The sequence below is a fragment of the Pithys albifrons genome, chromosome 4 (genome assembly GCF_047495875.1).
Source record: "Pithys albifrons albifrons isolate INPA30051 chromosome 4, PitAlb_v1, whole genome shotgun sequence".
Lineage (NCBI taxonomy): Eukaryota > Metazoa > Chordata > Aves > Passeriformes > Thamnophilidae > Pithys > Pithys albifrons.
The window spans coordinates 72,473,270-72,740,187 of NC_092461.1; the positions used below are offsets into that span (position 1 = coordinate 72,473,270).

Consider the following 266,918-nt stretch of genomic DNA (forward strand, 5'->3'; position numbering starts at 1 on the left):
AGGTTATGTTCTTTACTAAGGAGAACATGTTATTCTTCTCTGGATGCTCTCCAAGTGTGCCACATTGCTCTTGATGTATAATATCCAAAACCAGTCACAGTGCTCCAGCTGAAGCTTGATCAATGACAGGTGGAAAAAGGGTCTTTCCATGTGTCTTCCAATCCATATTTCTATCTTTATCTCCCACTCCTTTAAAATTCAGGGGGTGTGCTGGCAACAGCACAGCTATGATTTATGATCAGTATACTCCCAAGACCCTTTTCTGAAAAAAAAATCACAGAATCACAGACTATTCTGAGTTGGAAGGGACCCACAAGGATCATCAAGTGCAACTCTTAAGTCAATGGCCCACAAAGGGGATTGAACCCTGACCTTGGCATTACTGCAACCAAGTTTTAACCAACTGAGCTAACCTCAGAGTGTAATGCTACCTTATCATTTATTTTTCATCCTCTCTTGGGGAGAAATAATCAACTAACAAATGCATTGCATCTTATTTATCTTCATTGAATCTCACCCAGTATTTTTAATCCATTTTTCCAGATCTTTTAAATTCTAGATAACCCTTGTGTGCACTTACATGCACTCGCACCTGGAGTAATCCTCAAGTTTAATTCCCACTTCTACCGCCTAGGTCAGAAAACAAATGAATCATCATTAAAACAGCCAAAACGTCTCTGATGCTTCACCCCAACTAAAAGGTCCATTTCAGTGTCAGAGAAAATAAAGTGGCACATTCATTATTTCTTTGCAATTTCCCCCCATTACTTAGCCAGTCTTTTTAGGTGCATTTTTTCTAGGAACTGGATCAGAGCAGGTCAATCTACAGTGACCACAATCCTGTGCTTTTCCCATCTTTTCCCCCAGGAGACGTATCCCCTTTGCCCTTTTCCAGGACTTCACCTACCTTCAGAAGTAACTGTTGTATTCCACAACAACTTTAACCAGTCTTTAATATTCTAGGCCAGCTGATTTCAAAACATCTAGCTTAGGTTAAGAGCACTTAGGTCTCTACCTGCTCTTGGAGGAGATCAGTACTGCAACCAATAACTGCTTTTATAACACATTTAGAAGTTATGCAAAAGACATACACTAGTCATGACATTTGAGCCTGACTTTTGTAAGCATCCATCATCTTTCAAAAAGTACATAAAATAGTGCTGGGACTTCATGTATTCACATTTTAGGTGTATTCAGTAATTTATTAATAAGTGAAGGGCACAACATAGGATTGTTCAACAGCAATCCTAAATTTCATTCATCAAGAATTAAGCTTCTGAATCAGCTGAACACTAGTGTGAAAACAGAAATAGAGTTGTTTACTGCCAAATCTATAGGCTATTAATGAGAACAAAGACTTGTTACTCTGTAGCTTGTCCTCTCCCCATATCTATTGATCAGTATCTAACAGCTGTATTAGCAATCAGATTTTCTGCTTTGTAAGGTGTCAAATGCTGCAGCAATTCTATCAATGCTTTTTATTCCAGTCATAGGAGAAAGAAGATGAGGGATATTTGCAAGAGTCAAAGATAACCTCAGAACTGTCTTAATTTGTGTGTAATCTCTAAAATATTCTGCTTTCCCCATTTATTAGGGTAAAAGGACAAACTTAGAATGTGTTTCTGATGATCATTACTACTGCCTTGTTACACGGCTGCTTCCAATACCTCCTTGCAGTCAATCCCATCACCAGTGACCACAGAGCACTGATTAAATTCTGATGCAGTTGCAGCTATGGGATGCTCCGAATCCAGGGAACTGTCAGAGGAGACAAGAAAAAAACGTGAGTATTAAGCAGTGCCATCTAGTGTAGTGCAGGCACTCATTCACAGGGAAGGGAGCTGGCCTCCAGGCGTTTTTTAGTCTTTAAGTGAAAGGGAACCCATACGCACCACAGAAGGGTTTTGATGGCAAATAAAAGTAAAAGATGACAAAGTGGGTTTGTGCCTTATAAGTTCTGCCTGATTTACACCCCAGTACCCAGATCTCTCTCTCCTTTTATTTTTCTTTTTGGATTGTTGCCTGGACTACAAAGAGGGGAGTGTGTCTGCATAAGCTTCGCTATAGAATCAAGCACTCATACTGCCAGATTAAGGGACCCATTTGAGCACTGCAATGACAGATGGCAAGAATTGGTTAGAGGGAGCTACCAAACCAATTTGCGTGCAGCACCTGGTACTGCAAGGCTTTAAGGGAAGTTCTAGCAAGATTTGAAGTCCCTTATTGTACAGATGCTTTCACTAGTGAATTAGAAGAACTTCTACAGAAGAAGTTAACACACTGTCTAGTTTTAGGCATTGTCCATCCTACACAGAACTCTGCATTGCATGGTGGTAAATGCTCCATATTTCTCATTAGCATTTACAGTTGCAACATAGTTCAAGGACAGAAATACAGATAATATACTCTATGAAATCACATAATTGGTATTAAAAGCCAATGGTCACATACCACAACCAAACCTCTCACATAGGTCAGCAAGGATTACTGGAGTAAAATAACCTTTGCAACAGCTGAACATTTTCCACTCACAAGCATCTCCTCAGTCCTCTGTTTCCCTTGAGCAGGCTGGCAAACCAGCTAGGTGAACTGAATACTTTCTGAGATTCTTCCCAAAGGGGCTAAATCAACGACAAGCATAACTCAAAGCCAGGTAAAATAGGCAAGCCAAGTCTCATCACCTGACTCCTTCCAGCTCTCTACCATCACCTAGATAGCAGGCAGATCACCCAGTTTAGCATAACAGAGCCTTATCCTTAACATGACTCAATCTCTTCAGCAACAGCAGGCTCCCTCCATTAAGTAAGCTGCTTGTTAGCCTTATCTTATCAGCTGGGAGACAGCTGATTAGTTACAGGTAGAGGCTAAACCTGTCATCTGTAAAACCCATCTCACATGTGACCTGATGGGGTTTTGTTTTTTTTTTTAAATGTGTGGAAAATGTCTGTCTTCCTAAACACATGCTTTGAGAGCTATGGGATAATAAGAAACCAGATGAAATTGTGTAAGTTGTGTTATACAGAATAATGAGTTAGAGGAGAAAGTGAATTTTTCCTCCTTAAAAATTATGATTGTGTTTTGGTTTGAGCAGTACAAGAAATGCTTCTACTTGTGTCTGAGTTGTAGACATGCCCTCCTACATGACAGCATTATTGTGAAAAAGAAACTGTCTCTTTAAAGGAGGTAATTTCTTTGAAAGTTGTTATCTATAGAAATGGGCAAATTAAAGCTTTTTAAGTTTTCAGTGCTCAGTTTGGGCTTCTAAAGTAATCACCTCTGCAGATAAATATAACTGTACATCTGTTGTTATTCACAAAACAAATATTTGGAAGCGTACTGAAAAGTAGAAAAAAGCAGGAGCATGGGACAAGGTGACAGCAAGGGTGAAGCATGCAATGGCCAGGCGCTTCCCACCCACCACTTCACCCCCAGTCCCACCTCTGCAAAGCAGGGAACTGCAGAAGTTTCTTCTCACCCCCTGCTCTTCTGCACCACTGTTGAATATTTTTGCACATTTTCCTGGTCTCCAGAGGGCCTGATCTCTGGATCGGGAAATTCTGTGTTAACACTTCACCAGGCTTGGGACGGAGGATGGCCTTGGGATCAGGAGTGGCTGCAGTCTGCATGCTCTACAGCAGGTCTTCAGTGTATTGTGGGTGGCAGAATATGACCTTCTTCCCTGTCCCCTCCAAGAAGGTGCATCCATGTCTCTCTGCCCTGTTCAGCTGGGAAGATGCAGGGGAGGACTAGGCCATGTGGCACTCCAGCACCAGGTTCATTACACCTATCTCTGACTAAGGCTGGTAGCATTTATACAAACCCCCAGAAGAAAGTGGCCTGACTTCCTGCTGCCCACTCATTAAAACCTCTCTCCTTTACCGCAAGACTTCTGAAGAGTATGTGCTGATATTTTAGGCAAGATGTCATTTATTCAAAAATATGGAAAAGATGTCCATAATATTCCGTTATGTCAAAAGCCTCATGATGAGAGGACAGTCAATTATCTCACTGTGGGCTCTCAGAAGGCACTGCTAAGGCTAGGTAGCTTTGGCCATCCCAGTGCCTCAGGGACCTCCTGGTAGACATACCCTTAGCTCTGGCCCTTTGTATAGACTCAAGGTGCAACTTAATGTGACTTATACATTTTATTGCTATGTCATTTAAGAGCCTGTGTAAAGCAACCAGACATAGCACTTCCTTCAGAAATTTTGCTGTAAAATAAATGATTTCAACCCATATTTGCTAGCAGCAATCCAGTTGCCAAAACAGGTATGATAGTGTGGGCAGAGGTCTCAGAATAGGAAAATCCCTTGTGCCCAGTACACTTCTCACCCAGTATCAATAAAGCTGAAGTATAGGATTGTCTAGCAACTGTGATTCACATTAGAAACTGGAACAGGCTTCTGGGGTGAAGGGGTTTGATTGCAAAATTCCCATATAAAAAGCTGCTTTTAAAAGTTAAGTGTGAAACATTTAAGTGTTGGCGGTGCCAGAGCCCAGCCTAGCAGGGATCTGTCAGTATTGGCCTGCAGCAATGGGTTTTTTCTACTAACTGCAGGGTTCTGAGTGAGTTTATCTTGACTGTCCAGACTGTGCTCATTGCATTGAGCATCCCTCTCAAAGGGATGACTGTTCCTTGCTATTAGCAAAATTTCTCACTAAATGTTTAGTGATAACTATAAAAAATATTCAGCTAGAGAACTACAAAAATTCAGGTTGTTGTAGATGTCCTGATCAAAATTAGGCAGGATGGGAGGTCAAAAGAAGAATCACACCAATACTACCCTGACTTGGGCTCACTTTTTAATTACTTGACTGAATATTGCAAATAGGTGAGGTTCTGAATGTCTTTTCTTTATTCTTCCCAAGTTACCATTATCTGTTAAATTGCACTGTGGATAGCAGCAATTTTCCCTCCTTCTCCCTCATCCTCCAAAAATCTCTAATGCCTTAAAATGCACTGCCACTTATTGCTCATTTTGCCACCAGAGCACTTGCAGAGAGCTGACTGACTAATCTCTGCTGTTAATGCACATCAGCAGCAGTCAGATCACTCATATCTGAATCATTCATACCCTGTGCAAGCTGAGTCTTGTTCAGGTGTTTTAACATGCTAGTCCAAGTGTAGCTCTACATTGCAGTCATTAAGTAAATAAGAGATTGTTTTGGGCTTCAGAAGGAAGAAAGGAATAGTTTTGCTTTTGTTCCAGTGTTGATGCCACCTAACTTTCATGGAAAACTAATGTGATACACCCATGTTTAGCTTCTCTTCCATTACTTTTTGTTAGGTTAAAATGAGACTTTTTTTTTAATTGTCTTCATTGTGTCTTGATATGAAGTTAAAATAAGTAGTTATGGGTCGATCCTTCTTCACAAAGAGACGGTGCATGATTATAGCAAATAGATTCAACTTGATCATGGATAAAATTCATAAAAGGATACATTCTGTGAAGTAAGGAACTGACCTGAATAGTTCAACCTGTGGATTCTTTTAACTCACTTTATAACTGTTGTTTGTACCCATGCCTACTACTGAGGGAAAGGGCACTATTTTTATAAACAAATCTAATTTTGTTTAAAAAAAAGAAAAAAACCTGTGAGAATATCAAACAATTGTTTTTCCCATCTATGCTTTAAAGTGCACATTTTACTGTGTATGATCATTGCTTTTGTTTTAGTTCTCAAATATTCTGTCATGTATGTAAAATCAGTTCTAATAACAATACTGCTCTCGGAGAAAGAGTGGCAACACCGTAGCTATGGGAGTTCAAAGACACAAAGTTTGCAGGAAAAAGTAACTAACCTCTCTGATTAGAAAAACTGTTATATTAATTTTATTTCCAGCTATAACAAAGGACACTCCCTCCTCTATCTTGGCTCTTTTATATAGATATGAATATTGTAATGGCTTCAGATGAACTATACAGAACTGCCCAGAGCTACACTTTGAAGTAATGTTTATTTACAGTTCTCTGTATAGTTGGTCTCCATGACTTACCATCAAAATGTCGAAAGGCTTCTCCTTTCCTTGTGAGCAGTAATTTTCTAGGTCAAGTAACATTTGCATTGAGCACTGCTCAGAGACAGACACTCTGCTGTATTTAGACTTTACAGTTTGATGCAGTGGGCTGGGAAGATCTTGGACATGTACTGAAATAAAAAATTCTCTGCCTATTTTAAAGTAGATTTTTTTCCTTTTTATTTAATACCCCTCAGTGAAAGGTGATCAGGAATAGAGAGGTGCTGTTTGTAGAGGTCCAATGTTGTCTTGATTTATATTTAGTTCTGCTTAACGAAATCCATGGAGAACTATTAATTGATAATTTTGGATCTTTTTCGTGTGGCCAATGCAGCATCATTTTTGCTCACTCAGTGTAATTCACTGAAATGCAAGGTTGACTTAAGACACAGCAGAATCTCATTCTTTAAATTTGGTCTGGGGTGTAATTTATGAAGGAGCCTGGAAAAAATCCAGAGCTCATATTCCGCTTCCTCCTGCACCCTCATGGCCAGCTATAACCCACGTGCCGTTTGGAAACAGCTGCTGTCAATTCTAGAATCACAGAATTACAGGATAGTTAGGACTAGAAGGGGACTCTGGAGATCACTCAGTCCAACCCCCCTGCCAAGGCAGGGGCATCTAGAGCAGATTACACAGGAATGTACCCAAATAGGTTTTAAATGTCTGCAGAGAGGGAGACTCCATGACCCCTCCCTGGGCAGCCTGTTCCAACCACTCTGCCACCCCGAATGTAAAGTTCTTCCTCAAGCCAAAGTGGACCTTTTTGTGTTTTAGTTTATGACCACTTCTTGTCCTGTCACTGGGTGCCACTGAAAAGAGTCTGGCACCATCCTCTTGGCATCTGAAACTCCTTGATGGATGCAAGTTCCATCTCTGGAACCCTATATGTCTTACACTGAGAGTGAACTTCTACCAGTTATGCAGCATATAACAAAGAACTTAGTCCTTTTGAATAAGGATGTTGTCAAGCAGAAGGCAGTCATGAAGAAATATGCCATGAGGACCAACATCAAGATAAGCCCCATCAAACAGTTGCAGTCTTCTATTATACAGGATCTAGCTGAGCCGCTAGTTAAAATGTTGTACCCCCTATGTGAACTCAAGCAGAACGCTACTCACTTGTGTATATAATGTACCCTATTTGTGTTAAGCTTATTAAAGATGTTGCACTAAATTTTTTTTTATTAAAATAAATTTTAAGGGTTGGACTTGATGGTCTCAGAGGTCTTTTCCAACCCAGCTGATTCTATGACTCAGTGATCTGCCTTTGGGATATTTGCATGTATTGATGACATGCCCTCTCAGTCTTCTCTTCTCTAGACCCCTGATTATCTTTGTGGCACTCCAGTGGATCCTTTTGAATAGTTCCTTGCCTTTCTTGTACTGAGGAGCCCAGAACTGGACATAGTACTCCAGGTGTGGCCTCACTGGGGCCAAGTAGAGAGGGACGATCACCTCCCTTGACCTGCTGGCCACACTTTTCCTGATGCACCCCAGGATACCTGGCTGCAAAGGCACACTGCTAGGTCATGGTCAACTTGTCATCCATCAAGACTCCCAGTTCTCTGCAGAGCTGATCTCTAGTAGGTCAGCCCCCAGCCTATACTGGTACTTGGGGTTACTCCTCTCCAGATGGAGGACCCTACAATCACCAGTGTTGAATCTCATTAGGTTGCTCTCTGCCCAGCTCTCAAGGTCCTGCTGAATGGCAGCACATCCTTCAGATGTATCAGCCACTCCTCCTAGTTTTGTATCATCAGTTAGGTATCAGCTGCTCAAGTAGTGAAGGAATGATGGGGTGAAATGGGATGCTCTGTGCTGGAGATACCCTGGCCAGATGATTAATGGTTCTCCAGCCTTAAAACCTCTGAATACATATGCCAGACAAAATGTCCCATCCAAACAGCAAGCACGTTACAGTCCTTCACTATAAATTTCCCAAGCAAACGCAAATAAAGGGGAAAATGTTTGAACCATACTTAAAAATTACAGTAGGAGAATATAGGACATAGGCAGCTGTGCATTAGCTACTTGGTGCAAGCTTATAGTTCTCAAGCTGGCAAGATTATTTTTGGTCATCTGTGATTCCCTGTATTACACTGGTTATAGGACTTTTTTGAATTAACTACTGTAGTAACAAAAGGAACAATTTCTCTGAGAAAATCAATTATTTCCAACTTCAAAGTGCCTAGTGATGGAGAATCCATTACAATCCTTGGTAAATTGTTCTAATAATTAATTACCTTCCATGCTAAAATGTGTCTAGTTTCAAATTTCACTGGTTCCTGTCAGACTTTTTTCCACCTGACTGAAATGCCATATATTATTGAATTTCTACTCTTCTATTCTATTTCTACAGGAGACAGGAAATTTATAAATTATATCCTTAACCTTGTCTTTGCTAAACTAAATAGATTAATGTACTTATGCTTCTCATTGAAAGACTTACCTTCCCCTCTTGTAGCCCTTCTCTGAACCCCTCTCTGTTGGTCACCAGTCCCCAATGGCAGACCCCAGAAGCAAATACAACTTCAGTGATTGCACTGAGCAACAGAGCTTTACTCTGAGAAATCCTGTAGCAGATATAGGGCACTGACCATTTGACTGAAAATTTACACCCACCTTCCTTCCTTCCTTCCTTCCTTCCTTCCTTCCTTCCTTCCTTCCTTCCTTCCTTCCTTCCTTCCTTCCTTCCTTCCTTCCTTCCTTCCTTAATGGTTTGGGTTGGAAGGGACCTCAAAGATCATCTAGTTCCAACATCGTGCCATGGGCAGAAGCACATCCTTCTTGTTTTGGGGACCCCAGGGCTGGACACAGTACTCCAGGTAGGGTGTCACAAGACTGGAACAGACCACAATTACTTCCTGCAGAATGTTTGCAAACCTTCTGTCTGTTTCCCAGGGATCTTGTATCTACAGATGGATTTATCATATTTCAATTCATTCTCAGAGGTCTGTAACAAGGATGGACTAAAGGATCACCTCTGTCATGAATCCAGATGCATAAATACAAATGATAGAAAAAAGCAAGTTGAACAATTGGGCCAGCCAGCATGAACTCATGTATGATGAACAGGTTTCGGTCTAGCCTATGTCCTTTTATTTCTCTCCTCTGATTTATTAGCAAAATGAATGCATGAATTAGAAAGTCACTAATATGCCCATGCTAACCACAACAGTGTAGGTGATTATAGAGCAGAGAGTCTTGCAAGTTTAGAGGCAAAGGCCAAAATGACCTTCTCCTTCCCATCAGAGACTGAGAAGCACCATGGCTGAGAAGCACTATTTTTCTCATTTAAAATCAAACCAAACCCACAGCAGAAATAGAATAGCTTCCTAAGCTACCCTGCCTATGGTGATGCACATCTCTACTTCCCCAGTCTCTGGCAGCAGTAAGAGTAGCGAAGGCAAGGTGTTGCTTATAAAACTGAGCATGTTACAGGATTAAAACTCCTCTACTGAGTCATCATTTCTCTAGCATGTAGTATCTGTTTAACAAGTTGGCCAGAATTTCAACACTGCATATGGCTTTTTCACACATGAACACATTTTTTATCACATATTTGTTTGAATGGGGATATCAATTTCAGAAAACAAAGTACAGCTCTGGCTTGAAAAATAGCTGTGGGGAGTAAAAAGACCTCCAGTTTTACTTTCATTAAGAACCATTGTAAAAAATTCAGTCACAAATATATGAAAATATATATAGCTTAACAGTGCAAAGTTCAGTATATGCTAAAAAGAGTGAGGACTTAGCTAAGGCAGCATTGTTCTCTACAGGCTAGTGATCATAAACAGAAATATTCATGCAATCCTTCACATTTCAGGCATACTGCTGTCGCTATCGGGGTTTCTCACTAAGCATTTTTTTTCTGTTTCAGAGAAACATTATCCAATGGGCTTTTTTTTTCTTCAAATTGTCTTTCCCTCTTGGAAGGAGAAAATTCATAATTATATAAAAAAACATGCTAGGTCAGATGAATCCCTCAGGCTTTAGCAGCAATGGACAAGCCTTAGAGGTACCTTGGAGGCTTTTAAGCTTCTGAAAGATAAGGCACCAGAATAATTTTTGTTAAAGTCACTTTTTTTATTGTTTTATATACTAAGGAGTGGTCATTAAATGGATGGAGACAGCAGGTGGAGAAATCTCACTGCTTAAAAGGAGTCCTTCCTGAAACAATTTGTGCTGACTTGTGCTCCATCTCTATCTTTCTTTTCATCTCCCAGATCAGAGTGAGGGGCTGTATCAAAGGGGTGCCTGGGCAGGATAGTCATGGTGATGTCTGGCTCCATTCAAAACCTCCCTGTCCTAAGGGAGTTGTTCTGAGTTACATGAGTATGGGATTAAGGAAACATGTAGCCACACTGAGGTCTAAATAAACCTGCTTCTAACAGCAAATAACCCACAAGGTCTTGATATAGATAAATGCCATGATTCTAGCAGATCTCGAGAGGGACACACAGGGGCAGTCCTCACCTCATACCTTGTGTAATTCAGGAGTGCTGTCATTTTAGTGCCTCCTTGCTGCACTGCTTGTGCACACAGAAATCAGACCACCACAACTAGTTCCCTGTTGTTGAAAACTACTGCAGATTTTTGTTTCTTTCTGCATGTTTCCATACTGACATAAAGGGTTGAGAGAGCATTAGAGTGTTGGAGAAACATGAAATTTTGTAGACTACCCATGACTAAAAGTTGCAAGGTATTTACAGAAGGTGAGACCTGTGAGGAGATCCTCTGCAGACTGTATTCCCAAGATGGGAGATTTGCAGCACACAATGACAACTATCTCCAGCTCCCTATGCTGAACATTTCTACATATAATACCTCAAAATTCTCCACCTAAGTTGTGGCAGTGTCTCACTGCCCTACAGGTGGGGGGGACCATCCTTGGTAAGGGTTCCTCTTCTCACTCCTGAGCGATGAGGGATAACCCAGTCAAGTAGCACACCAATAAACAAACCAACCCAACCATCCAGGAGAACCTTGCAAACCTAACCAAACCTGATTCTTAAGTCTGATCCAATTTTACTTACTGTAAATTACTGATGTCATCTACCTGGACTTGTGCAAAGCATTTGACACTGTTTCACGTGAAGATGATCATAGGGCTGGAGCACCCCTCCTATGAAGACAGACTGAGAGAGCTAGGGTTGTTCAGCCTGGAGAAGAGAAGGCTCTGGGGAGATCTCCAGCAGTACCTAGAGGGGCACAGCAAAAGAGATATAGAGGGACTTTTTACAACAGCATGTGGTGATAAGACAAGGGGTAATGGCTTCAAACTGAAAAAGGGTAGGTTTAGATTAGATATTACGAAGAAATTCTTTACTGTGAGGGTGGTGAGACAGGGGAACAGGTTGACCAGAGAAGATGTGGATGTTCCTGGAAGTGCTCAAGGCCAGGTTGGACAGGACTCTGAGCAAGCTGGTCTAGCGAAAGGTGTCCTTGACCATGGCAGGGACATTGGAACTAAATGACCTACAAGGTCAGGGAGACCTGTGCCCCACAGACTAAAAATTATTCAGTAGTTTAACAGGAATAGAGAGACAAGTATAAGGAGTGTGCAATGGATCAGCTACATTTGGGCAGCAGGGAAAAGTCACATGAGGGCAGATTCTATTTATACTGTTCTGCTGCTTGAAATTGACACTAACAACACTGATTTGGTGTTTAGATGGTATCTTTACTCAGGACATTGAAAATATTACCAAGTCATAATCTACCAGTAATCACAGTTTATAAATGGGCACTTTTAAAATTACCATTCTGGGATGCTACAAATAAAATCTCAAAATGTGCATGATGTTTTCACTTAAACAGCATGGCTACCTTATAATAAAATTACAGTGGCAAAAAAATTGTTAAGTGCTTTGAGCAAAGTTCACATGTGGAGAAAAGTCAGTTAGGTTAAGGACGTAAAATCCGTAAAATCCATAAAATTGTGAAGGAAGTAATATCTTCAGTGAGATGCAACAGTAATTTCTTCTGTTTTGGTCTTTAGATAGCAATCTCCGTAATATTATGAAGTGGCAGGAGAACCTCATGCTGCTGATGCAAATGTATGGATCGAATGCAAAAGTAAAATTTAGATGGTATTTTATACCAGGGAAGGATTAACGTTGTATTTTGACAAATATTTCAAATTGAGTAATTTTCTTCTTCACTTTTGCTTCCTCTACTTTCCTCTTGTTATAAGCAGGATGGTGACAGCTAGTTAACTACACTCTATTTCAGTGTTGACTTAGTCTAGTAGTGCCTGACATTATGGTTGTAGAGCCATATCTGAAACTTTCTGGAACATTTTCCAATTATCACATCTTCGTCCATGGCAGTGAAGTTGAGAACGCTAACAGAGATAGACTGCTAGCATTTTCAGCACTGCTTTATTAGTCCTGGCTCGATTTAAACAACATACCGAGTGCTATTCCAGAAGCAGGTTTATATTAGTGTTGCTGTAGCTGAAAAAGATATGTTACCCCTAGAAAAAATAAAAAAAACTACATGGAAAAAAACATCTTTTGCACACACTTTCTTTAGGATGAAAGCAAGCAAGGTTGAATGTATTGTGTCATTATAACACTAAAAATGTTTAGTGCCCATATACAATCCTAAAGACATTTGAAACATTTTTTTTCAATGTACATCACATATTTATTGCCTTTTCCTTTCTTTACTACTAAGGGAATGAAGGCATTTTCAGGAAAACAAGAGCTTAGATTATTAGAACTTTGTTGATTCCTGCTTATGTTTTCCTGTTCTGAAGGGACTGGAGCCTTCTGTACATGGTACCGTAATTGCTTCCAACTCAACAAGCTGTGATCAATAAGAAGCAGGAACTTTTTAAACAAAGACCCTGTTTTCATGCAAATATTCTCAGTAATAAAGCATAGAGTAAAATAAATACATGAAGTTATGTTTTGCAGAACTGCTACTTAAAGCAAAGCAGCTTTGTAGAATGAAGTAGAGTCTGAACTTTTCTAACTGCAGGAAGGGAAAGTGAATTTGATTATTTTCCCAAGAGATTCCAAAAGCCTCAAAAGCAGATTCTTAAAATCAAAGACAGAATATATTTCAGTATTATTCTCATCAACATTACTTTAAGTGACAAGATCCCAACCAGAACTATGGCACCATTCTCTCTTTTCTTCATAAACCCAGAAACATACAGCCTCTTTTCCCCAAGATTCAACAATCTAGAATGTTCTTATAAGTCATCTCTGAGTCATTGCCTTGGTCTACCTCCTCCTAATTTTCCAAACTCAGAAGTAACTGACCAAAACCTACTGAAAAAATAGAGAAGAAAACTGAAATTGGAAACAATAGACAATGTGTTGAAAACATTTATATTGAACCATAGTAATTAGTTTAAGCTTTGCTTCATGATAGTTCATTCAGTAGATAAAACCCAGACAACATTCATTCACTTGCAGTTTTCATACATTAGTACCATCAAGTATCCAACTCTCTAGTTTCTGATCTTCTAATCATCAAATGCCTTGGAGTTATCTTTAAGAACAGTTTTCTAGAATGGTCCTTTGCCAGTAATATTAGTGGGTGGAACAGTATTTTCTCCTGAGGAAAACTGTGTCACTGTAGTCCTACCTGCCCAAATGCAGGTGACTGATCATCAAATCACTCGGGAGATTTTGTCATGTACACAAGACCAAAGGCAGATAGCACAGACAAGTCCATGCTGCGTGTAAACACTGACTTCTGCCTCCACAAGCGTTAGGGCTGGCAGTGCTCATTGTTGCTGCCATCACTGGGCTGTAAAGGACACAAGACTTCCATTGAAATTCTGTCCCGAAGAGAGGAAGAGCGCTACCAGCTATATAGTTTGAAGCAAGCCATTTGGAGTTACAGTTTCTTTATTCCTCAGCATATCTTCTCTCAGTTCAAGACAGATGATTTTCAGTCTGCACAGAAATGGACTTTCCATCATAACTCATGGACATAGCAAGTTGGAAGTGTCAAAATAATTTTTTCTTACTATGTCAGTGAAGAAAAAACCCCAAGAGGCAGAAAATTCTTATCTTCAAAGGCTACCCATAGCCACCCAGTAATTCCATATTAAGTACTGTGTTGAAATACAGTGTGTGTTTTCTAAACGCTCCTTTTTGTCAGAAGTCAGATGATAGGTTTCAGCCAAAAACCTTTTCTCTTTCTTTTCAGTAAGTTTTAAAAACTTGAAAATGTCTTCCCGGCTTTTTCAACAAAGTCAGTTCTATGTCAACACAAGACTATAATTTCATCTAGAAACACTGGTAACTTTAATGAGAGACATCAGGCCTCATTCTGCCCATCTTCCCTTTCTATTGCCAGTGGACTTGTTAGAGCGGCTAATTCAAAAAATACAGTATTTGTAACTGATTCATGATTTATTTTAGACCTCTTTCACAGCTTGATGCATGAGGAAATTCAAATCACCAAAACTGTTTTGTAACTAACGCTTCATTCCACTGAATGGAAAAGTTCACACATCTATCGGTGGTGTATTTTTTCAGGCTGGCTGCAGAGCACATAAACCATCAAGGCACAGATTTGCTGTCTCCAACCAGAGGAGAGAAACTTCCATTTTCTGACAAAGGCAAAATGCAGAACGCTGAAGTGGCTCAGTCCATGGCATTGAAGGACCAACACAGCCCTTCTCTCCAGGGATGCTAAGGGAGTTTCTTCAAGTTCAGCTGAGTAACGGGGTATCATTAGAACTCTTGACAGGAGGAGGGTCTATGCAAGCCCTTTTCATTGCAAGGAGATTCCAGACTGTGTTATTAAACATACAAAACCAAAACAAAACAAAAAACAAAATGGAAAAAACCAAACACCACAACCAGAATAGTGACCTTAACCCCATATAATTTTTCTTATTTAAATATAATCTTACAGTACTAATTTCAGAGTCTCTGAGGATCTTAAAACTGGAGATTAAAAATCTGCATGCTAAATTCACCATATAAATTTGGCTGGGATTATTATACACACATGTATGTAATCTATATATGTTTACATACATGTATATGTAATGAGTATAGGTTATGCAAATACATTCTACAATGTATATCTATATGAAAGTAAAATCATGTACCATGCAATTGACATTTTTTAGATCACAAATTCTTTATGGGAAGCATAATTTCTGTGTCCTGTGCTGATCCATTGCCTGGCACAGTGGGGTTCCAGGATGCTCCTAGGACTTCTACCCAAGTGATTAATGGAAGCAGTAATAAAACATCCATACCTTTCATCAACACAAAAATAAAATCTTAACTGTAAAACAAAGAAAGAAATCCAGACAAGTTAAATATTGCTGGAGTTTCTAGTCTCCATCCCCACTTCACATAACAGGTGGTTTTCATCAATGTTTGTTTCACAAGGGCATGAAGTGCTAGGACAAGGGGGAATGGCCTTAAGCTGAAGGAGGGGAATGTTTAGATTATGTATTAGGAAGAAACTCTTTACTATAAGATTAGTGAGGCACTGAATCAGGTGGCCCAGAGAGGTTGTGGACTCCCCACCTCTGAGGATGTTCAAGGCCAGGTTGGATGGGGCTCTGAGCAATCTGGTCTAGTGGAAGGTGTCACTGCTCATGGCAGGGTGGTTGGAACCAGATGATCAGTAAGATTCCTTTCAATCCAAACCATTCTAGAATTGCATGATTCTCTCTCCTGTCACTAAACAGTTTGAAAAAAATATTTCTGGGAGTTTTTTTAAGGCATGATCCAAACTTGACAGAATTTAGGAATTTGCCTCTGCTGAGAAGGCATAGGGCTCTTTACATGATTCAAAGTGATACTCTTTGCTATGGAATTATTTTCTAATACACTAAACCATTCCTGTTTATTTCAAGAATTTCACTCATCCATGCTATAACTGACTGGATCATAACTCCTGGCTCTGTCACATTCTCCTGCCTTGATGTGCATACTTTGGATTCAGGCATAGCACAGTATCAGTGTGATACGGAAGCTACTGAGACCCTCAGCAGGAGGCTGGTTTGAGAACAATTATCCGACAGAACTGTTTAGCAGTGCAGCCCAATCTATGTTATGACCCTTTTCTAAATGTAGATCTAATGACACATTAAAGTAATGTTACATCTCATAAAGCCTGCTGGGTAAGGGTTCAGTGAGGTTCCCCTCACTTCCCTTCTGCACAGCAGTTCCTTTGTTACTGCCTCTCCTCCAGATCCTGTGATGGACCGGACTCCTGTGCTGCTCTAACACTAAAGTGGGACTGCCAAGACAATTTACAGGCCCTGTGGCCAACAAAAAGCCTCATACCTTGGTGGGTTATCTCTAAGTCCTACTTTTCTCTGCCCACTGTGCCAGCTTGTTCTCACAGATTTTACAGATGCCAGGAAAGGTCTTGGCAACATAGACATCCTTCAGCACACTGCTTTTAAACAACAGTCTTATCCTGGCCTCGCCTGTGCTTGTGGTGGTGTTTCTAGACAGAAAGCAGAGAAGAAAGCAAGGGACTGAGAGGAGAGGGGAGGGAAGAGAGGAGGGCAACGGAGAGGAGAGAGGAGAAACAGGAGATGGAAGAGGAAAGTACAGGTCCATGTGAGCTAGGTCAGCTGGGGAAATGAAGGCTGGGTTGAAGTGCCCAGGGCCAGCCTGATGGACTAGCATGTCGCAACTGGGGTGCACATGGAATGGCTTCTCCTAGCTCTCTCAGATCCTTCCTCTTTTGCACTAGAAATCCAGGCTTGGTGTAAACAGTTCTGCTGGCACCACAGGCCGTGGTACCTTTCTCCTGCAGGATCCAATGTGGTGAAAACCGAGTATGCTCACCACTGCCCAAGCCTGGGCAGGAAAAACACACAGCTGCCTTTGCACTGGGCCTTTCCAGGACCTGAGTTACTGGATACCCAGGCACAGGTGGGATTTTTACAAAAGACATCGAGCTATAGTCCCTCAACCCCGCAGCCTCCTTCTTTTCAGCGCACTGAAGGCGAAAATGGCACGTGGCTGGGCTGCGGTGGATTTTGGGCTACCCTCCCACCCAAGGCGCGGCTGCGCTCCGCGAAGCGGGGCTGCGCGGAGGGTCCCGGCATTGGGCAGCAGATGCGGGCAGCGCTGGGCAGGGGCTGGGGCATCTCGGGGAATCGTGGTTCCTCCGCTCCGCCGGGCGGGGGCCGAGCCGCGGGGGAGGCAGCGCAGGGGGTGCGCTCTCCGTCTCCGAAGGAAAGGCTGGCCCGGCAGCGGCCACGTGTCCCGCACGGACCCCGCAGGGGCCGACACAGCCCCGCCGGCAGGTGCGGCGCAAAGTGCGCGGTACCGCCGCTGCTCCTCCGCGCCTCCGGCGGGGCGGGGGAGTAGGCGGCAAGGGGGATGTCCGCCGGGGGCGCGGAGGCCGGCAGCCCCCGCCGCGGGCCTGCGCGCGTTTCTTGCTCCAATAAGCAATAATTAGCTCCTCAGCTAATGAAGTGTCAGCTGATCCGCTCGCTCCGTCTGTGCAGCGGGAGGCGGGGGGGGGGCTGCGCCCCGAGAAATCGCCATGGAAACGGTGCCCTCTCCTCTTTCCCCCCGCGCCGCCGCCCCCCGCGTTCCCGGGCGGCCCGGGCAGGGAGCGCGCCGTCCCCCGCGCCCCGCCGCGCCCGCGGAGGCGGGAGCATCCCGACATGGGACAGCGCTGCCCGTCACGGCGCCGCGCCGCCGTCGCCACAGAAACTTTTGTCCCGGCGGCCAATCAGGGCGCGGGGGGGGCGCGGAGCGGCGCTGGGCCCGGCCCGGTGCGCCGCCGCCAGCCCGGCGCGGAGCGCAGCGCGGAGCCGAGCGGCTGAGCCGAGCCGAGCTGTGCCGAGCCGAGCCGCGGGCCCCGGCGCATCCCCAGCCGTGCGCGGGCCGGCCCCGGCCGCGGAGGTGCTGCACGGCTGCGGGCGGGGGCGCGGACCGGGCACTGGATGGCGGATGTGCGGGCGGGCGCGGCCGCGGAGAGGCGACGAGAGGAAGCGCCACGGAGGAGCCTTTTTCCACCCAGCGGAGGGGATGTCCTGCTTGACGCGGCGGGGAAGACCGCGGAGATCTCCGGCGTGAACTGAAACTGTGGCAAAGGGAGGGAGACAAAATAATCAGGATCGCCTTTTTTTTCCCGTTAAAAAAGAGGGGGTTTGCTCAGCATCCGCACGCAAACTTACTTGAATGCCTTGTAGCCAGTTTAGACCAGAGACCAAAGGATACCCGCACCCGAGGAGTCCTACATGTGTGAGCACCATCATTACACTGGCAGAGCAACGAGAGCCGCCTCCTTTCCTGTACCAACATCCTCCTGGGACTGATCTCTCCTTTGGTCCAATATTCGAGCCTATCTTGTATATATCTGGCTTTTCTTTCTTTCCTGTTTCTTTTTTTTTTCCTTCCATCGGCTGGGATTGCTAAGTAAATAAATAGAGGAAAATTCCTAAAAGGGCATATGAAAATTCAGTGGGACTTACTATGAGGAAGTGAAATGCTCACAGACCATTTTTTTATATATTAAAAAATATGTACTTTAAACACGGATCGGATGCATTAGGCTTAGAAAATAGCAGGTAAGAACTTTCTTTCCAGTACCTTCATGCCCGGAGCGGGGATATCTGAAGCAAAGCCGCCCAGCCTTGGAATAAAGGGGGAGCAAAGAGACCAGTGTGCCCTTCAGTGCTTCCTCCATCCTGCGCGGCGAGGCGGCTTTGGGGAGAGGCACAGCAAGCCAGGACGGAGACAGAAAACCCAGAAAACCTTCGGAGAAGACAGCCGAGGGCTGCCGGGGCGGAGGAGGGTGGGCTTTTTCTCTTCTTTTCCTTTTTCTTCTTTTCTTTTTTCTTCACCTGGACTATCCAGAGTGAATCCCGATGTATGGAAAAGAAGAAGGATCTGAGTCAGTATTTTCTTTTCGCTAAGCCGAGGGATAGGATTTTAATCATTTATCCAACCGAACCCTCTCCGGGTAAGACGCTGCTGGAGCCAGTGGGATAGTCCTGCCTTGCACAATTATTAAAGAGACTGATCACGTAAAGTGGAAGGATAAGAGAAGCCTCCACCAGACCCGTTTTGCCTCCTGTGAAAAAAAAAAAAGGAGAACATTGCCACACTATTGAATTGATTGCTGCCCCCCCACCCATCCCCCTCCCCGTCCCACCACCCCCCTCCCCCCGAACCACCACCACAACAACAACAAAAAATAAAAAAAAATCCTCTGGGATCTGCCTTCACCGGGACCTCCTTCGCTCCGGCTCGGAGGTGGATGCATTTTTCATGAGCGCTGGGTGAACAGGTGCAAAGTGCAGCGGGGCGGCCCGGCCCCGCACCCCGGCCCGTTTCGCGTGCGTGTCCCTGTGTCTGTCCGTGTGTGTGTGTGTGTGCGCCCCGGCGTGTGCATGTGTGCGTGTGTGTACTAGGAGATTATGGAGAGCAGCGACCGGGACATGTACCGCCAGTTTCAGGACTGGTGTCTCAGGACTTACGGGGACTCAGGAAAAACCAAGACAGTGACCCGTAAAAAATACGACCGGATCGTCCAGCTCCTGAACGGCTCCGAGTCGAGCTCCACGGATAATGCCAAATTCAAATTCTGGGTCAAATCTAAAGGCTTCCAGCTCGGCAACTCGGACGAGGTCAGTGGTGGTGCTGGAGGAGGGAAGCAAGTGCTGTACGTGCCAGTCAAAACCACGGTTAGTAGAGAATTGTCTTCCTTGTTCTATGTCGGCCGCTGCAGCCCGCTCCGGGAGCGAGAGGCGCAGGGGGAGCCGCAGCCACAGTTGGCTCCTTCCTCCCTCTTCCCCCAAGTCATCATCACCATGTTGCGTTTGCCTGTCACATTATACACCACCGAGGTCTTTGTGGGTCCTTTCATTTAAAGCGATCGTGCGCACAACGCACCCCGCCGGGTCGGTGTCGTTGTCCTCGTTCCCCGTCCCCCCGGGCAGCCGCGGATGGGTTGGGGTGGGCTATTGTCCCGCCGCCGCCGCCGTTCCGGCCATTGTGCCGGGCCCCGCCGCCCCGGGCTGCGGCCCCGCCGCCGGCGGGGCTGATGGATGGCGCATGGGGGTACCCTGCCTGGCACAAAGCCAGGCGCGGCGCCGGGCGGTGGTTCCCCGGGATATCGGTTCGGGTTTACTCTTTATTTATTTTTATTTTATTTTATTTTATTTTATTGGGATTTTTTATTGTTAGCCCGTAGCCCTGGAGCCGCCGCCGAGCGGCCACGAATGTGCCCGGTTTGGCTGTGAAGCGCCGGCTGCGCTAGTAAGGGGCGGCGGGGGAGAGAGGATGCTCAACAAAGGGAGAACGGGGTTCCGTATGGCCGAGGGAAGAATGTATTTTGTGACTCTTTCTGGGGTCGCAGAAGCCCCTCAGCACTCCGTTCAATGCGCTAGGGTAGCGTGGCATCCCCGGCAGGCGCTGGCACTGCGGGCTCGGTGCAGGTCTGACAGCGGGAGAGCTTTTATGCTTGGTGGTGGCAGGAACGACAGATTTGCCTGTTTAAGAAGATGGGGACTGTTGGTTGCAAGTAGGTTTTGCCTATTGAACTCTCTTAATGTATCATTATTCTTACTTCTTATGCGCTGGGTCACGCAAACTAAGCTTCTTTTGTCTTTGCGTGGGGCGGGTGTGAAGGGGGAGCCGAGAAAGGAAACCTAGCAATTAAAAATATTCCTGCCTGGGCATTTGGCTTGGCTGAGCAATATTCTCTCTCTCTCTCTCTCTCTTTTTTTTTTTTTTCCTGGAGTGGCAGCTTATCCAGACCTAACGGGAATGTTGCTGAGTGGCGCAGCAAAGGGGGCTTCTTGGAAAGTATTCTGGGCTGGGTTGTGACGTAGGCTGCCAGGGAAATCTGCCTCTCTTTGCCTTGTGAAGTCATAAACTTGGGCATTCCCAGAGGCTGGTTTCTATTTGGCCCCTTGTAATCAGCGCCATCGTGGCTGTGAGGAGGCAGAGAAGGGAAATTAATTTTAAGGCGTTTACAAATCTGAAGATTGGAAATTAAAAAGAAGCTCTGGACAGAGTTTTTTCCTTTTCTATGGTTTTTAATCACTGAAGTCTTCCAGGTCTGCCTATAGATTCAAGTTATTTGGCAGATCTCTGTTCTACTATTAGATGACTGACTGCTGTTTTCTGAGCCCAGAGGGTACTGTAGATACAATTTATAATGCGAATGTTGTCTAAAGCAGAAGTCTCCAATTAGGTTGGTAATTTTAAAATATCTCTTTTGATCACTGAAATAATTATTTTGGTAAGCCAGTGGACAAGACTGTTTATTCCTAAGACTGTCCTTTTCACTGCAAGTTTAAAACTGTAAGCAAATCTAGTATTTTTAAAAATTACATCGACTATGCTACTAAATAAAGAGGCTAACCTTAATTACACATGATGAAATTTAAAATTTAGTGCTGTTTTGGGCCTCTGAAACACAAAACTCAGTGGTGATCAGCTTGTCTGTTTTCTCTCACCTTTTGCTAAGCCATGAAAGCCTGGAGTCCCACCCCGCACCCTGTTCTTTATTTTAAGAATGCAGAATCAATTTTTATTTTTATTTTTTCCCACCAGGGATTTCAGTCAGATGTCAAGCATCTTGCTGGTCTTACCTTTATATGTCTGGGGGAATCGTCCTTGGCTGTGAATGTCCCTGTATGTCCCTATGTATGTATTTATATTCATATAGAAGTAACTCGTTTTAGATAGCTTAAGCAACCAAGCAGGCATTCTAATAAAATAAGCATATCTGCTAATGAAATCAAGAAAGGAAAGTTAGCATGACCTGTCTGTAAACAATTCCTGAATATCTGTATATTACTTGAACAATGACATACAAACCTTTCCAGAAGAGGTCTTGCATAAAGGTACAATTTCTGCCTTTTGGGAAATGTAAATTTGTTGTCCAGCATAAATGAGAAAACATGATGTTTGGCACTCTTATACAACATTCAGCTCTGACAAACAAATGCCACACTCTCCTAAACCCATGAATGTGGTGTTACTATCCCATGACAAAAGGCAGAGGAGTATTTAAGCAGACCCACAGGGTCGCAATGGTTTGCATGGGCTATTGACAGAGCTGTGGCAGTGCCTGCCAGGCACTGAACACTCAGAAAGACCCTGTTTGACCGGACAGGGATGCAGCCCTGGCCCAGAGAAAGCCAGTGGCAAAGCTCCTATAGACTTTAAGAGGTCTAGAATTTCACTCAGCTGGGAATGATAAGTTACTGGGGAAAAAAATTGGATTTTCATCAGACCGTAATTGTTGGTAAACCTTAAAAGCCTATTCCCTCATTTCTTTAACTCTTACTAATTATTTAAGAGTTTATTAATTTATGACCATTTAGAAACATCCCCACTGTTTTGTTTTTTTTCCTCATCTCTCATTGTTATCCCATACATTTGAGCAAGTCCAGTCTGCAGAAAAAGCCCCAAATGGTAATAGAGCCCCAAACTGTGAATCTCTCCCTCATCCTCTACCTCTTCTTGTCCATCACTTGATCTCAACATAGGTAAAAGTAATTTTAATTTAAAATTAATCACGGTTTGCAGCATGAGCACTCTCTGTGCAGTTACAGAATAGATGAAATTACAAGTTGGACTGTACAGTCACAAGCTGGTCAAAAATAAGCAAATATTCAAATACTTCATTAGGAATTATTCTCTCCTTGAAGCTTTAAGATTTGCTGCTCAGCTTTGCTGTCAGCCAGAGAGATTTGCTCCTGATGGTGCTGTAATCCACTGCTGCTGGTAATTAGACATCATTACTGCTGCATTAAAGGGAAAGAGAGAAGGAGAGAGGACAGGCTGGGGCTAATTAACTACTTGATTCTAATGAAAGAAAGAGAGCCTGATAGCAACTGGGAGGTTGCACCGGAACAGGCTAGATGTACAACACAGACTTAATTGAAGCAGGGGTGTCTTGCCAGTCTCACAGTAGCTGAGGCTTGGTCTACTTTCACATTCTGTGGGCAGTAGTGCACGAGGCATTATTCTGTTTTTCCCTTGCCTGGTTGATAAGTAGCTCAAAATCACAGGCCTGGCTTCAGCAGCAAGTTTAAGCATGCCAGCAAGGAGACTGTATAGATGATTATGTGCTGGCTTGATCTATTTTACGGGTATGGTCTCTTCAAAAGCAACAGGAACAAATCAATTTCTGAATGTTCACATCCCTCTGTGGCCTAGGAGATGCACTTTTGGTCACCAGGCAACAACACTCCCTGCAAAACAGCCATTTTAGGTCCTGAGTGGGACAACACACAGTAAGGTATTCCTGTATGCTTAAGGTATTCCTATATGCAACCCAGAGAGTATTTCACTTCTGTGGCTTTTCATACTGTTCCTGTTACCACTGTAGATTTACTTGCGTTAAGCCCAAGCTGCACTTCATGAAAGCAGTGAAATTATGCCTAATAGACACACTGTACAAACAAAATAGGTTAGGCCAACAGGTATGCCAAATGGTTGACTGGTTGCTGCAAACCATAAGCAGGCATGAAACTAATATTTCTCATATGATACCCTTTCTAATGGTATACATGATTTTTATGGTGTATTTTTTAAACTTACTTTCTGCCCAGTTTTTTAGCTGGAAATGTTTATGGATTAGCAGCTTTTCACCACTATTCTTTTTCAGGCTTGATGTTATCTGTAGACACAAATATGGACCCTAAAAATCAGTCTTGAATTAGAAAGAAGTTATAAAATAATAGCTTGAGCTGGTATTAGCAGATTTTAAGCAGAATTTTCCTTTAAAAGAGAAGGGCCAAGATGACTGAAGGATACCTCTCAAATAGAGAATTTACACAGTATTAGCAAACTAACAGAATACAACCTCAAAGGCCAAGTTCAGATTACTTTTACGTCATTACTCATTTGGAATGATTCCACTGACTTTAATGATATCACAGACCAAAGCACGAATTTTTGTGTGCTTTCTTTTACATTTTCCAGCTATAAGCAGAGAATGAACTTTCATTCTGAAACCAAATCAGAATGAACTTTCATTCTGAAACCAAGTTTAGTTAAACCTTTAGGTCCTGCAAGAGGATCTGGTACCTTACGGGTTGCTGCTAGCAGACCAGCAAGACTCTCTGCAGGTGCAGGGCTGTACTAATGAACCTGATTACAGGATTTAGGGCCTAAAATTACAGGCCAGTCAGCTCAAAGGAACAGGTTGTATCCCAACCCACTTCTTCTGTTAGACATGAAGAATAATAGATAGACATATGAGTTTATGTGCCTTTTGGTTTTATATAAATTACTCTGTTCATGAACAATAGAAGAAACAGATCACCATATAAAAAGCTTATATGTCAAAATGTATTGATTTAAATTATCTTACATTTTAAATTGTTCATTATTTTAGGGCATTTTTTAACAATCTGAAAATAAGCATTTTTTTTGCATTTCTCCCCATTTTTGTAGCCATCAATACAAAAAATGCATAAAAATGTTCATCAAATATATATTGGTAGCTCTGTAGCCTACTGAACTGCCAGCACATAATGGCAGTAAGTACTGCAGAAAGGTGATGCTGAGTGTGAGCTGTAATTTATCCCAAGGTACAATTCTGCAGGAGTTTACAGTCCCATTAAATGCATCTTCCAGGCTCAGGAGCAGTATTCAAATCCTGCCATATCTGTCCCATTTTAACTGCCCACAACATTTTCCTTAACCTCTGTTCAGGTCTGTGGAGTTTTGTCTCCTCCCTTTATCCGCAGACTCTGCCCTGCTGTTTGCAGACCTCCCATTGGACTCAGTGAGGAAGGATGCTGGTGAATCACATAGACAGTGCTGGAAAATGGTCATAGCAGATGGAACAAAACTGGTTTAGTTGGCAACACTTAATGCAGGCATTCAGTGAAGCGTTCATGAATAAAGAGAATAACTCTGTCCTGGAATTTAAAAATGTTAAAGTGGCCATATGTAAGATGCCATTTCCACATGAGTGTGTGAGAGAAGCATTGGGAGAGGAGAAGCTGAGATTTCTTAGTAAAAACTTGACTTAGGATTTTCAAAGAAACATGAGCCAACGAGAGCAGACTTTTAAAAACTGAGTATTTTAAGACTGAAAATGTTGACATTACTTTAGAAACACTAAATAGAGTGTAGCAGTCCACAAACAAAAACTAGCACTGATATATCCATCCCATATATACGCATATGTAGTGAGAGACAGGATGACAAATTCAGTGCTATCACCTGGGCAAGGGCTCAAAAGCTGAAATCTTTCCAGTGATCAAAGATAAGAAGTCACAGTTTAATTTTCATGATGCTGTGAATCTTTGCTGAGAAGACTGAGGCAAAACTTGTTTCTTTTCTCTTACCCTCAGTTTTATGTCAGTGAAGCTGCACTGGATTTGGTCATGATGCAGGGACTTCTGCTCAGATGTTCCAGCCCTGATTTTCTTTAGGTCTACAGAGTGCTGCTTTTGTAGCTACATAGCTATGTGATCAGAGGGAAATAAGCAGGTATTTTCTGGAAGGTTAGGGCTCAGATGGGCTGATAAGCATCAGTACAGATTGATGGGACTTCTTCCGATCTTGTTACAGAGAAACTTTCTTCTCCTAACCTCTGGGGTGATCACTGTAGCTCTTGTTCAACACTTTGAAAGGAGACACAGTCTGGAGAGACTAGACAGAAGGACCCCACGTAGACAGGGTTTCTCATGAACATGGGCCCCATGGGGGAAGAAGGCTAGTGCCAATGCTGGACAAATGTGGGAGTTAGTGATTCAAACTTCATTTTATGCTGCAGAAATAAATCAAAATTGGCTGACATTGAACTGTGAGTTTTGGTCTACTGTTGAAAGGAGGCAACCAACAGCTGTCAGGTTTGGCCTGAAGGAAGCTATTTGGGTGCTGATCTTTCCCTGTTACGCAGGATACACCTGTTCAGAGTTTGCTGGTAAAAGAGGAACAAAACAAGCAGGGCATATAAGTGAGACAGTATGGCAGGAAACACACTCTCCAGGAGGGAGGATCATACCAGACTCTGGCAGCCGACCCTACACCACAGAGCATCACAGGGATTTCTGTTTCTTGTTGAGTAGGTTGACTCTGGTCAACACAGCCTCCAAATATAGTAGAGCTTTCCAGGATGTAAAAGATGTTTTTGTTTTTTATAAGTAATTTTAAACCTGATGGAAGCCTCTTTGACTTCTGAAAACTCAGGAGGCAGTACCTGGTGCAATGGGAGTTGTTTACATTGTCCTGCAACAGCATTGAAAGTGATCCTGCAGCTTGCTTAAATTACCGTTTTTATCTTTAAATAGATGAGCCTCAAAACCTTACAGTTCCACTAGCAAGGTATTTTTTAATGTTTTATAAGCATACGATATCCAGGTAGGCATGTCATTATCCAGGAAAGATGTGCTACAAGTTACAGCATTGAGCATTTTTCCAGGTGCAAATGAGTTTCTTATTGATGATCAGCTTTATCACAGAGAGTTGTACAGGCTTCCAACTCCTTAGTCAATAACTCTACAAGCTGCAGCCCTGACAATTACTGTGTGCATTTGCAGGGACTGCCACAAATTGCTGAAATTGCAATGTGGGATTTGAAGCATTTAGTTGTGTATGTGGATACTCTTCAACTTAAGGGGTGAAACTCACACAACCTTTTTCACTTGAGAGCCTGCAACTAAGCTCCTTTGGGAAACAAGATGGTAAAGTCTGTGTTTCTGAAGGTTTTGTACATTTTGTTACCCCAGAGTTTTGAATACAAGGCGTGGATGCTGTAACTTTTTGACCCAACTTAAGAAAATTTAGACAGCAAGATTACTTACACTTAAATTACTATGACTTTAACTTACTGTACAATTTTTAAATGAGTATGTTTGTTGATTGTTCTCTGTGATACCTCTGGAATTACACATACCACTACTAATACTGCCAAGTAGATTTTATAGAAAACTTTTGTTCAAGGCAGATCCATAGCTCAAGTAGCTGCTGTTAAATCATGATCTGTCTTCTACAGACTAAAGCAGCATTGTGCTGGCATATGGAAAATCCCACTTAGAAATGGACTCTTATCTCACTACCCCAAACTGACAGAAGATGAGCAACAAGCAAGTAATTATACAAGTAATTAGGCACATAAGAACAGCTAAGGTATGGCCAGAGGTTTCAGCAGACAGGAAAGACAAGAAGCACAAAGAGATTTCACAGAACTTTATTTTTCAGTGTGTACCTTCTCTATTGTGTATCTTCTCTGTTGTGCGTGATAAAGAAATATCTGTTCTGGGGTTCCATTTTTGAGGATAAAACTGAAGAATGGTCAGATATAGAGAAATAAAAAAGGGGTGATATTAAATTACAGTGTATCACTGGGACTAATACAAGTTCAAGAACACTAAAGAATTTAAGAATGAAGTAACTAAAATATTATTGAAATATACCATTTGACATTATATATGGCAATGACACTGAGTATGGCCAAAAATGTATTAGAAAAAACCAAGGTGATAAAGATAGTTCATAGAAATGACACACTAGTGAACCATATTTCAACACCAGAAAAAAATCAGTAAGAATCGTTAAAAATTAAATTGTCACTATGAACTGTACCTGATTAGTGGAACTAATTTGGATTTTGTGACAATTAATTATGTTCTTCTAACCTGTTTTTTTTTAGGAAGCTTTAAAAAAATTTTCAGGTGAAACTTTGATACTTGCGTTCTTCTGAAATGAAACTGGTGTGATACTGACTGTATTAAGGCAAGGTGGAAACTTCTGCTATGATGACAAATTAACAATAGTGAAGAGCTGAGAGACCATAGGATGTGTTTGAGAGCTATACAGTGCAGTCCAGTGTGCATATATATACACAGATAAGTATATATATATATACACATATGTACACATAAAACTCAAAGAAATGAAGGGATTTCAACACTGGATGGAAATACAAATTAATTAGGTTAAGCAAGTAAAAGAAGAATTGAGAGGTAAAATAGAAATATCATAGCAAAGGAAAAAAAAGGAGAAATCATGGCAGGAAGAATTCCATGCAGACCATTGCCAGATAACTTACATTTTATGCCACTGTGACATTAGCTTTTTGAAAGGAAAGGAAGAATTCAAGCTTTTCTGTCTTGGTTTGAGGGAAAAAACCAAAATGTTTACCCACAAGCGGGGTAGGGGGTCTTCTCCACAATAATCCCGCCACTCTTTATCAAATTTAAGAAGAGGAACTTTTAATACAAGAAGGATAACTGTTTTAACTGATATATATATATATATATGTAAACAGACTAATGCAAACTGCTTCCCCAACACCACAAGAGAGAAAAAAAAAACCCAACAACAAAACCCAGCAGGTTTTCCTCCGGGAGGAAAGTTATGCTTAGGCAGTGTCAGTGTCACAGCCCAGCTGGCTGTGGAGTGAGTTTCCAATCCCTCTCCAGCGAGACAGACGAGTGGTGAGCTCTCAGATGAACTCTGTCTCTTCCCCCTGTGTTTCTTGTCCAAGAAGCAGAAACACCAGCAGCCAGGAGCAGCAAAGAACAGCAGCAGCAGTGAGCAGCCAGAAGCAGTCCCAGGACAGGCAGCAGCAGCAGCGAGACAGCCAGAAGCAGTCTGGGTCAGGCAGCAGCAGCAGCAAGAAGGCTTCTCCTCAACCCCGCATACACACACAACTCCCCAGCCGTGTGTAGTCCCCAAGAACAAAAGAGACAAACCTGCTCCCACTCAAGTGATCAGCAGTTAACTACTTTTTTTGTTAACAACTGGCATGGGCAGTTAGTGGCAGGGGAGAGAATTTACATAATAATTCCAAACTACAACATTTTCAATCACATTTAAAATGTATGGTAATTGTAGAACATCTCGAGGACAATATTTAGGCATATTTTCAAACAAATCAATAAATGTATGTAAAACAAGCACAGCAGGTGTAACAAAAATTGGCATTAGGAAAAGTATGGAGAGTAACACTGAAAACTTACTCTTGTTACCTAAAGGTATGTCCTCGCCTTTAATATCATGCTTAGTGTATTTATATCATCTCTAAAAGGTCACAACAGATGAAAGGTCCAGGGAAGGTAACATCAACTAATTAAAGAAAAGGTGTACTTACAAGGGAAATAGTTTTAAATGGTTCTACCACTCACAAAGATAAATGTTAAGAGAAAATGCACATCAGAAAACAGATATGTAAAGAGTAGTAATAAGCTCAGTGAAATAGTGTGGTGTAAATACTGGTGAACAGCAGAGAGAGAAGATTCAGCAGCCACCTTTTTTAATTCTATTCCATTTCCTAAGACTTTTGACAGCCATCTCAGAAGGTAAATTCAAAGCTAGGCCATTTTTTAACAACCCATAGTGTTGGGAATGGAAAGTCTGCATTTTTTCCCCTAGAGAAACTGATTGATTAATCCAGATCTTCCCAAGAATTTTAAAGGCAAATAGTAACTCCATGGCTCTCTTAAGGATGTAATATGCTTTTTATGTCAGTTCAGCTTTGCTGGCTGGAGTAGAAGTGAGGACAGGGTCATGTTCCTGCCCTTCCTGCTCTGTGCCACCTGGAGTGCAGGTATTGGTGGGATGGTAAGACCTGCTGGTTGGCTTTCACCTGGTTTCTTGCAGCATCTCCCCAGGTGTTTTCCCACAGAGCATGGGCTAGTCTTGTTCCAGCCCATACAGTCAGTACAGGGGAAGACTTGTGTGGCATGATGAAATCCATAATTTTTCCATCCCCTTCCCCTTTGTACTGAATTTTAACATTGGTGGTGGTCTCAGCTCTTGTTTCATCAATAGATTATTAAGTTTTAGATATTTGTTCTTAGACTGGCTGAAGCTATCAGAGGAAAATAAACAGGTCATTATTGCGTAGTGCATTGTATTTTGTCTAGGAATTTGTTTATTTACTAATTACAGAGCTCTGACACATCTTTTGCAGACTCCCTTACAGACTGAGGCTACATGGTTCATTGGTCAGTTTGACTGTAGCAGTTTCTATGGCTCATTGCTGTAGTTATATTTCTAGTCTGGAGGAAGGAGAGAGACCATCAAGAGCTTCAGCACTACCCTATGTGGCCCAGTGCATGAGATTATTGTGATTTACAAGGAATGTTTGCAATGAACTACCTCTGGCTTCCAATTTACTGCACTTGTGATGAGAAAGAATGTGCTATTTTCACTCTGTATTTTTGTCTACCCACGCTAGATTTTTGTGTGTGTATATTTGTCGCAACTATTACCAAACTCTTACCATGGTGGCAGAATTATAAGAGAATTAAGGGAAAATATAAGAGGAAATTAGCTCACTCAAATGATGACAATTTCTGGAAGACTTTGCTTTTTCACCCATGTGACTAGGAAGTACAGCATATCTCTATCTATCTATCTATCTATCTATCTATCTATCTATCTATCTATCTAATTAGATGACTTGCCCCATTGCATTTCTCAAGGAACTCCAGTAGAAGAGAAAAAAGAATGTAACTCGTTGTTCCTCCCTTAATCTAGATATGGTAATAATTTTTTTTATGACATCTTTTGATAACCTTTGTCTTTTTATATTCTGAGAGTTCAGCTAAGCCCCCTGGCTATGGTTGCTGTATTACTGAAGTATTTCATTTGTAGCGAGTAAACAGTCAGCCTTCTTTTAATGAGAGATATATTCAAATGCCAGGCATACATCTAAAAGTTGTAGTTCAGACAGACCTCATACATTTATCCCTTTTAGTCTCAATTTAGGCTTATCCAACAAGGAGATAGGATAGTAAGTTCTGTATGGATGCAGCAGCAAACCCAAGAATTTCTCAGAAAGATGTTTATTGTAAACTCATTGCACTTTGACCTCGTGTTTTTCAGAAAACTTACACAAATCCTCTGCCATGTGTTACTCATGCATGTGTAACCTCGTTATCATTGTTTTGGTGTAACTTGAGAGTTGAAGTGGACACATGGGAGCTTTCAAAGAGTTAAATTTGCACTAAAGCAAATAATAAAGCAAAATAAATAAAGCTAGGTCTAGAACTGAATAAAGCTGATTGAAATAAGACTACTTTCTTCCCTTTTAATCGCCCCTCTATATAGCAAATTTCAGTATTATTCTCTTCAGCATAATTTTGGCAAGATACATCAGACTTTGAGGAAATTGTGGAACTGAAAGTATTGTCACATCTGTATTCCTAATTGAACCTTACATTTTCAACTTGAATCAAAAGGACTGCTTTCAAAAGCTGAGTAGGAAAAAGCATTCCTAAGTAGGAGAAAGCGGGTCAAATTTTATTAATAAGTAGAACATTTCAATTAAGAGAGTTCTAATGAACTATGTATTTTTCCTCTACTTATCTTTGAACTTTAATGACTTTAAGGGTAATTACCAAATATTTTTAAATGAAATTTAATTCTTAATAAATGTAAAGTTGGGAAAATTTTCACATATACAGACTTCAAAAAATTTCACAAATTTGCATTATCATGCTTGCTGTAATTTGAAAGCAGGCAAACAAAGTACAGTGGAGATGGTTAAGTGAAATTATTTTAAAGTAAATCAGCACTTTGACAACAGAGCCAGAGAGTGAACCAACAGACCTACAAAAAAAGCTTAAAAACTATAGCTGTAGGAAGCTGGAAGGAGTTTAGCCAGTGATATTTGCAAGACTTTGAAGGACCAGTCCTGTCATCCTAAATCATGCTGGGTGAAATCTCTTCCTGGGATACAACCAGTAGAAGGTCTGTGAATAATTTTTTAAAAATTTTTTTTTGCTACGAAGGTTATGCTCCTTTTTTGAAGACATAATGCAGCACATGGCTGATGTGTATCCTTTGCATGCTCCTGAGGGAGGAGTCCACCCACAAACTGCTCACCACGGGCACTCAGTGCCCCAGTCAGTTGGTATTGGTTGACTGGGTGGCAATGACTGAACTCTCAGTGGGATACTTTTAGATATTTTTTTTTTTGTTTGTGAAGAATAATTTACCAGTAACTACTATGTGGTTTGCCCCAGTATATTCCAGTAGACCAGTGCTTAGCAAGTGGATAGGCAATTTTATAAAAGGTATAAAAATAGTTGAATAACAGCAAAGCCAAATTCAGCTGTTAGATAATACTAGGAGCACCCTGCTGCCACCTCTTTGGTATAATCTTCTGCAGTGTCGGAGTAACACAGTGGACTGTGTAGACAGTTCTCCATTGTAGAAATACCTGTATTCTAATTGTTTAAGGAGGGAAAAACCAAAATAGAGAATGAGCTTATCTCAGTCCTTCAAACTCTCCATGTATTTAAGTCAGTTAAAAGAGTGTCTCTCATCCTGTTTCCTTCTCAACTAAACATACCAACACATACACTCCCTTTCAATTACACTGTTGAGGTTGTTTGTGTACTTGTTTTTAACTAATCTCCCTTTTCTGTGGATATCACATTAGGGCATCTGCTATGGGGAGAGTTCAGATCTCCTTCCCTTTTCCCCATCTCTTTGAACTATATTTGCATTAAAGCAATCCTGCTTGTAATATGAGCAGAAGAAAAGTGAGATGAGAGAACAAATGGAGTGAAGTGTTAAAGCCAATAAAGAATAAACAAACTTCAGCTTAATAGCTTCCTAAGAGCTCATCCTAAAGCAAGAAAGTCAGCTTCAGGAGAGGTGGAAGCTGAACAAAGTAAAATATGCCTGGAAAACCCTTATTACACATTTCACAGTAGCAATAATAATAAAGCTAATGAAGTAAACCAGGCAAAAGAAGGTTGATGTGTCCTGTTAGTTTGGTAATAAAATTACTTTTGATCTTCAAACCCAGTATTTAGGCATCTAGGCACACATATTGGCCACCTATAATCACTGAACAACCTAAATATATTAACAACCTAACAAAATTGCCTGGAAAATGTGAGGAAAATGAAATACCTTTTTTGGGGGATGGGTGTTTTTCTTAGAAATTTGATTTCAGCAGATTTTTTGGATACATTTGTGTCTATTCTTAGCTATTGATTATGACTTGGAATTATTAGTCAACATTTAGTTCAATGAATATCACAGCATGATATATCAAAAAGTAGCTAAGCAGAATGTTGCTAGAAACTAAAAAGGTTTTTGTTGTACAAATACACAAATAAGTATCATAGCTGCTAGATGCATCCTGCAGTTTGAATTTGGACATGTTTCCTGTTGTCAGGGTCCGAATATCTACCTGACATCCCCAGTGCTACATGTTTTCCTCCATGTTGTGTCATTGTCCCAATATCTATCTGATGTCCTCAATACTGCGTTTTCCTCCAACCTTCATTTCTCTTGCTGCTGCAGTTTATTATTTACTAATAGGCAGAGAACAGGTTTTTTTCCTCATGGTGCCTTTATTTCCAGACCTCAAGGTCTGCTGTTTCTCATTTAGAATTCCAATCCAATGGCAGGTGCCAAGATTCAGATTTATATTATCTAGGAGCAGGAGGATCAGCCCGTTTGTGTAGCATCAGTTGAACTGAACTACTCCTTGCACTGGCTGCATTTTAATATTTTTAATCTTGCTTTGGAAGGTATGCTATTTTGGTGAGCAACCAAATGCAGTCAAAGCTGCACACAAGAGGAGATCTACAAATGGGTTTCTAAATCTAGACTTCTGTAAAATTAAAAAGCCAAACCAAAACAAAACAAAAAAAAACCCACTTAAAAACATGTAACTGGAGAAACTATTAGGTCCAATCCACCCACAACCATCTGGAGCACTTAAGCTATCTATCGGATTTATCCAAACAAAACTTTGGACATAACATGAGCAGAAATGAGGTGAATAAGTTGAGCTGAAATAATTTGCACATTAATCTTTTAAAATGTTTAAGGCCAAGAAGGCCAATTTTAAGAATTGCTGAATGACATTACCATAATAATGTGAAATAGACCATTTTAAAGGCAAAAACTGTTCCCACTGAAGTCAGTAGCAAAATTCCACTGACTACAATAGTAGTGGGATTGGTCTGCTAAGTAGCAAACCTTGCTTTAAAAAAATCGATACTTCAATTTTACAAGGTAATATGGATAGCAGTATAGTTGCCTATTATCAGACCTCATAGACTGTAGATTTTATCTCTCTAATAATGGCGAGGTTCAGCACCTATCTTATGAATCATTGAGAGGCAAGACATAGCCATTTCAAAGCATTTCCCCTGCCCCAGCCAAGAAAGCTCTCCAGAGGCAGGATGCGCAGCACGGAGCATGCCTCCATCAGCGCCGTGCAGCAAGGATTACTCTGCAATGAATGACTGCCTCGCTTGGAAAAAAAAAATAGCATTAATCGCTGTGGATCTTGGTGTAGCGTTTGATGCCTAGGACTTCGATTCTAGGCCTTCATGCATGTCAACCATAAACTGAGATGTCCCAAAATGGGTCAAATGACACTGATAAAAAAATTGAGGTGATGGTTTTATTTTGTATATTCCTTTTTATATTTCCAGCATTGCCACGCTGTGATCCAAAATAGAGTTCTGTCCCAGGCGTTCATCTTTACGCCAAGGCTCTACATAGATTTCAGCAGAAATAGACTTCGGGGAATGGGATGAATTTTCCCTCGCCGGGTGCCCCGGAGCAGCCAGAGCTGTGTGTTTATCCCCTGGAGTGAGTGCCCATCACAGGGCTGGTGGGGTGCCTCCGCGCGGGGGTCGCCGTGTCCCACCGCCCGCGCCTGCCGGGAGCGGAGTATCCCCCCCCGAGCCCCGGGAGCGGGGTGTCCCCCGTGTCCCCCGAGCCCCGGGAGCGCGGTGTCCCCGGGAGCGGGGTGTGCTCCATGTGTCCCCCGAGCCCCGGGAGCGGCGTGTCCCCCCGAACCCCGGGAGCGGCGGGGCCGTGGTGACCGTGACTCCATCGGACATAATGAGCGCGGCGGCTCGGCAGACATGTCCCTCACCCCTCCCCCTGCAGCCATATGGTGCCGTAAACAGCCGTGCGGGGACTTGGGGTTGTTGTTGTTGTGTGTGTGTCTCCCGTCCCTTGTCCCCGCGGGTGTCCCAGGGAGCGGCCAGCGCTCCCCAGCCCTGTCCCGGGCACCCCGTGCCGGGGACGGGGCGCGGATGGGAGGCGGCTGCGCAGGGACCATCTGCGGGGACACCCCGCGTCCCGGGGTCCCCCCGCGGGAGGCAGCGCGGCCGCGGCGCCAGCTGGGTGCGGGGCTGCCCCGAGAGGGGCTCAGCCCTCTCCCCGCTCCCAGCCCGGTGCCGGCTCCATTAATTGATTCAGGGCTCGGGCTGGCATTGAGGGCACGGGGGAGGGGGAGCGGGTAGAAGAGGGTGCGGCTGTGCCGCCATCGCCTCCCCCCGCCTGTTCCTATGGAAACAGTGCAATACCTCCGAGACACACACACACACCCGCTCCGCGCTCCCACTCGAGGGCGGGGGGGCCCGGCCGGGCTCGGCCACCGCGCCCTCGGCAGCGCCGTTCCCATGGCGATGGGCTGCGACAGCACCTGGGCGGCCCCCGCGCCCCCGTTCCTGCCGCATCCCGGGCGGAGGGGCCGTGCCAGCGCTCCAGGGAAAGGGCTGCGGGCGGTGGGGGCGGCGGGAGCCTCTGCCCCACGGTGGGCACGGACAGCCCCCACACCCGTCAGCTGGCAACCACCGCGGGCAGGGAATACCGTGAGGGAAAATAAAACATCAGCTGCGGTGTGTTCTCAGTGCAGCAAATACCCTGTGCCTGCCCGGCGGGGTGGTTCCTGCTGGGACCGGTAGCTCCCAGAGTAATGCTAGTGGTGGAGATGGATGGGTGGTAGAATCACAGAATCATAGAATGTTAAGGGAATGCACCTTAAAAGTCATCTAGGCTTAACCCCCACTGTCGTGGGCAGGGACATGTTTCACTAGACTGGATTGCTCAAGGCCTTATCCAGCCTGGCCTTGAACACTGTCAGGGCTGTGGCATCCACAGCCTCCCCGGGCAGCCTGTTCCTGTATCTCACCGCACTCACAGTAAAGAATTTCTTCCTGATATCTAATCTAAATTTCTCCTTTTTCAGTTTGAACCCATTACTTCTCCTATCACTGCAGTGCCTGATGAAGAGACCCTCTCTGGCTTTCCTGTAGGCCCCCTTCAGATGTGGGAAGGTTGCTGTGAGGTCTCCACGCAACCTGCTCTTCTCCAGGCTGAACAGGCCCAGCTTGCTCAACCTGTGTGGGCAGCCATGGACTTGTTTCAGCACTAGCCTGCTCTATTCCCAGCAGAGGATGGGTGCTGGTGTGTATATACAGGGATACAGCTGGTACCTATTTCATCAGGTCTGTTCTGGATGCCACGAATGAACTTGTACCTTGGTGGTATAGCACAGGCCTCTGGGAACTATAGTTTGACTTAAGCTCTTGACTTTGGAAGTGAGCCCTAAATCTCCTAAGTAAACTCTCCATGAAATCACAGGAGACCCTTCTGGCAGATGTCCCACACAGTATGCTACAGCTGTGGGGCTGCCCACCACCACAGCAGCTACAAATACTTGCTGTAAATAGTGACATGTTGTGGTTGGCACGACTTGAGGTGCTGGGAATGGAAATAAAACCTTGCACCACTGTCACTGCTGGTGTTCACCCTCACTTTCTGCTTTTGCTAGAACCCAAGCACTTCAGATATCTCTTGCCTACCAGCCCTAGTGCTCTCTTACTGTGTGTAGGGCTCTATGGTATGTAGTACAGTATATAGTTATTGCTGAAAACTACTGTTGCTCTATTTTGGCCCTCAAGGTGCTAAACTGGGTATTACAAGCAATAAAAACATTTACATTTAGTTATGACAGGAAAACTTGTTCTTGGATCCCTGAATGCAAATATCAATGTGATATATTTTAAAGCCAGATCTGTCTCCTGAGGAAAATGTGTGAGTCCCTTCCTTGCAGCTGATGGGGCAGCCCAGGAACTGGGAAGGAGTGGATAGGAGGAATGTCCCTAGCCCCAGGTACTAGAAGTGTTTTCTTTTTTAGCTGTAATATGAGAAAACTATTTTTTATCAGCATCACTAAATACTGGATTGCGTGTCATCAAATACAGCTGGAGGACTGCCATTGTCTTTAATAGAACACAGCTGGGACCTAAAAGATAGTAAAATATCTGACCAATAATAATATCACACATGAAAATAAAAATTGAATTCCTTTATGAAAAACTAACCAGAAAACTGTATGTGTATTCTAAAGATGTTGATGTCAAAAAAGAGCAGGAAACTTTCTCCTTTATAGATGTTAAAATAGCTCAAAAATGCAATGTTATCAACCATTACAATTTCATTGTGAATCCCATAGTGTTTGTAATCTTTTATTTAAAAATCCCATCTCTAGTCAAATGCTCATGAAAATTCTTTTATGTTAAAAAACCTCAGACAAAAATCCTTTAGTAATCCCCACAGCTGTACAGAAGAGATTGTCAGTTTCAGCAACAACTCCCTGTCAGTTCTCAAAATCTCTCAAGGACCATGAGTATTTCATTATCAGCCTTTTGACTGCTGAGTGTATAAAGTGCAGGTGGTTAGTGTGGTTCTACAGTCAGATTCTGTTCATTTATGAACCACAAGTGGTCTTGCAGACTGCTGTCTGAGAACTTTCACTTTAAGCTCTACGAATGTCCCAAGACGACCCTGTAGATGTAGAAACCAGGAAATAAAATGAGTATGTTTTCCCCCTAAATCACAAGATTTTTCATTCCAATTTGATGATTTTTCATACCCTTTTTCATTAATTCAAATATCGGGTAAATAATGATCCTTAAAACAAAGACCATAAATAATGAAGGATGAGAAAATGAAGGATATAATTTCAGCAGAGTCCTTTCAACATAATGCCTGATGAGCTCTTTGAAAAAAATTCAGAGGATGCTCAAAATAACAAAACCAGACAAATTTAATTATAGAGACAGGAACACTGAATACATCTTAAGTTAGATAAAGCTCAGCCTCATAGCAAGGGAGTCTAGAAGCTCCAGTTTCTGAAGTTTACAAATCAGATTGTAAAAGCTTAATATGGAAAAACCTGCCAGAGTATGTTGCACCATAAAGCAAGACCTGGAGAAGGAAAGCATTCAAGTAAACAGCTCACAGAAAACCCTATTTCCCAGGTCCTGTCTTACCACAACCAGGAGACATTCCTTCTCCTGCAACACAGGAGCACAGGAGGATCAAATGTGAAAGCAACATCAATGACATTATTTTTTGGCCTCATGATAGTAATAGGTTGACTTCTAGGGGACCAAAAATGCTAAGTAAGTTGCTGTGATAACTACAGCATCAATAACACACAAATTAATTCAGAGGATTTATATAGCTTGAGTGATGTATTAACATCAGCCAAGTTGATTGCAATGATTCCTTCTAATCATCACCACTAGCATGGACAGCAGGTTGAGGGAGATGAGTCTCCTTTTCTATTCTGCTCTCATGAGACCCCACCTGGAGCACCGGCTCCAGCTTGGGAGTCCTCAGCATAGAAGAGACATTGACCTGTTGGAGCAGGTCCAGAGGAGGGCCGTGAATAGGATCAGAGGGTGGGAGCACCTCTCCTACGAGGACAGGCTGAGAGAGCTGGAGTTGTTCAGCCTGGAGAAGAGAAGGCTCCAGGTAGAGCTTATTGTAGCCTTTCAGTACTTGAAGGGTGCTTACAGGAAAGACAGAGAGAGACTTTTCACCAAGACCTGTAGTGACAAAACAGGGGGCAATAATTTTAAACTGAAAGAGGGTAGGTTTAGATTAGACATAAGAGATTTTTTACAATGAGGGTGGTGAGGCACAGGGGTAGGTTGCCCAGGGAGGTGTGCAGGCACCATTCCTAGAAGTATTCAAGGCCAGGTTGGATTGGGCTTTGAGCAACATAATCTAGTGGAAGGTGTCCCTGTCCATAGAAGGGAGTTGGAACAGGTGATCTTTAAGGTCCTTTCCAACCCAAATCATTCTGTGGTTCTCTGTTACTCATGATACTCAGTATAACTGAGGGCTGGGAAGGATGAAAGCAAACAATAGGATACTAGACTGAGTACTGTTGTTGTAATAGATTTTCTTAATTCAGTGAATATGTGGGCTGAAACATATAGTCAATGGAGAAGGGATGTCTGTATGGTATAGGCAAAAACAAGGAGACAGAAAATGATGGGATTAAAAAAAAAGAGGAGCATCTGAGCAGAAAGTCTAGTAGGAAAATAAAATGGGGCAATGCTTTCTGCATTCGCATCCAAAATCTGTGGGAGAAACAAAACATTTTTTTTTTGATATCACGAGAGATTGAAAAATGTATTTGTCAAAAAACCTGAAGAAAAAAGTATTCCTGACCCCTGGAGGAAAGTCTAATGATGGCATTGTGTTGTGAAGTACTCTCAGATGGCAGGTTACTGTTAAAAATGACAGAACAAGATGGGAAATGGACTGCAGTGGGTAGATAGATGGGCTAAAACCCCAGATGCAGAATGAAAACTCATTTGAAATGCATTGTATCAGCTGGTGACAGCTACCTCAAGGGTCTGTTCGTTTTTCTAAGGATGCGTTTAGCCAGCTTCCCATGCCAGTAAAATACTGCTGAATCAAATTGAATTTAATTTCACACACACCCCTACATGAAAAACAAGCGCACATATTTACCAGACGTGCAGCTGTGCCTGATGTCTCCTCAGAAAGCAAATTCCAGGATACATGTAGAATACTCCCAATGAAAATTTACTCTAGAAATTATTTGATTTGATGGGAAATGACTGTGTCATTTCCTTTTAAGACTGTAGCACACACAAAATATAATACTGTAGTAGGCTATTTGCACAGAACAGGGCTTGCTTGCATGGTCTCTTTAAATCTTCTTGGTGCTTCATGCTGATTTGGCAGTTGTAGACATGGGACTTTGTATTTAGAGTTTTTATAGTGAGGGAGAACTGGACTTGTGTTTGGGTAGCAGGTGTGATTCATCAGTAAAGTATAAGCATATTTCTCTTAGAGCAGAAAAGGCTTAAATCATGTAGATAAAGCAACTAGTCAGTCCATAGATGACTCTGACTACTGGTGCAAGTGCAGCAAAGACTTTTTAGTTTTTTTGGGGAGAGTGGTTGCTACAAAGTGCAAGCAAATGAGTGGGTGCAATGTATGTACAAAGAGAGAGATGCGACACAAGAATTTCTATTACACTGGTGTCCTTGATTTTACTAAAGGTGTCATGAAACACATGATTGCCTTCTGCATGTGTCTTGGGAAATGTAGTCCAGGAAGAATCAAGCCTGATGTAAAGAAAGTTTGAGAAAAGCAAATTGTAGCTTCCTGTAGGCACAGTAGTATATCAGAAGATGCATTTTAATGTTGAATTGGTGCAAAAAGGAACAAGATATTGTATTTGAATTTTCAGTCCTTGTTAATGTTTTGTTCAGCAGGATAAAAATGTTCATGTTGTCAACAGCAGCAAGATGAAAACAGATGTTGCCTTTCCTTGTAAGACAAATGCGAAGCTTTATACTCTTAGCCATCTCTGATGTGTATGTGAAACTCTGATCTCTGTATTTGCTGGAGAACTAAAACTACTGATGGTATATTCCCAGTCCTTTGCAGGAAGAGGATAATTTTGGACAGACTAGGACAATTTGGGAGATTGATCCATAGTTTATTAAAACCAATGTGAGTCTTCAATGGGATTTTAAATTATGCTACTATTGGTGAAGAAAGAATGTTCTGGACTCCTTGCAAGGGAAGTTGTTTCTGGCAGAAGCAGAGCAGGAGTTGGGAGATACATTGGAAACAAGGCAGTGACATGGCAAAGCCTTTAGGGAGTTGATCACCTATTTCTCACTGCCACGAAGAGACACTGGCTAACTCCTCAGCAGATATGATCTAGTATGACAGAGAAGCTTTACTCCCCAAATCAGTGCTAGAAAGGTTTAGTGTTGTGTCTGTCTTCCAAATGAACATCATTAAGGAATGGCAGCACAACAATCTGCAAACCTTTTGTTGTAGGGTGTTGGGATGGGCTCAGCCAAAGTTTCTGTATTTGCCTCTACTCGTCTGTACAGTAGTCTCTCGGAGACAATGGTGAAACCAACCTCAGATGAGTCATGTAAGACAAGACAAGAAAGTACTTAATGAGCAACACAAGACAGTCCCTTTTCTGTCAGGGAATGGAGTAAGTGACCATTTGATTTTTCTTTCGTCTGTCCCTGATTGTGTACAGTTCTGTCCATCTCGAGAGATCCCATATCACATTGCAAGCTAAACCGTCAATTACAGCCAGCTCTGGGTTGAATGGCCGTATCCATCAGTCAAGCTGTACACATCACGTGTGTATCATGAGAGGAAAGGAAGCATTATTGTCATTACTGAAGACATCTGAGTGCTGTGTCCCATTAACTTGATACAGCCAGTGCACTGAGGAGTGAGAAAATGGGCAGGTCCCTTAATACTGGTGAATTACGGTTTTGCTACAGTTTGAACACAGTAGTTTAAGATATGGGGTGTCAGAGCACCAAATTACTGTGAACTTGATGAATAGTATTGTCATTACATTGTATTTAATATATAATTAAATTCTATGTTTTAACTATGTTTCAACTTTTCTTCCTGTTCTTGTGAACAGCCAAGAAATTTAAAACTCGATCCTTTCTATATAAAGGAAGTCTAAGTAAGGATATATACAGGAAATTGCTAATACATTGTTTGGTTCTTGTTTTGAGCACAAAATGGTAGTAATAATTATAAAGTTTCATATTAATTGTTGTAGGTATGAGAAAATTAGCATGAACTTTAATTAGACAGAGCAGCCTCATTTCATCTGCATCTTTCCTTTCATCAGCTGTGCTGTATACACTTATATTAGTGTGTGAAGCTGTAGTGTATAGTAGTAAATTCGTGGGCATACCTCAGTTATGACAGCAACTCTCAAACATCTGATTATTAGGGAGTCTTCAACTTGCAAATACTCTGATTTCCTGTCTTTTATCATACATCAGTTGTTGGGTAAATTTGCTTACCTACTTATTCAAAGCACCTGTTTCTGCAGTACAGGTGAAATAATATTGAAAAAAATAATGATTTGACAGTTTCTTTAATTCTGTTAAAAAAAAAAAAGAGAGATAGTGGGTGGCATCATTAGTGATCAGAACTGGGGTGTGCCTCTTATCTACATTAAAACCGCCCAGGAAGCTGATACTTAAAACAATTAGGAAGCTGAATTTAGCTAATAAAACAGCATTTGGTAAGTCTGTGTTGTAATGACCACTGTTTTGAACTGTTTGCTGCTCAGAGCATGCTCCAGATTCGATGCAGGAAAAGTTCTGAGTAAAATTCATGTACCTGAAGATCTAAACCCTGTCTACTAGGAATTTCTGATCCAGACATTGTCCATTTCAGTTTCAGAGCAACATAACAAAGGAAAGTAGTTCCATTCACTCTTCCATTTAATAATCATGTTAGATAAGACTGCAAAACATTTAAAGGAAAATTCATCCAGAAATGCATCTTTTAGGTATAGCCTTTTGAAGAGGGGGAGTGCTATGCAGTAAAGGTCTGAATGAGGCACACAACAAGCATGAACCCACTGAATTTCATTGCCAGTGGCATAACAGACACAGATTTTGATTTCCAGCCCTCCAATGAGTGTTGGTGCCTGAGGATGCATGGCAGAACATGCACACAGTCCCTGTGGAAATTCCTAAACATAAAACTGTTTGAGCCCTGAAAAAAGTGTTTGGACTGGATGAGGAGCTCCAGATGGACTGATTAAGGAGTAGGGGGGAGAAAAAGTTAAAAAGGAGAAGGGAAAATGCATTTTATCTTACTCCTCTAAGAAGAACCATTGTCACTCTCACAAGCGTTTAAGTAGACTATTGTCATTGCTTTCAGAAGGGCACTAAGGAAGGCAAGAAAGACTTGTATTCTTAAAATGCATATTGCAAGGTTGATGCAGCTTATTTAGAGAAAAACTGGGTTTACTGGGACTTCAGAGAAAGTCCAGAACACTGAGATGGTTGTATTCTCTTAGTGAATAAGCCTGCAGGCCAAGTAGAGTTTGGTGGCTTTCATGAAGTTTCATCATATGTAACATTAGCAAGTGTTTCCTATGACACAAACAGCTTCAATGTAGTATCTGATACAGGGGAGTTTTTCTTATAAAGGAGATTGCCATAAGGATTTGTAAAGGCTCTTTTCTCAATCACCACCACCACTTTTTCTGTGAGATTCTTTTTATATCTGTTTCATTTACATTAGTGCAGCAAAAATTAGTTAGCAAGGTGAAACTGTAGATCACTGCTGAATATTTCGCCTAAGCAAAGTCTGGCTAATACTGACTTCAGTGTACAGTAGCAGCCTGTTTGTGCTGAATGGTGGTATGAACTCTCCATCTGCAGATGTCAGCCTCCTAACTATCATGGTGGTCAGGACTGAACATATGGTGGAACAGTGTTTTTCAAAACTGGTTCTGCTGGCAAGGATTGGCCTCTTCATGTGGTGGACTTCATTTATGGTTGAGGAATGGAGGAAGAAGAAAAGGAGAAACAAGTGGTGTGAATGATCTGACTGTCTGCAACAGTGCTTCCTCACAGAACCACAGGATTTTTGCATCTGGCACTTGTTCTTGCCCAGGTTACCCAGGAGAGAATAAGTGTTGCAGGAGTGAGAAAAAACATAGAATTAAGGAAATGTAATTTAATTAAAGCAAAAGACAACAAGTACATTATTAAAAAGCTCAGCATAAGTCTGCTGAGGTAATTTCATTTTCTAAAAACCTGATCTGTGCATGCACACACAAATATGAATTAAAAATAATTTATAAAAGGAATATTCTTTATTTATCAATTAATGTAGTTTGAGGATGCCCTCCCTCAGGTCAGAGGGAGGATGAAAAAACATGAGGTTTTTGTGTATTTTTGGAAGGCTAACTTTTGCACCCCTCCATGATGAATTTTCCTGAAGACCACGGTTATATATTTGGCTCATGGCATTGCTGGCTACACCAAAAACTTATTGCCAATATCTGACATAACATTTGCTGCTTCTGTTTCAGACCTGGTGGAAAGATTGTGTATCCAGAGTTCTGCCTGATTTTTTGGTGTACTGTGTTGCTTCATCTGAGAACAGATGAATCCCTACAGTTCCTACTTAATTCTTAGGGTCAATAGGGCTGTCACACCACTGCTGCTAAAACCACATGTAGGCAGAAGTCAGTGACCCATGCATTCCACTTGTACTAATATGACTGCTCAGTCCCCAGTAGCCTTTGTCCCTGGTCAGATAACATTACCTGTGCAATTACAGTGAGCCCCTTCATAATCTCTGCTCATTTGTCCTTGCAGAAATGTAGAGGGATATCCGTTAGAAACTGTTAGTTTATACTCCAGGAATGTTTAGTCTGAGAAGTACCTCTTTGCTCCCTGCAACAAACAGCTTTTTTCCAGTGTAGAAAGTATATTGGTAATGTGATCAGAGAACCAGGCCATGCATGGAACAGAACATGAGTGGCCTGGAGACTCCTGTCGCCTTTGGCACTGGAACTGGGGCCAGTTGCCAGTATGCTGTGCTTGGCCTTGCCAGTGAGGTTGCTGAACCAGTGCCTGGATTGTATAAGCACCAAGGATTTGTATGGGTTATACAAAGTCAGTGATGTTTTCTCATCTGTCCCAACCATAAGCTGCCTGTACAGCAGCAGTGCAGCTTAAAATCTGATCCCCAGTGTCTTACTGATGATGCTAATGGGGTTACCAATTAATGGCACATAATGGTCTGTTGTATCAGTGGTTTTGGTGATGGAGACAGCTGTCCGCTGGGAGCTGGGTTGAGACCATGAACTCATTTTGTGTAAGCAAGTGAACAGCTGTTGTAGAAACATTGATGGGAGAGATTAGGTCACAGACTTCATCTCCCTGCCACCCCAGGGCTCTTCCTTGCAGGAGGCAGCAGGTGAAAGGAGGAAGCAACTTTAAAGGACGAAAGTCCTTGCTGGAGTTGCACCCAGAGATCTAGAGACAAAGCCACTATATCCAATTAGCAATCTTCAGATTCATCCTCTTTCCCTGGCTTTTTGAAGTATTTTACCAATTGACTAGGATTTTGAAACATTTTTTTTTAAGTTTTGTCACTGAACAACGTTGCTCTGTGGTGTGATATCCTCTTGCCACCTGATTGCTGTATGTAACACTTGGCAATTGCATATCACATTATTTATCAAAAAAGTACCCTCTACGAACTCCCTTGCATCAGAAGCTTATGAGTATTTTGAATATAATTTCAAAATATACATTGAAGTTTGCAGACAGCACTTTGGGGTAATGATTTCTCATTATTTAAGCTTAGTTTCTGAGTTAGGTTACTTTTGGTGTACAGTAGTTGCATTTCATCAGTCTGAAAAAAGGTGGCATTACAGATCTACATTGCATTCCCCTAGTGCTTGAATACCTGTAAAGTATAGCACACTTTTAAATACAATTGTGTAATTGTTAATTTTTGGAAAGTGACAGGAATGTTAGGAGTTAATGCTTAATTAGTAGCTTGCTCATTTCTTTTTTGCTGAGCTGATGACAATACCAGATAGTATAATTTAGGAAAAAAACCCCAAAACATACTAAACAGACCCGCTCAGGGTTCACGTCCATTCATTTTTTAAATCCCCTACAGTCAAAAATATTTGAAGAGTAATAGTTGTTTAATAATTGTACCTTTATTCAGGAAAATCAAATCTTTTCATGCTCATCAAAGATACAAAAAACTGTCTATTTTGAGACTGAAGTAAAACTAAGTTTTGCATGCATTAGAATTGCTAGAAACTTTTAGAAACAAAGTTCCATGGAAATTAATGTACAGTGTGCTGAGCTGTCCAAGTGGGGAGCTGAAGTCCCTTCATTTTCAAATACTCACCAGGAGTAGCTGACCCTTGCAGATTAGCTGTGAGGTTGGAAAGGCAGTTCCCCTGCCAAGGATTTAGCTTGGCATTGCAGTCTTCCCTGGAAGAGTCTTGCAGTAATTGTTTACAGCTTGGCAGATATAATTATCAGATAAAATGTATGAAGAGTAGGAAGACATGAAAAAGGGAATGTCATTTCAGTATTTGTACACTGAGTGAACACTTGTGCTTCAGTAAGTTGTTATCCTTTTTTTTTACTTAGCCTGGTAGTGTTTTACAATTTTTTGAACAGCTGAAGAAATCTGTACACAGGAAGATTACCTCCAGTCTCAGAATCTTTTCTTTGAACCTTTTATGGTATCTTAGTTAGAAGAATTATTATTTTGTAGCTATCTTAATACTTACCTCTATGTTCAGTTTTAAGAATAAAAAAAGAATAATGTGTTACTTTAATGAGATAAATTTTCACACACTTTCATCCCATTTCATGGTAGAACTGAAATCTTGACAGTTTTTTAAGCTTAAAAATGGCAATTTCTTAGAATTCAAACAATTACAGAAAATTCTGGTAGAAGGTCCTTATACCAAGATGATACCTTTAATGAGTCATCAAGAAGGAATACATGCATTAAAACTTCAGTTATGAATGTAAACTTAAACAAAATGCTTCAGTTAAATTTGGCTGTGTTACACTCCTTTTCCGTTCAGTCATCCTCGATGTCCAAGCTAGGCTTATTAGCTGTCAGCTCCTTACCAAATAATGAATTTGAAGTGGGCAAGTGAAGTGTGCTGGATGTTTCCTGAACTGTAGTGAGTATTTTCAAAAAACCAATAAACTTCAAAGTCAAAACTTAATTCTTTCTAATAGAAAACTAACCCTTTAGAAAAAAAGGCAGTATTCTTCAGGGAGCAGGAAATAGTACAATCTGGTTATCAAAAAAAGATACAGTTATTGCTTTTCTTTTAAAATATATAAGCTTCAGAACAAACTCTTTTGAAATTTTCATAGATCAGAAATTATTTTTGCAATGATTTTTTAAAATGAAGAATTAATTGGTAAATTATAGTTAAATTCAAGTTAATTAAAATAATGCATCAAATGGATTTTTTTGTAATTTGCAGATCTTTTTTTTTTTTTGCTACTAGAAATTGGCCAAAATTTTTCAGCTTTGAAGTACAAACTGCCATTTCCCCACAGGTGCTGTATGTGCTCTTTTTCTGTGTCTATCCAATCCTAGCTTTGATTCAAAAGGAATTGTCACATACATTTCACTGAATATGATGCATGTAGTGCCTTGGTTAATTTTTACTATAGTAGATACACCAACTCAATGAAATTTTGCAGACAGAATACAGGATTGATTTGCTTTCTCTCCGAAAAAATAAAGAAACGGTAAAAAGGCAAGCTCAAATTAGACTGCATCTGATGATGGCTGTATCATCTGTTGTTTTAACAGGTAGGAATTGGCTGGAGAGAGGGGCATGCACAAGGAGCAATGTGGCAAACATGGTCTCTACTTCAAAACAAGTGTTTGCTCAGCTTCTTTCTGCTTTCCCTAGTCACACCAGGACCATGCGTGTCCCTGAGTTAGATCCTTAAGTATTTTGCTCATCAGTTTAGGTAATATTCACCACTGTGTGTGTGTGTGTGAAAAATCCTATCTTGTCTTACTGGGGAAAATATGGCTGCATCTGCACTGGCATTTCAGTTGGGAAGATAGGTCCATGGAACAAAGCTCCTGACCACACTTGCTGGGCTTCATTTCATGCAGCAGTGTTGTTTCAGCGTGTAAATGGATTCCTTTCAATGAAAGAAAACTGCCATTTGTTCCAGGTGTGCACCTGCTGGTTTGTGACCAGAAGTGTTTGTCCATTGCAGAGGACCAGGTTAGAGATAGCCTGAGATATTTATGGTGTGGCATCAACTTCTTGGTGTCAACTGCTTTGTGCTACAGGTGTGCTGTTCCTGTGGTGCCCCACTTGTTCATGGAGATGCAGCTTGTGGTATTTGGTTCACCTACAGCAACAGATTTCACAATTAGCGATGTGACTTGTCTTGTGACCTGCTTTTGTTCAGAGTGATTGTGTAAATCTTTAAACACCTAAGGAAAAAAAGTAATCAAGTGCTAATGCACTGAGGGAAAATAGTATTCAGACCTCAACTAAGAAGTAACTCTTAACTCTGAAGAGTAAACCACAATGAGGACTCCTTCTGTTCTGTATTCCTCATGAGGGTGTTCTCTGCCATTCCTTCAGGACTGAGTGCAGTTGGTCTTGAGATGTTTTTTTGAAATTGCCTCTTGCTTCCCATGTCCCTCCTTGTTTTCAGTAGAAGACACATGAGTGTTTCATTTAAAAGCTCTTCTCCTGTGCTAACGGTGCTGCTGATAGATCTGCCTATCATGGAATCACAGAATGGGTAAGACTGGAAGGGACCCAAAGTGGGTCATCTGGTCCAACCTTCCTGCTGTAACAGGGTCATCCTAGAGCACATTGCACAGGATTGTATCCAGATGGTTCTTGTATATCTCCAGTGAGGGAGGTATCCTGGGCAATCTGTTCCAGCGTGTGGTCACTTGCACAGTAAAGAAGTTTTTCCTCATATTCAGGTTGAACTTTCTTTCCCTCAGGTTCTTCCCATTGCCACCTATCTACACTTCAGAAGAAAGATGAAACAAAAAAGTTTCTACCCTTCTTCAGCATAGAAAGAGCTCTAAATATTTATCTCAGAGACAGGTTATTATCCTGTTCATGCCAAAGTGACCTCTAAAGATGCCTTTGAAAGTACCTTGTGAATCATGAAATGGTCGTCAGGCTCATTTTACTACACTTCAAGGAAATAAAGTGCCTTTGCAGTTTGGCAAGTTGGATTTCACAACCCAATCTCTCTACTTGCTAGTTCTTAATTAATAGAGCTAGTAATTGACAGCAGATGATGACCTTACCTGAAAGGACTCAATAGGACAGCCCTTTTGGGTGGAATGTTTTGGATTTACAAGTCATCCAGCAATCATCTCTTACTGTTTATGGACAGAGATTTGGCTTTGGTGCTTTCATGTCATCTGGACTGGTCAGAGATAAAAGGAGAAAGGGACTTCTGCTCAATATTAATTTGGTTTCTCATGCTCTTCATTGAGTGTCTTGTATACGCACCTATAAAGATGTCAGAGGACTTTTTCTCACCTACAGCTTTCATAATATCCCCAAACTTTGTGTCTGTTGTTTAGTTTTAGTCTCTCATCTCAAATGGAAAATTTATTTGCCATTTTACTTCTCTTTATTTTCCTGATCTATTTTTACAATTAATTTGACTCATTGCTGCTATATCCTAGCTTATTTATTTAGTCCTTGTAAGGTTTGTTGCTCCAGAGGTTCCAGAGGAAGGACTTGTTAGCTGGAAATGGTTCTGCTTTAATACAACTCTGATTTTTCCTGTCTCCATCTGCTGGTAAAATATGAGATTTGCTGTTCAAACATCATATAATGAGAAACAGAAATGATAAATTTCAAATGATAAATATCCCTTTAGCTGTTATAGACATTTTCCATTTGGAACTGAATAGAAACTGTCAATTTATTTATTTGAAGCTGCCTAATAATAGCTATCAAATACTAATAACTTTTGATCTTTTCTGGTTTTACACTGCACTGACAGGAATGAGTTAGATATTCAAATGGATTTACTTACAACCTGGAAATTCAAATACATGGGCTGATGTAACTAGATTTATTAATTTCTTTGGGAATAAGAGACATTCTAAAATTGTCATCCCTCTTTTAAAATATTAATATTTTTTACAGTTACCGAGCAAGCAGATAAAAGAAATAATGTGTAACAGGATTTTCAATCTGAAATTATTTTGACTTATTTCTGCAGAGAGATATATAGGGTGGGTTATGTATCATTGGTTCCTCCTAACACTTACAATACAAAATTTTCCTGTGTTGAATTCAGAGGGAGTGAAACATTGTCTTGGGTTCTAAGATGGCAAAATGCCAACTGTCCAAGGAACAGTTAGTCTCCGGCTGAGAAAAGGGGGAAAGGGAAAAAACCCCCAAACCCTCAAACTGGGTTTATGTTGAAACTAACTATATGTATTTATACAGAAAAGAGAAAATTAAGAGGAAACCACAATATAACACACACTTACACAAGTCATGTATAACAAGAAATAACTTTTCACTCCTCAGTAAACACAAATTCTATCATTTTAACTACAAATCATTCTAGAGCAGTCAATTCCCACAGAGACAGATATAAGCATCGAGAAAAGTTAAGAACAAACATTTTACTTTCTTAAGACAACATGATGGTGAGCCGGTGCTCTGGGCTTGGGCCTCCCCATCCCTCCTGGGATGGCAGTGTGTCTTGCTGGGACCACAGCTGTGCAGCAACTCCATAAGCCACTTCCACACACTGGATTTTACTCCTTTTGAGATGATGTAGTATGGTATGGAATACAATATTATTGGCTAGAAGAAGTCAGCTGTTAGCTAGCTCAGCCCAGCTCAAGTCAGCTGACAATTCTAGGCCTAGTCTGAACTTTAAAGCCTACATTTTGGCCCACCTGGCTAAACCCATAACATTCCACCTCTTATTCTATACCATATTACGTCACTCAAATCTATCTATTCTCGAGCTTAAACAGTCTTTGTTCTTTCCAGGGCTGTCTTCTACCCCTCTATATTGTAGGCAATAGTCCAGTAGGATGGGGTAGGTATTTCAGGCAGGAAAAAACAGTTCATCATTGGACACCAGTTCAGCTCAGATCTTCTTCATCTGATGGTTTATGTCCTGCAACACAGAACTCAAAATGCAAGTTACCTTTTTCTTCAAGGTTAGGTGTCTTGAGACACACATTGGGATTATTCCATCCCCTTCTCAGGGGTCACTATACCTTCATTAGGGTCACCATCCCCACATTGGGGTTACTGGCCCCACACTGGGGTCTCCATCCCCTTCTCAGGGGTTTCTATTCCCTTCTCAGGGGTTTCCATCCCCACACTGGGGTCACTATTCTCTTCTCAGGGGTTTCACAATAGCGGATAACTTTGGAAATAATGTCCATGGTTAAATCCGCTCTTCGGCCTCGTCCACCTACAGGTGGCCTGAGGCATCATGGGCCCATTGAGCCAGGAACAACTCTCCTTTATGTTAGTCCAGGTGTGATGTTCCTCATTAGCTCAGCTTTAAAGCCTAAATTTAGGACCACCTAGCTAAACTCATAACAAACATCTACACACAATCACATTACATACATATACATACAATGTCAGGAGCTCATTATGTATAAACAAACAAATCGGCGGGTTGTGTAAACTTTCTGTTCATTCAGAGTACAGAGTGTTAGTCAGCAAAAGACTTTGCTACTTGTCCAGGGGAAATCCAAGATACTAGTCAGTAGAGGTGTGGGGCCATAAATGGGTTTTAACTCTGCTGTTGTCTGAACTGGTTATATGAGAAAAATGTTACACATCCTATTCCTACATTCAAAGCAGTCTTGGATTTGTATGTGATTTATGTTACATAATGAAATATTTAGGTTGATTGTTATTTGCATTGACTCCTAATGTTTTGTAGGTGTGTGCTTCTGGCTTTGATGCTTTTACAACAGGGGTTTTTATAGACCTGCTGTAAAACCACGAACCAAGCCTTTCCTTTTATTTTCTATTTCTGTCTGTCATGTCTTTATAGGAATATTTTTCAAACACTGTCAAGATGATAATAGTTATATTCATTCAGAAAGTAAGAGGGTATTTTATGAGACCTATTTTCTCCACAAAATTTCAACATGAGATGGGGCAAGTATTCTCAAGCAAGGAATTACAAGCACTTTTGTTTCAGTGGCATTAATTTTAAAGGCTTGTAATAAATTTTTTTCTCCTCTGCAAAGTATCTATAAAAATAACTACCTTTCATTTAATATATCTTTTTGCTGTCTTAAGAGTTTTATCTATTTGCTTTACTGGCAAACTTTCTTCCCTTCCTTACTCCCACAAGCCCTGTAGATTCCACCTCAATAAAAGAGACTGTTTCCTCAAGCATCCTGGTTCAAAAGGATCCTTAGCACTTTCTGAAAAGTGCACAACTCTCTGTAAAAATCACTTCTGTTCAGAAATTTATTCTTTATGTAGATACCTAAAAACAAACAAGCAAACAACTTTAATGTCAGATGCAAATGGATTTTGTATGGCTGAAATGAAAAGAAAGATCTATTTATTTGTATTCTAAGGGCATAGAAAGATCTCAGGATGTGCATAAAACCATGAGTAAACAGGAAAACCTGTAACACAAAGAGTAGAATTAAGTAGCATCTCACTGGTGGAGATTGAAACCATTCCAGCAGCTATAAGGCTGATTTGCATTTTGTCAGTGTCTATTACACTGCTGGTGGAAAAGGCATCTGAGACAACTGGTTTAGGAGAGGGGCATGGCAAACCTCAGTGATGGCTGAAAGGAGTGGGATGAAGCTCATCCTAAAAGATTTAAGAGTCTAAGTCCAATGTTTGAAGTGTAACATTCACTGAGGCATCCATTCCTAAGTAGTTTTTGAAAGTGAGGCTTGGACTCTTGCCATGCTGAATAAAAGTCCTAAAAATACCTCAGTGATTTATAAATATCCTCCTTGCTATTCCAGCATTGTTAGTAGTGCCCAAGTCACTTTGAAAGTTTTATTTAAGCTTCTCAGTCCTAGAGTTATCAAGAAAGAACTCAATTAATATCTAATCTGTCCAAGACAGGATTTACTCAAATATCCCTGACAGATACTGGCCTAACCTGGTCTCAAAATCCTTCTGTGTCATACATCCCACAGCATTACCAGGCAAATTATTACTGTACTTGACTATCCACATCAATAGTAAGTTTTTCCAAATGTCTAATGTAAATCTCCCATGCTGTGGTTTAAGCCTATTACTTGTCCTGTCCCTTGTGGACATTTCATAGGCTTTTGGTCATGGGAATACATTACCATGTATTCTCGCATTCATATTTTTTTAGCCTTAGTTGAGCTAAAAAAAAATGTCCCCTTAGGCACTGTGAACATTTTTACCCAAAGCCAGCTTATAAAGAAGAGCTTTGTTAATGCCTTTATCAAATAGCAATTTCAGGATGAAAGTGTAATGTAATGGCATATGGCAGGAAAGCCTAATACAACTGCGTCCACTTCAGAGACTTCACGGTTTAAATGGAGATTTGAGGTTGTATCATTTGCCCAGCTTTTTACGTATCGGGATGTCAGTATGGGGTATCAAAGTGTCAGTATCTACTTTATTCAAGGTACTCATCTGGTGTATTGCTTCTGCAGCTGAGGCTTATATCTCTGCACAGCAGTGCATGTTGCCAGATGACCTGTTTATTCACAGCAACTCAGCACTTTCTGCAGGACTGCAGGAGTTCTGAAACAGGGTCTATCTTACTGCCTTAGGCATCATCAAGCAAGATGAACCCTGACCTAGTTTATGTGTGGGCCCCACCAGGTAAAGGTGTGAAGTTACAGGTGTAGATGCTAAATAATAGTCCTGTCTTTCCCTGAAGCACTTATCGCTTCATGTAAACCATGTCTTTCCAAGCCTTTTATGACTGACAAAGTTTGGAAAATTTGTATTAATTTTCTGGCCCTTCATTTAGGAGTCATGACAGAGAGTTTGTGCAGCCTTAGGTGTATTTTTAGAAGTAGTAGCAATGCTTACTGTTTTGTTCAGCTGCATGGAGAAATGCAGCTTCAAGAGAACACCTGCATCATATCTACCCACCTTTGAGTGTTTGTGTCTGGGGAGAAAAGTAGGAGGACCATTACAAAGAGCACTGCAGACTGTGACTACCAAAATGAATTTAATTTTTGAGTTTCTTCTTTGAATGTATTTGTAATATTTGCATGTGTCAGCTCTGCTGAGGTGGCTTCTCAGATTTTAAATTAATATTGTTGTAATGCATTTCTCTTTAATTAAAAAAGAGAGCTCCCTCTTAGGAAATTTCATAAAACAAATCTCATTAGTAATAAACAGATTAAATCTTTATCAGTTAATCAACACTATAAACTTCTGAGTGTTTGGAGAGTGGTGTGAGATAACACTGTCGTCATAATAAGAGTGTTTGAAATCATTAGGGTTCCTACTGTGCTCTTTGGATGGTGAGAAAGTAATGATTGAAGATGGGCCCCCTACAGCTCTCACATGTGAATTCCTCTAAAGATTAAAGAAAAATCTGAATTTTGTGTTGGCCCCATCTCTAAAATTATTTTTTTGTAAATAGTAGGAAATGGTGGTGGGTAGTACCAAGCAAATTCTTAATGATGCTTATACCAACACCTATCACAATGTCATAAAGTTTTTCAGCTGGTGGTTAGTGAAATTTTAGAGACTGATCATGAACGGGGAGCCTCACTGCTTTCTCAGAGCAGCTGTTCCCAGCTGAGCTCTCTGAGACTTTAACCTGTGATTGAGACTGCACTTGAAATTCTTTGTCTTCCTCCACCCTGAATCTTCAACACAGGCATGTCCATTAGGACTGTGACGGTCCTCTCATCAACCATGTGCTGGGGTTCTGCCCTGGTCCAGTTGTCCCCTGGGGATGAAGAGCACAACCTGCTGTGCAGATGGAAGACACCAGCTAGCTTTGGGCAGGGACCTCTCTGGAGAAGGTTGAGCATATTGGAGCAGGACAGAATAAAACTTGTCTGGCTTAGTTTTAACAACTCCTAACCCTCTATTGTTTGGGGTAATGCACATTTAGAAAGTTATGCTGTGAAGTCACTGGTATTTTCTCCATTGCTACTAGGAACATGTCAGAACTCCTCTGTATCACCTTGGGGGTTTCTTTGAAGCCACTGGGATTATTTGGGTTCTTTACCTCAAATATATGAAGAATTAAAGGAAGTAGGCTGGAATGAAAATAGGAAGAGTGAGAAAAATCAACCATGTTTTTGCACATCCAGCAAAATGAATGGAATGGGTTAGCAAGAAGTTATGAGCAGGGGGACAGCAACTGGGAGTCATACATGATTATTACGTTTTCATTTCTCATATTTTGTTTTTGTCTTGTCACTGCAGTGATAATTGTGTGTGTTTTGTCACAAAAGTGTCAGTGTAGATCAGTTTTCTTGTGGCATGAATTACAGCAGTAGTAATGGTGTTATCAAATGAATTAATTTTGGAGCACCCTTATTGCTTTAAATACACAGTGAAGGTTAGGTTATGCTGCTGCTTCCACATATCTAAATTCAATTACACTGTTGGAGTACAAGTGAATTGGCCATTCTTGTTTTATTATTCATATATTGATGTTATATTATAAAATTCAACCTGCTTGATAGATGTCTATACTGGGAAAACAAGAGTTCCAGTTCCTCCCCTTCTTTAGAACTGAGTCTGTAGGCAGCTCTAAAATAGATAAAACTTTGTATGGATGGTCCTATTAAAAAAGTGGGAACTAAACTGCACCTGTTTCAGAGGCATTGGGGACTGTTTCTATTTAGAAGTCTTTAGCTACCACGGCACTATCACTTTTAAAAATCAGATGGTAGGTGTTCTCACTCTTCTGTCACTTCTTCCAATGGGATATCTGTGTGTAAAATAGCAAATGAAAAAAGCATCCCTTTCTTTTCCTCGTATTTTGATGTGTCTTCAATGTAGTTTGTCTTCAAGAAATTTTTGCAGGGTTAAATTGTTTATGACAACTTGCTTTATATTCATAATTACAGTCAGCTCTGTGAATTAAAATCTTTTATTATATACCTTTATGAAATGTTAGGCACAGACCCACTGGGAATGGAATGAGAGGATAAAAAAGCTGTTGTGTCCTTACTAACAACCACATAATGCATTTTTGTGCCATGTGTTTGGGACTGCTTCTGCCTTTCAATCTTGTTTGTGCATTTGGAGAAAGATGAACAAATACATTTTATATACTTTTTTTTAAAATACTAGAGTGGAAGATTACTTCCTATCACGAGGCTAAGTGCCATGGCTTGGCAAAATGGACTGAAAAGGTCCATGTGATACTTCTGATCATTTAGCTTTCCTACAATGCTGTGTCTGTCATTTGCAAGGTGGGTGACCTTCCGATCTCAATGGAAGAGTCTTAAACTCCCTGCTAAAAAAGGTGAACATGTCCCATAATTATCATAATTTATCTATTCATCTTGTCGCCCTTACTTTTTCTGTTCTCTTTTTTTTTGTTTGTTTTGTTTCAGGATGGAGTAGGTGTAGATGAGAAGCTGTCTTTACGGCGGGTGGCTGTTGTAGAAGATTTCTTTGACATTATCTATTCCATGCATGTTGAAACTGGGCCTAATGGAGAGCAAATCAGAAAACATGCTGGACAAAAGAGAACGTACAAAGCAGTAAGTAAAAAAAACACCAACTAAAAGTGAACATGAGTCTCTGAAGATGTGAATTTTTTGGGCTTAGTCACACGGCATGAGATTTGTGGTTTTTTTTTCTTTCAACTAGATTGGTACTGCAACCGCCCCCCCTTCAAACTGGTTTTAGAGGTCTTCCAGTAATGCATGAAATCTTTTAGTTTAGAAATCACGTTTTCTGTGTAACAAGGGCCAGATCCATTGACTTCAATAGAGATTCTCTCATTGGTACGAGAAGAGAATTTATTATTTCTCTAATGGTTTGGCAATTTCTCTAATAGCTTTTTATTAATTATTTGTTATTAAATGGCTGAAGGGTGAAAGAAGATTTAGAAGGTATTGCCACAACTTGTCTAATTGAGTTGCTGCATTTCAACATTTGAATGAAGTTGCCTTATAGTTTAGGGCTGCAGACTGAGTATAACAAATGATTTAATAGTATGAAAACTTGTAAATATCCTAAATTCAAAGGTCTGGAAAGCTACTAGGTATAATAAGGCAAGTATTAGAGACCAGTTCTCACTCCTGCATAAACTGACTGAGTAGAGAGAAATTACTAAGATTTTTAATTGCATGTTGTTACTTGACCTAATCAGTTCAGTCACTGCCCAAAAATTGCTATGAATATGTTTTGTGGTTAATGACAGAAATATAACTCTTTATTTTCATATGGAAAACTAATGAAACAATTGCTGCACTTTCCCAAGATGCTTAAAATGTGTGCTCTTGCTTGGATTTGGATAGCCAACTTTCCAAGTGAAGGGCTGTGATAGAGCTAGGTACGCTCAGAGGTTTATCTTGATGTACCTGCCCAGCTGTTTACAGTTGCTGAAACACAAGGGGCTCCTCCAGGGTTGAAGGGCAGGGATGTCCAGCCGGGGCCCATCACACAGCCCTGGCCAGGGGTGCAGGGCATCTGAGGCACCTCTCCCCATGGTCCCAGTGGGATAAGGCTGGCAGGGACAAGGCACAGGGCCCTAAGGAGACCTATCATCCTGAACAGTGTTCTTCATCTCAAAACTGGCCTGCAGTTGTGTCAGCTGTTTTTCATCAGAGGTCACCAAAATGTGGGGGAACTCCAGGTCTCTGATTCAATTTTAGCTGTAAGAAATAGCTATTTTTCCATTACTGTTTTTTTTTCACCGATGTAGCAATCTTTTCTATGTATCTGTGAATTCCTTCACAGATATTTTATTTATAGGCTATTTCAGAGGGTTTGTTGTTGGATAAACTCTTGGCAAATTTTCTTATAATTTTTTCCTGGTGTTATTGACCTTAAGATAGATATTAAGACGTCTTTCATCAGGGTGTGCTTTTGTAAGGCTTGGAGTGTTATTTTAAGGTGAACAAATACAAACCACGTAAATTAATTTTTGTTTGGCACCATGGCCATTTTGATACTTGCTCTCCTTTTTTGGAAAGCATTAGTAAGGTCATATTTTCCATTGACCTTTCTCTTTCTATTTGGTTTTACTTCAGTATATTGTTTAAAGGTACAGGTCACAAACATTGTAGAATAATATACAACTATAAGGAATGCTGCCAGCTATAAATACAATACTTCCTACTCATCGTCCTACAAATACATGCCAAGTATAATATTTACTACCATAAGAATCTCATGATTGCAGGTCAGATAAGAAATTTGTTTATTGTGAACAGCATGAAAGACAACTAGTGTATCTTTGGTGAGAACTATTTGTGCAGATCCAGTAGTTTGATTTGATGTCAACTTTCATTGCAATCGAGACATGTGAAAAGTGGCAGAAATTCAAAGATTTCTTGTTCCACCTCTATTAATATATTTTTATTGGCTATAAAGGTCCTCAGAAAATCAAAGCCTTTTAAAGCCCTAAGCCATGCCTTACCTGAAGTGACCCTTCACTTGACAGATTCACTGTGATGGACAGGACTTTTGATACTCTGATATGGAGACTGCACTTAATAGCAAGGGAGAACCTACTCTGTAAAGTTCTCTTACAAATTGTATCACTGCCAGCACCACAAATAAACTGGACAAGCTCTAGCAGTTCCCAAAATAACTTTTATTAATACAAGTATGTGACAATTACTATAGGTGTTATGTTGTTGGTGATAATGTTTAATCTGCATGATTGCACTTAACTAGTAACAAAAAACCCCAAACCAGAAACACACTCCAAAAAACAGCACAACAACCTAAGCCTCAGTACAAAACTCCAACAACAATGCAAAACTCAAACACCCCCTCCATGACAGAGCAATTTACAAAGACTAAACCAAAATCTAAATACACTCATTAACACAAAGCAGAAAGAAAGAATAAAACTGCTTCCCACTGACTAAACGTTAGCTCACTAAGGTAAGGGACTGCACACCTTAAAGCACACCACTCACAACGAGTCAGCAATATAGTATAGTGTAACAAAACAAAGCAAAACAATGAATAAAAAGTAAGATATATACCCGGTGACAGTGGTTTCTGGGAACACCTCCTCCAGGTCATGGGGTGATTTCTGTAACCCATCAGACCTTGAATGAGTCTATCACCCTGCAAGCTTTTTGCGTTGTTAAGGATGCCCAAATATAAGTTTGTGTCATTACCAGTCTGCAGTATCTGTGCATTAATTTAATTGCATGTTAGCTTATTAACAGCATTGATCCATATTTCCCAGTGACGGGAATCTTATGGGAAATATGATGGGATATATAATTTTGAAAGACTTCCATAATTGAAAAAAAAATGAAAAAACACTCCAGAAAAAACTAATTTTGATTCTTGCTCTCTATCCTGATGTAAGAATCAGGTTAAGTAAACAGGCCGTAAACTGTACCAGACCTTCAGGGGAAATGCATGCTTCTTTACTGGACCTGTCCATTAAAATGACTTTTACTAAAAATTAAGAGCTATAGTGTCAGTCTGTTCCAAGAAGTCATGTAGTATCTACCTTTGCAGTGACACTGTAAGGAGGAAAAAGGTATCTCAGGTAACTGTCTAACAAGCATACTTTGAAAGCTTTATAAATCAAACTCAAGTACTTTGGTGAGTTTAATTTTATTAAGTGAATTTGGAACGAGATCAATTTAGTCTTGTTTCTTTATTCACATGTCAAAAGTTAATTACCATTCATAGGTATTCACCAAATAGTTTGAGTGAAGAATTTTTACAGAGATGGTTCACAAACTGTATGCTATAACAGCTATTTGTTATTTGTAACTCCTGTCAAGTGACGGTCACATTGTTTCTGTTCTCTGACTGGATAACTAAAACATTTTAACAGAGGAATTATGAAGAGAGAACCACCACAAATTTGGTGCAAAATGCTAAATTCCGGAATTCATAAATATTGTCATGGATTTTCAATTCTGAAGTATTTCTGAAAAATTAATGGCACAGCCCTAAGCACTGCAATGTATTGATTTCATTTAATTTGCTTATATATGTATGAGTCTGTATTTTCAGTAGTGAACCTGCTGCACTCAAAATTTTGAATAACACTAAAGCATGATTGGAAGGGAAATGTGACTTAATTAGCTAGTTTGCATTTATATAGAGTAAAAAACTTGGGATAACTAGAGTATTTTTAATTTTTGATAGAGTCATTGGGTGCTGGAGTCCTAATATACATCAGTATGTCTCTCTGAACTTGTGTTCAGAACAGCTTACAAATGCAAATAGTGCATCTGTAGTCTGCACTTCCTTGTTTATGTTAACTGTGTGAAATGAATGGCATTTTTACAACTGATTCATTTGTGTGGGACTTCCTATGGAGCTGCACAGGAAGATAAATAGGATGTGATAGTTTGTACCTCTAAAAGAGGTATTGGAAAGGGAATCTTCCTATTTTAATTGGGGCAACAATGTACCAGATCAGACTTTGCAATTTTTTGTCACAAACCCTATAGATAAATCAGATAAGTATCTATTCTTCAATATTTAAGTTTGGATAAGGTCCCATTATCTTCTTTTCTGCACATTAAAACATCAGAAGGGAATCATATGAAGTCTGTTCATATGATGTGGGAGAGTAACTCTGAAAATATGCAAAAGAGAGTGAGTGTCCCATTTAACTGGCAGGTTTTGTGCTCATTTCAGGTACCTGATTTGTATACAAGGTAAGATTGATGGACTGTGTTCCTTGCCAGCATAACTGTAGTTAGATCTACACCAGCAAAAAACCAGACATGGCTTATATAGGTAAAATGAAACCAAGAATTTTAAATAATTTCTGGAGTATGCCAGACTGAACGAGTAATTAATAAGATGTTTATCATCTCAGCTATTTTCCCAGTTCCCAGGGAAGTTTACAAACAGAGAAAACATTGAGGGCCTTGATCTGGGAGATAATTCCCTCACAAAGGCAGGATATGTGACACAAGGCCTGGCCAAGGCTGGTGCTCAGCAGGGGCACAGGTGACTAGGAAGATGAGGAAGGTGAAAAGAGCATGTTCCTTGGGGCCAAGGAAAGCAGAAGTGCCCAAACAGGACGCTGCTTGTCCTACATTCCCTGATGTCTCCTCTGCCAGGCTTCATAGGAGGTGGGGTTAAAAGTGCTGATGCAGGGAATGTAGTCAGGAGAAAGTAACAAGGATTCTTATGGGGATATCTTCGCTGGCAGTCACTACTATAGCTGAGTATCCAAGAGGAACTGCCTTGCTTTGGAAATGTGCTTTTCACTCCCTGTTCTAAGGGAGTTATTTTTATATAGGCATCCCGCCCTGAAAGGAGAACCGTGGCATCAAAGTGGGGATGGGTATGCACAGGAGAAAAGCAGTTAGGAAAACAATCCAACCAGTTGTATTGGGAAAGATGTGCAGTAAATGCATAACAGACTTTCTGTGCCTTTGTGGAGCTACATTTCTCGATTTAAGACATTCAGCTGTGTCTACAAGTTAAACATGAGTGCTAAGGGGTATATCAGAGGTAGGAGGAACTGGGAAAAGTTGTAGCTACAGTAGCAGCATAATGCAACAGGCTCAAGCTGTCAGGAGAACTCTTTGTGATTCAGTGCAAACCAGGAAAAAAATTGACTTCCTACATTTTTCAAGAAACTGGAATGGTCTGTGATGAGCCTGTAAAATGTCTGTATGACCTCTCAGGCCCAGCTATGGGTACAGGTAAGCCAGATTTAGCAATCAAACCCTATATTTCAGAGTAGATTTTATTTTCCTTTGTTCAATGTTCTTAAAAGAGCTTTTAATTCATTTAAACATTTGAATAGGTGCCTCACCTTTCTGTGCTACAGCTGAGAACTGTTTGTGAAAGTCTCATAGCTACCTTAAGCACCTTTAATTCTGTGTATGTATTCTACTTTAATACTTCAACTGTGAAGGTTGATTAATATTTGCCTGTTGAGCTTGTGTAGTCACTGCGTAAAGCCTTGAAACGTCATAGCAGTGAATTTGAGTTGTGAGGGAGAGTTGTGATGTCTGAGCAGGAGAAATGGGTCAGTTAATAAGACTCCCAACCCGCAAATGAAAAAAGAGCTACTGGACTGATGAGCTGGAAGACAAGCAGGCTTGTAAAATACGGTGAAGATATTGATGTGTCAAGGGAGAGTAGCTTGAGGCAAGACTCACATCAGATAGGGAGTACATAAATGTATAACATCCTAAGGAATAACATGATTTTTTTGGGGTGTGGGACAATATCTGGGGTCCTCTACTTCATCCAGCTGTTGCAGTAATAAATGTTTCTTTTTTTGGATCAAGCTTTTGAGTAGCTTCCCTCTTTCCTATCACCCTAAGAAAAACTTTGCTCAGATTGTGAAACATGGGGTCATTCTTTTTCCCTCCCAAAACAGGAATGAGCTTGTGAGTCCCCTCTGAGCATCACGGTGAGTGTGTTTTCCTTGGAGAAAAATTTTTTGACAAGTCACACTATGAAATAACATCATCTCCTTCCAGATCAAACAGAGCTAAAGCAGGTTTGGGATGTGGCTGGTTTCTTTACAGGGCAGATGTTGTCCGTGGGAAACAGGAAGAACATGAGGTTTGTGCAGGGCCTTAACATGCTTAAATTCTTGCATCCATGCCAGTCTTGTGTGCATGAAGTAGCCAGGCCCCATGCATCTTTATTCTATGGGCTTGTTCTTCTTTCTTCACAAAGGATGAGTGCTGAGTGTCCTGGCAGTTGTCCCACTAGCAAGTGTTTCCCATCGCTTCCCTCACAGAAAGCGACTTCTGCTATATGGGTAGGGAAGGGAGCTGTGAAGCACAAGTTTGGCACATGAAGGAACAACATTTTTCCCAGTATAGCAGGGTAGTGAGCTCTTGATAAAACTCCCAGAGGTAATATATCTGCTTTTCTATGTCAGTCTTCTATTATGACCTCTTGCTGAAGAAAGGAGAGGACTTCGCTTGGCTGGTTCACCCTCCTGTCATCAAGAAATTAATTTCTGCCACCTGGCTTGATGGCTGTGGGCCCAGGACAGATTACCATCTTCACTCTCTGTCCCTGTCTCTCCCTCTTTTCAGAAGTCTTCTTTGGATCATATTTCCCCTCTTACCCTCTTTAATTAAAGAAATAAAAACACACACACAAAATCTCTATTCTGACACATCTTTCCAGACTACACTACACTCTCTATGTTAATTCTTTGGGGGTTAATGGGTTCACTTGCAAAATTTCACTCCCTCTCCTCACACTTGTCTTTCCTGTTCTGCCATATGTGTCCTAAAATCTGCCTTTCAGTTTAGGACTTGTTAATTTTCCAAATAAAAATGTAGCTCTGAAATCTACATCATCACAACATCCTGCACTTAAATCATCTGAATATTGGAGAGCATAAAGGAGACTTTACCCATTTTCTCTGCCTGAAGTGATGTAGTAGGAATGCAGTAGGTTTGACTTTTACAATTAGGGCGTGCATCGCTTAGCTCCAGTGTAAATCAGATTTACACTGATTGCTCAGGTAGCGGATTACTTGCCTTGTTGTTTTCTTCATGGGATCCAGTAAACAGGTCTAGAAAAGCCTTCATTGCTGGGTGATGTTTTGGATGGGTACATATATGTAAAAATGTATTATATGATAGCATTTTTGTGAATAGTGAAATAAAAATTATGACTCTGAAGTCACCAAAGTCAAATAATTTTATTTTTCTCTCAGTTCAGAATTAAAACAAAATAAATGTAGGTGTGCATGGACTGTATTGTTACAAAATAGTTGCTTCTTATCTTGTATTTTCTGAGGCTAAACAAACCCTATATGATTTTTGCAGTCTTTGCTTAATGCTCCAGATGGCTAGTTTCTTCTTCATAGATTCTTTCCCTTTATGATTTACAGCATTTAGCTGTAAGAGCTCTACCTAGTACACAGTATTTAAACACCAATCTGCTAGAATCTCCTTATTTTCTGATTTTTTCATGGTACAGAATACATTGAGTTGCAAGATAACACATCTCTATAAGCAGCAGAAGATATACTAATGCGCAATAAAAGCACTAGTAAGAATAAGGAATCCCATGAGGATATTTCTAGAGCTTCATATCTGAAAAAAGTATACTTATAATTGGGTGGTCTAGCTATATATTTTATGTAGTTAATAGCCTAGAGAAGACAGAAAGGAGCAGGGCCACTGAAAGCAGTGAGAGTATACAGCATCACTAAGGACCAAGTCATTACTGCATTCTTTCAGATAGAATAGAGGACAGAAACAATTTTTCCTGATGAGGTCAGACCACTGAGGTATTTCTGTATAGTTGCTTAGAAAGTGTCATAGGCCTCCAGACTGTGCTCTGAAATACATTCAAATCAGCTCCATAACTACATCAGTCCAGTCTTGTACACAAGCTGGTAAACTCTGCTGAGAAGTGAAATACAGGATTTTGTCTTCAGCCTTGTGCTACTTTGGTTAGAGACCTTCATTACTACAGCTGTTTCAAAGCATGGCTAGAACTAGCAAGTGGCTATCTGCATCTTATAAAGTAGATGTGCCTTTCTTTAATGAGAAAGCCAAACAAGAGTCTGCACTGTCAGGGATGTGAAGTTGCTGGGGAGTGGTGGGGGGGTGGGGGGGAAGGGGAAGGAAGGCAGTTTGTAAGCTTTGTGGTATTGAAAATTGGAAAGAGCTTTTTTTCTGTATATTCAGGCAGTAAGAATAAGGAAAGATCTGGGTTATGTCCCCTATGTATCTCTTTTAATGTAATTCCTACTGTGTTATGCCAATTCATACAGGCTGAAGTCTAGGAATGCGATTGATTCAAATTATAAGGTAAACAGGGAAGGAAGTTGTTGAAATCTGATGTTATTTAGGGGAGGGCATTCTTAAAACTGTGTTGCAGTGGGAGGTTGGAGACATAAGCATCTGCTCTGTGGACAAATTTAGCTATAAAAGCTGCCTTATAGTCAATAGAGCATACCTATCAAATCTAGGTTTAGCTCACTTGCTTTCCATGGAGGATTTTCATGTTGTTTGAGCAGAAATGGAATTTTGACAGAGATGCTTGATTAGAATAAGTGGAACATTCCTGTCTAATGCAGGTAACTAATGAATCCATGGGTGAGATCCATTAATTTCAATACAGTGCTAAACATGTTAAATATTCTGAGAGAGGTTTGCTGTGTATGTGCACTTATGAATTTTCTCAATGCTAAATTCCAGCTGATTTTAAGTTCTTTTTTTTTTTTTTAGATTCCATAAAACATGAGTATAACCAGTGTTTTCATGTTTAGAAAGGTAAATAAGCATCTGTTCAGTGGCATAAAAAACAGGAAAAAATAATCTTAAAATATTTTTTGGTGGGATCTCCTATTAAAAAGTGGCTTCATTTAGTACTGCAATTTTCAGATAAATTGTTTCAGGCCTGAAAAATATCTTTGCCAATTTTAATCAATTTTTGCTTTTATGGTAACTGCCCTCTCCCCCCCCCCCCCCAAGTCAGATTTCTGTTGTAAAAGAAAACAACAACAATAAACAGCCTAAACCATAATATTATAAACATGATGGTGTGGTCTGCATTCCAGTTTTATAACACATTATTTCCATGACACATGTCACATCAACAGAAACTAATTTAAACTCCACCTATTTTCCAAAATACTGTCACTGATAAATTTTTCAATGGCATTTTAGGAAATCAAAATTTCAAAACAAGTTAAATAGGTGACAAGCTGAGCGGAAGAGTGTAAGAGAGTTAAAACAGACCATTTCTCCTCCTCTTGGCAGCCTTGTGAGGAGCAGGAGTAGTTTGACAGTATGTGATCCCATTTATATCCAGTTAAAGAAAGTTATCCTGTTCTTTCTGTAGCCACAGTTTCATACGCCCCATCTCCATCCTTCTGTACTTCCAACAGTGATTTGCATCAGTCTAGTGCTTCATAGGAAGTAAAATTCTGATGTAGCTTTTACAGTAAGGGAGTACAAGCAGATTATCAATTGATTGTTTTAATCTCTCTTGCTGGGACTTTGTCTTTCTTTAAGGATTATCTCCTTGATAATGTTGAGATAACCACCTTAGCTGGGAAAAGAAAGGCTAGAGATTCCTTACAACACTTGCACTGTTCAGTGTATATACATCAGTATATATAGTGAATCCCAGAAAAGCCATGGCTTTGCCTTTTATTGACTTAAAAACATCAAAGTGGGGATGTTTTCATCCAGCTTCATCCTTCTGGTAAAACCTGTTCTTGTGCACTGGAGTGTAGAATTCTCTGCTGATGTCTGGTTTGAATGTCCCAAGCTACAGTTTGTTGTTGTTGTCCCTGGTTAAACACTCTGAAGAGTTTTTTTCCACATGTCTTGGTTTGAGATAAGCAACTGCCAACCCCCCCAAGCACAGAGAGAAAAGCCTCCCTCCTAACACCAAGGAAAGGGAGGAAAAGAGGGGAAAGGAAAAAAAACCACTTCAAACTGCATTTATACTAAATCTACATATATTTTTCACAGAAAGAAAGAGACAATTAGAAGAGAGTACAAATATACACTCACACAAGTCTGCAACAACAAGTTCCCCACCTCAGCTTCTTAACGAACACACAAATTCTACTGTCCTAACTACACATTACTTAAGAAAAACCTTACTCCCCAGGGAGACAAACTCAAGCAGAAAGGAGAGACCCCGAACAACACATTTTACTTTCCTGAGATACCCTGTGAGCCAGTGGTGGGCCTGGTCCTCTCCATCCCCCCTGGGACAGCATCGTGCGTCCTCCCAAGAGGAGGGCTGAGAAGCGACTGACTTCACCACTCCCACACTGGTTCCTACTTCCCTGGAGATGATGTCATAATGTGGTATGGAATACAAAATTACTGGCTAGAAGAGGTCAGCTGTTAGCTCAGCCCAGCTCAAGTCAGCTGACAGCTTCGGCCTAATCCAAACTTCAGAGCCCAAATTTAGGCCCACCTAGGTGAACCCATAACTCCCCTCCAGGCAGTGGTGCACCACTATTAGATCTTTCTCTGACTAATAACCTACATGAGACAAATGCATTTTCCTCAGTCTTTCATTCAAGGTTTCCTTTAGGTTCCAGCTGCCATGGCAGCCTGCTGCAGAACCCTCTTCTGCTTCTCAGCAGCCTTCTTGAAGTGTGGAGGGGAACTGTGAAGTGTGAGGGAAAACCTGGACACATTATTCCATCTGCTTTCTTACCAGCACTGAGTAGAGAGGGATAATAACTTATCTTGATCTGCTGGCCATACACTTAAAGTAGCCAGTATGAGATGTAGTTTATCTGTGATCAGAGAGTATGCTGTTAACTCATTTTCAGCTTGGCACCAACCTTCAGGTCCTTTTCAGCAAGGCGAGATATCTATAAAGATTTATGCATCCTTGGAGGTAGGGGGAATGCAATCTTTAAGACCAGCAATCTTTAAAACCTCCTCTCCCCTTTCAAAAAAGAATAATCCCTCTGATGCCTGCTTGTGAGGATGTGATTGAAAAGAATATTAATGTTGAATGCAACAACTAAAATCTGTTGTTTCAAGATATCTCCAGGTCAAGCAGAGTCTTTAAAAGCAATTGATTCCCAAATTCTGTAACTATTAGTAAAAATAACATATTTAATCCATAGTATAAAATCACAAGCTTTCCAAGAATATTTTCACAAAACATTTAAATGCAAAATTAAAATAGTAAGGAAACTGTCTTTTCTGCTAGCATGCTGAGTCCTATATCTGTCTATGTATTGTTACAACAAAAATATATAGAACACAGAAGCCAAATACTTTCTTCTTTTGGTGTTGGTTATTTAAAAAAAAAAAAGGATGTCTTTTCAACTCTTTTTTAGAACCATTCCACAGTATGGTGGATGACTTTTATGTATGAATCTTTTTCCTGAAAGGAATTTGAAAAGAACTATAAACAAAACAAGCCCCCTTTTGATATAAGTAGATTTTTTTTCGGTACCAACTGTCAGGATCCATTAGATGATAAGTAGGCAGATTGGATAGATGTTTCTTGAAATCCTACATAGTATGCAGAACATGCTTCCATAGTGCTTCCTGGCATTAAAAGATAATATGCCTTGTTTGGAAATACGATGATCAGTTCTGTTAAATCATGTTCAATCAGCTTACATAATAACACCTACATTTTCTTAATTCATTTCAGATTTCGGAGACCTATGCCTTTCTACCAAGAGAAGCGGTGACACGATTTCTAATGAGCTGCTCAGAGTGCCAGAAAAGAATGCATTTAAACCCCGATGGAGTGGATCATAAAGGTAGTTTTAGTGTCAAATAGTGGGATGTAAAGTAATTTTATTTCTAATACCCATTTATATTTTCCTAGCTTAAGTGCGGGTTCATAAAGATTTGGTAGACTGGAACAGTTCAATAAGTCAGATCATCTCATTTACTTAAGCTGGAAGGTAGTGAATCTTCTGCTTTCACTTAAGGATGGAGTTTATTACCATATGCACCCTTGAAAGAAAGAAGATTTTATCTGGACAAAATATTTTGCTGTAGAAATCTTTATAAGGGATAGATAGGGTGTATGTGCTGTAGTCATGTAGGGTAGGAGAATGCATCACTTTTCAGAGTTTGAACTTATTTTTCCTTTTACTTAGGGAGACTTCCATCTAATCCGTACAGCCTACAGGGGATTGAAAATGCCAAAGTTAGAACTAAATGACATAACAGTTTGACTTTGACTGCAGAGTAGGCTGACACAACCTGCACAATTAACATATAATGCATGATTACTATTTTTATTGCAGATAATGGAAAACCTCCAACTTTGGTGACCAGTATGATTGATTACAACATGCCCATTACTATGGCTTATATGAAACACATGAAGTTGCAGCTGCTAAATTCACAGCAAGACGAGGTAAAATCTGAAATCTTTTAAGTTTGATTTTCTGTTGAAATCTTTAAGGCAGTAAGCTTGATAAGTAAGAGTAGGGGATGCTTTTGAAATTTTGAATAAAAAGACAGAAAAAAGAAGGAAGAGAAGTAGACTAAGAATCAGACTGCTTCAGGGAGAATTGGAGTTGAATTGTATTTATTTCTTCTCAAAAATTATTTTCTTTCTCTGATTTATTCAGATTTTTTCCCCAGATCTTAAGAACTGCTTCATCAATTGAATGGCACCTACCAAATTACTTATAATAACCTGATTTTGCTAGAAATTTGTTCATTTACCATTTAAGCTGCCAAATAGAAACTGAGCTATGTGCTAGCCAAAAAGCAATCCTGCATTCTTTGTGTTTCTGCCTGACTGCAAGACTTTTTCTTTAAAGAAAACCTTCTAAAACAACCTTAGTGGCTGAATTGTGTCAAGACCCAGACTGACTCCCAATCTCTGTGGAGTCAACCAGATTTGTTTTCCTAATGGGTAGATACACACTAGTCAGTTAAATGCCACCCTGATGCCCGATTCCATCAGATCTCGGAAGCCAAACAGGGTCAGCCCCAGTTAGTACTTGGGAATACCAGGGGCTGTAGGTTTCTAGTCCTGGGGACTTCACTTGCAACATCCAAGCTCACTCGGCCATGGCAGATGAACCTTAGGAGTTAAATGGTGGGGCCAGTAGTGCGCATGCTGTGCCTCACCTAAAAAAATCCACTGTGCAGGCTCGAAGGCCACACCCGTGTGGGCAGAGCCCTTCCCAAATCTTTGTTTGCGAAGCTTAGCCATTATGAGATATGGACTGCTGGTGGAGATTTCATGAATCATTCAACAGTCCTTAGAACAGGGATTTCATCACTCTTCTAGAAATACTAGGATCCTTTTTTTGCTTTTGCCTTTTTTTTTTTTTCAGTTGTGGAGTGTCTGTAGGGAGAGATCCCCACCTCAAAGTTTTTTTGTGCACAAATACATCCTGGTCTTCTTTCCCTCTTATTGAGTCCTCAGTTATATGCTGCTCCTTCTCAGGGATTGGGCAGCAGTGTTTCAAGTAGCAGGGGAGAAGAGCTTTATTCCTGCAGTAGAGTTAGGACTTAAATCACTCCTTGGTTTTTCCAATTCTTCCCTTTGAGAATTGCTACTTCCACAACAAGAACAAATGCTTGTGCTGCATCAGGGGCACCTGCGAGGTGCTTCTATTCCCTGAATGTTTTGGTGTAGTTTTTCTAGTCCAATGACTGAATTTTTGTTAAACCAGTTTTTCATCTATGCAAACTGGTGGCAATGAAATGGAGGCAGCAGGAAATACCATTGCTTGGTATTCCCCTGCCCACCTTGGTTTTGCAGCTTTGCTGTTGCTGTGTGTGAAATGCCTGCAGCACTGGATTTATGAAAGCAATTTTTGGATATGTTTTGGCAATAATGTGTTTTCCAGGGCAGAGTGGGCACAACAAAAGTTCTCAAGACAATCCTTATGTCTTTTCTCAAAACAAAGTTTTCCCAGGGTTTTCTTTTTTGCCTGGGCCATACGTTTGTTGCCCTAAGAGCAAAGTGACAGTGCAAATGTTGTAGTACAAAACAGCAGGATTTCTGGTTCAAGCTACTTCATGCACTTAGAAAACATGCTTGGGTTTGTAGGTAAGCTCTATTTCCCAGATTTTGTCAATCTTACCTGTATTTTTGTGGGGGTGGTGGAATTGAGACAGTAAAGTTGCATCCCACAACTAGCTAGCACAATGACTGAAAGCCTCGTAATTCCCTCTTCCTCAATTCAACATTGAGGCCATCAATGAGAGGGAAACAGGCATTGTCTAAAAGGAGGACTCATCACTGTGTGGAGATTTAGAGCCAGTATGACGGTGGTTCTCAGCTTGTGCTCCCATGCCCATGTGTTCATGCAGATTCAGAGGGATGTTTACATAGTTTGGGAATTGAGATGGAGATATTCTACAGAGTGCTGTAGGCAAAGAGAGGCTGCCTATGTGTATTGTTTTACCTATGCAAGTGTCAGCCAGAGCTCCCTTTCTGGGAGCCCATGAAAACTACCTAACCTCAGAATTGAAAAATGTAAGCCGCTGCTTGCTGGTTCCTGCAGGATTCTATGAGAAATACCCCTGTATTTTAATAGAGACGCAGTATTCCAGAAAGTCTGGTGGCGTTTGTTTTCTTATATTGCTCTTTGAAGAAGCAGTGTGCATTTTTCCTAAACCTCAGAACCTGCTTGCATGTGCCCTGACTCTGTCTGTCTGGGGCAGGAGGCTGGTGGGTACCAGGGTTCTTCCGTGAGAGCACAGTTTGGGAGTTTGTTGCTGCTGTAACTGGGGTGCTCCTGCCTTAGGTAGGGCGAGACAGACAGGTGCTTGCTGCAAAAGCCCTCACTCTTCCATTTAGCTTTTTACAAATCTTTGAGAACAAGGTATGTTTATTTCATTATTTGTCATTGTCCTAAGGTGATGATGCAGAACATCATTGTCTTATGTGTTGGCCTACTCTCACTCCTGAATGGCATTTGGCAGTGCTTCATCCCAATTTAACATGAGTTGTGGCTGCAGGGAATTTGCTTTCTGAAAACAAGAGAAATGCCCATGCGAACTGGTAACATTGCTGAGACCCAGGAGAGGAACTGATTAAAGGGCCACGGTCTCAGAAAGAAGACAGCAGCTATATTATGTCTATAGTAACCAGTTCATAACAAATACACAGTAGATCATAGTCTAAAGATTGATGTTTTTCCAGGTCAGTTCTGGTGAGCAATCCAGAAAGGTAGTCAGAATTCTGTCAGTTATGGTTTTGCTAAAAAAACCTAAAAAAATTATTTGAAGAAGTATTTCAGACTGATTTTCAGGGTATACAAAATTATTTGACATATTTTTCTCTAAGTTCTTTACAATACTTGTCTTCATAACAGAAGTAACCATCTCAGCAAAGTTGTTACTGATAATGTATCACCTTAGGTTTGTATGTTGCTTCAGTGGTTTACAGAGCAAGACTTGTGGATGCTTAATTTTTACTCCATGAGTGGATGCATAAACTTCAGTGGGACTGAAGCAACTGAAGTAAAAAATGTATTTGAACATTTTCTGGATTTGGTCCAAAATCGTTTTGCTTTGATAAAGAGGGGCAATGATCAGGAATTTTACTTTTTGCCCTCCATTATCATTCCTAGTTAGATGATCTGTAATCAGACTTGATGGATAACTCGCGTTCAATATTTATAATATAGAATAAATTTGCAGTGATTCTCATGTGATTATATTACTTTGGTTTGCCATTGACTGTCATTTGACTATACTCAGAACTTTTATAAGCTTTGTAATTTTCATAGATGCTTCTTTAAACACAGTAACAGTGAAAGGGTGACATCATGTCAAGGAAGTTGTCATTTGGAAATGTCTTAGTGTGAGTAGTTATGGTTTAAACCCAGCTGGCAACTAAGTAACACACAGCTACTCACACACTCCACTCCCTGCTCTGGTGGGATAGGGGAGAAAACCAGAAAAAAGTAAAAACCCATGGCTTGAGTTAAGAAAAGTTTAACAATTTAAAGAAAGTAACATCTATTGCTACTATTACTACTAATTATAATGAAAAGGAGAGAGAGGAAGGAATAAAACGCAAGAAACACTTGTGATGCCACATAGAGTTGCTCACCGTTCTCTGAATGATGCCCATCCAGTCTCCCAGCTGCAATTGGCCCCCACTGTCCAACTCCTCCCAGTTTTTATATTGGACATGATGTTCCATGATATGCAATATCCATCTGGCCAGTTTGGGTCAGCTGTCCTGGCCATGCTCCCTCACGACTTCTTGTGTACCTGCTTGCTGGCAGAGCTTGAGACTGTGAAAAATCCTTGGCTTAGGGTAAGCACTGCTTAGCAACCACTAAAACATCACTGTTTTATCAATATTATTCTCACACTTAATCCAAAATACAGCACTGTGCCAGCTACAAAGAAGAAAATTAACACTATCCCAGATGAAACCAGGACAGTGATCATTAACAGGATTACTGATTTCACTTGGATACAGTAGAGGATTGAGGCAGGGAATGTGAAGAGGTCTCCTCAACCAAATTTGAATAATGAGAACTTGATATGACATCTCTAGTTACCAGTCCTTTTTGCAAAGTACTGTGGAAATACATTTAAGAGAGTGTGGTATTGCAGTATTCTCATAGTTGAACAAATCACATTTGTGAGATTATCATATCATGTAAATGCAGTGTTTTCCTTGCTCTTCTTAATGTGTTTTGCTTGTTTGCTTATATACACAAAGATTCAGCAAGATTTCACTGAACACCAGGTGCGAATGAAACAAATGGAAGGAGTGAACTGCACATACAATGTGAACAGTGTATGATGTTTTCTGACATGTCTCTGAATCTTTCCATTTGCAGGATGAAAGCTCTATCGAAAGCGATGAGTTTGATATGAGTGACTCAACTAGGATGTCAGCTGTGAACTCTGACCTCAGCTCAAATCTGGAGGAGAGAATGCAAAGTCCTCAGAACCTTCAGGGCCAGCAGGATGGTAAGGCTCCTCATTTCATAAGGAAAATACAGCCTTGCCTTGTCTTTTTCCCACTCTGTGCTTTCAGTTAGTACCTGCTTGTGTCCTTTTCTTCATTTACTTGTTGCTTAGGCAACAGGTGAGTTCTTAAGTAGTATTGTTTATGTTTATATATATATATATATACATAGGATGACCATACGCAGATGTAAAAGGAAATAAAACTCAAACCTCTCAGAGGCAGCCTAGAAATCTAAGAAAATTCTTTTTCCTGATTCAAAGGAGATTATTTGAGAGATAGGAACTGGGATGTGATAGAAAGAATGAAAACTGCAAACTCTGATAGGGAAACAGAGGTAAAAGAAGAGAAAAGAGTGAGCAGCATTGTAAATTTGAATGTTAGTTATTCCTTGATTACAACACAAAGCTAGTTTCTTGGTCAGAGATGGAAGTTTTACTTTGTATAGAAGATGCATAGCTGTGTGGTCTTTGATTTCAGCACTTGTTAAGAGCAGGTTAGGTTAACCTGGCTTGGAATGAACTTCTTCCTTGGTTATGGAACTCACAATTAGCCTGTCTACTACAGACTGAGAGTCTGTAGTCATGGGCTTGTAAGTGGCACATGAATGCACAACACCCATTCTATTCTATCGGTATTAGAAACAACACATTGTCATCCTGTACTTGTTACTTGGTAATTTCCTGATCATGTGTACCAATTCAGAAGTGCTCCTTATATTTCTCTGGAACACTAAATATATGGGATTTGGTGGTTAACCTGGATTCTTTGCACTTTATGTATCATGGTCAATTGCTGTCTGGTGAGATATGTAGATGAGAATGGGTGTGGTACATAGTGGCTGATAGGATCTGGTGATAGGCGAGACCTTCTGTTGGATTGCTCTCTGGATAAATAAAGGAGTAGCATGTCTATGATAATTTGATAGGCCACATTCTAACCACAGCTGCCTTTTGCCTGAGTGTCCTCAAGCTACCACAAAATTTGTGCAACTTTTAACTTCATTTCTCTCTACATATGTTCACTAAAGGAGCAGTTCTGATGCACACAGTGTATGGAAACCTAGGTCACTTTCCTGTCAAAGTTTGACTTTTCACAGGGCTAATATATTATAATAATACTGTTAAGTTAGAGGTTTCAGAGTTACTTAGGAAGGTACCATTTTTATGTATTTGGTTTTCAGTGCAGTACTATGCTGTAGCAGTTGTATACTCAAATGTTTCACATTTGTAGTGTTTCCTAATAAAAATCGTGGGCATGCATATTGTTGCCTGAAAGTCTATAAAAAAGACTCCGAGCCAACTTTTAGTAGGAGAAAACAGAAAGGGTAGTTACTTTAATAAGCACGCTGGCTCATCCAGGAATACATAAACGCGCACGTGTGCAAGCTTTGATTTCCATAGCTTTTATAATATAATCTATCCAATCACCACTTTACACATGTCCAGTTCCACTTCTGTCCCCTCCCAGTCCCCACCCCTTGTGGAATTGGGCCTGGGGGTGATGAGACTCCCTTCTTCATCCACCTCCTCTTTTTCAGTGTTCAAAGGGCTTTTGGACACTTTCCAGAGTTGTGGGTCGCTCTGCTCCGTGCTTATGTTTGCTTCCAATATTCTCCAATCTTGTACCTTGGAAAAGAGACTAAACAGTTAGGAGATCTTAGCTGCCTGGTCTGGAGCAGGGATAGAGATAGAAAGACCTTATACTTAAGTTGCTAAATATTAGCCCACTAAAATTTACTGTGCTACATCTACTTGTGTTCCTAAAATCTACGAAACATGAAAATTTAAAAAAATCAGAAATCTTTCCTGCATCAATATGTCTGAACTAACAACTGCAGCTCAGTATGGTAACTTGTGAAGAAATGCCTGTCATATATGTTTTAATATCTGCTGCAACCAGGTTCCTGTGCTGCATCTAGTCATATCAGAACATAAGTATGAATGATAAAATGCCACTTGCTATTTGAAGTGTATGGGAAATAAATGCACTGTGGTCTTTGAAGCGCAGGTAGTGTGATCTTACAGAATGACTTTAAATCTCTCAGCTTTCCCTCTCGTCCTTCCAGATGGTAGTTGCACACCTTCCTAAGGCAATCCTATTTTTTCCTATGTCTTCTGGCTAAAGCATCTGCTGATAAAGAGATTTGAAATAGCAGTTCTCTTCTTGCTTCATGGTTTTCCTTTGCTAGCTGTTGTCAGGTAGCAAACCTGCATGTGGGTAGTTACACTAACACTGCTGTTTTAGATGTGGGAGAAGAGGCTGAAGAAGGAATAGAAAGACATTAGAGAAGTGAGGGAAGAAGAATGATAGAAGAGGGCAGGAAAAAAGTCTGGAAAAAAATAATAAATATGAGGGATTGAGGGATGGAAGTAGGAACAGGAAGGAAGGAAAATAAAGGAAACTTTAATGAACGTAACAGTACAATTCCTTTTGCTGTCACAGCCTGCACTGTAAAATTTTACAAATTTAATACTTAATTATAGTACACTCCCCCCAAAATCATCCCGAACGCATGAATCTGCATGTCTGAAGTGATTCTTGATTCCTTCCCTCAAACATTCTCTACTTCCATAAAAGTTTATGTCAGCCACCACATTCAGTCTACACTTAAAGACACTTGGCATTTGGCTCATCTGAAATGTGTTTGCTGCATTCTGGCAGGTGAAAACTTTCTGTTGCATAAGATTGCCTGTGCACACACAGTTGGAAATGGTGTCTGTGGTGGAATGGAAAAGCACAGGTCTTCTGCTGCCCCAAGCATGCCCTCTTTGTGAGCATGATTTGCTAATGGGAATCATTAGGAAAACTGCTGCCCGGAGTGGATTTGCTACAGGTCCAGCCTACCTAAAGGTGATGTGTCTAGCACTTTGTTTACCTGACTTTCCATGTGAGGTAGCATGAGAATATTTCTGGACACCCACTGCTTTCTTCCCATGGATTTCAACTGTTTTGGTATTAGAATATAAGCAGGGTCTGTGTCCCCTAAAGGAATATAATAGTGAGTTGAGCCATGCCACTGAGGTACAGATCGAGGTTCCTCTTCCAGTTCAGTTTATCAGAGCATCAGAATGCTGACACTCTCTGGTTAAAAGGAATAAGATGCTTACATACCCTTGCCCCTTGGGGTTATACCTGCATCCTTTTTAGACAGGCATTTGTCTTTGAGACTCCATTAGAGAGCTCATCTGACCTGAAGTTTCACAAAGTCTTCCAGTCTAATACTGTGTCCTGTTTCTCGTGGTTAGTTAGGTTGTTTGAACCTAAAGAGAATAAAGGAAAGTATGAGAGCAACTCATGGTGTCAGCTGAAAGCAATGAACTTCTTCACCTAGAAATGCCATGGTAGGTAAGAAAAATGTTGAGAAGGAATGCACAGACATGGAAGGTGCATATTGGCTCACAGTAGGTGGGTGATGGTACTTCACAGAAGTCCTGGGCTTTGCAAATGGACTGAGGCTTCATAATATTCCTTTTGTAAAGCTTAATAGGTTGAAAGGGAGTAGGGAATTGAGGAAGAAATGAGAAGTGGGGAGAGTTGTTGAATTGTATCCATGGTACTGAGGTTGTCACAATACTACAAAGGACAGTTTCCACTTTAAATTAGCCTTTGTACACTTTCAAATAACTGGACCTTGAGTCACACCTACTGGTGAATGGCTGAAAATAGTATTCTGAGCACCTGAAGGTCTGCTGTAAAGATGTGGGGGGATTTGGAAAAGGGCTGCTGTTCTTCCCTGGGGAGTTAGAAAAGGAAAGCTGCTCTAATTTGCAATTGGTCCATTCCCCAGCTGGGAATGGACTATGGCTCTCTGCTTACTGGTGCCTCAGAGGTGTTTTCTCTAGCAGCCAGCTGGAAAATAGAGCTGCAAATTGCTGATGTGCTCTTTTGCACCCTCTCCCCTTGCTTGCCTCGTTTTCTTGCTTTCTTAGACATGCCACAGTTTAGTGTCCTAAGCTGGTTCTTTGGGGTGAGCCCTATGTACCACTTATCTGCAAGCAAAGTTCCCACTTGAGAGCTGTCTTTAATTCTCCTTTCTCTGAATGATGCTCTAGAGACTCTGATGTTGCTGAATCAAACCCTTTTGCCCCAATCTCAGACCACAGATAGCAGGTAATTTTGCAAACTGAGCTGGAAATAAAAGTGCTTGGGTTTGTTCTTTTTTAAAATAGGTGGTTCATCCCATAAGAAAATTTTTTTTTTTAGTGAAAACTGGCCTCTAGGTAGATCTGTCAGAGGAGCAGCAAGAGCTTCTACCCTGAGCAAAAATGGGACTCTTTTTGCAAAGTATTTAATCCATCTTCCCATTCTGAGCTGGTTGTACTGTCATACTTCATTCTGCTTCTGTCTTTATTCCACTCTAACCTGGACTCCCTGTCTTAAAACATTGACTGTTTTTTCTTTTCTTGAAACCCATAACAGTACAAGATATGTGAGTTCAAATACCAGCTGCAGGCCAAAGTGGAGACAGATTGGTGAAGGAGCACAGTGGAGTAAATTCTCTATACTGTTGCCTATGTATTGGCCCTGCTCTTGATCTTGAGTAATGTGAGTCATAACAAAGCCAACATGAGAGCAGATGATTCCCAGCACTAAAACCATGGCAGCCTTTTGCTGCTAGTTAAGACTTTTCGGTGGAAATGTTATTTCACATTAATTCATAAAATCAATTTACACCAATAGGTGTTGTGCTTTTAATTTCTGTTCAAGCACTGAAAGGTTTTAGAAATATACTTGTTTTATATGAGGTCTAAGTGTGCTTGACTTCAGTAAGGCCTGCTAAAGATTAGCTGAACTGTTTGCAGAGTTTAGGTGTCTTTTACTTAAAACCTTTGCTTCTTTAGTCTTCGAAACAAGGCACCTGACATTTCTGTCGTATATGGGATAGAGTAAAATTACCACATGAAGTCATAAAACCTTAATAAAAATAGTAAATATTAAAAATATTAATATTAAAATAAAAAACGTGATTATCAGAGATGTCTTTGCCAACCTTAGTGATTCTATGATTCTGTACAGAACATCCAGACAACACTAGTAATTCAGAACCTTATACATAGTCTTTTGTGATCTCACTCTAATTTCCCTGTAGAAGAAAACCCACCTGTGTGAATGGGTTTTATCTTTCTCCAATTCTGGAAAACAGAACAGAGGCAGCAGAAGCAGAATGAGGGCAACAACTGCGTCCCAAAGACCAGGGCTGAGACAAGCTGGCAAGAGAGAATGAGGAAGGTCTCTTGTTCATCTGCCTAGCAATCTGTTCTGAGGATAAGCAAAGGTCTCCTGTCTCTGTAGCTGTGGATCTGTCACCTTTGGCAAGCACCAGCTTGTTGCTGAATAAAGCAAAAGACAGTGCAGTCACACATACATTTTTCTGAGTAAGTCTATGGGCTTCACTGAAGTGAATTATGTTACAGATGTCAAAATCACAGAGGTTTCTTTAGACGGGGAGTTAGTTATAATATGTTGCTCTGTCTGAGAAAATCAGTATCATCTTCACCTAAGCAAAGTGTAACTGAGAACCTGGCATGTAGTGCTATTTTAGTTCAGTGGAGCTACACTTGGGGTGATTTTGCCCATCAGATTTGGTTTGCTATGTTACTATTTGCATATACCAATACATTCTAGTGAAAGAAGGTATCCCTTCCCATGGCAGGAGGGTTGGAATTAGATGATCTTGAAGGTTCCTTCCAGCCAAAACATTCTATGATTCTGTGATTTAAGAAAGAAGAGGAAAATGGTGAAACAAAACCAGAAAGCCAGAGTTGTGGAAATCTAGTTTCAGTGGTGTTTTAATAGTTTCTTTAGAAATTATACCTTATTGGTGGTGCAAAAGGCACTATGAGTGACACTGTAATGACACTTGAGCAGTGCTACAATGTCATTGACAATGAATTTTATTGAGCCTGGACGAGAACTTGAAATGTTGCTGCATCTGCATTAGAAACTTTCACCTCTTAACATCGTTAAGGAGAGCTGGGTAGAATTTTCAGCAAATCAAGAATTTGAATGGACTGGCTGCTGACGAGGCAGCTGCTATGTGCTTTGTCATCAGAATACTGAGCAGATATATGAGGCACTTCTGTTGTATGAGAGATTAAAATCTTCCTTTGACTCTACACAACTTAACTTTGTTAAGAATTAATCATCAGTGTTTCTCAGTGGAGACCACGCTGGACCTACCTAATCATAAAAGGATCCCAAATCAGGATTTGGACACGAGTACCTATCTCACTGAAGCATAGCAAATAGTTTATTGTTACTACTGACTCTTTTAATATGTATAATTACTGTATTTTAGTTACTGTATTTTAGTTACTGTATTTTCATTTGCTAGTTGCAAGCATCTTGTGAGTTGGCTGTGCTGATTATCTCCCCTGTGTTCCATGGTATTTCTGTGTGTCTTGTTTCGTCTTATAGTAACGTGTATTCTTTTTTTGACATTTCTCTGTTTGTTTCTTATACTGTAATTTGCTTTGGAGACTAAAATATTATTAAACATGAATTATGCATTGAGCAGACTCCCTGTTAGAGTCTGAGTGGTCTGTTGCAACCAGAGTTTCCCGCACCACCCTCCCAGCTGCACAACTGTCACTTTTTATTACGCTTGCCTTGAACAATTGAGTGTGGCTTGTAATGACAATAATTGCCTCAAAATTGTTTGTCATGTTTGTCTTGCTAGCAAAAACTACTAACTGTTGGTTACAATCAAGTTCTCAGCTATTACTCTGTAATTACATCAGGGAATACTTGCAGCCAATAATAGCTGAGAAATTAGAATTATCTTTTCACAAGTAATGCTAAAATGCTTGCAGCCCATTGACTCTATTCACAGCCACTAATTTTTACATCAGCAGCCTAATGGTAAGTGAAGCCTACCCCCACAGAAAAGGCTAGCTGCAGACCTGTATTTTTTTGCATCTTCAGAACAGGCCTGTGAGTTACACCAGAGCTGTACAGGTTCTCTAACAATAGGTATTTATTAGGACGTTGGCAATAATAATAACCAACCAAGCTATTGCTTCCTTATGCAATTACTGAAGGAAGCCAGTTTGCTTTTGATTTACTGTGTAAGTCCTTGTAGCTAAGCTTAGGGGGATTGCTGATAGCATTGGTTGGTCTTGTTTGATATTCTGTGTTCTTTTCCCTTAGCATATCTCAGGCTTTTCCCTCCCAATTTTCTATAACATCAAAATAAAGGAGGGACATTCTGCTGCAGGGATATAGTCCTGCTTTCCAGTACAGGCACTTTATTCAGTTTATCCTTTCATATGTACCAGTTGACTTTAGCAGGGCCTATGTGCACAGATTGCTTGATTTAATTTGTCTACTTGCTTACAATATATACAATATAGGTGGAGTTATTTTCATAACTACTGTTAAAATGCATGCTAGGCATTGACTCTGCCTGCTGACCTTTTTCCTATTATGTTTACTATAGAATAATATATTAGAGAATTTTCATTTCAGTAAGGAGCATGTAAAACAATGTGCTTTAAAGAAAATTAAATTTAGTCATTGACTCTTCACTGTGTTATAGTTTAATTAAGGAAGCTATTAATATATATTTTTTCTGAAGATTAAATTCCCTGGAGGCATTGGACTGTCATGTGAAAGGTATTTTTAATGGAAATTTCTTTGAAGCATTTGTTATTTGATTAAATATTTGCAATTCTGAATGTCTAAAATTAGTAGTAATTTTTTTTAACCAAATGGAAATAGTTCGATTACAAGAAGAGACTAGCAGTTTTTCAGTGCTATACTATTTTTTGATATTAAAACACATAGGAAGTGGTTATATATATTTTCCTAAGATTTGTGAATTGTTTTCAAATAATTAGTTTAAAACTGCCAGATAGTAACCATATGTGTTATTCTCAGGCAGAGGGGTGTGCCATTTCTTGCACTGCTTAATAACAGGAAGGAAGAAATGATGCAATGATACTGAAAATTTCAGGATAGGCTGAATTCCAGTGTGGTCTTCCAAGTATTTGTGAACACCGATAGCCTTGTTATTGTGAGAAAGATAGAAGTGCTGGTTTGCAGGTTGACTGGAGACAGAAATATACAAGAACAATGAAATTTAGCATTGACACAGATTAGAATACAGCTTGACTTGTTTTATAAGTTTCTTTAGCACTTGGTGACCAGTTAACAGACTACTGGGAGACATGAGAGGCTCAGGCAGTCTCTCCACTGCTGCATGCCAGGTGGACACCAAGCCCTTCTGATCACTGAAGGAGCACCCTTCCACACTGACAGACTTTAGTTGCTACTCAGACACACTCTGGGAAAAGATGTGGAGGAGCACACTCTATTTAATTCCATTGGTTGGCTGTACTATGTGTGATGCTGAGAAACTGATTCCAATTTCAATTGTAACAGTTGGCATTACCAGTAGAATAAATTAAGATAAAAGCTATCATAAAGGATGAATCCTAATTTATATAATATACAATTTTCAGACTTAGGTGCACAGAAGTGAAGAGAAATAGATGCTTTAAGTCAGGTCCAAGAAGCTTTTCTCCATTTGCATCAGATAATAGCTGATTAGGGCACTAGTCTTGCAGCTGGAATGTGGCTTTCCAGGAGAAAGATTGCCTTGAGGACAGTCTCTGCTGCAGAAGTTCCTGCTTATGGGAGTAGTTTTGTATGGGGATAGCATCTTTGTGTAGTGTCCTTCCTCAGTGCTTCAGTTTACTTTCAGGGCTTTTACAAGGTTATTTTATTGTGACATGAATCAAAGAATCAGTTTAATGTGTCTCCAAGAGAACGAGTGAGTGCTTCTACTGAAATTCTAGCTGTCCTGATATCCCCTGCGCTTTACTGGGTAAAGTTGTTCTCTAAGCTGGAGGCAGAGTGATCCTTGTTAATAACTGTCCGGGATCCCTGCTATAAGCACGTTGCTAAATTTTTGCAAAACTAGTAATTCCTTCTAACTGGAAAGTGGAGTTCAAACCTCTATGCTTAACTTTTAGTACTCTGAAATTTGAATTTCACATAAGCATAGACATTGGTAAGGAGATTTAAATGAGGTCATAAACCAGAAAAAAGCATGTGGTTCACTAGCAGCTTTTAAATAAGGCAACAGTAATAGATAATTTGGGGCAATAATTGATTAGAAAATTTATTTTGTGCTTGATATCATCAGACTACTCTGATCTTAAGAGTTAATAGCTATTACTGATTTGATGGGAAAGGAAATTAGGAGTTACAAACAGGGAATATTTAATTTTTTTCTCTGGAAAAAAATAGAGAGAAGACATTTCAATTACACAAAGTTACTGTTCCAAGAAGAACCAAAATATAAAGTGTACTAAAATTTTAATGACTTAATTGGCAAAGACATGCAGTGTGTTTTTGTTATGTCACACTATTTAAGTGTCTCTTGCATGGTTATTCTGAAGGGAGCTGATGCTGCAACCTGTCAAAGAGAGAATGAAGAGACAGAACTACAAAATGTGGAATTCTTAATGTGAATTACTTGGAATGGAAGAAATAGGTCCTCTTCAAAATGAGATGGTACAAATAGTGAGAGCAGTAGGGTGGTCTGGAGAGTTAGAAGGTAAATGGAGGCAACTGGTGCTTTCAAATTGGTTTTTAAAGGGGCTCCTTACATGTATATAGAGAATCTATAAATAATCTTTGAATAGTTTACACGTCTGCATACATCTTCTAGGATTTCTGTCTGCTTAAAAGCAATTGGTAACTTTTGAAAGATATCCCTCTGAGGTGATTGTCCAAGCATTGCATTTGTATAAAGAGTTTGAAAGAACTTTGACTTTTAGTGACTTGGTTTTTAGAAATTTCATCCAGCATGATCATGTTCAAAACATACAGATGAAATGAAAATCGTACTGAAATCAATCATAAGAATTTCTGTGAACTTCAGTGGAGACAAGGTTTCATTTTCATGTTTTTATAATGAGTTCTGTGTAGTTGAGTGAATCCTGAAGTAGTTAATGTGGATACTGAAATTACTACTGGCTCTTTGATTAAACCATAACTACAGTTTATGCAGAAATGGTAAGCTTTAATTCAGTGAGTTAGCCAAGCTCTGCCTGTTCCCGTGTCTTCATTTCTTCTTCTGCTACATTTCTGCTGTTCTCTACTAGTTATGTGTGCTTTCTAGGAAGTCTTCATCTTACATTCCTGGAGCAGGCTATAATCCCTGGTTATTCCTGTGTACCTGTAGTCATAGACTTGCAGTTACACATCTTATTATATCTTCTGCAAATATACCCTTTTTAATTAAAAGCATGGATTTTGTGGAGCCTGTTAACAAGGACAAATATTTTTTCTTTTCTCTGAATTGCTTACTGAGCAGTGTGCTTCCATTCACTCCCTACAAAAGAAAGGGACCTTAAATGTTTGCTTCCTCAAGGAGATGAAGAAATGGTGGTGACAGCATTAAAAGGCATGTGACACAGGTAGATTTCAAAGAGAGAAATGACAGCTTGGCCAAGTTTTTCACAATAATTTCAGAAAGAGTGTTCCATGGTGATACTTGTACTTAATTATCTCTATTTTAAAGTATTGATTTCAATAAAAACTTATTTAAATGCAGCTTTTCAAAGGAAAGGGTAAACACAGTAGAACTACTTTTTTTCTGAGAAATAATTCTCCACCACCTAGGAAACTGCATATGCTCATAGTTTTCTAGCCTTTAGCAGGCAGCTCTGACACTGCCATGACCACACAGAACAGGTTCTTTTAAGAAGAACTTCTACTGCGTGGATAATTTACTTAGATGGGTAGTGGTAGGCTAGTTGTCTTTTCTGTTTCTTGAGCTCCCTTCCAGTGTAATTCCTCGTTTTGAGTAGTCCAGTTCACAGAATATGCTGAGTTGGAAGGCACCCATCGTGATCTTTGAGTCCAACTCCTGGCCTTTTGCAGGACACCTCAAGAAGCACACCATGTGCCTGAGAGCATTGTCCAAACACTTACTGAACTCAGACAGTCTTGGTGCTGTGACCACTTCTGTGGGTTTCAGTGCTCAACCACCCCCTGGGTGAAAAACCCTTTCCTGATACCTAACCTAAACCTCCCCTGACTAAGCTCCATGCTTTTTCCTTGAGTCCTGGACAACAGACATGTCCCAAATCAGGTGTGTGGCCAACTAAACAAGCATGCTGTAATAGGCCAATTGCCCTTTGCTGCTTAGATGAAGTGGGTTGTAGGACCCTGTGTTACCTGTGATCTGGCAATGCCTCATCATGAGCAGACTAGCCAGAAAGACACCAGACCTAACTGATCATCAAGTGCAGGCATAAAAAGGAGAGAGCAGGTGCTACCAATACCAGTATCTGTGGTTCTTTTAGTGTGTAAGCAGACAGAAGAGAAATAACTCTTTGATTTTTAAACTCTTTCTGCCTTGCAGTATTAATTTCTCTGAATAATAAGGAGTTTCTTTAGACATATTCCTGTCTTGTGGGTCAGGAAAAAATCTGACTAACTCTTGGGAATACTGCAATGAGCTACACTTTGAAGGTAAATGAAGGAATTTGGAAAAAACTGCTCTCATGATTCCACCATTATTTCTGCTCTGAGTGAGCAGGAAAATTTTATTTATTCTGATTTTCTATGTGAGTATGTGGTGGATGCCTTTCTTTTTCTCCCTGTCTGTATACACAAGTGTGAACAGATATCACTTCTGATGAAAAATCCAGAGAATAGAGGGTTAAGGGGGCTGCTTAGGGAGTAGCTGAGATTGAAATCACCAAGGCTTTTTCTTCAGCAGCATTTATCAGAAATAAAGTTAGCACTGAGTTGTATGTTGGCTTTGTTTTATATTTTGTTACACAATATGGAACAAGCACAAATCTAATTGAAGTTTACATGGATGTGTCTGTTACTATGAATAGATTTTCTATTTGTAGATTTTATAACCACATTTATAAATCTATATTTCTCTATCACACACACATATATATATATCTTGATACATAGGTGTCTATTTCTAAATAAAGTGAACTGATCACTGAAGAGAGGTAGAGCTTTATAGCATGGGAATCTGTTATTAAGCAGATGATACTCAGAAATACATGGGCCTGAATTTCTAGGACGATTTTGTGAAGGCTAAATCCAACCAGGGCAGTGATTCCCCCTCTCTATTCTGCTTTTGTGACAACTTACATGCAGTGCTGTGTCCAGTCTGACATTCTCAGTACAAGAAAGATGTGTACTTGTTAGAAGGGACCCAGAGGAGGGCCACAAGAATTGTCAGAGGGATGAAATAACTCTTCTGTGAGGACAGGCTGAGAGAGTTGGGGTTGTTAAGCCTGAAGAGAAGCCTCTGGAGAGATCTTAATGGAGCCTTTCAATGTATAAACAAGGCTTATAGGAAAGAGAGAGGGATGCTCATCTTCCAAGGTCTATAGTAACAAGACAAGGGATAGTAGTTTTAAACTGAAAGAGGGTAGGTTTTGAATTGGACATAAGAAAGACTTTTTTTATGCTGTTGCCATAATAGTCTGTAAAAAAAGACTCCAAGCCAAGTTTTGTAGGAGATAAGATAAAGGGCAGTCACTTTTATGAGCAAACCTTGCTCATCCAGGAATACATAGACGCGCGTGCGTGCAAGCTCTGATTTCTATAGCTTTTATAATATAATCTATCCCATCAATACTGTCCACATGTCCAGTTCCACCTCTATCCCCTCCCAGTTCCCACCCCCTGTTGAATTGGGGCTGGGGTCGTCGGGACCCTCTGTCTTCATCCACCTCCTCTTCCTCAGCACACAAAGGTCCTTTGGATGCTCTCCAGTGCTTCGGGTCACTCTGCTCTATGTTTATGTTTCCCTCTGATATCCTCCAATCTTGTACCTTGAGAAAGAGACTAAATAGCTGACTAAATAACCTGTTCTGGAGCACGGGTAGAGATAGAAGGACCTTATACTTTAAGCTGCTAAATATTAATCCACTAAAATCTACAGTGTTACATTGGCTGTGTTCCTAAAATCTACAAAATATGAAAATTGGAAAATCAAAAACCTCTCCAGCATCAATGCTGAGGGTGGTGAGGCACTGGAATAGGTTGTCCAGAGAAGTTGTTGATGCCCCATTTGTGGAAGTGTTCAGGGCCAGCTCGAATGGGGCTTTGAGCAACCTGGTTTGGTGGAAGGTGTCCCTGCCCATGCAGGGCATTGAAACTAGACTGGTCTTCAACATCCGTTCCAACTCAAACCGCCCTTTAGTTCTGTGATTGCACTTATCAAAGTGAGAACTCATATAGTGCAGCTTATAAGCCCTCTTTCAAGAAAGAAAGGAGATTTCTGTGTCATTACAGTTGGAATATTTTTTTGTGCCATGCCTGTTTGGGCAGCCAATAAGGTAGCATCTTGAAAGGTCCTAAAATGGAATAGTAGGTTGAACAACTTAAAGCTGGATGTTCTCATTACTGGAAGATGGTCAGGAGGTGCTTCCTTTCTCCTACCACCTTGCATTAAGATTTTTTTTCCTGCTATCATGTAAACATACAGCTTGAGAACGAAGTGAATTGTGGAGTAAAAGGCTTTCTGCATTTGTGTCAGGTGATAAGGAACAGTTTTTTTCACACATTAGTGTAGCTATTGAGTAAGAATGCCGAGGATTTTTTTGTATCTGACATGTGGGTTTTGGCTGGAGAGAAACAGTTTTCACAATAGTTCTTAGTTCTCAATCTAAGGAAATCTGAAATACTTCTTGTCAGTACTTCATCTTTGCTTGTGTGCCAGTTGAAACTGTGTCATGGGAGAGGAGAATGGTAGTAAGGGAAGGGGTGCTGGTGTTTGAAAGACACGTACTTTCATGACAATGGAGTGATATAGAGCAATTGGAAAGGTAAACTATCTTAATGATGGTTTCTCTCTTGGATTCCAGGTATGAGATGAGAAAGTCAGTTTCAGCAGCAAGGAAAAGCAGTTTTCTGCAGACTTGTCTGATGGACAGGAAGAGAGTCAGTAGTGATGGGTTTGGCAGAGGCATAAGTGATAGTTAGACCTCTGACTCCTGCAGAGAGGTAGCAAGAGAGAGAGAGAGCACTCTTCTGCCATTTGTGCCTTTGAAATCACTGCTCTTGGTGAAGATTTGCTTTTAGTTCTCTTCTAGTCACTCCCCAAATAAGCTAAGAGAGTATTACTTGCCAATTTGTGAAAGGAAAACAACAGTGCAGGCAAATTTGGATGTCTTACATCATATTCTCAGTGGGCCTACACTGGTTTATAGATGAGGTTCTGACCTTTTTTTAGACCTATTACTTTCTGTCTGCAATATTGATTTCTGTGATAGTTGATAGTTGTCAGTGCATCCCTGTAAGCATGAAAAATATCATCTTAACTTTATTAATAATTAGTAGCAATTTATCAGTCCGAAGTGCAAACCTGCTGATGTCCACCTGCTATCCATTTTCATCTTCAAATGGTGAAGAAGCACACAGATGTTTGTGGTGAAAACCTGGGTGATTTCAGATCAACAAAATCTGTTTTGGAATACCAGGAAGTCAGTAACACAGCATAAGTGACGTGCTTTATTATGTTGTCTGCATTCTGAAAGAGATGCTGTCACCTCTTCCACCCACCCTCTGCATGTGGAGTATCTTTTCAAAGCAGTCTGGGAGTTTTATCCTGTGCATTTTAACTGAAAGTCTGGTTCAGTAGTGTTTGAAGTAGTAGTACTAAAGGAAGCATTTTCAATTGGGAGCATTTGCAGGAATATTACCACCTTTGTTAAAGATACTCATCCATACAAGAATGACAGCCTTTCTAGTGACTCAGAGCATCATTAATCCAGAAGGTTTAGTGCTATTAGCAGAGATAGCACAGCTCAGAAAGGTTATTCTCCCATCTCTCTAGTTAAATCAAAAGGCTAGTAAAGCTGGGGAGATCAGGCAAGGACACAAGATAGGTCTTCTGTCAGAAGAAGGGACTTGAACAAAAGAAGAATGTCTATTACCTTGTGTCACAGCAATATATATATTACTTAGAAGCTGGAGGTATCAGAAGTTGCCAGAAATAAGATTGAAGGCCAGCACATACCTTGCAGATGGTGAAATAAAGAAAACAAAGTAGTCCAAACAATGTGGTTTAATAAATTGAGTTCCCAATTTTGTGATGCTGGAATTTATTGATGTCTGTAAGTAATATGTGCAGGAACTCTGGAGAGTGGGTAAAGAAGAGGGAGGATGTTGCTGTCATATTTCTTTCATGAGAGTGAACAGAGATGATGGCAGATTTTTGGCAACTACAAGTTCTGATGGGAAGGAGCTGTAGAATTAGTGGAAAAAAATCCACCTTAAATCTGAACTACACTTTAATGAAATGTGACCAGTTTTTGAAAGGAAAGGATGTTTTATGCCCCAAACTCTGAAAACCATTTGTATTTGGATTTTCTTCCTGGATGTTCACATTGATTCAGCACTCAGTATATATAGAATTTTTTTTTTCTTTCAACAAATTCACTCCTTTGATATTAAAGAGGAACAGTTTTTACACAAAGCCAGAAATCTGGAGGATATTTTAAGATCCACCTACACCTTGTGAGATAGTCTTTACTGCTCCAAATTAGATTCCCTAAACATGCCAAATATAAGAATGAGTGGAACATATGGATTGGCCAAAGGTATCCTAAGTAGAAGCCTTTTTTTTTCCTGCCTACTTACAGCTCAGCTCAGCCTGAAGTGTGACAGGCACTTTTGGTGACACATTTGAGCAGGAAGGATAGACTAGAAGCCTTCTCTCTGATAAGAACTTGCTGACTGCCTGACATAATTACATAAAAGGCCATAGGGAAGCTGTGAGATGCTAATGCTTTCAAGGTAGAACTGAGGCTTTGCTTTTGGGTTTCTCCTTATACCTATATAGATCTGGTGCAAGCAAGCTTTGGCAAATCCATAAAAAGCCAGTGAGTTCCTTTGTTCTTTGCTTTAAACATGATCATCAATGAATGCTTTAAAGTTCTTGTTTAAAATAAATAAATGTCTGTGATATTTAAGCTTAAACCCAGGTTCAAGGTCTTTATTAGCTAGTCCTTGGGCCTCATGAATTGCACATGCACATCTTTGGCGCAAATGAATTGTAATTAAGTTGAAATTACCCATGAATCCTGCAAAATGCATAGGATTTTGACAGCAGAAACAACAGTGGATGATTTCACCAGTTACTCTGATTCCAGATCATCAGTCTGCTGCAGGGTTGCATTGGGCTGGAGTCCCTCATGATCATCTGAGTACAGAAAATGCCTCAAACACACAGCTTTTCATTGTTAGCTCTTAGAGGGAAGCTGCTCATACTCTGACCCTTCTTGTTCCATTTCAGGACTAATTCAAGCGCATGTGGAAGGGAGCTCAAGCTTAATCCCTTTCCATTGACTTTACCACTTCATGTTGGCTTCACACTGAGGTGGAGGCACTTGTGTGCTTAGTTGCACAGTTAAACGAAACTGTTTCCTATTGTACAATTTCTCACTGCTCTGTTTCCAAGAGACTGTAACCAGGAACATGCAGGAAGAGTGGAAGATTGTCCAGGAAGGCTGTCTCTCCCCAACTTCTGAGAAATCTGTGGAGGAGCAGGGTAGGAAACAAGAATTTTAGCTGATTGAATGAACATTTGTCTTGGCAGGATGTGTCAAGAATCCTCTAAGCTGTAAGCACCTCTCATTTATGCACAATATACTTCCTGTGTTCAGAGGAGAAATGAATGTAAAGGATCTCCGGAAACTATGTAGTCCAAGCTCCCTGCCAAGACAGAGTCATCTAGAGCAGATTACAAAGGAACACGTCCAGGTGGGTTTTGATTGTCTCCAGAGAGGGAGACTCCATGACCTCCCTGGGAGGCCTGTTACAATGCTCTGCCACCATCAATTTGAAGAAATTCTTCCTCATGTTAAGATGGAACTTGCTGTGTTTTAGTTTATGGCCATTACTTCTGGTTCTGTCTCTGGACACTACTGAAAAGAGTCTGGCACTATCCTTTTGGCACTCGCCTTTGAGATATTTGAGATATTTGTGTGTATTGGTGAGATCCCTTCTCAGCTTTCTCTTCTCTAGATTAAACAGGAACAGTCCCCGCAGTCTCTCCTAACATCCTTTTCAATTTCCAATTTGTATCTGTTTGCTCAGCAATGCAAAGAATCTTTGTAAATAAATTAACCCAGGGCTCTTTCTGTGTTAAAACAAAAGTTTATTTGCATTGCTTTGCCAACTTTGCAATGGCAGGTTATCTCTGCTGTCACATGGCAGGAAGTTTCTGCAGAGTATTATTGCTTCCAGTGCTATCCAGGTGGCTCAGCTAAACTTATCATTGCCAAGTTTGGCAACACCCATAGGCACAGAATTTGTTTGATAATGAACAGACATCATCCTGTCTGAATAGACTACTAGTGGGCATAGAGTGCCAAGAGGTCATCTGTTGAACTTGTTAAAAGTATGAATGTTTAGCTGCAAAATATTTTAAACTTGTACTTTTTGAGCTGCTCAGCCTATGATAAGTCAATAATAGCTTCAATGAGTGTATGTTAGAAGGTATTCCTCAAGAGGAGAGATTTTTGCACTGGCACCTGCATTTTATGCCACTGCACTTGCCTGTGTGCTTACATCTCTTTGGACTCATTTTCACACTGTTTCTTTCATTCAAATAATCTACCATTAATTATGTAGGCCTTCAATTCTTTTTGAAAATCCTGTGCCATGTTAAATGTTCAACTTTTTGAGAGTGTTGTGTCTTCTCTCTTAGTTTACACAAATATGTGCAAGGTTATAAATAGAAGATAATATCTAGATACTGTTTAGCTTCTAAACCTACAGAGCTGGTACACTTCTGGCGCAGTTAAATTTTTGTAACCGTTTTAAGTTGTGAAAGTCATCTTGGCACAAAGGTCCGTGAGAAGGCAGTAGATTTCATGCATATGTGGACATGATTGTCTTTTAAATAAGAATTTACTTTTCTGATTGTACATATGGCTTAACATTTTTTTTTTGTCACCAGCATATGAAGGAGGTCACACAAAAATCCGTTGAACTGTTTTGACTTTGAGCAGAGTTCTTTGGATGTAGTAGTTCTGTGAAGATGCAGTACTGTGTGAGGAAGGAAGCTACCCTGAATCTACAATATATCTGAATGAAAGAGTATGCACAAACTAACCAAAGTGGAACCTCTTAAATGGGCAAGTGGGAGGCCCTCAGGCAATGAGAATTTCATTTTCATACTGCTTTCTTACTAATACTGTATGACCCTAAGTGTATCTCCCTAGAAGGTAAACCCCCTTGATCCCTTTTGGATTCCCTCAGAGAAAAAAAAATAGTTAATACCATCTGTAAAAGCCATTACATGTTTGTTAGTCCTAAATGTCAAAAGCCTTTTAACTGGTCACATGGACAAGGATAAGATGGCTAATATTCATACAGATTTTCCTTGTTGCCTTTCTGTATTTTGTGGAAAGTCTGACCCTTTCGTATTAAGGAGTATGGGAAAGAGAAAAATTGTAAATGTATACCCAGGCTCCTAAGAGAAATTAAATTCCTCCCTGACATCCGATCCTGTCAGATCTCGGAAGCTAAGCAGGGTCAGCCCCGGATTAGTACTTGGATGGGAGACCTCCTGGGAAATGCCGGGTGCTGTAGGTTCTAGTCTCAAGGACTTCACTGTCACTGTCCAAGCTCACTCTGCCATGGCAGGTGAACCTCAGGACTTAAACGGTGGGGCCAGTTCTGCGCACACTGAGCCTCACCTAAAATCCACTGCGCAGGCTGGAAGGGCACACCCACGTGGGGACAGCTCTTCCCAAATCTTCGTTCGCGAAGCCGAGACACACACACACACACCCAGGCTCCTGAACTGCATTTCAGATAATTTAGGGAAATGTAATGTTATGACAAAAACTTCAAAAAAGCAAATTAAATGAGCAAAGGCTCCAACTTCAGGGTTGAGTGTCCCTTGTTTAGACATCAAATCCTTGTCTTTGAGATTGCATTATGCTAATGTAGACTGATTTTTCAAAGGTCATGAAGACTTGCCCTTTACTGGTTCCTTTACTAAATCACTTCAGGGCATCCTGTCTATTTTACACTTGCACATAGGCACTGAAATGTGACAGTTTACCTAAAATGAATGAAAAATCATTAAAATGGATATTTTACCCAATACTGACAGTGGCTGGCTCCACATATGACTAGCCTAGAGACATGGCTAGCTACACCACATGGCGATGTTCTCCTGTCTCACAGCTCCCAGTCCAGACTAGGGACTGTCCCAAGCCCTCTGCACGCTGTTTCTGACTTTTAGGTCTGAGGTCTTTCCCTGAAGCAAGCAGGATGAGGAGGGGTGGTGTGTGGGCAGGGTGAGAGCACCTGCCCTGCCAGGGGAGCAGGGAAGTGCTTTCCTGCCCCTTTAAGACCTGACCTGTAAAGAGCTCCCTCAGAGTGTTTGGCAAATATTTACGGGTTAATCTCAGAAAATTTGAAAACATCCACTGCTGATTTAGATTTGGGGTTTGATTACTAAATTTGCAAATGTATAATTATATTAAAACCAGTGAGAACTGGGCTTCTATGTATTTGTTGGATAACAGTTGTGAAATGAGGCATTTATTATGGGTTAACAAGTCTGAAAACATTTTGCTGCAGTTTTGCTTCTGTGAAGTTTTTCCTGTTTTCTGAAGAGTATATTTGTTTTTTAAAAAAGTAATGTAATCATCAATTACTGTAATAGCCACTAGAGGTCTACTGATATCAAAATTCTGCCAACGTAAATTATTTCCCCAAGTATTAAAAATGTTTCATTCAAAAGAAAGTGTTTCTTAGTAATATTTGGCTCCGTGATTGGTCTGTGAGTTTTATAATTTTAATTATCTGAATTTTTAACCTCTTAGTGTTTGTTTTAATTAAGTCATATTTTACTGAAGTAGGGAAGAGTTGCAATGTAAAACTCACAACTGAAAAGTGATGTAAAAGATTACCAACTATAGTCACCAAGGAAGTATATTATAATGTAATTCACTGGATAGAGTATATTTCTTAGCAGTTAACCCTGAAGCAAACAAAGTTTTAATGAAGTTGTTCTGCAATTAATGGCTTCTTATGGCATTATTGAATTCCACATGCCTTTGAGGGTTGTTTTTATTTCTCAAAAAATAAAACAATCTTCAAACCCTCTTTTAAATGATCTTAGTATGGTGCCTGGTAGATTTCTAACAAGTGGGAATTAGATTACTGTATTTTCTGTAGACCTAGTTATTAATCACAAGAACAGGAATGTATTCACTGGGACAAAAGGAGTGATGTTACATCAATGACTTTTTTTCAGTGACTTCTTTGTCAGATAACAAATTTTGCTTCTTGGTCAAAGCAAACACAAAACCAACCAAGCAAACCAAATGGGGAAATCGCATTTTCCTATGATTCACAAGCTCCTTACCCCAGTTTGTAGGGATTCAAGCTGAGGCATGAGAAGATATAAAGAGACCTGGCTGAAGGTTAGAGTTAAACATGACTTTATCTGTTCCTGCTCAGCAAAATGTTTTTACATCGTTTTGTTGTGGCCTAAAAAGTCATGGAACAGTAGCCTGTGAGTCTCAAAAGAAGTGTCAGACTCCTTGGATTTCATTGGATGGTGCTTCCTATTTGGTGCAAATTTTGCTCTTTTTTTGAAAGGAAGCGGTGTCATAGGCAGTGTTGCTGAAATAGCTGCTGTGCTAAGGATACAAACAAGGCCTAGTTGAGCACACTTGATATGTACTTAACTGAATTAGGTACTTTGTTGAACCAGTATAATTCTTAGTGGCAATATTGACTGTATATTGGATACTGTATTGGATCTTGTAATGAAATACTGCCTGTGTTCTGACTGTATTGTTGCTGCTGTAATCCCCCAGGTCTTAACCTAGCATTAGTTCTTACTTTGTGCAGTTTTCTTCACTCTCTGAAGGATGAGGGCTGTGACAGTGTGGTGACTTCATTTAGTTGTGTGTGAAGACAGTAGCTGGTGGCTGGCAGCTAAAGGAAAGGAAAATCTATAGTCTGCCTTTTTTCCTGATTATTTATTATAATGAGTAAAAATCTGTTGGCCACATCTGTCAACCTTAATACTTATGAAGGTACCCAGACCTGCCTCTTACTTGTCAGAATGCTTGGTATGAGTACACTTCTTTAACAAGAAAGGAAATTATTAGTGGGATAGCAGAACAAGTTGGGGTAAATAATTAACTAAAAGTTTTGGTAAACATGCATGTAAATGGCTACTGGGTATGTAAGTCATGCCCAAGATACTTCTCACTTATTGCCCTTTATGGAAATTAATTTTTCTTCTTCAGTTTGAAGGGAAAATGCCACCTGAAGAGAGCAATGCCTTTCTTAAGAAAGACCACTGAAATTAGTTCTTTCAAGAATAAACTTGCTTTCTTCATTGAACAGTTTGAGAATAACTCAGGTCCTTTGTGCAAAAGAGCAGATTCAGTCAAGGTGGTGTTGGAATGTGTCTTTCTGCACAAGTCTAGAACCAGTATCCCAACAGGGATTCCCCTGGGAGAGCAGGTGGTGGTGCTGCTCTACCCTTTCTGATGCTACCTGAAAGGGGGTTGTAGCCAGGTGGGGTTCTCTCTCTTCTCCCAGGTAACAAGTGAGAGGACAAGAGGAAATGGCCTTCAGTTGTACCAAGGGAGTTATAGATTGGTTATAAGGAACAATTTTCTTCCACAAAAGTGTTTTAAAGCAACAGAACAGGCTGCTCAGGGAAATGGTTGAGTCACTATCCCTGGAAGTATTTAAAAGGTGTATATATGTGGCATCTGGGAACATGGTTTAGTGATGGTCTTGGCAGTGCTGGTTTAATGGTTAGACTTGATGATCTTAAAGGTCTTTTCCAACCTAAACAATTCTATGATTCTCTATCTGCAAGCTTGAGAAAGGGCTGGATTTCTTGCAGTGAACAGTGTTTCTCTCCTTTAATCCCAAAGCCTCACTTTCTGGCAGAGATCCCAGCCTGAGGCAGTAGTGAGCATAGTGAGTGCTAATAAGCTGCCATTTGACTTCTACTACTCTCCTTGCAGAGAAGGGAAGGCATAGGGTGGAAATTTGTCAACATTGTGCCCAAGAGAAGAAGGAAAATAAGGTGCCTTTTTCTAGTCCAAATATTCCTTTCTCCCTCAAAACTACTAGTTGCAGAAACAAAAAAGAAGCTGTGAAGACATTCACATACTGCTGACATAGGTAGAGGGAATAAAGCTTTGAAGAGGTGAATCACCACTTCGAGGGAAAGGATAACCAGGAATTCAAACATCTGGGGAAAATGTCATGCTGGCTACACCCCTTCTGCCATATAATTCCATTTTAACATGTATTTGAGAGCTAAAAAGAAAAATGTTTCCATTAGTTTTGCTACATTGAGACTGTGTAAGTAATGCCCCATTAGCCTCTCATAGCTTACATCTGCTTTTACTTAAATATGAAAAACATAATAGCCCATGTTCATGATGTATCTTTTACCTTTTCTGTCCCTCACACTAATAATTTTCAAGCATTCATTCCTCTCAAGTATGGGATGTTCAGGAGGAAAGCCAGTCACAGTATTTTGTCTGTTGCCCAGCACTGCAGGAACAACTCAGGGTTGTACAGAAGCTACAGGCATCAGTCTGTCTGTGGACCCAGAGCCATTTCTGGGGATTATTAAGAGAGATGATGATGATAACAATATTAACAGTAACAACACTATCAACAGTAACAACAGAATTAATTTTCTGTAGCTTTTTTCAACCAAAACAGATGAAATAATTCTTCATTCAGGAGCTGAGATATGAAGTGGTGAAGGGATGCTAATGAGTAGGATAGAAAAATGCCTGGAGAATGCATCATTTGCTTCTCTGGCTATACCTCTTTTGCTCTAACCTGTTTCACTGGAAAAACTTCTTTGGACCCCTAACAGCATCTTAATGCTAGTTTTAGAGAACAATAAATTCGTCCCTGAGCTTTCTTTTCTCCAGACTAAACAAATCCAGCTCCCTCAGATGCTCCTTTTAAGGCTCGTGCTCCAGAACCTTAACCAACTTTGTTGTCCTTCTGTGGACTTGCTCCAACACCTCAATGTCTTTCTTGTAGTGAGGGGCCCAGAACAGAACACGGTACTTGAGATGTGGCCTCACCTCTGCTGAGTACAGGGGGACAATCACTGCCCTAGTCCTGTTGGACACACTATTCCTGATACAGGCCAGGATGCCATTGACATTCTTGGCCTCCTGGGTACATTGCTGGCTCATGTTCAACTGACTGGTGACCAGCACCCCCAGCTCCTTTTCCTCTGGAAAGCTTCGCAGCCACTCTTCCTTGAGCCTGTAGTGCTGTTTGGGGTTGTTGGGATCAAAGTGCAGAACCCAGCAGTTCACATAGTTGAACCTCACACTATTGGCCTCAGCCCATTGATCCAGCCTGTCCAGATCCCTCTGCAGAGCCTTCCTGCCCTTCAGCAGAACAACACTCCTGCCTAGCTTAGTGTCATCTGCAAACTTGCTGAGAGTGCACTTGATCCCCTCTTCCAGATCACCGGTGAAGAAATTAAACAGAATTGACCCCAGTACTGAACCCTGTGAACACTACTGGTGACTGGAAGCTCCATTTGCCACCACTGTCTTGGCCCAGCTGTCTGGCCAGTTTTTAACCCAGTGAGGGGTACGCCTGTCAAAGCTGCAGGCTGCCAGTTTGTCCAGGAGAATGCTGTGGGAGCGAGGACCAATGGCTTTACTAAGTCCAGGTAGACATCATGAACCTTTACCTCATCCACTAGGTGAACCACCTTGTCCTAGAAGGAGGTCAGGTTAGTCAAGCAGCACCTGCATTTCCTAAATCTATGCTGGCTGGGCCTGATCCCCTGGTTGTTCTGTACGTGCTGCATGAGTATCTGCTCCATAATCTTCCCTGGTTCTGAGATCAGACTGATAGACCTGTAGTATCCCATATCCTCTTTCTGGCCCTTCCTGTGGATGGGTGTCAAATTGGCTCACCTCCAGTCACCAAGGACCTCCCCAGTTAACCAGAACTGATGATAAATGGTGGGAAGGACAATTCTGAGTGCTTCCACCAGCTCCCTCAGTACCCTTGGGTGGGTTCTATCTGACCCCATAGACTTGTGTGTGTCTAAGTGCTGCAGCAGTTTATTGAGCATTTTCCCTTGGATTATGGGAGCTTCACTCTGCTCCCTGTCTTCCATCTCAGGGGCTTTTCCTGAGGGCAACTGGTCTTAATAGTAGAGACTGAGGCAAAGAAGGCATGAGTACCTGAGTCTTTTCCTCATCCTTTGTCATTATGTTTCCCTCTGCATCCAGTAAAGGACGGAGATTCTCATTAGCCCTCCTTTTGCTGCTGATGCATAGAATAATTTTTTTTTTCTTTTATGGCAATAGACAGATTATGTTCTAGTTGGGCTTTGGCTCTTCTAATTTTCTCCCTTTATAACCTCATAACATCCTTCTAGTTCTGAGTTGCCCGCCCCTTCTTCCAAAGGTCGTAAACTCTCCTTGATTTCCAGCCAAATGTCTCTGTTTAGTCAGGCTATTCTCTGCCACTGGCTCATCTCTTGGGACATGAGGATGTCCTGCTCCTGTGCCTTTAAGATTTCCCTTTTGAGGAACATCCAACCTTCCTGGATTCCTTTGCCCTTCAGGATGTCTCCCAAGGGACACTGTCAATCAGTTTCCTAAACAGGCCAAAGTCTGCCCTCCAAAAGTCCACAGTGTCAGTCCTGCTGTCACCTCTCCTTCATTCTCCAAGAACTGAAAACTCTGATTTTGTGATCACTGGGCCCAAGATGGCCTTCAAGTATCACATCAACCACCAGTCCCTTTTGTTCACAAACAACAGGTCCATTGGGTCACTTTTCCTTGCTGGGTCACTCACCCTCTTCCACACACTTCAGGAACCTCCTAGATTGTTTCTTCTCCACTGTATTGCATTTCCAGCAGACATCTGGTAAGTTGAAGACTCCCACAAGAACAAGGGCTACTGATTGTGAGATTTCTCCCAATTGCTTTTAGAAGATTTCATCTGCCTCTTCATCCTGATTGTGAGGTCTGTAACAGACTTCCTTCATGATATCTGCCTTGTTAGCCTTTTCCTGATTCTTACTCATAAACACTCAACCCTTTCATCACCATCATTGAGCTACAGACAATCAAAACAATTGAGAACTTACAGGACTACCCCACTGCCTCTCCTTCCTTGTCTGTTCCTTCTAAAGTGTTTATAGCCATCCATTGAAGCACTGAAGTCGTGCAAATCATCCCATCTCTTGTTTCTGTAATGGCAACTATGACCTTGTTTTCCTGCCGCACAATGGCTTCTAGATCCACCTGTTTGTTGCCAACAAGTTTGACTGCATTCACAATGAGAGGATCCTTAGGTCCATGAAAGCTTTTTGTTTCATTTCTTGTTTCATTTCTCCAGAGAATGTTATTGGTTTTTAGAACAGCTGCAAGCAGAACGTTCATTCAAGCAAGACCCAATGAAAGACCAAATGAAATGTAAAAATGTGTTTTGCCAAACAAAATGCAGATTTGGGGATTTGTTTATACTTATGTGTATATGTATGATTTCCCTAAAAATTTTGAGAAGTTTGGACTTCTGATTTGGGGCACCTTATATCATAAAAGTGAAACTTCTGGATAAATAACTCACGTTTTTTTTGAGTTCTTTTCACTTTATCTGTGATATCACAAACCTTGACAACTTAATTAGATGCTGTGTTCATATTAAATGCATTTATTAAGTATCAGAGACACAGTGAATTGGTTATAGGTACTGTGCTGTACTAGAGAAAGCCATCTATGGTGCTGGTTTTATTAACTGAATCGACATACTGTGTATTTTGCTTAAGGCTAGGGTGTCTATAAATAGAATAGCCTCAGGCCTGTTACTTAGAGACAGGACTTGGGTTTGTGTGCTGGAAGTTGGGGGAAAGAAAGCCTAGGAAAGGGTTTCCCTCTGGTATTGAGTAATATTCATATAAATATGTGCAGAGAAAAGATGGCTTTTCTATATACCATGGATTCAGTGGTGGGAATAGTAATATCCCTCTGTGAAGCCTTTACTTCCTGTGGCAGCCTAATGAGACACTGGCGGTGGCTGCTTGTCCTGACTGAATGTCCTGCATTATGTTGTTTGTGTTGTACTGCAGGATGCTGAAGTGAGTTTGTCTGACTGCTGTCCCCTTGGGAAGCTCAGGAAGAGATGTACTGAATCTCCCATGAGGGAGTTTTCTACCTAAATAAATACCATCTCCAGGAAATTTTCTAGAATAGTAACCAATGCGTGACTGTTAATATTTTCACATATTGTGGAATTTTAAAGCTTTAACTATAGAATCTGTAATATGAAGGCACAGTTAAGATGCATCCTCTTTTTGATGCATTATTATTTACTGACTGAACAGTCAGTGTTGGCTTCCTACTTGTTTCAATGTATAACTTCTGTTGCATAGACTTCATACTGTTTCGGACTGTTTTCCAAGGGACTTTTGTTGTCCTTATTTACTGTACAAAAGCTGAGGTAATCTGTGAGACATTCTCTGATATTTTTTAGAGATGTGTGCTAAGCAGAGGATGGAAGAGTTTAAACCAATTTTCTGTATTCCTGTGTAGGATTTCTTAGCTGGAAATACATATCAGTGTATTCTGAAAGCCTGTAGTTTGGGTCCTGCTCATCAGAGCTACTGATGTGAGCTTTAGAAACAGCTTGTAGGTTCTTCCACAGAAGGGATTGTTAGCTTTTTATGGAAGAATAGCAGATTTGAACTTCTCAATCTACCACTGCTAAATTTTTTATATGTGAATTGATTTCATATTTGTCCACTTAGGGAGAAATGTTAGCTAAAAATCTTTGCTGTTTCTTAAAACTCTGTTCAAAATCACAAAAAAATTACATACAAAATATGAGTTCATCATCATGTTATATTCTGTGTGCTTCATCGAACTTAATTATATTATTGCATCTTGAAACTGATGTTATAATACAAATACTAAAATAAGATACTCTAGGCTTGGAGAAGACACCATGAAGAAGGACTAGAATAGAAAGAGGTGTGGAGAAAATATGCCTGAGGGAGTGGTATGCCAGAGGTGTGTACAGTCTAAGCAGTGTATAGTGGTAAACGTGATATTATTCTACACTGTTTTTCATACTGTAGAAATTTGGACAGAGTAAAATGATCAGGCAATGAGATCATAAAAAATAAAAGACCTTTTTCACACAGGTCATCATTGAGTTGAGGTATTAGTGTCACAGAATGTTGCAGAAGCAAAAAAACCCCAACAGTTCAAAAGTCAAATGAACATAGTCCTGAGGCATAGATCAACTGATGGCTATTCAGTAAATATTTTAAAATCTTTACTCAGAGAAGATGATATAAAGTTGATTGCTGGAAGCTGCAAAGATGTAGTAAGAGAAGGGCCATTATATTTGACCGTTCCTTTAGTCTTTTGCTCAACATCTGCCTTAAATTGGGGTATTTGACCAGAAGAATCTGCTTGACCCACTGTGATAATTTGTGCTTGGTTTTAGATTTCTAGGTGTCACGTCTGTATGTCAAATACTTGATGGTATATAATTGTAGTAGTTTTGGCTCTGTTACTGATGACAATTTGCTACTCTTTTTTTTTTTTTTTTGATGGAGATTATGTTATTATGTGCACCAGTGGTTACACAAAGAAAAAAATACATCAGACAAAGTACCTCTGAAAAAATTATCCTTTTTGGGGTGTTGGAAGAAAATGGCTAGGCAGCAAAAAACCCCAGCGTTGTGGAAGTGACTACTGTGCAAGCCCTGGTCTGGTCATGAGATAGGCAGATGCAGAATCAGGGATTCAATGGGTTTGCATTTCTTTCCTGGTAATCTTTGCCCTAGTCAAGTCTTTTTATGTTATCTTTGTCTTTTTTTTTTTTTTTTTTTTTTTTTTTGTCTGAACAGTGGAGATGAAAATATTTCTTTAAATGCATGTATTTTCTGTCTTGTCTTGCTTGATTCAGCAGTAAGCTTTTGGATCATGGAGGTGGGTACCCTCCTGTATGGGTGCAATGCCTGGCATAAGGTGACCTGATACCAGCCAAGGTGTATAATGCTAATGCACTTACATGTGCACACCAGTTAAGCAGAAATTCTTAAAAAAACCCAAACCAACTAACCCAAAGAAAAATCACTAGAGGGCAAATAGGACAAATCCTTGGCTTCCCACTTCTGCCATTTTATCTCTCTTTACTTCCCCTCTTGTACTCTGCTGACACTCTCACTTTCTTTTCCTTAACCTTTCTCACATGGCAGGAGGAATCCCTCTAAAACAAAAGCCTGGCTGTGTTTGATGATGTTCATTAAAAGAAAAAATAAACTGTGAGGGAATCTCTGCCTAAATTGCATGTGCCTGCCTCCTCCAAATAGGCACTCTGGTGCATGGGTATGCTCCTCAATGGTTGCTCTGTGCTGCAGCTGGACTCACCAGCTTGGCTGCTTGTGCCACCTTATCTCCCTCTTCTGTGCAAAGAGTGACACACTCGTACATGCCTTGGGTGCAGAGCTCCGTGGAGACGCAGGTGTTACAGGCGGTCCTGCAAGATGCGCCTACTGGCAACGTCAAACCAGTGTACCAGCTTCGCAAAAGCAAACTAGAAGCTCACATCCATCCTTCTCACTGAGGAACCAGTACCCCAGGGCACTGCTCTAGAAATGATTCTCTGTGCATCCTTGACATTTTAGTGATTTGGTCGCAGAAAATGTGAACAAAAATTAAAAGAAACCAACAAAATCAAAGGGACCTTATTTGGTTCATGAAAATCTGTAAGTCTGAGATGCAGGGGAAGGATGTTACTGTTCTAATTTTGATATAATCAAAGCCTTTATGTAATGTGAACATTGGTGGGGAAGAGTCTTCCTGAGTCGTGTTTACTAGTGGGAGTTTCAGAACTGATATGTGGGTGGGAACTAACAATAATACCCCCCACATCCCACTGCTGCACTGCATGGATGAGACTAGACTGCTATCAGGACTAGTTACCAATGTTACCCTCATCAATTTTGTCTTGCATAGGGGACGTTAGACTTGCTAACATTTTTATTTTAGGGGCACCAGCCATGTGATTGGGAAGGAAGTGACACTTAAATTGGTCAAGATTTGGCTAACCCCTCTGTCATGCATTTAGTATAGTTTTGTATATTTTTCTTAAATTGGAAGGTTACAGTACCATTAAAGTCACCTGTAGGAGACAGATAAATTTTGCAGGACCCACATGAGATGCTGTGCATGACTGGAATTCAAGCCCCTAGTCCTGGTAACACACTTCTCACAGGAATCAATTTTGCACTGTGGGGTCCCCAAGTGGTTTTGTCACTGCTTGATTAGGCTTTGAACAATCCTTTTGTTGTTGTTTGACCAAATGTCTTAGATCAGTTTGTAAATCTCAGCTCAACCGTCCTTCATAGAGAATGTCAGTTCATTGTCCCCCTCTGTGTCTGAAACACAGGCCCTAATGCAAATCTTCTTGACATTGGTGGGCAGGGGATTAGATCTGCAGGAAGTCGAGGTTAATCAAGGTATTTGGAGGTTAGATACACAGAATTTATTTATGCTGTCATAACTAGAAAATACAGCTAATAATATGTCTTTACCTTTTCCATGGTGAGCAAACTGTTTCCAGTAAAACATTGATGTTGCAAGATGTATCATATCCAAAGATTGCTGAAATTTCTGTAGTAATTCCCACAGATTTAAAGGGATTTTACTGTAAGACTTTTCCTTACTATAAAAGCAGTACTTAATCTGGTAGTGTACTGCAGACCAATTATGCATCATGATTGTGAAGAAAGAATAGGGAAATTTTTTACTTCAACTGAGACTTAAAGACCATATAATTTTTTTATTTGATGTCTTAGGATAGAAGTTCATTCAGGTAGTGCTGTTCCTCGCTTTTGTGAAACATATTGGAGTTTGGTTTTCACAAATTCATTGATTAAATGTTTGTTTTTCTCAAAGCAGGAGAGGGAAGAAGACATCAGTTGCTGTCTTGACATGATAGTTTTTTCTGCTACCTTACTATACACATGAAGAATGCTTTGCTTTGAGCACTATGGATGTGATATCCCTTTCCCTCTACCCATCCTTCTCTACAGTAAATACTCTGACGTCAGTTTTATGGCTGTATCCCCTCTCTGAGATGAGATGTTCCTTAACATTAATATGTGTCTGTGAGCATTAGCTAGCAGATGAAATAAGCCCAGATTATGATCCAGGTAATGCTCTCATGGCTCAACTTTTTTAATTTTGATTTCTTATCTGCAGTGCATGAAGGGTTTACTGCAGGGTAGGTGTCCTTGGAATATTTTCTTCATGTAATTCATGAGTCTAATGCCAGCTGAGATACTGAATCAGTCAACTGCCTTCTCCTCTGGTGAGAACGTAAGATAGCTATTTAAATGAGTATTACACAATTGCCCTCTGGAAACTGGTTTAGCTGTTCCTCCTACCAGGGCCAAAGAACTATTTTTACTATACCTGCTGATAAAGGTTAACAGAGCTTTGGAACTAGGTGGAAAAAGCAAGAGGAAGTAAAGTTTTCTTTGTACTCTTCTTCGTGTTCTCTTGACATGGTATTGCTTCAGCATGAGGAGAAGGCTGAGGTACTTAACACCTACTTTGCCTCAGTTTTCACCAGTAGGACAGGTGGCCCTCAAGACAACTGGCCTCTGGAGCTGGTAGACAGGGAGAGGGAGCTGAATACCCCTCCTGTATTCCAGGAGGAAATAGTTACTGACTTACTGAGCCAGCTGGATCCTAACAAATATATGGGACCAGATGGAATCCATCCCAGGGTGATGAAGGAGCTGGCAGAAGAGCTTGCCAAACCGCTCTCCATCATCTTCCAACAGTCCTGGCTCTCTAGGGAGGTCCCAGATGATTGGAGGTTGGCCAATGTCACCCCAATCCACAAAAAGGGCTGCAAGCAGGACCCTGGCAACTACAGGCCTGTCAGCCTGACCTCCGTGCCTGGCAGGGTTATGGAGCAGTTCATCCTGAGTGCAATCACACAGCACCTTCAGGGTGGACAAGGGATTAGAGCCAGCCAGCATGGGTTTAGGAGGGGCAGGTCCTGTCTGACCAACCTGATGTCTTTTTACAATCAGGTGACCCACCTGGTGGATGAGGGGAAGGCTGTGGATGTGGTCTATCTGGACTTCAGCAAGGCCTTTGACACTGTCTCCCATAATATACTCCTGGAAAAGCTGGTAGCCCATGGCTTGGACAAGTGTACCCTCTCCTGGATTAAGAGCTGGCTGGAGGGTCGGGCCCAGAGAGTGCTGGTGAACGGAGCTGCATCCAGCTTGCGGCCAGTCACTAGTGGTGTTCCCCAGGGGTCTGTATTGGGTCCAGTCCAGTTTAACATCTTTATTGATGATTTAGATGAGGGGATTGAGTCCATCATCAGCAAATTTGCTGATGACACCAAGCTGGGAGGGAGTGTTGATCTGCTCGAAGGCAGGAGGGCTCTGCAGAGGGATCTGGATAGACTTGAGAGATGGGCTGATTCCAATGGGATGAAGTTCAACAAGGCCAAGTGCCGGGTCCTGCACTTTGGCCACAACAACCCCCTGCAGCGCTCCAGGCTGGGCACAGAGTGGCTGGAGAGCAGCCAGGCAGAAAGGGACCTTGGGGTACTAACTGACAGGAAGCTCAACATGAGCCAACAGTGTGCCCAGGTGGCCAAGAAGGCCAATGGGATCCTGTCCTGTATCAAAAATAGCGTGGCCAGCAGGACCAGGGAAGTGATCCTTCCCCTGGACTCTGCGTTGGTGAGGCCACACCTTGAGTACTGTGTTCAGTTCTGGGCCCCTCAGTTCAGAAAGGATATTGAGGTGCTGGAGCGGGTCCAGAGAAGAGCAACAAGGCTGGTGAAGGGAGTGGAGCACAAGCCCTATGGGGAGAGGCTGAGGGAGCTGGGGTTGTTTAGCCTGGAGAAGAGGAGGCTCAGAGGTGACCTCATCACTGTCTAGAACTACCTGAAGGGAAGTTCTATCCAGGTGGGGCTGGTCTCTTCTCCCAGGCAGTCAGCAATAGGACAAGGGGGCACGGGCTTAAGCTCTGCCAGGGGAAATTTAAGTTGGATATCAGAAAAAAATTCTTTCCAGAGAGAGTAATCAGGCATTGGAATGGGCTGCCCAGAGAGGTGGTGGATTCACCATCCCTAGAGATTTTTAAACGCAGATTGGACGTGGCGTTGAGTGCCATGATCTAGTAAATGGACTGGAGTTGGACCAAGGGTTGGACTCGATGATCTTGGAGGTCTTTTCCAACCCAATTGATTCTATGATTCTATGATTCTATGATCCCATGCAAGTCTTCCAGAGATGCACCTCGTAACAAAGCAAGGAACTGATGCAAGGAATTGGGTACAGATCAGCTATGCTTTAAAAGGTCTTCGATATACCTTTCTAACTGGGCATTTGAAAAGCATGTTTTACAGCTTGCACTTTCTTTAGCTTCACCTTATTCTCTTCCTTGATTTTCATTCTAGTAGCAATGGGGTAATTATGAATAAACTTCTTATTCAACCAGATTGAAAATGTGAATATTCAGCTACTTTCACCTATTGTACAGTCCTTGATTATGATGCTTTGTGGAGCCAGAACTGGCTCGCATATCCTTCTTGTCTCTTTATGGTTATGCAATGAAATAAAGCATAAACTGCTTCACTTTTGATTTTGGTACTCATGGTTGTATACAAAATATTTATCCTTAGATTTTAAAAGATAAATAACTAGGGTGCTTTTTTGCTACTTTGCTCAGCCACTAACATGGTATCACTTTTCTTGTTATCTTTCCTTGATTTCCCTATGTGTCTGTCATAAATGGCAACTCCAGGAGAAACATCCTCATGGTTTGTGTAATCTTTGTTATTTACTGTGATTTTTAAGACAGTAATTACTTCAAATATTTTCTCCTGCTCTGAATTAATAATTTGTGTAGTGATAGGACAAGAGGCAATGGCTTCAAACTGAAAAAAAGTAGGTTTAGATTAGATATTAGGAAGAAATTCTTTCCTGTGAGGGTGATCAGACCCTGGAACAGATTGCTCAGAGAAGTTGTGGATGGCCCATCCCTGGAAGTGTTCAAGACCAGATTGGATGGGACTTTGAGCAACCTGGTCTAGTGGAAGCTGTCGTTGCCCATGACAAAGGGGGTTAGGACTTGATGATCTTTCAGGTCCCTTCAACCCCAAAATATTCTATGATTCTGTGATTCTGTGAAAGCTACTCAGGGAGCTTTAAAAGAACTTCCTTCCTAGCATGATAGGGAAACACTCATTTCGGTCTTTCAAAGCTGCTTACAGAACTTTCAGTTGTCTTCTTATGTGTTACTGCATCCCTTTCCAGCTTCTTCTAATATCAGTGTCTTTCTCCTCAACAGTAACTTAAATTGGTATACATGGGAAAAAGAGCTGTAAATTTCTGAAAAGACCAAATACTATATAATTGAAAATCAGACTTCCTGGAGCATTGAAAATGGATCTAAATGCATTGAAACACAGATTGCACATGGGGTCATCTAAAGTACTGCAGTGACATGAATTGGAATAATAGGAAGGAAATTTGATGCAGCTTTCAAAATTAATTTCATTTGAAACCATGAGCACTATAAAAAGCATTTATCATACTGATAATATCCCATAATGTCATACATATGAGTAATGAAGCAGAAATTACTCCAATAAAACTAATTTATATTAAGTTTTGTTTTCTTAACTAAAGGCACTATTTGAATTTCTTCAATGCTTGAACAATAAAAACTTGGATTCTCTGGATTTTTAAAATCAGCTGAAAAAGCCAGACTGAGGCGTGTGGTACAGAGATACTGCCTTTCAGCTGTAATAATGTATACTGAAAGAATAAAACAATAAATAAATACTCTGATCGTGTTCATATTGTTTTGTCTGAAAACACAGGATGCTACCCTGCCCTAATTGAATAGCTTATGCACAAAGACATGAGGTATTAGAGCAAAATTCACAGGACTACACAGAAATCAATTAGCTTCAATAGTGTTAAATGTAAATATTAGAATCAGAGAATAATAGAATATCACAATTTTGAAGAGACCCATAAGGATCAAGTTCAACTCCCTGCTACTCACAAGACTGCCTAAAACTAAACCATATCACTAAGAGTGTCATCCGGATACTCCTTGAACTCTGACAGGTTTTGTGCTATAAATTCAGAGACTATACTTCAACACTGTGTAACAGCAATAACACTGAGCTTGCAAAACATAGATTTTTAAATGAACTGTCTTATCTCAGAGCATGAATAGGTTCTACATTGCTGAACATTTTCATTTGTCCAAATTTACATAGTGGTAAATGCAGCTTTTCTGTGATACTACCCAGATAATAGCTAATTTAAATATTGTAAGTGCACGTGCCTTGAATTTCCTTTCTGGGAATATGTAGTTTAATGGTCACACTTATATTTAGGTAGATAAAAAATGGTTGACCTTCAAAGCATCTTGCACTGAAATGGAAGATTGCAAATGTGAATGCTGCAGCTGTTATCCAGGGAACTGCAGGTGAAAGAAATCAGAGGTCTTCATTGGTCACATTGGTAGAAACTATCCCGAAGAACTGGGTTTCTCTGCAGGAGCACAGTAACACAGTGCAGAGATACAGTGAACTGAGGAAAATCAGGAGCTCAAACCTGTCAGGAGTCAAAAGTATTAGTGTGAAAGAAGTGCTGAGCTTGTGTCTAGTGTAGGGTAGATCTGTGTGCAGTTCAGAGAAGGGTCAGGGTCTGCAAACCTGAGCACTTGAACACCCAAACATTCTCTCAGTTTAATTGGTACCTCTCTCTGAGGTCTGTGCTGGGCCATTTCAGCTTGCTTGTTCCTATGCTAATCTTTCGTAAAGGAAGGTAGCCCTAAGCAACAGGGATGAAAATGTAAGCCGTCTGGATTTCTTACAGGTTTTCAGTAAGGCCCCTTGTGAAGGCTCTGTGGTATCTAAGTAGTTGAAAAATCAGAAACTGAGAATATAAATAAATATTTAGTTCTCTCAGTGGAGAGAGGTTACCAGTGGAGTCTAAATGGATTTGCAGTAGGGTTCTTACTGTCCAAAATACTCATAAATGGTTTGAAAAAAGGCTGGAGAGCAAGATGAGAGTTGTTGACAAGACTGAGTTACCTGGGATCACAAAACAAAAAGTAGTGCTGAGATATGCATTTAGTGGGAGTTGTAGGTAGATATTTAATCAGATAATGCAGTTGGAAAAAGTAGACAAGGTTTTTGGCAGACAAAGACGTTGATGAAGTTGCAGACTGAAGGAGGACTGCAAGCTTAATATTAGATCTGCCAGAAAATAAATAGACAGCAAAACAGTGAACAGTAGCTTCCCCTTTTCCACCCCTCCACTTCCAGAAGAGGAAGCTTGGGAGACCTTATCTCTCTCTGCAGCAACTTGAACGGAGATTTTAGCCAGGTAGAGGTCAGCCTCTTCTTCCAGGTAACAAGTGACAGGATGAGAGGACAAAACCTTAAGCTGTGCCAGGGGAGGTTCAGGTTGGACATCATGAAGAATTTCTTCATTGAAAGCGTTGTTAAACATTGGAATGGGCTGTCCAGGGAGGTGGTGGAGTCACCATCCCTGGAGGTGTTTAAGGAAAGACTAGATGTGGCACTTAGGGCCATGGGCTAGTTGACAAGATGGTGATCAGTCAAAGGTTGGACTTGATCTCAGAGGTCTTTTCCAACCTAATGGATTCTGTGATTCTGTAAAAAGGTAACTGGATGGTGAGAGGGTAAGCCAGGGAAACATGCTGTCTCTGTTTTCCATCAAGCCTCTGGCTCTTGGCTTGTGTCAGTGTTGGGAGAGTATATCTGTTCTTTTGCTCTTGCAGTAGAATGTTAAGGGCTTAATGCTAGAAATAATACATATTTTAAAGTCCTTATTATTTTCTATATATCCTCTTTTTGAATAAGAATGTCTATCAGACAGAAGTGTGATATAATCCTTTATTGTTGGTGTAGCTCAACAGAATCACAGACTATTCTGAGTTGGAAGGGACCCACAAGGATCATCGAGTCCAACTCTTAAGTCAATGGCCCACATAGGGGATTGAACCCATGCCCTTGGCATTATTACAACCAGGTTTTAACTAGATGAGTTAATATCAGGGTCAAGACTGTACTGCCACAAAGTAGCCCATGTAACTCACGGAATCACAGAATAGTTGAATTTGGAAGGGACCTTTGTAGATTGCTCAGTCCCATCCCATTGCCCGTTTAAGAAAGTTATGAAATTCAGGTTTTTTAGAAGCTATATAAGCAACAGACATTTGAAAGAGTATTTTTATCTTTGCTATGCCTCTTCACCATTCCAATCTGATAAACTAGAATTACAGATCTAGAGAATATCTGACCTCATCGTGCGTTTATGATTTTAGTGTAGAAATAATTTAGTTTAACATTATTTAGTGTTGCCATGTCTCACAGTGGGATAGCTCATCCCTTCAGTGAGTACTTTCACATTTGCACTACTTTCCTAAAATGCAAAACATTTGCTTAAGAAGACAAAATTATAGAACAATTTTACAAGTACAGGCTGTTTTAATTTTACTGTATACATTACTTTGGCTATTAGAAGGAAATCACAACACTTCTAAATTTTTTACACGTTAAAAAAAATTTATCTCCTGAAAAGTATCATTACTTACAAAATTATTTGATTCAAAATTCTTCAACATTGATTCTGCTTATACCTACTCCTATCTGTAACCTTTAGTAAAGTCAGTAAACTGAGAGGAACCACAGGGGGAGAAAACAGTGTAAGACATACTGAAAATACGTCCTGATTGCCTGGGTGATCCACTGGTAAAATGACAGGAGCAAAATGCTTAATTATATGACATATTTAAAAAAAATGGTGTATAAGAACAGTTTTGTTACAATCTTGGAAGAAAAAAGAGCAAATATTTGTTTTTCATTTATGTATTAGAGCTGTATGCTGATTATTTAGCCCTGTGCCATTAGTTCTTTGCTTAGAATATGAAATCAGTGTTTGCTGTCAGAAGGTGGTACAGCTTGTGCTGGTGTAGGCTGATGATTGATGTATCACTGCACAAGGACTGAAGGTCACTTATTGTTTTGTATAAGGAATTAATCTGAGAAAAGCAGGGTCTCAGTAACCAAGATATATTTAAAAAGAGAAAGGAAAGGATAGGGAATTAGGAGTCCTAAAACCTGAAGTCATGGTTTTGATCCTGTAAAGTACTGGGCACTGTTGCTCTGTTTCACCAAGACTTACATGTGCTTAAACCTTTTGTTCAGGACTCAGCATTTAGCACCGTTTAATCTCAGATTAATCATACTTAAAAAGAAGATTGATATTTCCTTTCATTCACAGATTTTAAAGGACTTTGTGAAAAGCTAGGTACATAAACTATATAACAAAAATGAGAATTCAATGATGGTTTCATAGTTAAGCACAGTAAAGAAAAAGAAAAACAAACCAGAAACCTTCACTTTCTCATGTCAGCCTTTTATGTTGAACCTATATATATTTTCCTCTCCTTTCTCTTGTTTATTATCCATGTGAAATCCTCAGACTCTTCATTTGTGTCCATAGCTGTGAATTCATGCAGAAACGTAGGACAGGATGTGTCTCCTGAGCTCCCATGTCTTGTCGTTAAACTGTGGGTGTCATACTGAGAGGAAAAGAGACTGTTGTGTATTCACTTCTCATCCCCTTACAAGCAAGAGGGTAGACAAAGGACAAAATTTAGACTCTAAACTTGATAAAGGTAGATTTTACCTTCAAAAAAGGTAGGACAGAGCTATGAGAACAGTGAGGGGACTTTCTGCTAAAGACCTAAAGCTGATACTACACTCGAGTCTTAGAAGCATGCTGCTTTGCTCCTGGTATGTTACACATATATGTTGTTCCTTAGTTAGAGCAGACTGCTTAAATATACATCCTCTGCTTTCATTTATCTTATCCACTGTTTTGGCATACTCCACCTGGGTTCACTAAAAACAGTTGCCTTTTCCTGGAGATACTCAAGGATATGTATGCAGTAGGAATACCTGTGAGCTCATTTAAAGTGCTTTTGTTTCATTATGTGTGTGTGAGAGGGTGTGTTCCTGCTGAGAGGATGATTTGGGTATTCATCTGAAATAAAACCCAGGAAATTTTTGCCAGAAATAAGAAGGTGGTCACAGGTAGTTTGGAGCCAGTTTTGTAACTGGGTGCTACTTGTTTAGAGTGCTGGCAGGGAAATCCATTCCCTATCCAACAACTAAAGTAACATAGTTTTTATGTTTTGTATTTGGCTGAAAGACCAAATTTCCAGAAACAGGATGCATTATTATTAAAGGGAAGTTCTGCACATGAGCATTAAGAAATGGATGTTTGTATTCTAAGGGCAATATTTACTGATTTCTACAGTCATAGTTTGTGAGACAAAAAAGGAAACAGAACTTTGCTTTCATTAACTGTAATAGTAGTTTAGCAATTTTCACAGCATTAATCTTGCTGTTGACTGTTCTTTTCACACTGTGAGGAGACAGCATATGACAGGAAAAATCTGTAACATCATTCAACATCTGATTATATGCCCTTTTTCCTCAAAGCCAATTTGCATACCTACAAATATCAGTGTTTCCCACTGGAATTGAAGGTGCAAAATATTGTCTCTCAAGCTGAAAATTATTTAGGCAAAGATTTTTCAGTATTTGGACTTCTGTCTGGGTGATTTCAAAAGCAAAGCCATATGTTGCTTACATGATTTGGCATTTCTCCAGCTGGATAGAACAGGAGTGGAAAAGTGGAGGAAAAAAAGTAAAACTAACGCTAATTAGATGATAATAAATACAGGTGCTATACTGTGTGGTGTAATTCATCTTCATAGCAAGCTGTGGAAGAGTCAAAGCCAGCAGATTCTGAGGGATACTGTTTTGTGCATATATATTCTGACACATGCTAAAATCCAAGTTAAAGTAAAACTTGCATGGGTTATGTAACACTGAGATACTTTTCAAGATTGCAGACAGGCAATATTGCCTAGCTATGGAAAATAAAAGGTATGCTTTTTGGGGGGTTGGGTTTTGTCTGGAGACTTCTCATTGTAAATGCAATTAGTCTAGTATCAGGATAAAAACAATGATTTGATAATAATTTGGAAATCCTGACCCGGGCTTCCAAACACCCCCATCCACCCAGACTTCCCAGAGATTTCCTTACCTATTCCAGGCAGAAAGGGGCCTCCCCAAGAAGGTACCTTCCCTCTCTAGCCAAAGCCTTATTCTTGACCTTCTGTGGTTTGTGAAGTAAATTGGGACTAACCTGCCAACTGTTCTGCATAACTTGCTGTAGAGGGAAAGCTGCTATACATTTGTCCACTTTTTTGTCCACCCCTGCCTCCCCTGCCCGTAGGAGCTCTGGCAAAATGCAGTCCCTGGTCTCTTTCTCTTTCATGTGTCGGAGTCCATCATGGAGGTTCTTTGCTTTTAAAATCTCTGGAGAGAGAAATGGATTCAGATGGTGTAGATTTGGCTCATCTGCAGCTTTTTTACTATTCACATAGGTCAAGCCTTTACAGTTACTGAGGGGACTGTTGCCTGCCAGTGTTGTGTGTAGCCACACATGTTACATTCTTGAGAGCGAAGGCACAAAGGCGAGAGGAATCTGTCCTGTGCAAATATATGGTTAAAAGCATGATGAGAGTCTGGCTTTACATTTTCAGTTGCTATGTATTTAATGTGAAAGCTCACTGAGACATGCTTGTGTCTGAAATAACAGGAGAAGACACAGTCATGCTCCAGCCTCCAGGAATTTACCACAATAATATGTTGTGTGGTTTTGTAAGAGAAATTGAAACACAAAGAAAACCCCTTTGCATGAAAATTTGATTGAGCAATTAAAAATGTGTAAATAATTGAAATGCAGGAACTATGAAAGCTTTATATTATTCTCATTGAGGAAAAAATCTTTAAAATATAGGATTCAGACATTATTCTGGGGCAGAAAATAGCTGATATTTACAGTATAGATTACTCAATTTTCTTTTGCCTGATGAACAGGGCTCCCAAATCTTATTGTGGTTGAGTCATTTGTATAAGACTCATGGCTGCTGTGATTTGCCTTTCTCTGTGATTTGCCCCCTCCCCCATCAGCAGAACCCTTTGAGCTCCAAACAGATGTTACACTGTGCTCTTTGTGTGCATGTGTGTGTATGAGCATATGTGTGTAAGGGCATAAAAACGTGGTTGATATGCAAGAAAACCAAAGCTGGAGTACAGGGCTTGACTTGTGACTTTATTACAGTAAGACGTTATTGTGGACTAAGTGTAGGACTAATGTGTATGAATGAGTATTGGTTTAAAAGCAGCCACGCTTAAATCAGGAATTTAATATAAGCAGGAATGGCACTTTCATTAAATAATGCTATGATCTCTCAACCATATTCTTAACTGGTAATCTCCCCATAGCAAAATACATAGCTAATCAACCTCCTAGCCTGTCAGTAAACTTGCAGGGGAATTAAATCCTGGAGGAAGAAGCCCATAGCCCTGGAGGAAGGCTGAGTGCATGTTTCACTGTCGTCTTTTCAGCTCATCTCAGTGGTCCCACTGCTAGAATGTGCTCTGTTGTCATGGCAACCCCATCTCCTGCTTCCTACAGGAAAGATTAGCTCGTACTGTGCACTGGAGAGAATTTAGGGGAAGTCAAGCTAATCCCTGGGTGCACTGCAAGAGAAAGGTTGGACCTCGCCTGAGGGATGCTGTATCTGCAATGATAGAATTGGCCTGCCACAGACACTGGTATTTAAGTTGAAGAGCAGAATTCACAGTAAGTGTCAGATCCTCCAGAGACAAATATTGAATGAGGTTTTCTAAGTCTTGGTGAAGACTGTCCCATGCCAACAGTGGAATGACAGCAGGAGGCTGTGTATGGAATACCACTATGGTTCACCCATTCAGGTGGTATTTCAAATATAGATTCAAAGCCTCGGTTCCCTGGAAACTAGGTGATAAAATTTTAAAACATCATTGTGAGACACACACCTAGAAACCTGAAATGTGTCTCATTTGGTGCATAAAGCTGAACAAGAGATGATGAGCATGGCTTGCAAATTGTGTATGCACTGTGCACTGTGCTTAAGAATTCCTGAGTGCTGACAAATAAGTGGGAAACCTTAAGGAAACTGGTCTGTGTGTACTGAAAACCCAACTGCAAAAGTGCTGAACTATCAAATTAAGCATGAAAATTTACAACTCCTGGTTCAGTCTTGTTTTTTCTTCATGTTAAAACCCAAAGAGAGAAAACATGAGCTTTTTAAAGGTGTAGTCATAATACAAGCTTTTCTTTGAGGAAAACTCATTTTAATGTAGCTGAATTAAGGTGGTGTGTGACATGACGCAGTGTGTGAAGTGTGTGGCTTTTTTCTTGCTGGTAGCATTAAACAGAGGGTATTCTAGCTATTCCATTTCTGGGTATTTTAGTATTCTGGTTATTTTAGTGTTCTGCCTTTCTTTGATATGATCCTGCTTTTCACTTTGATAAATGCTTAAGACTCCCAGCTTTAAACTGGGCTATTTGCAGTAAGATTTTAACTGTCTGCTTTTTATCACTGTCAGCTTTTCCTAAACTTATTTTTCCAGCAGAGTTTATATGTTCAGCCTATGGATTTTCACATTTAGTATGCGTGCTTTTTCCAGTGTTAATTAAAAAACTCCCTTTGTAATTGTTTAATGGTTGTTTACTATATAGCAGTATTCTCTAACTTAGACCTATTATGCATATATGTGTTTTAGATGTATAAAATGTATGCATGCTTGTGTGTTTCTGTAATATGTATGTACATATACATATGCAGACAATATATGCATATACATTTGCAGTCTTTGTTTTAATGAGGCCCTTTAGTGATTCATGGTAAATAACAATGAGGGTATTAAAGACTTGTGTTCACCTTGCAGGATAGGTATTTTTCTCCTATCTAAAATGCTTATTGTTGAAAAATTCGAATAAACACACTCAATCTGCTTAAAGAAACAGCATGTTTTATTTCTCTGTGTGTCTGTAGAGTCAAAAGGGGGAGCATCTTGACTGATACAATAAAAGAGCCTTTCTAGAGATCTGAGTCTAAGGAGTGGGTAGTGAAAGGACAGTTGGTTTTTTTTTCTCCTCCCTCCCAGGACAGCCCAGGAAGAGTCACACATAAGCTCCAGACTGGTTAGAGTAGTCATCCCGTTAAACTGCTTTTATTTGGCTGGTTTGCCAAGTAGTAAGAGGACTGATAATCCAAAACACTGCCTGTCTTCTTTGTAGTTAAAAAAACTCAGTAGTTAGTGTACATCTGTTATGAAGGACTATAGAAATAGACACAAAGGGTATGGAGCTTTAAGCCATTATTTAGGCTGGCCCTTGAATCTGTGGTAGACATATGGGTGACAGAAATGCCAAACAAAGTGGGGATGAGGGTAAGAGAATATTCATCAAATGAATGCACTATGGAATTATCGGTTGATATCTGTCAAATTAAATTACTGATTAAAATGTTCCTTTGATAAAAAAAACGACTAGGAAAGATTTATAGAGGTTTCATTGTGTATTTTCACCACCGCTGTGAGGATATAGTTTTAACATAGCTGCTTACAGCTTTTAGAATAATTGAGATTGCTAAATCCACAATTTTTCTACCTTGTGTGTACTTTTATTAAATTAAGTAACTAAGAAGTTAAATTTTTTTCATTTTTTATCTCAAGGCCATGAATCTTCTCATTATTTTTCTCCAACATTTAACTTGTGTTAAATGGAATAATGTTGACTGCTCAAACATTATCTCATCTTATTTTGTCTTCTACAAAGTGTGTGATTTTAGGAAACTGGTCCAAGTTGTATTAGGACTGAGTTTTCACAAAGAGTCTTGAATTCCTTATCTGCATTTCTAGAAAACTTCAAGCACCAATTGTAAACAGGACTAACTGCATGTGATGAAGTGCAATGGGGTTCAAAGCATGGATCCAAACCCATAACCTCTGTTTGCATTCTTTCTGCAGGGTTAAAGTGTTAATGCTTCTTGTAGCAGTGGGACTGTATTACGCACAGACAGGTACAATTGGCAAAGACTGCTCACACTCAGCAGCCCATGCCACCAAACTTGAGGAAACTCCTCTATGAACTCTGTTTTGGTAAAATAAACTGAAGCTCCTGGAGTTACCAGAAACTAAAAAGCAGAGATGACTCTGCTTGCTATATACAAAAAGTCAGAGTTCCTAAAGTCTTAAAAATAAATAAAAATTGCATGTTCTTCCAGGACTTCTCTTTGGCACTCTCCTGTTCTGAGAGCTGTTGGCTTCCCCACAGCAGTGGGTGAGTCTGCATGGGCTTTTCTCTTCATTTCTTTCCTGCCCAGCATTCCCGCTCCCAACAGGTACTACACACTTCTTGAACTGCCTTCTTCTTGTGCCACACTGTGTCCCAGTGTTCAGGCTGTCTGCTTATCAGATGTTGAACTGGCTAACATAATGCTTTCTGGAGTGTCTCTTCCATGCATAAAAGTAAGTAGGATAATTTAGTGTGTGTGCTTATTCACCAAATCAAGGTTTTGAATTATGACACCAATCAGAAAAATACTGTTGGTACTGTGTTGCTCTCTTTCCTTGAAGCATTTCTCACTGTTGCAAAAGTAGCCCCCAAAACTTGTACAGCACAGCTTCTGCCTACAACCTCCATTTAGAATTTATGACTAGAAATTTCTCCCTCTTTCATTCACATTCTCACTCAAGGAAAAATAGGTAATATGTTCAGCACCTTCTGGGTGGTACACCGCACCTCACAGAACTGTGTGTCTTTTAACATCTACAAGTATAAAGTCAAAAACTTTAATTCCCAATAGGGATCTTGCTGCTGATACTCTCATTAAATCAATAACAGAAATCACACTTTTGTACTATATATAAACTTAATACACAGTGCGTGTACTTCTCCCTATCAGAGATTTATCCAGCACATTATAGTAAGGAAACAGTAATAATGATGGTATTTTTTCTTGGTTGCAAGGCATCTTGTTTTCTGAAGGCATTTCTGCCCCTTTATTACCTTTAAAATATATACATATATATGTATATATATGTGTGTGTGTGTGTGTATATACATATATATATATAGTTTCCAAAAAGACTGTAAATGGTCGATTTGATGGTAGAAGAAGTAAACCTTGAGTGTATCTTCACTTGAAACAGGAAGTTTAAATATATGGAGATTTTTTTATGTCTTTAAACATGAGCTCAAATATTTTGATTAATATTTTTATTTTAAAGAAATCTGCAAGGCTTTAAAATATCTTTGAGTTGACAGTTTGCCCTAATTTGAAAAAGTAATAGCCATCCACATAGGAATATTTTGATTATTTTAAGTGTCCTTTATTTTCCTTTCCTCCTCAAAAGTAAATTCTGAAGACCACTCATTGTATGTAAATTGCATGAATTTAATGGACTAAAATATTTCTCAGGCTGCAAATGCTGTCTTCTGTTGACTCTAGCGAGGTTAAGACCATATGCATTCAAAGTTAGATTTCAGCACTGTGTATGATGTTCTGTCCAGCTTTGCAGCAGTTAATTAAAAAGGGCTCTCTCAGTGCTGTGTTTCTACCTTTGTGGCTTACTGCATAGTAAGTTCTTTGTGTTAGCTGAAGAGCTAAGCACAGCAGTGTTCATTTTTAACAGGGCCAATCATGAAGGCTGATCACAACCCAGAATTTCCTGGGCAAGTTCTGCTTTTGTAGTGGTAGTTGAGATACTACATGCTGTCTGTCTGGCAGCTCTAATACTAAACAGAGTGAATGAGTGCAGTTGTTCTTGTTGCAACTCCATTTTTCAAGTTTTGTGTGCTGTCAGCTATAGCAATAGGAGTACTTTTGGTCTTCTGCAGACGTTGTTTGTGAGGTCATGATAGCAGCTGGCTATAAGATGGATGAGATATTCTCCTGTATCCTCTAGGACACTTCTGTGGTTTTTCTAGATTCCAAATATCAGGGTATTAATTGTTAATAATATCAATAATGTCAAAATTGCAATTGTGATGGGAAGTTATACAAAGGGAATCCAGGGTTTCTGTTGTTCTGTTGCTAGAAGTTTTACAGGGGTTAGGAGAGTGAATGTGAGCTCAAGATATGAGTGATCGATCTTTTAACATGTAGGGCATTTCATTGTATCATTGCAATTTCATTCTTGATGATAGATTAGCTATTGTATCCTGGTGTGGAATCATTTTGAATTTGTCGTTTCTCTAGTTGTTTTGATTGAAATTGTTTTCTGAAATATGCTGAGGAGAAGGCAAGTGCTATATGTGTGAGTTGATAGCAACAGCAGCATTTTTTATTGCATCTGTGATTTGTGAATGTGGTCAGCCAGCAGCAAAACAAATGGGATCTGATCAAAACTATGTTTTAGATATTCAAGTCCAAGAGCAAGAGTGTTGTGCTATTCACTACTGTCCTTCCATTCTGCTCTTTGCTACTACATAAACTACTGAAGGTTGTTTTCAATGGCTCCTGTTGTGGTTACCACATGATGCATTAACAGTTCCCAGTCCTTTTACTGTCTGCTAACGTGCTGTCAGCATGCAACCACCTTTTATGCAAAAGCTCAGACTCTGCTCCCTCTGTTTTATCCTAATTTCCTGAATCACCGGCTGTGGTGTGGAGTTTGGCAGGGACTCCTAGTGTAGGACTCTGCACAAAACTGCAGATTTCAGTGCTAAAGTTAAAAGAAATGTTTTTTTGAAAAACAACTGCTTGTGATTTGGCTGATGACATCTATGTAAAAGGGGCTCCACATTAGTGATTTCCAGTGATTTTCACCATATTATTTAGCTGGTTTTGCCATTTGTTGAAATATTTCAAAATAGAGCTATCCCAGGTGTTCTTCAACACAAGAAGATAATGTTGAAATTAAATAATTTCTGAGAAAATTTTTATCCTCAAAAGCTTCCTGAGTGAGCCTAAAAGATTTTGGACCAAAATTTGAAAGCCTTTCTAGAACATTTTTCCTAGGATAACACTGGGAGACAGGATCAGGAACTTGAAAATCTATGTTTATCTGTTTGCATAAAGGGGAATGCCAAGAATATCTCTGAGATATTGCAGACATTTCTAAAGCAGATAATATCCTTAGACTGCCTTCTAAATGTTTCTTTATTGGAGCTGCTGTATTTAACATAGGGTAATAAAGAAAGGGTTTTTCTTTCAGAAAGACTGTGCTTTGAGTCCTCCCAAATGTTTTTATTCATGTGTTAGAGAATCAAAGACGGTAACTGTTTCTTTGCTTAGACAGCTGAAATTTCTTTTAACTACCTAACTGACACATATAGCTTGAGCAATCTGTTTGTGTCAATATTTTTATGTATTCTGAAGCCTGTCACACTCACTTAATCAGAGGCAGTAAAATCATGCTTTCCCCAGATTGTTTTGTAATTCTGGGACCAATTCAATATGCAGCTCTAAAGTTTCTGTTGATTCCTACATGCAGACTAAGGAACAATCTCAGAATCTGTCATACCTGGAGCACCAGGTGCCATCGGCAACAAATTTTCCAAATCAAATTTGTGTTTGAAGTGCAATTAATAGATTTGATTGCAGTGTGATACCATTGACAGCTCCCCCTTAGGTTGTCTTTTGTTGTTGCATTGGTTGCATTATTTCTTCTGATGGAAGTAATTTGCAATTGGAGGAAAGAAATAACCTGCTGGTGTTCTGTGAAGGAGAACACACTAGGCATTTCATGATGTTGAGTGTTGGTCTTAATGTTTGCTTTTACATTGAATAGAAAAGGTAACAGCCCCCCAATACTGTAATAGTTCTCTTCATGATCAGAATTGAAATAGTGTGTTTCAGCATACATAACTTTTCTGCTTGATCCTGTGGTAAAATCTTTCCACACAGAAGGAATAAGGTTAATCTGTTCTCAAACCCATCTTCAGATCCACGTTCTTCTTCTAAAAATTTTAAACTAATCTTCTGGAAAACACAGTTCCCTTACAAGTAGTTTGTAATTATTGTTTAGGAATCAAGGTGATCAGTTTATGAAGGTGATGTTAAGAATTGCAAAGTAATGATCTGGGATTTGAAAGAACTCCCCAGAAGTCGGTTTTTTTAATGTACTTTTACAGTTTATTTAACCAGGAGAAAGATTATTAGCAAGTGTTGCTCATTTTCTTTTCTTTTTTTTTTTTTTTTTTTTTTTTTTCCCAAACACTATATTTTCTACATTTTCTGGAAACTTTGAAACAGGTTTGCTCTTCAGCTGTTTGTCATAGATCTATTTATGTTTCTAATATGCATTTCAGTTAGAGTAAACTAGCTATACAATAACAATCCTTTCAAATTATAAATCATATCACTGGCCAAATAATCCTCTTTACAGATTGTAAAGTGGAAGCAAATTATATAGCAGATTTTGCAAGATCATTTTCTTTACTTCTCTATTTAAAATAACACCAAGGATTTCTGTAAGTGCTCTTGCTCTAGGCTTCCCCTTTCTCTCCAGCCTAGCTTTGCAACAGGGAACACCATCTTTGGGCAGAACGCTTGGTTTACCAGGAGCAGTCTGCTGGTTTCCACACACAGATCTGTTGAGCCAGCTCAACAAATGGTCTTTATTTTTACAATTTCTTGCTGCCCTTCATTCTCAAGTCAGTCCTGTATTAGAAGGGGGTCAAATAGGTATTACAGTTGGACTCTTTGGTAAGGTTTTATTCTTTCCCATTCTAGTGCTCTGACTTTTACCAACAATCTGTACTTAAATAGTTCTTGGAATTTTAATGATAATAGGAGTGATGTACTGTGATTAAAACATTCTTAAATTTCATTGGTAATGGTACATTATCAATAGCACAGGAAAAGCACATGCAGCAATTACTCTGTGTGAACTGTCCTGTTGCTGAATTCTGCTGGGCTACCAGTAAATAGAATTATGGACCAGTGATTTAATTTCTTAAGAAATCTCTCCAATCTGCAAAGAACTGCAAAACAGTTTGTGGATTCTCTGTAAATGGTGGTATTCTGTTTGCTCTACTTTCTGGCCTTATTGAGTAATCTTGTTTTGAGACTAGCTCCCAGGGATGTTTCAGCAAGGGCAGACTGACTGCCTATAATGAGAAGAAAATTTTTGGAAGTTACTAAAATAGTATTAACAAGAACCTGTAGGGTTTCTGTTGGCATTAGCTTCCCAGGAAGGAACTGTAAATAGTCTTTGTGCAAAAATTTTAAAGCACCAATAGTTTTCAAGTTTTAATCTTTCATTTACACTCTTGTTAATTGCACCCTCTCCTACTTGCTCTGTTCCCCACCCAAGTGCAGCCCACTGCATTACAGTGGGAGGAAGAGTTTGAAATGAGAGACACTGCTTAGTTGGGTGGCTTGGCAGTGAAAATTTCAAGTCCACAGCTCTGGTGAGGAATAGCAGTAGATATGCCAGAACTATCTATCAGATCCTTCAAGTTTTTTGAAGTTTCTGGGCACTGAATCATATTTACTTGGCTTGCCAGGAATATTGTGACAACAGACCATCTAGCACAATCATTCTTTTTTTTTTTTTTTCTTCCCTTCAGATACCTCTTCTTCTAGTCTAGTTTTAGCCAAAGTGTGGCAAAATGCTTAACTGTATTTTGGGAACTGTAAAATAAGTTATTGACTTTGATAAAAGAACATGGCTGAGGGTGTGGTTTTTTGCTTCATGAAAATAATTTCTGAAAAGAAAAGAGGATGTTTTATTTTTGCCAGTCAAATTGGAAGTCAATATGTCTCTCTGTGGGATTACGAGGCAGTTGGGATTTAAAGGTGGTGACTTTTCTGAAGGCAGAAGAAACCTTCCTGTGGTTTTAATACCTCATGTCAAGTGTACTGTCTTCTGTGACCCCCAGTTGGTGTGAAATTCCTCAAATCATGGACTGTTGTGGATAGAGTTTGCAAATGTGCCATTTTTCAACCCATGGTATACTAAATGTTTCAGGATCCTACTGACTTGGACCATATAGTTCTTCAGTAGGAAAAAGCATTAAATGTTGTGAACTTCCAAGCAGATTCTACTGCCTTGGGCAGGATGATGTCTATACATCTCTCTTTGCAGTTTGGGCATTCACTGTGTGAGAGAGATTTTTCCAGACTGATGAAAGAGAGGTCAATCATCAGCATTGCTTATTTTTCTGCCTTTTAATGACAGTCAGCATGCTAGAGAGATTCCCAATATGCTTGTGCCCTTTACCTCAATGGCAATAATTTTGAGTTCAGGTACAGCTTTCTTAGCATTGCTGACTCTTACTACCTTTAGCATTCTTTTTCTGGTGTTTGGGTTGACACTTAAGCATTGCACATGCTGAATATTTTTAACTTACACTTGATAACAGTGAAAAATATATAGGAAATCCGAATGGATATAACATTCAAAAATGGTTGCTTGCAGATGGAGAAGGGCCAAATTTGTTATCAAGTGGTGTCCTGTGTGACTAGAATAGTGTTTTCCCTCAAGCAGTGAGGAGATCCCTTACTGTAGTTACACATGGCATGCTCAAAGCAGGAAACAAGCTGCCATGGACATTCATAAGCATTTTAAAGTGGCAGAATACAAAACAAACTGAATTTAAAAGGGACATGTAATTCATATCCCTCGAACATGCTTATTTGCTCAAGTTTGTAATAGTAGCTTTCCAAGCTCTGGAATTCATTGGATTTCTAAATTTACAGTTTATCTGTAGCAGAATCCTATACTTGACTTACGGAGACTCTGTCTCAGCAAAAACATTAATTACCTTACATTCACCGAATAAGGAAACAGTGACCCTTATGGAGTCCTGCACTTTCATATTTAATGTTCTGACTTCTCAGATTCACTGACATCCAGTTTCCTAATCTATGCAGGAAGTTTTAGTTCACCCTTGATAGTGCTAGAACTACATAGAAATACAAAGGCTGTAAGTTTCAACTTGCTATTCCACATATTTTTCTTCTAGTTTTTCCCAATTATATGTTTACTACATACTTGTAAACTGACTTTGAATATTAGAGGAACTTATTTTACTCTCTGCTGAGGAAGGAAATATTCCTGAAAGCCTCTGTGTTAAGATGAGTGTAGATAACTGATTAGAAAGGATGTGACAGAATTGTTCCACAGTCAAAACCAACTATTTTGCAAAAGAACAGTTAATTTTATCAACATTATGAAATGAAAATTAGTGGGGGGGGGGGGGAAAGAGAATTGTAGGAAATGATTTTGCTTCTATTTTTGAAGAAATTTCATGTCCTAGCTTTTAGTATGCAGTTGTAAGTAACAATAAAACAGCTTTAATTTAAGTAATAAAGGTCTTTAAATAATACTTTTCTGTTTAAAAAAAATCAATAAAATTAGATTGTAATTTTGAAATCCTGAACTACAGAGCTACAAACCAGATAGTGATGAATCTAATGACTGAACTATCTGGAGAAGTATTGTTACTGAGAGTTACGCTGTCAAATCAGTTGAATAATCTTCATTATTATAGAGGTACTGAAAGTATTGGGCTGACAGGGCATCTTGATCTTGTTTTATGCACCTTAATAGCAATTGGTAACTCCTGGGACTGTGTATACATTACAAATATAAAATGAAGAATGCTTGCAGGACTTCTTCAAAATGGTTTTAAAATAAAACTTAAAATACAACATTAGCATCTATTGAACTTCAGCAGAACTCTTGCTTGTCATTCAATTAATTCTCTCATTTTTTGTTGGTTTTTGTTTTTGTTGGGTATGTGAAATTTTTCCTTATTTCTACTCTGTTGTAGTCATCTAGTGATAGGTAAATATTAACAAACATATGAATTTTTTATATGTCAAGAGGAAACATCAGTTCTCTACTCAGAATACAGCAGACAGGCAAATCCAGCAATTTGTACTGTAAAACTCGGGGGCCTAAGTCAGAGTGTGAGTTAAATGTTGCTAAGGACATACGAAGCTCATAGCAGCCATTTCTCTTTGTTCATACTGCTCCACCCCGCTTTCTCTTCCAGTTTTACCAATGGAGAGAGTATAATGAACCTTTCCATAGCCTTGTTGCCCTTATGGAAGAGTAGGCAGCAATTTGCTGAGGGGATGCAGAGCTGTCAAGCTATTGCTTATCTTTCTTGTGCTAAGGGCTTCATTTTTCCAGAAGGAAATACAGACTCTTATCACTGAGCAAACCCACAACATGCAAAAACTGCTGTGCTACCTTTTAGACTTTAAAAATTCTGGGGTTTGGGGCATCCAGTCTGCAGAGAATTTCTTCTAATAACTCCAAGTCTTTGCTTTTGTCTTCGGTAGATCCCGATGAAGTAAATTTCAATATTACACACCTGCACTAGGTCCAAATGGTAGATAACCCATATGGGTTGAATTTTAAGCACAAACATGCACCTACATATTACTCTTTGTCTGTTTCTGGCACAGCCCTAGATTCTTCTTGGCGCTAGGAATGGCAGCAGCTGCTGCCCACAACAGCCTTTAGCTGCAGCAGTGTAAAGGCTGGATAAGGAAGAGATGAGTATGATATCATAGATTACCTCTTTTTACTTTAAGGAAAAGGATTCATATTTCCCCTTTTCATGATAAGTTGAGGTCTCAAATGTCTTTGTTACTGGTTTATTCTGGACATGGTTGGAAATTTAGTGAATCTCAAAAGTGTTAGCCTGCCCTCAGTCCTATCTGCCTGCCTGTCTTCCAGCCTTCCTCAGTTCCTAGCTTCTTATCACTAAACTGCTCTGAAGCCCAGAGTCCTCTTCAGAATGAGCATGACGCAATAACTCTACATTTCTCATATGTTATCTGACTGAGAACTTGTCCCTGCAGTGCTTGCCCCAAGATGGAGCTCTAAGCCATATTCTCAGTGCCAGATGACATTTTGCCTGTCACAGCATAAAAACTTTTAAAGTTGAAGGTCTTTTGTAGTAGCAACTCTTTGACAGAGCCTTTGCCACAAAACATGCCCTAAAGTTTCTCCAGTGTAAAGGGAAAACCAGGGATTTTTCTCCCTGGAGGCAGTTTTGAAGTGTAAGTGCCAAGTACAAACTGCATGGACAGTGAAATAAGACTACTGTGCACCCAATGAGCTTTCCAGTTGATTATTTACATGTGCAGTATCCTCCTGAGAGGCATTCTTCCTCATCTCCTTGCAGTGTATATGCAAGGACAGGAGCTTTGCAGGAAAGTAAGCATGCAAGTCACTCCCAAAGCTTTATAAATGAGCCCTTCTATGACGCTGTGACTTACAGGGCAGTATTATTGTTCCGATAGTTGCTGATGTCATGCAGTGGAGGTTGTTCACTGCTCTTGATTGCACTGTAATTGAATAAAATATCTTCCTGTTTGATGCCTCCAACAAAAAAATGATATTTACTTGTGGAAAAATTGTGAATTACTGGAAGGTTTGTTTAATCATGAAATAAAATTTATAGCCTGGCTAATGCTGATTGTATTGTATACATGCATATGTATATCAAATCTACTGTACTCTTGTACTCTTGTTGACAAGGTTTAGTTTTGCAGTTTGCTTTGTTCCTTTTTCTTTTCATAAACGCTTGCAGTGAGTGATCATATGAAGTAGCTTCTGACCTATTCCTCAACAGTAAGGGATTCATTGATTAGCACCACTGAAACTGATGGACATTCCAAGTTCAAATTTCAATGCAGTGAGTTCCATAGCTGAATTCACAGAAGCCAACCACAATGGGAAAGCTAAATGTATCAAAAGGAGAAAAAATAGTTAACATTACTGAGGTTAACTAACTGAAGAGGACGATTAATGCATATTTTTGTAATGGAGCAAGAATGAAGGGATGGGGCTCTGTGTACATCACCCTGTTCTGTCACCTGCCTACCGCTTAATTCCTGTTCCTTGTTTCCTTGACACTGTACTGACATTTTAACAGAAACAGAAATGGTGGCAGTAACTTTTTGGAGGAGCAGAGATTTCTTGGGTTTTCCACAGGTTCAAAGAAAGACTGGGCATTTTGAAATCAAAAAATCTGTTGAGCAATACATAGGAGGAAGGATTGTATGTGCTTGCCTTATTTTTTTCCTCAAACGTCTCCTAATAGCCTCTGCAGGAGAGAGAATATTGGACTAAATAATTTTTCTCTGAACAGCTATGGCCATTCTTATGCTTTATGAAATGGGGAATAAAAGAAGGTGTGAAATCAGCTTTGTACCTCCATTAATTCAATCCCTGTTCTTTATCATAATATGAAAGGGAATGAAGACAATGAATAGACAGAGTTGATTTTGACTGGCTTTTAAGTTATTTATTGAACTTGTGTTTGAAACATGACTTGTGACATAAATGAAGCATAACCAAATACACAACTATGATAAATTCATATTAAAATTGTCTTTATGAAAAGTGCTGTGAGTGAAATGTGTCCTCACCTTTTTATCAGTTCATTTAGAAAAGTTTCTATAATTATTTTACACTACAGAAGTTTCTGTGAGTCAGCACTGTACACCACCACCTTTTGTCTATTTCATGGTGTTCCTCTACTGAAAATGCCTGCTGTCCGTTGCCACCAGTGGAGTGTTTTTCTCAAGAGCTCTTGTTGGGAAGATTTGCCTTGATTTTGTAGAATTGTGGAAGGAATGTAACTAACTTAGTTTAAAATGATTGCTTATATAGCATATTATTTTCATTAAAGTTGTGTTTTAACATAGGGAAAATAAAACACATACAAAATTGAAGCCAAAGGTTAAGGAGAACAGCACAGTAACTCAAAACTGCTCTGGAGACTGTCACTCTGGTTTGCAGTACTGTCTCTTGCAAGTGATTGTATTCAAATGCATAGGATTGCTAAGGGTGGAAGGTGGTGTTTAGCAAAGTCTCGGTGATGGTGTCCAGCCCAAGAAGATCAAAGCAAACTTCAGCATACAGAATTTTGGTAGACAGTCTTTAAGAGTGTGTGTTATGACAGCCTGCATTTGCACAGCAAGAAGTTTCAGTCTCACTCATCCCACTCAGCTCCTTTGCTTCCCGTCTCCTTTTAGAAAGAACAGTTACTCATCTTGCTGCTCTCACAGATGTTCTGTCAACTGATAGCCCACTCAAAATGTTCATTTAACCTGAGTGCACGCTACATTGGAGTTTTGTGGGCATCAATGTCTGTTTAGGCTGTGTATGGGATATCCTCATATCTCCACTCCTTAGAGCAGAAAAAACAAAGTGGCCCCAACAAATCACCTTTGATGTGATTAATCAGACTCATTATTACCAGGAATTTTTTTTGGCTTGTAGGACACCCTTGTGTAGTCAGACTGTTTCAAAAGAGCCAAAGGTGTTGTAAGGTTAATTGCCTTGCCCTTGTTTTCTGTCTGCTTCCTAAGTAAGCTGTCTGCCCTTTCAGTGCATCTGAGGTTCCATATGGCCATATGGTTGCAGGACTGTGCCACACTACTGCTGTTAGAGCTGAAGCCCAATGCTATGAATTACTGACTACTAAAATGTGTTTCAGGTAGCTGAAATCTCAGCTGTATTAAAGCATCATCATGGCGAGGCTTTACAAATAAAGATTTGGGAAGGGCTCTCCCCATGTGGGTGTGCAGTCCTTTGAGCCTGCACAGTGGATTTTTTAGGTGAGGCACAGCGTGCACGGAAGTGGCCCCACTCTTTAACTTGTGAGGCTCATCTGCCATGGCTGAGTGAGCTTGGACAGTGACAGTGAAGTCCCCAGGACTAGAACCTACACCCCCCGGTATTCCCAGGAGGTGTCCCATCCAATGACTAACCGGGCCTGACCCCGCTGAGCTTCTGAGATCTGATGGCATCAGGCATCAGGGTGGCATTTAATTGCCTTTTTCTAAATATTAATTGCATTCTTGCCTAAGAGTTAACTTGAGAGAGGGTGAGGATTTATTCAGAGATTTGTCTTTAGATAGAATGGCTTGTTAATTCCTCCCTGACTTCCCATCAAGGAATGTGAAAAATCTGTGTGATTTAGAGTATGAAATTGATATCTAAGAGATCCTTTAAAACATCTGGAGATTTTTCTGTCAAGGAGATAAGTGAGAGTATATATAGGTACCTTGGTTTGCTATTGACAGTACTTCAGTGACACTTAGAGTTCACATCTTAAATTTGTGCTCTCAGAAAAGTGGTATTTGATAAACTTGTTATTTCAGCCTTATTTGGTGTCCACTTCAACTATTTTTCCTTTAGGAAAGCTCTCTTATTGAAAACAGTGTTAAGCACTTGACATATCTTGTCTGAAGACAGTTCTTTCTGGGTAGAGCAACTGAATGCTAACCCATAACAGTAGTATCTAATTCTAGCAATATATGTTGTTTTCCCATTCATAAATCTAGACCTTTTTGGTAGGGAAACATATTCCTATAAATTAAGACCTAGTTTCCTGCTCTAAACCAGTGTCCTTAAAATGTGAGCTGCCACTGATACCACCTTGCAAAATCTAAGGTGTTAATTAAGTACGGGGAAATTGGGTTTTGACAGAAATTTAAGCCATGATAATGTGAATGTCTGTGGCAGATAACTGAAGTGAAGGATGCAGCAGTTCTGAGAATCAAAACTCGTATTCAGAGCATTTGTTTTGCTTGATCTTTTTTGCCATTGTCTTTTTTTCCACCATTTTCAAGTTTCCTCCAAACATAGTGGTGATTGTAATGAGCCTGAAATGTTCACAGAGGAATATGGACTTATATGTTGAAAAACCAAGCTGGTGTCACTTTGTATCTTGCTGGCTGCAGTGGGATCTAAAAGGAGGAGCTGGAAGGTGTGATACAATGTGATGAATAAGAAACTAACTTGAAGTAGACAAAGTACTGCATTTCTTGTTTTGAGAATTAGAATCATAGAACCATAGAATGATTTGGGTTGGAAGGGACCATCTAGTTCCAACGTTCCTGCCATGAGTAGCGACATCTTCCAACTAGACCAGGTTACCCAGGGCACCATTCAATCTCCCCTTGAATACTTCCAGGAATGGGGCATCTGCAAGTTCTCAGGGCAGTTTATTTCAGTACCTCCTTGGCTTCAGTGAAAAATTTCTTCCAAATAGCTAATTTGAACCTACCCTCCTTCAGTTTAAAGTGATTACCATTTGGCCTCTCAATTACCCCTAAACCAGAGAGTACTTGGACTGAAGGTATCCAAAGGGTGTTGGCCAGAGCAGAGGATCAGTGTGGAGCAGTGTGCAAGGTGGGAAAAGGAGGTGTAAAAAATACACGTTCATGAATGAGAAGTCTGTGCCTAAGCTTGGAGAGTGTGCTGTGCTTCAGCAAGAAGATGGCTGCTGCTTGATACAAAGACACCTTCAGTTTGTTCTTGGAGTACTTTTCTGAGGAGTGATACTCTTTAATCCCTGGAAGAGGATCCCTACACAGGTGAGGCAGGCCTCAGCTAGCTGTTCTTTTGAAGTAAAACACATACATGTTTTGAGATCAGGCTCTGCCTTTTCAGGCTTAAGAAACAAAACCAGTTGCAGATGTGCTTCCAGGCTTCCAGTATTCTGGGGTAAGGGTGTGAAAGCTGCATAATTCCTGAGGACATGTCCTACACTGAGCAAGCAGTAGAATTTGATGAGGGCATCATTTGCTGTCATGGCTGATGCTTGTGGATAGCCTTGGCCCTGGGTGGAAATTATATAAGCTCATCTCACAGCCTCTTTTGTGACTGTCCCAGTACCAAATGATGGGCAGAGAACCCCTCTGCTCCCTCCTTTCTCAGGTCCCAGTGTTTGTGGCAGGCTTTGCTGTAGGTCTTCCCATAAAATTCACCCTGCAGTGGAGGTTCAGACAAGTGATAGGTTTGAAAATATGCTACCTTTGCACCAGTGAAGCTTTGTATTCCACTCATCAGCCATCTGTGGGAGGGAAGCCTGAAGTGCCCGATGACCAGCACTGGGGCTGGAGTGAGCCCAGGGAAGACTGTCATGGTTTGCTGAGCCTGGTGTGGGAGGGCAGCCCCACAGCAGGTCCATGACTGCTGCCCCATGTGTTGGGCTTGGCCTCGTCTTGGCCTGGCAGTCACAAAGTGTTTGGGCTATGGCTGCCCATATCCAAGGGTGAACGTCTTTCCCCTCCTGGGTCAGACTCTCCTGCGTTTTCCCCCCAAACCAAATCATTCCTGATGTGGTCTGTGTTTCTGATATCTGAAAAACTCTCTGCTTTAAAATAGCCTTATTCTTGACAAAAATAGATGGCTGCCCAGGGATAAGGAATGTACTAAACCTTGTAATCTAGTTACCGTGGTAACATCTGTAAGAAATGACGTGTTAAACCACTTTTTGTTTTTCCTTCATCTGTTTTATGGAAACACATATTTCTGTTTACTGGGCAAAAGTGTGATTTATACCATACCATTGTCCTAAGAAAAGCCAAAATCTTTTTCAAAGTATTATACTGCTTGATCTCAGCACAGGAATCTTTTCAATGGCCACGTTTTAAAACAAATATAAGATTTATATTTGTTCTATATTGTAACCTTCTCACACATATAAGTTTTAGTTGTCAACCATTTATCATGCAGGGGAAAAAAAAAGCATTATTGCTTATGATGACAAGGTAAAACTAACAGCTGTGCTTGAGAATTGACTGTTCCTGGACCTAGTTCTAAGCACAGCTCTCATCATTTCCATTTAGCCATCTATGTCCTAGCAGTGGTTTCTGTGCATGCATGAGCCTGGACACTTGAGTGCCAGCAGACAGAAGTTCTCTAGGGATCAAACTTGTGTACTGCAGAGTAGACAGTGCCCCCACCTTTTAGGTGGTTTCTTGCATCCTCTGGTTACTCAATTGTTTCTCTCTTTACTCTTAAGAGTAGGGAATTTCCTTCAAAGGGAAGAGCATACCTCACTTGATGACCGATTTAGTAATTGATTTAATTAATTTGAAACTGACTGTCACTTGTTAAACTGATAATCAAGAAGCCAATTATCTGTTAAGAGTCCTAAATACAAATCAGCAGTAATCAAAGTGTTTCTCTCTTAAAGAAATCTGGATTTCTTTCTGATATCCCAGAGCTTTTAAAGTGGATTGTAAATATGGCTATTTACTTTAACAAAATAAAGACTCTGTATTGGACTTCCATTTTCTATTTCAGAACAGTGAATCTGCATAATTATTTTTGAAATTTTGTTTAGAATTTTAACCTTTTTTATGTATTATGCCCTTTAAGACAGAAGTCTCAGGGCATGATAGAAGGTTTATGAAGGATGAATCCTGCTCACTTTATTCACTTATGTAGCTGAAATCCGTAAGCATGATTGCTCTGTTGCAAGTTGGATTGGTGTACACATTTAAAAGTATTATCTAGTACTGTTATGTCTTTTATTGTATATACATACAGAACAAGAATGTTCCTTAAATAAAGACATATAAATTATGATTCTTATTACATATTTTTATGAAAATAGATTTTTTACAGGTTTAAAAAACAAAACAATTTTTTAAAAAATGTGTTCATAATTTATGCCCAGTCCTGTGTATTTTACAACATAAAAGTTTTGGATGAGTAAAGTGAGCAAGGCACTATTTTATCATGGCTTGTCTATGGCTAAATATTAATTGAATTAGATCTCTACCCATTTATAGAGTATTTTCTTCTCTTTTAAAAATCTCTGTGAGCAGGTTAATAGTTTTTTACTGTAATAATGATGGTGAGTGAACAGTTTGATTCATTATGTAGTTTAAGCGTGAGTTTTTCTGAGCCCATCCCTTAAAGAACGTGTCCTGATGTTTCTTTTAAATTCCACATGTTTACTTCTTTTCCATGGAAGTTGTTTAGGAGGGCCCAAAAGTGGATGGTATATTAAGGTGCTAAAATATTAAGGTCCATCTTAACTGTGTCTCCAGTTTCAATCTGAACGTGTTCCTGACTACTAACTCACTAGTTTTGTTTCCAGCTTCGCTGCCTGCAATAAGATAGGCTTGTAGAGCCCTAGGCAGGTGCTTGCACCATTAGCAAAACTTTGTAAGTTGCCAAAAAAGGGGTGCTTTAAGGAACAAGAAGTAAGGAAATTGAGTGCCAAATTCTGCTGCAGTTTAGCCCACTGAAGAATGAATTGTTTTCCTAAATATCCTGTTGGCCAAAACATTGCTTAGAAGTAAAAGTAGTAGCACCTGTGACAAATTCAAGTGCTGACAGCAGGATACACAAACACATAACATGTAGAGACACATATTAATCATACAGTTCAGCTGTGAAATCTTAGGGGTAACAACAACACATCCAGAATTTTAGGATGTAGCTTTTAGATTTATAATTTAATCCACTATTGATCAATATTTTTAAATATATTATAACACATCATGATTGAACAAAGTGAATGGGCACAGGAATAAAATGAAGAGATCTTTGTTTCTGGAGTCAACTCTACCAGCATAATCTCTACCGCCAGCAGTGAATACATCAGCTGTGTTTACATTGTATCTGTTTAAGAGGGTGTTTATGGATATGACCTGTTCTGTTCTGCACACTTAAACCTGAGAACTACATTCTCTCTCAGTACCATATGCAGCTCTGTTGATTCCAGAAACATGCAATACCACAGTAATGAGCATGGAATGACAATCTAAATAGATCCATAGACATATGCACAGACAGATTGCTTAAGACAGACTTCGTCACTTTGTCCCTAAAAATCCATTGTGATACTTGTCTTTTGTGTACATAGTGATACAAAGGTGTCAGCTGAGATAATTTCCCTTAACTTAGTAATATATTATGGATTTACTTAAAACTTTCACTTGAAAACATGAAGGAGTGTGTGTGCGTGTTTTGCAGAGATGTACTGGTGCTAGCAATGTAAACTGTTTTCATTCTATTTTGGAAAACATTGTGAAGATATGAATTATGTTTGAACTGGACAGAGATGATTATTGGCTTGTGACTGAAAATATATATTTTTTAATAGATGATTCAGCCGCAGAGAGTTTTAATGGCAATGAGACCGTGGGACACAGTTCCAATGCTTCAGGGGGAACACACTGCAGGGAGATGGCAGAAACCAACAGTAATGGCAAAACAAATCTGGAGCAGGATGAGCAGCCTCTGAACCTGAGTGACAGTCCCCTCTCTGCTCAGCTGACCTCAGAATACAGACTAGATGATCACAGCAGTAATGGAAAGAACAAATACAAGACTCTCCTAATTTCTGATCTCAAGATGGAACGGGAGGCAAGAGAAAATGGAAGCAAGGTAAGATGCTTCCACATGCTCCAGATATGAAGTGTGTAGCCTAGACAAGAGATTTGTGAGGCCAAACTAAAGGTTTTTGCAGATAAGCACTTAATGCAATGTGTCTAGTGTTTGTCAGATCATTACTTAAATGTTGTTCATAGATTTGTATGCTCTGTTACATATATATGATGCATAAGTACATTAAGTGTATGTGGATGTACATGGGTGAATACATATGTATAGGCATGTATATTGTGCTGACACACAGAGAAAATATGATGCAGTTCTTCATCCGACATGAATTTTTATCAATCCATTTACTGGGAACCATCTACTTACCCATTTGAAATATATATATACACACACACACACACACACATATACATACATATATATATGTGTATATATATAAAAATGTATATAATTTGATACATATATATACATATAAATACTGAGATATGTATATGTATGTATATTTATAGATGGCCATCTCATCACATGTATTATGTATCTGTAGAATTGTCATGGTTTAACCCCAGCCAGCAACTAAGTACTTCTCAGACATTTCCTCACTCACCTTCCTGTCCTGGTGGGGTGAGGAGGAGAATCGAAAATGGGTAAAATGTATGGTTAAGATAAGAACAGTTTAATAATTGAAATAAAGTATACTACTACTACTACTACTACTACTACTACTACTACTACTACTACTACTTGTAATGAAAAAGAAGGTAACAAAATGAGAAAGAGGAGTAAAATCCAAGAAGCACAAGTAATGCACAATACAATCGCTCACCACCAACCAGTGTCTGAGAGGTGATTGGTGGCTTCTGGCCAACTCCATCTAGTTTATACACTGGGCGAGGCTCTCTGTGGTATGGGATAACCCTTGGGCCAGTTTGGGTCAGCAGTCCTGGTTGTGCTCCCTCCTTGCTTCATGTGCACATGCTCTCTGACAGAGCCTGGGAAACTAAAAAGTCCTTGACTTAGGATAAGCACTACTTAGCATCAACTAAAACATCAGCATGTTTTCAGTATTATTCTCCTACTTAATCCAAAACACAACACTGCACCAGCTACTAAGAAGAAAATGAGCTCTTTCCCAGCCAAAACCAGGATAAGAAAGAATCCGTATGAATGTTAAATGTGTATACCCAAGAAAATTACTACATGTGAATTATCAACATCTGAAATGAACTGATTTGTTTCCTTCATGACTGTGTCATGCAGGCACCTACCTAACCTGAATTAAAACTGACAAGTTTGCTCTAAGAAGCTCTAATCCCCTGAAGGCTTTTCTCTCTAGTTTCTGTTATGTGGGTAAGGGGAAGCAAGGGTGATTATTTTGTAGATAAAGACAGATCCTATAGATTAGGTCAGCTAGCTTTCTAGGAAGGTTTTTGTCATGAGGGCCTGTGGTAAAGGAGGGTGGAGAAATGGCCTGTGTCATAGAATTTAGCCATTGATCTTACTGGTGGCAAGTTTCTGTTTTTATCTGTTAACCAACTGGCTTACCACTTTTGCAGCAGCAGTAATAGGATGTTAGTCCTGGATCCAAATGCTATTAAAGCTAGTCACTAGCTTTCAGTAGCCTGACAACACAGATATACTTTGAATGGGCACATTTTTTACAAGACTTTGAAACAGGATTATTATGGAAAATCACTTTTTCTAGGCATGTTTAGAAAGGAATTGCACATTACCGATGTCTAGAGAACAATATTTATTTATGGTAAAGTTCTACCTTCTGCTTTCATTGCCTGTGTGGTAAAAATAAAAACTTGAAATTTTTTTGTAACTTAAGTGTCTGAGTTTTGGTGGGTAGAAGAAAGGGACACTAAATGTGAGGCTGTTAGTCTTTCTTGTGGCCATTCAAATTTAACAAATCATGTGGTCCAACACCTTCTCCATAAAATCTTTATGAAAAACCATGTACCTGCATGGAATACCTTTTTTCACAAAAATGTTCATATTATGGAAAATGTTCTGACTAGGTGTGGTCTCAGTGTGTGTATACACTCCAGTGCTGGCTTTACTCAGTACTTTGCACAGTAAGTGCCAGTTTGGCTAATATGGATGGTTCAAAGAACATTGTTCCAACGAAGCTCTTCACCCAAATATTGACAGACATGCAGGCTCTTTTGCCTGAGGTAGGTTGTTGCTTCTGTCATCAGTCTTGCAAATCATAAATAAGCTTGGTGAAGAAAGGAAGAGTCTTTATGTGAAACTCATTTATAGCTAAGACAGAAACATAGCCTAAATTTCCAATTTTAATGTTCCAACTAAGATACAAAGAAAAAAGGTATCAAAAAATATTAAAAATCTGTTTGTAATGAATTGAAATGACAATCAAAGCCACCTAATTTTTTTGTTACTCTACAAATTTTAAGGGCAGAATCATCCCCCACATCTATACATTCTTTCACACTCACTGTCATCCTGCCCACTCTATATTGCCAAAAATGTGCAGATCTGTCTCTCCTTTTTGTCCTAGTGAAACTCATGTTGATGTTCACAGTTCATTTAAGTATATGATTTATTAGGTGTGCAGTAAAGATTATTAAATATGGAGTAAAGAATTCAGGAAGAACACAATCCTGGGATAAATAAAAAATTTTCAGAGTAAACTGAGTATAGAGTAAAAGAAGTTTTTTATGGCCAATTTAGTATTTTACAGATTAATTCTACTCTCATGTTTTAAATCTAGAAAAAGTTGTAAAATATATTTAGAATGTTCAAAACACATCAGTGTATAAGAACAGAATGTAACTGTTCAGCATCTCAGCATTTGATATGCATACACATATATATACATAATGTGTACATACATATTATGTTACATATAAGTAATTACTACTGTTTTACCTTTCACTTTATTTTACATGCTGAAGAGTCAGAGAATGGGTTACAGGCCCCAGACCAGATCAAGGAGGTCCTTTTGCCTTCTCTTGGTGATTCTCTGGCCATTACTGAGCTGATTAATTTTGAACAATGAAGAAGATCAAGCTGTGGCAGTACTCATTGGATGCAGTTGAGCAAGGACCTAGCCTGGACTCTAATTCTCTGCCAAAAAAGGAAAGAAAATAAAGAACATGTAAGATTAACAGAGGACTGCAGTTTACTAGAAGCCATATCTCACATATCCTTTTAACCTAGAATACACCGAGTATGTGAGATGTTTTCTGAAGTCACCTGGAGATTGTCCTAGTGCTCTCACAGACATTCAGTTACACAGCTACCAGATGTGATTGGAGCTGAACAATGGCATCATTGGTAGTGTTGGGTAAGCAAATGTATTTAGTGCAAGCCCTTGTCCTGATTTTGACTAAGGTTAGGGTTAATTTTTTGCAGTAGCTATGAAGGGGCAGCACCTGGAGCAGTGTGGGCATGCCCAGGACTATAATGCTATTCGTTACCATCTCACATCCTTTGCCAGGGATGGGGGAAAGGATCTCTCTCTCTTACTTCCAAGAAGAGGGGTGTTCCTTTTCTGGTGGAAAAAGTGTAGTGGGCAGAGGGTAGCTGTCCACCACTATGTCATCGTCCCAGGCTTAGTGAGGATTTTGCATGTGAATCACCCTCTTTTTGTACACTTTTATTATTGTATTGTTATTCTTACAATTCACTTTTCTCATCTGATTGCTGTTTCCGGTAAATTGTTTGTATCTCAACCCATGATCTCTGTCTTTTGTGCCTTCCATTTAGGGGAGAGGGAAGTGGTTCATGGTCTTTTTAGTGGGAGTACTAAATTGGGAAATACTGTTCTTCAACCATGATGCCTCTAATCATGTTTTCATAAGAAAAATAATCTGCAGCATTCACCAGATATAAAATTGATATGCCACTTTGTATAATGTAGTATTCCTATGGTATCTTTATGTGGCAAAGAGTTGAGAAAATTTATATGTGAAGTTAGTGAAGAAAATACCTATTTTCTAAATGAAGGGAAATATAGTTCAGTTATTGAGCTAGCACTGGAGGAACAAATACATTATGCTTCCTCCAACTTCTACAATGGCTCATTTAGCCTGCATGAGATGTTGCTTGTTTGGGATTGCCAGGACTCTGTGAAACTCAAGAGGCAAATGGAGGGAACTGGGAAGATCTTTTGGCTGACGTTCTGACAGATAATTTTGTATGTGCTGCAGAAATACAATCAGAAACAGTTGACATAAAAATGGTAGTTTTCAACCATATTTTCTACATACATTTGACAGCTAACAGACAAAAGTTTTTTGAAAATGGTTACTTTGTGGAAGTTCAATTTTTAGAATATTCATCATGTCCATACCTATTTGAAGCAATTAGATGCTTATGCTATAGGGGAAGTTTGCTATGTAGTGGCCTTATTCTTCAAAAGAGTCTTGGATATCAAAACAGGAATACTTAGCATTTTCCTAAAATCAGACCTCTTTAATGTACTCAGAGGAGGTAATTAGTGCTTTGTAAGAAATGTAGGTTTGGATTTTTTTATAATAAATCAAGATTTTTTTGCCTGAAAAGAATAGGATGCATAACTGGAGATCGGATAACCCTGTGAACAAATTTTAATTCAGCTTTTCAAGCTACTAGGGTATATTATTTTAAAAAATGCTCTGCTAAATCACTTCAGAATATCACTTCTAAAACTGATGTTGATAACACTCTTTAAACAAGTATGACATTTCAGTTGACAGTGTTGTTTTGAGTCCTCAGTTCCAGGCAGTGAGTATGTGTGGAATTCTTGTTTTTTATAAAAAGACCATGTGCTGAGTGCAGTGGAGGGAGTTTCCAAATTGAAATATAACCTTAAAATCTGATCCAAATTGTTTTACCATTCACTCAAAAAATGTTGTGCAAGAACAAAATGGGTTTGTCGCAGGTTTGGCCTAGCTGTTGCCAACCCTGGACTGGCCCCCCCCTTCCCCCTCCCAGAACCTTCCCAGCAAAGGAAAGGGAAAAAAAACTGAAAAGAAACGCACTTTAAAGAAACTGAACTGAATAAAAAGAATAAATTATATTTACTAACATTTACAAACCACACTGTATACACAATACATAGGATCTCACCCCCCAGGGGAGAGGGGAAGGGAGAAAAGGGGATTGATTAGCTGGGAAATAGGGAAGACACCAACCCAACCTAAAGAAACCGAATGAATCAAAACAAACACAATTAAAAACCTCAAGGAAGGGGAACAAGAATGAAACAATCTCACCCAGGACAGGAGAACCACCAGGGACCGAAGGGACCAGACCTCCACCACCTCCCTCCAGCTCCTCAGCCAAGGAAGGGAAGCAGCCACACACCACTCCCCCACTGCTACGTGGAAGACACGTGTGGAATACTTGTAACTTCCTTAGATACAATGGTTACTGGGGAAGCCATGGGTCAAACCATTACATTCTCCACCCCTTATTCCACACTGGTCTTTCCACGCAATCTTTGTATTATTGCATTTGCTTATATCCCACACACACATATATATGTAGAGTCCATATGCGGTCCTTCAAGGCAGATGTCTTGTCATCAAGGATCAACACCAGCATCAGTTCAGCTTTAGTCCATTGCCTTTTGGTTAGAGTCACAGTTCCAAGTTGAGGCCTAGTCCACAGTTTAGGGCTGCCTTATCGTTGGACATCATGGAATACCAGTACCGGCTTTGTTTGGTTTTTTTTCCTCGTCTCGTGTCTGGTTTCCTGCAAAACACAACTCAAAGCACAACATTAGTTCTTCCCCAAGGCTAGATTGCCTTGGGGCACACACTGGATCTCACCATCCTTCCTCATTACCCACCAGGTGTTTCCGGACCCTTGGGCAAAAACAATCCCACGAATGGGTTTGTCTTGGCCCGAGGGAGGGGTAATCCAGACAGATTTCCCTAACATGCCTCTCAAGTGAATCGCTGGAACTTTGTCTCCATCTACCGTGTGGAGGGATTCTGCTTGGGCAGGACCAGCTCGATTGACAGAGCCTCTGGTGTTAACCAACCAGGTGGCCTTGGCTAAATGCTTATCCCAGTTCTTGAAGGTTCCTCCACCTAGTGCCTTCAGAGTTGTTTTTAATAGTCCATTGCACCTTTCAACCTTTCCAGCAGCAGGTGCATGATATGGAATGTGATATACCCATTCAATACCATGCTCCCGTGCCCAAGTGGCCACTAGATTGTTCTTGAAATGAGTCCCATTATCTGACTCAATGCGATCTGGAGTGCCATGCCTCCACAGGACCTGTTTCTCAAGGCCCAAGATAGTATTCCGGGCTGTTGCATGTGGTACTGAATATGTCTCTAACCATCCGGTGGTCGCTTCCACCATGGTAAGCACATAGCGCTTACCTTGGCTAGTCTGTGGCAATGTGATGTAGTCAACCTGCCAGGCCTCTCCGTATTTATACTTGTCCCAGCGTCCACCATACCAAAGGGGCTTCAATCTTTTTGCCTGCTTAATGGCAGCACAGGTTTCACAATCGCGGATAACCTGGGAAATAGTGTCCATAGTTAAATCCACCCCTCGGTCTCGTGCCCATTTATAGGTTGCGTCCCGGCCTTGATGGCCTGAAGCATCATGGGCCCATTGAGCTAGGAACAATTCTCCCTTTTGCTGCCAATCGAGGTCTACTTGTGACACCTCAATCTGTGCAGCTCGGTCTGCCTGTCTGTTATTATCTTGTTCCTCATTAGCTCGACTTTTGGGCACATGGGCATCTACATGGCGGACTCTCACGTTCAATTTCTTTACTCTGGCAGCAATGTCTTGCCACAGATCTGCAGCCCAGATGGGCTTCCCTCTACGCCTCCAATTCATCTTCTCCCACCGATCTAGCCATCCCCAGAGAGCATTTGTTATCATCCATGAGTCGGTGTACAAGTAAAGCCTTGGCCATCCTTCTCTTTCTGCAATGTCTAGGGCCAATTGGACAGCTTTGAGTTCTGCGAACTGACTCGATTCGCCTTTCCCCTCAGTGGCTTCTGCCACCCGTTGGGTGGGATTCCACACAGCTGCTCTCCACTTCCGGCTCCTCCCTACGATACGGCAAGAACCATCAGTGAAAAGTGCGTAGTGCATCTCTTCATCTGGCAGCTGATTATATGGTGGAGCTTCTTCAGCTCGACTCACTGACTCTTCCTCTTCTTCATCTGCCAGGCTGAAGTTCCCACCTTCAGGCCAATTGGTTATAATTTCTAGAATTCCAGGGCGATTCGAGCTCCCAATTCGAACACGTTGTGTAATCAAAGCTATCCACTTGCTCCACGTGGCATCGGTGGCATGGTGTGTAGGGGGCACTTTTCCTTTGAACATCCAGCTTAACACTGGTAGTCGAGGTGCCAGGAAAAGCTGGGCTTCAGTACCAATTACCTCTGAGGCTGCTCGTATGCCTTCATATGCCGCTAGGATTTCCTTCTCCATAGGGGTGTAATTGGCCTCAGAGCCTCTGTAGCTTCGGCTCCAGAAACCAAGTGGTCGCCCTCGTGTCTCACCAGGCACCTTTTGCCAGAGGCTCCAGGAGGGACCTTTATCTCCAGCTGTGGAATAAAGTACATTCTTCACATCTGGTCCCGTCCTGACTGGTCCAAGAGCCACGGCATGTGCGATTTCTTGCTTGATCTGCTTGAAAGCCTGTTGTTGTTCAGGACCCCATTGGAAAATGTTCTTTTTACGGGTCACAAAATAGAGAGGGCTCACGATCTGGCTGTACTCTGGGATGTGCATTCGCCAGAAGCCTATGGCTCCCAGAAACGCTTGGGTCTCTTTCTTGTTAGTCGGTGGAGCCATCGCTACAATCTTATTGATGACGTCGGTTGGAATCTGGCGACGTCCATCTTGCCATTTCACCCCAAGGAACTGAATCTCTCTGGCAGGTCCCTTGACCTTGCTCTTTTTGATGGCAAAACCGGCTTTGAGGAGAATCTGAATAATCTTCCGTCCTTTTTTAAAGACTTCTTCTGCTGTGTCTCCCCATACAATGACATCATCAATATACTGGATGTGTTCTGGGGCCTCACCCTTCTCCAATGTGGCCTGGATCAGCCCATGACAAATGGTTGGACTGTGTTTCCACCCCTGGGGCAATCGGTTCCAAGTGTACTGCACGCCCCTCCAGGTGAAAGCAAACTGTGGCCTGCACTCTGGAGCCAGAGGAATGGAGAAGAATGCATTAGCAATGTCAATAGTGGCATACCACTTTGCTGCTTTGGACTCCAACTCATACTGGAGCTCCAACATATCTGGCACAGCAGCACTCAACGGTGGCGTAACTTCATTCAAGCCACGATAGTCCACAGTCAGTCTCCATTCTCCATCTGATTTACGTACAGGCCAGATAGGGCTGTTGAAGGGTGAGTGTGTTCTGCTGACCACCCCTTGGCTCTCCAGCTTCCTGATCATTTTATGGATGGGAATCACAGCATCTCGGTTTGTACGATACTGTCGCCTATGTACAGTTGCAGTGGCCATCGGTACTTCTTGATCATTGACTCGGAGTAATCCCACAGCAGAAGGGTCTTCTGAGAGACCAGGGAGAGTAGACAACTGTTTGGACTCTCCTTCAATCACTGTAGCTACACCAAAAGCCCACCGGTACCCCTTCGGGTCCTTAAAGTGTCCTCTTTTTAAATAGTCCATACCAAGGATGCTAGGGGCTTCTGGTCCTGTCACAATGGAATGCTTTTCCCATTGGTCTCCTGTTAGGCTCATGTCAGCCTCTACCACCGACAGGTCCTGAGACCCTCCGGTTACTCCAGAAATAGACACAGTCTCTGTACTCTCATGTTCTGATGGCATTAATGTACATTGGGCACCAGTATCTACCAAAGCTCGATATTTCTGAGGATCCGATGTGCCAGGCCATCGAACCCACACAGCCCAATAAACCCGATTATCATCCTCGTCCCTCTCCTCCTCCTGGCAGGAGGCAGGGCCCCTCTATTGTTGTTCCTGGTCGGAGCATTCTCCATCTGACGTGTGCGATGCTCTGTCAGAGGCTCCTTCATCAGCATGGGGGGAGTTGTTTCTTTTGCGTCTCGGAGATCGATGTTTCTTTTCTGGGGTCTTTGCCTCAACTATGTGGACAGCTTTCTTGCCAGCTACTTTCCGTTTTAATTCTTGCACTCGGGCTTTAAGTTTAGAGGTGGGTTCACCGTGCCATTTTTTCATGTTTTCCCCTAGTTCGCGCAGAAGGGCCCACAAGAAACCACGCTCACTCTGTGTCTTACTCCTGGGGCTTCCAGTTTTCTCTCGTGCTGCATGAGATGACCGAGAACGGGAGCGGGAATGAGAACGAGAACTGGAACGAGAATAAGAACGAGACCTTTCTTTGCGACCTCTAGAACGTCTGTGTCTAGGTTCTTCTTCATATACAGAGTGTCTAGTATTCCTCTGGTGGCCTCTAGTTCTCCCTCGTGCTGCATGAGGTGACCAAGAACGGGAACGGGACCGAGAACGGGAACAGGAACTTGAACGAGAATGAGAACGAGACCTTTCTTTGTGACCTCTGGGACCTTTGCCTCTAGGTTCTTCTTCATACACAGAGCGTCTAGCATTCCTCCCTACCCTTTCCCCACTGTAGAGGGACGAATGCTGGTAGTTAGAGGGGACCCTCATGGTTTCTGATATTCTCCGTATCCAGTGACACATTCTGTCAACGTGTATCTCATTCTCGTCCATACTTAGAGGGTATGCAGATATCAGACATGGCATATAAGACTTAGGGGCCCCATTCATCACCTTATCCCACATCGGCTGTGTGCATGGCATCTTCTCTGGGACCAAGATGTCATAGTAATTTGGATCGGAGTATATAATCTCCAGCATGGCCAGTTCCCGCAGATACTGGATGCCTTCTTCTGCAGTATTCCACTCTCTCGGAGCACTCACCAAATACTCTTTAAATGGGTATCTTGCCCTCACGGCACGGAGGATTCGGGTCCAGAGACTGGATGCCATCTCCCCCTGTCCCATTTCCTGTTCTATTTCACGGTCTCGGGCAAGAGATCCCAATTGTTGTGCTTCATGACCTTCCAGCACATGACTACTGGCCCCCTGGTCCCAACATCGCACCAGCCAGGTGAGGATGCGTTCATCGGGCCACCGACTGTAATCCCTTCGTATATCTCGAATCTCCTTTGGGGTCAATGATCGTATAATTTCACTTTCCCTCATTATTTCCTGTCCATCTCTTCCACGTACTATTCTCTCTACCTGTGTTTTTACTCTTCCACTCCTTCGTGGAACCTCTCTCACTTCCTTTCTGACCCTCTCACGCGAAGATGGGGATTGTTCAGGCCGTGAAGATGAGCTTCTATGGTGTTCACTCCGGGAGGATGGGCTCCTACGTCGCCCACGCTGTGGAGAGAGACTTCTACTTCGTTCGAGCCGTGGGGAAAGACTCCTAGCTCGTGCACCCCGTGAAAGGGAGCTCCTGCGTTGTTCATCAGGTCTGATGAATGGAGGTAGCACATAGTCCTTGGAAGGCCGGGGTAAGGGCCTTCCCCGGTCATCTATTCCCTCAAATGTAGGTCTAGTATGGGGAGGTGGAATCATACTTCCAAGAGAGGGTTGCCTTAGGAGAGGCTGAAATGGTCCTTCCTCAGGCTGACGGAAGCGCGTTGACCTCCTCTCTTCCTCCACTGGGTACTTGCGTATGTAGTCAGAGCACCAATCGTCGAATGTTCTTCTATCCCAGGATGCTCGCACCGTCCCTTTCCTTTCTCCAGGCATGCCTCTGGTCTCTTTTGGGCGTGCCCCCAGTCCCATTAGGTGTGCCCCATCCCTTGTGACCACTCCTCCCTCTCTGGCGGCTGCTCCCTCTTCTACTGTGACTATTCTTTCCTCTTGTGCCGTCGCTCCTTCCATCGTCACAGTAGTTTCTTCCTCTCTCGCAGCTGCTTCTTCGTCTACTTCTTCTTCTTCTTCTTTTTCTTCTTCTTCTTGTTCCTCTTCTTCTTCTTCTTGTTCCAATTGCGGAGGTGGCTCTATGGGTTTTGTAGTCTCCTTTGTCCTCGTTGTTTTCTTCTTTACGGGGGCAATGATAATCTTCCGGTCCATAACTTCAGTTTGAGTTCCCACAGAGCGAATAGGAACTGTATCCGCGTCGGCTTGAGTTTGAGCTTCAACTGTGGTCTTGGTGGGTTTAGTAGGAATGGCCGCTTCCAGATCTACAGCTTGAGTCTGAGTTTCCACAGAGCGAATAGAAACTGTATCGATGTCAGCCTGAGTCTGAGCTTCAACTGTAGTCTTAGCAGGCTTAATAGAGATGGCAACCTCCAGATCTACGGCTTGAGTCTGAATTTCTACGGAACAACTGGAAGCTGTATTAGCTTCAGCTTGCGTCTGGGTTTCAGCCGTGGTTGTAGCGGGGACAGCAGAAATAGCCTTGTCCAGATTTGCAGCCTGAGTCTGGGTTTCTGTCGAGCAAACAGAGACTGTATTTGCTTCAGCCTGCGTCTGAGTTTCAGCTGTGGTTGTAGAAGGGACAGCAGAAATGGCCTTGTCCAGATTTGAAACCTGAGTTTGGGTTTCTACTGAGCAAACAGAGGCTGAAACTTGAGTTTGGGTCCCTACAGAGTGAATGGGGGCTTTGTTGGCCTCTGTTTGAGTCTGAGTTTCAACTGTAGTTTTAGCAGGGACAGCGGAGGTAGCCATGTCCGGGTCTGCAGCTTGAGTTTGGGTTTCTACAGATCGGACGGAGGCTGTATTAGTTTCAGCTGCTTGAGTTTGGGTCTCTACGGAAACAGCCTTGACCTCATGCTGTGTTTGGACTCCGCTTTCGGTAGTCTGAACAGGGACTGCACGGGTCTCGGATGGCATATCTCCATATTCTATCCTGTCCTCAAGCCATTGACAGTAGTCTATGGCACATCGATAAGCACTAGCCAGGCCCCAACACAAAGCAGAGACTCGCGTATACGGGTCCTCATAGGAAAAACACTCTTCTGATAAACAGCGGGCCACCTCAGCAGAGTCACACACTTGTTCTGACGTGAACTTCCAAAAAACGGAGGGTGAGATACGCCCTAGCACTTTACCGAGGTCCGACCAAGGCCCATCCCACCCAGGGACTGGCCTGTCCAAAGCCCCTTCCAAAGTTCCAGCGAGTCCCCCAGAGGCATAGCCTTTCTTAGGTCTGAAACAAGGGAAGCAACAAAGTGCCAGCATTCTTCCAATCTTATACAACAGTTTCATTACCTTCATAAACACTAGTGCTGTCACAATACAATTTAGGTAATAACTGGGACCAATTGTAACAGTAGGGATCTCTCTCAATAGTCCATTAATGTCATAATTTAACAGACCTTTAATGTCAAGATTCAGGAGGGCCTTACATGGATGACAATTATCAGGCAGACCTAGGTATGTCCCTAGGAGCCCCCTCAGAGTGGGAGTAAGCATTAGCACCATCAGTATGTAAAAGAATAGAAAGACACTTAACAGGAGGCCTTTCACTACAAGAGACTGCCAGGCCATGCCAGCATGGTTGGACTGACCTCCTCTGGTACCTCTCAGGTACTTGCTAAAAATGGTGAAAACCATTCTTTCTATTGTTTACCTAATGCCTGAGTCCTCTGTTCCCAAACAAAAAACCTTGTTTATAACAAAAAGATACTCTTTTGATAATACCACTTCAGTTGGCAGTTCTCCCGGCCACTGTTCTCTAAACAGAGAATTGTTTACCAAACAACTCAAGGTCAGAATCTCGGTGGAACCTCCAATAATGTCGCAGGTTTGGCCTAGCTGTTGCCAACCCTGGACTGGCCCCCCCCTTCCCCCTCCCAGAACCTTCCCAGCAAAGGAAAGGGAAAAAAAACTGAAAAGAAACGCACTTTAAAGAAACTGAACTGAATAAAAAGAATAAATTATATTTACTAACATTTACAAACCACACTGTATACACAATACATAGGATCTCACCCCCCAGGGGAGAGGGGAAGGGAGAAAAGGGGATTGATTAGCTGGGAAATAGGGAAGACACCAACCCAAACTAAAGAAACCGAATGAATCAAAACAAACACAATTAAAAACCTCAAGGAAGGGGAACAAGAATGAAACAATCTCACCCAGGACAGGAGAACCACCAGGGACCGAAGGGACCAGACCTCCACCACCTCCCTCCAGCTCCTCAGCCAAGGAAGGGAAGCAGCCACACACCACTCCCCCACTGCTACGTGGAAGACACGTGTGGAATACTTGTAACTTCCTTAGATACAATGGTTACTGGGGAAGCCATGGGTCAAACCATTACAGGGTTTTAATAGTGTTACATACATATATGTAAGCATGTATATGTGTACACTTTATAGATATGCTTTTATTAAATTTATTTTAGGGAACAGACCTTCCACTATGACTTAAATGTTCACAGCAGTAAAACTTTCTACAATCCTTTAGGGCTAAACCGAAGTCTGAAATTTTGCATAGCAGCAAAAATTTATGCACAAATTTACCTTCACAGGGCTGTGTCTTTGTACTGCAAAATACTTAGAAAGTATTCATCAGCAAATGCTCTACAAGTGCAGTTCTATTATTTAAAATAGTTAATTAAGTGCATGTATAAATTATTTTAGATTATTATATGCTTAATGTGGGAGCCTGCTGGTTTTTCTATGACCATGGTGAAGTCTGTAGCACTGAGATTTTTTATTGCTGATTCTTTTGTTAGTGCTACTTCCTGAATCTTATGTTTTATTTTGAAAAGTGACTTTATCTCTTCTTCAGTATTTATTTCATTAAATATAGCAAACCTGCTACTTTTAAATGATTTTGTCTCTTCTGCCTTTGGATAACAAGATTATTGTGAGACAGTAAAGGAAAACAGGCTCTTGAGCTAACCAGTCATACCTACATAGTGCCATGTATTTTACCCGGATTCATAAATAAATCATTATATCTGTCATGCAAGGGACACTCCTAATATGCAAAACTTTTGCTTTGCAATTTCTCAGATAGAAACATGTGCTACTTATTGTAAATGCCTAGGAGATGCATTGAAATTAGGTAACAAGGACCACACACATGTGCCCATTTTGTCTAGATACCTAGTGATTGTAAACAGCTGGTTTTATTCCTTTCTAGAAGAGAAAATTTTTGATAGAAAAGTTGGACACCTGAAGTCCCCCTGAATGAGTGGTAGGCTAAGTTAATATGCGTTGTGCTTAGCTCAGGTGTGTAACTGGCTGGTTGCAGAATGACACGAGATAAAAAATTTTTCCTCTAAGTCTGAAAAGAAAAGCATAGTTTAAAAGAAAAGAACAGTAAATAATGATTGCTGCATACTGTGACCTTTAATTATAAGACTGCATTCTAATGTGCATGTTATTATAGTTACAGTTTTTCACAACAAGTCAAAGCATTCATGTAGTCTCTAAAAGAAAAATCTTTCTGTCTCTCCTTTAATGCTGGGCTTTTGAAGTGTTTCTCAAGCTTTTTTCTTCAGCCTGATGTAAAGAACAGTGTTATTGTCATGAGCGGCTACCAGGGGCTGTTTGCTTCCAACAACTGCAACTTCAAACCAGTGTTGTAATGGATGTATCCACACTATGGCAGGTTAGCCTGGCGTGCTGTCTGCTTTTAAGACAGGTCCCACTATAAAAAAGTATTTAAAGGCTATAACCTTGCATGGAATCTGAAAGGCAGAGCATATGTAAGGTCCTGGGAGAAGACTAATTTGAAGTTCATTCATGATACTTTAGTTAAAACTTTAGTTATCTTCAGTGGTCAGTCCAGTTGTGGAAACTTGGAACATCTGCTCTGCTGGAGCTCATAGTTACTGTAGGAAACCAGGCACAACTGTCTCAGCAGCCTGATCTGGATATAAAAATATCCAGATAAGCCTGTTGTCATCTGCTGGTGCATCATGGATCCATCTGGTTTCCAAAAGTGTACAGGAATTTAGCCAGAGATAGGCACCATCTCTGAGGAGTAAGATAGAGTTTCAATGTGTTTATTTCTCACTCTCTCCTTTTAAAAGATATTATTATGTCTTAGTAAAAGGCGGAAGGTCACTCCTTATACCCAGTGAACATCATCCCTTCTGACATTGTGTTTCTGAGGCATATGAATTCACTGCCTGTCTAGTTCCCTTCTGCTTGTATTTCTGTCTGCAGGTTTTCTTGGGGAAGTGGTCATAGTCAGAATATAAAGGAGTATATGACTTTTCTAAAGTGAGTGGAGCCCTCAGGAGTTACATAGGCTTTTACAGAGACAGATGGTAGCTTATTGAGCAACTTAGGAAGTAATTTATGAAACAATTTTCTTAGTGAAATGTGAAACGGGTGTTCATCTACTTAAAGCAAGAGTTAAAATGCAGACTTTGGGAATTTGTCATGTTGAAGAAGAGTGTTGGAGGGAGTGGTTTTGTTTCTTTTTTTTAATTAATAATTAAAACATTTAAAAATTTTTTTTCCATTCATTATCCTTGATTGTTTATATTCAAGTGGAACAGATAGGTGTCAGCTGAATGGAAACATTGTCTTATGGTGCTTATATGATATAGTCAGCTCTAAGTAGGAAGGAAAGTGGAAAGCTAAGATAGAAGTATTTCCTCTTCTGAGTATACCATTAAAAGCTGCATGTTGGCTCTTTTGGTACAAAGAAAATACCCTTTTGTCTATCTAGTTTATTTTTCTAAATGTTCAGGTTACAAATAAATGAATCTGGACTGAGAGTTAAGTCTTTCAGAAGGAGCTTTTAACTCCAAGTCATCCTTTCTTGAGAACTTTTCAGCATCTTGCTTGAAGTTGAATCTCACTAACTAGATACAGCATAAGAGGAAATTCGATGTTTTGGTTGTGTGTGGTTAAACCATTATATTTTATTTCATTTCCATGGTCAGATAGAAATTGATTGTTAAAGCAACACTATATTTTACTGACTGCTGTTTTATTAATGCAAATATCTTATGAGTTTGCAGCCCAGGGATTTGACAGCCTTACTTTATGGCTTAATTGTTAGGACTAGGAAAAGGCTTAGCATACTGTTTACCACTGTAACAAATTACTTAGGAGAAGTGAAGTAAAGTCTGTTGAAAGATATAGGCAGGATGTGTTACAGGAAATAGTGGTGTACTAGATTTTGAGCAAACAGCAACAGGGGTGGGGCAAAATTTAAAGCCAGCACCATACACACTCTGTGGAGCAACAAGATACCAGCACAGACTGAGTCTGCAGCTCCACAAGGGTCCAGTCTGCTCTTGTCATTCCAGGCAAAGCACTGAGGAGAGAATGGTGGCATCTTCCAGCTGTGTCAGTTGTTACCTGAAGGTTCCATCATTGCTGCTCTACACTAGATCCTTGGAAATAGTTTGTACTGAGATTTAAAGTAAAAATGATAAAAGGAGTGAAGTGAGGGTGAAATCCACTGCTGTCACCATCATGTGTAGGTGATAGAAGGCTCTGACATCTTTTGGCTTATGTGTCACGTTTGCTATGTGAAGACAGGCTCAAATGTTATGTTGAAGTATCCACCTTCTTTCTCTGCTATATTCAGGCTCGTGCAGAAGTACAGCCATGCCACTGTTTTTCTTGGGTGATAGATACACTACAATAGGAGGAGGTAGGCCTATTCACTTCTCCTATGCAAGGGGAACATTAATGAAAGGAAAGCAAAACGGGCAAGCAGTTTTGTGACCTAATTTTTTTCCTACCCACTTACCTACAAACTAGTCTGTTTTCTCTTTCTTTATGAATCCCTTCTTCATATATAAGGTTTTTATGGGTTGCTCTCATTGTAAGGATTGGTCCCTTTATATTTTGCTTTACCACTTTATCAGACATCTCGATTTTACTCTTCTATGCTTTTAGAAAATGAGAACGCTGAGAAAATAACAATTTTCCATCTCCAAAAGTCAGTTTGTTTGTTGTTTGGAGAAAGACAAATGGTTCTATGAAGAAAAAAAGCTCTTGGGTTTTACTGCTTTTGTAAGGGAGTTGTTATAGGGCACTAAGAAGCTTTTAGGTACCAAAAAAATTTGATGTTAGTTTAATAAGCACTGTTAAAGCACTGTTTAAGTGTAAGCACTATGGTATTAGAGAGCACTATGTTTTCCGGATTTGAATCTTCTGATTTTGCAGGCTACTCATGATAAATGGGTAAATAGAACATTGTTTTGAGGAGAGACAACTACAAGTGAATGAAAAAAATCAGTGCTGTGTTTGACAGAAGACATGGGTGCTGTAGTTTTCTCTAACAGTGACATTCATCAAAGTCTTTTGTCTATGATAACGGTTTTATATCTAATTCTTCCCATTGGAAGTACATTTACTAGCAGGTTTTCATGTTCAGTGAAAGCTCTTGAAAATGAAATTGATTTCCTCCAGGGCATCCATTACAATGATGTAAGTCCAGTTCAATTAAACTGAAGTTGATGTTGCTACTCCAGATTTACATATCTGTAATGAAGAATACAATCTGGCTTCGTATGTGTATGAGATCCCAGCTAATGTAAAACTGCAATGGAGGAGTCTAAGTTTTAATGACCTTTTATAAATTTTCTCAGAAATTTTTTTAAAGAAAGAAGTGCACGTTGGTCAAATATCAGACAATGGTGCTGTTGATTCCAGATTGCATGTGAGTTACTCACAGATCCAGCTGTCTATCCTCATTTTCACTCACCTTTGGTCCCTCATATTGAAAAAGAAGCCTTTGTATGTGGAGAGGATGCAGGACTTTGTTCCAACTTGGTTTTAGTGGCTGGACATCTGTTTGGACAAGAGAGAAAGTTATCAAGTGCTTCTGCAATCAGTGAGGTAAGGTATGAAATTACTACTTCCCTCCCTACTTACAGACAAGAACTTTTTATAACTCATCAGCCTGGGAACCTATGCCTGTACCATTCAGGCAAATTCCTATTCACTTCAACCTAGATTTGTTCCTGACAGACACCTTCAAGGCTGGGCCTTATTACAATCCCTAAATCTTGCTTTTGTGTTTTATTTAGTTGTGCTTTTTTCCTCCCATTAGGACAGAAATTAAATTTGTGTTGAAGTCCTACCATGTCAAATCATTTGCTGCAGCTTTTTTTCTTATGTTATCATAAATGCAGCTCCTCTGCCAACTAGAAAAAGACTAAGAGGAAATCTTGCTCTTGGAAGATTAAATACTATTTGATGGTAAATTGATCAAAATATAATGGGGTAGCAATAATTGCTACCTACTGTGATTGTGTTTAGTCTTAATATTATTTACAGTTGTAATTAAGTGTGATTTTTTTATTTTTCAGAAGCAGAGGTTGAAGAGCTGATCCTCAAAACTAATCTGTGATGAATAGCTTGATCATTGGCCACTTTTTACACACATTACACTCCTTCAAAACTGTGTTGCTATTCAAGAAGTTGATAATTGTGAATGTTTCTTGCTGGTATACCAAGTCAACTTCTGAAGAAAGGGAGGAAAGAAGTCAAAGATTTTTTTTCTTTAATGACTTCTACAGCAACATATTAATGAGGTTTTAAAATAAATATAATTTTTATTAGTTGTCTTAAAGGCACCTCACTTTCTAATATTGTTTTCTGTTGAATGAATGCCAGTAGTCAAATGTCTTGCTGAATGCTTGATACACCTTCAAGCTGTGCTTTTGTGTGCTCTCTGTAGCAGTTGCTGGGAATAATTACTTACACTAGAACCCTGAATCCTTTTTTTTTGGATACTTACTTATTCATGTGACTGGATTTACTAGGTGATGTGAGAGAAGTGAGTAGGTCAATTTTTGAAAAGAGGAAAAAGAGAAGTAGAATTCAACTTTAAAACTGTTTAGCTATTTAGTTCTCTTTCATTGTTGTTTTTTGTTGCTGGCCTTTTAATGTTCCCATTCCCGTTTCAGCTTTTTTTGGTAATTCTCGTCTGTTCACCTCCATTTGTTTCCAAAGATTCCTAGGACCTATCTGAAATTTTGTTTTTTAGGAACAAAATAGTAGATGTAGGTAATAGTATTACTTACCAGAAAACAGAACTGTGAGGGATCACTTCAATTACTGAATCTAGTCCTCTGTAAGTGGGAATGTAGGTAATAGACGTTTACTCTGAGAGGATGTGCAGTAGTTCAGCTCACAATGTCTATGCAGTTCTGATTAATAACCTTCAGACTTATAGAAAAAAACAATGGTGCAGTTGTAACATGCCAGTGGAAAACAGTGAAACACTGGAATCATGACTGATGTCCTAGATTCCAACAACAACAAGGGATTTGCTAGTTGGATTTCCCAGATGGTCTCTGGTAGTATCTTATTCCCTGCAGAATAGGAAGTAAAAAAGAACAACTGCCAATAATCCCTATCAGTCTACTTGAGGTTTTGTGTGCCATATGTTTCATCAAAACATCCTGCTTTGTATTTTTCTCTAATAGTGACTGATTTTGAACACTTCAAATGAACAATTAAAAACCCAGCATCTACATTAATTATCGAGGCAGGGAGGGGATGATGGTGTAGGTAGGCATTGAAGCACACATTGTAAAATGTATGTTATATTTATTAAACACAGTCAAAATACAGCAATCAAATAATTTTTCAAAACACATGGTAATGAATAAACCACTCATTGTTACAAATGTTACCAAACAGTATTGCACACTCAATAAAAGATCTTGTAAACTAGTGTTTGAGAACTGTGGAAACAGTCAACATGTGTATTTCCCTGTGAACTGATGAAAGAGTAGGAAAATATGAGCACATATGAAAATACAGAGCCAAAGGAAGGAGGAGTCTGTAACTGGTGTGAGATTTCATTTCACCATGTTACTATGGTATATCATGAAACATTTTAATACAGGATGAATTCCAAGTGCATTTCTAGAGTTTTCTCTAAGCTGCTTCTTGGAGCTCACAGTGTTTCTGTAAAATACGGCAGCTGCTGCTTGGATCTTGTCACGGTACAACTGAATATTTCCCATGTAGATGCTTCTTCAGCTCCTTTGGTCGGACTGTCATTCTCAGTGTCCTCTCACACCTCTTCAGTTCGTGTTTTCTAACTCATCATGATTATGCCATGAGCTACTCCCAGATCTGATGGGAAATGATGCATGTTCTCTTCATATCCAAGCATACATAGATGCAGACAGACACATACATTTTATATAGACATATATATATATTTATAAACTTCCCTCCTTTTCTGATGAGAAAAGTCATCCAATGGCCATGACCAAAGTTGATGGAATCCTACAGATGAATCAGGAGCATACAGAAAGCTCATATCCCTTGTTGTTAAGGCACCTGCAGTGATACAAATGCAACTTTTGTGTACAGGTGCTCTAGCAGACAAGAGTGTGTGATTGTCTTTCATGTGTGTTTTAATTAAAAGTGGGATGATATATCTTGATTCTGACTCCATTTTATATGTGGGTAGAGGTCATGAAGTAATATATTTCCTCCTCTTGTGTTTCCCATGGCATTTGGGAATTGTGTGACTCCATCAGGAAGATGCCTTGTGAAACTATTCAGAGTTTCTGCCCTGTACCTTCTGCCCTTCAGCTCCTTGGCTGCACCATCTCAGGATGGATAAAAGAATCTGGATGATAAACAGGGAAAGGTGAGTTGATTTCCTTAGGGGGTACCATGAATGGCCTTATTATGGCCTATCCACAGTCCACAACATTATAGAGTGAGCTCTGTACTGGCTCTCTAAAGGACACATGGATATTGTTTGGGGCTTTTTTACTGAATCAATGATATGTGGGTTTTTGGACCACTTGAATGTATGTCTCTCTCTCACTTCTCACAGTTAGTCATAAGCTCTTTAAAAATCTTTTGCAGGTGGACCCCCGTGGGACTGGACCTGTTTCAAAAACTGTATTCAATGACTAAAATAAAGGTTTTTAAAATTCCTGTTTCCCCCAGTGTGCTGCTTGGCGGGAAAAGTTGTGTTTACTGGAAAAGAAGTCAGGTGATTCTGGGGCATGCGTACCACCTCTAACCCTCTTGGCTCAGCTGGGAGATGGAGGCATGAAGGAATGAGGTGCAGGCATCTTTTGGAATATGTTGCTTGTGTCAGTTTTGCCTCAGAGATGCTTCTGTGTGGTTGGTTCATTGGATGCTTTTAATAATCCACCTATATACATAATCATGCAGTTAAGTGCCTTCAGGAAACACATAATATACAAGTTTATGTAATACTGGAAAAAGATATTGAAAGTCATAGTGGATCTGAATGAGTGGCAAAACACTGACAAGCTGAAAAATTTGCTACATAAAGAGGGAATTACCTTGTTAGTGATAAAGCAACAGTGACTTCATCGCAGATCTCAGTAGTTCTTACCAATTAATAGTCACCCTTTAGGAAGCAAAGTTATTAAAAGAATTGGCAGATGAAACTGTTTTTAAATTAAGATTGGAATTGAGATAAACATTTTACAATTGTTGTAACCAACCATTCATATGAAAGTAGTTAATTATTACACAAAAAAGTCTCTGTAAGGTAGTTGTTCTTTTTATGTGTTCTAATTAATCTGAAAGTATATGTGGCATGATTTAGTTATTTAAGAAAGTGGTGACAACTATAACATCCTGTTCAGGAGTTGACAGATCATGTTCTATGGTGCAGGCATTCTCTTCTGAGCTTAATGTCCATGAATCTGTAGAAGTGTCTTGAATGCCTAAAGAGCCAAAAAGGCTTTTAGCCTTTCAGTCTTCCAGTTCCCTGGCCTAAGTTTTTGAGAAACTTGCCCTAGCTGTCTGCATATCAGTCTTTAGTACTTAGCCCTGCATACATCGCATTTGGGGTATAAAATCGAGGACAGAATATTTATTGTTATTGCACTCACAACCCAATTCAAGACTATTCTATTTAGTATAAGAGGTAAAAAGTTTTTAATATTATCTCTAAACTCTGTGGAGATAATTTTTTGTCTTCCTTATTTTTCCTTTATTTTTTTCTTTTTTCTTTTTTAATAGAAAATTGACAGGAAGTATGCTGGTTTTATTTTACCCTGGTTCTCCATTTCTATGTTTAGATTTTAATTTAATTTAATTTTTTAATATTTAATGCCATGAAGTTTGCAGTACCTAACCTAGACTTTATATCTAGTGCTATTTATATCAAATATCAAATAAAAAAAAATCGACTATGTGTGAGTCTACTGTTAACTGTGAGACAGTTATCTCCACTTGAGCTTTTCTGTGCCTGTATGGTAGGCAGGATCTTCAAAACTTTTCCTCCATTTTTTACTGTTTTTTCCTAGTTGAAAATTATGCCCTTGAACTGTATATGATGCTGCAGTATTACTTTTTACATTTGTCAACACCTATAATTCATATAGGCAATAAAAGTTTTAGGACATACAGTTTCTAATCAGAAAATTCTGCTTAATAACTTTATACAACATAAATAAGTTGTTTATACCTTCACAAATATTTTAATTGCCAGAGGTTCCTATATCTTAATTATTTGGATTTAGATAGCACATTTGGGATTCTGAAAATGTCAGTAAAAATAAATCAGCTTAACATTGGATTGGCCCTGTGAAGCAAATGTGTTCTATCACTGTCTACTGATTAGTAAATACAGGCATGACATAATTCATTTATTTCCCAAAGCAAATCAATCTGTAGGAAGGCTGAAGAAACCATTTGTTTCCTCTGTGTTATAGCTGCTCATAAATCACAGTCATTATCTCCAGTCCTTATCTCCAGACATTACTGTTCAGCTAGGCTAAAGAGGCTGAGTCAACTTCAACTGAATAGCCATTGGAAAGTTTCCTTTGGTTTTATTAGCATTGCTAAAATTCAAACCATTTTTTTAAAATGTTTGTTTTGATTTATGCTTTGCTGGAACTGTGAACTTGTCTGTCTGGGCCTCATCATGGAAAACATGTATATATATGCACAAGAAAGCCTATGGGCTACATTGTTAATACATGTGTGAATAAACCTTAATTGCCTCAAGTTAGAGGCCTCCTTAGATTCATTCATACAGCTTCCCTGCATAGTGGATTTACATAAAACAGAGGTTAGAAGCTGTGGCAGTTCATCCTGGTTTAGGTAGCAGAATAGGATTCAGTTGCATAGAGATGGGCATTTGGCACCCTGGTAGGGACTCCAGGGTAATCTGTGCCCAGCATACGCCTCTCTGGAAGGATGTGCCTCTCACACACACTCTGTGAGATTTGCCAGTACTGTACAGTGCTCTCATTCCATCCTGAGATGGCAATGGGGCTCAGTTGCCTTTCATCCAGTCCTCTGGTTCTATTTCAGGTGATCTTGCACACCCATATAGGCTCTTCTCTTGGCAGTCAAGTGAGTTTGGAGTGCTTTGGTACAAACTGCAGTCAATTCCACCTATGTTGATGCTGTAGTTTCTTCTATATTCTCGAGGATAGTAGATGAACATTTAGCCTCTGAAATTCTCTAAATGTGTCTCAGAACATGATTCTGGCCTTGCAGAGTTGAAACAGATACTGCCATTAATTTGCTGATTGGATCATTGATTGAACTAGGTACTGAGTATGTAGCCAAAAACTGAGAGAACTGCAGGATGACAACACTGTGGAAGTGTTAGAATAATTGTCTGTAGCTATTTAACAGTTGGGTTTTTTTCTTTTCAATTATGATAAAAAGGCAAAATAATAGTTCAAGTCACTGAAGCACTGGACTTTAAATCTAGGTTTGCCATTTATGTACAAAATATGAGTATGCATGTGCATCTGTGTGCCTGTATCAAGCAAGTTGTTTGATTTCCTCCTTAAATGTTGCTTCTTACCATACAATCCTTACTTCATAATGCTGCTATATATAGCTTGCTTGGCTTAGTGCTCATCCAGTTACTGTATTTATGCTCAGTTTATTAGACCTGTGTACTTTCCATGTGTTTCTGGCAAGTGCTTTTGACAGTGTGCCTTTATAAACATGCCTTTAAATTACAAACTTTTTCCAGCAGTGTCTTTCCTAAAACTCATATGCTTCACCCATCAAAGCCATATAACCAGTGTGGACTCCAACAGATCCCACAGTAGCTCACATCTAACACTTACTGGTGTTATAGCAGCTGGGCACAATGTTTAAAATTCATTGGTTTGGGGCAAGTATTAACTGAAACCTGTAACTGAAAACACAAAAAGATTTAAAAATTAAGGGTTTTTTTTTTACTTTAAATAGTAAAGAATATACAGAGATGAAGGCTAAAATGAACATTTGCTAGTGCTCTATCTTTTGCAGTGCTGTGCAAAGTTCTGCTACATGTCAGGGGCTGGTTGTGCAATAACCTCTGCCTTCTTTCTCTTTGAAATGGCATTGTCAGCCGGATCTAATGTTTCCACTGCCATGCAGTCATTTTAGGCCCTCAGTTCATCCGCCTGTTCCTCCTAATTGGCAGAAATGTCATTATATTATTACCTTCTGTATCCTGTGATGTTGTGAATTATTCCTCAATCAGCCTTACAAGTTAATCCATGTCAACAGTGTTGTTATCTATTCAATAATTACTGATTGAAAGAGTGATGCTCAAAAAGTGGATTCGGTCTGTATGGAGAGATTTTTGTACAGGATTATCCCAACAGATGATCTTATGACTTCCAATATCTCTTCTTATATTTCTACCAGAAGCAGAAGTTTCCCAAGCCAGTAGAAAAGTCAGAAAAACTGCCCATTAAAATCCAGTCCATGATCTGAGTTTTACATTACACTGCCTTAGTTCAGTGACCTTTTCTTGTCATTGTTTTCAGAAAAAGAAGGCTCAGAAAGACAATTTATTGCCTAGAACAAGTACTGTGATTTGCAAGAATAGAAGACATTCCTATCTGATCTTGGGAGCATGCATTACAGGTCATTGCTTTACTAGAGGTAAAGCATCAAAGGAAGGAAAAGTTCTGAAACTATGGATAAAAACAAGTATAAGGTTATGGAGACTTGTAGCTGCTGTCAGGTCCCACTTCCAGCCCAGTGACCAGGAGACCAGCAGGAGGGGATGTGCAGGTCCCAGCTCAGTGGAGGCAGGGCAGGCAGTAAGTCAGTAGCAGCCTGGGACACTACTGGTCCCCACTTACTCACAGCATAGCTCGGCTTCAGGGGGGCTTCTTGGGAAGAGGCCTGGATGTGACGGTCCCAGGAGAGGTGGAGGTCCCAGGAGCCTCAGCCAGAAAAACTAAGGCCTGACAGTGCATTCAAGGGCCTCATGGGGGTATGGATTAATGACAGAAAATGTGAGAGGGTTTTAAGTGGCACTCATACAAAATGAAATATTGACTTCAGAGCCCATTCCTGCCTCACAGGGGAGGGCTTGTATTAACTCTACAAGGGCAAATTTTGATGGACTGTTCTCAGGCTACAGCTAGGTTTCTGATAGAGTAGAGATGTTTTCTTCTGACTTTGGTGGAAATGCAGAATCCAAGATATGGAAAAGCAGAAGGATGGCATTTAATTTCAAAAATTAATGGGCCTCACTAATCCTACCCTAAGCCTTTCATCCTGTAAGAGGAGAAGACTAAGCAATATCTTACCTTGAATTAGTTAATTGAGGGCAGTGCGGTTTTCAGGGATCAGATCAAGAGAAGGACTGACCTTTTTTGGTGTCCAAAGTTAACGCATAAAGAGTGTTTCCATAGCTCCAGTTAATTAAAGTCTGTGAAACATGACCTCTGCAAGATGTAAGGTGCAGAAAGCCTTATGTTTTGTCCTGTGATGGAGTGTGTATTTTTTACCCTGACTTTAGGAAAGCTGAATGGTAAATAGTAAAAATGTTTGCTTTCAGCTTATAAATGTGAGTTTTGCAGTTTAAAAGAGGCTGGAAATGTCCTAAAACTCATGTAGAACTTCGATTAGTCATATAATGCATAATTTATTAGGAATTAAAAACTGCTGGATAGTTGCTTTGTCACCCATAATGTCTGAGAACAGACATCGGAAGGCAGTGCATTAAAAGAAATGTGGCTCTACACAGACACTGCTTCTTATATTAGTTAACCTCTGATAGTTTTATAAAATAGAAGCAGTTACTTGGAAAGTTGAGTCTTTTATAGAACATCACCTTATCAATACATTTTCTTGAAAGATATTTCATGCCATTAAGAGATTCTGTATAATCATAACTTTATACTTCTTGCCTTTAGTCAATCTGTGAGGTTAAATTATATTAAATAAATAAAAAAACCCCTGTGATTTCCAAGACTTATTCAGTGTTGTGAACTACTTAGTAATGCCACTTGTACATCTATCCAGAAAAAAATAATAGTACATTATAGTATATAGTGCTATGGAAGTGGCTAATAAATATGGGATTCTTTACTGTATGGATACCTGCCACATACCACTTTGAAATTCCTTCTACCTAGAGCAGTAATTTGCAATGCATTTGTTAGATCTTTTCAAAATATGACTTTCCATAAAAATACATTGAGATGCAAAAGTGCTATTTAGAGATTTTCTGCCAGACTGTTTCTGTTTTACTTATGTCCAAGGTAAGAAATTATTTTTAGAATCTTTGTTATGAGGAAAGTTTTATACAGAAAAAGTAGTTTCGCTATCCATATGGTTTGTTCTATCAGTGTGAAAAGGTGTTTGTTGTCTTGATTTTGTTTCCCAAGGTGTTTTATGCTCTCTCAGTTTCTGTGTCCCTGCATAACCTTTGAACTATTGATCAATTTCAATCTAATTTTATAAGGTAGGAATCCTGACAATGTTGATTTGCTATGAGCTGTGAAAATCTGTGTTTGTCTCCAGTAGAAAGACTCAGGCCTTCATGAGGGTCTGAGATTTTTGAGAGGCAAAAACTGCTTGGCAAAGAGTACTCTCCTGACTCTCAACAAGCCACAAACTCTTGCCCCATGAGAAGTGAGAGAGATGTGGAATGAAATGGAGAAGGCATAATGGTGAGGACTTGGGGATCTAGGATGTATGTCATTAGGGTGTCAGATTTCTTAAATTCTACTTTTTGAAGAGAAACTGGTTTAAGTATAGTATAATGTGTAAGGATCACTGAGCAGATATTAAAGCTATTTCTTTACAGAACTTGTAGAGGTGAGCTGTGACTGCTGGCTTGAATCATGTCTCTGTATTCTATTTGTTGCTTATGGCACTGTTGAAAATATTTACTGCACAGAAAAATTGGATAGTGTGAACCCATACCATTGGATTAACTTAAAACCAGTAGTATTGGAGTTGCAAAATTTCTTGACAAAACTGAAGAGTTCATATTTGCCAGAGAAAGCCAGTTTCTACATTGTTGTATTGCTTGTGTGGTTTTACTTTTTAATGGAAAATCAATCTATTAGAGTCCTATGTGACATAAGAACATATCCTGATGGCAAAATAGAGCCCTACTATAGGTGTTGTAGGCCCAGGGTCTACAAAAGATAATGCTGTTTTATTTACTTTGTTGATTAGAAGATTGGCAGGTAGTTTAGATGGTTGGAATGCAAAGTAAATTATACAAAGTAATATTAGAGATATTGCCAGACAAGTAAATGTTGCTGATTCATAAATTTTGGTATTGCAAAGCTTCATGGTGTATATAACTTTAAAAAATTATGCTGGTTTTAGGAAAACGTCTATCTGGGGACCATTTTCTGAGTCATAAAATTTTCTTTTGGATTTTAAAATATCTGCCTGCAATCCTTTAGCTACAAAATAAATACACTTTAGCCTTTTCAGACCCCCTACAAAATCCTTCTGGTGAGCTGAGTCATAATTTCCATGATAAATGTTATATTTAGAGGACTCATGACTTTTAATATCGAGTGTCTATCTAGATAACCAACTGAGATACTTTCTAGATGCACATCAGGGGATCTCAAAAATTAGTAAGACCAGAAGAACAGATGAATTTGTTTTGTTTTGTGCAGAAATCTTTAAATGCATGGAAATTCAGGCTGTGCCCTTAGTGCATGCACTGTTGGGGCAAAAACTTCTGATGCTTTTTTGGTGCATGGATCACAGTGCAAATCCTGGCAGATAAACCAGATTCAGGTATATGGGTGCTTTTCTGACCCCACATGGCCTTCTGCTCTACGAAAGCTATCAACCTAAAGAGATACTTAATGGTATTGGTAGGGATTTAGAAGGTCACTGTGATCTGATTCTCCTGGAGAAGAGCACTTGCTGTTCAACACAGTGTGTTTTTTGCTAGAATTGGTTCCCTGAGTAGTTTGAGCAGGAATTGCCTTTTTTGGGGTAGTCATGGTTAATGATTTTCATATGGTCCTCATCCCTCACCCCCAAAATGTCAGACCATGTCTGTAACAGAAGCACAACCAGCTTAGCTTTAGAACTGAAAGATTCTCTTGTTTCTGTTTCTTGATGCTCTTTTTTCATCAATCCTAAGGGTACAGTGGTTTGGAGAACTAGTGAATAGAAACTGCCTTTATGAGAAATTTCCTGCAACATTCTTGTGATTGCTGTCATGTGCTAACTTCAAGCAATGCTTCTGGCTTACTCTTACGATAAATCCTTTATTTATCCTTCCCTAAACAAGGAGGATCAAACTGGATGCGTTTCTTATAAACCAGTCTAAAGATTTATTTGTGGTAGATAAGTAGGAAACTAATCAGTAATCTATTCCACCAGCTTCAGCTACAGACATCTCAGCTGCTCCTCTGTTACTCAGACTATTTCAAACAGCCTCCCCTACCCTGGTTCAGGAGCTCTGTCTTCATCTGTCCCCTCTTGATTGGTTTCAAGTTCTAAATCTCCCCACCTGGCCCTTAAGCAATAATTAAGGCCATTAGCCTCTGTCTCCAAGGGCTAGTTACTAACACAATCAGCTGATTTTCCTCCAGAGACTTTTTTAAAGCTCAGCAAAGGAAAAAGAGAAAAAATATTACTTCTGGAAGTAGATAGAGGGAAAAGGCAGAGGAAAGGCGAGGACAAGTTAGTCTGTTATTCTCAAGTTGTATCCTTCTCTGTAAGCAACATGCATATGCAACAAATTTGTGTTGTGGTCCTGTTGTATTCCTAGCTTTCCTCTTGAGAAATAAATGTTTAGTATGTCATCTTATTACCAGGATCATTTCTAAATGGCTGTTCAGGACTAAACAAATTATTTTGGGTTAGATGCATGTCATTAATCAATTGGCTTTGTTTTTTGGTATGAGTCTGTCTCTCAATATGTTACCATTGCTGTTTTTTTTTCCTTTAATCTGTACTTCTGAAGATATAAGTGATGGATCAGAAGAGGAGTGATAGTATTCTCTCCTCTTACCTATTCTGGCATATGAAAGTTGTGACTGAGCAACTCAGACTAAAGGAGTGCCTAAACTTGTCTCAAATTATGGAGACAGGTGAGTTGGAATTCCCTCCTCCATTGCTTCCACCAAGTGATTTTTAATCTCCCTCCCAAAATATGCACTTATGCCATGCTCAGACTGGAAAGGAGAAAGGTGCGAGAAGTTCTGAAAAGCTGTTGTGTAGGAATGAACTAGGAAGAGGAAACCAGCATAGGGAAGAACTTACGATGAATTCAGAAAGACCACACCAAGAAAGGTCTGTTAAACCATTTCTCTCTCATATCAATTACTATTTTTAGTTCTTCGTTATTTGCCGTTTCTGTTCTGTACACTGTGTTCTTCATACTCATATATGTTAGGATAAAAAAAATGCTGCTCCTCCTTCCCTCACAGAAAACACAAGTCCACTGCTCAGCATATGAGTATGTGTTTAAGAAATCCAGTGCTGCGTGGCCTTAGGTGGATTCTCTAGGGAGTTACTGAATTCTTGGACATCAAATAGCACACATTTTTCAAAGTCATAGCAAGGATGGGATGGAGGCATTCTTAGTCTTCGTTGCTTTCTTTCTCTTTACATAGTGAAAACAAATGCTCCTCTCCTTGGCTGCTGCTGCTCTTGCAGCACATAAACCCTGCAGTGATGATGTATTATTATTTCTACATCTGCCTCTGCTGGTGGTCTTTGAAGGTTTCTTTTGAAATTTTGTCCAGCCTAGAAGGCTCTTGTGTTCCTTCCATCTCTAGCTTTTCTGGGATACACAGGGAAGCAGAAAGAAGGTGGGCATGCAAAAAAAAAAAAATCACTTTTCTCCTGGCTTCCTCATATAACTCCAATTCTTTAATCTGAGAATGTGTTTGCTCCTTGGGAATGTTTTCTCTGCTATTTGGTAGTACAAAACTGTCATGGTAAAGAGTGAGAGGAAGAAAAAGGCAGTGAATTCAAAAGGCAGGTAGAAAGTTTTCATTCTCTGTAGTTGTAATTATCTTAGCAAGACTTCATGTGTAGCTGACAGTTAAATATTCAAGGGATGTTGTTTACAAATAAACACACAGTTTCCCAGTGCAGACTCATGCTTTGGGACTTGAGAAGATAGCCTTATGTTTCAAAGAGTCATAAAATGATTTGGATTGGAAGGAACCTTAAAGATCATCTAGTTTCAACCTTCCTGCCATGGACATGGACACCTTTCACTAGAGCAGGTTGCTCAGAGCTCCATCCAACCTGGCTTTGAAACACAGGGATGGGGCATCCACAACTTCTCTGGGCAACCTCTTCCAGTGCCTCACCACACTCACAGAAAAGAGTTTCTTTCTATTATGTAATCTAAATCTACCCTCTTTCAGTTTGAATCCATTCCCCCTTGTCCTGTCACTACATGCCCTTGTAAATAGTCTCTCTCCATCTTTCCTGTAGTCTCCTTTCAGATATTAGAAAGCTGCAATTAGGTCACCCTAAAGCCTTCTTTTTTCAAGGCTAAACAAACCCAATTCTCTCAGCTTGTCTTCATGCACCCAGTGCTGTTGGCAAAAGAGTTTGTAACTCTTACCAGCCAGTTTTGTAACAATTGACCAAAGAATTGCTGGTCAAAAAATGTTCATTATTTCCCTGTAATGGGAACCTCAGTAGTTACTGAAGTGTATTCCATAAGAAGAATGTTCTCTAAACCCCATATAAAATCTTGCTATTTCAGTTAAAAAAGAAAACAAAAAAGCAAAAACCCTGACAAATGGAAAGCTGTGGAATCTGGGTGGAAACTATAAAGATTCTTGGTAAAAGGTCAAAATTTCACTAGAAACTGGAAATGGTGCTTTTCCAATAGAAGTTTTTGATTGATGCATTTTGACCAGTCATGAAGTTTTCTTAACTTTGATAATAAAGAAGGTTTTAGTTTTCTTCTAGTTTGATTTTGAGTGTTCTATAGGAAATGTATAAATACTCTCTTGGCTCACGGTTTGCAGAAATATGGACATTTGTGATGGAGATTTCCTATGTGGCAGCCTTTGTCTCTCAAAATCACAGAAACTCTGTCAGATCTTTCAAAGCATCAAAATAGCAGTGTATGATGCCAAAAATAATTTAAGCTTTTATTTGAGTCTGTCACCGTGTAGCTTTGGTTTTTCAACTCCCACAAAGGGCATTGTATTTTTGCCAAGGACACAGCAGCCACATTTTGCAGTATGACTAGTTATTGATGGTTATATAACTACGTTCTTTTAGAATCTGGTTGAAAAACATCTATCTTCCTACATCAGTGACAGGAGTTCTGGAATTTCATTAATTAAACAACGTTTTAAAATCAAAGCTGTGAGAAGTAGGCAAGTCTCTCGCTCTTTAATCTCTGCCCTGGTGCTCTCAACACTTGTGGACTAAGGTGTTTTGGGCACACTTATTCTGAATTCCCCAGGAATTCTCCTTCTCCAGAATGGCTGGGGAAGGAGCAGGAGCTTTCCTGAAGAAGTTGAATCAGGTAATAAGATACTAGTTGTGGACAAATTATAAAGAAGCTCATCAAACTATTGCCTATAAATATATTTATTCTTCTACTTGACTGAGAATTCACAATTGCCTCTCTGCTTTTACTCTCTACTTAATTTCTAAGGTTATTTCTATTAGGGTCAAGTGATGAATTTTTTTGGTGGTCAATATCAGTGGGGATAAATCTAGGCTAGACTGTGTTTTAGGTAAAAAGAGAAAATATAGCACAGTAAGATATGTTTCAGGAGGTCTTTCAGTTATTTCTTATCTTTCAGTTATCCGCACTTCTATTTGTCCAGATAAAACCCACGAAAATGAAACTGTCTGGGTAATTTACAGTTTCCTTATTGCTAATAGAAGTGCATCTGTTGAAAGCAATAGTATAAGCAAACATAATATGATACAGACTGGCAAATTATTGAGAAAGAATGAGCAGATAGTCTTAGGAACAGTCACTTTTCTCTCAAGGATTACTGTAAAAATAATGACTGGAGAAATGAACATGTCAAAGATAATTCAGGAAAAAAAAATCTTCATTATTTCTTACTTCCTGTTGTAAATAACTGAACAGTTTCTTTCTGGGGCTCACATTGTTAACCCAGAGCAAACAAAAAAGATCTTTTAATATCTTATACAATCTACTCCACAAGACTTAACAAATTAGATAACACTTTTATAGAGTCAAACTATGAAACTCTGGATTTCAGCTGTCCATTTATCCAGTAAAAATGCTCTTGTTCTCATGCTCCAAATAGCAGAATTATGCACAATGATGCCTGCACATTATCAAGAGTGAAAATTTATGAAGGAGCTGGAAAGGCCAATTATAACATAACAAGGGGAGCAAATTGGTCATAGTCAGATGCGAAGATATGGGTAAGATGAGGAAATATGCGATGAGTTTATAAAAGTGAGGTTAATTGGATCTTTAAATAAATGGGGAGATGCTGAAATTGTATTTGTGAATTCACAGTCTTTTCTGTAGTGAGAAAAAAATAAAGATGGACAGTAAAGTTCCACACATGATAATATGAAGGTTTAAAGAGGCCATGAAAAAAGGTAATAACAGTGAAGTCTGGAAGATAGAAAAGCATAGAATTTAAGAAAGGTTGTGGGGAAAAATGGTTTCTTAATGAAAAATAATAGATAGTTGGACTACCATCTATAAAAACTGAAAGAGAATTGTATAGGGTAATAGCTGTACCTAAGTGTTCCAGTTATGCCTCCTACTTTCTTGTTTGAATTGAGGAGAAAAAGATGGGAATGTTTGAATTCATGGTTTCATCTTTTTTAATAGCAAAAGGGCATGTATGTGCTAAACATACTTTGTTTTCTAATGTGCAGTTTATATTACATATGGATTAGATTTAATGAAAAAAACCCTCCACCACTACCTCCTGTAGGCAAGTTGCCTGCTATCTGGAGAACTCTGTTTGCACAGGAAAAAAGTGGAACTCTAACAGTGCAATATGAATTTCAAATATATTTTTAAGGGGAAGTTATAGGGCATGAATTTTCCCTTCGCCTTACAGGCTTAACCTCTTAATTTTGTTTATGTGTCAAATAAAAGGCATGCTTCTTACTCATAGCCAGTTCACCTAAAATTAGTGTCACATGTTTTTCAAAAACTTTGTCATATGTAGAGTCAGTTAAAAATGTAAACTTGAAACAAAAAATTAAAATCAAGTTCTAATGTAATTGAAAATTCTGGAAAAAAACAGTCTTTAAAACAATCAAACCATGACTCACCAGAATATTATAATGCCTTTCTGAATCATAGGAATAGTTGCTATAAAATATGTTTTCACAACAGCACATGGAAAAATATGCAGAAAAGCATAGTAATTTGCAAGACTCTTTGCTGCAATTGTAGACTTTTGTATATTCAGTGGTACGGGGGAAATACTGAGATGTAGGTAAAAGAAGAAGGGGCTGGAGGTACAACTGAGGGGTTGAGCAGAATTCTGTGAGCTTTAGATTATGGTTTTATTTACTCATTAAAAAATTAGTAACTTTCACAGATGTGAAGGCAGATTTCTAGAATGCAATAGTGTATAGCCAGTAGAGTGTTTTCATCTCTGTCTACCTTCTAACTCCTTTCCTTTTTGTGCAGTATGGACAACCATGCGACTGTCTTGACAACTCCTCGAATCTCCAGATCTCTGCTGCTCACAGGAGTGTTGTGGTTTATGACTGTCTAATGTAACAACTTTAAGAACCACACACTATTCCACTAAATGTTAAACTCTCACTAAATGTAAATGTAAAATGAAATGTAAATGTGAAAAATGAAGCTTCATTAAAAACAAACAAACAAAAAGTACTGCTGCACTTCCTTCAGAGGTTTCTTTCCCTCAAAAGGTGGGGTATTTTGCTCCCTGTTGGCATTTTTAAAAAGTCACAAAGATATGATTTTTCCAGCTTTTGTTCATTACAAAATTAGTTTGCTATAACTGAGTAACTTTTGGTTGAGTAATTAAGGGCTGTCTTTTTACACTGATTGAGATAGCCAAGAATCTCTTGCTGTCAGCTGGTGGGAGAAGCCTCCTGCAGTGAGTTCATGTGGCATCATCCTCTGAACCATGTCTGATGGCCATACATCTGTGTCACAGCCTACAGTAGACTTTACATTTATAAATGTTATTAATTATTTCTGCTTTAGTTTTCATAAACTAACAGCATGGCTTCTTTTGACAACTGTGGGTTTTCTGCATTGCTGTCTTTTGCATGTATGGGGTATTCTTTCACCTTGAAAATAAAGTGATAAGTTTTTCTGCAGTAAGCACATTAGAAATTAATCAAGCAATAAAGAAATATATTTTTCATAGAAAGCCTGCAAATGGAATGCACTTTGGAGTTCTGGGAATTGCTCTTTGAGAAAGTTTCAGACCAGATGAAAAACATACAGAGAAGATCAGTAAGAATAATTAAGAATGAGGAAAACACGAGTTTCACAGCATAAACAAATTTACTGGGATGAGAAGACTGAGGAGAAGGGACATGATAACAGTCCTCAGTTATTGAAAAGATTCTTGTAAAGATGGAAGTGAATGTTCTCTTCCCCAGATGCAACAGCTTTCCTCCATGTGGTAGATACTTGGAAAAGAAATAAGCTTAGTACTCTTTCTGAAAGTCAGAGGTGGGTGTCAAAAATGTTTTAAAAATTCTAAAGACAATGAAATGCTCATGCAGGTTGGCTGGGAGATGCATGGAACCCCTGTCACTGGAAGTCCTAAGATAAACACTGTAATGTCCTCCCTGATGTTTTTTTGTATAATTTGACGCCTTACTTCAGGTGATTGTTGTTTCTGGCTTGTGATGTCTTAGAAAGAGGTTGATATTTCATGTCAGAAACTTCTGAAAGCAGGTTATTAGGGATGAACATTTACTTTCATTTTTTATGAAGTAGAAGTGCATAATACTTATTATTGTGAGGAAAAGATTAAAATAATGAACTCAGAACCTTCAGAAAAGATTAAAGACAAAGTGGTCAGAATATATCTATCAGCATCTCAGTATTTTTAAGACAACTTTATAATCATCACTATAAATGTTTGGGGAAGGTAATAGTCTTGGCCTTAACCTTGGCTTAATTTTTTCTCTTTTAATAATTTCTCATTTAAAATTGTTGTCACTTTCTTTTCCAACCCAGATTTGTTAAGCACAAAGGTTTCACCTGTGAAACATCTTGTGTCTACTAATGCTTATACTCCACAATTGCTTTAATCTTGCATTGCTGCCAACAGAGGCATGTATGCTCCCTCTCTCCCTTCCATGCTTGCCTTTTCCTGTCAGCACAAAGGTTTGTGCTTTCAGGTGGAAAACTGGAGACAAGACCTGATTGTGGCCTTAAACTGACTGGCAAAAAGAAAAATGAAACACAAGCAGGCAAATCCAAAATATTTTAACCAGGATCATTTCTTAATTTGAGTTCACTGCAGGACCATAAAATTTTTGTGTCAAGGGATGTTCAGGAGTTTGAATGACCAAATTTCTTTCTGTCAAAGGTGAGAACAGCTTTTTGAAAAGGTAGTGCAAGACCTAAAATTTGAAAATATTTACTAAAGAAAAGTTATCCTCTGCCGTCCTATCCCATGCTTCTTTAGTACTGCAGCTCTTAATAGAGTACCAAAAGAAAATGCTTAGCAACTTTTGCACAACTGGAGAGTCAACACAAGTGAGAGAAATGTCTCTTTCTTCTCTGAGTTCAATAGTCGTCTGTGTAGAAATACAGAAGTGTAGAAATTTTGTTCTAAACTGAGTTTTCACAAATTCTTCCCTCAGTTCGCCAATGCAATGGCTAGGGAAAAAGAACACTCTTTTTTTTCCTGGTACTGTATACAGTCATCAAATCCACAATTAATCAATATGGATTCCTGCCATGCAACTTTCTCCGAGTATGTTATTCCCCAGAGTTCATTTTGGGTGCTAAAGTTGTTAAAATAAAAACTTTGAAGAAGATACTGGACTAAGCTCTTTATGCAAGTCTTTCTTTGAAAAAGCCCAACAAAACAAAACCTTTACCATTGCATTTGAGAGACATACTTAAACCAGTTTGACCTGAATTTGTTTCCTTCACAAAAACAAATCTCCATCCTGGTGCATGATTTATGATCTTGGCATCCAGCCGAAACATATGTACATACTGAAATCAGTTTTGCATCTGTTTAACTTTATGCACATGAGTAGTCTAATTGAATTTAGTCTGATGAAATGACTCATGCGAAGTGACGTGTCTGCACAACAAAGGTTTCAGTCAGTAGGGTTCTTCAGGGCAGTAGCTTCTATGCTTCAGGTAGTGCCTCACATATGAAATGGCTTTTTGATTATTTCAAAGCCTTCTGCATACTGTATAACTGTAGTGACAGGTGAAATGAAGAAGTACAAGAGAAGAGTTTTGCAGCATAGGTCAGATCTTCTGCTGCATAGCACAATTACAATTATAGCAATTAATTAATTGCAACTTCCTTTTTTAAAAACAAGGCTTCTGAGAATCTGTTCAGGATTAGGGGAAATCATTCTTATTCTTTTGTAACAGGCTACCAGGCTACAGCTGTTGGCCTTTTGGTAGCTATTGGGCAGGTTAAGCACTGTTGCCTATATATGCTGCATACTCAGATAAGGTACAGCTATCATCTCCTTTCAGGATGGAACCAATATTCTTCTGGGGCCTGATAATTTAAAGGAATCAACAACTCCTGTAAAGAGTAGTTATCTGAATGGACAGCAATATAGATACTCATTGTCTTCTCAGGACAAAATAGCACTGTATCAACAAGAGGAATATTTTTTTTGCTGCTATTCCAAGTCTTATCTTTCCATACCCTCTCACATCTGCTATCCTGAACTCTGGCTAATTTCTTGATCCATTAGAGATGATGCTAAGCTTGCTACTTGTTGAACTTGTTTTTATCAAGAGGCTGGCTCTTCTGTATCCTGGATCTACTATAAGAGTCTAGGGAATGGAAAGTGGTTTAATGAAGAGACTTAAGAAAGAGGAGGAGAGGCTGCAAGTTCTGATATTAGGAGCATAAGGGATTAAAAAGTGGAACTGCCAGGGGATTTGTACTGTGAGAATAGTCTGGATAGGATAGATAAAAAAGGAAGACTTGGAGTATGAGTGCAGTTAAGGCAAGGCAAAGGATTCCAAAACTGATGTTGTACAGAGGACCAACATAAGATGGAAATGCAAATAGGGAAAGGGAAAAAAATAAAGTTGAAGTAAGAATATGAAGTGAGAAATGTGCCTTAAAGATGAATGGATTTGTTGGTTTTTCCCTTCTATCCCACTGTCCAGATATATTCTGGCATTGATGAAAATACCCTGAAATGAAGACAATTTTAGGAAGTTCAGAATGATGTTCAAAGCATGCAATTTTAAGTATTCTAGATGTATCTTTAATCGAGGCATTGAGCTCCTGCCTTTTGGTGACACTAAGGCAGGAGGCACATAAGTATGTGTGAAGTTCATTGTGTAGCACTGGATTCAGACAATAGTATGCTTTGAAGCAAGAGAGAAAAATAGTGAAATATTGCAGCATGAAAATATAGAAGTGAAATTGTGCTCTGAATTGCCTAAATGTGAATTTGATGGTTCTGCTGAAGATACTTTCTGATATTTTTGTGTGGCTGGGGGAAAGCTTTGATCTTGAAGTGTTAAGCTGTAGAATTGTAAGTTGTAGAAAGCTTTTTATTACTGATGCCGTTTTATGGCCTGCAGTTTGAAGTGCATGTAGTGGAAACAGGTAACTGAGGACTTGATATTGCAAGGGAAAATGCACTGTACTAACTTCTGATAATTGGAAACTTTTTTGTCCTACCAGTGAATACACTTTAATGAGAAACTGAACTCCTGCTCAGGGAAAAGTTCTGAATGCTGATTTCCAAAGATAAAATTGTTTTACTACATGATTCTCAGAGGAGCATTCAAAATGTAAACAAACCTACTCATCTCTAATTCATTCTGGGGTTTTGCAAGTGAAACCAAAATATAATTACCTCCATGTTTTGAATTACTTCTTGTAGCTCCTGATAATATATAATGTTCATTGCATGGATATCATTATTTCTTACTTGAATCCCCTTTACCTTAAAATGTGTGGTTTTTAATTCTTTAGAGTTTTGTTCAAATCAACTACCTCTTATTTACATCTTGACTAATACAAAGTTGTTGATATTTTTAAAGAAACTTCTGTAAATAATACATAAACAAGGCTGTATGACAAAAATTTCATGCTAACTGTAATTATCAAAGGTAATGAACTTGTTAATAGATTTAATGGATTTGCAGGTGGTCACATTTTTTTCAATCACTGAAATTAATACAGTTTTGAATTGTTTGCTCTTAGAAGGATTAGGAGCACTTTTTTTATGTTGAACAAATAATAAAAAGAATTCATGAAATTCTTTAAATATTTCTCAGGCATTTTTTATAAGTAGACCTTACTTTTGTGGTGAATTTTTACAAGCATATTCATTTTCTCTGTTTTCAGTCCCCTGCACATAGCTATTCAAGCTATGACTCTGGCAAGAATGAGAGTGTGGGCAGAGGGGCTGAAGATCTGTCTCTGAATCGAGGAGAAGAGGATGAGGATGACCATGATGAGCAAGAAGATCCCGAGAAGGTCAATGAATCAGATGGGGTAGAAGCTGAGCGACTGAAAGCTTTTAATGTAAGCCCTCTTGCACTCATCTTGTTTTCTCCTTCCATTCCTTTTGCATTGTTGTTTATGGGTAAGTTTGACCATATTAAAGGCACATTAATTTAATTTGTAGGATTTATTTCGATTATTATTTTAATGCACATTAATCTCTTGCTAACAGATGACAGATTTATTGTGTTTTATCTAGAATTTAAGGCAGAGTGCCATCTTTACCAGTGAGGAAAACAAATCTTTTTCTCTGTCTATGCATGTGCGACCGTGTGTGTGTGTGTGGATGTGTGTGTGTGCATGTTCACCCACTGAATGGAAAGAGGCTGTAGCTAGTTTATCAGAAGACCATTCTGGTGGTCAGCTGTTCCCTGTTGCTTTCCCAATGTATATAATTATGCATGAAAACACAAACAATTGTTCAAACAAAGAAAAAATGTGAGTCAGTTCAATAAAATGATTAGCAATCACAGCTTATTGTTAATAATGAAACTTAAGTAGTGCCTATTTTCACAATCTATTCTGGTTTATCTCACAAGTTCTGTATCTTACAGACTATTCTTTTCTTGTCTTTTTTTTTTTTAATAAGCCACTCCCCTCCCCCACAAATAACCCTTTAAAGAACTGTTTGAATAATATTTCTGGCTTCCCATTACAAACCTCTTCAGTGGATAGAACAAAAATGTCTTCCTATCAGTAATCAAGCCAGGAAGCTAGGAAGAGAAGAGAGCCACCCTCCAAACCCATCTCCTCTGTCTCCCTCTTGCCAACAGATGTTTGTCAGGCTGTTTGTAGATGAAAACTTGGACCGAATGGTCCCAATCTCTAAGCAGCCCAAAGAAAAGATCCAGGCTATCATTGACTCATGCAGGCGACAATTCCCTGAGTATCAAGAGCGTGCCAGAAAACGCATACGTACTTACCTCAAGTCCTGCAGGCGGATGAAAAGAAGTGGTTTTGAGATGGTGAGTTTTGACTTAAAACCCAGCCCTAGTTTCCATCAAAACCCCATATGTAAATCCATGGCACTATTTTGTTTTCATCTTAGCGTCCTTTTTTTTTTTTGGTTTGTTTATTTTTTTTAATACCAGGTCAGAGATATCTTTTTCCCCTCCTTCATTCTTCCTGAATTTACTGCCTTTGGTTTGAAAGTGCTTTAAGACAGTAATGTTCACCAAATGAACTAGAAGGATCTATAGGAAAAGAAGAACAAAGCAAGGCATAAGGAAGGGAACTGAATGATGGACAATACAGTGACTTATTTCCTACTTGAAGTTATAGTTACACATTTTTGCCTGGAAAGGTCTTGCAGTAAAATAGATTTTTTTCTTTAAAATTCTTTTTCTAACTGGATTTCAGTGAGATCTGTAAAAATTGATCCTGCTAGGGAAATGCTATACCCAAGAAAACATCCAGTGTAGTAACATCATAGTGTCAATGGGTTTAGCTTTGAGATTTTTCTTGTACACCTTAGTCTATTACTTATCAGTGAAAGTTACTGCTTTGAAAATATTTTTGTTGATATATGGGTGTGCAAAACCATATTTAATGGTTGTAAAACACAGATGTCAAACTTACAAGTTGAGCGTCCCAATGGTTTAGTAGTCATAATAGAACCAAAACTTGTGAAAATTATGTTGGTATACAACTGTCAGTCTTTTCAGATGCTGATATTTTAATATTACTCACTAGTGCAAAAATGGGTAAATTATGTCTCCTCACTAATTGGCAGCTTCATTCTCTCTAAAAACCTTTCGTTTTTTCCAAAATGGAGGAAAGTCAGAAGAAACTAGGTAGCTACACACCATGTGTTTAATGTGTCTTAGCTATCTCTCTGGCCTTTAGATGACAACAAAATCACCTCATCATTACAAATAGATATCATTTAGTGATTAAACATATCATTTTTTAATGAATCATCTGAAAGTCCATTGATTACGTTAAAAAATTACTGGAGATGATTGAATTTTCCTGTTTCTCTCTTTCTCTGTCTTTCTTTCCTTCAGTTTTTGCAAAGTACTTACAAGTACCGTATTGTTTAAGATGTTAGCTGACAGTTTTAAGAACAAAATATCAGGCTTATTTGTAGGGTAAGAACACTATTTGATAACACAAAAAGCAAAGACAGAAACTAAATTTTTATATGTGTTTGTGATTCTAATCAACTGCATGGTTTTATTATTTGGAACATTGGGTTAACACTGTCTCTGAACAATGGCAGCTCAGATGAAGAAAGACAGGTAGAATAAAGGACATCTGTACAGATAGATGTGCCAAAGGTTGACTGGTAGTATACATATCAGCTTGTTCAGTCTTCCAAAATGAAAGAAGGAACAATAGAAAGTAAATATTTTCAACAATTCGATAAATAACATCAGATTGCATCTACTCACTCTAACTGATGAAAATTCAGCAATGTTAAGTTCAGTGTTCACGATGCCAAATATTTTTATTTTGCTGTACTTTCGGTTGAAAACACTTAGAAAATTAGCCAATGCTACCAAATCTCTTCACTGTTCCAATTTATGGCCTTATTCCTGTCATTATTTATGATGCTGAGCACTTACATAAACTGGCTTATTTTTTGTCTTCTGAAAGACTTGTGCAACTGTTTTGCAATATGAACAAAGGACTACAGTCTGACCCATAAGAGCTGGGTTAGCTTGACTTTAATGCACATTTGCAAATGTTACTTTCATATGAATAAATGTTGGGGGATCAAATTTATTCCTGGGAGGGGAAAAGCAGCAGAGATTACAAGGAATATGATCCAAACAGGCAAACTTTATAGTTCAGAAATATTTCCTGGTTTTATAATGTTTCGTGACAGTTTATGATGGACTCTATTTCTTTTTAAGCAAACAAATTACCCTCTAAAGCATTGACTTTTTTCCCCATGAATGGAAGTGACAAGGCACTGAAGCTCATGCCAAAGATTGCAGCCCTCTTGGGCCTGAAGGGGTATCTGTCCTGTGTCCCTGTTTGCAGGTAGGAACACAAGCCAAAGACTATCCAAAGCCTCTGAAGGAGCTCCCATAATCTTCCCAAGAGAAAAAGAAACATTTTATATTTATTTATTTAGTAACTATAGAATTTATTATATATCCCTTCATTTAAAAAAATTATTTTCTGATTTCTAAATTACTGTATCATCATCTCTTGATTATATGCAGTTTTTAAAAATGCTACCATGGACAGAGCCATTTGACTGTGATTGTTTTAAATGTACTTACAATTTTGACAATGGAGAAGAATTGCTTTGTCTGGATAATAACATTTGTCTAAAACAATCATGACGGGCAACAATGATGTTGATTTGAATAAGTGACTACCTTCGAATACAGCAAACCAGGATAATGATCTACTCAGCAGCAATACCAGTACCATTCTTATATTAAATAGGATGTCAGGCCATAATCTCTACAGGAGACATCTTTTGCTATATACTTGTTAAGTTTTTCATTTTGTTGAGGTTCAAAGTGCTGCATTTTGAGCATCTAGTTGCATGAGTGAAAGAGAATTTTCTGTTTTATGGCATTCGACAATTCAGACTGTGTATGTAACAGTGTAGCTATCTACAGCATCATAGTGCAAAACAAAGAGAAGATGTAGCACTAAGTTAAATTAGTGTAAAACTGCACGGTGAAGATGAGAAAGCATGCCTGAAGCCTGCTTCTGTCAATTATATGCCATTTGTAATCCAAATGACAGTTCTTGCTGCATAACAGGCCACTTCTAGCTTTGAGGCAATGGAAAAGACCCAGTCTCACGAGAGTTCATATTGTTAATTAATGTGATTCTTAGTATTAATATTTTTAACAGATTGCTTATAGTTACTCTGCTTCTACTTATGACAGATAGTTGTCTGTGAATTCTGAGACAGTTTGCAGAGCTTCTTGATACAAATATGACTTTGAGAAGTTCCCTTTCAATATTGGAAATGCTTCGTCCATTTGACTGTTCAGCTTGTAGTTGTGCTGTTTTCATTCTGACACAAGTATGTCCCTCAGTAAGACACTGTCTAAGTTTTTCTCATGAACTGTAAGATGTTTTTCTCCTCCCATTGTCACTTACTAATGGACTGTTGAGAATGTTCTCTTATTAAATTCTATGATCTTGCTTAGAATCTTTCATTGAGAGGGAAGTTTGTCAAGTACTGAAATCAGTGGCTTTTGGGTGGGATTTCTAGGTTGTGTTTCTGCCTGCACTGTGCTACAGTGCTTTGTGAACTTCTTAAGGTTCTTGATGTTCTTGAAGAAATTCTTTCTTTTTCTCTTCATTAGTCCATGAACAAAAGAAAAAAATTACTGCCTTTTTCTCAAGGACTGATATAAATGAGAATTCCTATATATATTAGGGTTTTTGTGATTTATACAGACTATGCAAGAGGAATTTTGTCCCTGAAATGGTCAGATGACCTGTTTCAGTAATGTTTTTAAGTTCCTTTGTTTAGACTTGTCCCAGCTTCTGTATCTATAGAGAACAACCAATTAAAAAAAGATAGCAGACAGCTGCTAAGGGTATGTGGTATGTGTTTATTTAATTGTAGTACAGAAATGCTTTTGATCCTAGAAATAATCAAATGAGGTTGGATTGACTTAATAGTTACATTTTTCTTACTGCTACTGCAGTAATGCAAAGCAACACTATCAAAGAGCAATGCCTTCTTCTGTATTGGAGAGAAAAGGCTAGTCATAAATGCTTTTTCTTGTCTGAAGGCAAGTTTGGATGTGTCAGAGAAGAGTCACACTATGCCTGAAGACAGTTCCTCATTTAGATCCCAGTATTGTTCATCCCAGGCCCTTTTGCCAGGCTCAGTAATGAATAACTGAACTCTGTTTTCTACACTGTCATTTGGTTGTGCCAGTTGGCTGTAAGAGGGATTTTAACAATTTGCAACTGAGCTTATGTTGATCAAGGGGTTTTGAATGTCTAGTGCTTGTCATGCTTCTATATTGTGATTGAGCAATGGTGGGGACTGGTTTCCAGAATGGGGTGTGTTTTCTGAGATCTTCCTCATTAAGATTACTCAGGAGAGGTATCTAGGTTCTGTTCTTAAGTTTTAGGTTTAGAGAATGGAAGCTTTTGTTGTTATTTACTGAATTTAGTGCTGAAAAGTCCAACTGCCCATGCAGTAACATGGGCTTTCAGTCCTCCAGGCATTTTATGTCTGGAAAGGTCATAAGCATTTTCAGGAAGATGAGGGTATGTGGATCCAGGGATGCATATCTAATTGATTAACAAGCTGGGAAGCATTAAGAAAATTATCACAAGAACAGTTACATGAAGATTGACAAATAAGAGTAGAGTTATATCTTTATACTCCACCCCAAGCTCTGTCAATTGGTTGCTTTCCTTTATAATCATCTCACCCTAGTCTGACAATGGTTGACTTCTGTAAGTCTGGAGGGGAACCTGGCTGAAAAAGAGCAAACCTCCTCTCTGACAAATGTTGACTTTAACCATTAGATCTCATATATTCTTAAAAACATATTCTAGAAACAGTTTCCCTAAGGCTTTTAAATATGCTTTTTTCACCACAGAACATTTAAGTGAATACTCATATGATTTTTAAGAACTGCCTGTTAAATCCATCTTAGAAACCATTTGCCTTCAATAAATTCAGCACATGCAGGCAATTTTGGAAAAGTGTACAGCAGAAGTTACACTTTTTCAATTAACCTTGGAAAATGTGGAGAAGTTAGCTCTGAAAAAGGCATGATAGTTGTAAAATGAATTAAAACTAAAAACATTATAAGTACTTTGCAACCTGATAGCACTTAGTCTCCTACATTCTAAGAAAGGTAAAGATAGGAATGCAATTTTGACTTTTGTCTCAATTTTTTTATGGATTTAGAAGAAAAAGAATCCCCTCAAAAGCGGCAATAAGTTCTGATATAGGAAAGGTCCCCCCACCCCCTTTTTTTTTAAATCAGAAAAAAATGTAGGAAATATTTCAGGTTTTTTTATGCTCTGATTCTGAATTAGATTGATACCTCTGCTGCAATGTTGCTTGGTTAACTGGTTTGCACCAATAGTTTAAGAATAAGGAGACAGTTCAGTGTATTGGTTTAGGGGGAAACAGGAAATAATGTTAAATCAGACTCAATTTTTTCTAGTTCGCTGGATTTTTCCTAGTAAACTCCAATCAGAGCATCCAAAATGATCCTCAGCTGACTCTGAAGGACTTAGGTCAGCATGATGAGTCCTGGAGTTTTCTGTCACTCTGAAATGCCATAGGGATAAAGGTAATCTTGCCTAAGTTTGTTAGAGAAATTATGTGACTGGCTCCCTCAGCAATTAATGAGTGCTTAGATGAACCAGTCCAAAGAGGTTCACAGTTAGGTACCCTAACCTTGACCCTAACATTTCCTTAATCCTAACCCTTCTGCAACAGGAAAATACCTGTCTTTTCAATGAAACAAAAGGGAGTTGAGATGACAGCTTTAGACAAAATACTTGAGTTTAAGGTAGATAAAGTCAGATGGATATTCTTGCTGTTGTTCACGTAAGTCATTTAAAATTTTGACTAGCCCTACTGAAGCTGCTCTCTTGAATAAGCAGAGCAGAACTTAGTCCCATATGTAGGCATAGCAGCAGCAGTAGAAGCATAGAGGATGATTGGAAAGTGTCATTTGCTTAACATTTAGACAGGAATATGGATATGATAAGACATATATGGATATATTAAGGTGCTGTCATAATCAAGGTGCAACATGACATGTTTTAATTAAATGTATTTCAAAGCTGAAAACTTAGAAAAGTGATGTGAACATCACTGAAAGTTTAAAAAAGCCTCTTCTGCCATTTGAGAATATAGTCATAATTACTTCATTGAATTCTTTACTAGGTGTTACAATTGAGTATTTTTCACAATACTGCAAGACTGAGAAAAATATATCAAAACCTAGACTGAAATGAAGTGTTACAAGTATTAAAATGCCAGTCCAGTTGTTCATATTTCACTATTCTGTACTAACAATACCTAGAGTCATTGATTAAAAATGGTTGGGTTGGAAAAGACCTTAAAGTTCATCTAGTTCCAACCCTCCTCCCATGGGCAGGGACACCTTCCACTAGACCAGGTTGCGCAAAGCCCTGTCCAACCTGGCCTTGAACACTTCCAGGAACTGGGCATCCACAGCTTCTCCGAGTCACCTGTTGCAGTGCCTCAGCACCCTCACAGTAAAGAATTGCTTCCTAATACCTAATCTAAATCTACCCTCTTCCAGTTTCAGATCATTATAAAAGTATGTCCAGTGTAGTGCAGTATTGTAGTTCATCCAGTCTTTAAATTCAAAAATACTCAATAGAAAGGTTTCTGAGTGCTTTGTAACTGCGCTGTGTAGGGCAGTTGTGTCATACATTTCAGTTCATTGTGCTGAGTAAAAGCTCAGGTAATGCGTTCCCCATCTTGTAAAATATTTTGTACATTTTCTGTGAAAAAATGTTATTTAGTTATTGCATACTGTTACAAATATTTTAGGAATTTTAAAACATTGTGTTAGATCTTAATAATTTATTATGAAAGAGTTGTGGCATATTTGCAATATTTAATTTTGGACATGAACTGGTATTGCAATACTGAGGAAAAAGCTGACATGCTGGAGAGCACCAAGGATTGTCTAGTTGTTGGGAGCCCAACATTCAAAGAAGTGCTTAGTGATACCTCTGGAAAAACTTGGTTATTGCCAGTGAGGCATCTTAGGCATTTATCTTCCCTTTTGGATGCCAAATCACTTTGGAAAATTTGAAACTACTTTTTTTCCAGTTTGAGTAATAGTTACAATACTTATCCACATATTTATATTAGAATTCATACTACTTCTCCCAAGTAGCAAGCAATAGGAGAAGAGGAAATGGCCTCAACTTTTGCCAGGGCAGGCTTAGATTGGCTATTGGGAAAACTTTCCTCACCAAAAGGTGTAGCACTGGGACAGACTGCCCAGGGAAGTGGTGGAGTCACCATCCCTGGAGCTATTTATAAGAAGTGTGGCTGTGACACATGTGGGGACATGGTTTAGTGGTGGACTTGGCAGGGTTCATTTAATGGTTGGACTTGATGATCTTAAAGGTCTTTTCCAACCTAAATGATTCTATTGTTCTGATACCTAAGGCTTTAATGTATTTTTGGTAGATTTCAGAGACGTAAGTTCTTTTAGGCTGCTCAAATCCTAAGTGCAGTTATTAAATGTCTTTCCCACAAGATTGGGTGCTTTCTCAGGCTTTGCCAAGGCCATGGTGTTTGTGAGAATCCACCTGCAGATAACAGAAGAAAAAAACATAAGAAGAAAGCATAACAGCCCCTGGAAAGTCTCCAAGGGGCGGTTCTGAAGACCCCGATGGGTTGCCCCCCAAGAGAAATGAAAATGATGATTGGATGTTAATATCTGGTATAAAAGTTGTAGCATTCCTGGTCACAAGGTCAGACCTTTTCGGTTTGCACCTTAGAACCTTCTAATAAAGGCAACCTGTATATCTTTCTCCATTAACTTGTTTCCAAAGTGTCTGTGTTCACAGGTCATAGGCATTAGTTCTATGATTTATATTAGGGTGTCTGTGAGCAAAATTAAGTAACGTGTATGTTTATGTGCTTGCACCTGTATTAAACTGAGAGATATCTTTTTCAGTGTTAATTGGCCTAAACTACAAGGTAGTATTTATGAACATGTCAGTTTATACCATTCTGCATTTTAGCAGGTGTACATGTGTGCCCATGATCTGACATTACAGATAGCTACATTTGCAGAACTGAATCAGACTGGTGCAACTGTCAGAGTATGTAGACCAAACTTCTGTGTGACAACTTTGACTTCTCTTTCTACCGGATCTCACAAAAATGCCAATGTAGTAACTTCAGAGACAATAAATCTGTAAACACAGGAGGACAACAGGCACAGTAAATTGCAAAATTCTTTTTTGTGAATAACCTGCTCCTAGTGGTTTACCCTGAAATATAATTCATCTATTATATCATTAATTGGTAAATTTATACCAAAAATGTACATATGAAATTAGAACATAGCGCTTTTTAGATTCTGTGTAGAAATACAGGAATTGTGTGAATATGCCAAAAAGGTTATTTTGTGTTTTCCATGAATATACTGCAAAGGTACCTCCATTTAAAAGGGCAGTCCCATGGTGTAATGGAGAGCCCTCCGGACTCTGAATCCCAAGGACCTGAGTTCCAGTCTCAGTAGGGACCGTCCCCTGGCAGTTCAATGCCTCCCTGCCATCCCATCCCGTCAGATCTCAGATGCTCAGCAGCATCAGCCCTGGTTAGTATGGGGTGCTGTGACAGTCCCGAGGACTTCACTGTCACTGTCCAAGCTCGCTCGGTCGTGGCAAATGGACCTGAGGACTTAAACAGTGGGGCCAGTTCTGTGCATGCTGTGCCTCACCTAAAATAATCCACTGCACAGGCTGGAAGGGCACACCCACATGGGGAGAGCCCTTCCTAAACCTTCGTTTGCGAAGTCTGGCCATACATACATACATTTAAACAGAAGACTTGATGGTACTGTAGTATATACTTGGTGTACTGAAAACAGGTGTTTCCCAGCAGATTAAATGTGCTAGTCTCTTCTTTGTTAAGAAATCAGAGATTATACTAATGAAGCTAATTTCTAGAGGATCTAAGCTGAGGATTTCTAATTTCAACTACTAAAAAATAAGCAACCTTGCAGGACTACTTTTCTAACTAGAAAGTCTTGTTGCAAGATGCTTTGATTGTTGAGAGTCAGATCTGAAGATCATCAAAGCCATGAAAGAGTCTTTGTTAGATTTAAGATACTTTAAAGCAGATTGACAGTTATTAGACTAGAAAAAGGTATCAGCAAATTTACTTTTCATTAAACAGCCTGTGAATGATTTGTAAACTCTTCAGAAAGAGAGAAAAGGAGATAAGTATATAAAGTCTTTATATCAGTATGCACAAGAAAATTATTTCTCAGAAAACCATGCAAAATTGCTTGTCCAATATTGTGGTTAAGTGTGCATGCTGTTTTTTTGTCATTATCATCATGTACGGGGTCTGTGGTGGTCTTAGAAAACAGTTTAAAATTATCTTGAAATACAGTTTCAAATATGAGAGGACTGAAGGTGGTTGGTCACCTCCAATGGGCTACTGAGGGAATTCCAGCACTTCCTGAGTGCCAGTCACTCTAAAAGTTGTTACAAACAGAGACATCCACATGCAGCCCAGCAGCTTTTCTTTGCATCTTTTGTCAAAATACTCTTTACCTACATTGAGTTAGGGGCTCAATGTTAGTTGTGTGTCAGCTGAAGAGATGTAAAAAACCCAAACCAGATGTTTGTTCAGAATGTAACTGCTGTTTTAGTACAGTCACAAGCAGTGTCACATTTCCAAGTAAATACAAAGCAATTCTGTATACTGCTGTTGTGTAATGGACAGAGGCATAGAGTTTTCTCAGAAGGTCTATATTATGCTGTTTATCAGATTCCTTCTAAGTTTTATTCATCTCTTCACCTGAGAGTTTGTACCAAATTTTCACATGCATCTTTTCTATCATTGGTTCAAAATTACAAAAGCATTATCCTGTCTTCTAACTTTGCCATGTGAATTGTTTGTTTTGGTAGACTAAGTTTAAAAGCTTGCTTCTTTTTTGCTGTTTTACTTATGAACAGTTCCAGTATAGTTCTTTCCTGTTTTGCATGTAGTGAAAGAAAAACCAGACTGGGGCTGTGATGTGTGTGCATCAGCAGCACTGTGTGCATTATGCCAGTCAGAGCTGGCTGGGAATATTGTAAAAATGCTCTTTTTTTTTTTTATTTAGGAATTGTTAATTTTTCAAGGGTTTTCTGTTTTGACATACTCCCATAAAATAAAATCTGGTTTCCTTCTAGTTCAGTTCACAGGTTGTGGATACAGGGATTGTTGGGGGAGTCTGGGAGCCCTTGGAAAAAAGCTGTTCTTGGATCACACATTTCTTGCTGTAGTCCTAACCATGCAGGAACCAGCACGGATCTTTTAGCTCTGAATAGGGCAGCCTCGGAACCTACAAAATGGTGATTTGGCTGAGATCTGCAGGGCCCCTTTGGCACAACTGAATTATTTGCTTTTGCCATGTAGTCTAAGGCCTTTGTATCTCACCTTCAGATCAGGAGTTGAGAGATATTCAGAACCCAGCAAGGACTGGGGCCTGGGATGCTTGGGCTTCTTACAGAAGTGGTTTTATAACTGTAGTCATGACAGAGATCATGAATAATCAGAAGTGTGGAAGAAGAGGAAGTTAAGCTGAACCAAAAGGACATCTAAACTTGGAAGATGGAAATATTAATTCTGTATATTTAAAAACATTTTTTCAGAAATGATTATTTCAAAGCAATTTTTCCTCTTAGGCAAGGCTTTTCAAAATTGTTTTTTTTTTCACATTTTACAGATGATTTTCATTGAACAGAAAATTGTCTTTTTAACAGCTCTACTCCAAGTGAGAGAGGGCTGTGTTCATCTCAGTCAATGTCAGACTAGAGCTCTGTTGATAGAGCCTGAACCTTAATCAGATGATTTTTCTCCTGTGCTTTTTTATAGTACTTTACTTCCCAGGTGACTCAGCCTTGTATTCATTACATTTTCTCCAAGGTTCTTTCCAGATAGTTCTTGACATAAACACATCAACAGTCAGCTGCAGTGATGAGTGAGAGAAATTATGGGTTAACACGTATTCAAGAGGAAGATGCTCCATTGCCTGGAGATTTCCTCTGTTTTGCATGTGCTAACTTGAGTTCAGTATTTCAACAGTGAGCACATAATCACTGATTACTTTTCAGAGAAAAGATAACTGCTTGATTTTTATGGGAACTTTGTGCTTTTTGTTTTATAAAACACTTCAATAAAGGTATTCTCTCCAATAAACAAATACGCTGGAGGAACTTGTATTCATTCTACTTTTGGTCAGAACATTAATTTTTTGGCTCATATGTCATCTTCTAAAAATCCACTGATGTATAGGGATAGTTATAGGTTTAGTTAAAGACCTGAGCTTGAGGAATTAACCAGGTGTTTGCTCACTATTTTTCAAGAATGTAATTGTGTGGCCACTCTTACAGGACCACACTGAGACTTCTGTGCTGCAAACATATTCATTGTACCTTCAACATACATAAACCAGTGACATGCACAGTGTTACTTGGCCTTCCAACAGAGAGAGGGCTTTAGTGTGATGCCAGAACAAATTCAGGGTAACATCACCATTCTGGGGAGGCAGAATGATAAATATACTGCTTTGTCAGGGAGATCCTTCCACAAAGACTTACTCCCTCCTCTAGAGCTCTGAGGAAGGTGTCTGCTTGTACTGTACATAACGTTAAATTCCATAATGACACCAGGATTTACATCAGTGTCCCTCATCTCCTAGACTGATTTGTTTTCAAATTTGGGACCAAGTTCAATAGTTTATTCTATCAAATCAATATAAATATATTTTATTTCCGCATTGCATCCTCTGGTTGTCTTTCTTACACAGCTGTTACGCCTGTGCCAGAGAACTTGTTCTTGTATGAGTGGGGAGAAATAAGTGTATTACACTAGTGAGGAAGACCTATAAATCCCTGTCTATTTCTAGAAGCTAGTTCAGCTTCTGGTCCCAGACACGCTGTGGTCCCATGCATTAGAGAAAGTAGAGTGGTTGATTAAAATTGGCATTATGCAGAGCACATCCAAAGTCAATAAATGGACTTTAATTTTTAAAGGTAAAAATGTAATATTAATAATGGTTGGCTCCTCAGTTTCTGGAATGTTATGAAAACCATAAAGTCAGTTGAGCCAACATAATTGATCTGCTCTAATGTTGTCTAGGAACTGAAAGGGAATAGGTTCAAAATTTGCTTCCAATATTAAATGCAGAATGTTCATATGTATGTTTTTGGTACTAAGAAAGTAAAACTCTTAAAAAAGAAAAATAGGCAACCAAAAAACAACAAAGAAAAAAACACCCCCACCCCCCATCACCCCCCCCCCTCCACTTGGGCCACTTGGTCTAGGTAAAAATTTACAAAGTATTTTTGAGTTCAATGAAGCTTTGAAAATTTATGGTAGTTCAGAACCGGGTTCAATAAACTGCAGCCTCTGTAATGGGCTTATATGTATATCAATATCTCTGTTATCATCCCCCTTTAGTTATTTTCCTGATAGTTCAGATATATCTTTGTATATTAATTAAGATTATTTTTATTGTGAGCTTCATCTTTCAGAAAGACAGTTTTGCATGCAATCAGGAAAAAAAGATGTATAAATATTCTTAATGAAATTGTAGGGAAGATCATACTGGAGTTCATAATCAACAATGAAGCTAAAAAGATTTTAGAATTCCCTTGATTTTGGGGGGCATTCACTATACCTTTAACCTAAAATGTGTAAATACTGTGAAATTAGTAATGAGATGTTTTGAATTGGAAAAATTAACTATGTCTAGTTGAACCACAAAATGCCTATAGTGTTAGAAGGCTGGCATCATCAAAAGAAAAACAGATTTTTTTAAAAGTCATTATAACCACATCAATCATATTGCAACAAGGAATGCAAATATTCATATACTACAGATTGAGGCTGCTCTGAAATGTTCTGACAATCTGTTAGGTTTTGAGTGATGTTTCAACCCTATCACTTGGGGTTTTTGTTTTTTTTTTTTTTTTTATGACTATAAAAAACCACTACTCATCTCTGTCACATGCTCTACAGGATAAAAAGCCTTTCAGTTTTCTTAACAAGAATCAGACGACCAGGGTGCTGCTGGAATGCAGAGAATATGCCACTGTCTGTTCAAAGTACAGCTTAATGAGCCAGACTAAACACACTGGACAATAGAGCTGGTGGGGGGAAAGGGCTGCTCGTGGATCTGTGGATCAGCTGCAGCTTTAACATCTAACTAGTTTCATTTTTCATCTTTGCAAGTTCCATTTCCCTGTTTTGTTGGTATAAACTGCATTTCAGTGAGCGGACTTTCCTGCCTAGGTTGATGGTATGGTGTGCTTTGAAAAAGGATATCGTGGATTATGCTAGAAATAATTTCTGTGTCTCTTTTTTTCTCTCATAGTCACGACCTATTCCCTCACACCTTACTTCAGCAGTTGCAGAGAGTATCCTGGCTTCCGCCTGTGAGAGTGAAAGCAGAAATGCTGCAAAAAGGATGCGGTTGGATAGACAGCAGGTACTGTGTTGTTTGGCGTCTCCCACATCCAGATTTATAATGCCATGCAGAAGGGTGGTGCAATCCCTGATACGTTTCTTGCTAGCAAGGAGAATTAAAATACAAAAGCTGTTGCTTTTTAAATAAATACACAAGCATGTCTTTGTCTGTATTTACATAAGCTGTATGAGGGTGTCTTAATATATTTATAGTGTCCAGCTGGGTAAAGCTATATATTTACTTTTTAACGGTTGTAGATTTTCAGAGCATAATGTGTAGAATTAAGAGGAACAGAACATAAAGTATATCTAATTTACAGAAATAACAGAAATGGGGCATGTGTCCATGTTTCAGTGTGTTTATCTGAGCACATATTCTCTTTCAAAATGTGTATGCATGTGAAGTATTTTAAGTTTCTGAAAATACCTATTTGCCTGATACAGAAAAGTTAGGTTATATGACAAAATGCTGTCAATTAACTTATGAGTATTTAAAGCTCATATATATTTCTAATGTGATTATTCACCTTTTATGGTGCATGTTAGGATTTTATTACTTTTAATTTTATGAAAATTGCATATTTTCTTTCAGTTTTGTAAAATCCAACAGCTAGTTCATTCCAGACTTTGATTTACTTGCTCCACAGATACAGTGAATGTCTAACATTCTTATTTCAAAGACTATTATGCTTTATTTCTCTTCATGATTGTAACAAAGTACAATCTTAGTAATATCTTGGTTCCAAAATATTCTTCTGTCATGATAGATGAACTTTTTTTTTTTTTTGTGGAATGGAACATTTCTTAAAAGAACACTTTCTTTGTAGATAGTGCATTGAGTGCTTTCAGGTCATGCCCTAACTGTATAAATGATTCCTACTCCTTATAACATTGATAGTTTAGGAGCTGAGAATGTATATTGCTATTTCTTTTTGCTGATATATTTTTTCCATTTCCATTATTGTGCTGCATTTGTCTTAGGAGTTACAAATCATATGGTGTGTCAAACCACTGTATATTAAGCATAGCTTAGTCTAGAAGCAGTGCTCATTCAGGTTGTGCAGGTTTTATATCTCATTTGCTCTCTGATTTTTCAGTAACAATAAAAAAAAGCTACAAAGTCAATACGCTCTTACCCCAAGGAGAACTAGAAATGACTCATGCAAACATCAGTTTCATTGCACAAAACTAATGGCTCAATTCCTTGGTCCAGTCAGGGTGAGGCAGAGTTTTCAAGTGGTTCAAATGAGAATACCATTATACTCTTCAGGGAGCCAGAGAGTTGTTGAAACAAAACCCGGTACTTAAATTGTAGTTGGAACTCAAAAAGCTTATTAATAGGAATTTTTTTCTTTTATTTGTGGTATTACTCTCACAGAAGGATTTTGTAACAGTCTAGAGGGGAGAGGTATTTCTTTACTTTTCATTACAGAATTAGAAATCTATAGTCAGAATGTCTCCAAGCTGATCAACTTAATTAGAACTGTGATGTTAAAGTTGCAAAGCTGCCTATGAAAAATGGGTGTTGGGTTCTGCTTCCTTCAGCATTTCCCTCTTTTTGGCAGGGAGTTCTGGGAACACTGGGGAGACACTTGCAAATGGCACTACCCATGTGATTCAGCAAGTAGTAAATTAGCTGGGTTGATGATGTAGTTTTGGTGCCTGCAAAACTATTTGTGAATTCAGGATAGATATGCTGAATAATTGTGACTTGAAAAAGTTGTGGCAATGCAGCTTCATAAAAGAGTGAGAGATTTATCCTGCAGGGTGGAATAGTTCAGTCATTAGAGAAGTAGAAAACCTTGGTTCTAGCTCCAGTTCTATTGAGATTTAATTACTTATTCCAAGTATGTGACATTAATGAAGTAGACTGAGAGCAAAACCTTCTGGAATATTTCTGAGTGTGGTATTTAATGCACACTGGTGTGCTCAGTTTGGGTGCTGAGAGGGAAGCTGGACCGTATCCTCACATCCAGGGAGTGTAACTTAAAAGAGTTTTCTTCTGCCATCCTTCCTATTTTTTTTTTTTTTTGTTTAACTTACTATTAAGTTTCCTTCACTTTTGTTAAATATATCTGAAATGAAATATTTTCATTGGATGTTTTTCTCAAACATAGAAAGGCTGGAAAAGTTCAGTGCAACATGTTGTTTTACTGTTACATTGCTCTTGGAAAAAGAAAACAACAAAGAAAACTGCCTTGTTTTCCAAAACTGCTCATTGTAGCAATGGGTAGACTCAGGCTTTCAGTGAAAATGTGGGAGGAAGAAAGGCAAAATAAGATTTTGATAATGAAAATTGCCACTTCATAAATTATATCAAGAGATCTTCTAACTGAGGACAAGCATTAGACCTTGAAAAGTGGGTTATTAAGAGAACCTGGCAAAAACACTCATTTATTACTTCTCCTCAGATCTGAGTGGAAGCATTGCATTGGACCTGCTTTATTCTTGCCTGCAGTATGGTGAAGTTATGCCTTTTATTCTCCAGCAGGGTGATGTGTGATCTGTCTCAAAGGCACTCAGTGCCATGATCTAGCTGACATGGTGGTTTTCAGTCATAAGTTGGACCCAATGACTTTAGAAGTGTTTTCCAAACTAATTGACTCTGTGGTTCTGTGAATTCTGTAATTTGTATCCCACCACCATCTTTTTCAGAATGTTATATATAAAAAGTGAATATATTATAAACACAACAAGTGTTATGCCCAATCCTGAGAGCAATGCTTCAGCCGTTTCCTGAACTCCTTTGCTTGTCGTGTTTATGCTCTTTTCTCTTCCCTATTTTTCCTTCTCTCCCTGGTGCAACACAGCCCCTGAGCAGGAAGTTCTGAGCATGTTGCATGTATGTCCCTAATGGAAGTCTGTGCTTCATTAAAATAATATGAATTTCCAAACTAAGTAGGTTTTTGCCTGCAGTGATAATTTTAGCACTGGTTTGATAAAAAGCCATTGCAATTATTGCTTAGTAAAAAGAAGCAGCTTTGATTCAAAACTGTGGAAACTTCTAAGAGGTCTTTTTCTCCTTTTGAACAGATAGTGTTGGCCATGCTCATGTGTATTAGCCAATTCTTTCACAAGTAATAAACATGAAGAGTTGGGTTTATATACCTATTATCCTGGGCATACATTTTTTTATCTCTTCAGAGGAAACCTCTCCAATGTGTGTGTGTGTGTCTGTGCGCACATAAATACTGCATCTTAAGAATTACTTTCTAGAAGTATTTCTGATAGCTGCAATGCTTAATATAGCCCTGATCTAGGGACAGTGTTAAGTGGCATGAAGTTAAGTCTGAAATGGGAAGAAGCCATCCTTCATGCTATGTCTTAAATTCCACTTGCATGATCTTTGTATTGCCTAACTTTAGGCTGAAAATTTCTGCCTATACAAATCCAATTTTAAAAATAAGTTAATGAAATCTGTTCTTACTGGCATCACTTACTTATTTTCAACATTGGGTTTTTTTCATGGCAGTAATTTATTTTCTAATGGGAAATCCAATGTGATCTTGTCTGTCAGGAAACTAGTAACTTCCCATAGTTTTTGGGAACTGCAACAATAAAAGCATTGTCAGTTTGTAAGACTTCTCTGTAAGGAATATAAATGTGTTTACTAGGTCATGGTAGCTTGGACTATAATGCTTCGGCTGTCTCACCATGTTAGATGTTACTCAAGTTCTCTCTTAAGCTTCAGTGCATTTTCATTATCTTGAGATCAAGCACTGTATGGTTGGCCGGAAGTGCTGAAAAGATACATATTTGATACTTATTACCCAACTGAAGAGTTCTGTCACTTCCAGTTTTTAATTCTGCCTGACACTAAAAATAATTTATTCTGATGCACAAGTTTTACAGATTTGTATGTTGAAATTGCATAGGTTTACTGGTAGTACTGCTGAACAGTGAAATGCTTGTGATGCTGGGCCAGATTTGGTTGATCTTTTCCAGCCCAGATCAGGCAGTAGGTACAGAGGCAATGCAGAGGTTTTGTGTCTCTCCCCAGATTACATTTGCTGAGTTTGGATACTGAAGAAGAGTAACTCTTGAATTCTGAGGACTTTTTTGATCATAGCTGATGAAAAATAATTGCATAAAACAATTATTGCATAAACCTTCTATGACTTGTTCAGAGATAGAAAGTTCATTATCTGAATCCCTAAGATTTCCTGTGCTTCTGAGTGATATATTTGAATTTTCTCCTGGGATAATACATGAAGCAGTTGCACTAGGCAGAGGTTCTGAACGACTATCTACAAGGGAATCATGAAACAAATAAAGTAGAGCTATAATACAGCCCTAGTCACTTGTACTCATTACATATTGTCAACAGGATGACTTCTTTTGTCATGTCCTTCACTTTACAAACCAAACTTCGTCTTGACTGAGCCAAAGAAAAATCGTTAAGTAAGTAGAAAAAACTGGGAAAAGTCATCCTGTGATTACTGTCCTGGGCAGTGAACAGAGGGTTGGGATGCTTGCTTTATGCACTACAGAGACCTCAGCAATGTAGCTCTATTTGTTGTTGATCACAGAAATGAAAGTTTTCTTTTAAGATCTGAACTATTGTCAGTCTCTTCTTCTTTGAAACAGGTATGTGTGTGCTGTAGTTTTTATAAAACCTCGTCACAAAACAGTCTGGAGCAGTGTTGGGCTCTGTGGAAAGTGAAGGTGGCTTAGCGTTCTTACTGTCCTGCCTGAAATCAAAAAGACCAATAGAAATTCTTCAAGAGAAGGTGTGAGAGGAAATAGTAGTTTGCATACATCTGTACAAGAGGACCTGTTTTATCTTTCCTAAGGAAGCTGAAACAGTGAAATCTATCTTGGGAAAAGAACATAAGAAAGATACTAGGAAAAAAGGTGCCTTCTCCTTTATTTGGACATAAGTGTTTATTGTAACATCTGCCTTTTGTTTCATTATTTTTGTTTAGAATTTATTCTTTTTGCTTGCTGTCATATTGCAACATTTATGAATGAGCATTTTTCTTCTAATTGAAATAAGTAGTTTTTGTCAACCAAGATAAAATGTCAGCCCTTAGGAGTGAGGGTGAATATGGGAAAGAAGGAAAAGAACTGAATCAGAGAATACTATGTCTGTAGAAGTCTATGGACCTTTTCATGGACATGTCGTGTATAGTTAGCCAGATCATTTAGAAAATGGATGTCACTTTGTTTGTACCATGTTGATGTGTACCAGTTAGGAACCTGGGCCTTTGAGAATACATAATTATATTTGCAGATTGGGAAACAGGGTCACATATGACTGCAAAGCCATTGGACTGGATTTGCTCCTGGATTTGGTCTGTGTCGTTTTAACCATTTGACCTCCATTTCAGTGAGTAGTGTCATGGAAGGACTGTAACAGTGTGCAGAATTTTTTGGTCAGCCAAAGGAGGGAGCTATGTACATTTCTTTCATCCTTGTGTCCCAGGTAATTGAACATGCAGTGTATGATTCTTTCGTAGTTACATAGCAAATGACAAGTTGAACCCAAGGAAAACTTAAGCTCAGAGGAAAATTAAAGTTATTGTTATCTTCCATATCTCCCTTCCTAGCAAAGGCATGTCTCAGTCGGAGCTGGTGCTTTTTAAATTAGTAGGCTTTTCACAGAGTACTTTAGTACTCAGTCAGTACTTTATATAATATACATGATAAAAAAAGGTTTTCTGTATTTTCATTTTTTAAAATAATGTAAGTTTAAAAGGTAAAGTCTCATTCCAGAGACTAGACAAAAATAACAACAATTGTACAACTTTATAGTCTGAGAAAAGTCTTGTCCTCGTATCTTGACTGTATAGACATTAGTATACAACTGGCTTGATGTGCTAAACTCAATTTAAGAAAAAAAGTCTTCACTTATTGGAGTTTTTCAAGTTGATAAGAGGAAATCTATGCATTATGCACAGAGTATCATGCACTATGATGCTATGAAGCAGTTTGTTATGGTAAACACCAAATCATTTTTAAGGAAATTTCTCATCAAGATGACAGCTGCACTTTTTTTTTCATGATGTGATTTGTAACTAGCCAAATTAAATATCAATAATCATCATTGTGGAATTAAAGATAATAACTAACTCCCAAGGAGGAGAAAGTTTAATGATCCCAGGTTTACACCTAAACATAAATGCACATAAGTTTGCAAATAGGTACTTTAAACATTGTTCTCACCCATTTTTATTTTGGGGATTAAAAGGAAGGAAAATCTAAATTTTTCAGTGAATAGAGTGTTAAGGATATTGCAACATTTAGTAATTTTGACAATATTGCTTTTAGCTGCTGGAGAAGTAGGAGTAGGTGGCTATTAGGTTTCTGACAAAGCAATTATGGCCTAGACACATATGCTGAGAGCTGATCTGACATTTGCCTCTGGATAGTTGTCATAGCAGCAACCTGAATAGAGCAGTTTGATACAAGTGCTGGTTGCAGACTGGATACAGGGTCTGTGCTAATTCAAGACATCTGAATATTAATAAAAATGCACACATACTGCCACTTGGACATCACTGCTATGGTGTTTCTTTCCATTTATATCTAATTCCTAAAGGTTCAATTTTAGAGACCTTGATGCTTGTGAGGAGATATTACTGATCTGCCTCCATACAATCTTTGGTGCTGTTTTGCTGCATGTTAACAGTGGGGTTGACCTAATGAAAGACTCACCAAGGACGTTTTTATTAACAAAAATAAGGAATGGCTATTGCAGACCAGGAACAGACTGTGTTTTGATTAAGAAGGAAGGAAATTACTGGTGGACAAATTACAGGTAATTGTAAAACTGTTTTGGAAGAAACTAATTAAAAATCTGTATTGCAGTGAGGGCATGGACCTTCATTGCAGATTCACTCTGGCTTTCAGCAGTAAGGGGGAAAAGACCTTTAAACCTTCATATCTGGAGGACAGAGAATTCCACTATTCCACTAACGCATCGCTTCTGAATCTTGACACTGAGCAGTTATTTCCTGTATTATCCTTCGGAAAGCAGGGATGCAGGAAGAAAGATATGCATTTGTGTCCCTGTATGTACATTGTTCTCTTTCTTGATCAAGGCACACTGCAGTTCCCAGGAGGAAGGAAGGAGATAAAAATTGTAGGATTCTTAAAAATTCTCTGTATTCTGTTGTTTATTTGGGTTTTTTTTTGTTGTTTGGTGTGGGGGTTTTGTTTTTGTTTGCTCGGTTTTGTTGGGGTTTTTGTTTTGTTTGGTTTTGGGGTTTTTTTGTTTTTGTTTGGTTAGGTTTTTGTTGTTGTTGTTGGTTTTTTTTTTTAAATCAAGAGCAGATTTGGACAATATTGGTTGCAAAAAAGGAAGTTATGCAAGAGTATCTCCCAGCTGATGTCGGAGAGTGCCCTGCTGAGCCAGTGCTTCTGTGGTGGAAAGCTGCAAATTCAGAGGGAGCACAAAGAAGTGATTTTGTGTCAGGGAGATAGAGTCCTTGCCACAGCTATTTAGTATGCAGAAAGAGCACATCAACTGTACATCCTTGTAAGAGGTGGAGGAGAAAGCATCAGAAGTTCCCATTCTCTTGGGCTTCACAGAGCCTAATTTGCTCTAGAGGATGAGAAAGAAAAGGTACTTGTCATCCAAGTGGCAGCAGAGTGGAGGGATGGACCCATGTCCTTCCTCTGCTATATATTCTCATAAGACCTGAAAAATTCCAGCTCAAAGTGATGTTCACTTCAGAATGGGAGGCTTGTGGAGTCTTAGAAAAGAGCAAAAGGAAGCAGATGGTTCACTTAACATAAAGCAAACAAATAGAAACTGGAATCCCAAAATCCACGAGAGGCAAATGTCACTTTAACTTGCAAAGAGCTCAATGTCTCTTACACTACAGAAGATTTATTAGTAATTATTTTACTTCTACATTGGTCTTTGGTTTGCTTTAGTGGTTCCAAATGATATGCCTTAACCACTGATGCAAAAAATGTTATGCAAGGAACCATTTAGCTGCGTGGGCATTATTGTCAAGAGATCAAATTATGTACTGCTATTGGGAAACTTAGCTTCCTACCCACAGTGCACTGGCCATATTGTCAAGGGGAAGAAAATGAGTGGAATGCATTGTAATTTTGAATTCTGATGCCTTTCAAGTCAGTGGCAAAATTCCTGATTTCAGCAGTGCTGGATAGGGTTCTGCCATTAGCAGATGCAGCTGGAAAAGACTGCCAAGTATCACAGGGCAACCCCTCTCGCTCCACACTCCAGCCCAACCTACATTCAATTTGCTACACACATTGGAAAGGAATAATGTGCAAAGCATGCAATTGCAAATAATTTCATGCCTTAGATTTACAGTGAGGCCCCAAGGTGAACAGCTAATTTTTCAGCTCTACACAGAGATCATTAAATTAGAAAATGCTGTGTTTTACCAGGTTCTTTGTGCTGAACACACGTAGTTGAATTTGAAGGTGCTGATTTCAGACTACATTTTAAGCACCCTGAGCTGCAATAAGATCTTGACTGTGAAGTTGATGTCAGTGTGAGTTTTCTGTTCTGGAGATTGATAAAGCTGAAGGCTGAAAAATGGAGAGTTGGATTATTTCTTGGACAGGAACTTTTGAAGCACTTTATCCCCTTTCCTACCACAGGTGGAATGAAAATGAAGAGGGACCAGTACAGGCTTCATCTGTGTGTCTTTAATATCTGATTTATGCCAAGGAAGCAGAAGAGGATGGGCTGGTGGGAATATAGATATAACAGTTCTCTCTTCAGGCTCAAAGATGGAGATTTTAGAGTCAGGGTTTCTGTTCTTCCTGCTCCGATCTTGAGGGCCAAGAAAAGAGAGCTTTTTGCTTATGGCAAGAAGATATTACTTTCAAATGGAAAGAAGATATTAAATGTGAAGCATTTTCTTGCCTGTCAGATGTTTCTAGCACAGATATGTCTTTCCTTTCTTGTGTTTAGCTAATGACTTCATTGCACACACCCTCCAGTCTACAATACAAGTGGGGAATAATATTTCTGATGAATAAATCCCTGTTACTGTGCAGGGTTTGAGCCAGTTTAATGAAATCAGTGCAAACCCAGTGTGCATGAGTGAACTCTTATTTTTCAAGAGAGCCAGATTCTGGTTTTGGTTATTGAATTAGTATATTTAGAAGCCTTTTAAAAGTCATAAATTACTTCTAAATTCCAAACACTGGTTGCACAATAGATTCAGAAGCATTTCTCAGTTAGAAAGTGTAGTTCTCTACACAGAAAAACATGTAGAAGTGTATGCACAGATTGCTTTTGTTTGGTAGGAGGGACATGTTTGTGATTCAACAACTGGCTTGATGTCCTAAACTAAATTTAGAAAGATATTTTTCTAAGAAAAAAATAATAAGCTGAAGCTGTGGGAGCAGTAGCAGAATGCATTGCCTGGGATCAGCACCAGCTGCTGAAGAGGCTAGGCACAGGACAAGGCAGCCAAGCAGGCTGTGGCCAGCAGCCCAGGCATTGTGCCAAAAGAATTCTCCCCTGAAATAAGAATATTTGGGGAATGGATTTGCATTGCAGTGCTCACATTTCATACTTATTACTCATGGTATTTCATATTTTTCAGGACAGCTTCAGTTTTACGGTCTCCATTAATAAACCAAGTCAGAAAGTGTATCCTCCAAAGGCCAGTCAAAGTTCATTTCTTTGTTTCTTCCATTGGCATATGCTACTCTGGTTTGATGATTGTGAAATCAAAAGACCATCCTCCAAAACATCATTTCTTACCTACTGAATCTTTTAATATAGAGAATCCTTACAGAACTGAAGTTAAAGGACATACGCCAAGTTCTGTAAAAAATTTAGAGTAGGTCTTCTGCAGTAGCAAAATATTTTCTTTCTACTAAGTAGTTTGAGGCAGGGTAGGGAGGTCAGGGTTTCTTTAAATACCTTTTATTTTTAGAAGATTTTTTTAAACTGTAAAGGTCAAGTTGTACCTGAGGTGATGTTCTAAAACAGCCATTGAATCCATAGCAAGAACTTTGGTTTCCACAAATGTGCAGTTCAAGTTTTAATGCAGATTTGAAATACAATAGCTAGCATTCAAATGGATCAAACACCTGTAAAATACCCGAACTGTTGAAAACAAGAAGTCATCATGTGAACGCAAAAAAAAAAATTTGCTCACTCTCTAACAGACATGAAAGCTGGTTTTTTTTTAAGAAGACTGTTATCTACAACTTCCACTAGAATTTATCTGTGGAAGAGACACCGTACTGTAAATATGACAAAATTATGAAATCTCCAGTTCGCTTATTTTTTTCTTTTTCAAAGCAGAACATACAGGCATTTTTAATTAGCTGAAACTGAGGAAGTTAATTCAGCATTGACCCCAAATGCTTCATGTCCAGGCTGTCATTTTCTGTTTCTAAATCAAGAAGAATTTAATTTAGAATCTAACATACTGTTCTTTGGTCCATGCCTCCTGTCACACACTCCAATGTATGTAATATTAAAAGATACTGTGGAGCAGAAGAGAAATAGGAAGAATCACTCAAAATCCAAATCATACCCCACAGTTTTCCAATAAAGTGTGTTTCAGTAGTTGCCATCTTCATATCCCAGATTTGGCAGATGTATGGAAAGCTGTTTTGTGTCAAAAAAATAGGCTGTCAGTGGTGGGAGTAATACCAGTTGCAGTGCAATAGATGAAGAGACCTATAGTGGGAGGTTTAATTATGTTGACCATGATGATATTGTGGTAATAAATCTGCAAAGCTGCCACAAGTGTTGCTCCAGTACTCCCACACACTTTTCCTTGTGCGCTTCCTAAACATTTGATTCCTGAGTTTATAAAGATTTTCTGTGTTGGTACTCTAGTGCCACAATCCTCCTGCACTGAATGGAGGAATGCAGATCTATTCCAGCTGAAAGTGTTGTCCATCATAGTCACTGAAAAATGGCATGTTGGCAAGGGGGGAAAGAAACTCGAGTGCCTCTCTGAGATAATTTCTTGAGGACAGTATACATAAATATGTACAAAGCAGAGAAAAATGCTTGCTTATGATTATAGAAGTGGAGCTGCCCGAGGCATAGCAAGGCTTGTTCTGAATGAGAGAAATGCACTGTGAAGGTGGAATTTCTCTCGCTTTGCATATTTCTGTTTCAGCAGTAAGTACTGCTATGCTTTTATCATCATGCATCAGTTTCAGTATACATTGATTCATTCAACTCCATTACCTGCAGGCAAAACTGCACTTGGGATCGGAAAAGATGACATTGTTTTCTTGGAGTTTATATTGTTTTAGTTAAGAGGAAGGGCCAGATATTTGGACTCCTCCATTTATACTGCCTGTCAATAAAGAAGCAGCAAAAATGATCAGTAGCCATGTTCTTCTGCAAGGTGCTGGCCTCAGCAAAGAAATTGGCTTTGAAAGGATGAGAGGGAATATACAGCAACAAAAGAATAAACATGCGATGACCTGTACTTCATTTTCACTGAAGTTTTACCTTTATTTTCTTCAGATTTTTAGCTAATCTAATTCCAGCAGGGGCATCCTGGGCCCTGGAGTTCATTATGCAGTGCTTCACGTGTACCAAACATGTACCAAATGAAGTCTCTTAAGATGGATCAGGTTCAGCAAACCTGCACCCATGGTACTGTGTCCTGACTGGTCTTAGGCTGAGAGATCTATGGAAGTGACACAGGAAAGAAAAGGATCCTTTCATATTCTCTCTGGTCCCATCCTCTGTGTCAGGCTGAAAGAGTTGGTGATGCACTCTTCCAATGGAAACTGACTTTCCTTTAAAAGAAGATGTGGGCTGAGATGGGGTGGGGAGGTATAAATAGAGGAGGTGGGGATTCTCAAGGCTGACTACTGAAACAAAGGCTCAGCCAATAACTTGCCAAATGGCCCAAGGCAAAGCTGTTCTTTAGGTCAGAGTAAAAGTCTGTGTATTTGTTTTCTGCCTATCCTGAGAGGAAGAAATGTTGTATGAGACCTGGGCCCTAACAAATCTCTTCTGTTGTTACAACAAAAGTTCCACCTGCCCTCTCTCCTCTGGTGTTCCTTTGCAAGGCAGAAAGTAGTGGTGCTGAAGACTCTTCTGCCCTTTGCATGACATCTTTGTCCCTTTGCCTGAATTTGTACCACTTTCTCTATAGGAAATGTCACTAAAAGCACTGTCATCCCGTAGGAGTTTTGCCAAAACTCAAAAGCATTGGCACAAATTTTGTATTCAACCACTTCTGCCTCTTACATGCCAGTAGCTGCTTATAATGTGGTGCCGGCCATTGCTGGCCATGTGATTTACACTGAGGAGGTCATGGCTGTGCATACACTGCAATGCACTGTGCAGTCTTGCAGAATGCATGTGTCTTGTGTATTGAGTCAACTTTCAGTTAATAATGCTGAAACCATTGCTAACAAAAATTTTTCTTATATTAAAATTCTATAGAAAAATAAAGAGCATGGCCATGTCCAATATAACTTATGAAAGAGTTTATGAATGGCGATAACTGCAACCTAAGACAAGAACAGCAGGAACTATAGAGAAAGTTAACTTGCAAGGATACACTTTGTCATTAGTCCACTTCAAATAGATTTCTATATTGAGTTTTGCTTTTTAACATACCTTTATTCCTGATGTAAAAAAAGCAAAAACAAAAAATCACAGACCAAAATCAACTACCTAGAACGTCACCAAAGAACAGTAAGTTTAGCTCAAGTACCACAGGAAAAGATAAATGCTATGGTTTTCCATTTGGGAAGAAAAACATGGTCTTTACTAGAACACAGTTTCTTTTTCCCCAGTGACCATGCATCAGTTATCTAAAGTAGAGGAATAGTTCATCCATGTGTCCATGCTCAACTAGCAACACTGGTGACCTCTTAAAGCTACTGTTGCTCTTCTGATGTCACAATGGATAATGAACTGGCTAAAGCTGATAGGCTGTGAACAATGATCCCTCTGCTTTGGTATTGCTCAAAAAAAGTGATTCTCCAACAGCTCCTTGTAACAACCATGCAAGTACCTCTTCTGTACTGCAGATGAAGTGCCAGTGGTCAAAAAACAAGACTCATATGCTGCAATGTGAAAACATCAGCCTTTTATTTAACATACTCATTCCAGTCTATAAATAATGTGCCTTTCTATCAGAAATGCAGAGGACTGAGATCTCTCTTCTACACAATAACACCTTTTAATTTTGATCTTCTTCTCCTATGTCAGTCTCATGCTTTTATTTCTTGTTCAACACTGGCTCATGTCATTTTTGATGCCAGGTGACAACACTGATGCTGACAGTTCATATCAGTGATAATAATCTGCAAGAGAAAGGAACCTACTGCCCATCTAATCTGAAACTGAAGAATGGCACTTCCTTTTCTTGGCTCTATACCCCATGTCAGGAGGACAGTTTGTATATCCTTGAACTGTTGGCAGCTAACTTAACGTTTTGATAGACACTCTTTAAGTTTCCATTTTACCAATGGCATTGCAGGGAGTTTATATGCCCAGCTGGACCCTGTATTACACCCAATTTAGCTCACTTAGACTAGATCAGTATTTCATCACCATCCAAAAAGTTCTATTTATTATTCTTCATTTAATATATGAAAAAAGCATTTTAATACTGGACTTCAAAGCAAAATCATTAATACCTAGACTTCTAGCAGTAACATGCCAAATACAGTTGCCTCTGCATGCTAGGAGCAATTTCTCATATAATCTCACGTCTATGCCAGAAAATTCTATGCTGAGACTGATGTACTCTCCCTGTAATGATCAGGTGATAGACTCACAGCCAAAGCATGAATGTTCAGCTTAGCTGGAGTGTCCAGCTCCAGCGGGGCTACAAATTGAGTAGTATGTCATCACACAAGAATGGTAAAAGTGAAGAAAATAATGCACAGAGAATAGCAGAGAAAAACATAGTCTATATCTGGTAGTAAAAAGGTGGAAAACAACTATGCAGTCCACCAGCTGCTCCTTACAAGAGGAGAAATAGTGTGCATACCAGAAAACAGCAATTATGTCCCTCTTGATTTCATTGGTAAGTCCCTTCCTGAATTATCAAAACACTTCCCAACTAAAGAATATCTGGCATGAGTTGTGTGACATTATTTGAACTTTACTTCATGTTTTATTTTAGCCAGCCTGCCTAAATTTACACTTATTACTTCTGGGTAAAATCTCAGGAGTGTTTCTGCTGGTTGTGTGTATACCTCATCCATAAATCTAGTGCCTTATCCTTTGGATACTATTCAAAATGCAGAAAAGGGAAGGAAAAATGTAAGAATTAGCCTTGACTTTCTAACAGAAAATCATCCACTTCCAAATGTTTGTGTATGCCCATACTGATACTTTGCTGACCAAGATGGTGCTGTAAGTATCACACTAAACTAAGCATCCTTTCTTGTCACTCTTGTACTCTCTAACACTTTTGGAGTTGCAAGAGAATAAAAGAAACATGAAAAGAAAGGTAAGCTAAGTATTCACGCAGAGTAGTTACTTGTTCCAAAAGTAGTAAATGTCTGAAAGAAGGCTCACAAAGATGTCCTGAGTAGAGGTATCTCCATTTGTGATTCAAGTCTTCACTATGTCCTCTTTCAGAGCCCAGAAAGGAGTATCCCCTACACTACTGTATAGTGTCAGCCTCCTTGTAGCTTACTCTTTCTTTAGATCATACTGCTTCAGCAATGCTGTTTGTTGAAGGACAACTAAACTGAAAGGGAAAGCAATCTCTGCAGAGGTGCAAATACTTTTTTACATCTATCTGTACTAATGATTTTGGACAACATGTTATGTGACTCTCAATGGATGCATCATTTTGAAGTGATATTATAGGATGTTTGCACACACACACACACATGCACACGAGTCTTGAGAAGTTGTCAGAGAGTAGCTCTTTCCCTCAGATAAAATGTATGTATCTATGGCCAGAATTCGCGAACTAAGATTTGGGAAGGGTTCTCCCCACGTGGGTGTGCCTTTCCAGCCTGATCAGCGGATTTTTTAGATGAGGCACAGTATGCAAAGAACTGGCCCCACTGTTTAAGTCCTAAGGTCCATTTGCCATGGCCAAGAGAGCTTGGACAGTGACAGTGAAGTCCTTGGGACTGTCACAGCACCCAGTACTTACCAGGGCTGACCCTGCTGAGCATCCAAGTTCTGACGGGATGGGATGGCAGGGAGGCATTGATCTGCCAGGGGAGGGTCTCCACTGAGACTCGAACTCAGGACCTTGGGTTTCGGAGTTCAGAGTGCTCTCCATTACACCACGGGACCACCCTTCAGATAAAATATATCTGTATTATAAGTGTTTTCCTAAACAGACTACAAAAATTCTAAGCACTTCATTTCTGGTTTTGAAGTTTCAGCTATGGGTCTGGTATGGTGAGTTGAAATTCTAGGTAGATGTTAATTTTTTTTTTAATATTCCCTCAGTGTAGGGACTGGAAGTTTTGTAGGACTTCATTCCAAATAGTTTTGAGGTATGAAAGCATGGAGCTGCATGGCAAACAGGTCACACAGTTTATCTTTTAGATGTGCAAATTCATCAGAGGCTGTAGCAAATGCTTGGCTTTTCTCATTGTTTCAGTTAACTGAAAATCCATCTTTTTCTTGTTACATTGTAAAAGAACTAAGGCTTTTGGGGGAAGATATTGTCTTTTCTTAGATCAGCTTTTGGGCACAGAAGTTCTTGTGGTCTAGCCTTACACTGGCTTCATGCTGAGCTCATAGCTGTGAGAGCATCTCCTACAATAGTATAAAATGTTGTCTTTTACAGGACTATAAATATTCAGTACTTTAAATATGAAGGTCAGCCACTGCAAAGGACTACTGTGAAGCTTTATTTGGATTTCAAACTCAGTGAATCATGTAGGTCTTTTTTCTTTTTGTTCAAGCCTCACTAGTCTTGAACAGGCTTCATTTAGTGAGTAGTAATCCCAATACAAACCTTAACAACTGCGGAGAGGAGAAAGAATGTGCAATGGAAACCAAAACTAAAGTGAAAACTCACATCCATCATTTGCTGAAATCCTATTTTCACCACTGATAAGCACACTGAGTCAACAGCCTTACTGCAGCGTTAAAGAAAAATGTAGCCTTCTGTGATGTGCCAAAAAATGTTTAACTGTCTAGGCTTCCAGAATATTGGTCATAAAATTAAAAGCTGGGTCAATCACTGGAAAATTACTTTATTGTAATTAAAGCTAATAAATAATCCAGTGTTCTGTCAGAACAAGGTGTGTCATTCAAGCAGTATCATCACTTATTAAGATTACCTGACTCTTCCCATTAGAATACTAGGCATGTAGTTTGGTGATAACTTCATGACCTTCAACCCACAGAGATTATATTTACTGTTCTGTATGTCTTCCACCTGTTGAGTTCTTTCAGAGAAATTTGTAGCCGTTTTCAAGAATGAGGAATTTTTTTCCTGTAAGGTCAGTTTGTTACTTGAATGTATCTACCATTCCTTAAGGGGAAAAAACCCCAAAACCAAACAAGCTCTGTGCTTGCTCTTGACAATATATTTGTGTCATTTATGCCAAGAATGTGACACTGGCTGCACACAATGAAAGTATTTTAGTTGCTAAATTCTCAGATTATTTGAATTTCAGTGGGTGTGACTATGAATCTGATCTCAGTGCAGAAAGGAAAAGTGTTGAGGCTGGAGCATTTTAAGTGTTGGCAGAAGCAGAGATAACAAGGGATGAAGGGAAAGTGACATTATGAGATGGATTTGAATAAGGAAGTGAGAAGCTGAGACTGGCAATGTGATGGAAACTGGTCAGGTGAATGAAAGAACTAGTTGTGAAAGAGGATCAGACACCTCTAATGAAAAATAATGTGAGTTTAAAACAGAAGCTGCTCTGGCTAACTGTGAAACCTAATTTTTCTCCCTGTGGGACAGGATTTTTGGGATTAGGGCACTGGCAGGAACCTGAGGAGGGAGAGAAAATCTCAGATGTGACCATCAGTGAATGTGACACTGATTAAATACAAACTAGGATACAAAAGGCCTGGAGTTGCTGTAGCTGATCAGGTATCTGGCATCAAGAGACTTGTTTGGAAACGAGAGATTAGGATTTGCTGGGCAAGAAGACTGAAACTGAGGTGGAGGGTAGAAGATGAAACTGGAGAAGCAGGGAGGATGGTGTGAGAAGTTGGGGATTTTGAAGAGACAGTTTAAAATAAGTTTGAGGAGATAGAGAACGAGGTATACACGACCAGGTCAAGAAAACAGCAGAGGCTGCCAGGTGTCTAAGGGGCCACATTCTGGGCCCTGCAATGGGACTCAGGAATGCTGTGTCTCATCCTTCTTTAAATATCTGGGTCCATGCAGACGATAATGGCTGCTTACTGGCAGCAGCTTCTTTCTTCAAGAGCTGAGATGGGCAGAGAACCCTGCACCCCTCTGTGGATTCAGCAGGGTGCCTTATGATAAAACTTCTGAGTTTCTTCCCATTATTTTATTTTAAAAATTAAGTTACACAAAGAGAAGCCCATTATGTTATTATGGTTGCAGAACTCAAATATTTTACATATTAGGTAACACTAGCTTAAGGTTGCCTTTGTTGCCAGAATCTCACCATCTGAAAAGCAGTGATAAGATCCTGTCTAACAAGAGTATTGTAAGGATTAATTTGGTGTGCTTTGAAAAGTGCTATGTGGTTTCATCATGTGTTTCTATTTATTTTACTTTTGATTCAAAAATCACAGAATTAAATTAGTGGATTTCAAGTGGGAAAAATATATGAAACATTATCTCCTTTCTTCTAAAGCCATCTTACAAGCCACTGAGGTGTAAAAAAAAATTAAAGCCTGTTTTGTTTTTTCATGTGAATATTTTTTTCCCCATGAAAAAATGGAAGACTATATGCAAATGTTGTGAACCTGGCTTGTCTATTTGTTTGAAACCTTATCTGCATTTGAGTTTTCCCAACCTCAAAGTGGTATTCTAAGAGAAGCATTTACTGACAAGAACAACGAACAATCCGGATTTTTCAGTTTAACATATTAAATATGTTAATCAAGAAATATGAGGCAAAAATGTGTTTCCCTTTTTGTCTCTTTTGTAATTGATGGGATAAAATCACGTTGACATAGGGGCAGTTAAAAGCCGTCATTCTGAGTTGGTAATTTGTCGGTCAGGCAGACACTGTGTTTCATGAAAGCAGTTGCTAAATGCATGTCACCATCTCTGCCATTTTCAGAGCATTATCATTTATATTCTCTTTGCTGAAGTTTTGTTAACTTTGTGGTCAGCTGAAATTGTCCACATGAGTTGATCTGCATGCACACTCTCTTTTGGGATTTAATTTTCATGTTAGCAATGTCTGTTCCTAACAGGGAAGTAAAGGCAATAGCACTTCTCTATCTAAAGGCGAGCACACAGTATTTCTGACAGTTGTGTATATATGGGATCAAAAATCAGTGTAGCACAGATTTTTCTGGGCTTTTTATTTTAGCTATTGGGTTTTGGTATTTTAGTGGTAGTGAAGGAGATGAGGAACAGAAAGGATGAGTGACATTGCAAAAGGTGCTTCCACGAAGGACAGACTTTGTAAAAAGAGATGTGTGTGCTGTGCCTCTGTTGGCAGGGGAACAGGGCTGGGATCTGCCAGTGAGCCTTGCTCTTTGTACCACGGTCCTGACAATCTGCACTAGCATCTGTGTTGCTGTGGATGGTGATTCCTCTGGAAACGAATTCATTTGCTGCTCAGAATATCAGTCAGAGCAGAGAAGGGTTTCCTCAATATACAGGTTATGCAATAGTTCATGGACTGTTCTCTTACTATATACTGTCCTTAGAAGGTTACTAAATTGCTTCTGTGATTAAAAATGAAATCAAATAAATTGTTTCTATCTGCTCTTTTATGGGGAAAAAAATGTGTTCTCCTGGTACACACCTTGACATAAAACTGAGACATAAATATCTCTGGTATATATCAAGTTGAGGATCACAGCAAGAACTTCATGTGCTTTTTCAAACCAACAGATAAATTTTGCTTTTAGTATGCTTTTGTATCTAAAAGGTATTTTCCATTTCTTTGATTTCCATAATTTCCCAGATGATATGCTCAAGACTTAAACTGCTTCTTCTCCAAAATAAATTCATAGAAATATTGTTAGAAGAATGACTTATTTCCATTGCCATTTACAAAATTAAGATAGTGTGAGTCAAATTCTAGACAAGCAGATGTTTTATCTGCATCTTGCTCATACTTCTTATAGAAGGTAAATCATAATTAGTTTAAAAATGGTTAGTTAATACTACAAAGGTTTAATAAATTTTTTGTGAATTACAACAGTGTATGTTCCAGGTAGTTAGGTCAAACATACTGAATACTAAATGATTAGTTAATTGTTAATGGTTATTATGAAATTGAAGTACTTTTAAAATAACCTTTTAAATAAATCTTTCCAGTGTAAACATTACATAGGGAGAAACAAGAGGTACTGAATAACTAACACAGAATGTTTTAAAAATCTCAATTCCCAGTGAAATCAAGACCTACACTGTGTTTCATTTCTACATCAGTTTGAAAGGAAGGGCAATTCAGATGAAAAGAAAGAAGAGAATAAATATGAGAAGAATAAATCTCAAGTATACAAAAGTGAATATGATACTCGTATTCTCTCTCCCCAAGAAAAAGAGAGCCTGGCTTCTTTATCCTTGGTGTGGCTGCAAGGAAAAAGGATACAGTTTTGCTTTTTGAAGTACAAAATATTTTTTAAAAAATGCTTAAATCCCAGCAGAATGTGTTAAAGGCAACACCTAACCCTCTGGGAGGGCGTTAATGGTTCATAATCCTACCAGTAGGGCTGACACCTGAGCCTGCTCAGAAAAGCTTGCCAAAAATTCTGCCCTGCTTCTGCATTTAGTTATCCTTAAGTACTGATGTAGAGGATCTGATTTAATGTCTGAAATGTCTGAAACATATTCATCATTTAGGGTCAGATGATCAGTATGCTCTTTAAAAATATATGTAGTGTTTAGGAGAAGCTTTTTGTTTAGTGGCCAAGAGATTATGGCTCATATACAGAACCAGGTGTCCTGGACTCAGCATCATGCTTGACCCCTTCCAGCACCCTGAGGAATGCCTTCCCTACCAGCATGCTGAACTCCACCTCAAGCCCCAGCCCATGGCACATCACAGTGTTGCACGGGGCTGTGGTTAATTCTGCACAAACATCTCCCTTCAGCAGCACAGCTACAACCTTGGATTCCCAACTTTAGAGCAGCTTATGAATTTTGTGTTAGGGCATAACTAGAAGGGAGCAGGGCTGGAAGCCTCCCAGGGCAGCACTTCTAAAAGGGAACTGAGTCATGCTCCCTTTTTGTTTGCTATCTCTGTAGCCCTATGAATTGTGCATTTCTTTCCCCACAGTGGCACAGCTTCAGCAGTGACTCCCACTGCAGTTTTGCTTTGAGCCTGGTTGCTAGGAGATGGCAGCTCTGAGTTCAGGTCTCCTCCTCACCACAGCCAGCAGGGACCTCACAGCCCAATTTTTCCGCCTCTTCACCATGTTCTCCAACAAGGAGCCAAAGCTCTCATGTCCCTGGCCATGTGCTCTGACACGTGGGCTGATGTGCCCCAAGGTGCACTAAGCACACCTGCTCTGTCCCCCAGCCAGGGTCTGCATTTGTGCTTTGTTAGAAACTCACATTTAGGGCTTCAGTGTGCTGACTAGAGGGGCTCTGGAGGATGTAAATTCCAGGACAGCAGATTCGTGGGTGAGGATATCCTCCAGTGAGGATGAGGTGACAGGCCCTGAGATACTCTGTTCAGCTATAGGAGTTAGTCCTGTTTGCACTGCGGCCCTTGAACACAGTTTAGTTCTTGATAAATTTGTAGAAGATCCCTTATTGATCTTTGTGAATAAGTTGAGGCTCTGAGTGAGTCTGTGGCAGGAAGCATCATCTAGTTTTACACATAAGGATACAGAACATCTGAGTGTGGAGAGTGTTAAATTTTGGACGATGAGTTAAGCTTTGTTGCAAGACGGAACTTTACTATATAGCTTATGAATATTCTCAGAGAAAATAATACATTTTTTCTCCTGAGAGACAGCAGTGACCTTGGGAGATAAAAGGTAAATGATATTAAAGTTGAATTCCTGGCAAAAATATGTTGCAATTCGAGTCATTTGTTTAAGATTATTAGTACTTAAGAAAATGCTTAGGAGATCACTTTGGCCAGCTCTCTTAAAAATGCAAAGCTCTGCCTCCACTCATGTTAGTGCCCAAGAGGCCCCATTCTTCTTGTTTATGGAATTAATTGTCTGATGGTTCAGTGTTCTATATTAAATATTAAAATTTCTGTTAATAATATATAGACCTTCTCCTGTCAGTTGTGCCCAATTCTCTTTCACCAATAAATATCTGCAAGACAGGGATGTCTTCAACTCTGAAAAGTTGATAGTGTCTTATTTAAGATGTGGAACCAACAACTTCTCCTAATGCATACAGGAAAGCTGCATCACAACCCTTTTTCCTTCAGCACAGAGACAGGATGCTGTTTGCTCTCTCTGAGTAAAAACTGTAAAAAAGTCTCAGATATTTTATAGCATTCTTAATACGTCTGGTATATTTAGCAACCATAAAAGGATTGTGCAGAAGACAAAGACATAAAATGGACAAAATCTTACACAAAGGTGAGGTAATTCTAGTAGATCTTTTTTTCCCCAGTTAACTTCTCTGAAAAGGTCTTTTAAATACAGATCTTACAGAGATCCATTTTATTTGAAATCACTGAAATATATTTTCATCAGATGAAGGTGTAAAATCAGATCCATAAAAAAGCCTAAAACTTTAAACAAACAAAGAAAATGTTCAAATATATTCATAGACTAAATAGAAAATCTGGCACTCAGGTCTCTGTAGTGGGATGAGCAGTCACACACTGGTAGTTTTTCTTGCTTCCAACTACTAAAATGCATTCAAACTTCTCTTTATGCTTTTATTTTTTTCACCTGTGTCATTACTAAAGTTGCCACAGGAACATTCTGTATTCATGAGTGGAGGTGAGGTGCTCTAAGCAGTAGCTACAGTAAGTGCAGATGAGGAAAAATACACATTCACCTGAAACACCATCTGCTTTAGGGGGAAACTGAAGAGCTGTTGTGCTAAATTCTGTCAAATATTATGTGATCATCTAAGAGGCTAACAGGGAGCATTGAGGAAAACTTCTGGTGTACAAACAGCAATGGCTCCTACATAGATAATGTGTAGAGACATCCCTACCTTTTGGCTTTTGTGTGGAAGGACACTCAGACTTCCCCAAACACAGGGAATGCTATTTTATTCCATTCCTCTATTCCTTCCTTTCTGAGAATAATACTTCAAAAAAGGTAGTTGGTGCATTCTGTATCAATTTATCTTATTGAGAAATATATGATTCTCTGACTTGAAAGAGTCACTCTGGTATTCAGGAAGTAATGGCTTTTTCCTATCCTTTCCCACTATTTCTGGACAGAGTTTTTTTTTTTTTGCAGAAGACTGTGAGCTTTTCAGTGAGAGGGTACTTCTTCTCCCTTGAGAAACAGTGTGGTTGATTTGTGTAGCACAAACAAATGAATATTCCCAGATTTTTAGGAAATCTGTATTCTTGTTTATTTCCATTGTTTCTTTTCAACTGATATTTGGTCAACGAGAAATATATCTGTGCTTGTTTAGCATCTGTTATACTTTTCTGAAAGCAGTAGATGTAGAGTCTTAACAATGGAAAAGACCCTCTCATGCAAGGTAAAATGTAACAATAATTCAAACCCTTTCCTTGCTTTTGTAGGACGAGGCTGCTCCATCTGACAAGCAGTACAAACAGGAGCCAGCCCAGGTCACTTACTCAACATCGGCTGTTTCCAGCACACAGGAGGTGTTGTACATCAATGGCAATGGGACCTACAGTTACCATAGTTACAGAGGGCTTGGAGGAGGGCTGCTAAATCTCAATGATGCTTCTAGCAGTGGTGAGTTTCCTTGCAAAATGTCCTTGTGTGTCTCTGTGCTCATGTGTATGTTTCCCCCTGCTGCACTAAAAGCTAGTCCAAGGTGTTCAATATCCATGAGGCAGTTAAATGCCTCCCTGAAATCCGATCCCATCAGATCTCGGAAGCTAAGCAGGGTCAGCCCCGGATTAGTACTTGGATGGGAGACCTCCTGGGAAATACCGGGTGCTGTAGGTTCTAGTCCTGAGGACTTCACTGGCACTGTCCAAGCTTGCTCGGCCGTGGCAGATGAACCTCAGGACTTAAACAGTGAGGCCAGTTCTGCGCACGCTGAGCCTCACCCAAAAATCCACTGCGCAGGCTGGAAAGGCACACCCACGTGGGGGACAGCCCTTCCCAAATCTTCGTTGGCGAAGCTGAGCCACACACACACATTGTCACATAATGAGCTGGAACACAATCCTGCAAACAGCTACTGCCGAGCAAAATACTTACTCCCTGCATGTTAATCTCCTTTCCGTTTCAAGGGACTAATGCACAATAGGGCAAGACTGAACCATAAGTCTCTAACAAAGCTGAGTAAAAAAATGCCAGGTTACATCTTCAGTCAATTTGTGTGACTTTATGAGGACCTACCCTGTCACTATTGCCTTTGCCTATTCTGATCACAAAATGAGGCCAGTAGTACCTCTTTGGCTCGAGTTTGAAAACACTGAACTCCATGTCATGTAACACAAATGAATTGATGTAGATTTCTCACATGGTCTCACCTGCTAGTTTAGTTTGCTACAGTGATATGGCATACCAAGTGTTAAATGAGAAAGCAGCATATTCATTTACTCTAAGCTAAAATGATGCTGACAAATATGTGTCACTGTGAGGTTGTATGTCCATCCGGAAAAAGAAAAAACAGTGGTGTCATTTATTTAGACAAATTCCTTTCTTCTTACACTGGCATATGTTTGTAACAAACAAATGCAAGTGAATTTTACTTTTTGAAATAGTTCCTCATACTGATTTTATATAAATTCAGAGCAATACTCATGTTATAAGAAGGATATTGTCTCTGTCAGAGAAAAGTGATTGCTCTGAAAGCCTGATGGGTCTATTACCTCAAAGAACCATATTTCAAAAAATGTCTCAGAAGACAGAGAAATCCCTGGGTTTGTGCCCTGGCTGATCCCTCTCTGGCTGGCAACAGTGCCCTGACTTAGGGCAAGATGGTAATTGTTCAGCTACAACCTCTTTATTCAGCATGCTCAGCAATTTTCAAAACACTATCAGGGCTGCAGCCTGCAAGGAGTTATTGGTATGTGGTATCCTGGGGACCTTCAATCATGTCTGCTTCCTCACTGCCCACCCCCAAAATTCTCAAAGATCTGTGAATGATTTGCTTTAAGTTTTCAAAAGACTTTAAAAAGATAATGTTTTAGTTGTCAAAAGTCTTTGACTTAAAGAGGCTGAATGATGATTACAATTGTTTCCATATGCATGAAAAGCACATCTGAGGTACCGATTATGGTCTCTGATCAAATATTTTCATAAGAGTAAGACAGGCTGTGGAAATCTGTTGTTTTGCAAAAATGGACAAGAATTTTAAAATTCTTTTATATTGTGACCAGAGAGGATCTGAGCTAGTTCTCACTGAAAACAGTTGGCATTTGCCCTTTTACTCAGCTAAGAGTAGGACTAAACTCCACATGTGTTATTTGTCAGCAAAAGCCATCAATACTGTCCTGATTTATATAATCTTAAACTGTGAGGAAACAACTGTTTTATGTACTTGTTTTTCCCTTCAAACATCTTGCAATAGGACACATTTTCATATTGCCCATTTTTCAGTGAATTGTGGGATTTAGGCAAAAGTATTGTATGTCTTCAGCATGCAATTTTTAAAACTTATGGACAAATTAAACACTATTAATTAGTGTTGCTGTCTTATTAGAAGCAACTTTTCCATTGTGCCTTTAACATAGAGGACTCCAGTGTTTTTTCACAATTAAAGCTCAAGATAGGTTTGCATACAGACATATGCTCAAACACTTCTTACTTGCCTTTCCCTACTTACAATGGAAAATTTTATCTATGTGTCCTCTTACTCTGGAAGACCAGTTAGCCATTGCACCTCCTCCACATGGCTGTGCATAGCTCAAAGGTTGTGCAAAGGTGTCCGTCTTCTCCACAGGGATCCTACAGCATCCAAAGTACATAAGCTCCACAAACCAAAAGTCTGTGTGTCAGGACTCAGAACCAGTTGTTGATTGCTAATAGTCTTCTTAGGTTGCTGGTTTCTTACCCACTTGCCATTTCAGGAAGATCATTAGGAAAGTTGGGGAAAGGCAACTGTGTGAATTTTTTAAATTTCATTGACACAAAACCAGTCAGTAACCAAGGTAATTACTTCTTGGCTATTGAGGGTAAATTGCTCTACCTCTGGTAGCCGGTTTCCTTGCAGGAGAAATGAGAAGACTTGGAGGCCAGTTCTTTGGGATATGTCAATCTTTTCTGATACGTCCATTTGTAGATAAGAGGAGTGGATGGAGTTGCAGTTGAGAGGGCTAACCATTGCCCTCCTGACTGACCTCGCAGTATCCTCATTATGCTGTTTCAAGGACTCTTGTTTCCACATATATGCAAGGCTGTTAAAATGGCTAATGATTTACCTCTCTGAAGAACAGGATATTTGCTTGCAAATTGTTTTCAGTACCTAAGAAGTAACTTAAGAATGCATTTCCTTTCCAATATAGTAACCTATCAAATGTTCTTGTCACATTTACAGATGTTCTTCAAGTGTAAAAATAAATACCCACAGCAGTCAGAATGTGTGTATCAACACATATGGTCTGGTTTTGCATATCTGCTAAAACGGAAAAAAAGAAGTTGCAATAGCTATCTAAAACTCATTGCTAGAATGCCTATTTCTGGACCTTCCCCCTCAGTATATAATTACTGTGTCCAATTAGCTCTTTGTCTACTAGTCCATTTGATGCATGCATTCTGCATTTTGTGACTCGTTTAATTTGGTTATTTCCTCCCTATAAAGTTCATCCCTGCTCTGACCTTACAGACCTAGCTATCTGTTCACCCAACTGTTTGGTGGCTCTGACTCAGGGACCTCTCTGTGCCTGCTGTTGCAGTGCTTCCCTCCACATGGGGAGGTCTGTCCTTCCACATGGCTAATTAGAGCCATAATTAGCTCCTTACACAACTGTATGGGGCAAGCCTTCATGCAACTGCTCAATATGAGCAAACAGAATGCAACAGCTTGTACAGTGACCCCTACTTTATTATGGGCTGGGAAAAAAAACACAGAAGGAAAAGGTTTGGCCTTGCAGCACGAAATCTTTCCCCTCTCCTTTTAAAATTTTAGGCCAATCAAGCTCAGCTGGAAACAGTCACCAATCAATCTGTTGGTTAACAGATTCTCTGTCAGCCTGTACATGGGCTGGGCAGAAGTCTTTGGGCACATCGTTCTTGATTCTTGTAGATGTTAAAGAAGAGCTGCTCTTTGAGAAGTGTGGCTTTCCATGGCTGCCTTTTTTAAAGGCTAATGCAGTTCTTGCCACAGAACAGAATACAGAACGTCCAAGGTGGAATAGTTCAGCAAGTGTAAAAAAATTTACTTGCCAGCTCCTAGCCAGCCACAAAGACTTCAGCTGCACCCCCTCCATCCCACCTGGACTGAGGTTGGAAAAATGTCCAGCTTGAGGGCAGGAGGGTGAAGACAGGAAATACTGTTGGGAGCAAAATCTCTTGCTGCCACCTGGAGCTGTTGAAGTCCCTACATGCTGCCTGAGCCTTTGCTGACACAGTGGGGTTGGCTTCTCTCCCCATGTATTTCTGTCCAGTGAGTTGCTGTCTGCCCTCTCCCAGTGACTGTCAGCTGTCAGCACTCTTCAAAGTCATGTTGCACTTGTCAGAGTCATGCTCTTCGCAGTCACTTCATTTTCTGAAGTCCATTTTCTTTAGGAGGTGTTTCTGCTGCCATTGCCAGGTTTCCTGAAGGTGATTTGGGGCTGTTTCTTCTGCATCAGTCTGATTTTCTCGTGTGTGTAAAAAAAGGGTATTTCAGACTCTAAGTCAGACTGGCCTTGCAGGACATGCCCTTGTGTCATGGTAAGACAAAGCAGCTGTTGTGTCTCCATTTCTCTACACAGACCTGCAGCCTACCTCCACCACAGCCGCAACTCAGCACTGCATCCCAGGCACCACAAACGTCCAGTCCCCTTCCAGCTCAGGTGAGTCCTCTGGCTGAATGTGAGTATGTTCACACCACGAGCAAATCCTGAGCCAAATCCTCAGCCTCCTCTCCCACCAGCAGGCTGCAGACCATAACCAATGGCGCAGTGCTCCAACCGATAGATGACAGACTCCCACCATACTGCTCAGCCCTCCCTGCTGCTCCCATCCTGAGGCTCAGAAGGTGTGCACCCTCCCAGCTGTTACATGTTTTGGCCTTGCTGAAGAAGACGGGGTTGCTGGGGGAAGCTCCTAGAGCAGATGCTTCTAAGCCCCAGCGATCAGCATGACTGTGCTGCTCTAGGGTGGGGAGAGGAGTGCTGAGCACCCTTGTCCACTTCTGCGTGGGACAGTAGGAAAGGTGCTTCATTTTTCCATCCACAAATTTGGTGAAGTTGTAACCTTCTGTAAAATCTTGGCATTTGCATGATTAATAGAGGCTTCTTGGTGATAAACTAGGCAAGAAAAAAAAAAGGCCAGGTAAGACTGTCCAATATGTAGTTAATTTTGAAAGTCCTGACTGGTTTACCCACAGGTTGGCTAGTGAAGTTGAATGGAATTTTTCCCATGGTTGCTCTTGCCACCTTGTCTTTATACCTCTACTCTTGCACAGCCTTCTGAGTTTTCAGTGCTATCCTGTTGACATCAAAACAATACAGCTTGTCTCTAACACAGCTGGAGCCTGGAGAATGAACAAACACAGAAAAAGAGTGATAGAGTTAGGAACCTCAGACAGTGTGTTTAATCTCATTTTTGAAAAGACAAAATATGGGGTTGAAAGAAGTGAAATGGTTTGACCTGTGTTTCTTGCTGGGAAATTCTGGCTGAATTCTGAATTTAGATCTTCCCCAAATTCCTCTTCTTCCTTCCTTATCGTCTTCAAATTATCAGATACATGGTATATGCAAACATTAGACTGTTCCAATAAATGGGGTCTCTGATACTGGGAGTATCCTACTTTTCTGCCTCTGCAGAAACCTGAGGAGGCAACTGTTAAGGTAACACAGGTATGCAGCACATAGTTAAAGTCCTGTGGTGGATAGGAAGAATGTCACATCATCATTTAGTCTTAGACCAGTATTTCTGCTGATTGTTGGAAAGGAATGATGTTCAGTGGCTGTAGGCATTCCTGTGTTTTCATATCTCTTTCCTCAGGCAAAACTAGCTGAAGGTGTGTTTTCCAGGGGGAAAAGGTGTAGAAGGGAGAAAGAAGCTTAAAAGGTCTAATTCATTAGTCTCCCCTGGCACTTGAAAGAACATTTTTAGGTACATCTGCTCTGTTTGAAGGCAGGAGGAAAAGAAGCATTAACATATGCATAATATCACAATAAAACTTTCTTGCTACAATAAAGAAATATGATTTGGAAAAAAGATAGCATACTTTAATAGGGTTTTTTATTTCAGGGTTTGTTTTTTTTGAGTATATGAGAATCTAGTATATACTCTCTTCTAAAGGTGCTCATGGGGAAAAAGTGGGGAGAGGAAAATAGGCACAAAAGAAAAGATATGCACAAGAGATTTCAAAGCGTGGGCAAATGTGTTTTCCAATAAATAAGTAACACTGCTTTTTGCATCTTCACTGTTGAAAAAGGTTGCTTAACTATTAATGAAAATGTAGATGCCCAGGTGCATAAGCACATAAAACTTCTAAAAATTATTTTTTATTCTATATTATTATCTACAATAGTGATAAGCATTTTGAGAGTCCCTGACACATTTATTATTCTTTCAGTAGTTGTTAATTATAAGATTGGTAGCTATCCAGTGACAACATACAATTCTTAAGGGGATTTTGCTGAGACAATTGATAGTGTCTAAACAATCAGTATCAGCACATCTCCATCTGACCCATATTTTGGAATTTTATATATAAATCATGTTGGTAATGAGCAGTGCATGAGGCAATAACTAGTTCCATTAAAGTCTTGCCATTTACAGAACAGCCGATTGTTCTGCAGTGTATTTAATGGCAGACGTTCCTAGCAGCTAATTTGATAAATGTTCATCTAGCACATGAAGAGTGGGTTTTAGAGTTTTCATATTCAGCTTGATGTGGCTCCAACAAGAACAATTTCAACTCACAGGGTGTAACTGGACAAAGTGGTAAATCAAAAATATTCCCATGTTAAAATGTCAATAAGGTGACCTCAACAAGAGGCAGAGCAACAATACTTTAATCTTCTGAAAGAGTATAAAAGAAAGGATCTGTCTCTGCAATTTCTTTCACCCACTGTTTGGGAGAGTGTTGTGCTGTTATAAAAACATGAGAGGTGACAACTGTGCATTATAATAATATGCGCTAAAAGAAGCAAAGAAAAGTAAGTCTCTTGTCTAAGGATCTGTGATATATGCCTCATCTTTGCTTGCGCACACAGACATTGAGGAACCTGGTAATGTTTGCAATCGAAATTTTTAATTGTCATGAAGTACTCCAGAGTAGGAAGCAGTGTGCTAAAAGGTGCAATAACACCTTGAAGGAACCTGACACTGCAAAATTCCTTGCAAAAATATTCATATTTCCCTCTATATAAGTATACACTTCCTTGTTCCTGTGAGGACTGGCAGCTTAATAAATAATTTTAAGTACATTAAGGAAACAGTAAAGATAGTTATTAAAAGAAATGGTGGTGAAGCTGTTCAGCTTTTTCCAGATTTAGTCATTTGTAGTGATGGCTTCTTGAGACAGATGTACATGGAGTGTCTACCTTAACCAGCTATTTTAAGCCTTCAGAATAGCTGTGATTTGTTAGTCTGGTTAAAGAGATGTGGTAGATATGAGTAAAGTTTAGGTTTCTGTGTTTCAATTGCTGATTTGCATAAAACTGCACAGGAAAAATCTACACTGTAAGAATAAGATGCCCGTGTTTCTTATTTTCTAAGTGATCAGGGACAACTGATGAAGTTATCAGTAAGTGATAGTATTTTAATTAACAGCCTGAACAACTTTTGAGAATCCCTATTACTGCCAGTGAGTGTCTATCCTAGCTATTAAAAGCTGAGACCAATATAATACATCCTGGGACTAATCTCTGAGTGAGGTATTCACCCAGATATAAAGCTTTGGCTCTCATAGGTAAGCTTCAGAGGTGAGATGTAGGGATCACGTAACATAATTAAAAGAACTAAAATTCTTATCCCCACATCAAGCATGGCTTTTTCTCCATCTGTTCAGCTCTCTTCCAGCACATGCCTCCCTGAAAAGGTATGGGTGTTCTCCCTGTCCCAAAACCATAGCCATGAAACTTTTCTCTGTGTGTTTATTTATTTGCTTTTTTATCCTCGGGGGGCTTTTCTTTGAGGGGAAGGAGGACAGCACTGTAACTTGTTAAGTACAAAGCAGGAGTTGGAGAGGGAAGTTAAATCCTATTTTCCTAGTATGTAGAAACACATAAAAATAAAACCAACAACTAGTTTGAAATATCTGGGGTAAGATAAAATCTGAGATATCTTATTTCCTTTGTAAATAAGAGTTTTTATACAAAAAAATTCTCCCAGACCAGGGAGTTTGGGTCCTGATTGTCCCTTGTGTATGCAGTCTGCCATCCAGGTATTTCCAGTACCTTCAGGGATGCAAAGATAAACATTCTGAAGAGTCAAAAATCTTTTCCTGATGCTTATTAATCCAGATGTCTAGAAATGTGGGGCCAGATCTTCAGTTTGTGACCCTATAGTGCTGTGAGAACTTAGACTGTTTTGTGCATGCTGGACATTTGGTCTCCCTAGTTTTCATTTCAGAGCAGTGCTTTGAATCATCAGCTTTGTAAGGAAAACCTGAGAGATGTAACCAAGCATATTTCCATGAATTTTCTACTTAGGAGTGAAATAAACCAATGTCCTGTTCCATTACTAAAAATCTGGTTAGCAATGAGAAAAAGCCTTCAGTTACGTCTCGTAAATAGACATGCTCTGCTGAAGAAGCTCTGTTCTGCCACATGAATGTGAGTCAAGGAAAAAACATAAAAGTTAAAATAGGTTCTTATGGAGCACAATGCCCCCCATATGTCAGTGGTAGCTTTTTCTCTACCACCTCAATAAATATAGAAGTCTTTCATGACTTCTTACAACCATTCAGTCCAGCTGGCTTTGTGGTTTGTATAACATTATTCTCTTTTCTGGATTAAGATTTTGCTTAGAAATACCTTCCGAGCCTCTTCAGACTGTGATCATTTTCCTGCAGCATGTGGTCACACCAAAACAAAATCACTGAGCTAATCGTTCTTTTATTTATCCTTTGTACACTGGAAGTCATTTAAAAGTCAGTTCATTTATGCCACTATAAAACTGGATAATACAGTTGTAAGGCTGAGTGCTGCTCATGCTAGTTGTGTAATAGGAAACTAGAGCTAATAGGACCCTTTCTGTGTGAGTGGTTTCTTTTCATAGTCCCAGCTCAGCTCTTATTCAATCAAGGGAAGATTTTTCATTAACTTCTGTGAGTAGGGGGACATGGCGATCTCCACATTCTTTGTGGTCTCAGCTGTACCTGTGCATGAATATAAAAGAAAGTAAGATTTATGACTGGATCTTAAGCTTCTGGAAATCAGACATCTCTTTGCATTAGTGCTCAAGACTGTGAGTCTGGTTTTGAATCTTGTGATTTTGATGGGATTACATAGGAGAACCTCCAGAGTATGAATTGGTGTGTTCTGCATTCTAGAGCTGAATATGCTAAATATTAATATTATTCCAGTCTTTTCTGGGAAGCCTTGGCATTGACATATACTGTCCTCATCAAGTTGAACAGTGTCATTTTTCTCATAGGAAAGCAAGATACATTGCTTTGGATAACTGGATTCAAATTTCCAGGACAGTATTAAGATCAGTCTAGTCTGATCTTCTGCCTGGCAGAACTATAAGTTTGCTACACTGTCAAAATGAATGAGCAGTGTTTTCCAGACTCATGGATAATGTACTGCTTGATAGGTATACCTGCCATCTGTACCCTTCCATGTATGTTTAAAAAGCCCTCAGTCCAATTCTACCCATCCAAGTTTACACTCCCAAGAAGAAAAAAGTGGAAAATGCAAACAATTTGTTAAACACCATGCATCTTAGCTGGTTAGTAACTGATCAAACAGCCAAGAAAATTCCACACAAAGCCAAAGTTCATGATGGCAGGGTTTTTTGCTGTTCACGGTAACCTGCAGACTGCCCTCAGGAGTGCTTGTCTTCTGCATGCAGCATACATGGTCTTGAGAATATTCTGTGAGGAGAAGTGCTAAGCATATTGCTATAAGCTGCCAGTGCAACAAAGTGATTGCTACAGATTCTCTTATCAGTGTTCTGGCCTTATAAGATCCTTGCAATATATTGCCAGCTGTATGCAGCCCTCACAGATGATAGTGTACTCCTCACTGTAGCAGCCAGATTGTCACCAGCCTAATCTCATTCATGAGCAGCTATTTATGCAAGTGATCAGACGGAGTCAGGCTAGTTGTGTGGATGACCATTTATCTATGTCTGCAAGGGATTCACAATCTGGCCACATGCTGATTGAAGCATAAAATGTGAAAATAGCTACCTAGAGAACATAAGTTTGATTTTCTGTGATAAAAATTGCAAGTGTGCAGATTGCCATGAAGTCTGCAATGGCAGTTGGAGCTGGGGCAGGCAGAGAAGATGAACTTTTGCCTGCTCACCAGCGCCAGATCTCCCAGGGCAGTGCTGGGGTCCAACCAGCTTACACTGTTGGGATACCCTCCTCAAGGGTGGTGTTATACTGACAGTGGACTTGCTCCTCATCTTCCACAAGTGGGGTCTCTGATACATAAATATAAGTCTCTGTGGTTCTTGTCAAGGCAACAGTAACAGAATAGTTATTGCTCATTTCTGCCACTTCTAACTGGCACTCAGCTGAGAGCAGAATTTGCTACTCTACGTTTGTATCTACAAACCTGTGAAACGCCTCCGGCACCAGATCTGAAGTTTCTTTTCTTTTTCTTTGTTATCTGCAGGTCCAACAGATCTCAGTATGAAGAGGCAATTAGCAACCAGCTCTGGATCCTCTAGTAGTTCAAGCTCTAGACCCCAGCTGAGTCCAACTGAAATAAATGCAGTGAGGCAGCTTGTGGCAGGGTATCGAGAATCAGCTGCATTTTTATTGCGTTCTGCAGATGAACTGGAAAACCTTATTTTGCAGCAGAACTGAGTCATGTGACCTTCACAGCAGTCTGGTCTTATCTCAGAATTTCCACTAATGACATTTTGATTTCCCAGAGCACACACTTCAGTTACTGCACAGTCTTTTAGGAGAGTTAATTACCATAATGCCACACTGTTCTTGATCCATAAAGTGACGTGTTAAGGTGCTTCAAGTGATCTTCGACCTCTGGTATTTCTGAGGTACTTTACTGTGTCCAGCCTATTGCTTTTGTTTTAGTGTGTCAGCATAAGTATCGAAAAAGTGGCTAGAAATTAACTCATTCTAACAAGTGGAGGAAACAGAAGATGCTGTGATGTTTTTTTAAAAAAGTGGTTCAAGATCCAAGTGCAATATTAGTGGAATGTGATACTGACTCATTGGACTTAAAGCTGCAGTATATGGCAAAACATTGCCAAATGTCCTGTTGCTACAGGGCGCAATTGCAATTAAAAGGATCTTGTATTTTAAAAAATGTAATTTTTATAAAAAATAACAAAACAAATGATTTTTTTTTCATTCAAGATTTTTCATTTTTACTTTGGTAAACTTTTTCACTGGTCCTGAAAATGTTTTGAGGAGCTATTTTAAGTCCCCCCTTCCTCTCTTGAACCTCTGGCTGTGCCCTTCTCCCCAACTTCATATTCTTTCTACAATGAGTAACTCTTGATGCTGGATTATTCCTCCCCTGTGTACTGTAAATTGCCATCTATTAAATACCTTCCAAAGGAAGCATGCATTTCCTGCATTCATACCATTCTCAACTCCATTCTGTAATATATTGCAGCTTTATTAGCAATTAATAACGAGTTGAGTGTTTTTTAAAAAGGCATATCATTGAGAAAAAAGAAGATAAATTGATTTCTTATGGTGAGCTCATCTAACTCCATCATCACTGCTGCTGTCTTATACAAGTCCCTCTAGTTGTGATTGGATGTAGATGATGAATGTTAAGAGGTTGCAAGTGACAATCTGAAAATTTGCACTCTTGTGTGTATTTATTTTTTTCCTTAATTTAAACAAAAATCTTACCAAGAAAGGTCAATGACACTTCTGGTATAATTTGTATAATTCCCAGGCCTAGCTAAAACCTGTACAAAACTGTAAATGGATGCAGCTGCAACTATAATAAAACTCTTCTCTCCCCTTCCCCACTCTTCCCAACCCCTCTATTTCTTACTTTATAATATTGATTACACATTAATGGTGTTTTCTTTGTGCACTACGGCAGGCTTCTTTTTAAATATCTAGAAAAAAGTACTTTAGTTTATGCTTACTGTACTATCTGTTCTGTTGTTTAGCTTTTGTTGAATAACAAGTTTCTTGTGCATTCCTAAATTTGCCTTATTTCATGTACAAAATTTTATGTAATTTCATTTTTGACAATGAGTTTAAGGCATCAGTGATATTTTATATCTACTTGTTACATATAGTTTTCCAAGTAATGACTGTGATTGTGACCAAGTAATGTGCACTTTTTCTTGTAACTGTGGACATTGCTATGCTTTTTTTTCTCTAGTGTTTCTAGAATTACTGTTGCTTACAGTTATGTAAAAGAAAAAGAACTTTTGTGATACTGTTGGTGAATATTAATGTGAAAAAGCCTATGAAATATGAGTATTTTGGAGGTACATAGATACACAAACATCTCTAGGTTGTGGACTGATGTTCACATATTTAAATGAGAATTCAAAACCTGAGGGCTGGAATCATTTCCTCTGTTTTGTTTGGGTAAATAAACAGATTTCTGTGTTTAAATGCATGATTGTGAAACATTGTAACATTTAAATTGAATATCATTTGAAGATATAACAGTACTGTCTTAAAACAGGGAAAAGGGCCTTCAGTACAATTTATGCAGGTGCTCAAACCTTGTTTTGCAAAATTATTATGTAAATACAGTAGGCTGATCTAGCTGGAGCTTTGTATTAATGAAGAATTTCCTCAATAAGAACAGAAGTGGGTGGTCCATAAATCAGGAGAACGAGTCATTAGTATTTTATAATTTAAAGTTGGCTAGAAGGAACACCATTTTGCCACTCCACATTTATTCTTAAAAATCTTTTTAGAGGCACCTGTTCTTGAATACGAGAATATTGTTGCAAATCCTCACTAGTTGCTATCTGCTCACTTGGGAGGTGTGTTTGTTCCTAGCATCATCTCACTGTGGTCATGAAAGCCTACAGCTTGTCTCTACCAGAGATGTGGTGTTGCCTCAGCTTTTCTCTCAACAGAGATTCAAAAGCCTGTTGAGATCCAAGCACTTTTTCCTCTCTTCCCCTTTCAAATATCTACACCTTCTTCTGTCTCTTGCATGCCAGGAGGGGATGAAGCAGGTACCTTGTGCCAGGTCACTGTCTTGGCCTCATCTAAAGAAAACCTCTGGCATACATCTTCCACAGAGTAGACCGACAATTATGCCTGGGTTTCAAAGTTTTCTTAGTTCTGTTGTGCAGGGCAGTGCCTCAAACTGCCAACTAAGCAATCAGCAGTTTCTTCAAGAGGCTGTTTGCTAGCCAGGAAAGCCTCACTGCTTTTCAAGCTGTCTTGCTAAATCCCGATAAGATAAATATGCTAGAAGATGAAGTAAGATATTTTCTTCAGGGTTCTGTCTTCTGGCTGTTCTTTCTTCTCCCTCAAATACCTTCTCTTGTGGGAGAAGTAGGAAACTGGGGTCACCATACAACCTTCAGGGCATGTGGCTAGTCTCTCCTTTTTCCTGCTCCATTTCCAGCCTACTTGGATAGTTCACCAAGTGTATATTCTACAGTGTGTCTTCTACACACATCCTCTTCTTCTGCATGCCTTCTCTAAAATATTTAGGGCCTTCTTCAATTACAGGAGCAATTGATGTCCTTCTCTAAAGTCTCATACACTTTCAGTAACAGTGTACTTAAATGGTTAATCTGTGCCAAATTCGAGCAGACTGATGGAGTTTTTACTCTGTGTCTGTTTAAATGCCTAAGTACTGGGTTTATTCATCTCTTTGGAACAATCATAGATTCAACTATAGTTTTAAATTCTTCTTCTTCTAAGAGGATACTGAAATTCAGATCTATCCTGTGAAGAAGAGACTCTGAATGCAAATCTAGATCCAAGCATCGCAATTAAATCTGTCTCCTGAGTCCAGGTCTCAGAGCCACCTACTCTGTCTGCTTTGAACCTTTTAAGGCAGCAAAGGCACAAGGAGAGCTCTTGCTCCAGCTAAATGTTTAGTCAGGCACCCAGCAATAATCTCAGAGTTATTTCTTTCTCTTACCTGCATCTTCTGTAACCAAAGCCTGATCACCTCAGCCTAAATATTGCTGTTAGGACAAGGCTGGTTCCTTCCAGCTTGGGCATGTCCCCTGAGTATGACTGCTTAAGGCTGCCTTCAGAAAAACCTTATCCTTATATCCAATATCTTTATGAAACAAGTACTTCAAGTTGATGGATGTCTCATTACAGAACTTCATCAGTACAGATTTGCAGTGCTGGTCCTCCTTGAGACAGCGTCACATCTTTCCAGCTATCCTGGAGTTGGGTTGTGAGTGGTCTTGTAACACCTTTAGTCTTGAAGGGATTTCTGGACAGGGAGGGATGGTGGGAGAATGTCACATAATGTCCATAAACTCGCATACAAAGTATCAAACTTGACCATGGTCTCAGTGTGTTGAGTCTCTGTAGGTTTACATACACACTGAGAAGGTGAGTCATTTATCCAGTTCTCTTCATGGTTTCCAGGGTAGTTTTCGTTGACAGCACAGGCAGCTGTGGGTAGTATCTTCTGATGCAACTTTGGTTTGTGAGAGTGAAAAATGCAACCAACTTATCAGCTAACCAGATCTGTTTACTGCTTTTGATGCCAGCTGGGAAACTGGAGTCAGAACACATGGAAAGAGATTTGGAGTCAGAAGTTTTTGTCTAAATTGGCACCTTACTGCCTGTCTTTGAAGGAGAACACCACCATACTAGCCATGGTAAGTATCAAAAGCTATAGAAAGACTATATGTAGGTAAGCAAGTATTTGACAGTTCTAAAGCTGCTCATCCTGCATGGAGAAGAAATTTTCTGACTGAGGGAAAGCAGATGAACATGGAGGTGACTGCAGCTATAAAACTAATTGGAAAACAGAGTTATACTGAAGTGACGGAATATTCTTGCTGTAATGACCTGGGACCTTGATGAATACAGTTTAGGTGGAGGTAAGTTTTGTTGGTAAAACTCCATTGAAATAAGGAACACTTTAATTTCTCTCAAGTTCTTAGCACTGTGTTAAAAGACTTGCCAAAAATATGTTGAAAATCCTCTGAAATTGGATTTGAATGGCTTGTGAGGCATTCATAAGACATATGTTTTTCTATATAAAGAAAAGCTGGTCTTGGTAGATCTTGGAGTCAGGATCTAGTCCCCGCTCCAACCACTACTGAAAAACACTTATCAGCATATGAAAAAGAATTATGAAATAATGGCTGAAATCAAGCAATGTTACTGGTATGTAAGAATATAAAATGTCTGTACTGGACAGAGTCAGTTGTGCACAGACTTTTTTTCTGCCCCTGATAATTTATAACAGAGACAAAGATGTACCAGATATAGCAGACTAGAAAAATACAGCAAGCATATAGTGAAGATTTCTAAATGCATGTCCATGGCCTGCAACAGTCTGAGGCTCCAGTGGGCTGTCCCTGGCAGGCAGGTAAGCATCTACCCTCTCACTTACTCCTCACAGTGGCATAGGGTGAGAACCCAAAGAGCAAAGGTGAGGGGAAAAAATGTGGGTCAGGTTGAACAAGTGAAGCATGAAAAACAGGATGCAAAGGCAATCCCTCACCACTTCCCAGTAGCAGGACCCCAAGCAGTGGCTACTTTGGACGTATACCTTTCCCCAATTTCCCCCACAGTTTTGTTGCCAAGAATGAAGTCACATAGTATGTGCATCATTAAAAAATGTCACACAAGGGAAATGAGTAGCTTGAAGCCACACAACCTGTGAATGCCTGGGTCTGTTTACCCCTTTCCATTGTCAGGACTAAACCAAATTTTATGGAACAGGGTACAGAAATGGTTTTTTACCCCTACCCAAATTGCCTGCTAAAATCGCTTTTATTACTACCGAACAAAGGAGCAGAAAGGAGCTGGAAAGGCTGTAAAATTACTACCTGCTTTATGAATAGAAATTTTATATTGTGCTACCTAATTCAGTTAATTTCTCCAAGTGCAGAGAATGATATTTTATGCAAAATCTTTTGCTCTCTTTTCTAATGATGTCTGGAAACACACTGAAGAGTTCTAATTATTGTCACTATATATACATATATATATAATTTGTTTTGTAAGTACACCTTTGCTGTAGTAAGCCAACTATAAAATTATGGTGTAAGAAGAGCTGTGAGAAGGATCCAGCACATGGATAGGCTTGCCCTGGTGTTCTTGACTCAGCAGGGAGCTAGGTTACAGTAGTTAAAGAAACAGTTACTAAATTTTCAAGGTTTTCTAGAAAAGAACTTTAATTAAAGTTTTTGCTAATACTCCCATGAAAACTTGTATCACTTAATTTTTCCCGTTTTCCTACAAGGGTTCTGTTTTGTTATTCTAAGGTTACTAATCAGCTCTTGGTGCTGTTTTTTTTATGCTTAGTCAAAACATAGTGAAGCACACAAAGCGAGAGAAGCAGCAGGAAGAAATGGAAAAGTAGGAATATTATTATTTTTCCAAACATGTCTCTGTTTAATTGTTTTAAATTAATTTCCTTTGTCGTTGCCAACTCATGGTGCTTTAGCATCATGAGCTTGACATATTTATTTCCTCTCATATGGTGTAGAAGGGAGGGAAGGATTTGCTCGAGCTGAGAAAAGCTCTTGTCCAAGCCAGCAGGCACCTTATTGTCAGCATTCATTGGCAGTCCCTCATATTTGAAACTTGCAAGTTCCAAGGGATGCTTGCCTTGCAGATCCATTCTCTAATGGTTATAGGAAAGGGCTAATGTCCCTGCTCGGTCTATTTATACTGTATTAAACTATGTATTAATGAATCTGAACTATAAATAACAACAAAAATAAAATTAGGGATTTAATAGAAATATTTAACATCCAGCATACAGTTGGAAAAATTGTCTCAGTGCTAAAGTATAAAATTATATGATTTCTCCTTTTTAAAAAATTAGTATTGTTTGTTTATAATATTAGGAATCCAGATTTCTTGTGCTACATGGGGAAATCTCTACAGTGCAAATCCACCTTCTTGTTTGGACTCATGGACTTGTTTGACTTGTTTGGTGTCAAAAAAGGGCAGCACATCCCATTTGATTTCCTTGCCAAATTCTTCATCTCCTTTTACCTTACAGACAGTGAAGACAAGAGGCTTGAAATCATACTCTACTGAAAAACTTCCATGTGGTTATTGACTAAAGTTTAATGGTTTGAACCCCAAATCATTTAGATTCTGGTGGAATGAAAGAATGATTTGGTTTGGATGGGGTCTTCAAAGATGATTTGTTCAACCTCTGTCTATGGGCAAGGACAACTTTCATTTGCTCAAAGTCCCATCCAACCTGGCCTTTAATACTTTCAGGGATGGGTCATTCACAGCTTCTCAGGGAAACCTGTTCCACTGCCTCACCATCTCCACTGTAAAAAATGTCTTCCTCATATTCCATGTAAATATACCCTTTTTTCAGTTTACAATCATTGTCTCTTGTCCTGTCACTGCAGACCTTGGTAAAAACTTGCTTTCTGTCTTTCTTATGTACTGGAAGGCTGCTCTAAGGTCTCCCCAGAGCCTTCTCTTCTCCAGGCTGAACAACCCCAACTTTCTCAGCATTTCCTCATAACAGAGGTGCTCCAGCCCTCTGATCATTTTTGTGGCCCTCCTCTGGACCTGCTCCAGCAGGTCCATGCCTTCCTTGTGTGGGGGACTCCAGAGCAGGCAACACTTTTATTGAGGCAAGCAAGGATACAACTGTCTTCCTGGTGTGCATGTGCACATTGCTGGCTCATGTCCAGTTTTTCATCTACCAGTATTCCCAAGTTCTTCCCAGCTCTCAATCCACTATTCCTCAGTCTGTATTGATATTGGAGGTTGTTCTGACCTTGTGCTTGACTGTTTTGAGCAGGTTGAGGTTCACATTGGTCCACTCCTCTAGCCTGCTGAGGTCCTTCTGAATGGCATCCCAGAGGAATCAATCTCTTGACCTGTTACTGGAATATGCATAGGAGTAGGCTGGTATGAGTTCTGTATGATGCTACAGAAAAGTTCTTTCCCAATGGCCTTTTAGGCATTGCATTCCCTATATTTTTGGGCTGAGGAGTTTGAAAAAACTCTGTGTGATGCTAAAGCTCAGATATGGAGAGCAGTTTGAGGATGTTTCAGTAGTAGTTCAAAAAATCTTCCAGTGGCAGTTTCTCCCAATGTCACTGTCACTGGGACTTTAGCATGATATTTTAAAACTTGAGGGATCCACTGCCAAGAAACTGAGACAGAAATGTGTCCCTCTGTAGATTGTGCTAGATGGTACATTTTTAGGATGTAAAGAAGTGAAAATTAATCTTTGCTTGAAAAGGGCCATCTGCCCATCCTTGTCACTGTAAAAGGACACTTTTTTCTTCTTTCTTTAGGGGAAAGTGAAAATACTAACAAGGATACTGTTTTTTTATTGGCCTTCTATTGCTCCCCACCAATAAGAGGAAGTCATTGTTATGGTAATGCGGTGTGAATGGCATGATATGATGACAGAAATCAGTAGGCATTTAGGTGCTCTGATGAGCATCAAGCCTTGAAAGGACTCTACAAACCCTGATCTGTTCATCTGAAGTTATTTAAGTCAAGACTCAACACATTTTGAATGGGCACACTTTACTCATCAGCATTTTGTTCACTGAATTTGTATGAGTGAACTATTAGAAAGAGTTACCTACAATCCAAATTATAAACATCTGTCTCAGGCTGTGAATAGCAGCTTATCGAGGGGACTCCTGAATGGGAAAAGGGATAGAATTTGTTGAACAGAGAGCAGCTCTCAGGCTAAGAGCATAGAAAATCTTTATAAAAATGAGAAGCATTCACCTAAGCCATAGATCCAGGCTTTAGCAAACCTCATGAATAGGGTGCGATTGCTTACCACCCAGCCAGTTCCTGAGCAGTGGTCCGGGTTCCCTCTAGTTCATATACTGACTGAGCAAGACGCCATTGGTATGGATTATCCCTTTGGACAGCAGGGGTCAGCTCTCCTGTCTGTGCTCCATCATGGCTTCTTGTGCCTTTCAGCCTGCTCCCTGATGGGATGGGGTGGGAAACAGAAAAATCCCCGACCCCTACTGAGCAACAACTGAAATATCAGTATGTTATCAACATTATTCTCATTCTAAATCCAAACCACAGCACTGCACCAGCGACTGGGAAGAAAATTAACTCTATCCCAGCCAAAACCAGGACAGTTGATTACACATGTCTCATTACCATAGTTCTTCCAGTTTTCACTGCTGAGCTGGTAGTCTTGCATCAAGTACTCTGACTACACGTTGCTTCCTAGAAAGCTGACAGCTCGATGATGAAGGTTAAAAGCTCATTGATTACTGATTGAGTTTCCTTCAGTTCAAAAAAGGGCAGGTGTTTGGTTTGGGTGCCAGACTTTGTGTCCATCCACTGAAACCTGCTAGTTAATTTGGTATGTTCACTTGTAAAATTTATTTGCCAAGTAGTAGATTCAGCTTAAACACTAGTAAATGGTAAACCACTCTGAAGTAGTCACTAGTTATGGCAAGCCAGTTCACTGTGGTGGCTTTGCCTCATGAATGTTTCACTGCTGTTGAATTCAACAGAAACCAGACTTCTTCACAGAGTGTTTTGAGATACCAAAATAATGTAGTGATCTTGTCTCATTTCCTTCAGGAGTGACAATATGACATGATGGAGGTGTGCTATGTAAAATCCACACTTGTCAAAGAAATTTTATTAGCAATTAAGTAGTTTTGGTTCTGTTCTGCATGCTTATCACAGTGTTGTGTTACAGCCAATGCTCGAGTAAGACTTGGGGTAAGCAGCCCCTCCAGATCAGGGGTCCAGAAAGGTTTCATTGTGGGTGTTGCTAAGGAGTTCCATAAAGTCTTGCCTGACTAGAAATCACTCATGGGTTCCTCATAGTTAACCCTATATGCTTTCCTGGTGCCCTTTTAACCTCATGCTGTATTTGTTCTTACACTCTCTAACTGAATTTGCAGGGCTGGGGTTCTCATTGAAAGGAAATGCATATTCTTAAATTTTTTTTCTTCCATCTGTCCTGAGGAATCCTGTTAATGAGACTCAATTTTGTTTCTCATATTCACCATTTAAGAATCTAAAATTCAGTTGTAAACACAAATGCATTAAAACACAGGAGTATCTTCAGAATACAGATTGCAAAAATCATTAAAGATATCCAGAATGGATTTACATGATCCCTGAAGCTTAGAGTAAGAACTTTGCTGAGTCTATGAAGCAAGGATAAACAAAGGAAGGTTTATATATTTGTAACAAGATTTTACACTTCAATTTTTCTTCCCTCACTGAATAGTAATAGGTCCTTTCATATAATATGATTTTTTTTGCAACCACGGTCTCTAAAGGGCTAAGATAAATATAAACAAACAAAAAAAAGGAAAAAAAAGAAAAAACCCAAACCAACCTCAAAACATTTTAACAGAGGCCTTCAATGGGAGCAGGAGAGATGTATTGAGAAGTCATCAGGTCAGCAATGGCATAAAACTTTAAAACACTTCTACTTTACTACTCCTAAACTGCAACGTGTCTGTGCAGGCAGAGGCTTGCAAACTAAACACCCTGTGTGGCATTCGCACCCTTAGGTGCATGGATGGACATCCGAGAGTGCTGAGTCCCTGCAGCTCTCTGGGCTTGGTACGGGGAAGGGGAGAGAAAACTCCTGTCACACAGTAAATTGCAGCAGTTCTGAGTGGACATGTCCCTCATAACCCCAGGCACCTGATAGACTATCGAACATGTTACAGGTTTTCGGGGTTTTTTTGGTTCCCCCAGAAGGATGAAACCAGATTCATCCCCAAAATGGATGTGGCTGAGAGTATGCTTTAATGTGTGACAAAAACACCTAAGTGGACTGCTCTTAGACACAGGAAACGTGTGAGGCATTTGTTTGGAGTGTCTTTCTTCAAAGGAGAGGTTATAGTTAATTTCTTTAGAGGATGTCACTCCTCAGTCACTTACCCACCCCATTATTAGCATGTACCACTGAAGGGCAGGTATCATTCTTGGAACAAGGGAAACTGGTGTATTCCACAGGCATCCAAAAGAAATTCTGAGGGCAGTGACAGGTTTTCATTTGCAGCACACTCAAAACAAGGAGAGTAATGTCTGTGTGATAGCATCTAGCAAATTGAACCACCCTTTTAACTGCTGACATTCAATAATTTAAATAAAATTCCATCATTATGAATGTTTATTTAACTGCTTTATCTCCTACTCCACCGAGAATTTTCACTGATTGCTGTATTATGACACCTACTGGTAGAGATAACCAAAGTAAGTGCATGCAGATCCTTCAGAATGCTGCAATAGATGCTTCTGCCAGCACTGGGATTTTTCCTTCCCATTTAAGTGATTACTGATGTGGGGTATTCACAGGGGCAGCACAATCACAGCTTGGAAAGGGAGGTGGTCTCCTTAAACAGGACAGTGTCTGCAAGTGGCAGGGGCAGCCCAGAGCAGTGTGGCCCAGAGAAGTATTACATACTCTGCTCCAGTGCCCTGGAGTCCAGAAAAGCCACTTCATTTTAGTTTCAGTTGAAGGGATCATGTAAAATACACCACTTCTACCTGAAAAGTATAGCTGCTGGTCTCTGGCAGGCTGGTTTGGCCCAGGGCTTTGAAAAGCTCACCATGGAGAGGCAGCTTTTACAGTCATATTCTACACAGGCTGTTGCAGGTAAGCTGGAATTTCTTTTATCTGAGGTAACGAAACAGTTGATGAACTGTTCTGAGAACGGCAGGGATGAATTGAAGGTGATGTGAAGAAACGCAGTAGAATTGAAGTTTTAACCCTTTTATATGGTTATCATCATCAGGCCTTTTTTGACTTACAGACCTCACCTTACATGATCTATCTAATCCACACAGAAAATAGGTTTGTATTGATGCCTAAGGATTTAATGTATTTTTGGTAGACTTAGAATCACATAAGTTATTCTGGCCTGCTCAAATCCTAAGTACAGTTATTAACTGTCTTTCTCAGAAGATTGGGTGCTTTCTCAGACTCTGCTAAGGCCATGGTGTCTGTGAGAAGCCACCTGCAGATAACAGAAGACAAAACATAAGGAGAAGGCCCTGGAAGGTCTCCAGGGCAGTTCTGGAGACCACCCTATGGGTGGACTCTCAAGGAAAATGAGAATGATGATTGGATGCTAATATCTGGTATAAAAGTTGTAAGTTTCCTGGTCACAGGGTCAGACCTTCTTGGTTTTCACCTTAGAAGTTTCTGATAAAGGTAATCTGTATACCTTTCTCCACTAATCTGTTTCCAAAGTGTCTGTGTTCACAGGGCATAGGCATCAGTATGAACAAAAATCAATCACTAGTGGGTTGAAATTAAAGTGCCATATTTTGCTATATGACTCCGTCAATGGCTGAAGAATTTTACAAGATGTTTTAAAACCAAACAAGTTCCTGGTGTCTTCACAAACACCAGGATCTTTCCATTCCTTATGCTTACTTCATTGGACTCTGACTTTTCCAACTCAGACCCATGCTCATATTTTTATTACCACCTTGAAAGCCATCTGCTTTCCTACTGTGTCATTTCATTGTTGAATAGACTGTCCTTATCTGACAGCACACTGGTAGCACTTTCATTTCTCAGGATATGGTTTACCAGTGAGCTACTATCTATGTCTACTCAAGCTTTTGAATCTAGTTTATATTTTCTCCTCTAAATAAATTACCACAACAATGTTACTTATTAAATTGTCATCCCTGTTAAGTTCTTCCACTGTGCCTAAATCCATTTTCACACTGCACAAAACAGAATCAAGTAGCTTTTCCATCAGTTTACAAGCTGCATGTCTGGCCAACACTTCATAAATCATTTTATGTCACACAAATGTGACTGAGAGCTTAGGTGTGTGGACAGAGGAGCAAAAGGTAATAAAGATGCCAAAATTTTTCATTAGTTGTTAGCACATGAAAAGAACTTTTTCCCTATTGCAGCTTCCAAAGCAGTAAAACAGATGGCACAGGTTCCCAGTAGAAGTAGTACCTTTTGCTTTAACCATTTTTGAAAACTCCAATTTGAGATGTCAAAATATTTTTTCCCCACATGACCATCCCTTTAAAAGCTGTGATTTTATCTTGGCTGCATTCAGTTGAATTTCACCTGGAAAAATTTTTCAGTATGTGTTTGTGTATTAGCTAGAGAGGCTTCTAAGCAGATACCCCACAGTTTTGTCAGGGAGGAAAATGGGAATTTTTTGTTTAGATCCCTTTTTACTGCAGGATGACTGGTTTGTGCACAAGGCAAAAAGCCTCCACCATCTCCTTCACTTGTATTTTCCTTTTGTAAGTGAGGCCTTGCTGTTGGTTATTCCTTTAAACAGCAAATTACCTTTCACCTGACATAAGACAGTGGCAGGAGCCTTGTTATATCAGCCTCTCCTGAGACCTGTAACTGAGGTATTTACTATGCATTGCAGCCAACAGAGGTTGAGCCAGGAAATTTGTTCCCTAAATCTTTGCAGAAGGAGATTTGGGTTTTTCCATTAATTTACAGCAGATAGGGTGATGTCTAAGACATGTTTTTCCTTGAAAAAAAGCTTAATTGAGTAATTATGGCTGCAACTCCACTTCCACTGTCACCTTTCCTCCTGGGTAAAATTTTATGCCAATTCACACAAACAAGTTAGTTAAAAGGCAGTCTCTCAAAAAAGCAGCTTTTCAGTTGTTTTGTGGTTATAATGAATCCTTTCCCAATACCATCCTCTATAGCAGTGCTCTTTACAAGCTCAAAGGATGGCATACCAATTCAGTGGACTGCCTGTTTAACATCGTCTACATCCCCATGCACTGGCATCACATGCCTAAGGCTTAACAGAAAAGGCAACTGCCACTTTGGATGTTCTGAAGTTCTTCTGAGCCTGGAGCAAAGCACCTGCCTGGACTTGGGAGTGGAAACAGATCTAGGTATAAAAAACCACAACCAAAAAAATGGAAAATTAAGGGAACAAATTCAATTTACACATCAACATTTAATGCTATATAAAGAATGTGTAGGCTGCATTTATATTTTATTCACTAATCCTACCCTTTCTTGTCAGGGTTTTCTCTGGTTAGTGACTTAGTAGCCCAAATTCAACCAAACACATACTATTACTGGGCTCCCCTTTCCACATCTTGTCTGGGGCAAGGGGAAAATGACCTTAGGAGGGAGTCTCAGTTCTGTTCTCCCCAACTTGGTTGTAATAATGCCAAGGTCATGGGTTCAATCCCCTATGTGAGCCATTGACTTAAGAGTTGGACTCGATGATCCTTGTGGGTCCCTTCCAACTCAGAATAGTCTGTGAATATCTGTGAATTCAGAGCATCCTCACCTGCTTTTGCTAGGTGGGTGGAAACTGTGCCTAAGGATCCCAGGCTTCTGATACAGCAATGAATTTTTCACCTCTGCTCAGGCAATCAAAACCTTAATCTTAACCTGAATACACAAAATCTGGTGTTTCTTTTCTTCATGTGCCATCGTGTGTGTAAGAGGAAGGAGTGTGGATCAACAGCTGCCTTTAGTCACCGCAGTCAATCGGCTTAAGAATGTAATCATCTAGAAAAAGGAACGGAGGCTAAACCGCTGTCACTTGCTGCTAATAAAAGTTACAGCATTAAGCAACAGCGGGAGACAGGCTTTTGTTCATTCCAAGTGAGTGTTTGGCTTCTCTGTGTGCCTCACACTGTAGCGACACTCTACACTAAGAAGGGCTCTTAAAACGGAGTAAACTTGGATGAGACATTTATTCAACCTGCTGTTTACTCTGTCATTCATTTCCAGTGTCCCTGCTACTTCAGTGAACATTAGTGCTCCAATAAATGTTCCCTGTCCTCTACCATTTAATTCCACATTGTTAGGCACAATCCGGTGGTTTTGTTCTTTGATTTTTTTTTTTGGGGGGGGGGGCGCGGTTCTTTGCTAAACAGCAGCTGGTTGGACTTGGCACAGTAATTACTGTTGTGTCATAAATTCAGCTCAATGGCTGCACTACAGGACCAAGTAGACAAGCTGTGAGGCAGCAACCCTTGCTTAAACAAGAGACTTTTGATAGATAGTAACATTGGCCAGAAAAATTATAACAAAATTTCGCAACAAAATATGGGCTCAGTTACCTGACAGACACCATATTTTAATATGTCTATCCCTTCAAATATATTATCTCTCTTAGCTTATTTGGGATTGTGAAGCTGGGGGGCAGTTGGGGTTTAGTTGAGTTCACTTCTCACATAGCCTTAGGAAGAATGCTGTAGTCCTGTTCACTCACAGAAGAGATGAACATTCATTTGGACTTCTGCATTGCAGTGTAACTAAGGACTGATATGGGAAATCAGACACCATGGATGTAGTACTTACCTGATGATTCAGGTCTTTGTGTCTTTTCTGAGACCTCCAGGGAGCTCGTCACTGTTGCCAATAACTGAGATGTCCACTTAAACTGCAAATTGCAAGGAGGGAATAAAATCGCCTTATCTAGACAGACACTGAACAGTTACCTGAAAGTAATTCCCTGTTTCAATATTGCTAAATCTAGGTAGAAGGAAAACAACCAAGGCTAAGGCCTAAGATCAAGCCATGATTTAAAAAAAAAAAATCCAAGTCCAAGACATGAAAAACCAAAGCCAACATGCAAAAAGAAAAAATATTCCTAACTAAAACAGCAATTCCATTTGATCTACTGGCTGTTGCTAGTTGTTTCTAGGAGGAATCCCAAATCTGGTAAGTTTTCTACATACTTTACAAACTAGGTAAATATTAAAATAGTGCTATAGTTGTCTACATTGTAGAAATGATGATTGCACCAAAGCTCTTGGACTGGGAGCAAAAAAGGCTGACCTTCCTATACAGCATGTAAAAAAAAGAGAGGAGTATTTCAGCCTGTCAGTGAACAAACTAAGACTTGTAGTTTATTTACATTCTTCTTTTCTCTTATACTATTGTTTCTAACATCACCAACATTTGGGGAGCTTGGAAAGACAATCTATGAACATTCATTTAGGCATCTTTATATTATGGCAGCCTAAGTTCATTGTTTATACATCCTAACCCTTAGCATTTATCAGTAGCTCAAATTCTCTTAGTTGCTTAGTCTCTTTTTCAAGGTACAAGATTGGCCTACAGAAAGGCCTACAGAACAAGACATAAACACAGGTCAGAGTGACCCAGAACTCAGAACATTGGAAGAACTCCAAGAGACCTTTATGTGCTGAAGAAGAGGAGGTGGATGAAGACAGAGGGTCTTGATGATCCCAGCCTCAGTTCCAGGGGGATTGGACCAGGGGTGGAACCAGGGCTGGACTGAGAAATGTGTAAAGCAATGAATGATTGGAGGGATCTTATTATAAAAGCCATGGAAACTAGAACTGGAGAGCACATGCATGTCATCATGTATTCCTGTGGGGCATAGGCCTGTGTTATTAAAGGACCTTTACTTTTTATCTTAACCTACACTAACGAGGCTCAGAGTCCTGCTTTGGGAGGGGCTCTCACGGCATCACTTGTGAGGTCTTGAGTTTCCTTTTACCTGAGCACCAAGTTGCTAACGCCTCACTGAGTAAGGTACACAAGCAAAGGGGTTAAACGACAGTCAGGCGAGACATTGTTCTGCCCAGAAGTTTGGCACTTAGTTTGAGATCCTGAAGTGGAAATGACAGCCTGAGTTTGCAGAGCCTTTCAAGGAAGGAAAGAAGAGCAGACTTTAAGTCTGACAGTCATGTGCCTCCCCGGTACAGTAGTACCAGAATCATGTCATGGGAAGATTTAAATAGAAAGTGTTCCATTTAATGGGATTTTGGTCACAGTACTGTGGCTTTCTTTAGCAGCATAAAATGTACATTTGAAGCACTGCCTGTTTGCCATAAACTTCTGGCTCATTTTACTTTCCTAGTGTGTTAATAGTGGGCACTTTTTTTTCAAAGGAAGAAATGTTCTTCAGCACCACAGATGATTCAGTGGCTTAATGTATTGCACTGTCGGCTGCTGAAGGCAAAATACCAACAACTGCTTCTCCAATTTATCTGTGTTATATGCTAATTGATGTAACTGCAAGAAATAAGAACTAATTATGTGACTGTACAGATAATTTTGTTGAACAAGAACACTACATGAGTCAAACAATATGGCATTCCTTCTTCAATTGAAGAATTTTTTCTCTGGCTTCTGTTTCTCTTCTTCAAACCCATTGTTACTCCAGTCTCTTATCACTTACTGAAGAATCTCCCTTTTCCTGCAGAAAGCAGTTCCTTAAAACTGCTTCCTTCTCTGCCCCCTCAGTGCCCCCAGCTAGGAGCTTCTAAATCTGAGACCCTCATGATATCATAGTAATTCTACTCTACCTCAACAGCAAACATTACCCAGTGCCAACACATTCTTTTTGAAGAACATAAAACCCAGTACCAAGTTTTCACTCTGAAAACTTTTTCTGCACATTCTGCAAGCATTTGGTAAACACTTCCATGTCAACTGCCCTTGTCCTTATGGAGGACTTCAACTTGCCAAAAATTAACTGGGAACATCAAACAGCTGGTACAACCCAGGCAGAAAGATTCCTAAGAAACCTGGATGAAAACTCAGAAAGATGCCCTCCTTGATCTGCTGCTGGCCAACAGAGTGGATCTCGTGAGCAAAGTGGAGATTGGTGGCCATCTTGGCCACAGTGAACATGAAGCACTCGAGTTTAAAAATCTCTTTAGACAGGAGAAAAAGTGCCAGCAAAACCTACCCCCCTAGTCATAGGGAGAGCAGACTTCAGGTTGCCCAGGGAATCAGTAAGTAAGGTCACCTGGGAAAATATTTTTGCAGGTACCAGAGTCACTGTTCAAACATTGCCTCCTAAGAGCACAGGAGCCGACAATTCCCAGATGCTGGAAGTCAAGTAGGTGAGGCAAAAGGCTGGCTTAGTCAAGTAGGGATCTTTTAGAAGTAAGGCAAAAAAGGAAGACGTATGCCCAGTGGAAGCAAGATCAAGTGACATGGGAAGAATTCAGAGATGCTGCTTAGCACCATAGGGAGAAAATTCATGTGGCCAAAGCTCAGCTGGAGTTGAAGCTGGCCAGAAATGTGGGGGAAAATAGAAAGATTTTTCAAATGCATTAATGGCAATAGGCAGTACGGAAAAGTCATCGGCCCATTACAGCATCAAGTTGGTCACCTCACAAACAGCTACAGAGCCAAGACAGAGATGTTTAACACTTTCTTTGCCTCTGTCTCCAATGTGGATGATGAATCAAGGGGTTAGTGGCCTGGGCTGGAAGATCATGACTGTGTGAATGATCAGCTCCCAGCTGACTCTGAAATTGGGTGGGATCCTCGGCTCCAGCTGGATACCCACAAATCTATGACGCCTAATAGGATACATCCCAGAATTCTCAAAGAGCTGACTGATGTCATTGCGAAACCTCTGTCAATGATTTTTACGTGGTCTTGGGACTCCAGAGAGGTCCCAGCTGACTGAAAGCTGGTGAACATTGTCCCGATTTCCAAAAAGGGCAAGAAGGAGGACTCTGGGAACTACAGGATGAGTACTAAGTGGGATTGGTGTGCAAATAAGGCATACAATGCAAATTGCTATGCAATTTAGAGTATCTTTATAAAAATGATAGAATTTCCCCTTAAATTATACTTTACACCAACATTTGAGGTTAAGGAGAGGGAAAGCAATTCCTAGTTCCAAGTGGCCCATAAGGTCTGAGAGGAGAAACTGCAGCCATAAGCTTGCACCTCACCTTTTGTTCTTCTCTAATTTTTATCATCTTGCTTTTTGTGTTTCTCATGCCCTGTATTTCTCCGTTTCCCTCCTTTCTCCTAACCCCTCAACCACAAAGACCCCTGTAAATTGTTTCCAGCTCAAGGCATCATATGGCACAAACACATCTCCAGCTCATTGCTCACAGCCCCTCAGTGAAAGTGGTTATGTTCCATGTGCCTGTCCACATAGAGAAGAAGGCACTTAGTCCATAGTTCAGCATGGACCTGCAGGGTCCCACTTGAACACCTCTTCTGTCTGCTGCTTACAGATCATCTCATCTTCTTGGTCATCTTTGTTTTGCTCTCCTTTCTTCTCCACGGAATTAACCTGGAACTTGTCCATCCACTGAATATGTAACACCTCTGCTGAACAGGCAAAGGCCTATGTCTTGACTTCCTTGGGAGTTCTGAACTACCACTTTCTTCCACTCTTGCAGCAGTCCACCCTCCAGCAGAGCAGATGGGCCAATCTGTAAAGCTAGAGTTATCCTTTTATAGGCAAACTGGGAAGAAAAAAACACACCAAACCCACTATTCAAGGATGCTCCACTACATATGAAGCTTCTTCTTCCTTGTTTTCTTGGTTCAAATGGAATTCATGCCACTGCATTCCTGAAAACACTCATCTAACAAATGTGTTCCCACATCCCAGCCCTAATCCTTTGCTGTGGCATAGAACATGGCATAGAACTGCATTTCTAAATAACTGAAATAAAAGTTATTACTTTAGGCTGAAATAAAGTTAGGTTCTTTGTATTCTGTTCCTTAAACAAGTGACTGTGCTTCCAACTTCAGTACAGGCACATTAGCTGCACCTTCCCCTTTGATGTGCTCATAAGCCTCCTAACTTCCCATTCTTTTTGCTGTCTCTCTCTTCAAGACACCCAGAAATGGGGGATGCCCCATCCCTGAGAGTGTTCAAGGCCAGATTGGATGGGACTCTGAAAAACCAGGTCTGATGAAAGGTGTCCCTGCTCACAGTGGGGGAATTGGAGCTGGATAGTCTTTGGGGTCTCTTTCAGCCCAAGTCATTCTCTGATTCCGTAATTCTGTGATGATCATGCACCAAAGCATTTTGCATGCTTGTGATGACCTGCCCTATGTACCTCCTCATCTCTCCACTGGAGTTCCGGCACCCTGTGGTTGGCATCAGGTCCTCTAGGAATGTCCTACCTGAAAAAGGGGGGATCCCACGAGCCATGCATGGCTGAGCTGCATGTGCTTTGTGTTGGATGCTATTTCCCAGCTCTTTGTGATCAGCAAAGCCCCAACAGATGACACTTGCCATTTCCAGTGGTGATGCTGCTGAGGTTCTTTGCAAACTCAGTTTTGCATCTGTTGAAATCTTTGAACTCACTTCAGTGGCAGCAGTTTTGACCGCTGGAAAAGGCATAAGTACACAAGATGTATTTACTGATTCAAAGACACCTTTCTCAGAAACATGTAGTTTACCCTTCAACAGCTTGAGACCTCCTTTGATTACTTTTCCTATTCTACTTTAATCTTCTTCCCCGTCAACCTCTGTCATTATTTGCTTTGATACAATCATCTACTTCTAAAGATTCTCTGTCCTGTTTCCTATTTTATTTTTGTCTTTTATCTCATGCCAGGAACTGTGTTTTTTTGGACTTTACACAGAGGTTCACCTGATGGCTCTATTTTAGAATGCTACTTTGAACTTTGTTTAAAAAATGAAAAGTAACAGTCACCAAACACAGCATTGTCTAACAGTTACTACCAAATGGTACCTAATGTAGCACAGTTATTTCTCCCCTGAAGAAGAGCTACCAGCCAAAGACCCTAGCATCTCACTGGGCTGGGACTTTTTATAGATTAACTTTCTTGATCCATCCTAATTTATATGTTGGGAAACACATTCTTCAGTGGAAATCTTGTCTCACTGCTTATCTCCATGCCACAGTAAATGAAGAGATCACTTGCCTTGATAAAAAATAACAAAATAATTCAAATCCCCTTTTTTAAGATTTTAAATATTCTTTTTAAAACTAGAATTCTGAATTTCATAAATGAATTACAGGGCACTATTTCTGAAGTGTAGGAATCTGCACATAATCCTGCTATGGTCCAGTAAGTGTTACCTTAATAACAAATGGTGCATATTAATGAAGGTTCTCCGCCACATGAAAGAGAATGTTGAAGAATAGTTGAAGCTTGATGGATTTAATACAACCAACTTTGAGTTGTGCTCAGATTGAGTCAAACAGCTTCCAGCTACATTTCTGCAAGAGGGGGAGGGGGAAATCCCAAGGTGACAGACGCTGTGCAGAGTGAAGCCCTCTCTAAAAGAAAAGAATAAGTCATTTATGTACAGTATTCACTAAAAACTGCAGGGGGCAAGAGACTGCAGGTTTTTCTTCCAATAAAGAAGAAAAATGCATATATAATAATTGCTGTTACAAATATACACAGTACACGGTACACAGAAACTGAGCCTGAATTAGAGTCATTCACTTCCTCATGAAGAAACATAGATATTTTACTCCTGGGACACTAATCTACTAATAATATCAGGATTGTCTTATTGCAAAGCAAAAAGAATCTCTATCACCTTTCAGATCTGTGAATTTCTATTGTTCAATTGAACAGCCCAAAATGCACAATTACCTGTACATGTGCACAGAGTACATCTGCCTAAACATGGAGGTGGTCACAGACTATACACAGAGATGCAAACAAGAGTGGTTGGATGGGGTTTGCATGAAGGGGGGCAGGTCACTGTGTTGCTGCACTGTCACTATTGCTGGACTCATGAATTCAGTACGATCAGCAATTTAAGAAACTATTGCCACAATTACATTCTGAGTAAGCTTTTCACTTCTTTTGAAACAAAACACAACTCAAAACAACATCAAGTCACTGACTGTCTCAAACTTCGTAAAGCAGTGCACCCATTTATGTGCTAAAGCACATAGAAAAAATATGGTCTTATGGTCTAATGTATGTCAATGAATTGAAAAGCCTTCTATGTACTGGTTCCCCCTCCCCATGTTATGATTGCTGTTACTTGTATTTCTGTAAGCTGCAGGACCCTCTCCCCAGATGGAAAAGCCTCCCTGCCAGTGCCACCTGCCTGCTCCTCCAGCATCACTCAGGACAGGAGAGCAGTGGCTACATCCCTACTGTTAGTCAGCCATTTCTGGCTGATTGATGATCCTTTGAGGGCCATGAGCCACAGACACTGTATAGAGTTGCTCTGAGAGACTAGTGCTGGTCTCTGACTGAGTCACCAAAAAGAAGGTCCAGACTATAACCTTTTTCAGCCTCTTTACCTGAGTTATGGTCTCAGAGAACAACTGCAGCAGAGTATCTGAGCATGTAACACACTGAAGTAACAGAAACACTGTGCATTCTTAGAAGAGTAATAATTATTGTAAGATATGCTTTTAAATATTTCAGACATAATTTCTTTCTGTAGAAGCATGTATTCTTTTCGGGGGGAAGTTTGTTACTACTGACACTAATTGTACCAATTTCAAGAAAATAGAGCAGAGATCATATACATGCTTACAAATAAATTGAGAAGCTAACCTGTAATCCTGACTGCCATGTATGGGAGGCAAGAAAGCCCACTAAAAAACCAGGTTCCATGAGGAAAAATTACCCAATGCTGAAACATCAGGCTGTGCTTGGCAGGTCTGCTTTGTGTCAGAGCTCCACCATATGCATTGTACCTTCCTCCTGCAATCACCAGCACAGCACTGGTTCACCTCATACTTGGGCTGGGCGCCACATGTAGAGGGTAAAGTCTGAAGTGGTTGTTGGTGTTTCTTGAACAGTCTCTCTAGCATCTGTTGGAGGCAAGGAAACACGGCTATATCTTATCTCTCCAAGACCTTGCTTGGAGATAGCTGGCATGCACATATTGCTCTCAGCTAAACCCACAAATGGTTTAATGGCAGGTACATAATAGACCCTTGGTCCAGGTTTTCCTGGGATGCTGGCAGGTGTTTACATGAAATTTCACCCTGCTTGTCATAGCATATAGGACAGCCAGCACCTGGCAACCTGCTACCCAACAATACATTCTTTAATTGCTCCAAAGCAGTAGCAGCAGCTGCCACCAATCTTGTTAAATAAACAACAGGTTCTGCACCTGCCTGAGCAAAACCCTAAACCCATCTCCCAGACAGCCAGCCAGTGGGCAAACAGGTAACCCTGCCCTTCCCCCACACAGAAGCCTCAGGTATTAGTCAGAGTCTATCAGTATTGATTTGTCCTTCCTCGGCAGAGGTTTGCCCTGCCCTTATCTAAGCAGTATTTTAGCCAGGAGATGTGAAAATCTCCCTAATTAATTTTCTAGTTTATGGATGATCCTCATCACACAGACACACAGAGCCCCTCAGACATACAGTAATAATAATGAAAAAAAAATACCATGGCATGATAGCCAGACATTTGTCCCTTGCAGAGTTCTTTCATACAGTACAGAAAAATTCTGAGTTACTTCTGAGGATCCAAAGGCTTGATACAGGACAGAGCTTTTCATTCTCTAAGGATTGAAGCTGTTCAAAATGCTCAATTTTTGTTAGGTATAGCCATCAAAGATAAGAAAACTATGTATCCTGACTTGTAGCAGGTGAGCTGGTACTCTCAAAGCCATACATGATTATTTTATCATTCCCCTTTCAGGTTTAATCAAATCTTAGAATCTTATTAGATTCTACAGTAAAGATCCTTGCCTGGACCCACAAACTCACCAAATCAGGAGGAGCAGCTGGAAGGAGGAGTTACATGTTACCACGGTATTTCCCCTTGAGTGTTTTTTTTCCCCTCCCCTTTATGCTGTTGAAGAAGACATGCTCTGAGGGACACCTTGATATCTCTTCCAGCCTCCAGCCCGTGGCAGGTGACTGAAGAGACTGCACATGAGGCACAAGTGAGTAAAAAGGAATAAATGCAAGGAAAGGACCTTGTTATTCACTTGTAAGACAAAACCACTGAAAGAGACCAAAGTATTACAGCAAAGAGAGTGAAATTCCAGGTGAATGCTATGAGACAAAGTAAACAAAATACATCACCAGCACCCCAAAAACAGATGACCAAAAATCAAAATGGTCCCTTCAGGAGCTGCAAGGGACTGGGGCAGCACTCCAAGACCAGTGCATCCATGCTAATTGGATTCTCTTCTTTTCATCCATAGAACAAGATTTCCTCCATTTACATGTCTTCTTCAAAATTAAAGGGCAAAAAGTACTTAGCAGCATTTCTTACATTACACTTTTAGCACACAGACACAGAAAGGACCATCTGTTGGGTCTCTCAGCTACAAGAGAGATGAAAAGGTGAAACAGGAGCACTGCATATATTTTCTAGTTGTATATCAACCCACATATAGGGATATATTAACTATGCTTTGGGAGCATTAAATTCCTGACAGGGACAAGTTATTTAAAACCAATAGCTCAGAAAAGCAAGTTGGCACTGCAAAACCCCTTCACAAAGTCCTATAGAACTTCAGGTGTAAGAAACAGTGAGTGATTAAGAGACTATTATTTGTATTTAAATATTTTCCAATAAAGTATCAGTAGCCTGCTTTGCAAACAGAGCTGATTATAAATACAGTAAATACTATTAAAGCACAAGAGTGAACACCTGTGTGCCACCAGTGACCACTGCCTCTGCTCATCATGTGCCTCTCAAACACTGTGGTGCTGCAATCACTGCCCAAGAAAAATGCTGCCTTTTTAATAGATCCCCTACTCATTACACATACAAGTGACAGAAGTGATTTTATTGAGCAGAAGTGCAGGTTTCAACATAAGTAGCTCTGAGACAGTACAGCTCTTTGGCTGTTTGTGGGATCATGTTGCCTTCTAGTGGCTGGCCCCAGCTCCCTGTTGCAGAAAGGTTTTGGGATACTCTTTCGCAAATATATCCAGAGTGCGGGATATTTTCTTAATTCCTTCTAAGAGAGAAACAACTGTCAGACAAGTTTCATACTCTGTATTTCTTAGGAGACAAGAAAAAAAACTATCAATAAAACTTTCCCTTTTTTTTGACACACTTTACTGTTTGTTTTGAGTGTCTTCTAGGATAAATTTTGAATATTTTTGAAGCTTTCCACAACTTGTAGCAAGCCCAAGAAATAGAAGTTTATCAAGTCATAGTGCTGAATAGGCTTGTCCCTCCTGCATAAGGCCAGAGGGAAAAAAAAGAAAAAAAGAAGAAAAAAGTGAAGCAATTGAATTCAAAATACTGATTGCACAACACCCACAAGAACTGGAGCTGAAGGAGAGGTGTAGGGTGATGGCCCCTGATAAGCCTGGATGGGTTGGGGGAGATGCCTCAGCCCCCTGGCAGGATGCTCCAAGCAGAGAACAAAAGCTTTCAAACTGATAAGATTAACAAAGGGTGGAGTGTTGTTAAATAATGACATGACCCCCCCTTTGCGATATCTTCTATAACCACCCAAGGAGCCACCTCCCCTCAGGCATCTGCATCACCCCCCCCCAACAGAATGACTTTTTATCACACAAAACCACATGAAAGAAAAAAAGTTATAAAAAGTGTGGAGTTTAGACTCCAGCAGAGAGGGAAAAATGCCACGACTCTGTGATGGTGACGGTAGCTGTTGCAGCTTGTCCGGCCTTCTTCTACCTCCTGGAACAATGTAGGGGTAAGATGACCATTTGCTTTCTATTTTTCTATACTTTCTTACAAAGCTTATTCCTTTTATACATTCTTACATCAATGCTAACAGATACTTTGATTCTTACTTTATAAGCATTTCTTTTACTAAATGTGTTTTGCTACCTTAATACTAATAACTTTGCTACTTTATACTGGCTATTGCTTTTTGCTATTCTTACTTTATAAGACCAGCTCTGTTTTGAAACTACAGTAACTTGCTTTACTTTCAATGTGCAGTTTCTTTTACAACATGTGTGTTGATAAAAAGCAGCTCTAATCTTTCCTTTTGTTTTGTGTTATAGAGAGTGTGGTGTGCAAGATATTTTATTGTCCTATGTTATTGAGAGAGTGTCTAGATAAGTGTTTTAGATGGCTGTATTTTTAGTTAGTAGTTCTTTGTTGCTAGTTTCTGTCTGTTGTGAAAATGGGATACATTGCTGTATCGTAACTTGAGTTTAGTGTGTTTGTCTCTGTAAAATGTGTTTTGTGCTGGTTTCTTTTGGGGTCTTTTATTATCAAGTAAATACAATCTTGCAGCTGAACCTTATCACCGGCAAAGCGGAACCCACAATTGTCACATATTTGTATTAACAAATATTATTTCGGGAGCTGTTGTGGGGAAAGTTCTTTTCTGGCTGAAGTGTGGCTTCGTAAGCAGAGGTCAGAAACCCTTCCAACCTGTGTGCTGTCTGTTAGTCGACAGACAGTGTTAGGGACATAAGAATCTGATTGTCTGGAAGTGCTTATAGCTAATAATTTCTTATTAATATAGTTAAGACTAGAAGTCTTTGCATTTCTGTCTCCCTCCTCCCTTTCACGCGACAAGAGGTCTGGGATGCTGTTTGTTTATTGGACTCTGAGCAGCAGAGTGGTTTCCATCTTAGCGAGTGGGTCAAAAACAGGTACTGAGGAAAAGCAAAAATAGGTCGGGAAAATAGGTCAGTAGACTCAAGAATACAGAAAGCAGGAGAGAAAGAGATGACAAAACCAGATGGAGCAATCACCCTCCCATATTTGGTAGAGGAAGAATTCACTAGTGAGGTTCTTTCTATCTACTCCATGATTCTAGAATACTTTATTATTCTATGATTCTGTGATCTGCATGCAAAACCAATTTCATCTGAAGCAGTTGCACTTGAAAGGTGATGGTGGTTTCAACAAAATACTTCCAGTGGGATTGATGCTGTTGGCTCATATTACCTTCAGGATCATTGGCAGGGCTGGATCCCAAAATACTTATTGGCAAATGCAAGAAAAGTCATTACAAGAAAAGGAATTAGAAATTAATATAAGAAAACAGTGACTAAGTTGTATCACTGAAAGAGGGAAACATAAGAAAATGGCCAAAGCTGTGAACTATTTAAAGAAACACAGGCATAGATGACAATTTTTTCCTCCTTTGATGTACAAAACCAAGGCTAGGGCAGGGAGGGTAGGAATAGAGGTTGGACACAAAGGAGAGGGAGAGGAACAGAATTAGAGCTGAAAATTAGAAGCAGAAGCCTAATTGTTGGAGGAAAAGAGAGTGTATTATCAGCTCAGGGCAAAAGGAAATGTGACAGTAAATAAAATACAAGGGGTCTGCTACAAGAGAGCTAAAGAAAATTTAAAAAAAAAAAGGCAAAAAAAAATTGAAGTGAAGACTTTCAATTTTCCAGACTACAAAGAGGGCAAGGACAGATGTGTGGACCTGGAGAGGAATACATTCATTGATGGGGTGTGCATTTCTAAAAAAAATTCAACATCCCTACCACTATCTTCCTGCAACACATGAAGATCTCATTATCTCTGGAGAAATGAGGCCCTTGGTATTGATGACTACTGAATAACATCTAAGGAAATAAATGTTTAAATTGAAATGGGATGTTTCCCCTCAAAATATATTATGCATGCACAGAAGAGCATTATGTAAGAAGTCAGATTAAACTGTTGCAGTCCTCCTTCTTGGCTCTGTAATCTATGAATATACTTGCAACACATGGCTGTGCCATTTCCACCTGTTCTCCGAAACTCTTCTCATGCACATATTGCATACATAATGGGGGAAAAAAGCAACACGTACGTGAGCTGCAACTGCCTTCAATGCAATCTGCACAAGATAAACATGACAGAGATGAGTTAAACACATGAATATACTGAACAAAATCGAAATCTGTTTCTTCTATTCAGAGCTCCAAGTACTGGCTCTCGGGGTACTGCCAATTTGAAGAAGGCAGCTCAGCTTCCTTGAAAATCCAAGCAGCAGGACTGGTGGAAATACAGGTTTCCTCTCTTCCAACCTATTTGTTAGATCACTGGAACTCTGAATCTCCTGCAAAGCATAGAAGAACTGTTAATTGGTATACAATGACATACCTCTTTTTCTAAGCCAAATAATTGAAAATAAAAAGTGTCTCATAAGTGTGGATTATGCATAGTCTCATTGAATGACTTATTATGATTCTTTTCCCAAAGAGGTTGCCAACCGAGTAAGCACTTTGTAGAATATTCCTTTCTGTTGAGCCAGTGGCAGCAGAGATGCATACAAGCCTGAATTTAACTTACCAATTGCTATTTTTTAACACTTAAGGCCATCATCCACTTTTTTTCTGTTTTGTTAGATTCTTAGGTGACATCACTCTGCATGACAAATACAGAATTACTTGAAACACACAAATATAGTCTTCCAAATTGTCACTGCAAACTCAGTTCACAAAAAGATAGAGAATGAGAAGTACAAGGAGTAGGAGAAGAAGGAGACAGAGAACAAGGAGAAAGTGAAGTGTTAGAAGAATATTATTAGCAACTTCCTTATTGGTTTGGTGCTTTGAGAAGGTTGTGGCTTAAAACATAACACTGTTTTCTAATGATGTGTCACCTAAAGTATTAACAGGGCTACCACCTGGAATCAGAAAATTACTGAATACTGTAATTATTGTGGGCTATCTAATGAGATGATCCTGAAGGTAATATGGACCAACTACATCAAGTCCATACAAAGTATTTTGTCAAAGCAGTCAACACCTTCCAAGTGCAGCTACTTCAGATGATTTATTTGTTTTTCCATGCAGATGAAGAATATGGCTTTTTTTTGGTAAACAAAGAAATGTATTTGATATAGGGTAACTAATCACTGCAAGTCTGCCACTAAATGAAATATGACCTCACTCTAAAACCAATAAATTTATCTCTAAACTACAAAAAACTCACCCTCCAATAATTGCTGATAAGCCTGCTAAGGCAAAGGTCTTTATATTTAATAATTCTACAATTTGATCATTCCAGAAAGTCATAGCACAGGTAAAATGAATGGCATTCATGAGGCAGACTGAAAGTAGAAAAGAAAGTGGAATTCAGATTTTAAATAAAAAAAAACATTGGGATTCAGTTAGATGAAGTAGTGCCAAGAGAGAATTTAAAAATGTTTTCTCAGTATTCTTCAGGTTCATCATAGTACATAGAATAAAAACCAAAATGCCTGCTCCTTAATCTTCCATAAGGGATTAATAAGCACTGTAGGCAATCAGAACAATATTAGTGTTCATGACTATGAATTCAGATATTCACACCACCATTCCACATTTCTAACTTCATTTATTTATGAGAGACAAAAATAAAGGCTGGTAGTCCTTATGTCAGCAACCCCAGGTATGCTTCATAGGGGCAAGGTTCTATGCCCTTCTGAATGGAAGCAAAACCTTTTTTTTCCCAAGGAGGTAGTTGTTATTTTCCAATGTAAACTGTGGTACCACCACTTGTAGCTTAGTGTGTATGTAACACTTCAATATTATTCTTCCCATGTTACCATCAAGACAGAAAATCAGTCTCCTGGTGTGCAGTGTCTGGAACCTTATTAGCTTCTCTATTTGCAAGCAATGGCAAGTACATCTCAAGACCAAAAAATGCCATGCTAGATTCCAAAGAAGTGACAGCATGTGGATGAGTGGTTTCATATGAGGAACCCTAAAATACAAACCACAATTTTTCTAAGAGGAATCATATTCTAAACAGAGAGAGACGATTCATCTGTTTGCTTCCTTTTATCCCCCACCCTCAAAGTGAAGCATTAAAAGAATACAAAGTTTTTAAAGACCATGAGAAACTGAGTTATGTCTACATGGTATTTTCTGTACTTCATTATCATATTCTGCCCAGACTTGGAGATAGCTACAGCTAGAGGCTGTGAATGAAAGCTAGACTGCCATGCTTGCGTACAGCTGAGCCCAAGCTAATAAGCCGTGCTGAGAATCAATTTTTGCTGTTGTAGGTTGGTGACACATTAGCATGGCTACATAGTTTTAGGTAAGCCTGTAGTGTCAGTGAAGAAAGCTCGTATCTGCTCAGGGCATGTACGGACATATTTACATGATGTTGTTAACAACATAAGAGAAGCAAAACAGAGGGCTTTTTACATTCCAAATAATAGATTTGTTGCCTGTGCTGCAGTCATCCCCAGCACACCACTCAGCACAGTCTGAGTTAGTTAGGAAGCACCAATTAATTCTTCTATGTCATGTCTCAGGGAGCATGGAGCCATATGACATCTTCCAGTCACAGCTCTGTCCTTGTTCTGCTCCCAAGACAGCCCAGTTGTACCCCACAACTGCTGCAGAGACCATGTTATAAAGTCAACAATTGGTTTATGATTAATCTTAATTTTCCCTTACAAGCCATAGATTTGGTCTTTTTCTTCTACAACTATTGTCATAATGATGATGTGACATTATGAGAATGCTTAGTAATCCTGGTTTACAATAATGACATATTATCCATTTCTAATTGCTATTCAATCCTAATTGTGTCCTTGAAACATGTACCTGATTAGATCAGGTTTTAAAGACAAGAACCAGAGCTAGTGCTTAGGATCTCCAATCACTGAGGACAGGGCAGGAGATCTGCCAAATTTGGAGGAAGTAGAAGTGCAAGACAGTAGAGTACAGCTAGAGAACAGACTTCTCTGTGTCTCTGCTTCTGCCTGGAAACTTCATAGCTCTAACACCAGCTCTGCATCCTATGTTAAAAAAAAAGTCGCTTTGGAGTGTGAGACACCACATGTCAGGAGTGTACTATGAAACATATGGTCAGGTTTTCCCTTTAAGACAGAGTATTTCACATTTAGTTTTTTATATATACTTTAGATTACAGATGCATCTATTGTACCAAAATACTGGCAACTGCTTTCCAACACAGGAGACTGCCTTCCATGTTCAGTCTCTATGCTTTTGACTATAAAACATTTCAGGAGACTCTTGTATATTGATATTCATTACCTGTATATTTTGCATAACGGGCACGCAAACAGCCCAATCAATAATATCAGCTCATATTGACTAGCTATTTCTACCCTGAAATAGGAATGTCAAGCTTCAGTTGATTCATATCATGCACTGTGTAAACATAATTTAAAATTACACGTACAAGATAGAGCACATACTGTTGTTACCATGTGGAGTAACTTGGGGAATGCACTGCAGCACAAAGCTGGTGTACTGGACAGAACTAGTCAATAAAATGTAAGGTATAATTTGTTGCTTGTGTCTTGGTTTAATTTTGGCCTCCCAACCCCCGAGCTGCCCCTCCTTCTCCCTCCGCTTCTCAAAGTGGGGGAAAAAAAGGGGGGAAAAAAACCCTTGAAAGAAAATAAATTGAGTCAAAGTACATATGTATTTTTTCTAAACACAATTATATATATTCAATCTGCACCCAACATTAGAAAACTTCCAGGGGAAAAGGAAAGGGGAAAGGGAAGGGGAAAACAGGGACAACAAAGAGAAAAAACAGAACAAGTGGGTACGACTAGACACACCCCCACACTCCCCAAGCAAACCAGTACAATACAATCCTACCAACGACTCTCAGAAAAAAGTCAGCTCTTTCTCACACACTCTCTCTCATGTCTTCTCTCTGATCTCCTCCCTGGCTCTGACAAGGGACCGAGAGCAGCAAAACTCCCTGCTCCCAACCCTCCCCAGAAACAGAAAACCAGCTGCTTCCTATCTCCCTCTCTTATATCCTCCCTTGTCACATGGGAGGGGAAAAAAAAACAGGTGAGGAATACCTAGGAGATGAGCCTTTCCCTAGTTACACCTGGTTACCAGGGAAGGCCTGGATCAAACCACCATACCTGGCCATGCAAAACCAATACATAACCTTATTTTCTTCTTATAGTATGGTGCTCAAACTGCACTCAATATTCAAGGTGAGGTCACATCAGTGCAGAACACCACAATCGCCTCCCTCGTCCAGCTGGTGATGCTGTTCTTGATGCTCCCCAGGACATGGTTGGCCCTCCTGCCTGCCAGGGTGCACTGCTGACTTATATTCAACTTGCCATTAACCCAAACCCCTAGATCTCTTTTCATGGGGCTGCTCTTCAGGTTCTTGCTCCCCAGTTTGTGTGTATGATCAGGATTACACTATCCCAGCTGGAAAGCCCAGCAATTGCTCTTGTTAAATTTCACATGATTGTTAATTGCCCGGCTCTCTATAGTCTATCCAGATCTCTCTGTAAGGTCTCTCTACACTCGAGGGAGTCCACAGCTTCTCCTAGTTCAGTATTGTCAGTAAACTCACTTAATGTACATGGTATTCTTGTATTCAGATCATTTATAAAAACACTAAAGATCACTGACCCTAAAATGGAGCCCTGGGGAACACTACTGGTGACTGACCACCAGTATGATGTAACCCCATTTACTATATCCTTTTGTGCCCCACCCATGAGCCCATTGCTCAGCCATTGCATGATATTTTTACCCAGCTGTATGCTAGACAGGTTATCCAGAAGGATACTGTGAAAGACAGTATCAAAAGCTTTGCTAAAACCACACACCACCACAACTTCCTTTGGTCACCTAGACAGGTGATGTTGACATAAAAGCGAAGTAAGTTTGTTAAGCAGGACTTTCTTCTTGCGAACCTGTACTGGCTATCACAAAGGACTTGCATTGTCTCGCAAGTGTTTTTCAGTAACTTTCAGAATAATCTTCTCCATAACTTTACCAATCACTAAAGTGAGGCTGGAAGGCCTGTAATTACCAGGGCCTTCCTTTTTACTCTTCTTGAAAACTGCGGCAACATTTGCCAGCTTCCTGTCATATGAGACCTCTCCAGACTGCCAAGACTGTTGAAAAATAGTGGAGCGAGACTGTGTAATGACATGACACTGGCCAGCTCTTTCAAGACCCTGGGCTGAATCACATCAAATCCCATAGGTTTATGCACATCCAGCTGGAGCAGCAAGTTCAGTATCATAGATTTGTAGGACTTCACATTATTTGGTTTCTTATGCTGCATATGGGGTATTTGTGCACATTATCCATAGGAGTGCTGCTCTGTTCAGGACAGCATCAAGTTCCACTTTGAACAAGCAAGCACTGAACACCTAGGAAGATCCCACTCACTCTCACTTTGAGAACCACTGAAAAGATTTTTCAACTATTTTCTCACATGGACTTGCTTGTTTTTTAATAAAGAAAAACCAATAAAAAACCAAACCCAAAAGCAAACTGCTCAGCACAAATATTACTGTTACAATAACAACCTAAATGAAAATGGTAATTAAAAACATGATATTCCAAGAACTAAGTAGTTGGTGTTAGCAAAAAAACAAACAAACTCCTTTGGCAGAAGAGGAAAAGACAAAGACACTTCATCTGTTTTATCAAGTGAGGACTTAGACCCTGGTCTAATTCTGCTCCCCAGTTCCAAACAAATTTCCCTGGCACTCTCCATTGGTGATGATAGGAACCACATTTTATCCACCAACATCCTGATGCTCTAAGATCTCTCTGCCCTACCTTCTTATCTATTGAGAGCTCATCTTCTGGTGTTTTCAAGGAAAAAAAAGGTCAATGATGAGAAGAAAAAGATAGCACAGAGCAGCTGCAGCTGGAATTGGCTGAAGGGCTAACAAATTACCTAATATTCTCCTAGCTAGGATTTATCCAGCTGCTCACCATTCTGATTAAATAGGACTAATCCATCAGGCAAATATTGCTTTACTGGTTCAAGAAACAACTTACCTGTTTCTTAATTTTTCTTTAATTTTATTATTAGAAGATAAAGCACCACTTCTCTAATCTAATGCTTGCTCTAAATTATTCATGGCTAATTTCATAAATTAACATATAAACCTACTCCCATAGAGCTCTCTTATGAAGCTGCTGTTTCTGATCTTTATTTAAAGCTGTGAATTAACAGAAAGCACAAGACGAACCACTAAAACTCACAGACTTTTCTATCAGTAACTGTATTTCATACAAGAGTTTTTTCTAGTATTTGACCTCTGAAATGGAAGCTAACACAGTTATAATTAGAATTTTATTGGTCACTATATATACTTATCATTGTTCCACTTCAGATAAATGCTTTTCTTTCCAAGATAAATATGCCCATTTAAATTGTAATCAATATGATTTTTTGAAGTCACTTTGTTCCCACCATGAAAAATATTATGAAAGGAATGTTAAAAATGATTGAACTTTTGACAGTCTGCAGCTTAATTCAGTTTGTCTCTTCTGATTCAACTTCTAAGCCTCCTGCCCTTAAACCCTGACTGGTAGACAGGCTTCCCTTTCACCTGAACACCTCAGTGTGAACCCACCAGCCACACATCACCATCCTTTGATATTCTGCTATTGCTCTAATGGACCATTTTCCATCTCATCACCAATTTTGTCTTAGCCTTCTTTGTACTGAGGAGAATAATGATTCAAAGCCCTGAGTGTGCTGCTATCACAGCAACTAAAATTTTAGTATCAGATAATATACTACAGTATATTATACATCTTGGACTAATGTCACTCTGTTTTAGCAAGCACATCACTTGATGTGCTACTAAGTCCTGCCAGGAGAATAGATATGAAAAATTAAAAAAAAAAAGGAGAAGGAGAAAGGGAGTAAACAGGAAACAGAATAGTACAGGAGCTTCCATTTAGAGGAAAAACTTGTTATGCATCCACTTAATGAGCAGAATGTTCCTTTTCCAGTGACATTTGTACAAGCCAATTTCCAACACTCTATGTTTTTTGCACTGAAATACATGACAAATCTTTCCTACCAAGTCATTCAAGAGCTTGGCATGGATAAAAACAAACAAAGAATACTGACAGTGTCAGCATTTTCTTTCCTCCATTCCACAAGTGACCTCCATCAATACCATGTTTCACTTCTGTTCCGTATGGCTAAGCTCATGTTTCAGGATCTTACTCCCCATTAGGGCAGAGATTGCTATGGCTTCAGTTCTGAGACATTCACTATGGAAACCAGCAAAGAAAATGGAAATGCTGGAAGATTTTTCACATGGAATTGAAAATGGATCCTGAGAGAAATAAAAGACCAAACACTGAAGAGTTTATGGACGGAAGATCCAAATATCTCTTCCTTTATAATACACAATGTGGCTTAGCTACCAGAAAAAAAAAGATGGAACAATCAAAGCTGCAACATGACCTGTATTTCACCAGACAGCAACATCAGGTGAAATACTGGCCTTTACAAGATCCAGGTGGCCAGATAAAAGATCAGATTTTGGTGGAGCACTGTTTGCTGGATCTGACAAGGTGCATGTTCTAGCACTAGCAGTGTTCACTGTTTTACTCTGTCCAAATCCATAATCACAAACTTATTTCAAACTGATTGCAAGTATAGGAGTTGGACTTGATGATCCTGATCAGTCCCTTCTAACTCAGCATATTCCATACAAATAATCAAAAGAATCAAAGGAAAGAGTATAAAAATTCTTACTCTTGAATTCACTTTTTATTAATGAATCAAGAGTGTGAATTTTGGCAAAAAACCCTTGTGACCTTGCTTGTTCTGATTTCAATCTGTTCAAAACCGAATGCAAAACAGAGAAATACATTAACCAAAGGTGCTACATATGTTAAGTGCAAATGACTACTCTTACTGAAGGAACGGTGTATACATACAGTCTTTCAGCAAGAAACCTAGACTTAGGCAACCGACTGTCTTGCCTGAGGGATCCAATCACCAGCCACGAGTTCATTTCAACATTTCTGACATTTACTCCGTAACTCTCTCTGACATCTGGGAGGCCCTTGGGACTGAACCCTCCTGGCAAACAGGAGAGATGGCAACAGTTCCAGGGAATGGGTTTCTCCTGAGTAGAGTGAGCATTTCCTAGTGCTGAAGTTGTTGATTTTACCTCCCTGCTAAGATCACTCCCAACTTTCCATCTTCATCCTTCAAGCTTATTTGGAACCTGTGCTCTGTATAAGGCTCTGAAAAGCTGATCTATAAAGAAAAGTCACGTCTTTTACTGTCATAAAAAACAGGGGCTTATAAAATTGTGATCATTGAGCCTCCTCAGTCAAGTAAAGCAGGAAGGAACAATTTATCTAAAGGTTTTAGAAAACAGATCTGAATTTGTCATCTTGGATAACTGAATACTGCAATAAAGTGCCAAGTAGAGACTAATACATACTTACATGATACTAATTTCCCAGTTTCAATAAATCCAATGTAATAAAATTCACAGATGTTGTTTTACCTACTCAAGTGGTTCATGAAGGGTCTGAAACTGAAATGCTGTAACAAGGTATGACATTTGTGCTAGAGTTTGATTTTTTTTAAATAAAAATAACTGACTGGGTGAAGACTGATGACAGCTTATGATTTGCCTAGCACAAAATGAGAAGCTTGTCACCTTTACCTGTACAGGCAAGAGAATTACTAAACTTGGCTCCTATTTACCTATCCCTTGTCTACCAGACTGTTATTTTGAAATTGCTGAAAAAGTAAAATAAATCAAAGAGAGAATTGAAATTTAAAGCAAAATTAGGTATTTTTCATGTTGCCTTTAAAAATTATGTTAATTGGCATGCATTTTTAATGACAACATTAGCAGCAAGTAATAGAAAGTCAGCAGGATCTACACATGGATAAATAACAACACACTAATGATAACTGCATAAACCTTCCATGCAGTGACATGTGGGTCAGGGATTGAATTTGCACTCCCAAATTGAATCATCTATCAGGTTCCCATACCATCAGTAACAAATGTCACTGGTAGGTTTCATTCTCCTGTATTCAGAGTGCCCTCATAGTTCTGCTTGTTAAAATCCAATAAAAGATTGTGTTCCGAGGCCAAATCTTGACACCTAATGGTACTCAACGGGAGTGTTGATTGCAAAAGTCTAGCAATATTTGGGTTTCAAAAAAGAGCTTATTTCAGACACTGAAAGAATGTAATTTCTACTTGATGTTTCAGCATTTAAAAGCACTTCTTTGATAAGAAAAGAACTGACTTAAATGCTTGTGCTTATAGTTATATACTGTCATAACTGCCTTGTTGAAATGAAACCTTTTCTAAGTGTGTGATTTTATCAGTGAAGTTTTAAGGACTGAGCAAAGAGTTTCTGAATTACCGAGAACAGGCCAAATAGGAAATGACTGAAGTCAAATGGAAAGGTTCCCTTTAGTTTCAGAAAAAATACACTTTTTTTTTTTGACATAATGGGATATGCTTTCTTGTCATTATAGAACAAGATGACAAAGTAGCTGAAAATAATTCTCATAAGATCACAAGAACATGGTGTTTCCAAACAAGATTTTATTCTGTGGTAACAGGAAGTATTAGGCAGAATAAGTCACATAACATGAGCTGCTTTGGAACCCTAAAAATGGCGTATGTGCTGCCTTCCTTAAGGCACAGACAGGACAATGGTTTGATTATAAAGCCTGAGCACACTGACATATGAAAAATAAAAGCTTATCTAATGTATTGAGCATAACAGGCAGCATTTGTGTAGCTGGAGGGTGTGTGGGAGAAGGTCACGAGTTGCCCTGAGCAGGTAACAGGTACGTTCAGCCAGCTCTGAAACTGGTGTGAGCAACCTGTTGTCTGCCAAAACTTCAGTGTTGAAGGGGCTTGTGGTACATGTCCTCTAATGCACTTCAGAGAAGGCAGCAGCCACAAAGGCAAGGGGGCACATGGGGAGATGTTCTTGGGCAGATGTGGGTAGGAGCCACAGGGAAGGAGACATTTTGGGACATAGAGGTTATTTATAACACCCCCCACACACCAAATACCTGAATCAGAAGATGGTAATTGATGGTAATTGACAGTAAAACAAGTCAAGTAAAAATTCCTCCATCTGAGATTGTTTTGCCCATGGCACTTGTGTCTTTTCAGTTGAAGTTGATGAAATAGAAAAGATCTAGTAAAATGTACTGTTCAGCTTGACTTACAAATGTACAATGGATGATGGAGAATCCACCACAACACTTGGCACTTCAGGACCTCTTTACCATTTATCAGTTTTCTGTCATTGTCAAAAACATAATTTTAAATTGCTCAGTTAACTTCCAGCCAATATATTTTGTTACACCTTCAACAAGTAGAGTGAGCTATTCATAATCCATAGTAAAGTAACTTCTTTAGCTACCTTAAGTATTTAGATAGTATGAACCTTTGAGTCTCTTATCTTCAGCTTTTCTAGTTTTTAAATGATTTTGCAGCTATTTGGCAATTTCTAACCAAGTTTTCAATGTTATTCACTAGTTTTGAACACCTGAATTGGTGGGGTTTAGTAGCAGATACATAAAAGCCAAAGAAAGAGCAAATATTATCTCTATACCCCAATTTAAATCTAAACAGAATTTTCTATTGTCTATTGCAAAAAAACAAACAAACAAACAAAACCCCAAACAATAATTTGTTAAACTCAGTCTATTAAATTTTATGATTATCCATGGAAGATTAATAAATTTTTAACTCAGCCTCTCTGTTTGCAAATTTTACTTTGGACCAATATTCAACATACTATTGCTCAGTTTTCATGAGATAAATGTAAATATCTTTTCATAGACAGTGTATGTGCAAAAACAGTGGTGAAACCATAGCTTCCTGGAAGTGAAATTGTATATTTGAAAGTTCAGTATGATTCTTATGAAGGATAAAATAAAGATGTATCAAAGGATAAAATAATTATATATCAAAGTGCAGTGTGTATTTAAAGTCAAATAGCCATCCAAATATTGCAAAAAATTGTAAAATTTAGCATTTTCTTCAAAAAATATCTTTCTATTTTTTTAAAAAAATAAACTAGGTGTATTAGGTATGTATATGTTATTAATACAGTGAAAAAGAATGCATAAAATCTGATAGTCTAATAGAATACTTTTCTCCCTTTGGATTTTTCATGATGGGGTCAGAACTCCATGAGGATAACTTCTGATTTTGAGAAGCTCCTTTATCCTGAAATCCAAATGTCTTAATAGACTTGAGAAGCCAAAGTTACATTCCTTAGCATGGACTAGAAAAAACCAGGTAATTAGCCGAATGCAAGGTTGCTTTATACATCTGCACCTTCACTTAAATAACTTCTTTGAGTCCAGTCATCCCTCCCAAGCAATGAAAAGGCATTGAAAAAAGGAAGAATTTTTTGGAGACACTTGTCTTATTCAGCTCTGTATATTGGGAGAGGTGGATTTAGATTTACTAGCAACTACAGCTAAACAGCTAAAGGAATTTTAAGTTAAACAAATGCTATCTCAAAGTTCTGTACATTTTTGTTACTTTGCAGCAGGTGTCATTGGAATTTACATATCTCTGAACTGTGGATTAATTTTTGCTTTTACCAATGAAATCCTATGCAAACATATATTTTTTTCAATCATTATTCCATCTTACTTCTCTTCAATAAAGTATATACTTTGTTCAAATGGATGATTTTTACTGGAAATGTCATCTGAGCTTTACCCATAGGTACCTTTGCAGCATACCAAGTACACTTTGAAATTCTGCTCATCAAATGTCCTCAGGTGTTTTAGGAACCAGTAATTTAGATTTAAGTCTTGGTCACCAAGATTGATAGATCTCTTAGTACCTAGGGCAGAAACTCCATTGCTTTATGTAACTTGAATAACAGAGTCCTGAGGAAAGCCAGAGATGGTATGAATAAGATGTTCATAGATGAAACCTTCCTTTTCCATTCCCCACTGAATGTTCATCGAGCAGAAAGTGGTGGGACTGTTCTTTCACACAGTTTATGTGAACCAAGAATAATAAGGGTAATGTTGGGAATTGTGAGACTGCACAAACAGTTTTGTGGTTTTTTTTTTCTGTTTGTAATTGAGAAGCAAACAGAAGAAGAATACTCAAAAGCTAAATGGTGAAAAATAGAAGACGACAATTGTAGGGGGATGCCAGAATGTGTATCCCAGAAGGAAAGTAGTTTAGAGTCCACCCTTAAAGAGAAGAGAGCTACCTGTAGAGTGTGTGGTGTCTTGTGACCAATGAGATGCTTCTATGTATGTGAGGTGAATTGGTTAACCAATAATGTCATGACATGTTAGATATAAGCCTTCTGATGCCTGCTGTGCCTGAGCTCTTCTGACTGTCATTCACACTGCCCCCTTACTCGGGAGACGGGGACCCCAATAGACAATAATAATTAATAACTAGTACTATTATGAATTTCAAATAATAATAATAATAATAATAACTAATCATTATGAGAGAAATACTATTTTCTTTATTGTGATAGAGTTTTAGTTTAGTGTTTGAAGGAAATTTTCCCTTGTTTTTCCATGTGACAGCTCTGAGGACACAAAATTGCAGTAAAAGAAAGCAAACAAAGCTGCTATGTGGTTTTTACATACTATCATATATTAAGGAGTTCTATTCAGAGACCAGAATACAGTGAGTAGTCCAAAATAAACATATGAGACAAGGAGAGTCTTTGTGCTAGAAAGACAAAATTATTAAAAAAACCCCGGAAAATACCCTGTTCACAAATAGAAGAGTTCCTTCATTCATGCAAAACTCCACCTGGCTTTGCTTCATTACCTACTTTTAGGGATGGGCCATTCTTGAGTTCAGAGTAAGTTATCTTTTAAAATCAGCCAGCTCTCCTGGACCCTTCTTTTCTCCAAAGCTGTATCCTATGGGATTCTCCCAAGCAGGTCTTTGGACTTGTGCATGTATAAAAGAATCATGCATCATTTTAGATACATAAAACTGGGCCTCTACTACCCATTGTAAATAAACATCACTGGGAAATTGGGCCTTGTCTAAAAGACTTGTCTCAAAATGATGGCAGCCAACATGTGTTGAGCAAGTAAACTCCAAGGAACTAAAAGAATTAGAAAAAAGTCAGCAGAGACAGCACCACTGGACAAGTCAGAGCAGTAAAATGAGAAGGAAAGTGGGTATGGTCAAGATGCAAGATGATTAAAAGACAAACTGAAGAAAGGTTAAATTTCTAAGGCAGAGGAGATATCAAGAAAAAGTGAGAGTGTTGACACCATGAATGTTCTTGCCTGAGGGAAAATACAATACTGAGATTTTGCAGAAGACAATGAAAATTTCAAAACACAAATACAGGAAAAAGGAATTATTTCCTCTGTTAGAGGTCTTAATTTTTCTTTCAGCCTTCGGTGTAGTAAATTCTGGCTTTCAAAAGAATTGTTGACTAACATTTTGTATTTAGAGAGAAGTAAAGAATGAGATTATACTGAAATGAGGCGATATATTTGCAATGCTGAGCCCAACACTGTAAGCAAGCCACATCTGTATTTTCCTCTTGAGAACATAGGCATGCTAAGCTACTGAATGAGAAAAAACTGTGAGAAACACAACAATAAGGAGAGTGTAATGGTTTGACCCATGGCTTCCTCAGTAACCATTGTATCTAAGGAAGTTACAAGTATTCCACACGTGTCTTCTACTTAGGGGGAAGGGGGGGGGGGGAGTGGTTTGGCTTGCTTCTTCCTTCCTTGGCCGAGGAGCTGGTGGGAGGTGGTTGGAGCCTGGTCCCTCTGGTTGTTCGTGGTTCTCCTGTCCTGGGTGAGATTGTTTCATGTTTGTTCCCCTTCCTTGAGGTTCTCAGTTGTGTTTGCCTGATTATTTTTTTCTTTTGGTTTGGTTTGTGTTCTTCTCAATTTTCCAGGGTCTCAGTCCCCTATTCCCCTTCTCCTTTTCCCCTGGGGGTGGGATCCTAAATACTTTGTATACAGTGTGATTGTGAATGTTAGAAAATATAATTTATTCTTTTTATTCAGTTCAGTTTCTTTAGAGTGTGTTTCTTTTCAGTTTTTTTTCCCTTTCCTTTGCTGGGAAAGTTTCTGGGAGGGGGAAGGGGGGCCAGTCCAGGGTTGGTAACAGCTAAACCAAACCTGCGACAGGAGAGCATTAATAAAATCTTCAACCATGTTAATCTTACACTTAACAGCTCTGCAACAAAGCACAGTAGAAAATGACAGAAGGGAAGTGTAAGATCGAAAGGCTTACACAATTCTTTAGACAGTCTGAGCCTCACTCTTAGGGTTGTCCTATTATTGCCTGAGATTTTCAAGGTAAAAGTGTGTCAGTAGAGCACATACAGCAATTCTGGTGTGCCCAGGATCCATCACATTTACTGATGATTGAGATATGCCCATAGAAGTGGTGCATCTTAAACTCCTTGTATGCTTGTACCTTCACACATCACTAACACAACTCATGTACAGGAAATAAATCCTCTCCATTTAGATGGACACCTTGTCTGCATCTATGATTGTAAATTAAGAAGTGTCCAGGACCTTTTTTCAGCATTTAAATACAATCATACCTACTAATACACTGTAGGAATATTCTCTGCTATGGTGTTGGACGGCGCCAAGAAAGCAATAATAAGCCTAGTTCTCTGTATCGATCTTCAATAGAAGAAATTTCACGTGTATGAACCCCATTCTCTTTAATAATATCTTGCATCAAGCAGAAAAAAGATTATTTTTGAGGCACAAACAAGGAGTGTTTATCTTTCTAAATGTCTGATTAGCATTTATTTCTTTCACACTCCTGCATCTGCCAAAGCTGAGACCTGTCCTGCTTGGTAGAATGATAGAGAATTTACTTATTTTCCACCACAGCTGTTTCTTGGCAAAGTGATGGGGACATCACTGTAGTGGGTTGATAGCAGCAGCCACAGTGGGTGTTCCGCTACACTTTGCTTGGATGCTCAAATTTGGGGTCCTTCTGTATATGCATGTCTGTTCTAAACAAATCTCAATCTATTCTACAAAAATAAATCAAAACATGAATAATTCCAGTGATTTTCTTTATTTTCTGTGTGCATGATTTGAACAAGACTGTCCCCCAACTCAGAGTGTTTACTTCATGCACATTTAATGCTTCTGCCATGAGGAGGTCCAAAGCCATATATTAACATTAGAGGAAATAGATTCTTGTTCCTTGACAAGTGACAGAGATCTTTCCACCAGTAAAACAAACATTAAATTGATTTAAAATCCTGTAATAGCGAACTGGTACCCATTTGCACCTCTTAACACTTGAGCACATAACTACCAGCAATATAGCTGGTATACAGAAAATCAGGCAAACAACACTAAATTCTGCAAAATTTGTAGCAAAGCGAGAAAGTGCAGCTAATTTCAATTTAGTGTTTATGACAGCTGAATTAGTCCTTTGAAATTATTTTTGTATAGTGTCTAAAAGGGATTGAATCTATTAGGCTCTTCATGTTTTAAACCAAACAGACATTATGCTCATTATTTCTTTTTAATTTCTCTATACTTAGTATTACAGTTCATTTTCTGATAATTAGTCCGGGCTCCATTTTTTTTGTTTCAGGACTAGCTTGAGCTTGATAAAAACATATGCTCTATCAAAGTAATGTTTTCTTTATAATTTGTCTTTATGTTCTTAATGTTGTTGTCTACCTCTTGTGTATTGTATGTTATTGACCTTGAAGATCTTGAAATCCATTTTATCTTTTAATTTTTAGAAATTCTCAATAATACTTGGAGGTATTTTAATATTTAGCTTAAAATTATTTCATGGGTTTGGATTGTAACACAGTTTTCTTGTGTTTATTTTTCAGTTTAAATAATGTTTGGAGGAACAAAGTCAATTTTTACTGCAAAGAAATGAGAAGGATAGCCAGAGGACAACTTCTAATAATGCTTCGTCTTCATGGGCAATTCTTTCCTTGAGGAAAGGTAGTACACAGAAAGTGATAATCTCAGTACAAGCATGTAATGGTGAAATCAGAAAGGCCAAGAAAAAATTAAGTCTAACCAGCAAAGGACATTAAAAAACCCAAAGCCTAGACACTCTTGATGTACATCAGCAGTAAGAGGAACATCAAGGTGCCAGCTGGGGAACTACTTAATGGGGAAAGAAGCCACCCTTAAAAATGTTGATCATAATCAGATAATTAACACAGTTGGCACCAATAAGAAAAGGGTACATAGTCTTAAATAGGTTAGAGAGAACATCTATGAATGGTGTGTTTTCAACTGAAAACACATGGCCATCACTGGGTAGCACTTGAAACAGTGGCTGATTCATAGTGCCATCAGTTATCTTCTGAAGCTGGTGAAATTGGGTGATGCAGGGAATACTGGGGAAGGATGAACATCATAACTATCTAGCTTTCAAAAAAAAGGAATGAAAGGAATTAGTATCTTCAGCTTCATTTCATTCTCTAGAAAATTGTGAGCACAAGTCAGTGGTTTGTAAGTACTCTCAGAGACAAAGAGTAAAATAGCTACAGTCAACACAGTCAAGAAGAAGGTAGGTCAGCCCAGCCTAACATCCCTCCATGACAAAGTACCAGGCAATGTGAATTGAGGAGCAGCAGATCTCACAGGTTGATTTCAGTAAAGCTTTTAGCATTGCTTCCATGACATTTTCATAAGTAAATTGGAAAAGCATGGTCTAGGCAAAATGCTACCCAGTTAGTCAAAAGTGGGTGGAAAACCATCCTCACACAGTCACAGCAGCTACCACAGAAGAGTCTGTTCTGGCACAGCTCCAGTTCCTTCCAGCATTTTAGTTAATGAGATGAGTGATGGGACAGTGAGTTCTGAGTGGAAGGCTGGGCTTGATGACCTACTGAGGGCCCTTCGGCATGAATTATCTTTGTGATGGCATGGTCCTGTTTTGCAGATAATACCTACCTGGGAAATACTGTAATCTTGTTGACAGTAAACTGGAATTTAAGATGATTTGGACAAGTTCAACTTATGGTTTAAAATCTTAAGATATTACCAAAACACTAATAAACAGAATATTTAATACTTAGAAATAATTCTTCCAATACAGTATAGGGAAGAAGCAGTTTTACTGGGAAGGATGCAGGGGTTACTGGGACCAAAGTGAACCCAAGTCAAATAGACCATGGACAAACCAAACGCTGATCTGGGACACAGGGCACAATTTTAGCTTCTAAGGCATGCAGACCAGTTCCACCTCTCTGTCAGCCTTAGCTGCAATAATGTTTTCTCTTTCGGGAAGTGAGCAGAAGAAAGGACTTGAACTAACTGGAGGGAGTACACAGAAGATCAATGAAAACAACAAGAGGTTGGAAAACATGACCTATAAAACAGGCTGAATATTAGCATTATTTAGCTTAAACAATGGAAAAGCAAGAGATACAAATTAACAGTGTAGCTATCTAATAGACTGCTGAAAGAGGAAAGAAAGAAGGTATTTTCCATGCCTGTGAAGTGTAGAAGAGACTGAATGGGCTTAAACAGCAGCAAGGAAGATTTGAGTTAAACATGAGGATAAGCTCTCTAATTTTAAGAACAGTGAAGTACTGAAACAGTCTCCTTGAGTGAAGGCCCTGCAAGTTGGGTGAAGCAGACCTTCACCACCACCACCATCACTACCAGCAATGTGAGACTATTGAGGAATAGCAGGGACAAGTTGGCCTTCAGATTCCTTACAATCCTATTTCTCAGATTCTAAATTAGATGAATAAAATCTGCCTTCTTTTTAGAGCAGCAGAAATTCTCTACTATTTAATCCTGATTTAAACGTACTTCACAGCTAACTTTCCTAATGCTTTGCTCTGCTCCGGTAGTCTTTAAATATAATCTTTTTATTTAATAAAAATGTGACAATCATCAGATGACAGAGAGAAGAACCCCTTGTGACTTATACCTCACATGTATTTCTTTCTATTCCTCTCAAGTGTTATTTCATTTTTGTCCAGGTTTCTATAAATCCAATTTTATTAAATATTTGAGTACCACTGGCACCATTGTACATATCATTCCTCTTTACTGTCACCTACACGTTTCATAAAGGCCTTGATATTATTTCTCCAAAAACTTAGCAGATGCAGAATGAAGAACATCTGTGCCTCAAATCCAGCAACACTCTACAAATTCCCTTGAATCACATGGCTATTTTCAATGCCCTTTTATTTGATTTTGAAGGAACTAAAAAGAAAAATGCAGATTTTCCCCCACTCTAGGTAAAATGACACAACAGAAGTAGCTAACACTGAATGTATTTCTAGATTACTTTTTAGCTTTCCTACACAGCAAAGAGCATAAATCAGGCCTGTGTGGCAGTGCAAGCAAGGAATTTTATAATCAGAAAACTAAAATAGTGTTCTGAAATCTCTAGTTTAGGAAATCAAAGCAAAGACACTTAATTTGAAAAATGTTGAGCATACAGTAGCTTTAAAATTTTATAACCTGAAAAATACCTTCAAAGGCCATTTTTAAGAAATTATCCATGAAAGTTTGTAATTTTATATTATCAACTAGCCTGGACTTGTTTTTCCTTAAATATTTCAATTTGTCTCCCAACTTAGAGCTACCAAAGGTGTTCTTAACGTTTACAATTTTATACAGATACTGCAAATTTAAAAAAATTGGCAGGATTGCTTGTTTCAAAAATGTAACTAAGCCTCTTTTTCTCTAGTCTCATGTGCCTATCTCCTTATCCATGCTTCTTTGCAGTTGACAGATGGATTTGATAACCTCAGAGATCTTTTCCAATCTTAACAATTTTGTGATTCTATCTTTGCTCATTCTGCTTTCCTAATACTCTGAGGACACTTTGGACTTGTTGAACTGTAAATGGTCACTACTGGACGGAACCCAGGACTATGGTCTATTCTGACTCATACAGGTGAGTTCCTGCTTACAATCATTAAAAATCTGAGTTATGGACTCTTCCACTCAATAACCTAAAGGAGGTCAAGCAATGTTATGTTGTGATTTTAGCATTTGTGATATTCGCATTTTCACAGCTAATTCTATAATTTTCTCCAGACACTCCATCCTATTCTGCAGAATGCGGAAGCAAAAAATAAAGGGTGAGGCACTGTGTACCAGTCTCTCCACTACTGCCCACATTTGCTCCTTTAAATGCCATAAATGCACACAGCAGTAGCAAAGATTCTGTATGATGGGTGTGGGGCTGACACTTCACAATCAAGTGGCATGAAAATGTGATTTGCTGAATGGATCTGAGCTGTTGGAAAGAACCAGAAGAAAATAAGACAACAGCAAGGACCAATATTTAAAAAAAAACCCCAGCAGTTATCTCCTTTTATATTGATATCAACAGAGATTTATTCACTCAATATAGAATGATTTCTTATTAATAGAAGTCAATTATCCAATATAATCAGCTTATTTTCAGATGTGTTTTTTCTATGTGGGATATTCAACTATTCTCTGCCCTGGTGGTATATACATAAAGGAGGATGCTCAAAGATACTGGAAGAAAGCTCTCAGTCTTTTGTTGGAAAGACAGGGAGATAAGACTCCGATGGCTGAACTAAGCGCTACAAGGCCAGGACAAAGGAAACAGAAGAGAAGGGCTTTAGAAAAGTTACCTGTACACAGAAACTCACATTTATCCAAGCTATCATCCACTTCCAAAAAGTACAATCCAGGTATTTTTTCCCTCATGAATATGTGAAACAACTGCTGATTTCACTACTGATGGTGAATCAATAGTGCTTGTCTCCAAGGTGGCAGTAGTCCAAGGTATTTAAACTGAAAGAGGGCAGGTTTAGATCAGGTATTAGTAAAATCAGCCTTGACTGAAGGTGATGAGACACTGGAACAGGTTACTCAGAGGAGTTTTAGATGTCCCATACCTGAAAGGGTTCAAGGTCAGATGGTTGGGGCTGTGATTAACCTGGTCTAGTGGAAAGTGTCCCTGCCCACAGTGGGGGATTTTTAACTAGGTGGTCTTTAAGGCTCCTTCCAACCTAAACCATTCTATGATTGCAATTTGGTGATCTTTCCACTGCAAGTCCTGTCATCCAACAAAGGCCAGGCTTGATAACAGCATAGCCTCTGCACACCAAGCAGTGGTAATACCTTCATATGCATCTATGAAGTACCTCAATACAAAGTGCTTCATTGCTGTCTCTTTTCATCCATGGGTGACAAAGGAAACTGCAGGAAAAAAAAGAACTCCAAACCTCTGGCCTGGGGAGGAATTTTTTCCACTGTATCAATACTTCAATTCCAGACTGCACAACTCAGACAATGCCAAGTGCAGGAAAGGATGATGTGAGCTTCAGGGCATCATGTCTACTGTAAGCCAAGTTCCAGGACTGGCGGGGGGAAGACTTGTTTTCACTACAACTAAAGCTCTGCAGAGAAGGAAGGCAAACCCAGAAACCCTGTGTATTCATGGCTGCTTTTCTCTGCGCTGTGTGCTCTTGCTGAGGGACACGAATAGTTGAGACCACTGCAGCATGTTTTCTCCTGATGCCATCTGCTGGCTGAACACCAGGGTAATGCTGGGCTGACCCACAGAGAGACAGCACAGGGACCTAAAACGAATTACAAGGCTTAACTCACTAATACTTACAACGTCCTTAACAAACACCACTGAAAAATTAAATATTTTTTAAGGTTGAATAAAAATGTACAAAAAACATTTGACAGGTTATAAAAAGCAAAAAGAAGGGAAAGGACAAAAAGTATTTCGCTTGTACATATTTAACAAATTGGTTTGCATTCCATTGCTTAGATGAAAAATAAAATATTAAAAGCTGTGACTGTCAGAAGCAGAGTCATAAAAAATAGAAAATTCTAAGTGGAACAAACTAAGTTCTGAGTGACAGTACAGGCTGAGGGAGTTTGCTAGGTGGGTATTGGATATGAAAAAAGGTCATTGGATTATAAACTACATAGGTTGGTACTGTCTTCTTTCTGCATTTGGACAGATTTTGGCAGACAGGGCTGACATCTGCTGCTAACACGACACTCAGATGGTATCACATCAGAAATAATAATGACAGGAGGCTGGACAAAGATGGTGTCTAGTTCTGATATTTCTGAGCAAGCCTGTAAAAAAGCTGTTT

General features: G+C 39.6%; 1 protein-coding gene across 7 annotated transcripts; it reads left to right on the forward strand.

The window, feature by feature from the left end:
* The first annotated feature begins 17,569 nt into the window (after nucleotides 1-17,569).
* Nucleotides 17,570-220,971, forward strand: NOL4 (nucleolar protein 4). Of its 7 annotated transcripts, none has more exons than XM_071554586.1 (12): nucleotides 17,570-19,673; nucleotides 55,936-56,085; nucleotides 67,634-67,745; nucleotides 68,241-68,353; nucleotides 72,768-72,900; nucleotides 132,801-133,084; nucleotides 171,651-171,830; nucleotides 172,583-172,774; nucleotides 185,864-185,977; nucleotides 208,672-208,852; nucleotides 212,989-213,069; nucleotides 219,025-220,971. In XM_071554586.1, exons 1-12 carry the CDS (start codon nucleotides 19,407-19,409, stop codon nucleotides 219,216-219,218), a joined length of 2,001 nt encoding a protein of 666 aa, XP_071410687.1. In that variant the 5' UTR covers nucleotides 17,570-19,406; the 3' UTR covers nucleotides 219,219-220,971. The 7 variants fall into 7 exon arrangements, with proteins under 7 accessions (XP_071410687.1, XP_071410688.1, XP_071410690.1 ...); XM_071554587.1 differs by having other exon boundaries at nucleotides 17,570-19,616; XM_071554591.1 differs by lacking the exon at nucleotides 17,570-19,673 and adding an exon at nucleotides 20,426-20,512.
* The last annotated feature ends 45,947 nt before the right edge of the window (nucleotides 220,972-266,918 follow it).

Excerpts from the sequence above, each read along its gene's own strand:
- NOL4 (XM_071554586.1), top strand. The coding sequence starts at position 19,407 with ATGGAGAGCAGCGACCGGGACATGTACCGCCAGTTTCAGGACTGGTGT. Across the intron at positions 19,674-55,935 it reads ACGTGCCAGTCAAAACCACG|GATGGAGTAGGTGTAGATGA; the intron begins GTTAGTAGAGAA and ends GTTTTGTTTCAG. Across the intron at positions 56,086-67,633 it reads AAAAGAGAACGTACAAAGCA|ATTTCGGAGACCTATGCCTT; the intron begins GTAAGTAAAAAA and ends AATTCATTTCAG.